General features: G+C 36.1%; 4 protein-coding genes across 4 annotated transcripts; 2 read left to right on the top strand and 2 right to left on the bottom strand.

The window, feature by feature from the left end:
• The first annotated feature begins 26,820 nt into the window (after positions 1–26,820).
• LOC148951268 (ATP synthase F(0) complex subunit g, mitochondrial-like) lies at positions 26,821–40,006 on the top strand. Its single transcript, XM_089090765.1, has 3 exons — positions 26,821–26,965; positions 36,503–36,663; positions 39,861–40,006. The coding sequence occupies exons 1-3, from the start codon at positions 26,914–26,916 to the stop codon at positions 39,957–39,959; spliced, it is 312 nt and encodes a 103-aa protein (XP_088946891.1). The 5' UTR covers positions 26,821–26,913; the 3' UTR covers positions 39,960–40,006.
• Positions 40,007–40,015: 9 nt separating this feature from the next.
• Positions 40,016–110,056, bottom strand: LOC148951269 (mitochondrial import receptor subunit TOM70-like). Its single transcript, XM_089090763.1, has 10 exons — positions 109,863–110,056; positions 74,470–74,534; positions 73,160–73,333; positions 70,236–70,443; positions 65,062–65,206; positions 60,999–61,191; positions 56,513–56,650; positions 54,281–54,512; positions 50,331–50,547; positions 40,016–40,276 (listed from the first exon to the last, which is right to left on the bottom strand). The coding sequence occupies exons 1-10, from the start codon at positions 110,038–110,040 to the stop codon at positions 40,123–40,125; spliced, it is 1,704 nt and encodes a 567-aa protein (XP_088946889.1). The 5' UTR covers positions 110,041–110,056; the 3' UTR covers positions 40,016–40,122.
• Positions 110,057–112,551: 2,495 nt separating this feature from the next.
• LOC148951270 (52 kDa repressor of the inhibitor of the protein kinase-like) lies at positions 112,552–112,950 on the top strand. The gene has a single exon (XM_089091051.1). The coding sequence runs from the start codon at positions 112,552–112,554 to the stop codon at positions 112,948–112,950; it is 399 nt and encodes a 132-aa protein (XP_088947177.1).
• Positions 112,951–124,318: 11,368 nt separating this feature from the next.
• On the bottom strand, positions 124,319–219,040 carry Naa20A (N-alpha-acetyltransferase 20 A). Its single transcript, XM_089090211.1, has 7 exons — positions 218,928–219,040; positions 214,506–214,589; positions 192,331–192,355; positions 187,775–187,865; positions 186,686–186,815; positions 131,175–131,311; positions 124,319–124,534 (listed from the first exon to the last, which is right to left on the bottom strand). Exons 2-7 carry the CDS (start codon positions 214,556–214,558, stop codon positions 124,449–124,451), a joined length of 522 nt encoding a protein of 173 aa, XP_088946337.1. The 5' UTR covers positions 214,559–214,589; positions 218,928–219,040; the 3' UTR covers positions 124,319–124,448.
• Positions 219,041–234,281: the final 15,241 nt, after the last annotated feature.

Here is a 234,281-nt window from a genome sequence, read left to right on the forward strand (position 1 = left end):
ATCGTAAACATGAATTTGTTACTTCTAAGAGAAATCTGTTATCTTTGGCGGAAAACTTGCTGTTATTAGAACAAATTTCTTACTATTAAGAAAACCTGTTACTTCCAATAGAAATTTGGTAGTATTAAGTAGAACTTTGTTAGTATAAATGAAAAAGTTGCTACTTCTAAGGAAAAATTTGTTAGTATTAAGTAAAACATTGTTAGTATTTGCTTTTAAGAAAAAATTTGTTAGTTTTAAGAAAACTTGCTACTTCTAGCAGAAAACTTGTTAGCGTAAACAGAAAATTGTTACTTCTAAGAGAAATTTGTTATCTTTGACGGAATACTTTCTGATGTCAGTGAACATTGCTTACTATTAAGAAAGGACCTATTACTTCCAAGAGAAATTTTATAGTATTAATTAAAACTTTGTTAGTATTAAGGGGAAAGCTGTTACTTCTAAGGAAAAATTTGTTAGTATTAAGGAAAAATTTGTTACTTCTAATAAAAAGTTTGCTAGAATTAAGTAAAAGTTTGTTAGTTTTAAGAAAAAAGTTGTTACTCCTAAGAAAAAAATTGATAGGGTTAAGAAAAACTTGCTACTTCTAACAGAAAACTTGTTAGTGTAAACAGAAATTGTTTTACTTCTAAGAGTCTGTTATCTTTGGCGAAAAACTTGCTGCTATTAGGGCAAATTTTCTACTATTAAGAAATACCTGTTGCTTTTAATAGAAATTTGATAGTATTAAGTATAACTTTGTTAGTATAAATGAAAAAGTTGCAACTTCTAAGAAAAAATTTGTTAGTATTAAGAAAAAATTTGTTACTTCAGGAAAAAATATGCTATTGTTTAGAAAAACTTGCTACTTCTAACAAAGAGCGTGTTAGCGTAAACAGAAAATTGTTACTTCTAATAGAAATTTTTTATCTTTGACGGAAAACATGCTGCTCTTTGAAAAATGTCTTACTATTAAGAAAAACCTGTTACTTCAAAGATAAATTTGATAGTATTAAGTAAAACTTAGTTAGTATTAAGAAAGCAGCCGTTATTTCAAAGAAAAAAGTTGTTAATATTAAGTAAAACTATGTTAGTACTAAGGAAAAATTTGTTACTTCTAAGGAAAAACTTGTTAGTGTTAAGAAAAACCTTGCATTTTCTAACAAAAATATTTTTAGAACGAACAGAAAATTGTTACTTCTAAGAGATATTTGTTATATTTGACGGAAAATTCCTTCTTTTAGAAAAAAATTGTTACTATTAAGAAAAAACCTGTTACTTCCAAGAGAAATTTTATAGTATTAAGTAAAACTTTGTTATTATTAAGAAAAAAAGTTGTTACATCTAAGAAAAAATTTGTTAGTGTTAAGAAAACTTGCTAGTTCTAACAGAAGACCTGTTAGCATAAACAAAAACTAATAACTTCTAAGAAAAAATTGTTATCCTTGACGGAAAACATGATACTATTAGAAAAAATTTGTTACTATTAAGAATTACCTGTTACTTTTAAGGGAAATTTGATAGTATTAAGTAAAAATTTATTAGTAATACGGAAAAAGTTTCTTACTTCTAAGAAAAAAAGTAGTGAGTATTAAGTAAAATTTTTTTTGCAGTAAGGAGAAACTTATTACTCTTAAGAAAAATGTGTTAGAGTTAGAAAAACTTGCTACTTCTAATAGAAAACTTATTAGCTTAAAAAGAAAATTGTTATTTCTAAGAGAAATTTGTAATCTTTGACGAAAAACTTGCTGATATTAGAAAAGATTTCTTGCTATTAACAAAATCTGTCACTTTCAAGAGAAATTTGATAGTATTAAGTAAAACTTTGTTAGTATTAAGGAAAAACTTGTTACTTCAAAGAAAAAATTTGTACTACTTCTAAGAGAAATGTTGCTGCTATTAGAAAAATTTGTTACTGTTAAGAAAAACCTGTTACTTCCAAGACAAATTCGATAGTATTTAGTAAAACTTTTGTTCGTATTACGGAAAAACTTGTTGCTTCCAAGGAAATCAAGTTCCGTTGTTAAGAAAATATAGTGTTTAATTTAGATTCACAAGCTTATTTCTAGGCAGAAAAGGCTTAAAATTTTCTACGGGGTGATGATTGGATGTGCCACGTGGATGGTAAGCGTTTAATGCTGAGGTTGTGTTAAATGTTTCGGGGAGTGTGGTGATAGGCTTGCCTGGTGAAAACATGAATCATCGGATTGAATGTGTAATTTTTAGAATTTACTGTCTGTAAATGTCTTCGGAATGATGAAGGAGGTGTCAGAGGGGCAGTCATATAATGGCACTGTGGCGTAAATCACTTGGAGTGTCACGTTCTAGCTATGAAATGCCAAGTTCGGCTGTTCAAATAAAGAAAGTGTTTAGTTCAGATTCACAAGTTTATTTTCGGAGTAGAAAAGTTAAAATGTCCTAAGGAAGATGAAGGGGTGTCAGAGAGTGCCAGAGGAAAAGTAATAGTGTTGTACGGTCGTATGAATCAACATGGTGCATCATTGAGGGTTGGGTTGTGAAAAAACATGAACCAATGGATTTAATGTGTGATTTTAAACAGGAAAATATCTGGAAAATGTCTTGGAAATGATGGTGGGGGTTTTAGGAAGTGCCAGGGGGCCAGTAATGGTGTGGCACGGGATGGGAATCGAGGTGGTGTATTACGGTGGGTTGGCTGAGTTGCCCAAAAATGAACCTACGGATTTAATGTTTGATTTTTAGCAGGAAAATATCTGGAAATGTCATAGGGATGAAAACGGGTGTGTCAAGGTGCCCGGGGGGCCAGTAGCAGTGGAGTACAGGATGGTAATTGAGATGGTGTATTACGATGGGTTGGTTGGGTTGCGAAAAAACGAACCTATGGATTTAATGTGTGATTTTTAGCAGGACAATCTCCGGAAAATGTCATAAGGGTGAAGACGGGGGTGTCAGAGAGTGGCAATGGACCAGTAATAGTGTAGCAGAGGTTGGGAATTGTCGTAAAACAATAATAATAGAAAATATATCCATGGAGGGGGGTATTCAAGCGTTAGAGAAAACGTATAAATGATGATGACGGGTATCACAGGGTGTAGTCATGCTTCCAATTTTTATAAGACCAGTCAAAATAAGGAGTAGGCTCGTTCAGGAAATTTTTAAATTCTCAGTGGCGTTAATTGTACAGCCCTATAAGTTTAAGCCCATCAGACGTGAAACAAATTTCAGGCCCACGTTCTGAGCGTTTTGAATCGATACAGTAAAATTAATTCCAAATTTGTGTATGATTTTTTTTTGCTTTCTTTAAAAATAATTCTGTCTAAAGTACATACTGTTTTTTTTTTGGAAAAGTTAAAATTTGGGAGTGAAAGTCCAAAATAAGTTAGTTCTCCACCCGCTAGTAAACTGAAATTACCACAGCTCAAACTTATATTATTTTTACACCACCAGAGAATTTAACAGCTTTCACTTAAGCAAAGCTAATTTGATCAATACTTCAAGAGCATAAACAGTTCATGTTTGACCATGCATGTGCTATATTTTTGAGTAGTAAACTATGGGAGGAACAAAGAAGATATTGTGTCTATTTTATCATAGGCAGCGCAATAGCACTGCCTAAGTAAAGAACGATGTTGGCACATTGTGTTTTCTTTGGGTGGGGGGTGATCTTAGACCAGTGGTCTTGGGCTATTAATATAAGTAGTGTTCTAAGCCCCATGTTTTCTAAAAGCTAGAATATAATTTGTATTTTACTGAAAACAATTCTTTTAAATGTTTTCACTTTTATAACTATAAAAATACAAAATTAATTACGATTTTAAGGAACAAATGTCAGCATATGTATATTAAGTTGAAAATGCACATTGTTTTCAGTAAATTCATTTGAATTTTTTCAGCAAAGTACAAATTATATTCTGGCTTTTAGAAAGCACGGGGTGTAGAAACAAACTCATATTAATTTCTGCTCGTTTTGACTTTGATTCTGTTATTTGTTTTAATTTCTGTTTGTTTTGGGTTTCACTTATTTATTTATACTGATTTGTGGTACTTGTATGCTTGGTAGATTATTTGATTCTATTTTTGTTAATTTTTGGTTTAATGGAGTTCTATAATTTTTTTGAAAAACGTATTTAGTGGAAAAAGTTTTTTTTAATTAATGACATTAAGAATCAATACAATCTAGTTAATTTCCAAAGTTTGTCGCGTTCATTAAAGTTATTTTACCCCGGTTTACATGTAACTTTAAAGCCAATCGGGAAAAATATATTTGTGCTTTTATAAATTTAAGATTGAAAAAAAATTATTGTTTTGGGGCCCTATTGGGCCCATGTTCTTTATTGGGGTCGTCTTTGACTTATGAACTTACGGCGGCAAGTTTCAAGCCACTCTGAAAAAAATATCGGCGCCTTCTTAGGAGAACTAATTTTTTTCTTTTATTTTTCTTGGGCATTGAGGTCCTCTTGGCCAAAAAAAATTAAGAATATTTTTTGAGCCGATCAGAAAAGTTTCTGGCCCTCTTTGGGCCCTACTTTTTGAAAGACCAAGCATCAAAACTAATACTATTTTTCTCTAACGTTCCTTTTGACCTGGTGAATTAAGGTTGCAAGTTTTCGGCCTTTTTTGGGCCGCAATTTTGAGAGGGGCAGTGTCTCAAACTAAAGTTTTATTTTACATTAAGGAACAATCATCTAAGAACTTAGGATGATTATACCATCCTTGGGTATTTTTGCCCCTCATACCATATTTCTCAAGACAGTGAAATGGACCTTCACATAAATTATCTGAGATAACCCTACAACCGGTCTACACTTTTGAGCTACATAGCTGATTTTGATACATTTTATGTGACGCAACCTTGGTGAAAAATGGATGTTTTATTTTCCCACTTTCTAGAGAGGATGCTGGACTACCTAGGTCTGTAATATCAGGAGATTGTTCCTCCAATCTCATTCCCTTTTAGAAATAACTAATGACCATCTTGATTTTTCTATTTAAACTGATATTGAAAACCTTATGTAAGAAAGCTATTTTTATCTTTTTCAATAAGAATTTCTTATGCGAGATAATAAAAACCTTCCGTAAATATCATCTTTGTTTGTATAGACCGGGTGGCTGGTTATGTAAGAATTGCACTCTTTCTTAAGCATATAATTGCAAATGGCGATTGTAGAGCCCATTTAAATTACACTAAGGATTCTGCAATTCAAGTTAAAGAAGGTCCATCCTGTAATTTAAATGCTTGTCAATCACTTAAAAAACGGCTTTGGGAAAAAGGATATGGGTTACATCTCAAGTGAAACATGTCAAGGGGGTACGGTTTTTACATCATCGTCGTCAAGACAAAGGATGGGGTGATTACAAAACAGTGAATTTTCTACTTTGGAATTACAGAACGTTTCTTCAATGGACTGTTTGATGGGTGCCGTTGCTTTACATGTTATAAATAAAAATATTCCCATTTATTATATGAAGAAAAATAACAGGGATGAGTTAAGACTTTCTACTACAAAACTAGTATGTTGTAAATCCAGACAGTATACATGCTGAAATGGTTGTTAAAAACAAACAATTTTCCCTGGTTTATTTGGTTGGTATCCACGGTGCCAGGCCTATTAGAACACAACAGTCTGGAGTAATTCTACCTCAGGTTTCAAATCCACCTAGTGAAATCAACTTAGCGCTCTCTGTCAATACTTCAGAAAATGTACACTCTAAACCAGGGTACACTCAAAATATTTTATTCAAGAGGCCTCTCTACCAAAATGAACTAAAACATCAGACCCTCTTAGCCAAAGCACATTAAAAATCCTTTTTTATTCATACAGAATAGTTACCAATTTAAAAAGACATTGTTTAAATGAATAAAGTTGACATCATTCTCTTCTCAAAATTTAACAAGACAAATAAAAAAAATAATTAGTGTCAGGTTTAATTAATAATTATTAATGCATATTTCTTAAGAATAGTAAATTAGTAGATTATTCTTTAAACAACGTTAGACTCACAAAGTAAAAATATAAAATAAAAATTCAGTTTGATTGATGAGCCTGGCAACCTTCTACCAATCCAGATAAATTTGGTTTAATATTTGTCAAGCCGCAAACTTAAGTCTTTGCGTTCGTTGATTTTCAAACATTTTTTTCGAAATTCTTGTTATCCTACTGAAACGTTTTTGACTAGGCATGGTGGCGGAAAACCGATAAGGTTCTACAATGCAAAATATTGTGTTTAAATGCAGCGCTGCGATAAAAATGCCGGCAGTCCAGGGTTGCCACTGAGGTTACGTTCGTACCATTTTTGGTATGTTTTAAATAAAACAGTGCGTTTTACGTTACGGTAGTAGGGAAGCCTTATCGACTCCGAACGGGCACCACTGCTGCCATCTATAATTGAGTCTAACGCTGACAAGACATAATTTATTCATGGATTATTGATCCACTAACGGGTCGATGACACCTTTTTCAAGGTCAATTTGTTTGTAGTTTCTAAGTGTATTGACTCCGAGGTGAAGTTTGCACATTCTGAATTCTAACAGGGCAATGTATTGATCAACTAGAGGGGAATTAGTTTTCTAAGAAATTGATTTACATAATTTGACGGGGAATTATCGATTCTAACGGGACAAGATCACGTGTCTCTTTCTAAGCCAATCAGGGAAGTTACATAAGGTTTCCTTACATCACAATTCGCCCTTGAGATTTTACATATAACGGACATGCTTCGAGGTTAAATTATCATATAGTCTCAAGTCACCATGGATAGAGCATTGAATATTGACAAGGAAACTTTATCTACAATGATTAATAATGTGAGTTCTGTTTAGTAAATTTTCTTAGGCTATTTCCAAATAAATCATTTTACATTGTCCCCCTCCAGTATATACAAATTCAGGTAAATCCTCCCTCCCCCCCCCCCCAAATATAAACTCCAACATGTGTTGTTTATAATCGTTACAAAGCTAAAAACATGCCCTTTTCACCATGTAAACCCCCCCCCCCTGTTTACGACTTTAATTCTTTCATTGGAAATAATTATCTTTTTCGATAAATTCTTGCTTTCTGTATCCTACCTAAAGTGACAGCCACGCAATGTCTCACTACTCTTTGCCGTGTGAAAACTATAAGTGGCTTGAGAATCCTTGTGAGATCCCCGACATTCTCACCGTCGAGGACAATGGGCCACAAGGATGGTTCTTTGAAATTGACGGTCACATTCCATTGGCGCTTCATGATTCTGTCAAAGATTTTGTTTTTCCCTGTATCAATAGACCAGAAACCAAGGACTCACTGAGCCTATACAATCGATCATTGGTTGATGATATGGGGATGCACTGGACCCCCTCTAAGCAGAAACTCATTGCAGACCTAGACCCTAAACATAATATCGTTGTTCACCATGTGCTTTTGCGCTGGATGGTGAACAATGGTTTCAAGATCACGAAAATACATAGGGTCCTGCAATTTTTAAACCTTATTTGAAGACGTTTATCGACACCTTTGTCAATGGACGCTCTCGGGCAAAAAGTAAAGTAGAAAAGGAAATGTACAAGCTCATTTTAAATTCTGCGTTTGGCAAAATGTGTGAAAGCGTACGGAACAGATCCCATTGTGATGTCGTGACTGACCCCCAAGAATGTGCACGAATTATTGCAAAACTCAATTTTACATCGATCACGAGCATAGAGGCAAACATGGTTCTTCTACAAAAGAAAAAGAGAAATGTGGTATTGAACAAGAATATAGCGGGAGGTGGTTCAGTACTTGAAATTTCAAAAAGCTCATGTTGTCGTTTTTTCACAATGTGTGCAAGGTATAATGGGCAAGGGAAGGGGAGGTTCAAGTTTATTATGGGGATACATATTCTCTGCTGTTAAAAGTAAAAACCGGGGATTTATTGGGAGATTTAGAAAAGGGGGAACACATCAGCTCGCGGATGGATTTCACTAAATGGAATTCATCCCTCTACCCAATTTGGTGAAACGTCAGGCCCCCAATCAGCTAATCACGTCAAAATCACAGAAGGGGAGCAATTTAACATCTAATAGGATTTTCCATACTCCTAAAGTTTATTGCTTGAAAAATCCCAACAAAGATATAAAACAGACGTGTAAAGGGCTCCCGAAACATTTTGTAAAAAACAATTTCAACATGAGGGTCTAGAGAAACTGTGTAGAGAGTAGCCTAGTTCCGAGAGCACAAGTGCTTGCAATTTGCTCTATGCAGTATAAAAATTATGTTGTTAGAGTTGAAAAGAATACAATGCCGTGTATATCCGACAAAGTCTTTGTGCTCGAGAATGGTGTAAATGTACTCCCTCACGGCCACTATAGAATTTCAGACCGGGTTGAATGTGTAGACTATCGCAACTAACTTGGTCGGGATAAATTAACCTAACTTAACCTCACCTGATACATTAATCAAGCCTAACCTGATAAATTAACTTAAATGCTCTAACGTAACCTAACCAGATAAATTAACTTAAATGTTCTAACGCAGCCCAACCTGAAAAATTAACTTAAATGTTCTAACCTAACCTGATAAATTAACTTAAATGCTCAAATATAACCTAACCTGCTAGAACGGCGGCGACGACTATTGTTTATAGTTTTTCCACAGCGACCCCGAGGGGTGGGGGCCCCGCCCGCGGCCGACCTTCGGCCCGTGGCTTCCAGGGGTTGAGGGGCCGCCCGTGGCCGGCCTTCGGTCCGCGATCCCCCGGGGGTGGAGGGTATTCCTTTAAATTCATAGTATTCAACTGCGCTATTGTTTGTGTTTTTATGTCAATAAGTGTTGTACAAATAGTGCTGCTGTACAAAAATGTGTGTGTACAAATATTCTTGTTCAAAAAAGTGTTTTGTTGTTGTTCTTGTTGAACAAGTGTTTATGATAATAAATGTTCTTGTTGAACAATTAGTGTTTTTATGTTAATAAATGAATGAAATATTGTTTTTGTTGTTCTTGTTAACGTAGATAGATCTATGGGAAAATTATTATTACTTATTCATTGGAAAAGTATGGTTTACAGTTAGTTGTAGTCTGACTGTTGTCAACAGCACTATGTACCAATTTAGAACACCATTCAGATCGTTTCTGTGTGGCCCATCAATGTCGGAGAAAACGACACTTTAGCTAAAATAATTCAAAATTGTAATAAAATGTTTTTGGAAAAACCAAAGAAAATTTATTATTGCTATAGTATTTGGCAAGAATCCTACGATCAAATAAAAGTTATTGCCACATCCATACCAATACAATTCATACGGGGCCTTGATGTTTTTAATAATATTGAACTAAACTCGTGGTTGATTATTGATGATTTGGCTGAATCAATTGAACAGTTCTCACAGGAAATGCTACAGCTGATTACCGTTCGCTCGCATCATGAATACATTTCCATAACCCTAGTTCTACACAATCTGTTTAATCAGAGCAAATGTATGAGAACCCTTGCTTTGAATTGCACCATCTATATAATCTACCGAGTTGTTCGTGATTCTAGATCACTAATAACTCTCAATAAGCAAATACATCCAGGTGCTCCAAAATTTCTGCTGTCAGCGTACACTCAGGCGACAAATAAGCGCTACGGCTACATTTTGCTAGATCTTAATCAGAATACACCCGAGGATCTACGTTTAGTCAGAGATATTTTCGACAAAGAAATTACTGTATATCTTCCGGTTAAAAATTTTTAAAAGAAAACGTCTCCTTCAAGCGGGCAGTAGCTTTTTTACACTTTTACTGCCCATAATTGCAGGACTTGTAAACAGTTTTTTCTAGATGGCTAAACCCTATAAATTGACGCCATTTGAACTTGTCCTCTCGCCCGTGGAACATTTTGAAGACAATCTAAGTAAATTCATTAATGATGAGAATATTGCCGATGATAAAAAGCTAGTTTTACTTCAAGATGTATTGCGACGTGTGGACAAACATAGACCTTATCGTGAGAGACCCGCCGTCACAGATCCCCCTAAACAGGAAAAATTTCCTCAAGATTCGGCACAATCTAAGGAGAAGGAATTGAATTCTATAGTGACATCAATTGGAAACCTATTGCCAGTGACCTATCGAGAACAGAGTAAAAGAGTATTAACATATCTCATGTTGGAAACTGGTGGTGATCAAGTTCAGATCGATAGCACAGGGAAACGAATTATTATTCAGGGAAAAAGTTATAATATATTTGATTTAGTTAGTGATATGGTGACGAATCGTATAGGACTTTTATCATTTGACAATAATCTATACACCCTTCTAAATGCATCAAACTTCACCAAAAGTCTTATTGGCAATAAGCAAATTCTAATTGATTCAGCCTCATTTTAAAACTAATTAAAGGGGGAAATTTTTTTGTAAAAACCAATAAATTTTGTAAAAACCGGTTTCAACATCGCTTTCCATCTATGAAATGAGGCAAAAAAAACCTTACAAAACCCCTTTATCCACTTCAAAAATACCTTTTAACAAGAATTTAGAAAAACAAACGTGTGTCTACTAAAAAGATCCAATCTCATTAAAAAAAATGGAACAAGATAACCATTTGAAGCTGAAAATAATTCTGTTGGACCCTAGTTCTGTCGTAGAAATATGACGTTTGCTCAAAAAAGTACTAATAAGAAACATCTGAGCAGTTTCTACAGCCCTTTCATAGACCAACAAAACTACACTTTCAGTTGAAATCAAAGCTTAATTTAGCATCCAACTAATTTTATTTTTTCCTTTATCTGTTGTAAAAAGAAACTTAATATGATTTCTTGTAGATCTGTAGATATGTAAAAAACAGAAATAAGAACGTTCGTAATTAAGCAAGAAAATTCAAGGCAGAGTTCAGGAGAATACAATTTCAAATTTGAAAGAGAAAAAACAGTTATTTTGCCATAATGGTTTTCATATTTATTATTAGCTTGATCTGTCACCTAAAATTAGACATCAGAAAGTGCTTTCTTTTGCATTATCTATCTCTTTCACTTCATATTTGTTTGGAAAAAAAGGAAAATCACACCATCATATTCAGCGTATCAGAGAACCCTACTGTAGAGGTTTCAAGCTCCTACTTGCAAAAATGTGGAATTTTGTATTTTTGCCAGAAGAAAGATGACGGATCTTTCCATGGATAAAGTTTTCATGGGGAAGGGATATTGCTATGAAGGGGGCGCCGGATTTCCCAGCATTATTTAAAAAAACGATCAGAAATTAAATAAAAAATAAACAAGTTTTTCAACTGAAAGTAAAGAGCAACATCAAAACTTAAAACGAACAGAAATTATTAAATATATGATTGGGTTCGCCCCCTAGTCAATACCCCCCTCTTTAAGCCAAAGATTTTTTAGTATTTTCATAAGAGCTATTTATTCTAATTAACAGCCTTTGTGATTAAGGGGTCATTTTTAAAGAATTGGAACAAAATTCGAACTTTAGCGTAAAGAGCGAGGTATTGACTAGTGGGCGAAACCAATCATATACTTAATAATTTCTGTTCGTTTTAAGTTTTGATGTGCCTCTTTACTTTCAGTTGAAAAACTTGTTTATTTTTGTATTTAATTTCTGATCGTTTTTATAAATAATGCTGGGAAACCCGGCGCACCTTTCATAGCAATGTCCCTTCCCCCATGAAAACTTCGTCCCTGGAAAGATCCGTGATCTTTCTTCTGGAAAAAAAATACAAAATTGCACATTTTTGCATATGGGAGTTTGAAACCTATACAGTAGGGTTCTCTGATAAGCTGAATCTGATGGTGTGATTTTCATTAAGGTTCTATAGCTTTTAGGAGGTCTTTCTCCCTTTTTTCGAAAATCAGTCAAATTTTCTCAGGCGCGTAACTTTTGATGGGTAGAATTAAACTTGATAAAACTTATATATTTTAAATCAGTATTAAACTCTGATTATTTTTACATATCTATTGGTATCAAAATCCCGTTTTTTAGAGTTTCGGTTTCTATTGAGCCGGGTCGCTCCTTACTTACAGTTCGTTACCACGAACTGTTTGATACTCTTCGTGGTCTACGTGGATTTAAAGTCGTATAGAATGATACCCTAGGCTCTTATTGGAAAATATATTGTTGTTCAACAATGTTCATCAACAATCGCAAGAACAGATTTGTTTAAAAATTTTCACGAGAAAACAAATTTTTATTATTCTCAAAAATAAGCGGCCATATTTTCAAAATCAATTAAACATTGGTTTACCATGTTCGGTTAGACTCATGTTTGCTGTCGTAATTTTCACTGTTTCTGTTGCTTTTTACTGTTTGATAAAAATGCTAAATTTACGGTTTTTTCCAACAAATTTTAAGTGAAAGAGATAGATAATGCAAAAGAAAGCACTTTCTGATGTCTAATTTTAGGTGACAGATCAAGCTAATAATAAATATGAAGACTATTATGGCAAAATAACTGTTTTTTCTCTTTCAAAATTGAAATTGTATTCTCCTAAACTCTGCCTTGAATTTTCTTGCTTAATTTAACCAACAAGGTCATAAACAACGATTTCAGTCGTGGGTCGTTTTCATCCCCAATGTAGGTCAACAAAACCTTTGTTGGTTCATTCTCTAGATACTCTTTTGCTTTTTTTAATGTGCTGCCATCTATGTTAGAGGCAACTTTAGAAAGCGTTGTGGGGGAACGTAGACTTCCCACTTCACCAATATTCTCATAGACATGCTTCAGAACTTCAACCATTTTGAACGTAAACACGTAGTGTAATGTCCACTCCCCTTTTGCACACTGGAGGGTGAATCAATCCGTCTTCACTTTTGTCTAGCAGCTATTGTTGGTGTTATAAAATCATTGCTGCTGCTGCTGGTATTTTCTAAGATTGAATTATCTTCTTTTTTAAATGGTGGTGTTGGCGTTGTTAGAGGACTAAATTCTATTAGTTTCTTTAGAATTTCCTTATTGCCAATAAAACTTTTGCGAAAGTCCAATGTATTTAGAAAGTTGAATAGATTATTGTCAAATGATAAAAGTCCTTTACGATTCGTCACTATATCGCTAACTAAATCAACGCTATTATAACTTTTTCCCTGAATAATAATTCGTTTCCCTGTGCTATCGACTTGAACTTGATCACCACCAGTTTCCAACATGAGATATGTTAATACTCTTTTACTCTGTTCTCGATAGGTCACTGGCAATAGGTTTCCAATTGTTGCCACTATAGAATTCAACTCCTTCTCTTTTGATTGTGCTGAATCTTGAGGAAATGTTTCCTGTTTAGAAAGATCTGTGAAGGTGACGGCGGGTCTCTCAAGATAAGGTCTATATTTGTCCACACGTCAAAATGTATCTTGAAGTAAAACTATCTTTTCATCGTCGGCAATATTTTCATCATCAATGAATTCGCTTAGATTATCTTCAAAATGATCCACTGGGGAGAGGACAAGTTCAAATGGCGTCAATTTATAGGGTTTAGCCCTCTAGAGAAAACTGTTTACAAGTCCTGCAATTATTGGCAGTAAAAGTGTAAAAAAGCTATCGCGCGTTTGAAGGAGACGTTCCTTTTAAAAAATTTTCCCTTGTTTTTGCAAGCCAAGGCACGTACAGTGGAACGATGTTGCTTTGTCTGTTGTCTAACACCTTCTGGCAAGTGTACATTGCCCTCAGTTAAATCTAAACAAAGTTCAGATATTAGATTAATGAAATCATTGTCAACACCATGTTTTAGTATAGCCTTCCTGAGTGGAGGTTTTGAAGGGCTTAAAACGGAAGGTAAATGCCGTTGTTCGGGTAGTTTCTTCAGTGTCATGATGGCAACTAATAGCTCTTTCTACTGTTCACCGGAAGATATACATTAATTTCTTTGTCAAAAATAACTGTGCCTACACGCTGATCCTCGAGTGTACTTTGATTAGGATCTAGCAAAATCTATCCGTAGGGCTTATTTGTCGCCTGACTGTACGCTGACTAAAGAAGTTTGTGAACGTCTGTATATACTTGTTTTTTTAGAGTTATTGGCTTGCAGGTGCTACGAGCAAAATGATAAACAACAAAGATGGCATAATTCAAAGGTAGGGCTATCGCACACTGGCATTGACCGAACGGATTGCACGGGAAACAAGCAATGGAAATATTTTCATAATGAGAGCGAATAGGAAGCATTTTCAGCCTCTTTTTAGAGAACTGTTCAATTGATTCAGCCAAATCATTAATAAACAACCACGAGTTTTGGTTCAATACTATTGAAAACATAAAGTCCCCGTATGAATTGTATTGGTATGTATGTGGCAATAGCTTTTATTTGATCGTAGGATTCTTGCCAAATACTATAACAATAATAAATTTTCTTTGGTTTTTCCAAAAACATTTTATTATAATTTTGAATTATTTTAGCTAAAAGTGTCGTTTTCCCCGACATTGATGAACCACACAGAAACGACCTGAATGGTGTTTTAAATTTGTAAATACTGCTGTTGACAACAGTCGGACTACAACTAACTGTAGACCATACTTGTCCAATGAATAAGTAATAATAATTTCCCATAGATCTATCTAAGTTAACAAGAACAACAAAAACAATATTTCATTCATTTATTAACATAAAAACACTATTTGTTCAACAAGAACATTTATTATCATAAACACTTGTTCAACAAGAACAACAACAATATTTATTAACAAGAACAACAATATGTGTAGTCAAAAACACTTTTTTTTTGTTCAACAAGATCAACACTATATGTACAACAACATTTTATTGTCATACAAAACACTTTTTTGAACAACAATATTTGTACACACAAATTTTTGTACAACAGCACTATTTGTACAGCACTTATTGACATATAAACACAAAAATAGCACAGTTGAACATTATGAATTTAAAGGAATACCCTCCAACCCCCGGGGATTGCGGGCCGAAGGCTTGCCCCGGGCGGGCCCCCCTCCCCCACCCCCATGGAGCCGCGGGTCGAATGTCGGCCGTGGGTGGGGCCCCCACCCCCGGGGTCGCTGTGGAAAAACTGTATACAATAGACGCCACCACCGCTGTAGCAGGTTAGGTTAGATTTGAGCATTTAAGTTAATTTATCAGGTTAGGTTAGGTTGGTTTGTACTATTTGAGCATTTAAGTTAATTTATCAGGTTGGGTTAGGTTCTAGCATTTAAGTTAATTTATCAGGTTAGGTTAGGTTTGAGCATTTAAGTTAATTTATCAAGTTTGGTTTGATTAATTTATCAGGTGAGGTTAAGTTAGGTTAATTTATCCAGGCCAAGTTGGTTGCGATAGTCTACACATTAAACCTGGCCTGAAATTCTATAGTGGCCGTGAGAGAGCACATTTGAACCATTCTCGAGCACAAAGACTTTTTCGGATATACACGACATTGCATTTTTCTCCACTCTAACAGTATAATTTTTATACTGCAGAGAGCGAATTGCAAGCACTTGTGCTCTCGGCACTAGGCTACTCTCTACACACTTTCTGTAGACACTCATGTTGAAATTGTTTTTTACAAAATGTTTCGGCACCCCTTTACGCGCCTGTTTTACATCTTTGTTGTGAGTTTCTACGCAATAAACTTTAGAGCCTGGGAATACCCCATTGGATATCAAATCGTTCCCCGTCTCTTATTTTAACATGAGTAACTGATTGGGGGCCTGACGTTTCACAAAATCGGGGCAGAGGGATGCATTCCAGTTAGTGAAATCCATCCGCGAGCTGATGTGTTCCCCATTCTCTAAATCTCCCAATAAATCCCCGGTTTTGACTTTTAACAGCAGAGACTCTGTATCCCCATAATAAACTTGAACTTCCCTCTCCCTTGGCCATTGTACCTTGCACACATTGTAAAAAACGACAACATGAGCTTTTTGGAAATTTTAAGTACTGAACTACCTCCCGCTATATTCTTGTTCAATACCACATTTCTCTTTTTCCTGCGTAGAAGAGCCATGCTTGTCTCTATGCTCGTGATCGATGTAAAATTGAGTTTTGCAATAATTCGTGCACATTCTTGGGGGTCAGTCACGACATCACAATGGGATCTGTTCCGTACGCTTTCACACATTTTTCCAAACGCAGAATTTAAAATGAGCTTGTACATTTCCTTTTCTACTTTACTTTTTGCCCGAGAGCTTTTATCGACAAAGGTGTCGATAAACGTCTTCAAATAAGGTTTTTGACTGAATTGCAGGACCCTATGTATTTTTTTGATCTTGAAACCATTGTTCACCATCCAGCGCAAAAATACATGGTGAACAACGATATTATGTTTAGGATCTAGGTCTGCAATGAGTTTCTGCTTAGAGGGGGTCCAGTGCATCCCCATATCATAAACCAATGATCGATTGTATGGGCTCAGTGAGTCCTTTGTCACTGGTCGATTGATACAAGGGAAAACAAAATCTTTGACAGAATCATGAAGCGCCAATGGAATGTGACCGTCAATTTCAAAGAACCATCCTTGTGGCCCATTGTCCTCGACGATGTGAATGTCGGGGATCTCACAAGGATTCTCAAGCCATTTATAGTTTCCACACTGCAAAGAGTAGTGAGACATTGCCTGGCTGTCACTTTAGGTAGGATACAGAAAGCAAGAATTTATCGAAAAAGATAATTATTTCCAATGAAAGAATTAAAGTCGTAAACAGGGGGGGGGGTTTACATGGTAAAAAAGAGAATATTTTACGCTTTCTAACGATTATAAACAACAAAAATTAGAGTTTGCATTTGGTGGGGGAGGGGGATGTACCTTAATGTTATGAGACTTGAGGAGGACTATATAAAATGATTTTATTTTTTATTAGACTTAGAAGTCTTACTAAACAGAATTCATATAATAAATCATCATGGATAGACTTTCCATGTACAAAACATTTGATGCTCTATCCATGGTGATTTAGGACTATATAATAATTTTACCTCAACGCATGCCCATTATATATAAAATCTCAAGGGCGAATTGTGATGTAAGGAAACCTTATTTAACTTCCCTGATTGGCTTAGAAAGAGACACGTGATCATGTCCTGTTAGAATCGATCATTCCTCGTCAGATTCTGTAAATCAATTTATCAGAAAAATACTTCCCCTCTAGTGCATCAATATATTGCCCGTTAGAATTCAGTACGCATGTGCAAACTTCTCCCCAGAGTCAATACAAACAACAAACAAATTGACCTTGAAAAAGGTGGCATTGACCCGTTTGTGGATCAATAATCCCTGAATAAATTATGTCCTGTCAGTGTTAGACTCAATTATAGATGGCAGCAGTGGTGCCCCCTACTTCAGCAGTCGATAGGGCTTCCCTACTTACGGTCCTAAAAACGTTACATTTTCGTTACGTTTTTGAATTTATGTTACAATTATGTTACGCTTTTGAATAATTAGTAAGTTTCACATTTTCTGAGTGATCTATTTTTCCCCTGTGAAAAAATCTGCTGTTCTCATTTTAATTACACTGACATGAGTATCGACATTCTTTCACATCGTGGTCATTTGATCTTATCAAACAATCACTCAGTTATTAGGACGAGAAAATACCCACTTCGCTTTCTCGCATAGTAAGTTAAGATAAAATTCTCTCTCATGAGCATACGATTATCATTTGTTTAGTGACAAGTGACAATAGTCAGTTAGTCACCTCACCAACTTTCAATTTCATCAGTTGACTTTGAATCTTGTTCCGTCAACAGTCATACCAAAATTAGATGAAGAAGGAGCTAGTCTCATTAGTTAATGCTAATGAAATAAAACAAAATATGATTAAAATAAAAAAGTTTAGAACCAAATTTGGGCTACATATTTGCACATTAGGGTGGGGGTGGGGGTAAAGCATAGTATATATTAAATACGTAACCTAATCTAGGTACTTTTTCTCCCTTAACCCCAATTTTAAATATTATAAACGCAATGACAAACCACGCTTTGCAATCCAATTCTCTACTGACTGATACCCGTTTGACTAGTTTCCTTTAGCATATATCTTGTGTATGCATCAGCTAATTAACAAGTACCGATGATATATGTATTATTTTTTTCGTAACAACCTCACCCCCCCTTCTGATTGGTTTGACATAATAACAGGTTATTTACAAAAGTTGCTTTTTTTATATGGGATTATGAACAGCTGGTATTGACAAAATATATGAAACAGCAAAAATGAGCCATTTTTTCGTTATATCTAAGGATTCAGGAGGGGGGTGGCTTAGTTGAGCCGGAATTTTTTATTTTATTCTAAACTTTTTGCAAATATCATGGTCACTTTTTTGACATTATTCCCCCCTCCAAATCTGCGAGATCCCATATATAACTCTTTAAAGACCGGTCCTTTTTGGTTTGAACCGGGATTTTAAATACTGTCTTGGTACAGATGGCGGTGTTATTACTTCTAGCACATTCAGAATATATTTTTTTGATTTTTTTTTAATATTTTCATATTTAGGCATCACGGACAATTAGAGGGGGGGGGTATTTTAATAAAATGGGCCATTATATTTGGTAATAGTATAAAACAAATAATTTAATGTTAATGCTTGTGTGTTAAGCATTTTTTCTTCAGAAAAGGACAATCTCTAAATATTTAGCTTTAGAAAACAACAACTAGACTAATGCCCATTTTCATGAAGAGGATAAACAGTCTTGTATCTGTATAGGGTAGGCTTACAGTTTACTTAAAAACTGATTCATAGGGACCACGCAGGCTGTGGCCCCAACCCCCTGAAAACGTGAATTTCTTGGCATTTCTTTATTAAATTATAGGTTTTTTATTATCCCCCTTCATTTTTTTAATTAAATCATTTCCAGTTCATTTTTATTAACTCACTGATCTTTTTGTTCCATTTTCCTTTTATTTCTTTGTCACACATTTTTTTTAATTTGTGAACTATTTTTAGACCAATTCTGAATGTTCAGTTACTTCCCACTTTTATCAGTACAGCACAACGGTAAGGGTACATCCAGAGTCTGTGTTAACTTAGGTTGTAATCTTGTATGAGATATTATATTTTTTTTTTTTTTATTTATTTGAAAATATTAAATATAAGTGAAAATTTGAGGCCAAGATTCGATTCGTTTTTGCATAAATTGATCTTTTTTATTTGTATTCCTCAAATCATCGACTTTTTCCGTTTATGCATTTAAAACCTGGATAAATTTGGTGTTTATGTTATGTAAAACCAAAAGCTTTTTGTGCCCCTCATGCTTGCTTATATTCATATGTTCTTGAGAAAAAAAAAATAATTCTATACTTTTTGGTTCATTTTGAAAATGAGTTTAATTTTTTTTTTTTTTGACCTTCTCCCCTAAAAATTCTTTGTACTTAACTGGACTTGTGAGGCCCATCAAAACAGCTGTAGGGTAACATTCTTGGGGTTGAAATGTGTGAACTCTTCATTTATTTCTTACTTTCTTTTGGGTGGGAGCTACGATTCAAATTACGAACGGAAAAATGCATATTATGCAAAATAACTGTTGTTTTGTATAGGAACTGAAGACAACGATTGAAATATTTTTTGTTCGATATAATAGAAAAAAAACAAAAACTCTCTTACTCGGAATTGCTTAGATTATTATATTGGAGCGCTGCAAATTTAAAACTAGAGGAGGTGAGACTTAGACAGAGCAAATCTAAAATATTAGACGGAACTGGAGTGATTAAAATGGTTTTTTGTTATCTTTTTAAGAAGATCTTTTTTATTGAAATTTAACAATAAATAAAAAAAAAATCTAGTTGGTGTTCTTCTTTTCTTCAAAACTCTGAAGTATCCTGTGTTTATTGATTTGCCTTTTATTTTGTACGTATTACTTATCAGCTTTTGATTCAAAACACCAATAATGGCAATTAAAAACAACAACAACAAGATAAGCGAAATAGTAGCCTGGGGTTTTATTTCTGTTGTGCAGGTAAACTGGAAGCAGCACTTACAGCTGAATAAATAGGAATTTCCCGAAGGTAACGAAGTATGAATTGTTTTTATTGTATACTTTTTAGGCACCTTTTAAAAGTTGGAGGGAGGATTTTCAATGAGATTACATAAAAATATATTTTTCAAACTATACAGGCAACAAAAGTCCCCTCCCCCTTTAAGTACTGCTCTTGATAGTGAAATTAAGGCACCCTGCCTTGAAAAGAGACTTTCCTATCAAAAGTTACGAAAAAGTTACGTTTTTAAGAGTTGGACGTTAGGAAATTCTATTCTTCCGTTGTCACATTGGCCTCTTTCATGGCTGTTATATTGTAGAGTTTTGTTATCCATTTAGAAATTTACGAATTTGAGGGATTCTCAAACCTCTAAGTAAAATCCTTTTGCAATGCGTCCAATTGAGTGACGTACAATAAAATAGTATCGTCTTGAAGCATTCTTGGTAATTTTGATAAATTTGGAAAATGTGAGTGTTCTTATATGCTTAAACTCTGTTCATAAAGGATAAGTTTTCTCGTAAAGGCCAACATTATTGATATTGTTTAATCAAGTTCAGATCGTCATCCAACATCTATACATTATCTTTGTTAAAAATGCCAAAGATATCAGTGAAGTAAAAGTTAACTGTTTCACAATTGTATATTTTTTTCAAATTTATCATCTTCTTGTGAAAACTCTAACACAAATTGAAAAATAGCTGAAATTCTTTATCATGATGAGCCTTTTGGATAGCCAGTAGGCTTTAGTGTGCAGCAGTAACTGAAAAGACTTTGTGGTTTTCCTCACATAGCTGCAGGAGCGAGCCCAGGGGAGGTAATGGGAATACATCCCGCCCCAAAAAAAAATTTGAAATTCGTCCTGTAGGGTCGGCATTCTTATAGATCTTGACTAATACAAAAGGATAATGTACGCCGCAAATCCTATTTTGATGACGATAAAGAATGAATGGTTTGTTTATTTATGACAAAACTGTCTTAAAAACGAAACAAATTCATTACGGGTTTTAATCTAATTGATATAAAGTAACGTATGTACAACAAGTAGGTAATGTGTGAAGATCTCCACATGAAATTGTTGTGTTATAAAAATTCAGTTGGGAACAATGCCAGGCTGTCGCCAGGTAAGCCACGTGCTGCTATAACCTCAGGCTCTTAAGATTATAGAACTTTATTAAAATTACACATGCTCTTTTTCCGTGTTTATTATGAACTCTATGTCCCTGTTTGTTCATTAATCGTTCATCATGTCAAAACGGAAATTAAAAATTTTAGACTTTTTAAAAAAGAAACAGTTGGTTGATAGTAGACCTTAGTTGGTTGATACAAACCTTTGGTGAAATAGAAATCAATTTAAAATACTTAAGGGAGCAGGGCTATGAAGGAGCTTCATCTGTGAGCGGCCAATTTCGAGATTGTGCTGCTATTGTCCATGAATGTTACCTCATACAATCTAAGTTCACTGTACAAGTCACTCCTTAATCTTAGTCCTGCTTCATTCGTTCAACATACCTGTTAGAAGAAATTATCAAGGAACTTTATAAAAAAGTCATTAATTTCTCTAGAATTTCACCAAAACGCTTTGCAATTTTCAAAAAAATTGTTCAAGAAGTAGCCTAACCCTATCACAGGGACAAAAAGAACAAGAATGAACAAATTTTATGATACTAGATGGGTGGAGCACTTGAAAGCAATCTTTTTTTTTAAGTAATGCTCATTACTATCTCTAAGGCTATGAGGGAAATTCGAGAACATCCTGATTCAGGTTCTGAATCTACAAGCAAAGCTTATTCTTTGCTATATGCTATGAAGAGATGCAGTTTTGTTTCTGTCAGTAAAATTTTTATTATTTCACAAAATTTGTCGATATCTTTACAATCAAAAACTATAGATTTAGTATACTTTCTCAAACACGCTGACGATCATAAGAACGAAGTTAGAGACATAAGAGAGACCAGTAAAGCTAAGTTTCATCCCCTTTTTAATGAAATAACTGAACTGTGTCAAGATGCTGAAATTTAGGACTATAGTGCCCAAATGAGCTCCAAAACAAACTCATAGGAGTAATTACGGAACGGTGTAAGTGGATCCTGAAACGCATCACCGATTCTCTGTGTATGTCCCATTTATGGACCACTTTCTGCAGCAGCTGCATCAGAGATTTCTTAGCCACAGAAAGTTGCTAGAGTCACTGTAATACCTACTTCCTCATTACTGTATTTCCCTTGGCGAAGGAAAAACAAATGATGTATCGGATCCTTTGACTAATTTTTGGTATTTTGATGCAGATATAAGGGAATCTTACAAGCTGAGTTATCTCTGTGGACGAGAATGTAGATACAGCCGGGAAACGTGGCACCAAAATATTTCATAACGTGCTTAAAAGAATCTGGTAAGAACATTTTCCCTAATCTACATCGATTTTTAACGATTTTTGAACGATTCCCGTCACTACGGCTACACGCGATCGTTCTTTTTCTACCATAAGAGGAGTGAATACTTATGCCAACAGTTTCTGAGTGGAAATTAAGAAGGCAAAATGATCTGACTTCATAATGTCATTTAAATAACCAGAGTAAGCACACCCATTGTCTTTATGAAGGCTCCGACTAGAGTGGTGTCGTGGTCTGATCCTTACAAAAAAACATATCAGGTCAGGTTGTGTTTTTTACATAGTATAATGTGCTTTTTTCTTCATTCTAACATTTTTTGTTCTAATCTTGCTCAGTGGGGATATAATGAAGCATTTCTTGATGGGGACAGACAGGCCAATGCAGGGACGTACGAGACATAAGAGTGAAACTTCTGCCAGGAGTTCCTGACATAAGTTTTCAGTCTTCATAGGGTAGAAAAAGAACGCTCGACTGTAGCCGTAGTGACGAGAATCATTGCAAAAATCTTCAAAATCGATGTAGAGGGGGGAAAAGTTCTTACCAAATTTTTTTAAGCACGTTACGAAATATTTTGGTGCCACGTTTCTCGGCTGTATCCATATTCTCCTCCACAGAGCCTCAGGTCAGGAACGGCTTAATGGATTGGCTGGCCTTATTGTTCATAAACAGAGATGCCTCAGTCGATGCAGAAGATGTTTTGGATAAGCTACCCCACAACAAAAAAAGCTGGCTTGATCTTATTTTATAATTACATATTTACAGTGTTGTCTCGATAAAGAATTTACCCTATATTCTAAAAACTTTATTTATCCTTTTTAACCAGTACTGCCATTCCTCAGTCCCTACCCCCTCTTCTCCCTCCTCACGAAATTTATCTCTGGGTTTGAACCTGCATAGCTCAGAAAATAACCAAGAGATCAAATAACCAATTCCTTTGAATCTTGTTAACAGCATTTATAACAAATCGTAAAGACTGATTTAATCTAGGCGCTGCTAAGTACTGTCTGTGAATTACGCTCTGAATGACCAGCCCTTCAGACATTTATTGCTTTAAGGGAACTACAAGACAACGGTGACGACCAACAATGGCTAACGTGTCATAACGTGCCACAACAGAAACAATTTTTCTCCATGGAAGAACTTTGTCCTTAAAGAAAAAACTTTTCAAGGCCTGTAAAAATCATTCTCCCCTGGTATCAGTTTTTAGATATATAACAAAACCAGTTTCTTGGCTAATATAACTAACTTATCCTAACGATAGAGCCTCATTTTCGGAAAATGTAGACTCGAAAAACTAGAAAGTAAAATCTGTTTTCAAGAAAATCCATAAAATATTTTCCACCTCGCAACCATCTCATCTTTTCACATTTGAACAGTGCTATTGCTCAAAGGAATTATTTTTTATAATACCATCTGCAGGTTTTAGCAATACGTTGTTAAGGAGCTCCATAATGGCTGGAAAAAATAAACTGCTCGCCAGTTGTGTGTCGTTTCCTCGACTTTGTTATTAGTAAATATATATATTATAGGACACTCGTAAAGCCATCAACGTCTTTCACACATGATGTCGCAAACGTCAATTTTATGAATAGTCTTTTCTGTAGTTAATTTTTTATCGTCTTTTTGGTTTAAGTATTTGAAAGAATGACAAGAGCTTACTTTTTTTGTCCGCATGTACTCTTGATAAAAAGCCTTATATTTCTGAAGGCTTTATCACATCGTCACTAATAATTTTTCACATACTAGACACACCAGCAATTTTTGACGGAATAAATCCAAACCTCAAGTAGTCCAGATTGTATACTCTGCTTTTTTTCTTTTTTTTTCATTTTTTTTTCTGCTATCATATTACCCCCAGTAAATCTTCAAATATACAAAATGAATAGGTGTTAAAGAAACTGCTTAAAACACAATAATACAATACAATATGATTATATTTGCACACGAGCTTATTTGTAGACACCCAGATACCGGATGTTTTAGGCATACTCACGAACGTAATCATAGACATATTTGAATATAGTCGTTGCACCACAGAAATTTATATTTGGTATCAATCAGCGTAAAACGACGAAAACAAAGAAAGCTGAACATTATTAATTTTAGGTAACAAACTTTCAAAAATATTTCTGATAAATACTTATAGTTGCGAGTTTTTTAAATTAAATAAAAAAATTACAACTTTTACGGATAGGCTTTAAAACTCTTGCGGCTTGGGTATTCGGAAGGGAACAGTATCCCAGCTCCTGTTTGTGGCAATTTATGTTCGTTCTAATATTCTGAGCTGTATAATAATCGATTCAGTTTTTATTCGCTTCAAGATTTTTTTTTTTTATTCTTCTGCATTAGTGTCTGTTATCTTTATGTTTGCTGTGATCATTTATTTCGATTTTTGTTTGTCTTGGGTTTCATTTATTCCCTTATTAATTTCTGGTCATTTTAAGCTTGAATTATTGAAGGACTTTTTTTTACCGGTCTTAAATTTAATATGGCTGTTTAATTTTCTTGGAAAACTTGTTTTCACATGTGTTTTTTAAATTAATTTCTGTTTGTTTTTCATTACGTTTTATTGTTGGTTAACATAGTGAATATGTTTTTTAGTTTTTCCTGCCTTTGGCTTAAGAATTAAACTATATGATTCTAATTTATTAGTTCTAATTATTTTCTTGTGTTTTTTTTTTATTATTTTTTGCCAAACTTTAGGCCACAGAAATCGCGCACGAGTGAAGGTTATTGTTTTTTAATATTGGACCAGTCGTTTGATCACTTTTCTTATCGGACAGGTTGGCTTTTCTTATTGGTTTCCTTATGCATCTGAACGGGCTAATAATTATTTTCTCCATTTCTAAAGACGAAATAACGGATAATTTGAAAGAGATCAAAATTTAAGGGGTGTCTAAAGAGAGGGGGTGGAGGCTTTGCTTTATGGAGGAGAGAAATTTGGTCATATCATAGGCTGTGTTTAAAGGGGCTTTCTGAAGATGGAAACCAATATTATTTGGGATTTTCCCGTAAATTTTTTATTCATATTATACCATTATTTTGGTTTAGCAGAAAACAAATCATTGACTGTATTTTTGTATACAAAGAACCAGATTCAGTTGTCTATTTTTTTATATACGTTTACGTAAAGAGTTACCTAGGGATATTTCAACATGCTGAAGAAGATTTACTTTAGCTTCTTTCAAATTTCTTTCAATCTTTTCAAATGTACTACTAACACACAAACATAGAAATTTACCCTGTCTAATGTTTATCTAACAGTCCATTATGCAATAAAATATGTCAAATTGTCAATTGGCTAGAAGAATTTTAAAGGTTAAGGTCATTTTTTTTTTTTTTTTTTTTTTTTTTAAATTTTAAATAAATAAATTAACCATGCCTAATCATAGGTGTCGGATGAAAAACAATTTGGGTATAGGGTGTGTTTGGTATACTCAACATTAAGACTCATATTACATATCCATTATTCAATATGAAATTAAATTACGATGAAGCCTGAAAGTACGAAGGACAGCAAAAATAAAACCTGATTTTTTGGTTTGGTTAAGTGGAAACTTAATCAAACGTCTAAAAAAAATGAGGGAAACCCAGAAACTTAATTGTTAATTTTAAAAAACCTTCATATGCACTTAACTAGTTTTAAGACTTGGTGGGTGCCAAGTTTGAAAATAAGTAACATGTTTCAAAATCAGTGGAAAATGAGCAAAAATATTTCGTCATTGACTTCTAGAAAATGAAACTGTTGTAGCGAAAGACAAACCATGCCATTAATTGGCAGTCAACTTAGCAAAATGAAACAGTGATTAGATAATGAAAATTTTGTAGCAATATAAACCTAGGAAATTGTTACCAAATATAAATCAGAAAGACATTTATACATTATTAAAAGGTTAAGGTCATTAAGGTAAATGGTATGAAGTCAACTTAGCGCCACACTTTGATTAAGGCCTTTTGCAGTGGTTCTATTATAATATTTACCATTGACGTGAAGCTAACGAGTATGTTTCCGACAGAAAATTTATGAGGAAGTATTTCAATTTTTGAGGGTGTCAAACTTAGATAATTTCTTAGAGAGGATTCCTTGGATGATATTATCACATGCTGCTTCAAAATCCAGAAAGTGAACCATCATGATTTGTTCCCTTTTTTTAAATTTTGTTTTATATTTTCAAAGGAAGTCTTAATATGGTGCCAATGTTTCTGAATAGTTCTTACAAAAACTGATTTGACCTTGAAAAGCCCCTTCGTTCGTTCGGCGAGCCTCATCTATCTGTCGAAAATATTTTTTCTAGGAGTTTAACAGGGATTCGTAGCATAATGGCTGCTTTTAAAGATGAGGTACCATTTTAAGCTTTCCATTTTTTAAAGCTAGCTTTAGTTTTGCAGTTTTTTACATAGTTGGAGATAATGTCTGCGCACAACATAAAGTTTACAGCTTGTATCTTAGCTTGTTGCTTTTTTGTGTTAAAGTACCGTTTTTTGTTGCCGTTTTAGAAACTATTTTCAGCACATCATAGAAAAAGAAGTTTCCAATTGGCTGGTTCATTTGGGCATTGTCTGTAAAATACCAAATGAAAATTCGGTTTTTCTGGAAAACTGGTTCGGCACCAGCTAAAAGGGAGTTTGTAGTTTAGAATTTCAAAAGACGGCAACACTGAAATACTGTAGTGAGAAGAAATCATTTATAGAAAATTTTAGTTTTCAAATGTCAGCTTTGGCAAAGAAAATCGCTACTTCAGGACCTGTTGTCCTCAAAAGTAAGATTTTTATGGGCTACATCTCGTATTAAATTAGGGATATAGAATTGGATAACACATTTTGAAGGTGCTTTAACTATACTTTACCCCCTTCCCCAGTGTGCAAATAGCTGATATAGCTATAGGCTAATTATATATTTCCCATACATTTTGCCATCCGTCACTCTTATTTCAACCTGTGTACCAGTAAATTGAATCCATTAAAGCTCTACTTTTTGCTATCTTGGAAAGGGGTTAGGTTAGAAAAATTAAACTTTCAGGGGGTGGGTCTACACACTAGACTTTGTCCTAAGAAGGTATGGTATAAATTTAGAATTCTGTCACCTGATAAGGAGACATGTTAAGAAAACAATTCTTACTTTAAAATATGTATAATGATCCTAGTTCTTATATTATCCAAGGGGAGAACCTTTATCATCAAGTCTTTCCTCTAAAAATCCTTCTTTTTCCAGCTTCAGAGAAAAAGTTTCCTAAAATCACAGCATTGAGATTCAATGCTTAAGTCTTTTGAAATTGCCACTATAAATTGATGCCAAATAAGTTGTTTTATAGATAGTGTTCATGCCAGTCTTTTTAATACTTTTTTTTTAAAGAGCAGTGGCGCAAATACAAAATATAAATAGCGGGTTAGGTTAGGTCTATAAAACAACTTATTTGGCAGCAATTTAGGTAAAGTTCTACAAGATCATATTATTGAGTTACAAATAAAGTGAATACACTATTTGAGGCGTTTTTATTTGCTGATTATTAATATAATAAGAATTTATTTCGGAAATGAATTTCCGCCCCCCCCCCATCTATGTTGGCTATAACTAAAATAACCTGGACTTGCCCTTTATAGGGGGGGAGGGGGTAAATTCATTTCTAATAGAAATGCTTATTATATTCATAATAAGCATAAAAAAAGGCATCAAATGGTGTATTCACTTTAGTCCTAACTCAATAATATGATTTCATAGAACTTTACCATAATTTATAGCAGCAATTAGGAAAAATCTAAGTTTGCCAACTAGTTGACAATAAATGTTGCCCCAGCAAAACTTTCATTTTCCAACTAGTTGACTAGTAACTTCTCCCAAGCAAAAGTTGACTTCATTTTCCAGCTAGTTGACTAAGAATAGTTAGAATTGATTCTGAATAGCATAAAATATGTTAATAATATAGGGTTTTTTTCAAATTTAATTATCACTATTGTGTTACAACTTCCATCTCTCTTGCTGTCTCTTTCTTAATGGGAGATTTATTTTGAGTTATATATTGGGCTTTGAAGCCAGGGATTTTTTGTTTTAATTCCCAGGATAATTAGTCTTATACCTGGTCCTAAAAGTGAGATTGAATTTGTCAAAGCTTGGAGGGTTATTCCTCTTGTCTGTTTATGGAAAACAGATGTATATTTGAAGTTTTGTTTGTTTCTATCTTACATTTAATGGACATATATTGTGCATGTTCCTTCATTTACCTGTCTTTGTTTCTTTTCTGGGGGAATATTTTTGTCTTGTTTTTAGAATTTGTAATTAATTTTTCCAACTAGTTGACTAATAACTTCTCCCCAGCAAAACTTAATTTTTCCAACTAGTTGGCTAATAACTTATCTGCTGCAACACTTAAATTTGCCAACTAGTTGACAATAAATTTTTCCCCAGCAAAACTTTCATTTTCCATCTAATTGACTAATAACTTCTCCCCAGCAAGACTAAATTTTTCCAACTAGATGGAAAGAAAATTTGACCCAGAAAACAATTCATTTTCCAAATAGTTGACTAGTAAATTCTCCCCGGCAAAGCTTAATTTTGCCAACTAGTTGACCAATAACTTCTTCCTAGCAAGACTTAATTTTGCCAACTAGCTGGAAACAACCATTGCCCCAGAAAACAATTTATTTTCCAACTAGTTAACAAGCAACTTTTCCTCAGAATAATTTCTTAGCTAATGACATGATGTAAAGAGAAAACAAAAAAATTACTATTCCTGGTCCAACAAAAATTGGCAGTATGTGCTTTTAACAAATGCACTACAGTTAAGGTAAATCAAACACACTGAATTCAGGAGTAAAAAGTCTTGAAGCCACAGAACTAAATCTTCTCCTTCTATAAGTGAATATAGATGATTATATAAACATATATATATATATATATATATATATATATATATATATATATATATATATATATATATATATATATATATATATATATATATATATATATATATATATATATATATATATATATATATATATATATATATATATATATATATATATATATATATATATATATATATATATATATATATATATATATATATATATATATATATATATATACATACATACATACATATAGGGACAACTGCAGAAATGGGCATCAGACAGTGAATGAAACTTGGCAGGTTCCACAAAAATGTGCATTTTTACATGAAACTCCATCTCTGTGAACCTGCGGTAAGACTATCTTGCAGAGTGTTGCCTAAGATTGGAAAGCACACTTATAGAAGGAGAACACTTTTAGTTCTCTGGCTTCAAGGCTATTTACTCCTGAATTCAGTTTGTTTGATTTATCTTAGCTGTAGTGCATTTGTTAAAAGCACATACTGCCAATTTTTGTTGGACCATGAACAGTATGTTTTTTTGTTTTCTCTTTGTCATGTCATTAGCTAAGAAATTATTCTGAGGAAAATTTACTTGCCAAATAGATGGCTAACAAAAGTGTTTATACTGTAAGTTTGTTTCTAGCTAGTTGGATAAAGAAAGTATTGTTGGGGAAAAGTTGCTAGTCAACTAGTTGGAAAATTGTTTTCTGGGGCAATGTTTGTTTCCAGCTAGTTGGAATAATTAAGTGTTGCTGGGGAGAAGTTATTAGTGAACTAGTTGGAAAAATAAAGTATTGCTGGGGAGAAGTGACTTGTCAAATAGTTGGAAAATGAATTATTTTCTGGGGCAATGTTTCTTTCCAGCTAGTTGGCAAAATTAAGTTTTGCTGGGGAGAAGTTATTGTCAACTAGTTGGCAAATTTAAGTGTTGCTGGAGAGAAGTTCTTAGTCAACTAGTTCGAAAAAATAAAGTATTGCTGGGGAGAAGTGACTAGTCAACTAGTTCAACAATGAATTGTTTTCAGGGGCAATGTTTCTTTCCAGCTAGTTGGCAAAATTAAGTTTAGCTGGGGAGAAGTTATTAGTCAACTAGTTGGAAAAGGAAAGTTTTGCTGGGGCAACATTTATTGTCAACTAGTTGGCAAATTTAAGTGTTGCTGGGGAAAAGCTATTAGTCAACTAGTGGGAAAAATTAAGTTTTGCTGGGGAGAAGTTATTAGTCAACTAGTTGGAAAAATTAATTAAAGATTCTAAAAATGAGACAAAAATATTCCACCAAAAAAGAAACAGGCAGAAATGAAGGAACATACACTATTTATGTCCATTAAATGCAAGATAGAAATGAACAAAACTTCAAATATGCATCCATTTTCTTTAAACAGACAGGACAAATAACCCTACAAGCTTTGACAAATTCAATCTCACTTTTGGGACCAGGTATAAGACTAATTATCCTGGGAATTAAAATAAAAAATCCCTGGCTCAAAGCCCAATATATAACTCAAAATGTATCTCCCATTAAGAGAGAGACGGAAGTTGTAACACAATAGTAGCAATAGGGACATCCACCACATGGCTAATATGGGAGTAAATGTCATTTTGTGATGCAAATGGATGTTATATTTAGATTGAGGATGCAATTCTAGGTATATATTTGCACATTAGGGGTGGAGGTATATCTACTGTGAATATAGAGTTTCTAGAAAATGCATGAATTTCTTAGAAAACTTGAAAAACAAGGAAAGAAGTGAACATAAAGGCTCTCCCCCTGCAAAATATATCAACTAGGATTATTCTGCATATTATGTAGTAGGAATTGTTTTCTTAATATGTTTCCCTATGTCCAGCTGTACTCCTAGGATAAAATACTGGTTGGTCAATTGGCTAATTCAAAGATTTGTATGTATATACACTGTCAAATTAGCCATCTGGTACTATCCTGTAACAATAGTGATAATTAAATTTAAATAACCCTATATTATTAACATATTTTATGCTATTCAGAATAAATTCTAACTATTCTTAGTCAACTAGTTGGAAAATGGATTTTTTTTAGGGCAATGTTTCTTTCCAGCTAGTTGGCAAAATTAAGTTTGGCTGGGGAGAATTTATTGTCAACTAGTTGGCAAATTTAAGTGTTGCTGCAGAGAAGTTATTAGTCCACTAGTTGGAAAAATTAAGTTTTGCTGGGGAGAAGTTATTAGTCAACTAGTTGGCAAATTTAGATTTTTCCTATATAGATATGCCAAATTTTCCAACTAGATGACTAAAATGTTTTTAATTATAAGGAGATTGGATAGTACCATTCTATATAAGCTTATAAACTAATTTTTTCCAATAGTCAAAGGGTGGAGTCCTGGCAAAATAGATCTTCTGTTTAAATGAAGGATAAATTTGCAGTGGACCTTATAATTTAGCTAAGATGAAAGTGAAAACATCATTTGATTCTTTTTTGTTCTTTCACAATTCAATAATCACTTCTGGGACTAATTGCATCTTCAGCGCTTAAAGGGGCCCTGAAGGTATTTTATATGAATAATGAAAGAGCATAAAAGAAGCATCAAATGATGTTTTCACTTTCATCCTAGCTAAAATATATGGCCTACTGCAAATTTATCATGAAATTGACCCACCCCACACCCCTAATATGCAAATACATACCCTGAATTGTTGACAGCAAAGTTTTGAATTGCCAAATTCAGAGCTATTTTTGTTGGTCGCATTAAAAAAAATTGAAACAGTAGGAAAATGGTTTATATTTGAGTTACCTAATAAAAAGGGTTTGAATTTTTATAAATAAGTATTTTTGGAACATGTTACTCTTAAATAACCTATTTATAAACTAGTAATGTGTTTTAACCACTTTTCAATAACTTAACTAGTGTTGATAAATTCTTTTTGTGGTTACAAATACCTTTGGGGCACCTTTAAGGGCTCAAGGTGCAACTAGCACTAGAAGCAATTCTTAAATGATGAAAGAGCACAAAAAAAGGGCATCAAATGATGTTTTCACGTTCATCTTAGCTATATTTTAAGGCCCATTGCAAATTTAGCAAATGAAGCAAGAAGAAAACTGTTTCCAGTTTCACAACTTTGCTCAATCCCAATTTATGAAGTTTCAAAGATCTGCAAATATGATTCCTAAATATAGAAGAAAAAAAACATTGATATGGCTTAAAATTCTACAGGGATTGCATTTTCGAAGCTGAAACAAGAGAAAAAGAAACTGATAACTGAAAATTAAGGTTAAAATTTGTTTAAAGCAGTCTTGGCAAATTTCTGAAACCTATAAATCTGAAGAGGGTTAACATGGAAGCTTGGCAATAGCTTCCCATAGCATGATTTTGGCCCTGGATTCATTACTGACAGTTTCTTTTTCTTAACCTCATCTTTTTCCAAGATAGCAAAAAGTAGCCAAACTAGAATTTCCCAGGAGGGTGTTGGGTTGGGAGTAATTCAGTGGCAGATCCAGAGGGGGGGGGGCAAGGGGGCGCCTCCCCCTAGCGTAGGCAAAAGTAGTTTAATTTACTTAATTAACTCAAGTTTGCATTAATTAAAGTTGCTCCAAATGCAAGTTTATTGGATCAACCTATCCCCCCCCCTAAAAAAATCCTGGATCCACCCCTGGAGTAATTCATTTCAATTCATATGGCAGATATTGCAGCCCCAAAAGCCAAGCTTGCAGGTGCCTTAATCAATACAGCAACATTACAAATGTGTGGAAAAATACCTAACATAAAATAGATCTATACCCTTGTGGGGAGACCAGTGTCATATCAAACTCAAGTGCTGGGTGGGCCATTGAACAGAAATTAGATAATTTCCAAATGTCAGCATTTACTCATTGTGTTTATGGAGGAATTTTGCCCTTTGGTCTTCCTGTGACTTTTTTTGCAACAATCCAAGCTCCTCAACCATTGGTATAAGTGTCTGCATTTCTGCCAGCTAAAACATTATGTATTATATGAGGAATATGGAGATTATATCACGTAATTACCTTAAATCACACTTGCTAGTGATAAGATGAATCCTGTGTTTGACAGAAGATCATTTAGATCTTCTGACGCTGCTTGCCAATGCTGCAAATTAATATGCCAGCATTATAGCCTTTGTGGCTCATATACTAGCATTTGTGATGAAAGTGCAGCTTTACCTCCCTCATTGTCTGTGTTGGGGGGGGGGGTTAAAGTTATTCCTTTTTGCACAAAATAGCTCCAATACTTTCTTGTGCAACAGTATGAGAATCTCATGTTTCCTCATCCTAATTTGTGTCAGAAATTATGCTTCTCAATATCTTCAGGAATTTTCCATAAATCTACGGAATTTGATGTATGTCTATAGACAAAGAGTAAAGCTACACAATCTACAGAGTACCTACAGAAAAACTGGAATCCTATAGAAAATGTCATTCACTTTTCCTTTTAATATTTCCCCAAATCACCTGATAAATCTGCTATAAATTCTAATTGGCTGTTTGACATTAATGGGTTATCATATCCAACTTTTGATACAGTTTGATCTGCAACTTTTTTTTGTTGTTGGCAGTATTAGGCATTGGTAGTTTTGTTATAGGCTAAGGTTTTGGATAGAACCCTTACAAAAAAGAAAAATTTCATGAACACTACTAGCCAGCAAAGAGAAAAAAATTTCAATTTTGAGAAAAATTGTAATCTTGTAACTGTGAACAATTAGGATGGGGAAAACTGCCAAGTTTTTGTGGTCATGTGCTTGGACCATGAGGTGTTTGTGGCAACTACTGGCTCATGAAAAATTCTACTGAATCCAAAATAACATCTACAAATTTTCTACAGAAAAATTTCAATGTTTAACAGATTAGAAAAAGGAACTAGTGGATACACTGGACTGTGTGAGTAGATTTCACATCTCCCTTGATATGAGACCTGGTTGTATTAGTCTTCTTTTGTCTAAGGAGCCATTACAGGCCAACATTATGCTCACTATCCTTTCTGATGGTCTGCTTAAGGGGTTCTCCATAGAAGAGTTTATCTTTGAAGGTGCATCTTCTAGTAGTAGAGCCAGATACCCTTACTCAACACCATGCATCATCTCCTTCACTCAGGGGTTTTATCTTACCTAGATTCAGTCCATTTCCAGTCTTGTGGAGATAGTGTCAGGACAGAAATAAATTCTATTTAAAATTTTACTGTTTGGAGCATGTAAAATGATAGGAATGCCCTTTTCTTTAAAACTTTTGCCAAAGCTGCTCATCACTCTTCTTTGAATTAATCTAGTAGCCTCTGCAAAGCTTATTTGTTGGTTGGGCAGCTTATTTGTTGGTTGCCCCCCCCCCCTCCCAACATCAAGCCTAGACTTGCCCCTTGGGCCTGGAAGTTGTAGATCAAGCTTGCTTATTTCCTTTTGTTGCCTTTGTTGGTGAGCCTCAATTGATAGCTTCAATGTATTCATCAGTTCTTAGCCATCATTTGGGAGAGCCTCACCTGCCAGCTTCAGACCAGCTTGGGTGGCAACAATTATCCCTCAATAGAGAAGGTATGGTATTCCATCCCTTGCCAGTCATCAACAGCAAGCAGCTTTTAATCTTCAGAACTGCATGGATACCCATGATACCTAAGTAGATAGGAATGCCTGTTGAACATAATACATGAATAGCTAGGAACCAAGTTAGAACTTAGCTTGCTTTTGTACAGAGTCAGTCTTGCACTGAGACATAATGTTATTTCACTCAGTTGGAACTTTGCTTGTTTTTGTGTAGAGAAATGCTTTGGCTCATTTTTCTACCATGTCATTTTCCAGCTTAGATTTTTTCTATTCTTGTACTGAGTTAGAATCTAGCTCCTTGAGGCCAGAAGTCATGACTTCACACATTTTTGCAAAAAGTTGGAACTCTTGCACTCAGATATGACTTATCATATTTTTTTTTCCACCAAGTCAGAACTTAGCTTGTTTTGCATCAAGTTAGTCTGAAACTTCAAATACGCTTGTTTTTGCACTAAGTCAGAACTTCACTTGTCTTTGCATTGTCACCAAAATTCTTCTCTGTGGATTTACATAATCTTTACACACAAGCCAGGTTGAAAGGACTCATGGGCTAATTTTTAATTCTAATAATATATATTTAAATTCCTCATATACTTCCAGTTTCAAAATGTCCATTTTCTAGGTCCAGTTATACTTCCTGTTCCAGTGTCCATCTTGTCTATTAAAATGTATCTGTTAGGAATTGGCTATTTACAAAATTTGGGGTCTTTGTCCATAGAGCTGTATGGGTGATATCCCTCCTAGAGGCACTTTTGAGGAATATTCTGAGTTAAATGTCTGTATGAAATTATTTTTTTTAGGCTATAAGAGCCTACAGGGGTGAAAAAAGTGCATGAGAGGGACTGCTTGTCATGCAATACCTTTCAACCTTTGTAAAGGGACTAGAACTTTTTATACCCAATCAAATGAGCCCTCTACCAGATTACTATTATCTTATCCATACAAAGGGACTGAGAGAAAATAAGAAACAGATACATCAGTCTTTACTAGGTCAGTGCTACTATGTTGACTTTAATAACTTAATTTTCTTACAATTTAAACCCACAATCTTTTTTTATATAAATTGACACTTAATTTTTTCCCAGAGCCACTTAAGATGGAAGGGGTTTTGATAGAAACTTTGAATGGGGTTATTCAATGGGAAATTGAAAGTTATATTGCCCCTTTTAAGAGTCAAGAGGGGAAATCCATCCCCCTTCAATGCCCTTTTTAGCTGTCCTCCCCCCAAACACATTTAATCAAAATTTTGACAGTCATTTTGCTATAAATAGTATAAAGGTCAAGCAACTATGGCTTCAGGGATGACCTGACTACTCACAGTCCTAGAGTATGGGTAGTAAGTTATGCAACTTGCCTATTATTTACACATAGTTTTTATTTTAGGAAAGTTCCTAAAATAAATGTGTGCGGGTTTCCAACAAGACTTAGAGTATTAAGGTGAAACTTTCAGTATGTGTTGGAGAGGTTGAACAAAATAAAAACACTAAGTGCAAGCTGGTTGTCAAAAGGGCCTATAAGCAATGTCTCAGGTACAGCTACAGCTATTGAGTTGACACTTTCAAGACTTGTTAAAGCACCAAATAAGCTGCATTTGCTGGTTTATTATCTGGCAGGCTTACAACATTTAAGAATCTATGTATGGTTAGTTACATTCTGTATTTTAGAAATAAGTTTCTTTTCACAGGGGTTGCTTTTTATTTTTCATTACCTTGAGTGATTTGAAAGGTGGCTTATATTTTTTTTTTTTTAGGTATGTTTTTAGTTGCTGTTTTTTTTTACATTTTTGAACTTTTTGCATCTTATGTTTCCTTTTATTCAGGTTTATTTGTTTTGTTAGTGAAAGCTTGTGTTTCAGATATTCAATCCAAACAAATGTGTCATCTAAATTCGAGTTTTCTATTCATACTAATTTTTTTTTCTATACAGACACAATAGCTGTTACAAGGCCAAAACTGGCTACATTTTTGAAATATGCAAAAGTTGAGCTAACTCCACCAGGTCCAGCTGATGTTCCTAAAATTCAAGAGGGCATACAAAAGTTGATTCACAGTGCCAAAACAGGAAAATGGAAGCAGGTTTCAGTTAGGGTAAGCTATGGCTTAATTAAGTTTTCTATCTCTTCCCTTGTTTGGAGGTTTGTTTTGTGTCATTCTTAGCAAAATTATGTGGTTGTTAAATTAGTTTTGAGTCATTATATTTTTAATTCTGTCAAATTCCTAAGCTGTGTTTTTTACTTTTATTTTGCAGTCCATACAACTCTTGATTAAACCTTCCCACAGAGAGGAATCAACAAATTTTCCATGAATCAGTCCAGTCTTCTTTTTCTGAAAACTAGAACTTTAAGTCTAAAACTTCATCTATTTTTAGCTTCAAAGAAATTTTGCATTGAATGCTTGGCTTTCTGTCTTGCTCTTTTTTCCAATCACAATTAATCAAATGCATATCTCTCCAATTAGAATAATCATGTTAAACTAAATTGCTGCAATGCTAGCCAGCCAATGGGCATTGGACTACAGTGTGGTTGACCAATGTAGGGAATATAAAAATTTGAACGATTTGCTTGGAATTGATCACCCAACTTTGATAATTTGGAAATGTAACCAAAAGTTAAAATTTCAAATCTGGCAAGCTGTTACATACATCCAAAGAGATTCTTCCCAAGAACTGGAAGACCACAGCCCTTGACAGTGAAGCTGCTGGCTGGCTTCAAAGTTTCTTACTCTGAAACTTCATTGTACTTCAACCAAAATATTTAGTGGTCTAAAATTTCTGGGGGAAAGTCTGTCTGACTGTATATAATGTATGCGTATTCTTGCAGAAGGTAGGTGGGAGTAAGTCTGTAGCTTAGACTTTGCTCTTTTTTCTTTTTTTTTCATTTTGACTCAGCTTCCTGTTGCATTAAGCCAAAAGGGCTTAGCTTGTTTCAGGTCAGGACTTAACTTTTGCATTATGATCAATAATTATTCTGGTTTCAACAAGCTATAGTATGCCTAGTTTTCTGCAAAAAGTTGGCAGCATAGAGGGGGTGGGTGGGTTAGAGGGATCAGACCCTAACTTGTGTCTCTTATCATATACATCTATTTTCTTTGCATAATTCCGGTTTTAACAAAGTGGCCCACAGTTTCTGCTAAAATGCATTTGTGAAAATTGGGTAACTTATAACCCTTACCCTTGGGGCTGCATGGATCTTGTCTCTCCTCAAGCCCCTCCCCTTGGGGCACATTTCATAAACCTTTCAATCATTCCAAGTGAAACATATCTCAAAACTTTGATTCAATATTATGGAGTGAACTGAGGTTAAAATGGGATTAGAAGGGACTTAATTGTCCTCCAATCATTTTAGCCCTTAAGTAGGGCAATATAACTTTCAATTTCCAATCAAATGTGCTGCCTCCATTGTTTTTTAACTCAATCACTTCTATACATAGTGAAAAGGAAAGAAACATGAGAGACAGATTAGTCTTCACTTATTACATGCTACCGTGTTGACTCTGATTGTTCCTCCTGGCATGGCTCATTAATTATATATTTAGTACAATTTGGTTTTGTTTGTGATCATATATCCCCATTCTCTACAATGAGGCCCTATTTATATCAAGATATATTTGTTCAATTAAGTGCATCTCATTGTATACAATGAGGACTTGGTTGTATTTAGATCTATTTGTTTGTTGTTGTTTTTCAACTGTTTTATAAAGTAAGATTACTGGGAAGACGGGTCCAGTTCTGGCAGGTTCATTTTTATAGCATAAAATTTAACAGTATATTCTCCAATAACCCAAAGCACCAACGTGTTGTTGATTGGTTCAGTTTAGTAGCCATGTATTTTAAAAGGTCCTTGGGACTGTTAGGAGTATTAGGCATCATTTCATTGTCTCATTGTGTGTGATTATATGTCTGTCATTGCATACAGTGAGGTTTTATTCGGTTATATTTAATTAATTTTTCCAGTAAGTAAGGCTTTTATTTTTATTCAGACTCAGCTTCCTGTTGCATTAAGCCAAAAATGCTTAGCTTGACAAAATGCCTCGTTTTGTCATTCATTTTGTTCTTTTTTTGTATTGGAATTTATATTCTTTCTTGGGTCTGCTGTATAAGGTTTGAAAGTTCATTCTGTGGCAATACATGGTGTTAATCTGTTTGTTGATGATTTTCAAGCCTGTTCCAGTAGATAGCTGGTTTGGCTTCATTGTCTTTTGTGCTTACTTTTCTACTTATATTGTTTGATTTTTTTTTTCTAAATCTGGTTCCTTAATCGTATTTCTTTTTTAATCGTATGAATATGAGCTATGTTTTGATGTGCACTGGCTTTTTAAAATGATCAGAAGCTAAAAATATTCGTTACTAAAGTAGTAACATCAGAAATAGCACATCTTGCAAAAGTGCTATGTTCCAACTTAAGAGTTCCATGCTATTCTTTACAAGCATTATTTCTTCTTTTGTCTTTTACCATAAAGCAAGGTCTACAGTTAAAAGCTGATCGGATAAGAAAAAGATATTTATTTTTTTCTTTTGACCAGCCAGGAATCCTTATAAAACAGACAACAATCTGGTTGGCTAATAGAGAGTGACTGGACATCAATGTCTAGCTAATCGCAAGTGTTTATTGAGCTTAAACAAACATTCTGGGGTTTGATTATCAAATTTGTAGGCAGCGTTTTCCATATGGCTGAACCAAGCAGCCTTATTATATAATCCCTTAATTTGACGCCTATTACGTAGTGGAATAGCTATCAAAACGATTTAAGGATTTAAAAGATTTGTATTTCCTATTTCATCGATTATACCAAAAGAACAGAAGGGACAGCAAAATTGGGTTATCTGTTTTATACAAACTCTTGTCTCTTATTTCTTGGTTTCATGAAAAACAAACTGTGCTGATGCTTAGGTATGACATGTAACATTGCCACCCCTGATTTAATCCATAGGTGAACTCAGGTCTCATCCAACCATGGGGAAGGGGCGTCAAAACAAATAAAAATTCATGTTGTATTCTTTGGGTTTGTGGTCCTGTAAATGGATCCTGGGGGGAATCTATTCCTCTTCGTTGCTGCACACTGTTGTAGTGAAATAGAATGCCAGTTTATGGACCATTAGGTTTGTCGAGGTATATCGAGTGACATGCATTTGTCCATATGGAGATGCAGACATCTGAAGATCCACCTCTGCTGGAAGATGTTGTTTAAAGCACTGTTTATTATAAAGTCCAGATTCTTATCTTCAGGAAGGAATTGTCCAAATTTTAAATGTTTTAATCATTGCACTAATATTTGTCTACTTTCAGGAAGCTTGGTTGAATACATTAATTGTAACTGAGATTGCAATGTGGTTCTTTGTTGGTGAATGTATAGGCAAAGGATCAGTTATCGGATATCGTGTATAAGTTATGTTGTATCATCATATTCTGCATTAAACTGTCAGTAAATAGAAGTCTAAAGATTTTTTTCATAACAGGTTTATTTTCTCTTTTACTATAATCAGTTCTGATTAAAATATACAACTGTGGAATTATTTGACTTATGTGAAGTACTACTCTTAAATGAAAATTACAAGAGAGGCACGCGAAGTCCAAGTTTATTGGCAACTTTGGTTTGGGCAGTTGCTGCATTCATTAAGGAAAATAAGTGAGACAGCTCAGCTTCAGAGCGCGCTAAGGGTATCGCTCTTTTGAAGTAGTCCACAGATTTGTCCAGTCTGCCCCTAAAAAAATATTCTATGATTATTCCTTGTTTCTTTTAGAACACAAACTCATGATAGAAGGGCTGGAGCAAGACATTATCCTAAAACATGTACGCATGTACCAGGGTTGCCACCTGTAGCCCAAAAGTGCTATTTTAGCACTAATACAGTCAATTTTTGACTGTAACTAGCAAATTCGGGCTATTGTAGCACTTCAAGAACTGATGGCAACTCTAATACGTATTTTCTACTTTATATTCACTACATTGACTGCTATTGACTATTCCGTGATGCTGGGCAATCATGAAAGGGATAAACCCTCGTTTAGTACATGTTTATTGTGATATAAAAATAGCAAGCAGTTCTTTCTTTTTTTGTGGATTTTTCTTCTAAACTGAAATTCTTTTACTCTTTATTTATTTTTTACAATGTATGATTGTATTATCATCCTATTTTGTATCTTGAGAACCATTTTCTGATAAGTCCCTAGAAAAAAGTCTGACGTTTTATTTAATTTTCGCTTTTGTATAGATGAGCTCCATAGTGATAGTAAAAATTGCGTGATATGGACCTGTCAAATACTTCCCACCTATACATATAAGTATTTCATAAAAGTTTTAACATGAAAAAGTGGACAATAAAATTGAATATCTTACAACACTACAAATACCAAATAACGCTAATAAGCATTTCTTTGTATGCATTTTCTAACTTGTATTTTGATGGGTTATACAATAAATTAATTAATTAAAGTAAACATAGTAGGACAAAAAAAGTTAATATAGAATAGTTTTTTTAAAAGTTAGAAAAGAAAACTGATTTTAAGGTGTAAATCTTTCCAATTCTACGGGATATATGTACTGCAATCCTTTAGACTGCAGTAAATACATCCAAGACTCTTATCACCAATACCTTTGAAACCGCCAACTTTTTCTATGAAAGCTTTATATCAACTTTGGTCGCTCTTCAAGTTGTCAATATCATTTGCAGTCAGTAGACATAATGATAAACAAAATCTCAAGACGAAGGATTATTGGAACCTATATGTAATCCAGATTTGTGTGTTCTCGCCACTAATGAAAAGAAAAATTAGCTTACTAGTACATTAACTGAGGTCAGAAGTACAGTATTCAATGTTTTTTATTAACAGATTCGCCTCAAAACTCCAAAGAATAAGCTTGCTCTAGCCCATATCAAAATTCCTGGTTATCATATAGTTTTGGATCAGTCTAATAATGATTGTAAACGTGACATATTAGCGCTGATTAAGTTAATACATGGAGTGGATGAGATGATAAATACATTACAAATAACGTAGTCTTTCATCACCTTCCATATTGAATATTGAGCGTGCCTTTTGTTTTATGTTTAGTAAAGCAATATACGACTATACCTCCCGAGGTAATTCTGTTATAGCTGGTGATCAGAATTTTCCAGAGATAACTTAGTGTGAGGGTTAGCAGTACACCCATTCGATATAAAGTCTCTCTAGGGAAAGATCACTTATTAACTGCGTTCATAACTTAGCTGCATATCGATAGTTGGTGAACCAATCCTTTTTGTAATTTCCAACCAGCTGCTACACTCGACTTTGTTTCGTTATACAGGATAACTTATTTACAACCGCAATCCAAATGTGTAGAATAAAAGCCAGAAATAGGTTTTAGGTTCAGGTCAGGTTCAGTAGGATCGCTTTTTGCAACTACAAGAGCAATTTTGAAAAGGGGACAGTATAGTGAAGATAACCTGCATCCAAACCACTTTTATCACAAGAAATTTTAGCAACAAAAACAAAATATGCACCATTGAAAAAAAAGAAATTCGTGGTTACGAACTGTAAATACCCGGCTCAATAGTAACCGAAACTCTAAAAAACGGAATTTTGATACCAATAGATACATCAAAAGAGTCGGATTTTTATGCTGATTTCAAATATATAAGTTTCATCAAGTTTAGTCTTACCCGTCAAAAGTTACGAGGCTGAGAATATTTGCCTTATTTTCGAAAAAAAGGGGAAACACCCCCCCCCCAAAAAAAAGTTGTAGAATCTTAAAGAAAATAACACTATCAGATTTAGCGTATCCGAGAACCCTGGTATAGAGGTTTCAAGCTCCTATCGGCAAAAATGTGGAATTTTGAACTTTTGGCCAGAAGAAAGATCATGGATGCGTGTTTTTTTTTTTTTTTTTTTTTTTTTTTTTTTTATATATATATATATATATATATATATATATATATATATATATATATATATATATATATATATATATATATATATATCTTCCCAGGGGTGATCGTATCGACCCAGTGGTCCTAGAATATCGCGAGTGCGCTCATTCAAACGGAAATTAAAAGTTCTATTGCCCTTTTTAAGTGAACAAAGAATTGGAGGGTAACTAGACCCCCTCCAACGCTCGTTTTTTTCCCTAAGTCACCCGATCAGAATCTTTGAGACATCCATTTTATTCAGTATAGTCAAAAATCTAATAACTATGTCTTTGAGGATAACTTAATTCCCCACAGTCCACGGGGGAAGGGTTGCAAGTTGTGAACTGCGCCCGTTGCTTATATATAGCATTAGTTATTGCGATGTATACAGACGTTTTCAGGAGGGATTTTTTCTGGTGGGGGGAGATCGGGGGAGAAGGTTACGTGGGAGGATCTTTCCGTGGAGAAATTTTTCATGGGTGAATAGAATTTTTCCATGAAGGGGGTGCCGGATTTCCCAGCATTATTAAAAAAATGATCAGAAATATAAAAAAAAATACTTTTTTTCAGCTGAAAGTAAGGAGCAACATTATAACTTAAAACGAACAGAAAATATTACGTATATGAGGGGGTTTGCCTCTCCTCAATAGCTCGCTCTTACGCTTAAGTTTTTTTTTTAATTTTAAAAGAGGTTATTATTCTGATTAAACAGCCTTTGTGATTCAGGAGTAGAAAGTAAGGAGCGACATTAAAACTTAAAACGAACAGAAATTATTCCGTATATGAAAGGGGCTGTCCTCTCCTCAACGCCCCGCTCTTTACACCAAAGTTTAACTATTTCTCACAACTCTACTTTTTAAAACAATAAAAAACTTTAGCGTAACGAGCGGGGCGTTGAGGAGGGGGCAGCCCCTTTCATAGACGGAATAATTTCTGTTGGTTTTTAGTTTTAATGTCGCTCCTTATTTTCAGTTTTTTTTTTAATTATTTAATAAAATAAGTATTGGGCTGATATAGATTAAGAAATCTGTTAAAAAAACTAACCATAAAAATATTTGTAATTATGTCTCAAGGATTTGCTAATGATGATTGTTGCATCAGGATCAGCGAAGGTTGTCCAGGCGTTACACTAGCCATTGCTGTCACCCGTTTTAGACTTCAAAACTGCTCTTGATGGTCCTTCATTTAAAAATAATGAACTTAAGAACACGTACACAGAAGAGCAGCAATAAGTGTTAGACGTGTTCATAACGTATCACACCCCTTAACAACTCAAGGCATTAAAGCTATCAACTGTTCTTTTTCGTTGGAAACATAACCTGTTAACCTCCTCTCTTAATGGTAAGCTCGAGGAGTTTCCAGGAAACCTTACAAGTCTTCAGTAAAAAACCAGGTTGGACGTGATTTTTTTCCCTCAACAAGAAAAATGACTGGATCTGTTTGTAATTCATGAACTATCAGACTTGACAAGGAGTATGCTGATAAATCTTTCACGCGTGATTATAACACCTTCTCGCGCGAGTGATCAATAATCAAACAATTAACCTATTGAATTTCATTTTCTTGCATACTAGTTATTGTAAATATTTTTCTAGCGTGGCATGTATATTACAACTTTTACTTTATGCTTATTTTTAAACATTTGGAAAACTTAAAATAACAAGTTTATTGCAAAATTGTTCTCTCCGATATGAAGTGCTATTTTAACACGATAATATCAAAGCAGCAAGAATATGCCTGATTTCAAATTATAATCAGTTCCAGGTAGGCTAATATCATATTATAGTACGTACTTAAATAACCAATATGAATTATAATTCTTAATAAGCTTTCAATTCTTCTTCTTCTAATTCACAGCAGGCGGGCTATTCAGTTGGTACTATGTAGCCCTCTTCTTTTTGCTTCACTCTGTGGGCTAAAGAGCTACAGTCTTGGCTGTTTCTGATTCATTAAATATTATCAGATATCTTTTAGTAGATATTTTGACTCAAGGAGTTCAACTATAAGACGCTATATATTAATGTCTGTGATCTTTCTGCAGGAATAGTTGTCTAGGCACTTGGCTTATAGTCATATTTTGTGGTGTTTGAAGCATATTAACAGTTTACAAAGCAAGGTATATTGTGCAGACGTCAGCATATTACATTCAAATAGGCTATGGTCAATTGTTTTATTATTCATATTACAATGCCTGCAAAGAGGGTACAGGGGAATTGAACCACTTGAATTAGAAAACTTATATGAGAATGCAAGGAAATTTAGTCCATTTGTTCCAGAACGAATTCTATGATAAATTTTAGAAAGATTCTTATTGGGAAAGGGGGAAAGGATAGAATTAATCTTATTAAAATTAATATCTGATATCCTCCATCGGTAAATTTCACTGATCGGGATTGATCTCCCACTTGGCTGGTCAATATATATAGCATTTTTTGCTATTTCATCAACCTGATGATTACCACTTATGCCAGAGTGGCTAGGAATGTACTGAAAATAAGTTTTTATGCCACTTGAAGCAAGATTAACAATAATACTGAGACAATGATAAGTGTCGAATGTCCAACTTATATTGAGGAGCTGAGGCCAGCAACTCAAGGCTTGATAGAGAGTAGGAATATATGATAATATTTTTTGAATTTGCAATCAAAGGTTGATTTTTTTTAAGGTACTATAATACCATGATTATGGCATTTAACTCAGCAGAATTTATGGATAAATTCTTAAATAGAATGTCGCCCGTTACAATTGTCAAGCTAGGAAGGAAAGAACCACTTAAAACCTTCTCATTAATTTTTGATACATCAACAAATATTTGGAAGTGATTTTTATAGGTGGTTGTCTTTATTTCTGCAATTTTTTTCAGGGAAAAAGCAATGGGAGTTAAATCTTCAGTCCACTTTGAGAATTCATTATTGAGTAGGAGACCGGCTCAATTCCATGGGGGGGATCGGGGGAAAGGGGGTGCAATAAACTTTGCTGGGATGTGGAACTTCTTCTGAATATTGGCATACTCATCTGAAATGCCTCTATACATGGCCGGATTTCTTAACCAATTATGTAATTTGGGTGAGCTATTTGATTCAATTTTTGTAAGATGTTTTGTCAAGAGAAAGCTACGTCTCTCCCTTATTGTTGTTAATCCACTCTCCATAAGCAAAAACTTGGTGCTTGTGGGTTTCCTAAGACCAAATATGAGACGTATAATATCATTTTGTGTTGTCTCAATTTTTTGCATCTGGGTCTTTGCACATGCACCATAGACGATGAGCTCATAGTGAATATGGGGTCCTATATGTGATTTATAAAACTGGATTAAGGTTTTCTCCTTACAGCCCCAGGGTGTGGAAAGAAGTCTTTTTAGTATATTTGTTTTTCTATGGCATTTTTTTATTGTGTTTGAAATGTGGAGGTGGAAATTAAGTTTTTGGTCAAGCATGAGACCTAGGTAATTAATATGATTATCTTCTGGAATAGCTGTTTTATTTAGAGTTAGTTTTGGATTAACATGGTTTCGCTTCCGCTGAAATTGGATTATTTTTGACTTAGTGGGTGCAATGGGTAAATCTGAATGTTGAGAGAATTTTTCAAACTGGAAAAGTGACTTTTGCAGATTTAACTGTGCTATCTGAAAGGTGTTGCCAGATGACCATAGCACCAGATCATCAACATATTGAAGATTCGTGTGGGGTAGGTTCATGTCCCAGAGATATAGGGCAAATAGGAGAAACTGAGGACGGCTCCCTGAGGTAGGCCTTTGGTTATTGTCTTTTGGAGTGAAGAGGCTGAACCAACACAAACGATGAAACTTCGCACTTGTATGAAGGATTTAATAAAAGATACTAACTTAGGGGGTACTCCAAGGTTTGCAAGTTTATTTAAAAGGATTTGGTGGTTCACATTGTCATATGCCCCTTCAAAATCTAGGAAAGCTGCAACTAGGACATTATTTTTTGAGAAAGATTCATTTATTGCATTTGTTAGCAAAATGAAAGCATCTGTTGAGGAGTGGTATTTCATGAATCCAGTTTGAGTGTGAGGGATCATATTATTTTTTTCAACAAACCAGAGGAGTCTGTGATAGATCATTTTCTCCATTATTTTCACCATCACAGGAGTAGTCATTATGGGCCTATAAGACTCAGGGTTATCTTTGAGTTTATTTTTCTTTAAGATTGGTAGGAGGGACGAACATTTCCATATATTGGGGAATATAGAAGATGCCCAATCGTAATTATAATATTTTAGCAGTTCTTGTTTGTATGAAGGTGTGAGATTCTTTATCCATGTAGGGTGTATATTGTCATAGCTGCCGCTAGTTTTGGTCCTAATATGATGTACTGCATAATTCAATTCCAGGATTGAAAATGGATTAGTTATGTACTCGGATCCTGGGCGTGGTTGGTAACTTGGGTTCATAGGAATTGTGAACAGTTTGCTTTGATTATTTGATGTTAGCTTCTTAACAAAAAGAGTTGCAAATAGGTTAGCTTTTTCATTATCATTGTCATAATGGGTATTATTATGTATAAGCTCATACAGGAGTGGGTTGGGGGAAGTCTTTTTCCCGCCGATGTGGCTTATGACTTTATGTATAATTGGCTCATGTGTTTCTCTGGAGAGATAATTTGCAAAATTATTCCAGTATTTATATTTAGCATCTATTATAGTCCTTTGTAGATTAGATTCTGCTTGTAATTTTTTTAAATATGTAGTAGGTGATGGTTTTTTTTATGAATTCCGTCCTAGCTGCCTTTTTTATCCTCCATTTATTTAGGCACTCATTTATCCACCATGCTTTAGGAATTTGTTTAGGGGATGTTTTCTTAGGTGTTGTCCTGGGGATATCATGATTAGCTGTATTTATTAGTAAAGATGTCAAGCCTTCAGCATGTATGTCTTCTGTTGTGTAAGATATGCACGAAAATTATGTGAAACTTGTAATTTCTTATTTTAGCTTATTTTGAAACATAGACCAATTTGCTTTAGTGTTGATGTATTTGATAGCGTATGATAGAGATTCAGCAGGCTCGGTTACAGAGAAAGCTATAACAAAGTGGTCTGTAAATTGATTATCTGTGTTATTTATGTAAATTTTGTTAAAATTTAATGACACAATTTGTAGGTCAATTGTGGAGAATCTGCCACTTTTGGGGTTGAAATATGTATTCAGGTTTGGAGGGGTAGCAACAGCTAATTCATTATTATTTGAAGTCATATGCTCAATGAATTTACCAGCTTTATTTGCTGGTTTATTGCCCCACAAAAGGCTGTGGGCATTGAAATCTCCACAAATAATGATATTTTTTAACATATTAGAATTATTTGTATAATTAAAGAAATCCTTGGCATCTGTAGTTTGACCATTAGGGTAATAAAAGCTTATTATGTAGGTTTTTAAATTATTCAGCCAAACACTGATATCAATTACATCAACATCATTTGCAAAATCTGGAAAATTGATGCCACAAAATTTTATATTATTTTTAACTAATAAAGCTACCCCACCTCCTTTTCTCTCTGAAGATCTATCCTTTCTGAGGATAGTATATCCCAGAGACTTAATTTGTTGATTTTGGGTTGAATGAGTTTCCTGGAGGCAAGCAATATTAATGGAATTATTATTCATAAAAGATATTAGTTCATTTAGCTTATTTTCTGTGAGTGATCTTACATTCCATTAGAGTATTGATATATGTTGTGTTGTTGATTTATTCTTCATATGACTGTGTATCAATGTTCAGCTTTGTTAAAAGTAAAGCAAGATCTTTTTAGCTTGAATGAGCATATCATCTGGTATGTAGATTTTGGCCAATTCTGCAATGATTTTTGTTTTCTGTAGTTGATGTATGTTCATGGCCTGAACCGCATTACAGTTTAGAATGAATAAGCATATATTTGGGGATTGCATTTTTGGTTGTGCATCCTGTTTGTCGGTTAAGGGATTGATTCCTGGTAGTGTTTCTGGTTTATTTCTTCTTGGGAAGGGGGGCCAGGCTGACCTCATCTCACCGGACAAGGAGGCTTGTTGGCTAGGTGATTCCTTCTGATAGGGATTTGAGCTAGAGGGCTTAGAAGATGGTGTTTTATATGGGCTGCTTGATGCAGTGGGGGCGTTTGACTTTGGGGTTCTGGTTGGTTTCATTACAGGCTTTATTTGGTATTGTTGGGCAGCATTTGCTTCCATTGCTGCAAAGGGGTATAGGATGGCCTTCTCTGTTGATATTTGGAGTGTTAGAACTCTTTTCTTGTATGCAGGGCATAATGATTTATTTGTAGACTCATGTGGACCTTTGCAATTGATGCATGTAGGCTGAGTGTTGTTGCAAGTTGTCAGCTCTTTAGGATGGAAAGCTTTACAATTACTACACTCTCGGAGAATTTCATTGCATTTGTTTGTTGTGTGTCCCAGTTTGAGACACTTCTGACACTGGATAGGCTTAGGTTTGTATTCCTTGTGTGGTTTGATTTGCCCAAATAGAAATAATTTTTCTGGGATATTAATTTTTTCCTTCAGTGTGAATAAGAAGGATCTACTAGTTTTTAGGCCATTAGAGTTAGGTTTGCCAAGTTGGGTAACATCCTAAACTGGGATTGTGTTTCCAGCCCTATCTGAGAGGCCTTCTTTTAACTCTTGAGTGAATATCTCTGGGGGAACATTATAAACTACTATTTTTGTTGGTGATTGTTTTGGGTTCCAATTAGATGCAATAATTGGGGTATTCAGAAGGGATTTTAGGTTAAGTATTGTATCTGCTGATTTCTGATCTTCTACAGCTATTAGCAGAGATCCATCACGGTTAATGTTAAGAGAGAACATTGATTTTAGCAATTTAAAAATTGCAACTCTTATTGCATTGATTATTTTTATTTCAAAGGGGGTAGTAGGAGTAATTTTAAGGTAGATTCCTAAGTTTTTGGAGGGAGGATCTTGGGCAGGGAGAGGGGAAATGCTTTTGATTGGAGAGATTTTTTTCCTTGTTTTAGAGCTTCTAGAGAGGACCTCTTGCAACCCATTATCCTCATTTATGGTTATATTTGCCTCTACACTTATCATTGTCCTATTCTCTGAATTGAAGCTATCATTTGAACTTTGAGATAATGTGCATGACCAGCCAAGGTGAGTTTATTTCACTATGGCACTTTCACTGGAATTTTATTTGGGATCTGGGGTGACTTTTGTTTTTGAAGGACTTCTAAACATTGCCTATTCGAAAAAGCTTTAAACAAAAAAAAAAACTAAAAACAAGAAGGGAAAATAGAATGATATCAAACCGTCTGCACTATACTATAGGGAGGAGAAACACCACAGCATAGCCCTGAGGATCAGTGGAACAGGATTGGTTTGGTACAACTGCTGATTAGAACCGATAATAATTCACAAGAAAATTTATTTTAATTTTCTTATAAGGTTGTTGTTGTTGATCTATGGCATGACCAATCTTTCAATCTCCAAAAATTCGAGAACACAAATACACGCCTGTTCTGGATACCATAGTACACATCAATGAGCCACTTATGACCCTACAGACAATGTTCTTGTGACAGTTTCTAAGGAATCATTAACCAAAAATTTCAACTGTGTGTCGAAAAACAGCTTTTACTAAATTTAGTTTCTTATTATATAGATACTCAAAATACCTTCACTGAGTCGTTAAGGCTTGACGAAACAACCCTATGGCGTTTCAGAGTAGAAGGACCGGGAGATCTAGTACCAGAGGCCATTATTTTTCTCCATGACCTCGCCGCATCGACATAAAGTTAAATCTGATACCTTATTACTTGTGAGGGCAGTATTGTATTAATCACTGCTGACAAATGTCAAATCACTATAGATTAAATGAGGACAGATAAAGGAATGATAACCTACTTTTGAACTTCAATTGTCCCGATCGTTTCCAGTGCGAATTCACATTTTGGATCTTTCGTCACAGCCTCTTCAAGCAATCGTGTGGCTTCTTCTATATCACCGCGGGTTTGTAAGGACAACATAGCCAGGTTAACCAGGAGATTAGCGTTTTCTGGATCAATTTGAATGGCTTTTTTAAATAGTTCTTCTGCTTCATCAAATTTAGAAGTGTCCGTCAATACATTAACATGAAACAATTGCTCAAATTGTTGGGTCTAAATTGTCTAAACCAATAACAAATAAAATAGGACTTTAATGGGTTAGATAGGTGACTTCGTTAAAATCGTAATTGCTAAAGTTAATGGTTTTCCTGAGATAGGATTTTTAGGAGGGCAGTCGATATCCCAATAGGCTTTTCTCTAGTGAGAATGAGTAGGTGTGGGTGGGTGAGGGGTAAATTCTGTAAAAAGTATCCTGGGAAACCCCCCTTTACTTTATCTAGCACCAAGTTTGGAAATTTTCTTTTTGTACTATTAGCTAATAGGGAAGCTTTTTTTACATTTTAAGATCTTAGGGTCAAACAGCTTGATTGTCTGTGAAGTGAAGTGAATTTTAACAAGGATTTTTCATGAATATAAGGAAAAATACACAAACACAAATAATTACATTCGGACTAAATAACTTTTTAACAACAAACATTTCCTATTGCATCCCGAAATATACTTGAGAAAATCCTCTATACTCCAGCATTTTTTCCCCCGCCAAATGATTAGTGAAAAACTTATTAGATTAATTTAGATTAAATTAAAATTAGATTAAATTAAGATTAGATTAAAAACTCAAATAATTTACTTTTGAATTTTCTCTACCCATTTTTCGGAAAACTTTGTTAATTGTTTCTTGCACTAAGTTGACAACTTGTGCTCTTTTCGTATCATCAATTATTGGTTGCAAAGAATAGATGCAGTTACTGTGATACTCAAAAAGCATGTTGTCTGCATAAAACACATTGAAATTAACTTAAAAATATAAAATTAGGACGCCTTAACACGAAGAGTGTGGGATACTTACAAAAGTAGAAACTGATACTCGTATCGAAAAGAAAATTACAAACGCATGGTGATTTTTTTCTTTTTTTCGGCCTATTTTAGACTGCTGCACACTTGTCTTTTCAAGTATTTAAAATGTAAAGGAGCATAAAGTAGAAATTTATCACCAATAAGTACTGCTAATAAATTTTTTACCCCATCTTCTTATGCTAAATCACCAAAGATTCAGCTTATAAAAGCGTTTCGCTCCCGACTAATTTTACAAAATAATACAACCCCATCTATTTCGAAACTGAGTCTAAAATTCATTGGTCAGGAATGGATAAAAGATAGATTCACCAACGCGTCGTTCACTGTAAAAGGTTATGACAGATTAACAAGATTTTCTGAAATCCTGAAACTTTTCGAAGTGCCCACATTTCAGAAATATGCCAAAAAAAACTATTATTACCAAAATTGTATTTAGTACTTAGGTGACCAAGTAACACACGTTCCAATTATGAAAAATTTAAATACATATTTCACAAGGAGTGTCCGATTTCCACCAAATTTAGCATTTTATGGAGATGCAGGCTATAACTACAGTAATAGGGCATTAAGACTCAAAACTATGTGTCTGGTATTTTTAACAGGAAGATTCCAATTCCCCCCCCCCTTGTCATGTAAAAGGGTAAAGATGCCTTCTTACAACAATTGCTGTCTATTAAGAATTATTAGGGACTTTAATCCCTAAGGTGTAAATTTTAATACTATCAAGACAAGAAGAATTTATTGCAGAACAATAAGTAGATTGCAAAATATTAATTTGAAAGAAAATAAATATCTATTGCTCGAAAATAAAAGTCTTATTTATACGACTGATTTTTCTATACATGTTTGGATGAACTTAAAAAGGAAGAAAAGAATGACGAAAAAATAGTTACTTTCTTAAATTAACTAATTAACTGTCTAAATTAACTGTCAAATATAGAAACATTTTTGTTGAAACAAAAACGATTAGCATTTTGATTTAAAAAAAAAATTAAATATCTAGTTTTCTAAACCACAAATGACACCTTTACATTAAGAGGTTTAGCCCAAAGCACAAGCTAATACTATTTTTGTGGTAAACTCTGCTCGTTAAATTTTGACTTTAATACTAACTGTTGAACTCAATAGATAGCTACGAATATTGGCAATCGATTGTTCTGAAAGTGTTATCAACAATTTAAAACAAAGAAAACCTATTTACAGGAACATAATAACACTCTAGCGTTTTAGGGGGTTTAAGGGGGCCACAGTACATAATTTTGTTATAGTAACTTGGTTTGTTGTTTCTTTGAAGTTTTAATTTTGCTCTTTAATTTTAGTGGAAAAGCTCTGTTTTTTACTTTAATCTCAGTTCTTCTTTTCATTGACATCGTATCTACTACTACTACTACTAACAACTCACCGCAGCACCAAGCCGCCTGAGGCCAACACAGCTACGCACGCTCCTCCTCCACCCAATCTATTCAAAGCCTCCCTTTTTACACCCGCCCACGAAGTTCCCATTTCCTTTAAATCTTTCTTTATGACGTCCTCCCACCCCAGACGGGGGTGACCTGCTTTCCGTTTCGCCCTAGATGGTTGGCCGAAAAGAACAATCTTCGGCAATCTGTCATCCTTCATACGTACAACATGCCCTAGCCACCTCAATCTTTCTTTCATTATAGACCTAGAGAGCGGTATTGAACCACATTTTTCGTACAGCCTATTGTTTGAAATACGGTCAGTCAGCCGGGTACCCAGAACAATCCTTAAGCAATTTCTCTGGAAAATATCTAGCAAATCTTCATCCAAATCTAGTTGTTTTAGGGTAAAAAGTTTAATCAATAGCAGTAGTTAATTTTAATCGGCAGCTGGAACATAGGTGCAAGAAAATTTGTATTTCAGAGTAGTCGTGGTAGAACCAGTCATAGTAAGACTCTTCCTTCCACGACTCTTCTATTAGTATTGTTAGCTTCTGTTAGCACTACCCATGGTATAGATTGCCATTGTAGAAACTATAACGATATGGGAATTGGTGCTAGTAGCAATATAAGTAGAGCTGGGTTCTTGCTGTAAATCTGAATCTACCCATTTTTCAAATTGTAATTTAATCTATCAACTGAGGTAACTTAATTAATGCAATTAATTTTTAAGGTTAATATATAGCAACTAAGGACTAAATGAGTCTTGGCGGGGGTCGGGATTGGACGGAATGGCTCAACCAAAATCCTTATAAGATTTTGTTCAAAGGAAGTGATCACTACTGAAATATTTCTATGAAGTATATGTTTCTAAATAGGCTATTTGTATGGTTTTGCGCCCTTATCCATGGTGATGCATACATAATGTCGTCCAAGAGGGTATATTTGAATCGATTGTTTCGATTGGTTTTCTTGGAATATTGATCTGATACCATGTGGTTGTCGTTTGATCGCTGAAAACAACGCCAGAGGATTTCTGGTGACGCGAGGCCTCTCCCAACTTACTCTGATCGCCCGTCCCCTATTCCGAGGCCAGAAAAACAAAACACGGGAGACACATCGCTCTTTTCAAAGTCAATGCTACTGTGTTAACAATAGTTAGGGCTTTGAACTTGATCAATCAGCTCTCGAACGCTCACAACATCAAAACAAAAGATCGTTTTTTAACTTTGGATTTTCACAATTGTGTAAAACTAAGTGAAATAGCTGGTCAGAGCCTTTTCTGTTGAAATATGCTTTCGGCCTTGAAACAGACCGTAGTAATTCGAGGCCTTGGTTAAAAAAGACCAAACACTTAATTTTATCTTTGAGGCTTTTTGGCTGCATTCAAGTTAATTTGAACGTAGCCTACGCAGTGTACTTGAAAAAACAAATAATAACAAGGCTTTAAAAGAGATATGAGTAAAAAGATGGAAGAACTAATAAAGAAAAGATACCTGAGCATAGAGGGAATAGCATTCCACACAATTTGGATACTTCTCCATTGCCTCTTTAAAGTGGTCCAAGGTTTCGTCTGCTTTGCGTGTGTCCCCCTTTACAAACGCGTAGTACTTATAGTCGGCATACAGCTTTTGAACGTAGGCAATAGGGTAGTTGCTACTCAAATCCACAGCCTTGGTGAAGTCACTCCTAGCTTCCTCCATCCTTTCAATCAGAAGATTTATCTAACAAAAGCATAAAATCATTAGTAGCCTGAAAAGGAAAGAATTGCTCTAATTTGATGCAGACAGCCAGTATGCTATCTTCTTCTTCTTTTATCCTTTCTTCTTCTTTTTTGGCTTCTTCTTGTTAGTTTTTTTAGCATTATTAATGCAAAATACAATCCATAAGTTCACTTTAATCATTTTTGAAAGAAATGAAAATGCTTTATACTGTTTTTGCTTATTACAAAATAATGGTCATAAGATGATTTTTTTGCATAGAACCTGCGTATTTTTATTGATTCCACTTGGTATCATTTGATTTGAGTTCTACAGTATTTGCATCATTAAGAGTTTTCAGCAGTTCTGTAGCTATATTCTTCTAATTTTTTTATGTTATTTTCTGGTATGCTTTAGTAGATTTTGTTTTCTCGTTGATAAAGGTTTCCAAATGTGAAACCAATTTATTTAATTCACTGTCTTCATTAAAAATTTTGCCGCGTTGTCACATATCTCTATACTTTCATTTTATTTTATTAATGGGAACTCTAATATTTTTCAATTTGCTTTATATTTTAACAAACCAGTATTTTGAGTTTCCACACGCTGTTTCGAATTTTTATTATATCTAAGGGTTCTGAATGTTAAGCCACGTTATATATGTCTGCGGACCTCGATCAACAAATTTTATGTTTTTGTGCATTAATACCTGTTTACAACATAAGCAACTACAAGGAAACGTTTTATGTCAAAGTATTGCAAACATGCCAATTTGGAAAAATACCCCCACGAAACATCCACACATTCATTTAGTAAATTAAGGTAGGTAAGAAATGAGGTTAGTAGCTAGTTAAGAATTAAATCAGGAGTTAAGAAGGGTTACGTTCTATCCCAGTTTATATGGATTATTTTGATGGAATTTGTCCTAAGGAGCACAACAGAAGCTACATGAAAACACGGAATCAAATGGGGAAGTTAAACTACTAGAATTAGATTATGCTGATGATTTTAGCATCCTCGATGTAAATGACAAACATCAAAAACAAGAAGAGCAATAGGGAATTCTTTTCGTAAGATAGTGGAATTCTAATTTGAATGACTATTTCGGCCCTATGTCCAAGGGCCATCCTCACCAAAACATAAATATATAAACAAAGAATGACTTACAGCAACATACGACCAATAAAACTAAAATGAAAATTTTTCAAAACGGTCCCAGCATCCTTACCTCAGCAAAGTTCAACCAGGATTAATAAAAAAGTGAGGTGAAACCAGGGTAATTCATTGAAATGAAAGAAGAATAATTAAAAACACGTTTTTATTGCTAGTCTTGCCTTTTTGGCAGCTAACCTCAAAGGTCTTTTTGTATCTGGTTCTGTTTTAATGTCTACTGGTTTTAAAAAATATTTTGTAAGATCGTTTTTAATTAAATTTGTGTATAAAGCATTTAGTGAATACTCCCCCAAATCACTATTTAAAGAAATATTATTATTAATCTTAAGTGTGATTTCAATTAGTTCTCGAACTAACTGATGCCTAGATTAGTTTTATGCTTTATTATTAGCTTTATGCCTGGATCATTGCTAATAAGGGCGGATTCTTCAAAAAGTATTTTGTGGCTAAGATTTTCAAAAACGTAGCTGCATAAAGCAGAATCAAAAGAAACATTAGCAATATTAGAATTTAGAGCTTTAGTGATATCATCTTTATGTTGTTGTAGTCGTTTCTCTAAATTCTGGTGAGTTCTACCTACATAGTATTTGCCACAGTCGCATGGGATTTGGTAGACCCCTCTTTGGTGAGTAACTGGGGTTTTTTCTTTACCGGAATTCAGGAAATTTATGATTTTGAAATTATTGGTAAATACTACACATAGATTATTTTGTCAATGGAGGGTGCAAAGAAGTAAGCTTTGAATAGGTTGGGACGTGGGAGGAGCGTGCGTAGCTATGTTGGCATCAGGTGGCTTAGTGTTGGTATTGACCTCAGGCATGAGTTATTAGTCGTAGAATTTAATATATTACCTGTCCTCTATGATGGTAAATATCGGCATTGTTTCCGTCGATACAGATAGCCAAATCAAAATCCTTTAGACTGTCCAAAGAAGAATTCAGTGTCATCTGCAGCGAAGCTCGCTTTATGATTGCATTCACCTTAACCTTTAACAAAAACGAGCTTTATTAACAAAAACATACTAAAACCTCGCATTTCAATCGTGGAAAGTTACCGATCAAATATACTTTTGAGGATTTATTTCAGGGTATCTTAGATAGTTCCTTATTTCTTTGATCATTTCAATATGTGCCTAAAATTCTACAAGATTTTTCCTAGCCTGAGTTGATTCCTTAATCAGCTTTGAACTGGTCTCTTATTAAATAATGCATGAATTTCAAGCAAGAACCAGCATATAAATTCTTTTTGTAGGTGCGCTTTGGCTTTATCGAATACTTGTCTCTAGAACTTCTCATCCAATTACAAGATAAATCCTATTAAATTGGTCAATATGACTACAAAGACTTGTAATCTCATAGCAGAACTTTAACCCTTGCATTTTATAGGTTTGCATATTTACTAAAAACTCTCTTAGTATGGCCACACGAGAAGATGTTTTAGGAGACTGGGAAATTTCGTGCGCAGAAAAACTATCTCCCAGAAGGTTCTATTCAACCATTTTATGTTCTTTGCTTTAGGACCGTGATTGGGTTTAGCCTACTTGTCTTCTTTTTGCTAGGGTATCAGAAATCCCTAACGCCACAGCTGATACTGCAAATTTGAGCTGTAAGAGTGTCACGCTCCCATAGTCTCTTACAGCCCCCATGGCCACTCCAAAAGTGATTCAACGCTACACCTATGTTAAAACTGAACAAGCATATGCTTTGCCTAAGAAAATACCCAACATCATTTTTGTCTGTGTGAAGTTACTGAAGTAACTCGATGCAACTTCAATCCTACCAATTTCCTGTAGGTAGGAACACTTACAAGAATTGTTCTGCTACGGGGTTACAACAGAGACTAACCTGTCGTAGCCTATTTTTACACCTAAACCGTTTTACCGGCAAAATCTATGCAAATTTAGTCGAGCATAAAACTTTACGGAGCTATTTGCACTAGCCAACCTGAATCTTCAAACATTCTGGCTTCTTTCCCGAACGCTTTGCCAGTAAAAGTTACCACCCGAATGCCACTTAAATAATTTTATGAAAAATTTCAACTACTTCAAACACTATCAAAAAGATGACACTTGACTTACTTGACTTGAGCTCTTGCTCGGCAACGTCTCCAGTGTAGAGTGAAGATGAAAGGAAAAAGATGATAGATGATAGATAAATGATATACTCATTTGTGTTTGACTTCTTAGTGAACTAAGAATTCGTTCGTCAAAAAAACGTTCAATGCCAATTAAGGATTATAAAAAAAACGGCAAAATATACTTATTAGTTAACTAGTAAAGTAAATCGAACGACACTCTAGATGCTATACAAAAGCACCAAAGAGATCCGTATGAAATATATATATATATATATATATATATATATATATATATATAATGTTACTTAGTATCTTTAATGTGAAAAAAACGAAGAAGCTTCTTCTTCCTTTCAACTCTTATTCTGAGATATCCTTATAGAATATCCTATAGAATACTTACTATCCTTAATGAATCATAGAACCATTCGTTTATCAGCGTTGTTAACTTTTTGGAAACGATATTTGTTCGGAATTGACACTTTTTTCTGAAGTTTTCTAATAATTAGCTTTAGAATCGTTTCATTTGAATTTTTAAAGGAGAATAAAGATTAACAAAACAACTGGGACACCCGGACCACAAGTAAGACTGGGACAACCATCCCCCTTAGACCTTCTAAAGGCAATAATGTCATTTGCGCTTTACTCAAACAAAAATATTTAAAGTAGTTTACGTTTACTATAATAACAAAAAAATGTTCTTACTACCGCAAACTTCCTTTTTTTAATATATTTCAAGCAATCAGCCTAACTTTAATTGTCTGATATGTTGTAAATTACCCTCAATTTCTTCTTCCTTTGAAATTTATTATTTTCAAATGTACAGAACATCAATTATTAAATCATTTATTGACTAGAAAATTCAAAATATTGCTTCAAGAAACTAAACCGATTACTTCAAATTTGCTAAGTTTTTTTCTCCTTTTTTATCTCCATTTAGTCGATTTTATATGTCCAGTGAAATGCAAGTTTAATAGAAAAAAAAACAATTTTGGACATACTTCGGGCGTCGCGAATCAACAATTTTTTTTAATTGTTTGTCTTTGTTGAAGTCTTACTGATTAATACTCTTGACTTGTAAGTTTAAACCCATTGAGGTCTACCTGGCTCTGTTAAAATCCCTTATAAATTTGAAGCTGATCAAAGAAGAACCAAACTTTAGGCCCATTTTCGGGCGGTTCTGATCGATACAACCAAGATTAGCTGCATTTACTGGGGTTTTATCTGAATTTGAGCTTGGATTCCATGTGCATGAGCATGTTCATTCCATGTACAGTAGCTCTATTCAGTCAAGACTGTTGGAAAATATTCTGTATTCGACCAGAGTCCTAATCAAAAACAGCGTTTTGGCTCATTTTGGGTTGAATCAGAATTATTTTCCAAGTTTTTTACACATTGGGTCCCATTGACATCAAGCATTTACGGATAGAAGCTCATTTTTGCTCTTTTTTTTCTTTTTTATATTGGGGCCTTTGGGCCCAAGGATTCGTATATATAAGTTTCAACCTGACCTGAAAATTTATTTTAGGCCTATTTGTTAGCTCTATTTTCAGGAGGCTTATGCCTCTAACCTGAAAATTTGTTGTTGTTTTTTTTTTTACTTTAGTTACCTTTCCCATGGTCTTACAAACTGAAATTTTTTCTAATGGATCAGACAATTTTTTTTCGCTCCCTTTGACCAGGGACTAACGATTTAATTTTCAAAATATTGAAAAAAAAAGTTTTTGAGTCTATTTTCAGAGTGTTTGTATTGACAATCTAATTGTTTTGCAACTTAGACCGGGTTTGGCCTCGGTTCTTAGGTTGTAAATTTCGAAAACGCTAGAAAAAAGAGCCTTTAGGTCCTATTTCAGATTCCGTCTTCAGGCACTATTTTTTTTGTGCACTGGGGTCTCCTCGGACAGGGATGGCCCAGGGACTTATTTCAGGCAAATGAAAAAAAAAATCCGTTTTTCGATCTTTTTTCGGAGGACTTTGGTGAACCTTTTTTTTCTTTTCTTTTTTTTAGCATTGGGGTTCCCTTGAACTAAGAACTTGTGACAATGGAATTTTCCTCAAAATGAAGGATAAGAGAGAGAGTAGATTCGTAGGCAACTACTTATAACTTTTTTTTTGAGGGAGTGAAAATCACCCAAGCAGCAAAATAACAGTCAAATTAAATGAAAAACCCAGGATGCTTAACAACTATAAAATCACAATGTCCCCCAGGGGCCTAACCTCAGAAGCCTCCTCCTTGTATATGCACATCAAAGGGAGTCTATATAAAAAAAAGAGAGAGAGAAATCTCACGATGAGATTTCTCACGATATATATATATATATATATATATATATATATATATATATATATATATATATATATATATATATATATATATATATATATATATATATATATATATATATATATATATATATATATATATATTATATATATATATATATATATATATATATATATATATATATATATATATATATATATATATATATATATATATATATATATGTTCTTTCTCTCTTTGTTTTTGTCATCGCGTGTCAGTTGCGCTTTAGATCTTTCAGGAGTTTATATTATATCAGAGTAGCTTATTGCTCGTGGCCTCTTGCTTAAGCCGAGCAGAGATCAATTCTTTAGACACTAGGCACGTTTAGTCTTGCAGTTTCTGCAAGGCCGTACTCAGGATTTTTTTTTTTCGAGGGGTGTTTTAGTCAAGGATTTTTTTTCAGGGGGGGGGGGCAAAAAACTAAAAAAAAAAAAAAAAAAAAAGTTTGTTTACATCCATTTTTGTTATTTTTTACGAGTCAGACAAACATTTCGGGAGGGGCAGAAGGTTCAAAGCCCCTAACATCCCCCCCCCTCCTATGTACGGCCTTGAGTGTCTGCAACTTTTGAAAACTCTTTTATAGAAACTTTTGAGCATTCTCTTATAGACAAACCAGTTTTTCCCATGATGTCAATTGGGAGGATAGCTTGAGTACTATTTAACTATACTTTTTATGGTGAGCAGAAAAATAAGAGACTTAAGTTGTTTCACTAGATAGTTAAAAGATAATAATCCAAGATTTTCCTACTTCTTTTTATATTGGACAAACAATTCGGTGAAATTCGACAGCTAAAAACTTGTGGCCAAAAAAGCAAAAGCTAAAGATTAATGAAGCAAATGGTTAAAAGGACGGAAACTTTCTTCTTAGGACTTCTAAATTATGAACTTGCAATCTCTGGAAACGACCACTATCGAACGATCAATCTTGAAAAGGGTACAGGGTTACCTCCAAAGGAGATTAATTTATCGAAATCTTCTAATGCCCCAGCTAAATCAAGGGACAACATTCTAAATGTTCCACGCAGAAGACGGATTATTTCGTTTTCGTGAACTTCAAGCACCTCACTACAAGCAGGTATAACCTCATCATATTCTCTTTTGTGAAAGCAGAGTAAAGGTTTATCTTCGGGCCTGGAAATACGTGCATACATCTATAGACATTTTATACAATTCCATTTTAGAACCAAAAGGGGGAAGGGTTTACACCCCCCACCCTAACTTCGTGTTCATTATTAGGTTGAAGTTACACTATTTCTACCGTGATTTTAAAGAATGTCATACGAAAAAAAAAGACAAAAAATTGACCAATAAAAAGGTTTATAAATTCTATGTTCATTCCTGTAATAAAAAAAGAAGCCAAAAAAGCTCAAGATGAAACTAAAAGCAGGTTGAACTTTAACAAAGGTAAGGTCTTTGTTCATTTCTGCGCAGAGCCTCTTTTTTACGTAAATGTAAAAAGAATATGGGAAGCGGGTACTTATCACAATATAATTATAGTAAGTATGCTCACAATATGATAAGTATGCTAGTAGTCTCTTACCTAGTTTCAATTCCAGGTATTCGTACATCCTTAACTCCACAGCTTAACACATTTTCAAACTATTTTTTAAGCAAAAATTCAGAAAGAACATTCTCAGTAATATAGCTAAATATTAGAACGTATATCATAGTATCTGAATTTCAGCAATTATTCAGAAGATCATTGTCTACTTTTCAATGACATATTTTTTTCTTTTTAACTTTGTCTACAAAAATAGGAATATGTTTCAACTGTTAAGTTCTATTGTTTAACATTGCGTTTTAGCTAATTATACACTAAAAAGAGTCCATGAGTCTGACAAAAGACTGTAATGTATTTGAGAAGATTGTACTACAATTTTAAACATAATTTATAGTTCTAAATATTAAGTTGTTATTTACGTAGCACAATTTTCAGTTAGAGCTTTGCAACAATATGCCCAGTTTTTTTTTATGAAAAATAGTTTATTTGGTAACTAAAAACAGAGTTCAAGACATTTTGGCAAAATGGTTTATGACCCCGTTATGAAGAAAATGAATTAAAAAAATGCCCTGTATTGAATTATAGCAACGCCTCAGTGTTATCTTGAAAATTAAAAAAAGGGTTTTTTTTGGTGGTTTTATAGGTAATATTATTGTGTATTATCATGCTAAGAAACAAGGCACACTTCTGAAATTTGTATGGTTTTATAGAAGAGCAAAGGTAAGAATTATAAAGTTAGTAACAGTTTTTTCCTCCAAAATTTTAAATAAGAAAGATTCGGCAACTGAAATTACGCAGCCAAATGTATATTAAAATACAAATTTGACCTAGATGTATATAAACATACAAAACTTTTGTTCCAATCCTGTAGTTGATATTTCCCTCAAATATCCAATAAACGCAGGCATACCCCAGGGTAGTATATTGGGTTCTATGCTTGTTATTCTTTACATAAATTTCACGGGAGATAACCTAGGGAGCCCTCTGCATCACTTTACCGAGGACAACACAACAAATTTAGTCAAAACATGAGGACCTGATCAACAATAGCTATACTAATCGTTTTTAATTTTCAAGCAAGGATAATGATAAGGTGCTCGAACTTCTTCGAAGGCTTGGTAAGATCTCAGACTCAGGGTAACTTACAACCTTTCTTTATTTATAAACTTAAAAAATTCGATAAGTGAAGTCTAAAATAATTTTTTTGACGGGTAGCACTTCTCTGTATACTCTTTTTGTTTTTTTCCCTCAGACAATCGTACTGAATTAAAGGGTGTAAATAATTAGAAGACGGTTCATTTGAACGGACATTAAAAGTTCTACTATATTCTTGCGTCACTAAAGAGATCGCGCCACAACAAGTTGTCATTTTCTGCCACAAACAATAATCTTGGCCAAATAGGGAAAAAGCCAGTGAGTGACAATTCTGAAATATCAAATCAATTGATTATGTTACACTTTTTTTCAAATGTAACAGAAAAAGAAAAGAATTTGCTTAACAAGGGGCATTTGCAATAGCTCCAAAGACTTTTCAGTAAAGCTCAAGTCGCATTTTAGCCTTAAAAGTTAAGGACTGAGGTACGACAGTCCATTTATTAAGATAAATAACACTCGCTTTAAATCTAAGATCATCCGTTGCTTTTATCAATAAATTTATCTTTGTTTATTGTTTGCATCTTGTAACAAGCCGATTCAAGAAACGAGACAATTACAACTTAAAAAAAAATTTATAATTTGTTATACCTAAGAAAATTTGTTGCAATTGAATTGAATTTTTTTTTTGAAAACGTAAAACTGTTTGCAGTTTTTCGATTAATGGGGCTTCTCCTTTTTGAGCATCAAAGTGTACTTAATCACACACAATAACTAGCAAAACATAAGCTCCAAGCTTCAACCTATGTTGAGTTCCAAGCTCCAAGAAATCAGCCTACAGGGTTTGTCAGAAAAGTAATAGAATTGAGTCGATATAAAAACATTTATTGAGCCAATTGTTACAATTCTTTAAAAACTCAAAATAGGCTCCTTCTGCGCCAATGCAGCGCTGCTAGCGCGATTTCCAAGCCTTGAAGACGTCATGATATGCATTCTCCGGAATAGCCTTGAGAGCCGCGGTGCATGCTGCTTGGATTCCCTCTGTCGTCTCAACATGCTTGCCTTTCATCGGCCTTTTCAGGCGAGGAAACCAAAAAACAAGTCCGGGGGCCACACCTGCACTGTAGGGCGACTGCAGAAGCGTTGGGATACCGGCCTTGGTCAGATAGCTGTTCACGAGAGAGGCGGTGTGAGCTGGGGCGTTGTCGTGGTGCAACTTCCAGTCGGCTGCAATGTCTGGTTGGACCCAATTAACCCTTTGTTTGAATCTCTTCAGCACTCCCACATAAAAATTGGCGTTGACGGTTTGTCCAGCAGGAACAAATTCATGGTGGACGAAGCCTTCGATGTCAAGAAAGACAAAGAGCATCGTTTTCACTTTGGATTTGCTCATTCTTGCCTTTTTTGGGCGAGGAGACGCCGACGTGTGCCACTTGGAAGATTGCCTCTTTGTCTCGGGATCATACTCAAAGATCCAGGACTCGTCACCTGTGATTACGTTATTCAAAAATTGGGGGTCACACTCACACATGTTTAAATTTTCCTGGCACACTTCCACTCGCCGCAATTTCTGGTCGTCAGTGAGCAATTTTGGGACCATCTTCGCGCACACCTTGCGCATGTTCAAATACACCGTTACCATGTCATGAACAACAAATTGTCGATTTTTGTCGAAGTCAAAGGTTTTCCAGAATGGTCTTCATCGGCGACCTGTTCCCGGCGCTCCAAAAAGGCCTAGTGCCATCAAACGTCTCTGTCGTAGATTTACCGAATTTTGCACAGAATTTAATCGCGTACTTATACTCTAACGAACGTTGCATTTTCGGCTTGCACCACTCACAGAAACATGTCAAGCAAAAATGCCTGTCCTGACTCTCCAGGTGCTAGGAGACAACTGACCAGCCGCTCGTTCGTTAGCTGGGAACGCCCTCTACCAAATCTAGTCAGCGTGCGCACGCTCCGAAGTACAGTCACGACGGAAGAAAACCAGTCCTATTACTTTCCAGACAAACCATGTATGTTTGATTGATTGCTTTTTTACAGTAACGGTCCTTTAGCCTAACTTAAAACCCTGATCATTATTTTTTATGAGAAAAAAGGAAAAAAATCAACGCATTAACAAATTAAAAGTCTTATGTGACGGAAAATTGATTTGGAGTTCTTTTTATTAAGCTGTCCATTCATATTAAACGAAAGTATAAAATGACAGAGACACTGTGCTCATCTGAAGAATCAGTGGCATCAAGATGCCTTTCCATTAAATAATGCTACTCCAAAAAACTTTTATCCAATGCATTTCACCAAATGATCAGCACTACATCGCTAATTGCCAACAGGGCGTGGCCCTGTTTGATGAGAGGGCAATCTACGAATCGAAACGGCGCTGATGCCTATTATAAAACCATTACCTTCTTCCATCTCCTTTGTCAAGGGCTGAATTCACGGCTTCTTGAATGGGATCTTGACTAAAGGAAGCAAAAAATGACTTGATGTAATGTGGTGACGGCAGGTTAGGCGTCCGGTTCGCCATCTCCTCTTTGGCATTTTTTTGTCCTAATAACATTAAAAATTGGATAAATAAAGCATATCATACACACTTTTGAGAAGTGAAAATACTGAACAACTCTGAGATCACATCCCTGCATTTTTTTTTTTTTCCGGCGCAAAATAGATCACTCATAGCAGAAAGAAAGATTTGATAATCAGTAGGCAGCAAAAATAACGTTATTTTTTATTTACTCCACATGACAAATCATGATGGTGCTATTCACATTAGATGTCAGGATAGGTTCCGACTTACGACTAATGATGTTTCTTTTCTTGGGCCTCAACTTACTGATTACTCTTTAGTCTATTTTTTAATCTAAAACTGATGCGTTTTACCTGACTCCGTTAAAATATTTCGCATGAAGTCTGACCAAAAAGCACAAAACATCCGTTTTCATGCGTACACGTCGCTATTCAAACTCAGCACATGCTGAATTTCCAAAAGGTTTCAAAAAAATTATAGTATTTGCCCAATAGCATATACACCGCTTAGATAATAGGCTCGTATTGTCACTGTTTTCAATTTAAAAATTTTTTCAAACAAGACTGATTATTGCTTCCACCCCTGAAACTCAAAGTTGAGCATCTATTCAATAAAATAATAAAAAGAAAACCTAACAACGCATTGCAGCTATATTTATGCCCTTTCATGAGATATCAGCCAATGAGGCATTAGCCAATAGTTAATAAAAGTCATCGTTCTTTTACCCAAGAAATTTGGCCGGATCGATTGGAAAAATCGGCAGGTCTCTTAAGTACATCTGGATTGGGTTAGATTAGCCAGCCTGCTACACAATGTTGATACTGTATTTCGACAAATCTGAATTTCTAGATAAAATTGAGGACCACCTTCACTGACAAGATAATTCTACAACGTGATTTTTTTTTACGTAAATATATCTGATTACCAGATATGGGATTCATAATGATATGGGATTCATAGATATGGGATATACCAGATATGATTATATTACCAGATATGGGATTCATAAGACAGTCGCTTTCGTTCAAGCGACTAAATATTTATTTAGATAGGAAAAAAGAACTCATCAAAAATCCATAGCTTAGGTATAGATAGAAAAAGTGAGAAAAAAAATTGTCAATTGAATTCAATTACCTTCGCCATCACTAGTGATCTATCATTAGTTTCAAAAATATATTTTTATATTGTGATATTATTTCCTTCAGTGTTCCTAGTGTTTGTTTGGACTTTTTTTCTAAATTTCTAGTCATTCCAAGTGCGTGTTATGTTCAATACACAAAAAGTTTTACTTTATATAAATAGACATGAGAAATTTATAAAATTAACACTGTCAATAAAAATATTATGGATGGTTCGGACAAAAAAAAAACGAGTGAGAGTGCGCCTTCAATATGAATAAATTCCTTTTTTTTTAAGACATTATAGGCGACACTCTCGTATTGTCCTAATAAAGAGTCAAGTGACTTCAGTGTGTAGTTTTATCGACGATTTCACATGGATGCGATGTTCAGTAGAGAAACTTAGGAGGAGGCTCATTCCATTGGAATACAAATGTTCTAATGCTTTTTTGCAGGTCAAGTCATTTGAGAGCAACCCCCTCTCGTACCCATTTTTATGTACCTCCCAAAAGGTTCAAATAAATATACTCCATAGATATAATAGCCCCTTAGCCCCTGGGAAGAAAGCCATAAATTGTGCAAACTTTTTTTTAAGTTTTATTTGACAACATTTTATTTAGCAACTGTGCAGTTTATCTTCTTTCCTGAACTACAGAGTAGAGTAACATAATACTTATTTTGTTAGCTCAGAAAATGTCAATTTATAAGTTTTTAATAGTCACTTCCAGTTTAAATGCACCCACCCCCCCCCCTCTCCCCTATGTGTTCATATACCCTTAGGACATACACCCAAGTTTGAGGATTTTGCTTATTTTGTCAATTTGTATGGAAAAATTTTACAAAATTCGACACAATATAATCCTAAGACACAGAATAGTTAATTCCTCGGTATAGGCCAAAAAGCATTTTTATATCTAACATAATTTCTAAAGAATCTGAACTTTCCCCTGGAACAGTTTTCTTACTCAAGGAAGGCTTTCATAGCTATCGTTAGATTCTAATTCTTCAGATTTTTGTCCATTGCATTTTAGTATGTTGGCTTCAGAAAGGAGGAATGGGTATAGGTTGCAAATGTAGGCAATCGCTACTATGATTCTGAGAACATAGCAGAGTTCAATAAGATAGAAAAATATCCAGTCATCCAATGAGTCGGCTACAGAATAAGAAATCACCTTTGGAAATGTTCGTTCAACTTGCCATAGTTCTCAGCCAATCGGCTCATCATCCTATTCCAGTGATACAATCTACTTTTTACCCTCATATCATCTGCCTTTTCGCATTTTGGTTCAGATAAAAGTAACATACATGCAAAGGAGCAGAGTCAGTTTTCTGTTTAGGCGGAGGGGGAGCCTCTGGTTCTCTTCCTAGGCGCCTTCCAAACCCATGCCTAAATCGTATATCTATGAATTTGACAATACTGCACTATTTTTAATTTAGTATTGCTCTTGTCAAACGGCACCATCTTAGCACCAGAAAGAGCTAACAATGACCAAAGCATTTTGGGGGGGGGGATCTTTTCGGGTATGGGGAAATTCAGAAAATACAAAAAATGTACATTGCAAGTAAGATATCGAAAAATCCCAAGATTCGAAACCACTTTCCAAGCCCGGTGAAACCATGCTGGCTATACAGACAGCCTATCCACTTGTCTATATGTAGCGACAAGTTTGAGTGCATGATTTCCTTTCGGCTGGAATGATCTGCCAATCAAACAGTTCGTGGTAACGAATTGTAAGTAATAAGCGACTCAGCCCAATAGCAACAAAATTCTAAAAAACTGAATTTTGTTCACAATATATACATCAAAAGAATTGGGTTTTTATGCTGATTCCAAATACATAAAAAATCATTAAGGTTAAAGTTACCCATAAAAAGCTACAAACCTGGGAAATTTTGCCTGATTTTTAAAAAAGGGAGGAAACATTCCCCAAAAGTCAAGGAATCTTGTGGAAAACTGCACCATCAGATTCAGCGTACCATGGAATTATTACTGTAGAATTTTCAAGCTCCCATTTTTTTACCAGAAGAAGCACCATGGATGCGTTTATTTAAAAAAAAAAAAAAAAATTGAGGGGAACTAGCCCCCCTCACATCTTTGTTTTCCCCAGAATCGTCTGATCAAAGCCATTAGACATTTTGTTCAGTACAGTTGCAAAGTCCAATAACTATGTCTTTGGGGATGACAAGATCCCAAAAGCTCCCAGAGGAAGGGGCAAAAGTTATGAAATTTGTCCATTGTTTACATATAGTATCTGTTTTTGGAATGTATACCGACATTTTTCAGGGGGAGGGATTTTCACTGGCTACCCCATTTTATACGTGGAGATGATCCGGGAGAATTGTCCGGCGGGAATTCTTAGCGCAGATGGAATTTCCAGGTGAATTTTAACGTGGGGGGATTTCCAGCAGAAGAAATTCTCCATGGGGGAATTTTCACCACGAGAAATGCTCCATTGAGAAACTCTCCGCGAAAGAAATTATTCGCTGGGGAGCGAGGAATCCGGGAAAGATTTTCCTCGCAGGAGGGATTCCGCCATGACACAAGTAACGATCAGAAATCAAATAAACAAGTCTTTCTTCAAATGAAACTATGCTAAGGAGTATTTTTCAGGCGGACTCATAAGCAAGAAATTTTTTGGGGAAATTCGCAGCGAGGATGGAATTATCCGGGGGTAATTTCTCAAGGGAAGAATTTTACTTCAAGGGAACTTTCTACAGAATTTTTAGTGGGAGGGGGATTTTCCACGAAGGTGGAGACGGATTTCCGGGGATTATTTGAAAAAGATCAGAAATCAAATATAAAAAAAACAGATTTTTCTACTGAAAGAAAGGAGCAGCATTAAAACTTAAAACGACCAGAAATTATTCCATAAATTATTCCAAGGGGGCTGCCTCCTCTTCAATACCGTGCTCTTTACGCTAAAGTTCGACGTTTTGTCCCAATTCTTTGAGCGATACCTGAAACACAAAAGCCGTGAAATTAGAATCAGAGCCTTTTTTAAAAGTGCTTTAAAAACTTTTGTGTGAAGAGAGAGGTATTGAGGCGGAGGCAGCCCCCCTCATATACAGAATAATTTGTGTTCATTTTAAATTTTAATGTTGCTCATTATTTTCACAAGAAAAAAACTTGTTTGTTTTATTTTATTTAACAAAATAACGAATTGCTGCAGCAATCAGGCTGGACGCAACTTGCTTCGCTGCTTCAATCCATTTCAGCTCAGGTTTGCTTTGACGAAAAAGGACGTTCTGATGCTAAAAGTAGTCAATGTACTCTGATGCGAGTGCATTAAATGTACCAACACATACCAAACACTTTATTTATACTCAGTTGGTCCAAAAACCCGACACACTATGTTGTTTTGTTAATTTATTCTTGCTTTTGGTTGTTCTTTTTTTTTTTTGCACTTAAAATAAAAAATTTAACTGACCTCTGAAATTACACTAGCCTATTTTCCCAACAGTTGTTACCGAAGCTTCCAAACCAAATTTTCATAGAACTACCTATTGCTTTCTGCCAGCCAAACTGCTATAATTACTGAGCATTAACAAGACAGGGCTAGATGTTCTGTCAGTATTATCGTCTATTTTCATTAGTCCTATCGCTCTATCCATTTTATTCATGTTTTTACCTAATTTTGAAATCAAGCCGATAAAACTGCTGCATTTACCAACCGAGATCAGCAAATCGAGATTTCAGTGGTTGTTATGGCAGCATTTTATCCTTTTTTTCATTTTTCTTATTACCTTAATGAATTTATTCTTCTCCTACATTGAATCTAAATAATGAGCCGATAAACCGCGGTGCTTTGCACCAGGATTTTATTGACTAAATTTTTATTTGTCAAAATCACCAAAAATAATGCAAGGGATGGGCACACAAATGTGTTTGTTCTGATTGCCGAGTTAGTGCTTTCGTAGCAATATTGTTCCTTACCTAAGTTTTTCAAAACTCTATCAGCAATCCCGAGCGTACTTTGATTTTGAAAGCCCTCCAGAAGGCATGTTGTTGTCACATCTTCAAGGGCTTCTTCTAGCTTATATAAATGTTCATAAGCCTTACCTCTTCGCAAATAGGCTTTCACATATTTTTCATTTAGAGAAATTGCTTGAGAACAATCCTCAGCGACCTTTGGATAGTCTTTCTAAAAGTAAATCAATGTTTAGCAACAAATTAACAAAAAATTAAATTTTCAAATTAGTTTTTCTTAATTAAATTTACGAATTAAAAGAGCATAAATAATCAAAAACGTAAACCGACCGAAGATCTAATCACACTTTTGTAACTATTGTCTCGTAACTGGAAAACACTTTTAAGTAGAGGAAGACAGTTTCCCAATGAAATGAAGGCTTAAGACCGATTCAACTCCCAAATCAAATCTATCTCAGTGCTTAAGGAGACCTGTATACCAAAAAAGAAACAGCCAACATCAAACACGTATCCAGAATTTTCATACGGCAGGGGGGGGGGGGTATTTTCTCGAAGAGGTCACAAAAAAACTTTAAAAAACGCATCAAAATTAGTTTACATACATTTTTGTTATGTTTTCACGACTCGGACACATATTTCAGGAGGGGAGGGTGGTCAAAATTAAGCTTTAAAATTTATTCTTTTCAACGAGGGGTTGGTGTTCTATTCTATGCTTAATCTCAGATTTATGGCCTTAACAGATACCACGTAATACATAAAAGAATTGAAATGTGAAATGAGGTAAACAACCACCACGCTATCAACTAACGAGAATTATGGAATTACTGGTGGAATCAATCAGGTTAGATTACCAGACTTAAGAAGCAGACATGCTCCTGTGTCAATTGCTTACAAACATCTTAGTAAAAACTTTGTTGATGCCACGGAAGAAAAAGCGCAAGGAGATCACAAATACACCTTCTGTTGTATCAGAATCATATACTAACAAAACAACATAGTCATGGCTAAATTTAGACTAAATGCCTTTGTTTTTACAAGTAAAATAAACAAACATACTGATTATTATTGGTTAATAAAACTAAAAATTAACTTCACAAAAGAATTTATATGAAGGCTTGTCCTACGTTTTGATGACATATGTCGAAAGGTTTTGGTTTGCAATCAGATATTACAAAAGGCAAAGTCAATCGCGAATTTCCCTAACAACTTCTTTTCCTCTGCACCTCTGCTGTGATCTTTTTCAAATTAATACGCTTTTATATTTAAACAAAGGTCCCAAGCAGCTTTAGGTAAGGACCAAAAACCACACAGAACTTTTAGATACATCCAGATTATCAGTGATAATTGTATCTTCATCATCATTAAAGACAAACAGTAAGAGGTCCTACATAAGTTTTACGACGGCACATTTTCAACAGAGTTTAATAGAAAGCACTACATTCATTGAAGCTAACATAAAGAAAAAATTACATTATAAGAAAAGTAAATGAAAATACATTTATAAAATATAAATAAATACGGGCTTCATTAAATATCAAGTCGGTTTACGAATCCCTTTTATAACGTAAACTTCAAAAATTAAAAATATATTCGAAGTTGAAGTTTCAAAGAAGCTATCCAAAATGTTTTTATATCAAAAAGTAAATTTTCTGTGGAAACAGGATTAGCGTTTTTTATCACTAAAAAACAAAATAGAACTTATTCTTTAGGGGATTTAGACAGCGACAAATCCACACTTGTGTGGTGAATTTTCTTGGTTCAAAGTTTGACTTTATTATTCATTGTATTATTCAGAGCAGTCAATAGACTGTTCCAAACATTATCCATCGATGTTCCATTGAAAGTCTTATAAAACTATAAAAAACTATTATACATTTGAACTTAAATAAAACAAAGTATGAAAAATAATATAACTAAGTTATCATCAGAACGTTATTCGTATCGATAGATTTTTTTTTCTTAGAGTGTGACCATTTTGGGCAGTAATTGAATTTTAAATTAATATTTTTTTCACAACAAATAAAAAAGAAAATTTATTCAAAATATATATTATTTCCAGCAAAACTCAAATTAGGCTCTATGCTTTTGGAGTGTTCCAGGGAGTTGGGAACACGACGCTTATTTCTGCTGACTTCTATTTGTTTAATCTTTGTTTCATTGCTGCTTTACGTTTATTCTGTTTTAGGTTTCATCTCTTCATTGAATGCAATTTCTGTTCATTTTAAGCTTGGTCAAACTGTTCACAGAAAGAAGTAGCCTAACCTTTGTCAATAGAAGTTCAAAATTTATAATTACCAATGAAAAGTTATCAGCATAAGGTAACTTGCACTAGAAAAGGAGAGAAAAATCTCCAAAAAGGGGAGTGGTCCAGATCAAAACAATCCCGTCCAATGTAACACGTCCGAGATCTCTGTAGCGGAGGTGTAGCGGAGTAGCTTATATATCCCAAATTTGGAAATTTTTTACCTTCCAGGATGAACAGCCATACAGGCGTTCTTTAATATACAAGAATGATCTTTTTTTACACCAGGATGATCATGTCGAAACAGTTGTCGTTGTATAATAGACAATCATTTTCAGCTTTTTTTAAGGCTCTTCTCCCTGCAGCCAATTGCACGAAGCCACAAAAGCACACGTCTGCCGAAGGTCTACTTTTTTCAAACTAAACAATTGCATGTTCGACGCATTTTGATAAAAAAAAGTTAAAACTTGGAGCACAGACCTAGGGATAGAGAGGAGAAGTAACACCTTCTACCCTATATACATAAACCTAAGTTCAATAATGGAAAAGAGATGGCAAATAAAAATATACGATGTACTGAAAGAAAAAAAAAATCATTGAATTGCAGTGTCGGGATATAGCATTAAACAAAAATAGCTTGGATGTGGAGCTAGAAAGAGCTATAACATAAAAATTGAAAACAGCATACTAATTGTTCAAAAGCGGCTGCTCTATTTTGGTAGTATGTCGCTAGCTCTGATGAATCTGCGCCTCCAGTTTCAATGGCCTTTGTGTAATAATCTATAGCATCAGAATATTTACCAGCCTTAAAAGCATGATTGCCCTTCGCCTTCCATTCTTCACTTGTTAAAGGTTTCTTTTCCTTGAAAAAAAATAGTACTGGCAAATAAGGTTTTTATTAACTCTTAAACTAATTCTAATATCACCAAACTAAAAAAAACGTATTTGCAGAAATTTATAGCCATGGTTAGGCACGTAAGCAGTGGAAGGAGGAGGGGGTCGTGCACTAACACAAATGCTAAATATAAACAGGGGAAACATTAAAATAAAACAAACTACAAACATGGTAAATAAAAAAGAAAGAGAAGTAAAATGAGAGAAAATTTTATAGAAGAGAAAAATTAATAATAAGAAAGAAAAAATGACAAGAAGAAATTCTTCTAAGAAGACAAAGGAGAATTACATTCTACAATAGCAGAAAACCGGTGGATCAGACTGGAATGAAAAGAGTGTATAATTGGATACCAAATACTAAAACTCCACAGATCAAGATCGATTTCTCTCATTTGATTTGAAAGAACGAGTTTCCTGTTTAAAGATGTACAGAACACACCTGAAACTGCCACTTCAGAAACTATACATAATGATTAACTTGATCAACCCACAGGATTCAAAGCCCCATTAATTTGGCCCCAAAAAACCTTTATTTTGTTTCCCGATATGTAAAATTTTCATTTTAATGTTACCCACCAAAGTTATTAGTTTTAGTAAAGTTGCAAAATCAAACAGTTAGTGACAACAAACTATATGAACTGTGTCAATAGTATACGAAACTTTTTAACAAGATATTTTAAAAACCTATGTAAAAAATCACTTTTCAGGGTGATTCCGAATATACAATTCATTCAATTTAAAGTTAAGCATCATAAAAAATTTGCATATTTTTAAAAGAGGGAGAAACATCCCCAAATAAAGGATAATCTAGATCAAAATATGCCGCTAAATTCAACGTGTTCAGGACTCTCTTTTACTGGAGGCTTCAAGTTAACATAAAAAAACCTTAGGTAATCAAAATACCTTAGGTAATCACAGTTTTAGAATTAAATTCACCTATACTCAATTAGTGAATATACCTAGAAATAGTAAATACCGATGAAGGTTTTTCTGGTGGAAAAAACCTCCAATTTGTTCCTTCAAACCTCCAAATTGTTCAACCAAGCAATATTACTATATTGTGTTTTCACTTTAGTACTTTAAAGTAAACATAGATTAACTTACATTTTCCAAAGAAAATGATTCAGAAATGGATGGGCTTGTGTCCTCTTCTGCATTTGTACCTGCACCTGAAAGGATATTAATCAAAATCATCTCATGACTGCAAATCACCAAATATCACAGAAAATCTAGCCTTATCATCAAAAGCTGTCATAAAATGTTTAGTTTGGAGTTAAAGTTGGCTATAAACACTTTTGGTCAGATTGTTGGATGATCCAAAAATAGGATTAAACGCGTTAAGAAAGATTCTGCTATAAATAAATTTTAAGAGAAATTGTTAAATTTGCATTTTCAAGTTCCAATATGACAGCTGGATTTTATAGCTTACCAATGACAACAATAATTGTACCCGAATTATTAAACTGCCGCAAAAGCAAAGTAAACACACAAAAATTATTTTTAAGAGAGTACCATCTGCTTCTCATATGATTGCCTTTGCTGGCAAATGATACCTTTGAAAAATAGTAACATCCAGGGTCGTTACTAGCCAAAATGTTTGGGGGGAGGGGTAAGAAATTTTACTGACTGGCTGGTCATTTTTACCGACTATTTTTTGTCAATAATTAGCATGATGTCCGTTCTGAATACAACACGTAAGATCACTGCACATGTCGGTAAAACCGCTGCATTTACCGCCCGATATTAAGATTTCGGTACATACGATGTCGCTATTTTAATGCTCCTTTTTTAACCAAATGGAAAACTGTGACACCATGGACAAACTCACGGCAGGATTCGGTAAAACTGCTACGTTCACCTACCGAGTTCGGACTTTCCGTAGATGACATGTCAGTATTTTCGTGGTCTTTATTCAACTGAACAAAGAATTTTAGCGGCGTCAGAAAAATCAAGGCGATTCGCTTCAACATTTTACTGGCTTATATTTTTTTTACAGTGACCAAAATAATGGGGGGGGGGGGCGACCCCCCTTCCAAACGGGACGGCCCTGGTAACATCCTAAACCATCATTTTAGTGTTATAGCAATGGCAGACCTCTATAAAAACCAATTCCTCCTTAAATTAATGGCCTAAAAATGATTTGGGTTCCAAGGTTGAAGCAAAATAGTGCCAAAGTAAACATTAGCTCAGGCTCAGAAAACTAGATATTAGCATGTAATGATCATACTCAGACAAAAAGAATAGCCATAGCATCATACCAGCTTCCATCAAAATATTAATTATACCTAATGACTTCCTCTTCTTCCTCTTAGAGATACCATTTAATTCATCCTCTGTCCGTTTTTGTTTTCTTTTGTCCCAGTTTATAATAGCGTAGACTTTTATTTCTTGCAACACCTTTCATGTTTTAAACTTTTCTGATTTTTATTAGCATCACCTTAGCAGTTTTACGACAAAAAAAAAACAAAAAATAAGTATAATTTTCAGATGTTTAGTTATAGTCATTTTACAAATAAGATATTATCAATTTAGTTTTCTATGAACAAATACAAAAAGAATTCAAGAAAAAACTGAAACAGAATCATCTATAACAACAGTTGAAAACATTAGATAGCTTACAGAAGCAAATCTGAAAATGTTTACCAGCACAAGTTTATTGACAAGAAATTTGTTTTATAATTTTAGTGTTTGTAAAAATTAGAGTTTCTTCATCTTTCTTGACTAATATATTTTAATGAAAGTAAAGAGCAACATTAAAACTTAATACAAACACAAACTATTCTACATATGGGGAGGACTAATACTCCCTCGACCCCTCAGTTTGTAACTACAGTCGTTTTACATATTGACAGACTTTCAGTTTATTAAAAAAAAAAATATTATTAAAAGAAAATGTGAACCAGTAAGTTCTTTCAAATTCAAAGCAGTGCAAAACAAACTGTACCTTTTTATCATATTGCTCTTAAGTAAAAAGCATCGACTCTTTAATCGCTGAGAAAAAAAAATCACTTTAGTGTAAAGAGTCAGGGTGAAGGATGGGCATCCTTCCTAATATATTAGCTTATTCTGGTTGTTTTTTAGTTTTAATGAAGCTCTTAACAGTCATTTTGAACAAAAACTATTTATTTTTTATTAATTTGTATGGAATTTTTAGATCATCTTAAGGGTAATCTAAATACTAGGGGAGCTACTAACCTCCCCCAGATACCATATCATGGAATAAGTCACATACGTTTCATTTACACATTCAATCAGAAGTTTCAAAATATTAGGTAAGAAGTCTCTTTATGTTTGAGTTTGGCATGAAAAGGAAGGAGTGCATGAAAAGGAGAGAGGGGAAGTATTTGAAGAAGAGAGATAGGTAATACGCAAAAGGGGTTTGACATTTTGAACGAACGAATAGCTTTTATTTCTCATTATAAACAGCAAACATTTGTACACTTTAGTATAAAGAAAAAGGAGCACTAACTTTGTACTCAAATTACCCTGCAATAGCATTATTGCCTATATATTCTAATTAGGGTTCAATGAATACCAAAACCTGATAATCCACTCAATAACTGCATTGAACAGGCCAAACAATTCTATATTTTCTTATTCCTTGAGTTTTTCCCCCATGGCAGATCACCAACAAGATTTTTTTTTACACATTTAGCAAACCGGGAATACAGAGCTGCCTGGCAGAGAAAAACCAAAACAGAGACAGTGATAGAACAGAGCCATTCCATATATATTTACAAAGTAAAAGTAATCTATATGCTCTACAGCCTTTTCAGGAAAATGTTCAACCATTGCTTTGCATGTATACATCAGATTGATAGCAAACGGTAGTCAAAGGTAGGTAAGAGATATGTCACTAAAGATTATTCTGCCTTTAAGGTTATACAGTATCACTTAGCATCCCAATTGGGGTAGAAATGTTTGTAATTGAACAAGAAATAACTAATTCGTCAATGTGTTGTTAAAAATTAATCCATTCTTACCATATTCATCACTCAATACGCTAAAATTAGCCCCCATCCTTGGAACCATAGCAAGCACATACTTGAATCCCAGTCTCACAGACATGCTCCTCTATACAGAAGCAACCAAAAGGTCAGCGCGACAGTTAAGTGCAGAGCTAGGTATATGAGCAGAACCAACAGAGTTGAATACTCAACTGATATCATAGAACCAGTGTATCAATATCATCATGAGCCTTGAGCAAAGTTTAGCTATTAACTAATGAACAAACTTGCCGTTAGTACCACTCTCAAACCCAAATTAGGAATTTGATAAACTTTGCTTAGGTTACCAAAAACAAGCATTTCCTTAAATTTACAGAATGCCAGTGCAACAGTTATTCTCCAACAAGAAGAGCAGCTCCTAGGGCAATTCCTTTTCTGAAAATCGGCAATTCCTTTTCTGAAAACAATACATACACATAAAATATTGGGTACCAGACTGTAGTTAAATTCATCTGATACATTAAACCTGTGATTCCCAACATAGGGCGCAGGCCCCATTGGTGAGTATGACAATATTTTGGTGGGTCATGGGCAGGAGGTGCACCCTTCAGCTCACTATACTATAGAACCTTAATTTTGAAAATAAGGGTACAAATTTTTATGTAAATAATGTCCATGCAAATACATTCAAAGAGCAAAAAACATACATGATAGTATTACAGTGATGGTTCTGTTGTTGTTATTGTGTAGTTGACATTCAAGCAAATCAACCACTCATATACCAGCAATCCTTTTTTTAAATCTTGGGCTTTAGTGAAGTCATGTCATTTTGAAAATTACCCAAATAAAATTTTGGCAAAGGTTACGACAACACTTAAAATATCTTGGACTTGTACAGAGTGCTCTTGTATATCACTAACATTCGCCTGTATATTACATCACTATCCTGCTTTGGGCATATAACATATCTAAAAAACAAACTCAAATTTAAATACACCTAAAATACATAAAAATTAAAAATATATATAATAAAACAAAATAGGTCACATGAAAATACAATAAAGACACAAAAATCATAGAATATTATCTCGATTACAATTTGTTATATACTTAGTCAACAAGGACATAGGCTTTCCAAGGGCCCACATAGGGGACTTTGCCTGACCTAGGATTGCTCTCATTGTAAGTGCACCAAAATACTTTATATTTAGGTTTCTAAACACATTTCTTTGTACATCATAGTTACTTCACTTCATGAGAATATGTCTAACATCACCATCCTTATTGCAAATATCACAATAAGGGGAGCTAACTTTCCCCCATTTATGCAAAACTGAATGGGTTTTGGTATGACCTGTCCTCAGCCTGGAAGTAGTAACAGCAACAGATCTAATATCATGTACCAGTCCATCAGGTGGTACCTTATAACCATAAAGCTCTAAAATTGGATTTACACAATTTCTAATATAAAAATTCGTCCTCCTATCACAGAATACATTATATAAATAGATGTAAAATATTCACTTTGTGTGTGTGTGTGTGTTTTTTTTTTTTTTTTCAGCAATTTCAACATGTGCTGGGACCCAGACCAGAAGTATATCATTTCCCACACACTCCAGTGACCTAAAAATTTGATGGATACTATAAAACATATCACGACTAGGCTTATGCTATTCATCAGATACTTAAGGGCTGGTGCAGAGTCAGGGAAAATAATCTAACTTTGAGCATCCAGCGAAAATCCAGTGATGCTCTAATGCTTTCAAATATGCACTCCAGTGACTTTCACTGGGGATAATTTCATCTTCTGCAAGATTTAAGACTAGTATCTCTTAAAAATATAATTCCAGACTATAATTAGGTTACCTTCAAGCACTTCGTAATTCAGGTTGATTAAATAAGCTCTGTGTTTGGCAAGAGAATAAATAAACTTCTGCTTGGTGTACAGCCTGATTTCATTCAAGAGATCTTGTTAGTGGCCCACACTCATTCTATAATGTAAGTTCCATGCTGGAACGGCAGCCTTTTTGGCAGAGTGTAAGACATGAGTAGTTTCTGCACAGTAAATGCTCAGGGGTATATTTTTTTTTTTCTTTTTTTTTGCATAACTTTTTATGTTCTAGATCCATTCCATGAAGTTTTCATCCACCTAACTCAACAACTTTCCATGAGAGGTTAGTCTTGGTTAGTTGGTAGAACAGGATTGAGAAAAACTTTATCTTTTTTATTGCTCAATAATGCTTATTTTGGCCATCATTGGAGGCATACCACACAGAATGTAAAAAAGGAAAAAATTATTCATAAATGCCAAGTAAATACTCATAGGTTCCAATAAGAGCCAGTCTTATAATTTTCTCGTAAAGCATGTAAAACATAAGTGATTTCTGAACAGTAAATGTTCAGGAATATCTTTTTCTTACTTTTGGGAATATTTTTTTTTTACATAACTTTTTTACATTCTGGATCCATTCCATGAAGTTTTCGTCCACCTAACTTTCCAAGATATGTTAATCTTCATTGATTGGTAGCAAAGCCTTGAGTAATACTTTATCTTTTTTATTGCTCAGGGATGTTTAGTTTGGCAAGTATTGGAGGAATATCACACAAAATGCAAAATCAGGAAAAAATGCTTCATAAATGTGAACTAAACAGTCATAGTTTTCAATAAGAGCCAGGCTTCTAATTTTATCATGAAACTATGTTCTGTCTCGAAGCTTCTGGGTATGTTATTTGCAAAGGGGTTAAGTCACTAAGTGTGGAATCTTTTCCACAAGACTAGAAGGATGCTTGCATTATAACTGTTCACGAAAATGGCAATAATACGAAGCCAGCAATTATTAACCAATTAGTCTTACATCATAGAAGACTACTGGAAAGCATAGTAAATTCGGCTTTTGTAAAACATGCAAGTGTTAACAACCTTCTATTACTTAACGAGCATGACTTTTGTCCTAATTGATCAGTTGATACCAACCTTGTTGATGCATATGAGTATGTTACAAAACCTATCAATAATAGATCTCTAGTTGACATGATATTACTAGGCCTAGCCAAAACATCTGATGAATTAGTATATCATAGGAAACTACATTTTAAACTCTGTGAAACGGGTCTTCATGACAATATTATCAATTGGACAACGCAAATTCTTGCTAACAGGAAGCAGATGGTAAAAGTATTTAAAAACAGTGGATTTTTTTTTTCTGAATCTGCAGATGTTGAAAGTGGAGTTTGGGTCCAACATTTACATCAATGATGAATCCTCAAGCATAAAGAATAAGGCTTGTCTACATGCATATGATACCAAAATAATTGGTCCTATTTCTGACCCACAAAGTAACGATGACATCCAAGCTGATCTGGATGTATTTTCAATGTGGGCAAAAACCTGGTGGCTGGAATTTAACATCCAGAAATGTTGGAAATAATGTCCAGAAATGTACTACACAGTAATACACAACAGGAGTTTGGCCACTGCCCTTTCCCACCTTCCCTAATCGTAAAAATCAAACCCTTGTTGCATCACTTGTGCTTTACTGAAAACGATGTATATTGCAAATATTTTTTTTATGTAAAACATTAAAAAATTAAATAAAAAATGCAGTTAAATAAAAATTTGAACAGCTGAGTTCCCAAGAATTAGTAAAATTATAAATCAAATATTCAGTTTATTTTCATTAATTATTTCCAGTCATCTTGATTATTATAATAAGTTTATATTATTTTTTGTCAATGTTTCGAAAAACAAAAGTATCAAACAGTTTGTGGTAACAAACTGTATGTAAGGAGCGACCCGGCTTAATAGTAACCAAAGCTCTAAAAAATGGATACCAACAGGTGCATCAGAAGAATGTAGATTTTTATGCTGATTTCAAATATATAGGTTTCATCAAGTTTATTCTTACCCATAAAAAGTTAAGAGCCTGAGAAAATTTGCCTTATTTTCGAAAAAAGGGGGGAAACACCCCCTAAAAGTAATAGAACTTTAATGAAAATCAAACCATCAGATTCAGCGTATTAGAGAACCCTACTATAGAAATTACAAGCTCCTATCTGCAAAAATGTGGAATTTTGTATTTTTTGCCAGGAGGAAGATCATGGATGCATTTTTTTTTGTGTGTGTGTGTTTTTTTAAGGGTGATTGTATCAACCCAGTGGTCCTAGAAAATCGCGGGAGGCCTCATTCGAACGGAAATTAAAAGTTCTAGTGCCTTTTTTAAGTGACCTTAAAATGGAGGGCAACTAGGCCCCCTCCCATGCTCATTTTTTTTCCTGATTAAAGTCACCCGATCAAAATTCTGAGATAGCCATTTTGTTCAGCATGGTCGAAAAATACAATAACTGTGTCTTTGAGGATGAATTAATCCCCCAAGGTTCCCCGAGGAAGGTCTGCAAGTTATGAACTTTGCCCAATGTTTACATATAGTATTCTTTATTGGGAAATATACAGAAGTTTTCAGGGGGGATTTTATCCGGTAGTTGGGGGATGGGTCGGGGATTACGTGGGAGGATCTTTTCATGCGGGAAGTAACATTACTATGAAGGGGGCACCGGAATTCCCCGAATTATTAAAAAAAACGATCAGAAATTAAATAAAAAGAATAATTTTTTCAACTGAAAGAAAGGAGCAACATTAACACTTAAAACCAACCGAAATTATTACGTATATGATTGGGTTCACCCCCTAGTCATTACCTCGCTCTTTACGCTAAAGTTTTTTGTACTTTCATCAGAGCTATTTATTCTAATTAACGGCCGTTGTGATTAAGGGGTCATTCTTAAAGAATTGGAACAAAATTGAGACATTAGCGTAAAGAGCAAGGCATTGACTAGGGGGAAAATCCCCTATTATACGTAATAAAAATTTACGAATACAGAAGTTTGTTACGTAAGTTAATTCACAACTTACGTCAGATCAAAATTTCGAAAAAGTCATTTAGCCAAAAAAAAGTAAAATTAATATGCACATTTCATTTTAATTATTCATGTACAGTGACCCAAAATCAAAGCTGCATTAATTCAAAGACGTTCAGAAATTAAATAAAAAAAAACAGTTTTTTTAACTGAAAGTAAGAAGCGACATTAAAATTTAAAACGAACAGAAATTATTCCATATATGAAAGGGGCTGTCTCCTCCTCAACGCCTCGCTCTTTACGCTAAAGTTTGACCCTGTCTCACAGCTTTATTTTCTAAAACAATAAAAAACTTCAGCGTAAAGAGCGAGGCGTTGAGGAGGGGACAGCTCCTTTCATATACGAAATAATTTCAGTTCGTTTTAAGTTTTAATGTCGCGCCTTACTTTCAGTTAAAAAAAAATGTTTTTTTTATTTAATAGTGTTCAAGAAATATAAGAGTTTTCAATAAAAATCAAATGATGCAACAAGCTTTAGGCTTTTACAATTAGGGAAGGGGAAAAAGGGCAGTGCCTAAACATCGGTTTGTAATCATTTTTACTTGTTTAAGATTTATTTATTCATCTATAATAGTAGGCTACCTGTTACCTCTATGATTGTTGTTTTTACTTTCTGTTTGTTTTTGGTTTTATTTATCCTTTAATAGTAATTGTTGGTCGTTTTGAGTTTGAATTACATTAGGAATTTATTTCTGTGAGTCTGAAGTTTAATATGGCTCTTTACTTTTCTTTTAAAAAAAATTATTTTTTCGATTTTTTTTTTAATAAATAAATTATATATCAAATATTCAGTTTATTTTCATTAGTTATTTCAAGTTGTCTTGATTATGATGTTTTCAATAAAACGCAAATGATGGAACAAGCTTTAGACTTTTGCAGTTAGGGAAGGGGGAAAAGGGCAGTGGCCAAGGTCTGTTTGTATCAATTTTTGTTTGTTTTAAGCTTGACTTGAACATTAAATTTAATTTTTACTCGTTTTAAAATTTATTCATTCATCTATATTAGTACCTGTTGTCTGTATGGAAAGTTTTTTGGAAAGTTCTTTTTTAATTAATTGTGATCAACAATGATGCCAATATCTCTTTCAGAGTCAACAAATTTTAATGGTATTTTGCAGCCCGCTTTGTCATTTATTGTTAGTTGGGGAACAGAAGCAGTCTTTTTCTTCTCTATCCATAGGACCTTAGTTTTAGACGCAGCTAAGTTGAGACCTAGGTTTTGATGGTTTTCCGTTAAAGAATCAATGTATTTTTGTAATGTCCTAATGTCTTGGGATGATAATAGCTTCCTATAGAGCTTTGTGTCATCTGCATAGAGTTTGGTAGTGGTGGTGATATTTCTATTGATTCAGTTGATGAAGAAACTTTGTAATCAAACAACTAAAATTTTCCGAATGAAATGAAGTAACAATTTTGTTCTTGCAATGTTCAGTTTAGAACGAGCTGTAAACTTCACTGTTAATGATTACTGTATTAGTTTTCAGTTTAATTCATAATTCACATTTTTTTTCTTATTTATCATTTCCATAAGGATATTTATTCTGGTGCTTTGTCAAGGTGATAAAATCAAACTATCACCTTAAAGTACAATTGCCAGGAAATCCTGTTGACGTTGGTCAGTGAAGATGATGGCTCTGCTCAAGTGCAATCCAAACTGTGAGCCATGGCTTGCTGTACCAATTTCTGTTGACTGCTGACTTGAAGGCTTCAGTACTGGCGGACATAACAGAAGTCTGGCTAAAGGAATTCCATAATTTAGCTCTATGGTGAGAATAGACTTTTTTGAAGTCTGATATTAGCAGGCATCCAGTAGAATTTGAAGAGGTGTCCAATTGTTCTAGAGGCACTATCTATCTGCCATTAATACATCCTTTTGCTTGCATTGGTAAGCAAGTGATGGTACTATGCTTTGGAGTCAGGTAGAGTTTGGCAGATATTGGGAGTTCCTTAAACATTTAGTTGCTAGTTGTTGCACTGATTCTAGAATATACTGATCAATGTTTATTGGCTGGAGTTGAGATCTGCATTCTGAATTCTAATTTTGGTGAATTAGGCCCTTCAGAAGCTTAGTCATCACAGCTGAAGATCAACTGTGGAATGTTTTTTTTTATTATACTAAGAGTTTGATTTGTCCTGGCTGCTACAGATTGTGCATTTAAATTAAATTTGAGCTTATTATTGATCCAAACTCCCATATTTTCTCATTGTTACTAATTATGATTGGCTGTCTTGAACCATCATTCGATTTCATGGACTATTTATTCTGGGGGTTATTTGCTCCAAAATAAATAGCCCAACATTTCTGGATACTAAATTCAAGCCACCAGGTTTTACCCATATTGAAAATGCATCCAGATCAACTTGGATGTCATTGTTACTTTGTGAATCACAAACAGGCAGGGCCGTCACGTATGGGGGGAAAGGGGTTCCCCTCCCCCAATGTTTTGGTCACTTGGTAAAAAAATAGGTCAGTAAAATCGTGAAGCAAAGCGCCATGATTTTTCTGATGCTGCTAAAATTCTTTGTTTAGTTAAATAAAGACCATGAAAATACTAACATGTCATCTACAGAAAGTTTGAACTTGTTGGTAAATGCAGCAGTTTTACCAACTCCTGTTGTGAGTTGATAGATGGTGCCATAATTTTCCATTTGGTTAAATAAAGAGCATTAAAATAGTGAAATGATATGTACCCAAATCTGAATCCTGGTTGGTAAATGCAGTGGTTTTACTGACTTGTGCAGCGACTTTATGCATTGTATTCAAAATAGACATTATGCTAATTACTGACAAAAAAACAGCTGGTAAAAATGACCACCCAATTGGTAAAATACCTTGCCCCCCCCCACATTTTGGCTAGTAATGATCCTGCAAAAAGGACCAATTATTTTGGTGTCATCTGCCTATAGGCAAACCTTATTCTTTATGTTTGAGGATTCGTCACTGATTTATTGCTGGGCCTAAACTTCACTTTTGACCTCTGCTGATTCAGAAAAGAAAATAAATCCACTCTTTCTAAATACTTATATCATCTGCTTCCTGTTAGAAAGAAATTTCATTGTCCAATTGACAATATCATCATGAAGACCTGTTTCACAAAATTCAGAATTTAGTTTCCTATAATATACTTTGTCTAATGTTTTGGCTAGGGCTAGTAATATCATATCAACTAGAGATCCATTATCAATAGATTTTGTGACCTACTGATATGCAACAACAAGGTTGGTATCAACTGATCAATTAGAACAGAAGCCATACTGGTTAAGTAGTAATAGTTTGTTAATGCTTACATATTTTGCAATAGATGAATTTATTATGCTTTCCAGCAGACTTACTTGATTTAAGACTAATTTGTTAATAATTGCTTGGTTTATATTACTGCTCCCCTTGTGAACAGGTGCAATGTAAACATCCTTCCATTCTTGTGAAATAAACTCTATAATTGTAACATAATATAAAATGAGTCACAAGCCTTATGATGAATGTTTAAAGGAGCTTGAATTATCTACACTGGTTTATCAACAATGAAGAGCTGATATGCTTATGACATATAAGCTTACTTCATAAGAACCCCCCCACCCAATTCATTTGCCAATTTCCCAAAATATTGGCACTGACAGGAGGGGACATTCAAAGAACAGTTTTTCTCCTGCCATGTAGTAAACCACTGGAATAGTCTATCAAATAACACAGTCTCAGCACCCCATCATGAAGTGTTCAAGAAGTCATTGGTATCCAGAAGCTTAGAGACAGAACATAGTTTTATGAAAGAATTAGAAGCCTGGCTCTTAAGAAGAAGTATATTTCAATCTGTTCTACCAATCAAGCAAGATTAACCTATCTTGGAAAGTTGTTGAGTTAGGAGGATGAAAACTTCATGGAATGGATCCAGAATGTAAAATAAAGTATCTTCCTTTACCCCCTTTCCTTTCAAAGGGCACTGACCGGTGTTGAACTTGGCCGAGCTTTATGGGAAAAAAGCAAAGCTTTGGGAAGCAGGTCTACAGCACAAATGAGGCTCAAAGGAAGTGTTAGGTAAATTTTTTGAAGTTTTGATTGATTTGCTAACTTAAACATAGAGGGATACAAATGAGACACATTTATTGATGAAGCAAACACTATGTATATTTTTTCCATCAGGAAAGGCAATAGAGCTTAAAAGGAGAAGCAGGGTTATTCATTTGCAATTACTAAAAACCTGGAACTGACTACTCACTAAAATTAGTCCCTATATAAAAGGAACTTATTTGACTCACACTTAAAAGCAGGAAGACCAGGATCATTTTTTTGCAGAGTTTTGAAGAAAAGGGAATAATTTTCAAAGACAAACACATCATTCAATTTACCATTCAACATTCTTTCCAAATAGAATAATTACTATTCCTACAACTGTATCCCAGCATTATCTCCCTCCCTACCCTAATGCCTGGTTATAATCCTAGGCTGCATAACTTTGCTGGTGAGGAATAAGTACAAAGAGTAATGTAAACAAAGAAAACAAACGGTTTTTTCTATATAGCAAAGAGCTACAGACGGGCATTACGAGGGGGTAGGGCTACGATCAGTTGCAGCACGGGCAATTATTAAATTTTGAAAGAATAGTACTTAAAAATCAAATTATATGCTTGTCTTTCATCAACTTAATTGGTCAAAGCTTCAAAACGTTTGAAGTGTTTTGAGCTTATACTGTTGCTAAATCCTAGTTTATACAGTTTAAAAGATTTCAAAAAACATTTCTTAAACTTAAAAGAACAAACCTTAAATGTGGCTTAAAACCCTAGACATCGTAGTTGACCAGCTATTCCACTCTTTAACAGCTAAATCATTGTAAAATCTTTATCATGCCACATAGAAATTGGATTTTTTCACTACTGGATATGTCAAAATCTTTTTAACAAGTAAGTGATCAGCATGAATATTTTAACCATAAACAACACCTACAATTTCAAATATACTGATAGACAACAGTAGAACCTAATCTTGGCCACACATTTAAAGCTTGGGCCTAATCTTAGAAAATGCTGTTTAATCTGTAACACAGGATCTTAAAGTTTGAACAACATATCCTATTGACAGACACAGTCAACCTTGGATGGACTTAATCTAAGGCAAGTGTTGTGAAACAGAATAACTGTATTTATATAAACTAGAGTGAAGACTTAATTTTTTTTCTAAATTCAAATTTTTAAAGACCAGATGTTTTCCAAGATAATAGTCCACCAATCCCAAATGGTCTAGTCCTAGTCATCAACCAATCACAACTATATAGCCCTATACACATAATGTCCAAGATTAAGAGCCTGCTGTCTTTGTTCAGGAAAGATAATTTTTAATAATAGTATGTGGCCAAGATTAGGCACTGGCCAAATACTGGGGGTCTTACTTTACTTAGATCCTTGGAATTGTGTTTTCAAAATTTAGAATCAAAGATTATTATACTAAAGCAATTTTTTTTAACTTTTTTCAATTAAAATGGGCTTTGATTTTCTTGTTTCAATTTAGCTAGGCTTTATTTGGCCCTATGAACTAATTCTTAATCTGATATAACCTCAAAAAAATAATGTAAACCTAAAAAATACCAACTTTGTATAGGCTATAGCCTAGGATTATATCTAACCTAATAGCAGGATTGGGGTGGCGTCTGAAGGCGATTTTTGATGACAAAATTTAACCTATATACATTCTTGATGGCTTGATTATTTAAACTTAACCATTTTCTAATATAGCAAAAAGTCCTTTATCTATAATTTCATTTGAATTTTATACTACAAATTTTGGTAAATTCTTTGTTATTCATATTATCGACTTACAAATAAAGTAAACATACCACTCGATGCCTTTTTTATGCTCTTTAAATATAATAATCATTTTTATCGGAAATGAATTTTACCCCCACCCCTATAAATAGCCTACCAATTCAGGGTATATATTTGCACATTAGGAGGGTGGGGGTAAAATTTATTTTTAATGTAAACGAGAGGTAAATTTAAATTTTCCCCACACCTCCTAATGTGCAAATATATACCCTGAAATGGTAGATATAGGGGTGGGGTAAAATTCATTTCCAACAAAAATGAATATTATATTTGGAAAGAGCATAAAAAAAGGCATCAAGTGGTATGTTTAGGGATAGCACCAGATGGCTAATAGAAAAAAGTACAGCTTATATATAGAGAAAAAAACCTTAGCAAAACATATATATATATATATATATATATATATATATATATATATATATATATATATATATATATAGCTTGTTATCAACCAAGACTCCTAGATCTTTTTTGCAGTGACTGGTTGTAAGTGGCTGTTTAGAACCACCATTGGATTCCATAAAATACTGGCTGAGAGGGTTGTTTGCTCCAAAGTGTATGACCTTGTATTTCTGGATATTATGTTCTAGTCACCAGGTTTTTGCCCATGTTGAGAGTGCGTCAAGATCTGCTTGGATGTCTTTGGTACTTTGGCGGTCATAAATCAGACCAATTATTTTGGAATCATCAGCATATAAGCATATCTTATTCTTTATGATTGAAGATGCATTATTAATATAGATGTTGAATAGAGTTGGGCCCAAAACTGTGCCTTGGGGTACTCTGCTGATTCTGAGAAGAAAATTGATCCACCATCCCCAAATACTCTTACCACTTGCTTCCTGTTGGTAAGAAATTGCATCACCTAATTTATGACTTCATGGTGGTGACCTATTGCATGGAGTTTAGAATTTAGTCTCCTGTGACATACTTTATCCAACGTTTTTGCTAAGTCTAATAATATCATATAAACTGGGGATCCCGTGTACATAAATTCCGTGACATGCTCATAAGCATCAATGAGGTTAGTATCAACAGATTGACTGGGGCGGAAGCCATGTTGGCTAGGAGATAGTAGCCTGTTCGCAATTAGGTGTTCAATCATGGCTGAGTTAACTATGCCTTCAAGAAGTTTTCCCACTCCCAAGGTCAGACTAAGTGGTTGATAGTTGCTGGCTTCATCTCTGCTGCTTCCTTTATGAATTAAATAAAAAAAAAACAAGTTTTTTAAACTGAAAGTAAGGAGCGACATTAAAACTTAAAACGAACAGAAATTATTCCGTATATGAAAGGGGCTGTCCCCTCCTCAACGCCTCGCTCTTTACGCTAAAGTTTTAATTCGTTATAATTTCTGTTCGTTTTAAGTTCTAATATTCCTTCTTACATTTCAGTTGAAATGTAATTATTCCGTATATGAAAGGGGCTGTCCCCTCCTCAACGCCTCGCTCTTTACGCTAAAGTTTTTTATTGTTTTAAAAAATAAAGTTGTGAGACAGAGTCAAACTTTAGCGTCTTTACAGTCAAACTTTAGTCAAACTTTAGGGGATGTTTCCCCCCTCTTTAAAAAATCGAGTAAATTTTCTCAGGCTCGTAGCCTTTGATGAGTAATACTAAACTTAATAAAATTTATATATTTAGAATCAGCATTATAAACACATTCTTTTGATTCATTTATTGACATAAAAATTCCGTTTTTAAAAGTTTTGATTACTATTGAGCCGTATCGCTTGTTTTTTTATTGTTTTTTTTTATTACGTATATGCTATTACGTATATGAGGGGGTTCTCCCCTTAGTAAAGACCAAGCTATATAGGGTAAAAGTTAAAAAAAAAATTTGATTCACAAACCCCAGAATCACAAAGGCCGTTTAATTAGAATAGGTAGCTCTTTTGAAAGCACTAAAAAAAAAACTGTAGCGTAAAGAGCGAGGTATTGACTTGGGGGAGAACCCCCTCACATACGTTATAATTTCTGTTCGTTTTAAGTTCTAATATTCCTTCTTACATTTCAGTTGAAATGTAATTATTCCGTATATGAAAGGGGCTGTCCCCTCCTCAACGCCTCGCTCTTTACGCTAAAGTTTTTTATTGTTTTTAAAAATAAAGTTGTGAGATAGAGTCAAACTTTAGCGCAACGAGCGAGGCGTTGAGGAGGGGACAGCCCCGAACCCCTGAATCACAAAGGCCGTTTAATTAGAATAGATAGCTCTTTTGAAAGCACTAAAAAAAAACTGTAGCATAAAGACCGAGATATTGACTTGGGGGAAAACCCCCTCACATACGTTATAATTTCTGTTCGTTTTAAGTTCTAATATTCCTTCTTACATTTCAGTTGAAATGTAATTATTCCGTATATGAAAGGGGCTGTCCCCTCCTCAACGCTTCGCTCTTTACGCTAAAGTTTTTTATTGGTTTAAAAAAAACAGCTGTGTGACAGAGTCAAACTTTAACGTAAAGAGTGAGGCATTGAGGAGGGGACTGCCCCTTTTATATACGGAATAATTTCTTTTCGTTTAAGTTTTAGTGTCGCTCTTTACTTTCAGTTTAAAAAAATTATTTTTTTATATTTAATTTCTGATCGTTTTTTAGTTAATGCAGCTTTTATTTGCATAAAAATTTTACTTTTCTTTTGCTAAATGGATGTCTTTACAAATTAAATTACGTAACTAACTTCTATATTCGTATATTTTTCTTCTGGCAAAAAATACAAAGTTGCAGATTTTTGCAGATATGAGCTTGAAACCTATGTAATAGGGTTTTCTGATACGCTGAATCTCACGGTGTGATTTTCATCAAAATTCTTTCACTTGTAGGGGATCTTTCCCCCCTCTTTAAACAATCGAGTAAATTTTCTCAGGCTCGTAGCCTTTGATGAGTAATACTAAACTTAATAAAATTTATATATTGAGAATCAGCATTATAAACACATTCGTTTGATACATTTATTGACATCAAAATTCCGTTTTTAAAAGTTTCGATTACGATTGAGCCGTATCGCTTGTTTTTTTTATTGTATTTTTTTATTACGTATATGTTATTACGTATATGAGGGGGTTCTCCCCTTAGTCAATACCACGCTCTTTACGTTAAAAGTTAAAAAAAAATTTGATTCAAAAACCACAGAATCACAAAGGCCGTTTAATTATAATAGATAGCTATTTTGAAAGCACTAAAAAAAAATGTATCGTAAAGAGCGAGGTATTGACTTGGGGAGAACCCCCTCACATACGTTATAATTTCTGTTCGTTTTAAGTTCTAATATTCCTTCTTACATTTCAGTTGAAAAAACTTGTTTTTTTTTATTTAATTTCTGATCGTTTTTTAAATAATGCTTGGAAATCCGGCGCCCCTTCATAGAAATGTCCCTCACCCCACAGAAACATCCTCCACGAAAATATTTTCCAGAGTAACCCCTCCTCTAGCCCCCCCTCCAGACAAACTCCTTCCTGAGAATGGTTGTATACTTCCCACTAACCCCGAAATAATGCTGGCAAGTCTGGCGCCCCCTTCATGGCACTGTCTCTTCCCCCATGAAAAATTCCTTCATGAAAAGATCCTCCAACATAACCACCGAGCCACCCTTCCCTCCCACTACCAGAAAAAAAAACTCCTGAAAACTTCTGTATACTTCCCAATAACCAATACTATATGTTAACATTGAGTAAAGTTCATAACTTTTAGCCCTCCCTCTGGGAACTTCGGGGGATTAAGTCATCCTAAAAGACGTATTTATCATATTTTTGACCATACTGAACAAAATGGCTATCTCAAAATTTTGATCGGGTGACTTTGGGAAAAAATAAGCGTGGGAGGGGGCCTAATTGCCCTCCATTTTTCTTGGTCACTTAAAAAGGGCACTAGAAATTTTAATTTCCGTTCAAATGAGCCCTCCCACGGTATTCTAGGACCACTGGGTCGATACGATCACCCCGGGGAAAAAAAACAAAAACAAACAAACAAATAAACCCGCATCCGTGATCTTTCTTCTGGCAAAAAATGTAAAATTCCACATTTTTGTAGATAGGAGCTTGAAACCTCTACAGTAGGGTTCTCTGATACGCTGAATATGATGGTGTGATTTTCATTAAGGTTCTATAACTTTTAGGGGCTCTTTCCCCCTTTTTTGAAAATCAGCCAAATTTTCTCAGTCGCGTAACTTTTGATGGGTAGCACTAAACTTGATGAAAGTTATATATTTGAAATCAGCATTGAAATCTGATTCTTTTGATATATCTATTGGTATCAAAAACCCGTTTTCTAGAGTTTCGGTTACCATTGAGCCGGGTTGCTCCTTACTTACAGTTCGTTACCACGAACTGTTTGACAGGTGTAATGTAAACTTCTTTCCAATCTTGTGGGATAGATTTAGTATTTAGAGACTTTTGGAATAGTAGGGTGAGAGGATGTGATAGTACTGCATACTTCTCCTTTAAAAGCCAAGGGGGCACTCCATCAGGTCCTGTTGATTTATTTGGGTTAATCTTCTTTAGTCGGGTCTCTACATTTACTTTAGTAATATTGATGGGCAGCATACTTATTTGAATTTCGTACTGTGGGGGGTCTGGAAGTGGGGCATTATCTGCGACTGTGAATACTGAAATGAACTGCTTATTTAATGCATTAGCTATCTCCCTTGGGTTGCAGATTTTTGATCCATCTTGTACAAGTTGAGTGCCAGAATGCCTTCCAAGCTAGACTGTAATCAGTGTACACGTGTTTTGTAAATTCTAGTTTTTGGGGATACAGTCTAAAACTGCAACTTATGACAATGTGGTCACTAGCTCCAAATGGTGGTAGGGGCTCGATGCTTATTATAGACTCATGGTCTTTTGCTAGTAGAAGATCAATTAGCAAAGGGTTATGACCATTTCTATATCTTGTCGGGAAGTTAACTGCCTGGTACAAAGAATGATTAAATAGGCACTCCAGGATTGGTCTTATTAAACTATTTTCAGAAAAACCGAATCCGTTGACCCATTAAATATTTGGGAGATTAAAATCACCAACAATAATTATGTTTCCTCGTAGCTTCATTTTAATATCAATCATTTTAACTCATAGCAAGTAGGGAGGATTCAAGGCTAGGGGAACTGGGACTTCTATACATGCAACCAATGTAAAATGGCCCACAAGGTAGGAGGACAGATATCCATACTTGTTCAGATATGGCTCATAATCTGAATTAATATCTTTGCTTCCTACCTTCAGATAGCTTTGGATATACATGGCTATTCCTCTTCCTCCTTCTCTAGATAAGTTGGTGACCAGGGTATAATCGGGTATCTGGGTATCTCGAAGAGGAGTATTGGTCCATTTAGGTTTAATCTCGCAGAAAGCATAAACGTCTGCTTTTTCCGTCAAAACGGCATATTTTATCTCATGGAGCTTTGACGTTAAACAATCTACGTTACTTAAGACGACTTTCAGACCATTGTTCATCCAATGCGTGCAACTTTCATTTGGGCTGTGTGCATTATTATCCAGATCATAACATTCCCCAGACTCTATGCTGCTGTGGTTTGAATCATCACACAAGAAAACAGTCTGCTCGGAAAAAATACAGCTTACTGATTTCGCACTGTAAAAAGATTCACTTGATTCATCAATAGTACTTACTTCAACATTAGAAGCCACAGGGCTATTTACACTACTATTTATATTTCTTTAAGAATCATCTAGTTTGTGTCCATTGCAGCTGGTGCTGCGGAGATGGGCACGTTTTTTGGAACAATTCTGTTGCCTCGAATGACTAGGTTTTCTTCACCATTAGCCCGTCGCGCATGAAGTACTTCATACAGCTGTGTCCTTTTTATACAGTCGGCTTTTGAAACATCATTTCTAAACTGAATTTGGCCGGTTCCTTTTCTCTCATATGACTTTTGTAGGATCGCTTTCTTAATTTTTAATTCATCAACCGAAAGAATAATGGGGCTCGCCTTACGGGAATAATTTTCATTCCCGGAGTTATTGGGACTGACGAGACGGCGAACATTTTTTACAGCTATCCGTTGTAGGCCGTATTCGTTACATAAGAAGTCACAAATGAATGTCTCATCATTGGGTTGCGGCAATACTCTGAATGCCAGGATATTTAATTTGCGTCTTTGTTTGTCTCTATCTTCAGCAATCAATATTCTCACGTGGCTCTCGAGTTGCTGGTTCATTTCATCTTTAAGAGATTCTACTTGAGATTTGATTAGCTTTTGTAACAGATCAGGATTACTAGCAGCCCCCAGAGCTTGCTCAAGCAAAGTAATACAAGTCTCCACATCCTTGAACTTCGCATCAATGTCTTTCTTGAACTCTTCTTTGAATTCACTAAATGACTGTTTAACTGCATTCTTGATTTTAATATCTAGGTCCTGTACAGCAGTTATTGCAGGTTCAAGTGGTTCAAGCGTTTTGTTAACTATGACTTTTATTTCAGCTGCACTAGCGCCACTACGGGCGTTACCTTTACAAACAGGATACTTCCATTCACAACCTAATCTCCTTGTCATTTTTGTCAGAAGGTTATACTCGTGTTTGCTAATTTCAAGGCAATCGATGCAAAGCCATTGTTTACAAATTTCACAGTTCATTGCACTAGATTCTTCATCCAGATTCTCGTCACAAGCAGCGCAAATGTCTTTGCCTTTTTTGGGGCTTTCTCGAGGCCTTTTTGGTGGCATTCTGCAACTTTCAGGCACTGATATCAAGGCAACACCAAATAAAACACAACTCAGGTAACAGGTAACAGAACCTGAATTGCGTTTTATTTGGTGTTGCCTTGATATCAGTGCTTGAAAGAGACAAACAAAGACGCAAATTAAATATCCTAGCATTCAGAGTATTGCCGCAACCCAATGATGAGACATTCATTTGTGACTTCTTATGTAACGAATACGGCCTACAACGGATAGCTGTAAAAAATGTTCACCGTCTCGTCAGTCCCAATAACTCCGGGAATGAAAATTATTCCCGTAAGGCGAGCCCCATTATTCTTTCGGTTGATGAATTAAAAATTAAGAAAGCGATCCTACAAAAGTCATATGAGAGAAAAGGAACCGGCCAAATTCAGTTTAGAAATGATGTTTCAAAAGCCGACTATATGAAAAGGACACAGCTGTATGAAGTACTTCATGCGCGACGAGCTAATGGTGAAGAAAACCTAGTCATTCGAGGCGACAGAATTGTTCCAAAAAACGTGCCCATCTCCGCAGCACCAGCTGCAATGGACACAAACTAGATGATTCTTAAAGAAATATAAATAGTAGTGTAAATAGCCCTTTGTCTTCTAATGTTGAAGTAAGTACTATTGATGAATCAAGTGAATCTTTTTACAGTGCGAAATCAGTAAGCTGTATTTTTTCCGAGCAGACTGTTTTCTTGTGTGATGATTCAAACCACAGCAGCATAGAGTCTGGGGAATGTGATGATCTGGATAATAATGCACAAAGCCCAAATAAAAGTTGCACGAATTGGATGAAGAATGGTCTGAAAGTCGTCTTCAGTAACGTAGATTGTTTAACGTCAAAGCTCCATGAAATAAAATATGCCGTTTTGACAGAAAAAGCAGACGTTTATGCTTTCTGCGAGATTAAACCTACAGCAACAGCAACCTTATAAGAAAATTAAAATATATTTTCTTGTGAATTAATATCGCTTCTAATCAGCAGTTGTACCAAACCAATCCTGCTCAACTCATCCTCAGGGCTATACGTGGTGTTTCTCCTCCCCATAGTATAGAGAAGATGGTTTCATATCATTCTATTATCCTTTATTGTGTTTGTTTTTTTTTTTTTTAAAGCTTTTTATAATAGGCAATGTTTAGATGTCCTCCAAAAAAAAAAGTCCCACCAGATCAAAAATCAAATTCCAGTGAAAGTGACATAGTGAAAGATACCCATCTTGGCTGGTCAAGCACACTATCTCAAAGTTCAAATGATAGCTCCAATTCGGAGAATAGGACAATGATAAGTGTAGGGGCTAATGTAACCATAAATGATTATAATGGGTTTCAAGAGGTCCTCTCTAGAAGCTCTAAAAAAAGGAGAAAAATCTCCCCAATCAAAAGCATTTCCCCTCTCCCTGCCCAAGATCCTCCCTCCAAAAACTTAGGAATTTACCTTAAAATTACTCCTACTACCCCCTTTGAAATAAAAATGATCACTGCAATAAGAGTTTCCATTTTTAAATTGCTAAAATCAATGTTCTCTCTTAATATTAACCGTGATGGATCTCTGCTAATAGCTGTAGAAGATCAGAAATCAGCAGATACAATAATTAACCTAAAATCCCTTCTGAATACCCCAATTATTGCATCTAATTGGAACCCAAAACAATCACCAACAAAAATAGTAGTTTGTAATGTTCCCCCAGAGATATCCACACAGGAGTTAAAAGAAGGCCTCTCAGATAGGGCTGGAAACACAATCCCAGTTGAGGATGTTACCCAACTTGGCAAACCTAACTCTAATGGCCTAAAAACTAGTAAATCCTTCTTATTCACACTGAAAGAAAAAATTAATATCCCAGAAAAATTATTCCTATTTGGGCAAACCAAACCACACAAGGAATACAAACCTAAGCCTATCCAATGTCAGAATTGTCTCAAACTGGGACACACGACAAATAAATGCAATGAAATTCTCCGAGAGTGTAGTGATTGTAAATCTTTCCATCCTAAAGAGCTGACAACTTGCAACAAAACTCAGCCTACATGCATCAATTGCAAAGGCATCTACAAATATATCATTATGACCTGCATACAAGAAAAGAGCTCTAACGCTCCAAATATCGACAGAGAAGGCCATCCCATACCCTTTTGCAGCAATGGAAGCACATGCGGCCCAACGATACCAAACAAAGCCTTTCATGAAACCAACCCAACCCCCCAATGCATTAAGCACCCCATATAAAACACCAACTTCTAAGCCCCCTAGCTCAAATCCCTATCACGAGGAATCACCAAGCCAACAAGCCTCCTTGTCCGGTGAGATGAGGTCAGTCTGGCCACCCCTCCCAAGAAGAAACAAACCAGAAACACTACCAGGAATCAATACCTTAACCGACAAACAGGATTCACAACCAAAAATACAATCCCCAAATATATACATATTCATTCTAAACTGTAATGAAGTTCAGGCAATGAACATACATCAACTACAGAAAACAAAAATCATTGCAGAATTGGCAAAAATCTACATCCCTGATGATATGCTCATTCAAGCAAAAAAGGATCTTGCTTTACTTTTAACAAAGCTGAACATTGATACACAGTCATATGAAGAATAAATCAACAACACAACATATATCAATACTCCAGTTGAATTTAAGATCCCTCACAGAAAAAAATCTAAATAAACTAATATCTTTTATGAATAATAATTACACTAATATTGCTCTTCTCCATACAAGAAATTTAACCCAAAATCAGACAATTAAGTATCCGGAATACATTATCCTCAAAAATTATAGGTTTTCAAAAAGAAAAGGAGGCGGGATAGCTTTATTATCGGAAAATAATATAAAATTCTGTGGCATCAATTTTCCCGATTTTGCAAATGATGTTGATGTAATTGGTATCAATGTTTGGCTGAATAATTTAAAAACCTACATAATAAGCTTTTATAACCCTAATGGCCAAACTACAGATGCCAAGGATTTCTTTAATTATATAAATAATTCTAATATGTTAAAAAATATCATTATTTGTGGAGATTTCAATGCCCACAGCCTTTTGTGGGGTAATAAACCAGCAAATAAAGCTGGTAAATTCATTGAGCATGTGACTTCAAATAATAATGAATTAGCTGTTGCTACCCCTCCAAACCTGAATACTTATTTCAACCCCAAAAGTGGCAGATTCTCGACAATTGACCTACAAATTGTGTCATTAAATTTTTTGAACAAAATTTACATAAATAAAATTGATAGTCTATGTACTGACCACTTTGCTATAGTTTGCTCCCTAAATGAACCTGCTGAAACTTTATCTCATACCTCCAGAAATATCAACACTAAAGCAAATTGGTCTATTTTCCAAAATAAGCTAAATGATGAAATTACAAGTTTCACCCAAAGTTCATGCATTTCTAACACAACAGTTGACACACATGCTGAAGCCTTGACATCTTTACTAATAAATACAGCTAATCATGCTATCCTCAGGACAACACCTAAGAAAACATTCCCTAAACAAATTCCTAAAGCATGGTGGACAAATGAGTGCCTAAATAAATGGAGGATAAAAAAGGCAGCTAGGACAGAATTCATAAAAAAACCATCACCTAGTACATATTTTAAAAAATTACAAGCAGAATCTAATCTAAAAAGGACTAAAATAGATGCTAAATATAAATACTGGAATAATTTTGCAAATAATTTCTCCAGAGAAACACATGAACCAATTATACATAAAGACATAAGCCACATCTGTGAGAAAAAGACTTCCCCTAACCCACTCCTGTATGAGCTTATACATAATAATACCCATTATGACAATGATAATGAAAAAGCTAACCTATTTGCAACTCTTTTTGTTAATAAGCTAACATATCTAGCTATTATCTAGCTATAGTCAGTATCTAGTTATTGAAGACTGAACTCCTATAAGCGGATTACTTTTTCAAGTTAAAAGGCTCAAATTTGATTTTGTTTTGGAATTTGCCATTCAGTAATCTGATGGAAGTATAGACTTATGCTTGCGGATTATAGCACTTATTATGGCTGTCACTCAAGCAAAATCTGATGAAGGAATGAAAGGGATTCAGGGGTTGCTGGATAAAATATTAGCAGAGCAGAAAAGTTTTTCTGTCTCACTAATTTCCTTTCAAGATGAAGTAAGGCAAACATCAGCTGCAAATGCAAATCTAGAAGAGGACTCTAAAAAGCTTCAAAATGATCTAGAGCAAGAAAAATTATGGAATAACGATTTGGAGAGTAAACTTCTGGACATTGAAGTGAGAGAAAGAAAGTTGAATTTGATTGTTCATGGTCTGCCTTCTGAAAAGCATAATCAATCAGTGACTAGCAACGTAAAGTCTCTTCTTTCTGACAAATTGCAAGTTATCGAGGACATTTCTCTTACCAAGTGTTATCGCCTTACGAGAAATAGCAGTTCAAACATCACTGGTAGGAAAACTAGTGTTCGACCGGCCCCTGTTTTTATATCGCTAGACATAGATCATAGCATTCAGGCGATTCTCAGTGAGATGAATAGGTTGAAGGGTAGTGGAATTTGCATTTGCACTGATCTCCCACCAAAGCTAAATTTTCTACGGAATGAGCTATTATCCAAGGGAAAGGACATGCGTGATTCGGGTTTGGTTCATCTTACGCGTATTAAACAAAAAGGGAGTAAATTATGGCTCGAGTGTAAAAAGTCTCCGTCTTCACAGTGGGTTAAGATTGACTAGTTGCGGTGATTAATAATGACATTCATTTGGTGAGATTATTTTTATTACTTTATGTAATGTTTCTCTGTTCATAGGATCTATTATTTTTATTTCTTGTGAGGTTTTTTGCCCCTCTGTAGACTTATTATAAGTTTATTTTCTGTCTTTTTTGTGTGTTTCTATTATTTTTATTTATTGTGAGGTTTTTTGTCCCTCTGTAGCTTATTATAAGTTTATTTTCTGTCTTTTTTGTGTGTTTCTATTTATATGAAGTAATTGAGTACAATAATTTTTTATGTATCCGCATTTCACGTTAAAATGAATAAGTTCAGTTACTTTCTTTTGTTTCTATTTATTTTCAAGCAATTTCTTTTTCTTTCATCATTATTTTCGAGTTCTCGCTGGTTCAGTTGTTTTTGCTACGTTAAGACTCAGACGGTGTGCATTTTGCGTAAGTTTCTGCTAGTCCTGATCATAATTCTGATTATTTACATTGGATGATAATTGTATTTGGGACAGACTGAGAGACCTAGAGTCTAACCCTTTTGACTTTTCCATTTTCCAGAGCCATGATAAATTTTTTGGAAATGAGATAAATGATGGTGGGCTAATTAATTTTCCAAAATGTAAATATAAATTACCTTCCGAAGTTTCTGATCTTCCCAGTACCGGGGTTGTGAGATCAGGATTTTTAAATTGTAGAGGTTTTTTTAGTTCACAGGATGATCTTGTCGATGTAGTTCATAAGCTATCTTGTCATGTCGTTGGATTGTGTGAGACTTTTCTCATAGACACGGCTCCTCATATTGCTTTTCCTGGATATCAATTTACTTTCAAAAACCGACTGACAAGGCGCCAAGGTGGTTTGGCAGTATTAGTTCAAGATGGTATCTCTTTTCGACGCCTTGTAAATCTAGAAGGTTTTCATGAGGAAATGCTTTTTGAAGTAATGGTAACTGAAATTAGTCTTGGAAAAAAAGATATAGTTTTTTGCGTAGCATACCGACCTCCTTCTTCTCAAGTCAAGTCTTTCCTTTCTAAACTCTATGATTTTTTGCATCAACCTCATTTTCAAAACAAAGATGTTGTCCTCTCGGGAGATTTCAACATTAACCTTCTAGAAGCTTCATATGAAGCTTCTGTTGATTTATTGTCTTCTTGCTTTTCTGCATATCTGCTTCCTACTTGCCTGATACCTACAAGAATTTCACCTAGTTCTGCTTCTCTCATTGATAATATTTTTACAACCTTACCAATTAAAGCAAATTTCGTTGTTTTAAGTGATATATCGGATCATTTCCTGCTGGTTTCAGATTTAGCTTTTACTTATAAAATACCACACGTAAGTAAGGGACGTCAAGTACAGTTAATAAATAAAATAACATTAAAGAATCTGAATGAAAGCCTTGGTCTGTTGGATTGGCAGGATGTAATATCCACGGAGGATACAGATGTGGCAACTGATACTTTCCTAAGAAATTTCAATTGCTGCCTTGATTCTAGTTGCCCATTTGTTACGAAGAAAATTTGCAGAGAAAAATTTCCTATAAGGCCGTGGATAACGTCTGGAATTTTGATATCAGTTAATAAAAAAAAACAGTTATTTAAAAATCGGTTAAAGAATCCAACTGATTATAATATTAAAATTTTTTAAATATTCAAAAATAAATTAACCGCACTAATACGATTGTCGAAACAGGTATTATAAAGAGTCTTTCGAAGAAGCTCAAAATTCTCCTCGCAAAACGTGGTCTTTAATTAATTCTATTATAAAAAAAAAAGGAATTCTAAGTTGCCTGAAGTTATTAGTTTAGAAGATGGATCGACTACTAACAAATTGGAGAAAGTGGCTGATGTTTTGAATACTTATTTCGCTAGTATAGGAGAGAAAATTGTTTCATCAGTAAAGAACCAGTTTGATTCACGCAGTAATAAACATTTTTCTTCATACCTTCCATCTCCTCAAAGTAATTCAATTTTTCTTACGCCTATTTCTCGGTCTGAAATAACAAAAATAGTGTGTGATCTAAATCCAGGTAATTCAGCGGAAATTGACAGGTCTAGTTCTATAATTGTTAAAGAAATATTGTCTGCAGTAACTTTACCATTACAGCACATAATTAATCTTTCATTTCAGACTGGAGTTTTCCCGTCTGCTTTTAAAGAAGCGAGGATAATTCCGCTTCACAAAGGTGACTTTCCTGAAAACCCATCAAACTACCGCCCTATTTCTATTTTGTCAGTATTTTCTAAAATATTTGAGAAGGCAATTTACAAGAGGTTCTATGACTTTCTTAAATAGTTAAATTTTTTCACAAATTCCCAGTTTGGTTTTAGGTCTGGACACAATACTGAACACGCTATCATTGCTCTCATCCAATATATTCATGAATGCTTAGATAGAGGTGAAATTCCAGCAACAATATACTTGGATTTTAAAAAAGCATTCAATACAATATCCCATTGTTTTCTTTTTCGTAAATTGGATAATTGTGGTGTGCGCGGAATGGCGTTGGATCTAGTTAAATCTTATCTTGATAAGAGAAAGCAACGAATTGATGGAGGTAATTTTCTCTCTTCGCCTGTTCCTCAGTCCTCGATGGTTGGGGTGCCTCAGGGTTCTGTCCTCGGTCCTCTGCTTTTTCTATTTTATATTAATGATTTTCACCGCTCTTTGGCAATCCCATGTCTCAGCAGACATTTTGCTGATGATACGGCAGTTTCAATTTCTGATAGGAATGATGAGGAGTTGGAGGCAAAACTTGATACTGCATTCTCTAATGTTCTTGAATGGTGTTCTGCAAAGTTTATTGCTTTGAATTTATCAAAAACTAATTTTATAATTTACGGCAGGAAGTCAAATATATACCCTCGTATTACCCGAGTTACTTCTTCAAAGTATCAATTATCAATATCTCGGGTGAATGTGATAAAGTACCTTGGACTTATGATTGATGAAAGATTATCTTTTAAAAGACACATTCAAAATATATGCTTAAAGATTTCAAGGTATGTTGGTTTAATGCGGAGGTTGAAGCATTATTTGCCCTACTCTGCTTTGCGAAGCATTTATTTTGCTCTGATTCAGTCTAATATTGATTATTGTTCTCTAGTATATTCACCTACATTTAAAAGCCATATTAAACCAATACAGATTTTAAAAAATAAAGCAGTAAGAATCCTCAAACTTTTTATTTTATCGCCTATTTCACTTCCAAATAAGTCTTCTACAGCATCTTTACATACTTATTTAGATATACTTCCAGTTTCTCAACAATTTACTTTTGGAGCAATTATTTTCAAATTTAATTATGACATTAATAAATTACCGCCATATTACCTCAATCAAAGTTTGTTCTCCCGATCACAAGATTTACATTGTTATAACACGCGACAAAAAACGAGTATCTACATTGACAAGTATAGTACTGAGAGATCTAAATTCGCCCCGTTTGTGTCAATAGCCCGGTGCTGGGATGCTCACAAGGATTTTATTGATAAATTTTCTTCTATCCATTTACTAAAAAGGAATCTTAAATTTCATTTACTTCAGGATTATTTTTAATTAAGTGTCTTTTTAATATGATTAAGTTATTTGTTTGGATTGTTGTTCTAAGTGAATGTGGGCCTCTCGGCTATCTTTTAGTATAAATTTATATTTAATAATATTGATCTCTCTTTTTTTTATATATATTTATATTTATATTTGGATCCTGGACTAGCTGCTACTTTCATATTATTGTTGTATTATTGTATCTTTGCCGTCGTAATTATCTTTGTATTGTAGCGTAAAATTTTTTATTGTATCTTTGTCTAGGCCTAGTTTTTCGAGCTTGTCTCCCCATGGGCCTATATCAATTATATACATGTATATGTTAATAATAAAATGATTGATTGATTGATTGATCAAATAATCAAAGCAAACTGTCCACAATTCCTATGAACCCAAGTTACCAACCACGCCCAGGATCCGAGTACATAACTAATCCATTTTCAATCCAGGAATTGAATAATCCAATACATCATATTAGGACCAAAACTAGCGGCAGCTATGACAATATACACCCTACATGGATAAAGAATCTCACACCTTCATACAAACAAGAACTGCTAAATTGTTATAATCACGCTTGGGCATCTTCTAGGTTCCCCAATATATGGAAATGCTCTTCCCTCCTACCAATCCTAAAGAAAAATAAAACCAAAAGATAACCCTGAGTCTTATAGGCCCATAATGATTACTCCTGTGATGGGGAAAATAATGGAGAAAATGATCTATCACAGACTACTGTGGTTTGTTGAAAAAAATAATATGATCCCTCACACTCAAACTGGATTCAGGAAACACCACTCCTCAACAGATGCTTCCATTTTGCTAACAAATGCAATCAATGAATCTTTCTAAAAAAATAATGTCCTAGTTGGAGCTTTCCTAGATTTTGAAGGGGCATATGACAATGTGAACCACCAAATCCTTTTAAACAAACTTGCAAACCTTGGAGTACCCCCTAAGCTAGTATCTTTTATTAAATCCTTCATAGAAGTGCGAAGTTTCATTGTGTGTGTTGGTTCAGCCTCTTCACCCCAAAAGACAATAACCAAAGGCCTACCTCAGGGAGCAGTCCTCATTTGCCTCCTATTTGCCCTATATCTCTGGGACATGAACCTACCCCACACGAATCTACAATATGCTGATGATCTGGTGCTATGGTCATCTGGCAACACCTTTCAGATAGCACAGTCAAATCTGCAAAAGTCACTTTTCCAGTTTGAAAAATTCTCTCAACATTCAGATTTACCCATTGCACACACCAAGTCAAAAATAATCCAATTTCACCGGAAGCGAAACCATGTTAATGCAAAACTAACTCTAAATAAAAAAACTATTCCAGAAGATAATCATATTAATTACCTAGGTCTCATGCTTGACCAAAACTTAATTTCCACCTCCACATTTCAAAGACAATTAAAAAATGCTATAGAAAAACAAATATACTAAAAAGACTTCTTTCCACACCCTGGGGCTGTAAGGAGAAAACCTTACTCCAGTTTTATAAATCTCATATAAAACCCCATATTGACTTTGGGCTCATTGTCTATGGTGTATGTGCCGAGAACCAGATGCAAAAAATTGAAACAACACAAAATGATATAATACGTCTCATATTTGGTCTTAGGAAACCCACAAGCACCAAGTTTCTGCTTATGGAGAGTGGATTAACAACAATAAGGGAGAGACGTAGGTTTCTTTTGACAAAACATCTTACAAAAATTGATTCAAATAGCTCACACACATTACATAATTGGTTAAGGAATCCAGCCATGTATAGAGGCATTGCAGATGAGTATGCCAATATTCAGAAGAAGTTCCCCATACCAGCAAAGTCTATTGCGCCCACTTTCCCCCAATCCCCCCCCCCATGGAATTGGTCAAGTCTCATAATAAATAATGAATTCTCAAAGTGGAATAAAGATTTAACCCCCATTGCTTTTGTCCAAAAAAAATTTGCAGAACTTAATTCAATTACCTATAAGAATCACTTCCAAATATTTGTTGATGGGTCAAAAATGAATGAGAAGGTAGCAAGTGGTGCTTTCCTTCCTCACCTGAAAATTGCAATGGGCGAGAGATTATATAATAACTTATCTATAATGTCTGCTGAGTTAAATGCCATAATCATGGCATTAGAACACCTTAAGGAAAACCAACCTTTGATTGCAAATTCAAATAATATTATCATATATTCCGACTCTCTATCAAGCCTTGAGTTGCTTGCCTCAGCTCCTCAATATAAGTTGGACATTGACACTGATCATTTTCTCAGTATTATTGATAGTCTTGCTTCAAGTGGCATAAAAATTTACTTTCAGTACATTCCTAGCCACTCTGGCATAAGTGGTAAACATTAGGTTGATGAAATAGCAAAAATTACTATAAATATTGACCAGCCGAGTGGGAGACCAATCCCAATTAGAGATATTTACCGATGGAGGCTATCATATATTAATTTTAATAAGATTAATCCTATCCTTTCCCTCTTTCCCAATAAGTATCTTTCTAAAATTTATCATAGAATTCGTTCTGGAACAAATGGACTAAATTTCCTTGCATTCTCTTATAAGTTTTCTAATTCAAGTGGTTCAATTCCCCTGTCCCCTCTTTGCAGGCTTATCCCCAAAAACTAGAATTTACAAAACACGTGTACACTGATTACAGTCTAGCTTGGAAGGCATTCTGGCACTCAACTTGTACAAGATGGATCAAAAATCTGCAACCCAAGGGAGATAGCTAATGCATTAAATAAGCAGTTCATTTCAGTATTCACAGTTGCAGATAATACCCCACTTCCAGACCCCCCACAGTACGAAATTCAAAAAAGTATGCCACCCATCAATATTACTAAAGTAGATGTAGAGACTCGACCAAAGAAGATTAACCCAAATAAATCAACAGGACCTGACGGAGTGCCCCCTTGGCTTTTAAAGGAGACGTATGCAGTACTATCACATCCTCTCACCCTACTATTCCAAAAGTCTCTAAATACTAAATCTATCCCACAAGATTGGAAGGAAGCTTACATTACACCTGTTCATAAAGGAAGCAGCAGAGATGAAGCCAGCAACTATCAACCAATTAGTCTGACCTTGGGAGTGGAAAAACTTCTTGAAGGCATAGTTAACTCAGCCATGATTGAACACCTAAAGGCGAACAGGCTACTATCTCCTAGCCAACATGGCTTCCGCCCCAGTCAATCAGTTGATACTAACCTCATTGATGCTTATGAGCATGTCACAGAATTTATGGACACGGAATCCCCAGTTTATATGATATTATTAGACTTAGCAAAAACGTTGGATAAAGTATGTCACAGGAGACTAAATTCTAAACTCCATGCAATAGGTCACCACCATGAAGTCATAAATTAGGTGATGCAATTTCTTACCAACAGGAAGCAAGTGGTAAGAGTATTTGGGGATGGTGGATCAATTTTCTTCTCAGAATCAGCAGAGTACCCCAAGGCACAGTTTTGGGCCCAACTCTATTCAACATCTATATTAATAATGCATCTTCAATCATAAAGAATAAGATATGCTTATATGCTGATGATTCCAAAATAATTGGTCTGATTTATGACTGCCAAAGTACCAAAGACATCCAAACAGATCTTGATGCACTCTCAACATGGACAAAAACCTGGCGACTAGAACATAATATCCAGAAATGCAAGGTCATACACTTTGGAGCAAACAACCCTCTCAGCCAGTATTTTATGGAATCCAATGGTGGTTCTAAACAGCCACTTACAACCAGTCACTGCAAAAAAGATCTAGGAGTCTTGGTTGATAACAAGCTCAAATTCAACTTACACATGCAGTCTGCAGTAGCCAAAGCCAACCAAACTCTCAGTATAATAAAGAGAATGTTCTGCGGTAGATCTCCAGCAGTGATTACTAAGCTCCTAAAGGGCCTGATCCAACCAAAATTAGAATTTGGGATGTCCATTGCCACGCCAGTTAACAAGCTTGACCAATCAATTCTGGAATTGGTGCAGTGGCGAGCAATGAAATGCATAAGGGGTTTTCAAAATTTGCCATATTCTACCAGACTCCAGAGGTTCAATATACCATCTCTCACATACTGACGTAAGCAAGGGGATGTATTGATGACATACAAATTGATCTGCAACCATGATATCATCCCTGACTTATTCCAGTTAGATAGTTTGTCAAGAACAAGAGGGCACTCCCTGAAGCTCTATTGCAAACTTGCTAATACCAGGTAGAAAAAAAAATCTCAAACTGTGTGCTTGGCTTATGGAATTCCCTTAGCCAGAATGCATTCATGTTCCCTAATACCAAAGCCTTCAAGTCAGCTGTTGACAGAGATTGGTGCAGCAAGCCATGGCGCACAGTTTGGGATGCCCCCAATGAGCTGAGTCACCATCATCATTGACCAGCATCTACAGGATTCGTCCTTACTGCAGGCAAGTGCGATTTAAGGTAATTTTAAGGTAAATCAGCTATCAAAGTGATTTGAAGTGCCAATTAATTTAGATTTTCTCTTCCCCATCATTTTACTATGAGTGGCTGGGAGGAGTCAGAGGTAGGGATGTGGAACATAATATTTAGACTATTTGGCTAATATCAAACTGCTTTGTGTATAAATGTCCTAAATATAGCCAACCAGTTGGCTATTAAAAAGCAATTTAAGTATAAAGAAAAATGTAAAAGAGTGAACCAGTTGGCTACTGAATTGTGTCTGTGTATATACAAGAAAAGAAATTAGCAAAAAAGGATTTTCTGTCAACAAGTACTTGCAATTCCTTTTTTAATGGGGGAGGGGGTAGGGACAAGGCTGTTGACTTAACTTTATTTCAGGAAAAGGGGATAAGAAGAGGGTAGGGGAAATTAGGGTTCAGAAAGGAGATGGCCAGAATTAAGGAAAAATATGATTAGTTTAGCAGAGTGCAAATTATAATTGATTTGAAGTGCAAATTAATTTAGATTTTCTCTTTCCCATAATTTTAATATGATTGGGCAGGAGGGTGATGGGATGTGGAATATCTTGCTTTCTGCTCATCATCTCTACATATTATTTAGACTACCTGGCTAATATAAAACCACTTTATGTATAAACGTCCTAAATATAGCCAATCAGTCAGCAATTGCAAAACAGTTAAAGTACACAAAAGAAGATAAAATAGTGAACTGGTTGGCAACTGAATTGAGCCTATGTATATACAGGAAAAGAAATTAGTAAAGTATGATTGTCTCCCAACAAGAGCTAGCATTTTTTTAATGGAGGGGGGAGGGGTAGCCACAAGAGTGTTGACTGGATTTTATTTAAGGACAAGTGGGTAAGAGAAGGATTAGGGAAAACAGGGTTAGACAACCAGTGGTAAGTATTAAGAAAAAATGTGACTATTTTAGCAAAGTGCAAATTATAATTGATTTGAAGTGCCAATTAGTTTAGATTTTTCTTTCCCATAATTTTACTATGATTGAGCAGGAGGGGTCAAGGATATGGAAGATCTTGCTTTCTTTTCATCATCTTCAGATATTATTTAGACTACTTGACCAATATCAAGACAGATATCCACCACAGAGCTATATAAAAAAGTATAGCATATGTATAGAAAAAATTGATTTTTTAGGGGGGGTGGACAAGTTAGCAGAATTTAGTTTTGGGAAAGAAAGCTGTAAAAGGGCATTAGCAAGATTACCTGTCATAAAGAGCAAGTACACTTGCAAATAGTTTTCTTTTTGAAGGAAAGGGGGTATCTGGTTGTATCCCCATTGATAAGCCACTTCAGGTAGGGTAAGACACCCAGTAGTTGGCCACCTGCCTATTCTTGGACAGAATCTTTTATACTATTTTAATAACTAATTTACAATGATCTATTTGTATGTCTGAGTTTAGGCAGAATTGTCACTTGTTAGTAAATTCAAAAATAGGAGGCACTGTGCAAGTGAAACTATTTGAATTAGTAACCTACTTGTTCAGAAATTCTTCAGAAATTTTTTGATACAAAAATTAAGTTCCTAGGTGGTATAATACAGTAATTAGAGTATTTTAAATGTCAAAAAGTTTTCAAAGTGATTAAAGTGTCCGACTACTGGGTGTCTTACCCTATTTAAATCAATAAATTCAGCAAGAATGCATCTTCAAATCCATTATGCTGAGGTATGCATACTCTAAAAAATTTATTGAGGAAAATAGAATAAAACACAATAATGCACTTTTTACTCAAACAAAACAAGAATGTACAACATCTTGAGATTTTTGTAAATAAATAGTGTGTTGGGAGTAATGGGGTAAATATTGTGCTTGTCTTCTTCTATTCAGCAAAACAAATATATTGTTGATAAAGTTTCTTTCTCTTATATTAGGTCTTCAAACTGGCAAGACTTCCTTTTTGCCACTTAATTTAAAAGCTAAGAAAGCCAGGTAATAGTTTTTGTTAATAAGGGGAAATAGAATTGTTGAACAAAACATTGCCAAAAAACAATGTTAGCTAACAAATCACAGAAATGTAATAATTTAATGGGACTTTCAAAAACACAAAGAATAAATAGTGAGATAGCCAACTAGTTAGCTAATTCTGCTGTAAAGGCTATTAGAAACTGTATTGATAGCTAACTATTTGGCTACTTCTGGCTGAAAGATATGTATAGGTGAGACATTAACAGCAAACTAGTGATGTAATTCCTGAAGTATATTAGAAATTTTAGTGATAGCTGACTAATTTGCTATTTTAAACTAAAGTTTATATATACATGGAATATTAATAGCCAACTAGTTAACTAATTCTATAAAGTTTATACAGTATTCTTATTAGATGACTAGTTTTATTCAACTAGCTCAACCATTATCAAAGGTAGTGAAAATCCATTTGCCTATTACTGTACACAAGCATTGCTAGAATAAGCTTATCTGCAATCTAACCTTTGACATTTGTTTTTCTGCTTGACCTTGAGGGATCCTTTTGGTTGTTCTTGTTATAAACATAGTAGACTGAGCCAACACCAACAACAGCAGCTAATGCCATGCCTAATTTCCATTTATGATCTTCCACTGTAGAAGAAAGCCTTTGTATAAAGCCAGTACTGCTATTTTCACCCATTTTCTATATTTTTTTTTACAACCACGTTAAACCTTTTTGAAATGTAAATTTTTCAAATGCCATCTATTCAGATCTATTCAGAAGAACTGAAAGTTGGTAAAATAAACATGTAATTATTTGGTCTCATCTAACTAAAGCAATTTTGACACAATATTTCAGGGTCATTGGATAATTTAATGTATAAACTGAGCCTACTGCCACTTTCAGCCAGTGAGTATTTTAGCAGAATTATGGAGGTTAGGCATGCTTATGTTGTTCAAAGCAACCTCATAAGGATTCTATATCTGTGTTACCGGAGGCAGAAAGTAGGCCCTTGGCAGTAGCGAATCCAGGGGGGATGGTCCCCCCTTGGCCTGGTAAAAAATTTCTATCATTATATTTTCTGTGACTTGATTGCGTTATCAACGCTTGGATCAACGTATCTTTGAAAAGGATTTGACGACACTTGGCCTGCCTGCGCGGTCTTATGTCAATTTTAAATTCTTGGTCAACATGCCTGAGACTCTAGGCAGACATGCCTAGAGTCTCCAAAAACTTACAAACAAGTATGTTTCCAATAAGAGAGTCATGCATACTCCCGCCATTTACCCGTGCCCCAACCAGTTAAACATTTGCCTCTCAATTACTTGGACTATCTGTCTTGGCTTTTCTCTGTCTACAATTAGCCAGCGATATCAATTGCTTCAGAACCCATGGATTCCGTTGTATAAATACAGTTTCCCCTATTGAGTTTACAAGAAGCAGGACAGGGACGAAAAGATATTTTTCAATCGTACTCGCTTGGAAGAATTTCATTGGCTAGTACTTTCAAATAAGATGGGGGGGCTTACTCTGTAAATAGTCTGCTTTGATTAACATTCGAGGGGTTGGAGGCTCCAATCAATTGCAAAAGTTGGTAAAGAAGCCCCTGGTGACTATTGCTAAGCTAACTGGAAAATACGGTGACTTGGTGTCTCATGAAAGTAATCAGTATCACCGCGATTCAGTTGACGCAGGCAAACATTTCCTTCTAAAATATGATAACCCTGAAACCAACATTTTAAGCCTTGTAAACGAACAACGTAGCCAACAAGTGCAAAAAAAAACAAAAACAGAGCAATATTGAAGCCAATTGTAGAATCAATTGTTTTCTTGGGTCGACAGAAAATTGCTCTTCGTGACCATAGAGATGATGGAGAATTATTGGCAGAAAAGGACCCATTGATAAACAAAGGGAACATTCAAGAACTTTTAAGTTACCTGCAAATACTGGCGACATCACTTTAAAACGACATTCGGAGAGCTCTGGTGCAAATAAGACTTGTATAAGCAAAACAACTCAGAATGAATTAATTGGATGTTGTGCCAAAGAGATTCTTAAAGACATTCTTGCACCAGTTCATTATGCCCAGTTTTACAGTGTGGTTGTTGATGAAACAACGGATGTGTTATACAAGTCACAACTGAGTATTGCCCTTTGCTACAATTACAAATGCACAAGACGTGAAGGTTTTGTTAGTTTTTTAGACCTACACGAAACATGATATTCGGACAGTATTGGAAACTTCGAACCGACCATTATGGGGGAATTGCTTGAAAATGTTGTGTTAGATTTTCTTCGACCTCTTGGGCTAAACTTGGAAAATTGTGTGGGTAGAGGCATTGATGGATGTGCTATGATGGTTTCAGAACATTGTGGTGCTGTAAAAGAAGTTCAAAAGATAGCAAAGAATGTCCTGCGTTGCCCATGTTTCAACCATGCACTAAATATCTCCATGTCAAAAACTTCTTCTGTTCAGAGTATTAGAAATTCCATCGGAGTAATAAAAGAAATAGTTGCTTTTTTGGTGCTTCGGCAAAGCGCTATTATGTTTTAACCAGAATAATGAAAGCACAGCTAACTGGCATGTCTGAAACTCACTGGACCGAAAGGCACGATTCCTTAATGCAGTTTGTGGTAGAGCTTCCTAAGACAGTGGAAACTTTTGAGATCATTAGCGGCTAGGCAGAATGCACAACTGGAGCAAAAGCAAAACCCATATTTAATGCTGTCACATCCTTCGACCTGATAGTAACTATTTACTCTTTTAGTAACATATCTGGACTAATTTTACCGCTCATTCGGCTATTTCGGAAGAAGAGCTTAGACCTCGCGTCTACAGCAAGCCATGTTAAGGACTTTCTTACTCAGCTGCAATTCAAGTGTCGGGATAGCGAAAGCCAGTTTAAAAACACATTTGACGAGGTTACTAAAGTGGCAACTAAGCTAGGTTTAGAAATAACAGTCCCAAGGATAGCGAAAAAACAAACAAATCGGATTAATGTACCATTCAGTTCACACAAGGAATATTATAGACGGTCAGTTTTATTCCCCAGCTGGACACAATCATTTCGGACTTAGAAAGCCGTTTTTTCGTTGAAACGCTGGACACTTTTAAGCTCAGTATTTTCTTGCCAATAAATTGAAGGGAAACGAACAAACCACAATTCGCTAATGCAATTCGTGACTTGTCAAAGCGATACTGTTCAGTAATGGGTCCCCCCCAATCGGTTTGTGAATCTACCCTGGCTGGTGAAGCGACAATATGGAAAACTCGGTGGCTTCGTCTGAGAGAAAGCAATGCAGGCACAGGTAGAACACATGAAACACTTGGGGAAACGTTAAAGAACCAGAACTGCGATGCTGATATTTTACCAATTATTTCAGCGCTCTTGCAGATTCTCATAACCCTACCTGTCAGTGTGGCATCTGTTGAACGAAGTTTTTCTACCTCAAGAAGATTGAAAACGTGGCTAAGAAATAAAATGACGGACGAAAGAATCACCGGACTTACCCTTCTTCATGTTCACTGTGATATTGTTATAAGTGTAGGAAGTGTTATTGATAGATTTACTAATTGTGGAAATAGGAGGCGAGAATTTGTTATATAATATTGATAGTGCTTCTATAAATGTAGTTTTGTGGATAGCTTTACAGAACCGACAGCTAAATGACAGATAGAGGCAGAGGCATGCAACTTTCAATGTCAGTAAGGTACGTTAGGCTTAATTTAGAATGGAAATTTTTAGCAACGAGTCGCCTCCCCCCCCCCCTTCCTAAGATCCTGGATCCACTACTGGCCCTTGGTCCCTCAGTAATCCACTTTCACCCTTAAATACCAAATTTTTTTAGCAGAGCAGTAGCCATTTTGTACCTCATTTCAGCCATATCACACAAACATTTTTAATTTGTGTGATTGGGTAGCCGAAGTCTGATAGATGCCTTTTGAACACCTTCCACCCCTTCGATTGCACAATTTTTTGTCGAAGGTTTGATTAATGAAAATATTGTACCTTGATGAATTAATAAGCATGCCATGATTCATACTTTATGATTTGAAACACAAAGTCTAACCCTGGTTTCTACAACACCTCCCCACTGCCTACTTTTTAGCAGAAATTAAACATATCGTCGCCTGGAAGTAGAGTTGGCGTGTGTGAAGAACACAAAATTTCACACTAGATGGTACTGATAACTCAATTTCGCTTAGACATGCCTAATACGTTATTTCCACTTCAAGGCGACGATATTGCACTTTGTTTAGAATGGAATCATAAAAGCACTTTCAACCTTAAATGATTTGAAGCAGAAAGGCGTCCTTTAGGGCCTCCAGCAAGATAAATTCTTCATCCAAAAGGTAATTGAGCTTGTTTCTCACCAATAAGCTTAAAACTTGTGGGGCAGGTACCTTATCAAAGCGGGACACGAGAAAGCAAATTTTCAGAGGGAAAATGCACATTTATACGAATATGCTCAAATCCACTTGAAACTCATAGGGCCGTGGGTGTCAATTGCAGAGAGGAGCAATCGCCTCTCACTAGATTTAAAAAAATAACTTTTTGATATTTTCAAAATATATATTTGATATTTTGATATCCCCCTAGATTAAAAAAAAACTACTTCTGTATCTTCATATATATATAAAAAAAAAAAAAAAAAAAAAAAAATGGAGAATTCTCAGCCCCTTTTTCATTTTTGTGAATTGGTGCTTTTGTGTGGGCAAGTAACTTCGAGCGAAAGGCATAGAAATAAGATATTTTTGAGGCATCCATGGTTATTGAGTCCTGCCTACCTGCTGCACTGAAGTTTCCGCATATATTTTAAGTCTTATTAGCCGGTACTACAACAAAAAACGTGGATTAAGAACTCCGAAGCCTAGTACGTTTCAAAACTATCAATGTTTTGGGATTTCCCCTCTATCATTTTTGCGAAGTGGTCGATTTTTTATTTGTTTACGATACATTTCAGGGAGATTTGTTCTCATAAGTCTTACGCAGCGAACCTAAATACTAATACAATATATTGACGCGGTTTTGCAATTATTAGTAAAATAATGATGTCTGAAAGATATAGAAGCAAATTGTTTTCGCTATCAAGTAAATCAGAAGCAATAGCATTAGCGCTATTTCTGGCCAAAGTAATGCAACCTGCAACCGTGGCTTGTAAATGGGGCGATTCTTGAAATAGCAACGTGAGGTTTGGTTTTATGTTTTGGGGTTAGCTAATACCGTATGAGTGTGTGTGTATCGTGCATTATAAAAGTAATAACACCGACTTGGCGTCAAGTAGTTATTTTTAAAAAGAAATAACGTATTTTGAAACTGTCATTTTTTTCTTATTAAGGAAACTTTTTCTTGGGGCACACCCTACCTTTGTTCCTCCAGTACCTTCAGAGCATTACAGGGCGTCAGTGAATAGTCTCCACTCTTCCCTCAAGTGTGCGGGTGCATAGATGTCCTTGTTGCCAGCAGAGCAGCATTTTTATGGTCTGGCATGCAGAAGATGTATCTAGGGTCTCGTCAACTTTGTTGTCTCACGAAGATGACGTCTGGTTAGCCTGTATGGGTACGAGTTTCGCGTAGCTGACATGTTCACTCACAAATAATATATACATGGAAAGATTTGAGCAAGTCAGGCATACAGGAACCGCTTCCTTTTAGATAATTGTTTCTTTTCCTTATGTAGCACTCTTCTATTGCGCATTTCAATTATAATTTGCTAAGGATTAGATTCATTAAAACTACAACATAAGCAAATATTTGTCGCTTATACTGTCATTTTATTTATACGCCCCTACTTAAATCTTAAGATTTTTATTACGAAATGGAGGTACTTGTATCTTTGCTTTCGCTTATTTGATCTTATGTTACTGAGTGGGTGTTCACTTTGGAAGGAGAAATTGATGTTTAAAAGGATGAACTATAATCTTCCTTGTAGGTCATTCTGTTTTATCGTTCGAAAGGTTTCCTTTATTTCTAAACCCTAGAAGTGACCGCACACCAACGAACACGATCCTATAAAACTCCTTTGTATTTGCAAAACGCAGATTTTGATTTTTCTGTGTGTTTTTTAATCAGTTAATTAATTAATATTCACATTTAATCAATCAAATAACATTCAATCAGTGTGTGTTTTTCATCTATTGAGCCGCTGTATCATGAGAAATTCCACCTTTCTCTCGAGCATTTCCAAACCTTGAAAGATCATTAATATTGGGGGCTTCCATTACACGTCGTTTGAATGCTTCTTGATAATATGAATGAGATAATAGCGAGACCGGAAGTAATGGATAGATTAGAAGAGAATAGAAATCTAGATTGCGGTGCTGAGGAAGTCCTTGCCGAGTTATGTGAGTTAGTGCACCAGTGGTCTAGTAAAGCGGTAGAAAGGAAAGTTAAATCAGGAGATAAAGGATATTATGAGGAGGAATGTAAAAGGTTAAAGCAGGAGGTAGAAACAGAATTAGAAATTGTTAGGCAGTGCCAGAATGAAGAATTGCGGTTAGAAGCGTTGAATTTTAATAGAGTTAAGAATAGGGAATATAAGAAATTGCTGAAGAGGAAAAGTAGGGAATGGGATAGTTTAGAAAGGAAAAAAATGATGGAGGATTTTACATTAGGGAATGTTAAAGAATTTTGGAGTAGAATGAGAAAGGAAAGAGCTAATATTTCAGGTCGAACGCCTTCACCGGAGTCGTGGCCTGGTTATTTTGAGAATTTAGAAGGAGAATGTGAAGGGCTAGAAGAGGATAGTCAGTCGTCATGTTCAGGTGAAAGTATTTTCCCGCTGCAGGAGAATGATTATGAACTGGTAGGGGAAGTGACAAGAGAGGACGTTAGAGAAGTAGTTAGTAAGATGAAAGGAGGTTCAGCACCAGGTTTGGATGGGATACCAGCCTGGGTGGTTAAGAAATTTGTGTCGGTGTTTTTGTCGATATTAGTTATAGCATTTAATAGTATTGTATCTACTGGTAAGTGGCCAGAATTATGGAAGACTTCAGTTGTTATACCGCTTTTTAAGAAGGGGGACCCTAGCTGGAATGATAACTATAGGCCCATAGCTCTAGCACCAGTTTTTAGTAAAGTGTTAGAAAATTTTTTAGATAGGAGGCTAGATAGGTGGTTAGATAAAAATAAGATTATAAATGAAGAGCAAGGAGGATTTAGGAAAGATTATAGTACAGCAGATAGGGCATTTTTGCTTAGAGCTTTAGTCGATAAGTATGGAACAGGGAATAGCCGTCTATATGCAGCTTTTTTTGACCTAAGAAAAGCTTTTGATAATGTTGAGAGGGTGCTTTTGGTAGATATTCTGAGAAGTATAGGTTTACCTAGTATTTTTGTGAGGTTAGTTACTAGCATGTATTGCGGAACTAAGGCGGTAGTAAAGGTAATAGATCAGGGTTTTCCTAGATTATATAGAAACCGTAAAGGGGTAAAACAAGGTAGTGCTCTTTCCCCCCGTTTGTTTTCTATTTTTATAAATGATTTAGTTCAGTTTTTGGAAAGAAGGTGGGCTCCGACAGTGGGTCTTGGTTCAGAATTATTTTCAGTTTTGCTTTTCGCTGATGATTGCGTACTTGTAGCTAAGTCTGCCCATGAATTACAGATTTTGTTAGGTCTTGTTGCAGATTACTTAGATCTGAAGAAGCTCCAACTTAATGTTAAGAAGACAGAAATAGTTATTTTGGGTAAGAGAAAGGAGGAAGAATGTAATGGTAAGTTTATGTTTAATGGAGACGAAATAAAGATAGTTAAAAATTCGAAATATTTAGGTTTTGTATTTCAAAATAATGGTAGTTGGTGTGCCCACATTAAAGAGTCAGTAATAAGGGGGAAAGCGGCTATATCGACGATTTTTAGGAATGGTACAGTTATGGGTATTAAAAGTCTAGGAATGCATAAGAGAATAATTTTATCGAAAATTATGCCATTTATTGATTTTGGTGGGGAATTATGGGGGATGGAAGCGGCAGAACAGCTGGGGACCCTCCAAGTAAGTTATTACAAAAGGCTTTTCGGCCTCCATATGACTACGCATACCCAGTTTTTGAAAGGGGAGCTAGGGCTTTTTTCGCCCCGTAAACATAGGCTGGTTCAGGTAGCTAGATTTTGGATTAAGATAGTGCAGGTACCACGAGGTAAACTTATTAGAGAGGCCTATGAAGAGCTACTTGCTTCAGGGCGTAAGAGGTCGTGGCCGTTTAGGGTTCAATCCTTATTAGAAAGATTAGGATTGTCATATATATGGAATGATGGTAGAGGTCCCGCCATTAGTCAGATTGATATAATAGGAATAGTTAAACACAGATTAGAAGATCAGGAGATACAGGCATGGGGGAATGAAATTGAGAGATCCGAAACATTAAGCGTTTATAAGGATGTTAAAAAGGTGTTTGGCCAGGAAATTTACTTTAAATTTAATTTGCCAAGTAAGTATTTGTCATATGGTTGCAGCTGCGGGCCAACTGTTTGCCTTTAAGATGGAGGAGTAAAGTATTTGAGAGAGGTAAGGGTTCCAGGCGTCTAGGTACACGTGTCCCATTTGTAATATTGAAGAGGAAAATCTGGACCATTTTCTGTGCCGATGCCAGGGGCTTACTGATTTGAGGGAGGGTATTTTGGGGAAAAGTAATTTTTCACTTCGGGGCATGTTGTCTCAGACGGTACCTAGCCTCATGTGTAGATTATGTAGATTTGTTGATCAGGCACTAAAGATAAGAAAGGAACTATTGTGAAGAAGATTTGTTATGGTTTGGAATAAAAATGCTGAAGGGAATTTTACTTTTGTTTTCCTGTTATATTTGATGTATAGTGTATATGGCCCTGTAGAAAGGCTTTTGAATACACGATTATTATTATGATTACTATTATTATTATTATTATTATTATTATGCGTGTGACATTGTGTGTAATTATGTGAGTTAGTTTTATAGTACTATGTGTGCTTTTGTGTTGCAATTGTTATGTTATTTTATTTGCTATGGGCTATATTTCGTTATTGTTATATATGTTATTATCATGTGTTTGGCTTTATATGCAACTGTGTTTGTTTTTGCCGTGGCCCAAAGAGGCTTTTGTTTTGCAATAAATATCTATCCATCTATCTATATCTTTAGTAGAACAATCACACAAGGACCTACAAACAAGGAACTTGGAAATTAAGAAAGTGTATTGCGAAAATCTGAAATAAACAATTTTTCCCGATATTACTGAAACTGATATAAGTCGTTGGCTCTTACCCCCCCCCCCCCTCCTTCACAACTAAAAAACTAATATAATTGTTCTCCAGGGTCAATCTTGATCCTTGAGAAGATATCCAAGGATAAACTTTTTTGCATGTTAAATTTGGTGCTTGCATTGGGTTTTAGTTTGTCCTAATTATAACCATAGACATTGTGCGAAAAGGATAAACGACATTTTTGAAGGAACATGTGCGCACACGGGTAATAGGATTTTCTCCAAGTAGAATTTATGGATTTTCTCCACAGTATTATGCAAGAAACGTATTAATTTGAAGTTTTCTTTTTCTGTTTTGTTAGCTTAAACCATCAGTTCTTATTTTTTTTTTAAATCTTCTGGTCTCCTTTGAAATAAAAGTTTGGGCACCTACAGGTGTAAATATAATACTGAATCTGTTTAAAAAAAATATAAAATAAAATAGTCACATCAAGAAAATCCTAATTCGACTTTCTACTCGAGTATAAAAGCTACATAGAAAGGTCTTAATATTTTTTAAAGGATATAATGGTTGTCTTTGTTAAAGATATAAAGAAACGCTGGATCGCCATTCGGTATGTTAGTAGAGAAAACGGACTTCTCTCCCTTTACAACCAGGGTTGCCAACTGTAGCACGAAAGTGCTATTTTAGACTATTTCTATCATGAGTAGCACTGTAGCAAGTGCTACATTTAATGACCCAATAATAACACTTTTCGTGCTACAATTTTTTCTTTTTGTCTTGGACGAAATAATGGAAATTCTGAAAAAAGGCAGAGGAATTAACAAAAAGTGTGGAGCGTCTTTTTACCGTATTTGTTTTTGAAAGATTGGTGTAAAGTTGATATAACCAGGACCACTTTTTTGCCGTGCTCGTTTCGATAGATTAGCGTTGAGTTTAGAATAAACCGACGAAAAATTTGACATAAACCTAATCCAAGTCCACTAGAACGGACACGCGCAAAAATCTTTTTAACTCTAACACCAAAAATTGTTGTGTAGCACGGAAATTTGGGCAACTTTAGCACATTAGCAAACTGACCTTGGTGCCAACCTTGTTCACAACACAACTAGAAGAAGTCTTGTATTTCAAGGTATTGTTGCCATTGGTATATAAGCCATTTTGAAATTTCATTACAATTTTGTTTTGTGTCTGAATGCGCAAAAATACAGGATCACTGTACGAAAAAAACGAAAGACAAAATCTAAAATTCTTCTGGCAGGGGCCCAAATGATAAAAACGATGGCAGAAATCTCCCCAGGATAGGTGATAACAGCCCTTCTTCTCGAAAAAACTGAAAAAGGAATGGCCTCAAAATTCACTAATTTGTTGTTTTTTCGATATAAACTTGATCTAATCCCCCTCTCCCTTAAGAAGAACTCTGTGGCCCAAAATAAAAACGTACTTTTCTATGTTTCCCCAAAAGTCTCGACGCTTCGATTGCATCCTTTGTACAGGAGAACCATTAATCCAAATTTTGCCAATTCTGAAAACGAACTCGTAAATTTATAAAATAAATTTTATAGATGAAAAAAAACTTTTACGGTGAATGAGCATTTCGTCGAAGTCCAGCTCAACTGCACTATGGAAAAGTCTATACATAATCCTAATGATCTGAATGCGCTCTACCTAAAACAATATAGGTAAAAATGCCGATTTTAGGTTTATATTAGGTTTCAGTGTATTCTCTATTGCTATGCACTTTTAATATGGTGCCTTCTATAAGATTCATGGATAAAGGCCCATGCTGAAACGTTTGGGATGATTTGTTTGGTCCCATCTTGAGTATGAGTGGTTCCTGAATAAGGTCTGATCTACATTGTAGCCATATTTGTGGATAAAATACGGATTATACGTGCCTACAGTGTCAATATTGTACCAAGTGTTGTTTAATGAGTTTAGCTATGTCCAGCTTTCAAGATCAATCTTCACGATTGACCAGCCAGAGTAAGATCGAAGGTATATATTTTTGAAACTAGAAAAGCTGGAAGCTTTGAACACCAGTCTTTCTATCTGTATAATGAACCCGGTAGAAGACACAAAGACATTTTATTAGTAGGCAAACTGTACGTTGGAACAAACTCTTTTGTATACAAATATAGATATTTCAGGCAAAGTTCTCGTAATTTCAATTTTCCGCATCTGTAGTACAAGTGTAACGTTAAAATTGCAGACAAAAATATCCTTCATAAATCTTGAAATTTTTTCAATAGGTATAACTATGGGTTCTTTGGCACCTGAATGGGGCCTCTTGCATTCGGGATCCGAGGAAAAGCATGGGTCCACAGCTCGCTTATTTCGGTACTGAACAAATTTTAAGGTATTTAAAAAGGGGGATGCCCCTTGTCAATTTCGGCATTAAGATAAATCAAAGAAGCAACATAGATGCCACGACAGTGTCTCCATGTATACAGGGTATCAGATGGACCATTACCTGCAAAAACCATTATTCCAGTAAAAAAGAAGTTAACACAACCCTTATACCTACACAACCCCCTCCTAAGAATAACAAATTTTAAGCAATAAGAATTAGACATTCATTTTTGCCAGGATGCCTTGTCAGGTACAAAGAGATACTACCTGTTTTATTGTTTATCAAAGGATTGCTATTCCAACTTTAGATGCCTTCAGATCCCGAAATTAACATGCTGTTACACCAAATCTAGAGCCAAAGGAGCACCAGCCCGGGTGCAAAAGGCCCGATTTTTGTAGGAGCCAAGAATGAGTTGCGGTAACAAAAATGCAATAGCATTGTGGCAATTTCAGCACATCCTCAGAAAATTATCTATGTTTGAACTAGTGTAAAACATACATTGGTTGTGTTCCATAGCTCAACTATCATAAACGATCATCAATAATTTTTTATCTTCAGCTTAGAATGGCATGGAACAATAAATTTAGTCCTTAGAATGCTTATGATATATAAGAGGGGCTAACATTGCAACCCATTCTGAACTTCTAGCAATACAAATTTAATATAATTTTCTGTTATCTGTTGTCTTAGAACAAAATAATAGATAAATAACAACGGAAATAATAACAAAACTTTCTTGTTAGCTACTGATACTACTAAAAACTCACTGTAGCGCCAAGCCGCCTAATTTCAAAAAGGCTACGCACCCTCCTCAACCATCCCATTCTACTTAAAGCCTCTCTGTTTATACTCTCCCAATTATGTTCCCATTTCCCTTAAATCTTTCCTTGCAACGTCCTCCCATCCTTTTCAGGAAAGAGCTACTTTTCGTTTGGCCCAAAACGGATGGCCGGCAAGGACCACCTTTGGCAATCTGTCATCTTTCATCCACACAACATGGCCTAGTCATCTCAACACTTATCTCATCGTAGCCCTATAAAGCGAGAGTGAACCACATTTTTCGTACAGCTAACTGTTTGAGATACAGTCAGTCAGTCACGTACCAAAAATAATCGGTGGAAAATTTCTCTGGAAAACACAACAAATCTTCCTCCGTCTTCCGGAGCGCCCCCGCTTCAGAATAATACTTTACCACTGTCATCACAGTAGCTTCCAATATTCTAATCTTGGTTCGCAGACTTACCTTCCATTATTCCAAATATTTTTCAACTGTAAAAAGACACCTTGGGCCTTGGCTATTCTACTTTTAAAATCTCCACTGCACCCAACTTCTTAACTAATAATACTACTAGGTAAGTGCAGCATACTACTAAGCAGTGAAGCAATAATACTAAGTAAGTGCAGCATGTCTGCTTGTTTGATCTTCTCGTTACTCAACATCAATTCTTAACCTTCAATTATTCCTATTCTTAGCAACTTAGTCTTCTTAGCATTAATTTTTAAACCTATTCTTACACCCCAAACTCTCAAAACCTCGACAAATTCGTTGATTTTGCTAACATTTTCATCTAGGACACTTAAATCCTCAACATAATCCAAGTCTAAGAGAGTTTTAATTCCCCGATTGATTCCGTGTTCTTCAAATGCCTATGCTGTGCTCCTTAGGAAAAAGTCCGTCAAAATTATACATATAAAAGGGGATAGGACGAATCCCTGCTTAGCTCCTCATTTAATACGAAACCAGTTACTAACTTCATTTCCTACCTTAACTGCAGCAATGTTATTATCATTCATAGAACTAATCGCTTTAATATACTTATCTGGTATATCATACAGGGATAGGACCTTCATTAAAGCTCTTCTATCAACTGAATCAAACACTTGCTCATAATCTATAAGACTGAGTATTAGAGGGATTTGATGACTCATATACATCCCAATTATAAATCTAAGTGCGAGAAGTATGGTCTATATATCCTCTCGCCTTCCTAAAACAACAAACTCACTCTTACCACCTTTCTTATAGAAGAGTTTGATTAGAGTTTCCTAAAATCGCTAAGTACTTCCCCTTTTTCAGAATTTACATTCATAATCTCAAGTCATTTATCTTTAACTTCATAACTACCATATTTAAAAAGATCATTTACCACACTATCAGCACCTGGCACCTTATTATTCTTAATCCTTTTAGAACTATCAGCAATTCTTCCTCACAAAATAAATCTTCCTTCACATCCAGTGTCATAAACTTTTTCATACTTTTCTATATCCTTTTCTGTAACCCTGACATGGTTTAGCACATTCTCAAAATGTTCTGCCCCTCTCTCTTTAGCTCTTTCCCTATCACCAATTGTAGTCCCATTCCTATCTTTTACTGGGACAAGTCAACATTGACTATTCCCTTCCCATTTATTAACATAACATCACAATATTTTACTGATATGCCGTCTGGCTGCATCTTCCAGATCTTTAGGAAATTTACTCGTGGCCTTCACTTCACACCTACTTAATTAATATATTAATGCTTTCTCCGCTTTCTTTACATTTCTCTTATTTTAATGTGATCTATCACTCAAATAATTTTTGTACAAGCCCCTCCTTCTCCTTATTAAACATAAAGCATTATCACTAATATTCCTACCTCCTTTTCTAACTTTTTTCCCAAACACACCATCGACTTCATAAACTCTTTTCTTTTAAATTATTTCATCCATTTTCCACATCGTCAAATTTTAGACGCTCCACTTTAGTAATCAGCTGTTTCTGGAAATTCTCCTTCAAATTCTCATCCTGGAGTCTACCAATATCATAGATTCCTGGAAGGTAGTTACCCTTCCTAAATTCCAGCTTCTTAGCATTACTTCAAATAATTTTTTTGTGACATAAAAGGTAGGAAGCTGTAACACTTCTCGAGGAGTAAAGTAGTTAAATTGAATTTATTCCCGTAATTTGTTGTTACATCTTTATGTGAACGTGGCTTCAAGACAAACTTTTATTATTCGATAGCCCAAATATTTTTTATTATTTTGCAATATCCTTCTTTATGGTTAGGGAACACTATATTAAGCAACAAAAGTCCGAAAAATGCTTGAACTCGCGGTTATGAGGAATTTATTAAACAGCACCACAGGTCATGGCAACTGCACACACCAAGTTCAATAGACCGAAAATAGTTGAAATCATTACAATAACTTACTGTTTGGCTGCTTTTTTCATAGAGTATTAAATATAAAGCTGACCTAGTGTACAAATTGATCAAACCGAGAAAGAATTTGAAAGTTCTGCATGTTGGTGCAATTCTACATCACTTAATTAGCAAACTTTCAAAGGTTAAAATGTAATCTTAACAAGTCATTGCTTGGAATTTTTTCTGGAAGATTAAGGGATTTAGGCAGGACCAAAGCTACTGTGATGCTAAATGTAAGAACAGTGCCCCATTGGCAATATAAGATTTTTACGATTTAATCCTTCGAACAAAGTAATAGAAAAGGACACTAACTAATACTAAGTCAAGGGTCAAATATGCATTAAATAACATTGGTTAAAAATGATAAAACTTCATAGGCGTTTGAGATATTAGTCAACATCTTCAGGTCTCACTGGATGAGCTAGTGGTATAATGGAAAGCTTCTCAATATCCCTTGACAATGCTTTTCTCATATCTGAAAAAAGAATGTATTCTTCAAGAAAAGTTATACTGAAGAAAATAAACAATGGAAGTCATAATTGAAAGTCCTACCCCAGAATTATGAAAAGGGATGTTCTATGACAGAAGTAAATTAAATATGATAAATAAACTGAGGAAATGTTACATTAACAATGGAAAAGTTTTGTTAGATCAAAGGGACAAAAAAAAAAAAAAAAAAAAATACAAATGCGATAACGCAGTAATAAAAGTGCATCTGTTCTAGCAAAATTGAACTTTTGACATTTTTCTTAACACAAACTATTAGACTTCTCATTTCAAAAGCAACCCAATAACTTATACTTTTTCAAATCGTAGGTTGGCAAATACCTCATTTTTTTCGTTTCGAATGCAACCCTAAAATTGTGCTTTTTGAAAATATAGGGGATCAATTGTCTTAGATTTGACAATGAATTTCGTTTCCAAATGCTACATTAGTTTATTAAAGAGCAAGCCAATTTTACACTTAGTCTAGCAGTGTCATGCCTGACTAAAACTCGTTTCGTCAGTATATTGAGGCCCACTTGTGCATCTTATAAGGCAGCAAAAGGCAAATAACGACACAATTCTGGTTACAGGGGGTACTTCTTCTTCTTCTTAAGACAAGACACAGGCTGTTCAGCTCAACCCGGTATCAAGAAGCTGCTGGACCGAATGCTTCTATTGGGTTCTATATTCGGTGAGTGGTCGAAAAATTTCAGCCACGCCTTATCCCACTTGTCACTATGCTTTCGAAATCCCCCAAGCGTTTCGACATCCTTTCTGACGACGTTATGCCAAAATTTCATCTGGCCACCTAGTTTTTTCTTCCATGAGGAATCGGGGGCTGCTAGTAGTACCTGGCATGGTAGGGTCTCTTCTGGGCGCCTCATTACGTGACCTAGCCACTTGAGACGTCGTTTCTTGATCATGATGGAAACCTCAGGCTTTTGTCCGCATGCTTTCATCAGCTCTTGGTTGCTGATTCTTTGCGCCAGCCGTATGTTGCTAATAGCCCGTAGACATTTTCGGTCAAAAGTGTCAAGCTGACGCTCTTCCTTCACCTCGAGGGGCCAGGTCTCACATCCATATAACAAAATTGACGCATACACGCTGAGTAGATCCTGAGCTTCGTCACGAGTCTGATTTCTCTTTTAGTCCAAAGTGGTTTGCGGAGCAGGCCAAAGACGGACCAAGCTTTGCTAATCCTGCTTTAAATCTCACTAGTAGCTCCATCTTTAGCATCTATCGATGACTCTAGGTGTTTGAACTTTTCCACCCTCTCAATAGGTTCTCCACTGAGGTATGTAGAAGTGTTCTCTTTGGTTGAAAGATACTTTGTTTTGGCTGATACTGATCGCAAATCCCGTCTCATTAGCCGTTTTTGCTACTCTTTCTGTTATATTTTATGCTTTCTGAGCGGAGTCTGAGAGCAGAGTACCATCGTTTGCATATTCGATGTCAGCAATTTTTTCTTGTGGTGAAAAGGCGACACCATCATCTTCTTTCCATGCTTTTTTCATATTCCAATCCATAATATATTTGAAAAGAATTGGCGATGCCGGATATCCCTGACAGACGCCGTATGCTATTTCAAATAATTCCGTTAGCTCACCACATATTCGTACGTTACTCAGAGTATTCGCATAGTATGTTTTTAGCAGGTCGACTATTTTCGTAGGAACACCGTCTTCAAGCATTATCAAGCCATTATCTTTATAACAAGGGTAGTAATAATGAGTCGAATGCAGCGATGAAGTCAAGAAAGACTGCGAACATGTCCAATCCGTGAATGAAACGTTGGTGAAGAAGAAGTCACAGGGTAAAGATATGGTCTACACAACCAATTCCAGGGCGGAAACCTACCTTGTTCTTCCTTATCCGTTGCTATCGCTCTTCTCTAAAGCGGTTAAGTAAAACTATTACAAAAATTTTCCCCGCTATGTCTATTAGTGAGACTCCCCGGTAATTTTTACAGTCGTCTTCATCTCCTTTCTTGAATATAGGGATTATTATTGCGTTACGCCAGTCCTGGGGGACGTATTTCAGCGTCCCAGACTTTGCCAAGTAGGTTCGTTAGGGCTTCAACGAGCGCAGAACTTGCTTTGTATATTTCTGCCGGTAGGGAATCCTCGTCCGGTGCTTTAAATTTTTTGAAAGACTTCACAGCGTTTCTGACTTCCTCCATCGATGTTGGAGACACATCAAAAGAATACTGATCCACGAGTGATGGAGCTGCTGGTCGCATGTTTTGGCTGGAGTGGACGGAGGAAGTTTGTAGTGCAGCCTGGCCTCTCCTATTTAACAGATCCTTGACATGTTCTTTACATCGGTCCATTCTTTCTAGTCGCCCTGTGATGATAGTCCCATCTGATCTTTTAACATTTTCTTTAATGGTATTTCTTTTCTTTTTCAATTTCAGCTCTCCGAGGATCCTATGGTGTTTACGGGTTTCATTTCTAGCTGCAGCCTTTTCTAGGTGTGTGGCCAGATTTGACTAGTAGGCATTTCATCTTTCTTTGCCAGCTTATGAGCTTTCTTACGGAGCTCTCTGAATACCGTCTTGTTAGATGCATTTTTCTTTTCATGCAGGACAGTGAGTGTCTCGGCAGTGCACCACTTTTTAGTGCCTTTGTTCTCTTTCCAAGGACTTGAGCTTGTTTTCTTTCCTGACATCTTGCGTAATATGCTTGATCTTCAACCATTTCCTCTCTATTACTTCTTCTTCTGGACTCTCATTTTCCTGTTGTGTTTGTTCTAGGGCTAGAAAGCGGTGCCTAAACTCCATGCCAAACTCAGCCCTGACTTTTGGGTTTTCGAGTTTTTCAGTGTGATATCTAGGGGATAGTCTAACTTTCTTATGGTTTGATAGCTACAGCTTTAATGTAGCAGTAAGAGGGAAATGGCCTGAGCCGTTCTTTTATCCGGTTTCGGCTTCTCTGAACACTCGACAGTTGACTATCGATGATATCGATCTCTAGCGGATCAATATGTGATCGATCTGAGCAAAGGTATGGCCGTCTCTGGATTTCCATGTAAAAGTGTGGACATTCTTGTGCTGGAAGAACGTGTTCATGATGGATAGGTTATGATGCATTGCAAGCTGAAGTAGCCTCGTGCCATTAGGACTTCGAGCGCCACATCCTTGCGGTCCAATAGTAGCGTGTTTAGAAGTCCAGTCGGGGGCCAATCCTGGCGTTAAAGTCTCCTCCAGGCAGTAGTCGATCTCGTTTTGGACATCTATAAATTGTATTCTGCAGCTAGTCGTAAAAGATATCTTTCTGCATGTCAGGTGAGTCACGAATAGGTGCGTAAGCAACTGTGATTGTTATATTGAAGGGATGGCCAAGCATCCTGATCCGCGCAATGCGGTTGAAATCGGCTCCCATTCGAGCAAAGCTTACTCAGTGTTTCCCTGTAGAAGGAATCCAACCCCATCTAGGCCGGATCAATGTTCAATGGGTTTATTAACATATGAAAATAATAAATCACACATAATCAAAATACTCAGTCCATTCCTGGTCGCCGAGAACCAAAATCATTACAATTTAACATAATACGCAGAATGGTCACCACTCCTAATCTTAGACACAACCATACCCCTCATTCACCAAATAACTAAAACTATTACCTTCCCGTTTCTTACCCTCACGGGAAACCACCCGTCATATTTAAAAATCATACATTTGTAATTTAAATTTACTACTTACATTTAATTCTAATTTTTTTTTTTATTATTAACTATTCATTTGTAATGCTATTAAATTAACTATTCATTTGATCCGTCGCTAGATCCAGAGTTGTAGAAATGATATTTCTTGCCAGTGGTCTGGTCGTGAATCATCTTTTTTCTCCGGTCATTAACCTTCGTTTCCGTTAGGCATAAAACATCTAAGCTATAACGATGAAATTCTGCGGCGGTGTCAGCCTGCGTTATGTCACACTTCACGAAACACACGTTCCAGTTCGCTATCTTCAGGCTTTCTTTGATCAATTTCACTGACGCATGACCAGCTTATTGATTTTTCATCAAGGTCGCCGGTTTCCTTGGCGCGTCGCCCACCGGGAACGCCGTAGCACGGTTTGATCTCTTTTGGCCCCACTTTTTCATGACGTTTCGTGGGAATTTGGTTAACCGATGGTTCTCCAGGCCTTCCCTCACCCTAGTGCGTTAGCACCCATTGAACTGGATGTAGGCAGTTTGTAGGGCGGTCCACCGTTCTACCACTTTGAGGTGCACTTAGGGACATCCCTGCCAACTGTATAACAGCAAAATTACACTGATTTTTCTAGCCTCCCGGTTGCAAATACAATATTCCAAGAAAGCAGCATTTGCTACGTAAATAATGACAGCATAAATCCATGTTCAGCATTCCAAAAACTAACTACACTTAAAAAATCAATTTCATGAGTTGAATCTACAACAAAAACAAACATAAATCAATCTACAATATCCTCCCCTATTTTCGGGATCTTCATATTTATTTCTTTGCTCTACTGCATAAGACAGGCGGTTTTGAAAAGAGCTTTTAAAATAACTATAAATGTCTAGTCATCCTCACCCCACCTTCAAATAAAAAAAAAGTACTACCACCCTTTTGAGAAGTCTATTCTTTCAATTTACTTATATAAGAAAATATAGTGACAATGGAAAGACACGTACGAAATATTATAGTATGTACGAATTATTAATAAGGAATCACGGCCAATGGTATACATTTAATGGCCTATTCATTGACAATTCTGAATTCTCGATTTAGATTTAGGTCGGATTGCCAATAAAAACACAAATTCACAGAATACAGATTAAACTATCTAATATTGTGCTCAGCAATAACGTTGTATATTGGCAATATTTGGAATTGTAAAATTAATTTTCAAAAATCAATAGCCAAGTTACTTGTTCCATACATAAAAGTTTTTTTTTTCAATTTTAAGTTTTTTCAATTTTAAATTGTATTACCAAAAAATTTTCCTGAAGAAAGTAAAGAGCCATATTAAAACGTAAACGAGCAGTAATACAGTCATATAGTTGTTCAACCATCAAACAAACAGAAATTACCTCTAATAAGAGTAGGGTACCGCCTCTTTAAGCCACTAAAGGCTAGGATGTCATTTGTGCTGCACTCAAAAAAAGAATGTTTCAAACATATTCCTTCAACATTATCGAACTGGCAACATTGTTAAGGCTGACCAACCAAAGAAATGCTTGATTCCCGTTTTGGGACCCCTCTATAAATCACTTTGTGCATTACTTACCTTACTTCAGGGTTGGAAGTTTGGAGCCGTTCAGGAAAACGTTCTTGGCCTTTCTTTGAACACCTTTTTCGAGCGAACCAATTTTTTCTTTCTTTTGAATTGGGAAATTCCTTCGCCCGTGGGCTCAAGGATGACTTATCCTTCGAATGAGATGAGAACATCCATTTTTATATTTTTATTTCCTTTTAGTACAAATTAAAAGACAATTTGATCTTAAAATCTAAGGAGGGATTTAGGAGGGCAGACCTTTACCCCTCCCTAACTGACGTGCCAGCTAAGAAGGAATTGTAAAATAAATATATTTTTGTCTAATTTTTGCACCTCATTTTTGAGGACCCATTGTCAAACCTATATGTGCTTTCATTTCCTTTTAAATCTAAATGAAAAGGCAGTGTCATCTAAAACATTAATAAAGGTGCCTTGGCCCAGGGACCTGAGCGCGTAAGTTTCAAACAAATCAGCGACAAAAAATTCGTGGACCTATTTCCGGGCTCCCTAACACCATCCCCCCATACAAACAAAACTAGTTATTCCCTTGGTCTAAGAAATGATCTGTGAAAGTTTAGAGCTGATCACAAAATAAATATTTAAGTCAAATTCTTTTTTTTATACACTTGGGTCCCTTTGGCCCAAAGACTTTCAGAAACAAGTTTCAAGCTGGCCAAAAAAAATTGTCCCATTTTCGGGGACTAATGCCCCTCCCCCAATTAATTTTTTTTCGTATATTAGGATTTCCTTTGTTCAGATTCTTACGGATGTGTTCCAAGCCGTTTAGAAACAAAACTGTTTTTGCCTAATTTTGGGCCCATTGCCTGGCAAACCAATATTTATTTAAATTGTTCCTATTGCAATGGCGTTTCTTGGACCTAGAACTTAAAGATACAAGTCACAAGCCGATTAGGTGAAAAAAAGAAGAAAAAACTTACATTTAATCGTGTCCTTACTGGCAGTTTCTATAGCGTTTTTTTGGGTCCCAATGCCAGGCAAATTAATTTTTTTTCTTTGCGTTGGGGTTTCCTTGTCCCAGGACTTAAGGATATAAGTTAAAACTGATCGAAAATTTTTTTGGGCAGCTCCAAGCCAATTAGAAAAAAAATGTTGGCCCTTGATCCCAACAAAGATTTTGTTCATATATTAAGGACCTCTTGGCCAAGGGACTTTTAAAGTGAAATTAGAGAAGATTTATACACCAGATTTAAACCACTTGATAAACACTTTACATCCTTGAAAATGATTCTGAAAACAATAAAAGGAAAACTGTAGGCTCGCCTTAAGTAACAAAAAAAGGAGAAAAAGAAAGAAAGAAGGCAGAAAAAAAAGGTAAGATCCCGCATTAGACAGCCCGACCCAAACGAAAAGAACAAAGAAGTTATATTCACCGTATGCGTTTTCGTCAGGATCTCCAGAATAGTATCCAAGGACAGTTCTGTAGACACTATATCCTAACAGTTTATACATGTTGATAGCTACGGAATTCGACACCCTGACGAAGAGATCCACAAAGAAGGCTCTTTTTCTAGAAAAAAAGAATCATTAGACGAATCATGTCTATAATAAGCGGCTAGGTGAAAAACTTACACAAGTTATGATTTAGACTTCCGACCACGGACACTTTAACAATATTTCTTCTCAAAGTGAAAATTGATAACTTTATTGACAAAAGCAGTTTCTAAGTAAAGAGAACAAGAGAGATAGAGAGAGAGAATGAGAAAAGAGAGAAAATAGGGAAGGAAAAAGAGAGAGGAAAGGTCTTTCTGAGAAGCTTAATCTAATGCTTGTTTATAATTAACAAGCTAACACTTGAACTCGACGATACAAGTTTGTGGTATACGTTTGTTAACAAAATTGAAACAGCAATTGGCATTTAAACAGTTTATCAATCTCCTAATGGGAAGACAAAATGTCCGAAGGATGTTTTTGCTATTTAAAAGGTTATTAATAATAATTTGCTACTAGCAATTCGCAGAAAGGTAATATTTGGGCGAAAATGTTCTCTAGCAACAATCCAAAAGACTATACTTTTAAAAGCAATTGTTATAATAATTTTCAACAGCACGCGGAATGACAGCTGTTAGTAAAAATGTATCTACACACGACGTTAAGTGAAAGGAACAGAAAATAACAAATCATCAGCAAACATATCTACTTTTTGTCGCGGTGTTGCAGCCACAGTGACACGTGGTTAAGTTGCGGAGCAAAGCACGCAACAATGTTTACAGGATTCAACTTGAACCCTCTAGAAGCCACAAAAAGTCCCTATCAAGTGGAAAATTTCTATTCCCTTCCAAATTTTATTGAAAACCAATGAGTAATCCTAATACAGATGACAAGAATCTAATCATTTCCCACAAAGGTCTGATCGAATTCAGAAAACCGAGACGGGAATAATATTTGTTGACCAGGTACTGTTAAATTATTTTCTAAGCCCTCTAAAAGCAAAAAAAAGTCCCTATCAAGTTGGAAATTTCTATTTCCTTCCAAATTTTATTGAAAACCAATGAGTAATCCTAATACAGATGACATGAATCTAACCATTTCCCACAAAGGTCTGATCGAATTCAGAAAACCGAGACAGGAATAATATTTGTGAACCAGGTACTGTCAAATTATTTGAACCCTCTAAAAGTAAAAAAAAGTCCCTATCAAGTGGAAAATTTCTATTCCCTTCCAAATTTTATTGAAAACCAATCAGTAATCCTAATACAGATGACAAGAATCTAACCATTTCCCACAAAGGTCTGATCGAATTCAGAAAACCGTGACAGGAATAATATTTATTGACCAGGTACTGTCAAATTATTGGAACCCCCTAAAAGCAAAAAAAGTCCCTATCAAGTGGAAAATTTCTTTTCCATTCCAAATTTTATTGAAAACCAATGAGTAATCCTAATAAAGATGCCAAGAATCTAGCCCTTTCCCACAAAGGTATGATCGAATTCAGAAAACCGAGACAAGAATAATACTTGTTGACCAGGTACCGTCAAATTATTTTTTGAACCTTCTAAAAGCAAAAAAAAAGTCCCTATCAAATGGAAAATTCCTATTCCCTTCCAAATTTTATTGAAAACCAATGAGTAATCCTAATACAGATTACAAGAATCTAGCCCTTTCCCACAAAGATTTGATCGAATTCGGAAAACCGAGACAGGAATAGTATTTGTTGACCAGGTACTGTCAAATTATTTTTTGAACCCTCTAAAAGCAAAAAAATCCCTATCAAGTGGAAAATTTCTATTCCCTTCCAAATTTTGCTGAAAATCAATGAGTAATCCTAACACAGATGACAAGAATCGAGCCATTTCCCACAAAGGTCTGATCGAATTCAGAAAACCGAGACAGGAATATTATTTGTTGACCAGGTACTGTCAAATTAATGGAACCCTCTAAAAGCAAAAAAAAGTCCCTATCAAGTGGAAAATTTCTATTCCCTTCCAAATTTTATTGAAAACCAATGAGTAATACTAACACAGATGACAAGAATCAAGCCATTTCCCACAAAGGTCTGATCGAATTCAGAAAACTGAGAAGGGAATATTATTTGTTGACCAGGTACTGTCAAATTATTGGAACCCTCTAAAAGCAAAAAAAAGTCCCTATCAAGCGGAAAATTTATATTTCCTTTCAAATTTTTATGAAAACCAATGAGTAATCCTAATACAGATGACAAGAATCTAACCATTTCCCACAAAGGTCTGATCGAATTCAGAAAACCGCGACAGGAATAATATTTGTGAACCAGGTACTGTCAAATTATTTGAACCCTCTAAAAGTAAAAAAAAAGTACCTATCAAGTGGAAAATTTCTATTCCCTTCCAAATTTTATTGAAAACCAATCAGTAATCCTAATACAGATGACAAGAATCTAACCATTTCCCACAAAGGTCTGATCGAATTCAGAAAACCACGACAGGAATAATATTTATTGACCAGGTACTGTCAAATTATTGGAACCCCCTAAAAGCAAAAAAAGTCCCTATCAAGTGGAAAATTTCTTTTCCATTCCAAATTTTATTGAAAACCAATGAGTAATCCTAATACAGATGACAAGAATCTAACCATTTCCCACAAAGGTCTGATCGAATTCAGAAAACCGCGACAGGAATAATATTTATTGACCAGGTACTGTCAAATGATTTTTTAAACCCTCTAAAAGCAAAAAAAGTCCCTATCAAGTGGAAAATTTCTATTCCCTTCCAAATTTTATTGAAAACCAATGAGTAATCCTAATACAGATGACAAGAATCTAGCCCTTTCTCACAAAGATTTGATCGAATTCAGAAAACCGAGACAGGAATAGTATTTGTTGACCAGGTACTGTCAAATTATTTTTTAAACCCTCTAAAAGCAAAAAAATCCCTATCAAGTGGAAAATTTCTATTCCCTTCCAAATTTTGTTGAAAACCAATGAGTAATTCTAACACAGATGACAAGAATCTAGCCATTTCCCACAAAGGTCGGATCGAATTCAGAAAACCGATACAGGAATATTATTTGTTAACCAAGTACTGTCAAATTATTGTGTTGTGATGGTGTTATTCTATGGTAATTGAGGGTTGTAGTCGTAGATGCCTTTATTCTCCCTTTATAGGGGAGATAAACTCTGGCCCTAAGGTAATTAAACTTTGGTAGCGTGCCTTAGGCTGTAACCGAACTAATGAGGCGCTCCGACTGGGTATGTTTGAGAGGCTAGAAGTAGATCGTAGAGATGTTGTCTAAACTACAATACTTTTATTCATTTGGCATATAATAAAATTGGATATATTCTGTCTACTGGGACTGGCTGTCCCAAGTAGACCACAAGTCTCAAAAACAACAATAATATATAAATAGATACTTAAACACTTACAATGATAAGACAAAGTTCCAAGGTATTTCTAAAAACAACAGACCAGAGGTCAGTCCGGCATAAAGTTAGTCTAAGATTTTCCCTTCCGATAAAATGTATCTCTTATACATTTTTATCAACCACACCTTCCCACGTAATCGCTAGGAAGCGGTAATTTCTCAGTTTTCCGTTAAACAGAACTTAGCAGGATATGTTCCTTATCTTAATCAAAAAGTGGTATTTCAAAACTTCATATTTGCGTCTTAAATATTTTTACTAAATTAATAATTAACTAAATTAGAAAGCTTTACCACAATACTCCCCATTTAAAGAAAAATTGTCCCAAATCTCAATATTTTACTTTTAAAACAACTTAATTTCGTTTACAGTTTTTTTTCTTTCTGCCATCTTTGGGTCATTATGTGCATCTACCCTCAATGGGTTTTCTAGGGCCATGTTTCTGGTACAATATAGGCCAAATTCTTTTTTTGTCGAAGGATTTCAATTTAAAATTCATCTTTGGTTCTCTTTGTCTCAGTCTCTATGACTGGCAATTTCTCGTTTACCTTTTTTCATTTACATCTTTTGTTTTAACTAGACCCGAAGTGGCTTAAACCTAATATTTATGGTTTTGCTAAAATTAGATTTCAAGTTATATTAGACAAGTTTATGAATTATTTGAGTTTAAATTTAATTCCCCTTAATAATTTATCTGTGTGATGTGGTTGATATACCGTTTATTTTTCGTTTTAGAAATGCCTTGGGTAAATTACACATAACATTTTGATTTTTAAATTTTCACATATTTCAATAACATAAGCCATTGGGCTATGTAGCACATTTTCTAGGCCTAAATTAAGTTCCGATTTTATCTCACTTTCTGACCAACTTGTAGTAAAGTCTGTATTACTGCTATAGTTTTCAAAATATCAGTTTATCGAGTATGAGATTATAGTATCATGATATATTTGAAGTGTCTTCAAAATTTGTTACTTCCCAAAGATGTGTCAAAATATGATTGAAGGAAAAATGGATCCGTAAAAATGCTACGAAAAATTTGATTTCCAAAAAAATAGCTAATGCTGTATCTAAAATAAATATCCACATTAGTATACATATAAAGCATATATTTTTACATTTATAGCAGAAAATTTTCGTATATATCAATGCATTCGAAAGTTATTTACTTTTAATTACTTTCTCCACTTTTTTAATTACTCCAAAAATAATAACCCGCTTAAATCGAAACATTATGTTCCTTGCTGGATTATTCTTTCAAACTTAATACTAAACAGATTATTTTACAATAGAAAAAAAATTTATTAATACTTTGACTCGAGGGTCAAACATTTACATATAACATTACATCACTAGTTAAAATTTAAAGTAAATTCAAACAGCGTAGATATAAATAAGCATTGTGTAATAACTTACACAAGTATTTAAGTCGCAAAACTAGATATGTTATTATACTATTAGTTAAAACTTAAAGCATTTTTTTTAAAAACAAAACACGGTATAGACTAGTATTTATAACAGTAGATATTTTCTCAATTACATTTGTTACAACTATATAACTTTTCTCATATACGACTATATACATTTTGTTTTAAAACTTTGGTTCTATTTCGAACCCACTTGTCTCATTAACTGTCATTATCTTATAAGCATGTTTGTCTATTCAGACTTTTAAGCTTTTCATTTCTTTTCGAATTTCTAGGTACTTTAGACAGTTTTATAACGTTTTTGTCTGTAATCTCTCTTTTTTCAGCTTTAATGTCATTTTTGTTTAAGGCTTTTATTTACAGCTTATATCTGATAAGCTAAAAAATTTTTTGCTGTTCACCTTATACCTGTAATGCTACTATCCAACAACTTGGCCTGCACTCCAAACGTTTGCTTACCAGGACTGCCTTCTGGTATCTACTTATATCGTTTCTAGGTCCTCTTGTCATGGGCTACAGCTAAAAAGACTAATATTAACCTTTACAAAAAATAATTAATTATTTGATAATTTGTGGCTAAAATTTTCTCTTGGGCTATTCTTTTTTCAGAAAAAGTGGCCCTTCTGCCAAAAATACCTGGCCTTCATGGCAGACAGTAATTCAGTTTTTGACATACAAGTGACAATGACTATTTTCACTTTAACTTCCCCACTTTTACTGGTCTTGTCTTAGGTTTCAACTTTAAGTTCTTAAGGCTATTATGTGCCTTACTTTCAATATTCTATGTCATGCTAGTCATTTTTCTGAAAACGACTTCCACATAAGAGAGCCAAATTTCTTTTCTTGACTACTTTGAGCATTTCTCCAATATTTCTATTAATTTTGGCCCATGTTAAATAATTTAACGGGGGCTCCGTAGTATTAGTGCTAACAATTTGTACTTATTTAGTACAATTTTCATACTAGTTCGTTCGGCAAGTTCAATAAGTGCGTCTAAAAGAGTTTAACTGACTTCATTCAGTTTCTTTTCCTTTTAATTTCGCTTGGCTATATTTTCAACTTGAACCTTTTCCTTTCTTTTTTTTTGTTACTTCAATGGGTTTTTTTTCCGCTTTTTCAGTAAAATATTTCTTTCCTAAGCCTATATTTATTTTTCACGTATTTTTAAAAAAACCTTAACAAGTTTTTATTCTGATTGCTCTTTTATGTTCAAATTCATTATTTCCATGTTTTTATGGGGTGGGGGGGGGGTGTCTAATTTTTGCAACTTGTATTTTTTGAAATTCAAATTTTTTCTTCGAAAGTTTTTGTGTTAGGAAGGTGCTGTAGTTTTTCAGCTATTTTTTTTAGAACACTTTTAATTAAGTTTTGCCTTGCATTTGTTAGTTCTCATTACTTCCTTAAAATGCAATTTTTACGATATACTGGTTGCCAATTTTATCCCAGCTTTAATTACTATTTTATTTGCCAAAGAAAGAGAGACAATACTTCCGTTGCAAGGCTAAATAACTTTGAATTCGGTGATCCTTATCTGTGGTTTATTGATAAGCTCGAATCTGGGAGAGTTACAAGAATGAATTTCTGTTCAGTGTTCTTTACTGCGAGTTTTTTTGTTGTGAAAGGTTATATTTTATTTTCAAATAAAATGCAGACACGTTTAGTTTCTGTCAGGGTTCGACGGCTTGGGATTTGGGTGTTTGGGTTGGCACAGGTAAAAACCAATTGTTTAAACTCTCCTGTGCCAATTCGTTTTCTCAGATCCAATACATCGCTAGAGTTAAAATTATTATCTTGAACAATGAATTGTGATTTGCTTGTGACGATGGGGTTAATTTTTGGCTTATTTTTAATGGATTTTGTCGTTGGCTTTTACCTTTGGTAAATTTTTCGGTTATAATTTATTTTTATATTGCTTTTCGTTTCTTTTACCTAGCACCTTTTTTTGCTTTCTGAGCTTATTTAAAGTTTCGGTTTAACATTTATAGCGGTTAATTATTGTCTTAAATTTTTTTTCCTTTTTATTTTTTGTAACCAATAAAGAAAATTAATGTATTATACTATGACTAATTACGACAAGATTTCAGTTAGCTTATACATTTGGTGGCCAATTAATATAAAATTTTCCTGTTTTCTTACTAATATTATTTTTAAATTTCTTTTAAAACATTTTTTTTCAATTTCGACTGGAGTTGCCACCTCAGAGAGTCAAAGGTCAGTAGATGTATTGCATGTACTTAACCACGAGAGACCAGCAGTATTGAGCTCAACTCCAAAGTTGCTATCTTCCAATGACCCTATTTCAATTAGACTTCTCTCCTTGTTTTTTTTGTTTTGTTTTTTTTTATATTACCCCCCCCCCCCCGGATTTTTTTTTTCAATATACATATCAAAAGAATCGCCTTTTAATACTGATTCTAAATATGTATAATTTAATTAGGTTCAATACACTCATTTAAAAGTTACGTGGCCTTACTTATTTCCTTTTTTTTTGAAGCGAAGCCTAATTTGTTTTGACAAGTCTTCACATCATACCGCTCGCGAAGTCTTATCTCGCATCGGAAACAAAATTTTTGCAAGAACCTATGATGTCACTTCAGATCGGAGCTATAATTTAACGTTAGAATGTGACGGTCATAATTTTTTACTGGCGATATATATTTGAAGGAAAACTTGATGTTATCTATATACCGATTAAAAAGAAAATATAGATATTTCTTTAGAGGCTTTTTATTCGTTTTATTTTTATTTAATAGGCTTTTTGTTTCTTTTTTTTTGTTATAATTGTTTTATTCAAATATTAATCTGCTGGGGGCTGCGCTTGTTCTGATTTTGTCCGTTTCCTGGTCCGAGTTTTGGACCCCAAATTTTTTCTTTTCTTCTTTATAATATTGGCAAGTTTTTCCGTGGTCTTTATAGTGTGGTTTACAAGGCTCTGAGTCCGAGTGCTGTTTTGTTGCCTCGTCAAATATCTTGAATCTTTGTTTCTCTTGATGTTTGGCCTTTTTCATAAGTGTTTTAGCGACTTGTGCTGCTGACAAAGGAGCTTCTTGCTGCCCCTTTGGTTTCTTTACTGTTCTCCATAATTTTTTCTCTCAAAGAAGATTTTCTTGACGATGGCCCTGGTTTAACGATATTATTTTTTGTAAAAGAATTATCTGTGTAATATTCTGTTAGGTTGCGGCTGGTAGTTGGTGTTTGCTCTAACAGCCATTTTTGTGTTCAGGATTAAGGCTAATCTAGTGCACGAAAATCAAACAATTAATGGGTTCCTTACAATCTTTCTTCTTCTTAGGATTTAACCTCTGGTTTATTATCTCTTGAACCAGTATGTTGTTTTTGAGGCTCTTCTCTGTTGCTTTTATTGCTAGTATCCGATGAGCATTGGACTTTCCCCTTTTTCTCTTGTTTGTTTTGGAAAGCTTGTAGCCAAGACTGGTCTAAACATTCCTTCTACTTCTCCCAACTGTTGTGGTCGTTAAAAAGGCCATAGAATTCATATGGTCTTCTGATATATACTGATGAGATCGTGTCTTCTATTTCTTTTTTTGGAAGTATAGGCTCTGTCTTCCACGGTTTTAAAAGATGTCCCTTTTTCATTCTATTATGGTGAGCTATTTGTTCCTTTTTCTTATACTGATGTTTTATAACATATGTTAAGTTATTTGGTAGAATTTTATAATCCTATAGGGCCCCTTCCTTTTTGGTTTGAACTTTTTTTTTCCTTCCAGGTTTGTTTCGTAAACGTAAACAAAATATTCTAAATAGTCGCTCGTTTTATTTTTGCTTGTTCTGTCATATTTGTCTTTTTGTCCTGTTTTCGCATCCTCCAGATTGTCTTTAACTTGTTCCATAGCTTTTTTTATTCGCATCACCGTCTCTTGCTTATATTGGTCTAGGTCGTAATATATTCTGTCATTTTGTATTTCATCTAAACAAATTCTGGGATCTCTTATATGTTGCAAAAAAAATGGCGTTTCTTTTAAGGTACGTGAAAAAGCCGTATTTATTGCAAAGACTATAAATGGTAAATGTTCATCCCAATTTTCATTTTCCTCTCTTGCATGTTTTCCCAGCATGTAAGCTATGCTTACGTTCAACCTTCCCATTAGCTGCGGCCATGTAAGACGAGGTAAACCATCGTCTAACCCCCAGATATTCTGTAATTTCGTCTAATCATTTGGCTCTAAAAGCATTATAAAAGCTTTTACTTTTGAGTACATTTTTGGAAAATAAAAATTTCCCTTCAGTCTCCCCATAGTTTTTGCTTCTCCCATGTGACAGCCAATCTTTACATGTGCCATCTGTAAAACTTCTCCTTCCAGAGATTTTGGAATTACTGGAATAGTTTTTAAGTCATTTTTTCTATATTCTTGCGATGGTCTATGCTATCTTACTAGAATAATTTTACTTTCGTCCAGATCAAAATTATCTAAGTCCTTTAAAAAATGTTTAAAGTGCTTTGGCAGTTCCGTTCCTTTTGATAAAAAGGATTTCATTGCTAAACAACAATCTTCTTTATTTTGATGCTTCGAAATATTTTTATTAGACAGTATTTCTACCCCTTCCAGTTCGTTCTGGATGGTTGCTATCACATTTTCTTCCTTATCTGGATTTCGTGAAAAATAGTCTGGTAAAATGTTTGTACGGCCCTTTATATATATTGGGGTATATGAATATGCTTGCAGACGTAGTATCCACCGTGTCAGCCGGGCTGAAGTATTTTGCATCGTATGTAGCCAAATTAATGATTTTTGGTCTACGCGTGCAATAATTTTTTTTACAAGTAAAAATTGTCGAAAAGATTCTGTAAATACTACAACTGCTAAAAACTCCCTTTCAACTGTCGAGTATTTTTTTTCTACTTCCGTCAGTCACCTACTGGCGTATGGAACTATTGATTCTACTCCTTCAGGATTAATGTTTAATAATATGGCCCCTATACCGTACCCCGAAACCTCTGTTTGCAAACAGAAGTCTTGTGACAAATCTGGTAGTTTTAGTATTGGTGCCAGTAATAATTACCTTTTTATTTCATTTAGTGCTTGTTTTGCTTCTACTGGACATTCGAATTTACCTGATTTCTTCGAAAGGTTTTTCAAAGTTTGTGCTATTGTGGCATAATTTTTAATGTATCGTCTGAAAGGGCTTAACAAACTACAAACTGATCTGCAGCTTTTTTTATCTTTAGGAGGCTGTAAATTTTCTATGACTGTAAAATTTTCTGGATTTGGTGAAATAGTACCTTGGTTTATCAGGTGTCCAAGAAATACTAATTTTGGTACTACTATTTTTAACTTTTCAGGTTTTAATTTTAAGCCTGCTTTTTCAAACTTTTCCAGTATTTTTCTAAGTCCGACCAAGTGGTCTTCCAAGTTTTCATTAAACAGAATTATATCATCTAAATAAGCCAAGGTATCTTTTTTCTTCCTGGTTCATTATCTTTCAACACCAAATTCATTAGGTGACTAAAACAATTTGGACTAAATGATAAGCCAAATGGCATACGTTCAATTGTGAACGTTCTCCCATTATCTAAGATTACTGTAGTCCTATGCTTAGTTTCTGCATCTAAAGCGATTTGCCAATATCCTGCTATTAAACCAAAACCAGTGTAATATTTTGAACCCTCTAAAGAATCTAAAATCGTATCAATTCTTGGTAACTTCATTACGTCTTTATCCGTGACGGCGTTTAGTGATCTAAAGTCTGTACATAGTCTCCAGGTGTTATCTTTTTTTCTGACTATTACTAATGGAAAGCACCAATCACTAATACTTTTTTTTAATTATTCCCTGATCTTCCTTTTCTTTTATTTGGCTTTCTAGCCATGACTTTAAATGATAAGGTGTTTTATACGGTGACTTTTTGATTGGGGGGCCCTCTGTTGATATCTTGTGCGTGATTAAGTGAGTTAATCCGTAATCCGCTTTGTGTCTTGCAAAAGTCCATTTAAAATCCCAAAGAATATTTTCCACCCTAGTTTTTACGTTTTCCGGTAAATATTTTAAATCAATTTGTTGCAAAAAATCCGTTTTCGCCATTCCATACTCTTCTTGTGGTTGCGGTTTTAATGAGGATAAATGTTCGGGGCTAATGAAGTTTGCGCTTAATTCTGGACTGTTTAGAGATTTTATTTCCGAATTTGAAATCTTTTCTACTGATCCAAGTTCTACCTGGTTCAGTTTTATCTTATTATTACTTAGATTTCATAGTTTTAAGTATGTTATACCATTTTTAATTTTTATAATTTGATTTTCCACGAACATCATTGGGTATTCTTTTATGGTGTTTCCCCCTATCATGGTATCCATTGTTTCAACGTTTACCTCTTTTTCATCTAATGTAGCTAGAGCTTCAGCTGTCGTTCTTCCTTCTGCTGAGATTATTCCACTTATTTTTTTGTTATAATTTGAATTTTCACTTTCGTTATTTGTGGTTAAGCAAATGTTCCTATTATTTTAAATTGCCTTGTTTATTGTGATTATGTTGGATATGGGTTCCTATACAATCCCATATTTTCTGATGGCATCTACTCCTAGAATACAAGGAAATGGTAGCTGCTTGCATATTATTACTGTTACTGTTATTTCTTTATCCCCCACACTAAATTTTAGTGGACATTCTCCCAAAATTGTCACCTTGTGCCCTGTCACTGATGTTAGGGTATTTTGGCATCTGCTTACTCGATTTTCGATACTAGGAGGAAACTTCTTACAGATTTCTTCTCGAATTAATGATTTAGATGCGCCTGTTTCTAGTAAACATGGTAAATTTTGAAAACACTCAATTTCAGAACAAAGCAAAATTGGTAAACTATTATTATTCGTATTTGTATCACAACATTCTAAACTATATAGGGGGTCTTTGTAAGGAAACAGCTCTGTCGACCCTTACAGGCTGGTTTCTCCGTTTAAATGTCCACTGTTTGGCCAAAAATTTCTGGGATTATCCCAGTTTTCTTCAGCACTGCTACTTTGACCCTGGGTGTTGTTAACCATTTGCCTCCTAGGCCTAAATTCAGGAATATTATTAGGTGTTTGCCAAGTATTATTTGTTCCCAGTCTTCCTAAATTTCTGTCCCCCTGCATTCTGAATTGGTGTCTTGTCTTGTACGTCTGGCCTTCTATGGGTATTTTATGCCAGCAATCTGCCGCATAGTGATATGGTTTGCCACAATTACAGCAATTGAATCTTTTCCTATATGGCTTGGTAATTCGTCCTTCCTCGTGGGGTCTATATCTCTTTCTATTTATTCTTGACCTGCCACCTTTCGCTCTATAATATTCTTCGGCAGGATGAGGTGGGTATCCATAATACTTGGTATTCCAATTCATTAAGGATCTAATACCATGGGATTGGTCTTCAAATGGGGAGGCGTCAGTCCATGATGGGAAGGATTGGCCTTCCCCATGCCTTTTTGGTTCACGATTCGGCTCCTCAAAGTTCATCCTCTTCTGTCCCCTTTCATATTTTTTACTTTCTTGGGCTCCTGTGTTATCTATTGACATCTGATCAAACCTTTTCATAGCCTGGTCAATTTTTACCTCTGTTTCGATTAGTATTATAGCCTGCTCTAAATTTTCAGGTTTCCACGATAATATTAGTCTTAATAACTTTTTTGGTAACCCTTGGGTAAAAGTATGTAGTTGTACTTTCTGTACTGTCTCGTCATTTCCGCCTTTCTCTAATTGTAAACACACGGATCTACAAATTTTGTCTGCATATTCCCTGATACTGGTTGAGGTATCGAATGTGACTACCTCTGTTCTTAGCCTCTCGGAGATGCTTGTCTCTGTGAATCTTGTTTTAAAAGATTCAATTAGAGTACTGATGTCCTTGGGCTCTTTTTCCTTAATTGCCTCAAAATGTTTAAGGGCGCTTCCCTTTAATCTGGCTGCAACGCATTGCTCTTTGACCTTATTCTCAAGCGATTCGTCGAAAATTTTTAATTTTTCGATAAACTCATCTACATCTGAATTTCCCACGTATTCTGGGATAATTTTTGCAATTTCAAGTACTGTTGATAGGGAAGTCATTTTTTCCTCTGGTTAAGCCATTTTTATTTCAATCTACTATTTTTATCTAGCCTTCTTGACCCAGTTTTTCTAGCGACCACCAGTTGTTGTGATGGTGTTATTCTATGGTAATTGGGGGTTGTAGTCGTAGATGCCTTTATTCTCCCTTTATAGGGGAGATAAACTCTGGCCCTAAGGTAATTAAACTTTGGTATCGTGCCTTAGGCTGTAACCGAACTAATGAGGCGTACCGACTGGGTATGTTCGAGAGGCTAAAAGTAGATCGTAGAGAGGTTGTCTAAAATACAATATTTTTATTCATTTAACATATAATATAATCGGATATATTCTGTCTACTGGGACTGGCTGTCCCAAGTAGACCACAAGTCTCAAAAACAACAATAATATATAAATAGATACTTAAACACTTACAATGATAAGACAAAGTTCCAAGGTATTTCTAAAAACAACGGACCAGAGGTCAGTCCGGCATAAAGTTAGTATAAGATTTTCCCTTCCAATAAAATGTATCTTTTATACATTTTTATCAACCACACCTTCCCACGTAATCGCTATGAAATGGTAATTTCTCAATTTCCCGTTAAACAGAACTTAGCAGGATATGTTCCTTATATTAATAAAAAGTGGTATTTCAAAACTTCATATTTGCGTCTTATATATTTTTACTAAATTAATAATTAACTAAATTAGAAAGCTTTACCACAATTGGAACCCTCTAAAAGCAAAAAAAAGTCCCGATCAAGTGGACAATTTCTATTCCCTTCCAAATTTTATTGAAAACAAAAACACAGATGACAAGAATCTAGCCATTTCCAACAAAGGTCTGATCGAATTCAGAAAACCGAGACAGGAATATTATTTGTTGACCAGGTACTGTCAAATTATTGGAACCCTCTAAAAGCAAAAAAAAGTCCTATCAAGTGGAAAATTTCTATTCCCTTCCAATTTTTTTTGAAAAACAATGAGTAATCCTAATACAGATGACAAGAATCTAGACCTTTCCCACAAAGGTTTGATCGAATTCTGAAAACCAAGACAGGAATAATATTTGTTGACCAGGTACTGTCGGATTATTTTTTGAACCCTCTAAAAGCGAAAAAAAAGTCCCTATCAAGCGGAAAATTTTTATTCTCTTCCAAATTTTATTGAAAACCAATGAGTAATCCTAATAAAGATGACAAGAATCTAGACCTTTCCTACGAAGGTTTGATCAAATTCAGAAAACCGAGACAGGTATAATGTTTGTTGACCAGGTCCTGTCAGATTATTTTTTGAACCCTCTGAAAGTGAAAAAAAGTCCCTATCAAGCGGAAAATTTCTATTCCCTTCCAAATTTTGTTGAAAACCAATGAGTAATCCTAATACAGATGACAAGAATCTAACCATTTCCCACAAAGGTCTGATCAAATTCAGAAAACCGAGACAGGAATAATATTTGTCAACCAGGTACTGTCAAATTATTTGAACCCTCTAAAAGCAAAAAAAAGTCCCTATCAAGTGGAAAATTTCTATTCCCTTCCAAATTTTATTGAAAACCAATGAGTAATCCTAATACAGATGACAAGAATCTAGCCCTTTCTCACAAAGATTTGATCGAATTCAGAAAACCGAGACAGGAATAGTATTTGTTGACCAGGTACTGTCAAATTATCTTTTGAACCCTCTAAAAGCAAAAAAAAATCCCTATCAAGTGGAAAATTTCTATTCCCTTCCAAATTTTGTTGAAAACCAATGAGTAATCCTAAAACAGATGACATGAATCTAGACCTTTCCCACAAAGGTTTGATCGAATTCAGAAAACCGAGCCAGGAATAATATTTGTTGACCAGGTACTGTCAGATTATTTTTTGAACCCTCTAAAAGCGAAAAAAAAAAGTCCCTATCAAGCGGAAAATTTCTATTCCCTTCCAAATTTTATTAAAAATCAATGAGTAATCATAATACAGATGACAAGAATCTAGACCTTTCCCACAAAAGTTTAATCAAATTCAGAAAACCGAGACAGGAATAATATTTGTTGACCAGGTACTGTCAGATTATTTTTTGAACCCTCTAAAAGCGAAAAAAAGTCCCTATCAAGCGGAAAATTTATATTCCCTTCCAAATTTTGTTGAAAACCAATGAGTAATCCTAATACAGATGAAAAGAATCTAGCCATTTCCCACAAAGGTCTGATCGAATTCAGAAAACCGAGACAGGAATAATATTTGTTGAACAGGTACTGTCAAATTATTTTTTTAACCTTCTAAAAGCAAAAAAAGTCCCTATCAAGTGGACAATTTCTATTCTCTTCCAAATTTTGTTGAAAACCAATGCCGGAAATTATGCTGATGCAGGTATTTCGATACCCTCCCCTGCAAAAAGGTCGGATACAGTATACACTGAATCTGGGTAGGCTTTTGCTTCATAAACAGTTTGGTTGGGATTTGAAACTCATCTAGTTGACAAACGGGAGAAAATAATCGGAAACCCTTACCCCTTCTTGTATTAAATAATTTAAATTGATCCTTGGCTCCATAAATGTATAAAAAGGACATCAAATATAACTTATGGCAAAATTTGGCTGAAATCTGATGATTTCTTCTGAAGGATGTCTTGACCAAAAGAGATTAGGGTTACAATTTGTCCCTCCAATGGAGTCGAATCAGTCCCTCATTTCAAAGAGGAAAAAAGATGGCAAAACAAATACTACTTCTGACGAAGTTTGGTTGAGATCTGACATATATTACTGGTTACTGTTCTGGCGACACGAGTTTAGAGACTCTACTACCGCTTTGCATGTTCTAAAGAGTTTGTTTTGGTCCGAATACCCAAAAGCCACGACACCCCGCCCCCCCTGGAAAAACGCTTACACTTACTTCCGATGTAGCTTGGTTGACATCCGCTAAATACATTCTGGAAAATGTCGTAATGACAAGAACTTAACGACCCCCTCCCTCGGGGTTTGTTAAAATTCCAGCAAAACTTTCGCAAGATGTTCTTATGGCTTGAATATAGAGATTTCGCTTGTTCCTCTCCCCTCCCTAAATAGACCACATGGGGCCCAGAGTCCATAAGACATTACCAGGACCCCAGCTTTTGCTTCCCAAAAAGTTTGATTGCAATGCAACCATCTTCAGACAAATGCTCAGAGACAACCGTCGTCAGATACTATAATATGAAATGAGTTTCAGGATCCCCTCCTCCGAGATTGTGTCTATATACCAAAAAGGCGTGACTAAAACGGTAACTATGACTTCAATTTTTTTTTTTACAGATCCCGCAACCCATTTTTAGATATTCTAATGACAAGAATCTTTTATTCCTTCCTCCTCCTGGCGTCAAACCAGATGTGAACACCCAAAAAGTTCAATCGACACGCTTATTCTGGCTTTTCACCAAATGTGGTCGGAAGACACGGAACCCCACTATTTTTAATATTTGATGTCCCATGTCCCGATGACAAAAACTTAGAGTTTAAGGATTCCATCCGGCTCCCCATGGAGGCCAGATTGCGTCCAGACTCCAGAAGAACAACTCACCCACTAGCTTTGACTTCTAACCAATTTTGGTGAGGATATAACAGCCCCTTCCATTCAGTAGATCTGCTAACGATAGGATTCCATAAACTCCTCCTTTCTTCAATCATAGGCAGCGCGCCAGCGCTGCCTATGACCCTTTAGTACCCTTTTTAATAGGCGAAAGTGATTGGAGGGCAACTAGCCCCCCCCCCTACGCCCATCATGCCCCCACACACATCCAATCAAAATTTTGAGATAGCCATTTTGTTCAGCGTACTTGATTTCCAGATAGAAAATATGTTTTTGAGGAGGACACTACCCTACAACCATCAGGGCAAGGGTTTTAAGTTATGCCCTAGGGGTATATAAGGTTTTTATAGAAGGCATTGTCGTAGAAACTTCAAAACTGACTCATTCGATTGGAAATTCAAAGGGCTAGTACCCTTTTTAATAGTCGAAAGTGATTAAAGGGCAACTAGCCCCCCCCCCCCGCCCATCATTCCCCCAAACACATCCAATCAAAATTTTGAGATAGCCATTTTGTTCAGCGTAGTTGATTTCTAGATAGAAAATATGTTTATGAGGAGGACACTCCCCCACAAACATCAGGGCAAGGGTTTTAAGTTATGCCCTGGGGGCATATAAGGTTTTTATAGAAGGGGTTATGGTAGAAATTTCAAAACTGGCTCATTCGATTGGAAATTCAAAGTGCTAGTATCCTTTATAATAGGCAATTTTATTCAGCGTACTTGATTTTCAGATAGAAAATATGTTTTTGAGGAGGACACTCCCACACAACCATCAGGGCAAGGATTTTAAGTTATGCCCTGGGGGCATATAAGGTTTTTTATATAAGGCGTTGACGTAGAAACTTCAAAAAAGACTCATTCGATTGGAAATTCAAAAAGCTAGTACCCTTTTTAATAATCGAAAGTTATTGGATGGCAACTAGCCCCCCCCCCCACGCCCATCATTCCCCCAAACACAGCCAATCAAAGTTTTGAGATAGCCATTTTGTTAAGCGTAGTTGATTTCCAGATAGAACATATGTTTCTGAGGGGGACACTCCCCCAAAACTATCAGGGCAAGGGTTTTAAGTTATGCCCTGGGGGCATATAAAGTTTTTATAGAAGGCATTGTCGTAGAAACTTCAAAAAAGAATAATTCGATTGGAAATTCAAAGGGCTAGTACCCTTTTTAATAGTCGAAAGTGATTGGAGGGCATCTAGCCCCCCCCCCCGCGCCCATGTTTCCCCCAAACACATCCAATCAAAAAGTTTAAGTTATGCCCTTGGGGCATATAAGGTTTTCATAGAAGGCGTTGTAGAAACTTCAAAAATGCTCATTCAATTGGAAATTGGTGTGGTTAGTGCCCTTTTTAATAGTTGAAAGTTATTAGAGGGCAACTAGGCCCCCCCCCCCTACGCCCATCATTTTCCCAAACACATCCAATCATAATTTTTAGATGGGCATTTTGTTCACCGTACTTGATTTCCAGATAGAAAATATGTTTTCGAGGAGGATACTACCCTACAACCATCAGGGCAAGGGTTTTAAGTTATGCCCTAGGGGTATATAAGGTTTTTATAGAAGGCATTGTCGTAGAAACTTCAAAACTGACTCATTCGATTGGAAATTCAAAGGGCTAGTACCCTTTTTAATAGTCGAAAGTGATTAAAGGGCAACTAGCCCCCCCCCCCCACGCCTATCATTCCCCCAAACACATCCAATCAAAATTTTGAGATAGCCATTTTGTTCAGCGTAGTTGATTTCTAGATAGAAAATATGTTTCTGAGGAGGACACTCCCCCACACCCATCAGGGCGAGGGTTTTAATTTATGCCCTGGGGGCATATAAGGTTTTTATAGAAGGGGTTATGGTAGAAACTTCAAAACAGGCTCATTCGATTGGAAATTCAAAGGGTTAGTATCCTTTATAATAGGCAATTTTATTCAGCGTACTTGATTTTCAGATAGAAAATATGTTTTTGAGGAGGACACTCCCACACAACCATCAGGGCAAGGATTTTAAGTTATGCCCTGGGGGCATATAAGGTTTTTTATAGAAGGCATTGTCGTAGAAACTTCAAAAAAGACTCATTCGATTGGAAGTTCAAAAAGCTAGTCCCCTTTTTAATAGTCAAAAGTGATTGGAGGGCAACTAGCCCCCCCCCCACGCCCATCATTCCCCCAAACACAGCCAATCAAAATTTTGAGATAGCCAGTTTTTTCAGCGTAGTTGATTTCTAGATAGAAAATATGTTTCTGAGGGGGACACTCCCCCACAACTATCAGGGCAAGGGTTTTAAGTTATGCCCTGGGGGCATATAAAGTTTTTATAGAAGGCATTGTCGTAGAAACTTCAAAAAAGAATAATTCTATTGGAAATTCAAAGGGCTAGTACCCTTTTTAATAGTCGAAAGTGATTGGAGGGCAACTGGCCCCCCCCCCGCGCCCATGTTTCCCCCAAACACATCCAATCTAAAAGTTTAAGTTATGCCCTTGGGGCATATAAGGTTTTTATACTAGGCGTTGTCGTAGAAACTTCGAAAAGGACTCATTCGATTGGAAATTGGAGTGGCTAGTATCCTTTTTAATAGTCGAAAGTGATTGGAGGGCAACTAGCGCCCCCCCCCGACACCCATCATTCCACCAAACACATCCAATCAAAATTTATATAAGGTTTTTATAGAAGACGTTATCGTAGAAACTTCAAAACAGGCTCATTCGATTGGAAATTCAAAGCGCTAGTGCCCTTTTTAATAGTCAAAAGTGATTGGAGGGCAACTGGTCCCCCCCCCACGCCCATCATTTCCCCAAACACATCCAATCAAAATTTTGAGATAGCCATTTTCTTCAGCGTAGTATAGATAGAAAATAAGTTTTTGAGGAGGACACTCCCCCACAACCCTCAGGGCAAGGGTTTTAATTTATGCCCTGGGGGCATATAAGGTTTTTATAGAAGGGGTTGTCGTAGAAACTTCAAAAAAGACTCATTCAATTGAAAATTCAAAGGGCTAGTACCTTTTTTAATAGTCGAAAGTGATTGGAGGGCAACAAGCCCCCCGCCCCCCAATGCCCAACAGTCCCCCAAACACATCCAATCAAAATTTTGAGATAGCCATTTTGTTCAGCGTAGCTGATTTCCAGATAGAAAATATGTTTATGAGGAGGACACTCCCCCAAAAGCCTCAGGGCAAGGGTTTTAAGTTATGCCCTGGGGGCATATAAGGTTTTTATAGAAGGGGTTGTCGTAGAAACTTCAAAACAGGATCATTCTATTGGAAATTCAAAGGGCTAGTACCCTTTTTAATAGTCGAGAGTGATTGGAGGGCAACTAGCCCTCCCCCACGCCTTTCATTCCCCCAAACACATCCTATCAAAATTTTGAGATAACCATTTTTTCAGCGTGGTTGATTTCCAGATAGAAAAATATGTTTTGAGGAGGACACTCCGCCACAACCATCAGGGCAAGGGTTGTAAGTTATGCCCTGGGGGCATATAAGGTTTATATAGAAAGTTGTTGTATATGATTTATAGAATAGATTTTAGTCTTCCTCAAATCCAATTTTTATTTACAAGATATTCTACCTATTCATGAGGTAGAAACTTTGCGAGTCGCTGGCTGGACGCTGGTCTTCTTCATTATCATATGCAGCGCGCTAGTGCTGCCTAAGTAAAGAATGATGTGGGCACAATGTGTTTTTTTTTTGGTTCTCCCTACCCGGGCACTTCGTATCGAAGTAGTTGTCGTAAAAACTTCGAAAAGGGCTCATTCGAATGGAAATTGGAGTGGCTAGGGCCCTTTTAAATAGTGGAAAGTGACTGGAGGGCAACTAGACCCCCCCCCCACGCCCATCATTCCCCCAAACACATCCATTCAAAGTTCTGAGATAGCCATTTTGTTAAGCGTAGATGATTTCTAGATAGAAAATATGTTTTTGAGGAGGACACTCCCCCAAAACTATCAGGGCAAGGGTTTTAAGTTATGCCCTGGGGGCATATAAGGTTTTTATAGAAGGCATTGTCGTAGAAACTTCAAAAAAGAATAATTCGATTGGAAATTCAAAGGGCTAGTACCCGTTTTAATAGTCGAAAGTGATTGGAGGGCAACTAGCCCCCCCCCCGCGCCCATGTTTCCCCCAAACACATCCAATCAAAAAGTTTAAGTTATGCCCTTGGGGCATATAAGGTTTTCATAGAAGACGTTATCGTAGAAACTTCAAAACAGGCTCATTCGATTGGAAATTCAAAGCGCTAGTGCCCTTTTTAATAGTCAAAAGTGATTGGAGGGCAACTGGTCCCCCCCCCACGCCCATCATTTCCCCAAACACATCCAATCAAAATTTTGAGATAGCCATTTTCTTCAGCGTAGTATAGATAGAAAATATGTTTTTGAGGAGGACACTCCCCCACAACCCTCAGGGCAAAGGTTTTAATTTATGCCCTGGGTGCATATAAGGTTTTTATAGAAGGGGTTGTCGTAGAAACTTCAAAAAAGACTCATTCAATTGAAAATTCAAAGGGCTAGTACCCTTTTTAATAGTCGAAAGTGATTGGAGGGCAACAAGCCCCCCTCCCCCCAATGCCCATCATTCCCCCAAACACTTCCAATCAAAATTTTGAGATAGCCATTTTGTTCAGCGTAGTTGATTTACAGATAGAAAATATGTTTATGAGGAGGACACTCCCCCAAAAGCCTCAGGGCACGGGTTGTAAGTTAAGCCCTGGGGGCATATAAGGTTTTTATAGAAGGTGTTGTCGTAGAAACTTCAAAACAGGATCATTCGATTGGAAATTCAAAGGGCTAGTACCCTTTATAATAGTCGAGAGTGATTGGAGGGCAACTAGCCCTCCCCCACGCCTTTCATTCCCCCAAACACATCCTATCAAAATTTTGAGATAACCATTTTTTCAGCGTGGTTGATTTCCAGATAGAAAAATATGTTTTGAGGAGGACACTCCGCCACAACCATCAGGGCAAGGGTTGTAAGCTATGCCCTGGGGACATATAAGGTTTATATAGAAAGTTGTTGTATATGATTTATAGAATAGATTTTAGTCTTCCTCAAATCCAATTTTTATTTACAAGATATTCTACCTATTCATGAGGTAGAAACTTTGCGAGTCGCTGGCTGGACGCTGGTCTTCTTCATTATCATATGCAGCGCGCTAGTGCTGCCTAAGTAAAGAATGATGTGGGCACAATGTGTTTTTTTTTTTGGTTCTCCATACCCGGGCACTTCGTATCGAAGTAGTTGTCGTAGAAACTTCGAAAAGGGCTCATTCGAATGGAAATTGGAGTGGCTAGTGCCCTTTTTAATAGTCGAAAGTGATTGGAGGGCAACTAGACCCCCCCCTAGCCCATCATTCCCCCAAACACATCCAATCAAAATTTTGAGATAGCCATTTTGTTCAGCGCAGTTGATTTCTAGATAGAAAATATGTTTCTGAGGAGGACACTCCCCCACAAACATCAGGGCAAGGGTTTTAATTTATGCCCTGGGGGCATATAAGGTTTTTATAGAAGGGGTTATGGTAGAAACTTCAAAACAGGCTCATTCGATTGGAAATTCAAAGGGCTAGTATCCTTTATAATAGGCAATTTTATTCAGCGTACTTGATTTTCAGATAGAAAATATGTTTTTGAGGAGGACACTCCCACACAACCATCAGGGCAAGGATTTTAAGTTATGCCCTGGGGGCATATAAGGTTTTTTATAGAAGGCATTGTCGTAGAAACTTCAAAAAAGACTCATTCGATTGGAAGTTCAAAAAGCTAGTACCCTTTTTAATAATCAAAAGTGATTGGAGGGCAACTAGCCCCCCCCCCCCCCCACACCCATCATTCCCCCAAACACAGCCAATAAAATTTTTGAGATAGCCATTTTGTTAAGCGTAGTTGATTTCCAGATAGAACATATGTTTCTGAGGAGGACACTCCCCCACAACTATCAGGGCAAGGATTTTAAGTTATGCCCTGGGGGCATATAAGGTTTTTATAGAAGGCACTGTCGTATAAACTTCAAAAAAGAATCATTCGATTGGAAATTCAAAGGGCTAGTACCCTTTTTAATAGTCGAAAGTGATTGGAGGGCAACTAGCCCCCCCCCCCCCGCGCCCATGTTTCCCCCAAACACATCCAATCAAAAAGTTTAAGTTATGCCCTTGGGGCATATAAGGTTTTCATAGAAGGCTTTGTAGAAACTTCGAAAAGGGCTCATTCGATTGGAAATTGGAGTGGCAAGTGCCCTTTTTAATAGTCGAAAGTGATTGAAGGGCAACTAGGCCCCCCCCCCAAACCCATCATTCCCCCAAACACATCCAATCAAAATTTATATAAGGTTTTTATAGAAGACATTATCGTAGAAACTTCAAAACAGGCTCATTCGATTGGAAATTCAAAGCGCTAGTGCCCTTTTTAATAGTCAAAAGTGATTGGAGGGCAACTGGTCCCCCCCCCACGCCCATCATTTCCCCAAACACATCCAATCAAAATTTTGAGATAGCCATTTTCTTCAGCGTAGTATAGATAGAAAATATGTTTTTGAGGAAGACACTCCCCCACAACCCTCAGGGCAAGGGTTTTAATTTATGCCCTGGGGGCATATAAGGTTTTTATAGAAGGGGTTGTCGTAGAAACTTCAAAAAAGACTCATTCAATTGAAAATTCAAAGGGCTAGTGCCCTTTTTAATAGTCGAAAGTGATTGGTGGGCAACTAGCCCCCTCCCCCCCCATGCCCATCATTTCCCAAAAAACATCCACTCAAAAATTTGAGATAGTCGTTTGCTTCAGCTTAGTTGATGTCTATATAAAAAACGTGTTTTTGAGGAGGACCCTCCCCCACAACCCTCCGGTCAAGGGTTGTAAATTATACTCGGGGGGCAAATAAGGTTTTCACAGAAGGGGTTGTCGTAGAAACTTCAAAAAAGCATCATTCGATTGGAAATTCAAAGGGCTAGTACCCTTTATAATAGTCGAGATTGATTGGAGGGCAACTAGCCCTCCCCAACGCCTTTCATTCCCCCAAACACATCCTATCAAAATTTTGAGATAACCATTTTTTCAGCGTGGTTGATTTCCAGATAGAAAAATATGTTTTGAGGAGGACACTCCGCCACAACCATCAGGGCAAGGGTTGTAAGTTATGCCCAGGGGACATATAAGGTTTATATAGAAAGTTGTTGTATATGATTTATAGAATAGATTTTAGTCTTCCTCAAGTCCAATTTTTATTTACAAGATATTATACCTATTCATGAGGTAGAAACTTTGCGAGTCGCTGGCTGGACGCTGGTCTTCTTCATTATCATATGCAGCGTGCTAGTGCTGCCTAAGTAAAGAATGATGTGGGCACAATGTGTTTTTTTTTGGTTCTCCATACCCGGGCACTTCGTATCGAAGTAGTTGTCGTAGAAACTTCGAAAAGGGCTCATTCGGTTGGAAATTAGAGTGGCTAGTGCCCTTTTTAATAGTCGAAAGTGATTGGAGGGCAACCAGCCCCCCCACAACGCCCATCATCTCCCCAAACATATCGAATCAAAATTTTGAGATAGCCATTTTGTTCAGCGTAGTTGATTTCCAGATAAAAATATATTTTTGGGGAGGACACACCCCTCATTCCTCAGGGCAAGGGTTTTAAGTTATGACCTGGGGACATATAAGGTTTTTATATAAGGCGTTGTCGTACAAACTTAAAACAGACTCATTCGATTTGAAATTCAAAGGACTAGTACCCTTTTTAATAGTCGAAAGTGATTGGAGGGCAACTAGCCCCCCACACGCCCATCATTCCCCCAAACACATCCAATCACAATTTTGAGATAGCCCTTTTGTTCGGCGTACTTGATGTCCAGATAGAAAATATATTTTTGAGGAGGACACTCCCCCACATCCCTCAGGGCAAGAGTTTTAAGTTATGTCCTGGGGTCATATAAGGTTTTTTATAGAAGGCGTTGTCGTAGAAAATTCAATAAGAGCTCATTCGACTTGAAATTCAAATGGCTACTTCCCTTTTTAATAGTCTAAAGTGATTGGAGGGCACCTAGCCCCCCTCCCCCCCCCCAAGCCCCTCAGTACCCCAAACAATTACAAACAAAATTTAGAGATAGCCATTTTGTTCAGCGTAGTTGATTTCCAGATAGAAAATATGTTTCTGAGGAGGACACTGCCCCACAGCCCTCAGGGCAAGGGTTGTAAGTTATGCCCTGGGGGAATATAAAGCTTGTATTGAAAGCTTTGTCGTAGAAACTTCGAAAAGGGCTCATTCTAATGGAAATTGGAGTGGCTAGTGCCCTTTTTAATAGTCAAAAGTGATTGGAGGGCAACTAGCCCCCCCCCCACGCCCATCATTCCCCTAAATACAGAGAATCAAAAATTTGAGATAGCCATTTTGTTAAGCGTAGTTGTTTTCCAGATAGAAAATATGTTTTTGAGGAGGACACTCCCTCACAACCCTCAACGCAAGGGTTTTAAGTTATGCCCTGGGGGCATATAAGGTTTATATAGAAGGTGTTGTCGTAGAAACTTCAAAACAGACTCATTCGATTGGAAATTTAAAGGGCTAGTGCCCTTTTCAATAGTCGAACGTGTTTGGACGGTAACTAGCCCCCCCACGCCCAGCATTCCCCTCACTACATCCAGTCAAAATTTTGAGAGCGCCATTGTGTTTAGCGTAGTTGATTTCCAGATAGAAATTATTTTTCTGAGGAGGACACTCCCCCACAACCATCAGGGCAAGGGTTTTCAGTTATGCCCTGGGGGCATATAAGGTTTTTATAGAAGTCGTTGTGGTAGAAACTTCAAAAAAGACTCAATTGATTGGAAATTAAAAGGGCTATCGCTGATTTTAATAGTTAAAAGTGAGTAAAATATATCAAGCCCCCCCACGCCCGTCAGTTCCTCAAACACATCGCCTATCCCTTGGTAGACGGTACTGTCTTTCAGCAGACATGATTCCCAAGGAGTACATATGTTTCTGAGGAGAATAAACCCCCACATTCCTCAGGGCAAGGGTTTTAAGTTATGCCCTGGGGGTATATAAGGTTTTTAAAGAAGGCGTTGTCGTAGAAACTTCAATAAAACCTCATTCGACTGGAAATTCAAAGGGCTAGTGCCCTTTTTAATAGTCAAAAGTGTTTGGAGGGCAACGAGCCCCCCCACACTATTCAGTCCTCTACGCACATCTAATAAAAATTTTGTCAATTTGTTCAGGGTAATTGATTTCCAGATAGAAAATATGTTTTTGAAGAGGGCACTCCGACCAAGCCCTCAGGGCAAGGATTAGATGTTATGCCCTGGGGGCATAAATGTTTTTTTTATTAAAATCTTTGTCGTAGAAACTTGAAAAAGGGCTCATTCAATTTGAAATTCAAAGGGCTAGTACCCTTTTGAATAGTCGAAAGTGATTTGAGGGCAACTAACCCCCCTCTCACGCCCGCCTTGTCCCCAAACACATCCAATAAAAATTTTGAGATAGCCATTTTATTCGACGTAGTTGAAAGTTTTAGAACTCAGGTACGTAAGGATGCCAACCCCTCCCCCCACAGCCCTCAGGGCAAGGGTTGTAAGTTATGTCCTGGGGCCATATAAGGTTTTTATATAAGGTGTTGTTGTAAAAACTTCAAAACAGACTCATTCGAATGTAAATTCAAAGGGCTAGCACCCTGTTTAATAGTCAAGTGATTTAAGGGCAACTAGCCCCCCACGCCCATCAGTCCCCTAAACACATCCAATCAAAATTTTAAGATAGCCATTTTGTTTGGCGTACTAGTTGAAAGTATTGGAAATTAGGTCTTTAAGGATGACAACCCCTCCCCCCACAGCCAACAGGGCAAGGGTTGTAAGTTATGCCCTGGGGGCATCTGAAGTTTTTACTGAAAGCGTTGACATAGAAATTTCAAAAGAGCTCATTCAATTAGAAATTGAAAGGACTATTGCCTTTTTTAATTGTTGAAAGTGATTGGATAGCAACTAACGCCCATCTCACGCCCACCATTTTCCCACACACATCGAATTAAAATTTTGAGATATCCATTTTGTTCAACGTAGATGAAAGTTCTGGAAATTTTGTCTTTTAGGATGATAACCAACTCAGAGCCCTCAGTGCAAGGGTTGTAAGTTATGCCCTGGGGACATATATAGTTTTTATTGAAAACGTTGTCGTAGAAACTTCAAAAGGACTCATTCGATTGGAAATTCAAAGGGCTAGTAACCTTTTTAATAGTCGAAAGTGATTGGAGGGCAACTAGCCCCCCACGCCCATCATTCCCCCAAACACATCCAATCAAAATTTTGAGATAGCCCTTTTGTTCGGCGTACTTGATGTCCAGATAGAAAATATATTTTTGAGGAGGACACTCCCCCACAACCATCAGGGCAAGGGTTTTAAGTTATGCCCTGGGGGCATATAAGGTTTTTATAGAAGGCGTTGTCGTAGAAACTTCAATAAAAGCTCATTCGACTGGACATTTAAAGGGCTAGTGCCCTTTTTAATAGTCAAAAGTGATTGGAGGGCAACTAGTCCCCCTCCCCCCCCATGCCCATCATTACGCCAAACATTTCCAATCAAAATTTTGAGATAGCCATTTTGTTCAGCGTAGTTGATTTCCAGATAGAAAATATATTTTTGAGGAGGACACTCCTCAACAACCCTCAGGGCAAGGATTATAAGTTATGCCCTGGGGGCATAAAAGTTTTTTTATTGAAATCTTTGTCGTAGAAACTTGAAAAGGAGCTCATTCAATTTGAAATTCAAAGGGCTAGTACCCTTTTTAATAGTTGAAAGTGATTGGAGGTCAACTAGCCCCCCACACACGGCCATCATTCCCTCAAACACATCCAATCAAAATTTTGAGATAGTCATTTTGTTTGGCGTACTTGATTTCCATATAGAAAATATATTTTTGAGGAGGACACTCCCCCGCAACCATCAGGGCAAGGGTTTTAAGTTATGCCCTGGGGGCATATAAGGTTTTTTATAGAAGGCGTTGTCGTAGAAACTTCAATAATAGCTCATTCGACTTGAAATTTAACGGGCTAGTTCCCTTTTTAATAGTCTAAAGTGATTGGAGGGCAACTAGCCCCCCTCCCCCACCCAATGCCCCTCATTACCCCAAACAATTACAAACAAAAATTAAAGATAGCCATTTTGTTCAGCGTAGTTGATTTCCAGATAGAAAATATTTTTCCGAGGAGGGCACTCTCTCACAACCCTCGGGACAAGGGTTTAAAGTTATACCCTGGGGGCATATAAGGTTTTTATAGAAGGCGTTGTCGTAGAAACTTTGAAAAGGGCTCATTCGATTGGAAATTGGGGTGGCTAGTACCCTTTTCAATAGGCAAAAGTATTTGGAGGGCACCTAGGCCCCCCTCCCCCGCCCATCATTCACCCTAAACACATCCAATCAAAATTTTGAGATAACCATTTTGTTCAGCGTAGTTGTTTTCCAGATAGAAAATATGTTTTTGAGGAGGACACTCCCTCACAACCCTCAACGCAAGGGTTTTAAGTTATGCCCTGGGGGCATATAAGGTTTTTATAGAAGGCGTTGTCGTAAAAACTTTAAAAAAGACTCATTTGATTTGAAATTCAAAGGGCTAGCGCCCTTTTTAATAGTCGAAAGTGATGGGAGGGTAACTAGCCCCCCCACGCCCATCATTCCCCCAAACACATCCAATCCAAATTTTGAGGTAGCCCTTTTGTTCAGCGTGGTTGATTTCCACATAGAAATTATGTTTCTGAGGAGGACACTCCCCCCACAACCATCAGGGCAAGAGTTTTCAGTTATGCCCTGGGGGCATATAAGGTTTTTATAGAAGTGGTTGTCGTAGAAACTTCAAAACAGGCTCATTCGATTGTAAATTCAAAGGGTTGGTACCCTTTTTAATAGTCGAAAGAGATTGGATGGCAACTAGCCCCCCCCCACGCCCTTCATTCCCAAAAACACATCCAAGCAAAATTTTGAGATAGCCATTTTGTTCAGCGTAGATGATTTCCAGATAGAAAATATGTTTTTGAGGAGGACACTCCCCCACATTCCTCAGGGCAAGGGGTATAAGTCATGCCCTGGGGGTATATAAGGTTTTTAAAGAAGGCGTTGTCGTAGAAACTTCAATAAAACCTCATTCGACTGAAAATTCAAAGGGCTAGTGCCCTTTTTAATAGTCAAAAGTGATTGGAGGGTAACTAGCCTCCCCCACACCCATCATTCCCCCAAACACTTCCAATAAAAATTTAGAGATAGCCATTTTGTTCAGCGTAGTTGATTTCCAGATAGAAAACATGTTTTTGGGGAGGACACTCCCACACAACCTTCAGGGCAAGGATTATAAGTTATGCCCTGGGGGCATAAATGTTTTTTTATTGAAATCTTTGTCGTAGAAACTTGAAAAAGGGCTCATTCGATTAGAAATTCAAAGGGCTAGTGCCCTTTTGAATAGTCGAAAGTGATTTGAGGGCAACTAACCCCCCTCTCACGCCCACCTTTTCTCCAAACACATCCAATAAAAATTTTTAGATAGCCATTTTATTCAAAGTAGTTGAAAGTTTTAGAAATTAGGTCTTTAAGGATGACAACCCCTCCCCCCACAGCCCCCAGGGCAAAGCTTGTAAGTTATGCCCTGGGGACATATAAGGTTTTTATATAAGGCGTTGTCGTAGAAACTTCAAAACAGACTCATTCGATTGTAAATTCAAAGGGTTAGCACCCTTTTTAATAGTCGAAAGTGATTGGAGGGCAACTAGCCCCCCACGCCCATCATTCCCCCAAACACATCCAATCAAAATTTTGAGATAGCCCTTTTGTTCGGCGTACTAGTTGAAAGTATTGGAAATTAGGTCTTTAAGGATGACAACCCCTCCCCCCACAGCCCTCAGGGCAAGGGTTGTAAGTTATGCCCTGGGGGCATCTAAGGTTTTTATTGAAAGCGTTGTCATAGAAACTTCAAAAGGGCTCATTCAATTGGAAATTGAAAGGGCTAGTGCCATTTTTAATAGTTGAAAGTGATTGGATAGCAGCTAACGCCCATCTCACGCCCACCATTTTCCCACACACATCGAATTAAAATTTTGAGATATCCATTTTGTTCAACGTAGTTGAAAGTTCTGGAAATTTTGTCTTTTAGGATGATAACCAACTCAGAGCCCTCAGTGCAAGGGTTGTAAGTTATGCCCTGGGGACATATATAGTTTTTATTGAAAACGTTGTCGTAGAAACTTCAAAAGGACTCATTCGATTGGAAATTCAAAGGGCTAGTAACCTTTTTAATAGTCGAAAGTGATTGGAGGGCAACTAGCCCCCCACGCCCCTCATTCCCCCAAACACGTCCAATCAAAATTTTGAGATAGCCATTTTGTTCGGCGTACTTGATGTCCAGATAGAAAATATATTTTTGAGGAGGACACTCCCCCACAACCATCAGGGCAAGGGTTTTAAGTTATGCCCTGGGGGCATATAAGGTTTTTATAGAAGGCGTTGTCGTAGAAACTTCAATAAGAGCTCATTCGACTGGAAATTCAAAGGACTACTGCCCTTTTTAATAGTCAAAAGTGATTGGAGGGCAACTAGTCCCCCTCCCCCCATGCCCATCATTCCCCCAAACATTTCCAATCAAAATTTCGAGATAGCCATTTTGTTCAGCGTAGTTGATTTCCAGATAGAAAATATGTTTTTGAGGAGGAAACTGCCCCACAACCCTCAGGGCAAGGGTTTTAAGTTATGCCCTGGGGGAATATAAGGTTTTTATAGAAAGCGTTGTCGTAGAAACTTCGAAAAGGGTTCATTCGATTGGAAATTGTAGTGGCTAGTGCCCTTTTTAATAGTCAAAAGTGATTGGAGGGCAACTAGCCCCCCCCCCCCCACCCATCATTCCCCCAAACACATCCAATCAAAATTTTGAGATAGCCATTTTGTTCAGCGTAGTTGTTTTCCAGATAGAAAATATGTTTTTGTGGAGGACAATCCCTCACAGCCCTCAGCGCAAGGGTTTTAAGTTATGCCCTGGGGGCATATAAGGTTTTTATAGAAGGCGTTGTTGTAGACACTTCAAAACAGGCTCATTCGATTGGAAATTCAAAGGGCTAGTACCCTTTTTAATAGACGAAAGTGATTGGAGGGCAACTAGCCCCCCCCCCACGCCCATCATTCCCCCAAACACATCCAATAAAATTTTGAGAGATCCATTTTCTTCAGCGTAGTTCATTTCAAGCTAGAAAATAAGTTTGTGAAGAGTACTCTCCCCCACAGCCCTCAGGGGAAGGGTTTTACTGGGGGCATATGAGGTTTTTACAGAAGGTGTTTTTGTAGAAACTTCAAAACAGACTCATTCGATTGGAAATTCAAAGGGCTAGTGCCCATTTTAATAGTTGAAAGTGATTGGAGGGCACCTAGCCCCCCCCGCCCCTCCTTACCGCAAACACACCCAATCAAAAATTTGAGATAGCCATTTTGTTAAGCGTAGTTGATTTACAGATAGAAAATATTTTTTTGAGGAGGACACTCCCTCACAACCCTCAGGCCAAGGGTTTTAAGTTATGCTCCGGTGGCATGTAAGGTTTTTACAGTAGGGGTTGTCATAAAAAGTTCAAAAAAGGCTCTTTCTTATTGTTAGTCAAACTGATGACGCCCTTTTTTATAGTCGAAAGAGATTGGAGGGCAACTAGCCCCCCCCACGCCCTTTCGTCCCCCAAACACACCCAATAAAAATTTTGAGACATCCATTTTGTTCAGCGTAGTTGTTTTCCAGATAAAAAATATATTTTTGAGGAGGACACTCCCCCACATGCCTCAGGGCAAGGGTTTTAAGTCATGCCCTGGGGGTATATAAGGTTTTTAAAGAAGGCGTTGTCGTAGAAACGAAAGCCATTTTATTCAACGTAGTTGAAAGTATTGGAAATTAGGTCGTTCATGATGACAACTCCTCTCCTCCACAGTCCTCCGGGCATAGTTTGTAAGTTACTCCCCGGGGTCATCTGAAGTTTTTTTTTGAAAGCGTTGACGTAGAAATTTTAAACGGGCTTATTCAATTAGAAATTGAAAGGGCTAGTGCCTTTTTTAATAGTTGAAAGTGATTGGATAGCAACTAACGCCCCTCTCACGCCCACCATTTTCCCAAACACATCGAATTAAAATTTTGAGATATCCATTTTGTTCAACGTAGTTGAAAGTTCTGGAAATTTTGTCTTTTAGGATGATAACCAACTCAGAGCCCTCAGTGCAAGGGTTGTAAGTTATGCCCTGGGGACATATATAGTTTTTATTGAAAATGTTGTCGTAGAAACTTCAAAAGGGCTCATTCGATTGGAAATTCAAAGGGCTAGTACCCTTTTTAATAGTCGAAAGTGATTGGAGGGAAACTAGCCCCCCTCCCCCGCCCATCATTCCCCCAAACACAACCAATCAAAATTTTGAGATAGCCATTTTGTTAAGCGTAGTTGATTTTCAGATAGAAAATATGTTTTTGAGGAGGACACTCCCCCACAACCATCAGGGCAAGGGTTTTAAGTTATGCCCTGGGGGCATATAAGGTTTTTATAGAAGGCATTGTCGTAGGAACTTCAAAAAAGACTAATTCGATTGGAAATTGGAGTGGCTAGTGCCCTTTTTAATAGTCGAAAGTGATTGGAGGGCAACTAGCCCCCCAAACCCATCATTCCCCCAAACCCATCCAATCAAAAAGTTTAAGTTATGCCCTGGGGGCATATAAGGTTTTTATAGAAGGCGTTGTCGTAGAAACTTCGAAAAGTGCTCATTCGATTGGAAATTGGAGTGGCTAGTACCCTTTTTAATAGTCGAAAGTGATTGGAGGGCAACTAGCCCCCCCCCCAAAGCTATCATTCCCCCAAACACATTTAATCAAAATTTATATAAGGTTTTTATAGAAGACGTTATCGTAGAAACTTCAAAACAGGCTCATTCGATTTGAAATTCAAAGGGCTAGTTCCCTTTTTAATAGTCAAAAGTGATTGGAGGGCAACTAGTCCCCCCCCCCCCAAGCCCATCATTTCTCCAAACACATCCAATCAAAATTTTTAGATAGCCATTTTGTTCAGCGTAGTTGATTTTCAGATAGAAAATATGTTTCTGAGGAGGAGACTCCCCCACAACCCTCAGGGCAATGGTTTTAAGTTATGCCCTTGGGGCATATAATGTTTTTATAGAAGGTGTTTTCGTAGAAACTTCAAAACAGGCTCATTCGATTGCAAATTCGATGGGCTACTACCCTTTTTAATAGTCGAAAGGGATTGGAGGGCAACTAGCCCCCTCCCCCCCCCCCCAACGCCCATCATTTCCCCCAACACATCCACTCAAAATCTTGAGATAGCAATTTTGTTCAACATACTTAATTTCCGGATGGAAAATATATTTCTGAGGAGGACACTCTCCCACACCCCACAGGGCAATGGTTTTAAGTTATGCCCTGGGGGCATATAAGGTTTTTATAGAAGACGTTGTCGTAGAAACTTCAATGAAAGCTCATTCGACTGGAAATTTAAAGGGCTAGTGCCCTTTTTAATGGTCGAAAGTGATTGGAGGGAAACTAGCCCCCTCCCCCCCCCAACGCCCATCATTCCCCCAAACACTTCCAAACAAAATTTCGAGATAGCCATTTTGTTCATCGTAGTTGATTTCCAGATAGAAAATATGTTTCTGAGGAGGACACTCCCCCACAACCATCAGGGCAAGGGTTTTAAGTTGGCATATAAGGTTTTTATAGAAGGCTTTGTCAAAGACACTTCGAAAAGGGCTCATTCGATTGGAAATTGGAGTGGCTAGTACCCTTTTTAATAGTCGAAAGCGATTAGATGGTAGCTCGCCCCCCCCCCCACGCCCATCATTCCCCTCACCACCCCTAATCCAGAGTTTGTGGTTGCCATTTTGTTAAGCATAGTTGTTTTCCAGATAGAAAATATGTTTTTGAGGAGGACACTCCCTCACAGCCCTCAACGCAAGGGTTTTAAGTTATGCGCTGGGGGCATATAAGGTTTTTATAGAAGGCGTTGTCGTAGAAACTTCAAAACAGGCTCATTCAATTGGAAATTCGAAGGGCTAGTACCCTTTTTAATAGACGAAAGTGATTGGAGGGCAACTAGCCCCCCCCCCACGCCCATCATTCCACCAAACACATCCAAGCAAAATTTTGAGATAGCCATTTTCTTATTGAAAGCGTTTTTATTGAAAGCTTTTATTGAAAGCGTTGTCATAGAAACTTCAAAAAGGCTCATTCAATTGGAAATTCAAGGGGATAGTGCCCTTTTTAATAGTCAAAAGTGATTGGAGGGCAACGTGCCCCCCCCCACGCCCATTATTCCCCCCCACACAGCCCCGGCAAATTTGTAGATAGCCATTTTGTTCAGCGTAGTTGATTTCCAGATAGAAAACATGTTTTTGAGGAGGACACTCCCCCAAAACCCTCAAGGCAAGGGTTTTAAGTTATGCCCTGGGGGCATATAAGGTTTTATAGAAGGCGTTTTCGTAGATACTTTAAAAAAGACTCATTCGATTGGAAATTCAAAAAGCTAGTACCCTTTTTAATAATCAAAAGTGATTGGAGGGCAACTAGCCCCCCCCCCCCGCCCCTCAGTCCCCCAAACACAACCAATCAAAATTTTGAGATAGCCATTTTTTTAAGCGTAGTTGATTTCCAGATAGACCATTTGTTTCTGAGGAGGACACTCCCCCACAACTATCAGGGCAAGGGTTTTAAGTTATGCCCTGGGGGCATATAAGGTTTTTATAGAAGGCATTGTCGTAGAAACTTCAAAAAAGAATAATTCGATTGGAAATTCAAAGGGATAGTACCCTTTTTAATAGTCGAAAGTGATTGGAGGGCAACTAGCCCCCCCCCCCCGCGCCCATGTTTCCCCCAAACACATCCAATCAAAAAGTTTAAGTTATGCCCTTGGGGCATATAAGGTTTTCATAGAAGGCGTGTTCGTAGAAACTTCGAAAAGGGCTCATTCGATTGGAAATTCGAGCGGCTAGTGCCCTTTTTAATAGTCGAAAGTGATTGGAGGGCAACTAGCCTCCCCCAAACCCATCATTCCCCCAAACACATCCAATCAAAATTTATATAAGGTTTTTATAGCAGACGTTATCGTAGAAACTTCAAAACAGGCTCATTCGATTGGAAATTCAAAGGGCTAGTGCCCTTATTAATAGTCAAAAGTGATTGGAGGGCACCTTGACCCCCCGCACGCCCATCATTACCCAAAACACATCCAATCAAAATTTTGAGATACCCATTTTCTTCAGCGTAGTTGATTTCTAGATAGAAAATATGTTTTTGAGGAAGACACTCCCCCACAATCCTCAGGGCAAGGGTTTTAATTTATGCCCTGTGGGCATATAAGGTTTTTATAGAAGGGGTTGTCGTAGAAACTTCAAAAAAGACTCATTTGATTGAAAATTCAAAGGGCTAGTACCCTTTTTAATAGTCGAAAGTGATTGGAGGGCAACTAGCCCCCCGCCCCCCCAATGCCCATCATTCCCCCAAACATTTCCAAACTAAATTTAGAGATAACCATTTTGTTCAGCGGAGTTGATTTCCAGATAGAAAATATGTTTTTGATGAGGACAGTCCCCCATAACCCTCGGGGCAAGGGTTTTAAGTTATGCCCTGGGGGCATATAAGGTTTTTATAGAAGGGGTTGTCGTAGAAACTTCAAAACAGGATCATTCGATTGGAAATTCAAAGGGCTAGTACCCTTTATAATAGTCGAGAGTGATTGGAGGGCAACTAGCCCTCCCCCATGCCTTTCATTCCCCCAAACACATCCTATCAAAATTTTGAGATAGCCATTTTTTCAGCGTGGTTGATTTCCAGATAGAAAAATATGTTTTGAGGAGGACACTCCGCCACAACCATCAGGGCAAGGGTTGTAAGTTATGCCCTGGGGACATATAAGGTTTATATAGAAAGTTGTTGTATATGATTTATAGAATAGATTTTAGTCTTCCTCGAGTCCAATTTTTATTTACAAGATATTCTACCTATTCATGAGGTAGAAACTTTGCGAGTCGCTGGCTGGACGCTGGTCTTCTTCATTATCATATGCAGCGCGCTAGTGCTGCCTAAGTAAAGAATGATGTGGGCACAATGTGTTTTTTTTTTGGTTCTCCATACCCGGGCACTTCGTATCGAAGGAGTTGTCGTAGAAACTTCGAAAAGGGCTGATTCGATTGGTAAATGGAGTGGCTAGTGCCCTTTTTAATAGTCGAACGTTATTGAAGGGCAACTAGACCCCCCCCACGCCCATCATTCCCCCAAACACATCCAATCAAAATTTTGAGATAGCCATTTTGTTCAGCGTAGTTGATTTCCAGATAAAAATATGTTTTTGAGGAGGACACTCCCCTCATTCCTCAGGGCACGGGTTTTAAGTTATGACCTGGGGACATATAAGGTTTTTATAGAAAGCGTTGTCGTAAAAACTTCAAAACAGCCTCATTCGAATTGAAATTCAAGGGACTAGTACCCTTGTTAATAGTCGAAAGTGATTGGAGGGCAACTAGCCCCCCACACCCATCATTCCCCCCAACACGTCCAATAAAAATTTTAAGATAGCCATGTTGTTCAGCGTAGTTGATTTCCAGACATAAAATATGTTTTTGAGGAGGAAACTCCCCCCCCACCATCTGTGCAAGAGTTTTTATTTAGGCCCTGTGGGCATATAAGGTTTTTTATAGAAGGCGTTGTCTTAGAAACTTCAATAAGAGCTCATTCGAATGGAAATTCAAAGGGCTACTGCCCTTTTTAATAGTCGCAAATGATTGGAGGGCACCTCGCCAACACCCCCCTCCCCCACCCCCCAACGCCCATCATTCCCCCAAACATATCCAATCAAAATTTTGAGAAAGCCATTTTGTTCACTGTAGTTGATTTCCAGATAGAAAATATGTTTTTGAGGAGGGCACTCCCCCACAACCCTCAGGGCAAGGGTTTTAAGTTATACCCTGGGGGCATATAAGGTTTTTATAGAAGGCGTTGTCGTAGAAACTTCGAAAAGGGCTCATTCGATTGGAAATTGGAGTGGCTAGTACCCTTTTTGATAGTCAAAAGTGATTTGAGGGCAACTAGCCCCCCCCACCCAATGCCCATCATTCCCCCAAACACATCCAATCAAAATTTTGAGATAGCCATTTTGTTCAGCGTAGTTGATTTCCAGATAGAAAATATGTTTTTGAGGAGGACAATCCCTCACAACCCTCAACGCAAGGGTTTTAAGTTATGCGCTGGGGGCATATAAGGTTTTTATAGAAGGCATTGTCGTAGAAACTTCAAAACAGGCTCATTCGATTGGAAATTCAAAGGGCTAGTACCCTTTTTAATAGTCGAAAGTGATTGGAGGGCAACTAGCCCCCCCCCCACGCCCATCATTCCTCTAAACACATCCAATCAAAATTTTAAGATAGCCATTTTCTTCAGCGTAGTTGATTTCAAGATAGAAAACGTGTTTTTGAGGAGGAAACTCCCCCACAACCCTCGAGGGAAGGATTTTAAGTTATGCCCTGGGGGCATATAAGGTTTTTATAGAAGGCGATGTCGTAGAAACTTCAAAACAGACTCATTCGATTGGAAATTCAAAGGTCTAGCACCCCTTTTTAATAGTCGAAATTGAATTGACGGCAAATAGACCCCTACCCCACGTTCATCAGTCCCGCAAAAACATCCAACCAAAATTTTGAGATTGCCATGTTCTTCAAAATAGTTGTTTTACAGAAAGAAAAGATGTTTCTGAAGATGATCCTCCCTCACAACCCTCAGGCCACGAGTTTTAAGTTATGCCCTGGGGGCATATAAGGTTTTTTTAGAAGTCGTTGTCGTAGAAAGTTCAAAACAGTCTCATTCGAATGGAAATTCAAAGGGCTAGTACCCTTTATAATAGTCGAAAGTGATTGGAGTGCAACTAGCCCCCCCCCACGCCCGTCATTCCCCCCAACACATCCAATCAAAATTTTGAGATAGCCATTTTGTTCAGCGTAGTTGATTTCCAGATAGAAAATATGTTTTTGGGGAGGACACTCCCCCACATGCCTCAGGGCAAGGGATTTAAGTCATGCCCTGGGGGTATATGAGGTTTTTAAAGAAGGCGTTGTCGTAGAAACTTCAATAAAACCTCATTCGATTGGAAATTCAAAGGGTTAGTACCCTTTTTAATAGTCGAAAGTGATTGGAGGGCAACTAGCCCCCCCACACCCATTATTCCCCCAAACATATCCAATCAAAATTTTGAGATAGCCATTTTGTTCATGGTAGTTGATTTCCAGATAGAAAATATGTTTTTGAGGAGGATACTCCCCCACAGCCCTCGCGGCAAGGACTATAAGTTCTGCCTTGGGGGCATATAAGGTTTTTATTGAAGTCTTTGTCGTAGAAACATGAAAAAGGGCTCATTCGATTTGAAATTCAAAGGACTAGTTCCCGTTTGAATAGTCGAAAGTGATTTGAGGGCAACTAACCCCCCTCTCACGCCCACCTTTTCTCCACACACATCCAATAAAAATGTTTAGATAGCCATTTTATTCAACGTAGTTGAAAGTTTTGGAAATTAGGTCTTTAAGGATGACAACTCCTCCCCCCAGAGTCCTCAGGGCAAGGGTTTTAAGTTATTCCTTGGGGGTATATAAAGTTTTTATTGAAAGCGTCGTCGTAGAAACTTCAAAAGGGCTCATTCGATTGGAAATTGAAAGGGCTAGTGACCTTTTTAATAGTTGAAAGTGATTGGATAGCAACTAACGCCCCTCTCACGCCCACCATTTTCCCACACACATCGAATTAAAATTTTGAGATATCCATTTTGTTCAACGTAGTTGAAAGTTCTGGAAATTTTGTCTTTTAGGATGATAACCAACTCAGAGACCTAAGTGCAAGGGTTGTAAGTTATGCTTTGGGGACATATAAAGTATTATTGAAAGCGTTGTCGTAGAAACTTCAAAAGGGCTCATTCGATTGGAAATTCAAAGGGCTAGTACCCTTGTTAATAGTCAAAGGTTATTGGAGGGCAACTATCCCCCCCCCCCACGCCCATCATTCCCCCAAACACACCCAATCAAAATTTTGAGATAGCCATTTTCTTCAGCGTAGTTGATTTCAAGATAGAATACATGTTTTTGAGGAGGACACTCCCCCACAACCCTCAAGGCAAGGGTTTTAAGTTATGCCCTGGGGGCATATAAGGTTTTTATAGAAGGCGTTTTCGTAGAAACTTCAAAACAGACTCATTCGATTGGAAATTCAAAGGGTTAGCACCCTTTTTTAATAGTCGAAAGTGATTGGAGGGCAACTAGACCCCCCCCCCCCACGCCCATCATTCCCCCAAACACATCCAATCAAAATTTTGAGATAGCAATTTTGTTACACATACTGGTTTTACTGCTAGAAAATATATTTCTGAGGAGGACACTCCCTCACAACCCACAGGCCAAGGGTTTTAAGTTATGGCCTTGGGGTAGATAAGGTTTTTACAGAAGGGGTTGTCGTAGAAAGTTCAAAACAGGCTCATTCTATTGGAAATTCAAAGGGCTAGTAGCCTTTTTAATAGTCGAAAGTGATTGGAGGGCAACTAGCCCCCCCCCACGCCCGTCATTCCCCCAAACACATCCCATCAAAATTTTGAGATAGCAATTTTGTTGAGCGTAGTTGATTTCCAGATAGAAAATATGTTTTTGAGGAGGACACTCCCCCACATGCCTCAGGGCAAGGGTTTTAAGTCATGCCCTGGGGGTATATGAGGTTTTTACAGAAGGCGTTGTCGTAGAAACTTCAATAAAAGCTCATTCGACTGGAAATTCAAAGGGCTAGTACCCTTTTTAATAGTCGAAAGTGATTGGAGGGCAACTAGCCTCCCCCCCACACATCATTCCCCCAAACACTTCCAATAAAAATTTTGAGAGAGCAATTGCGTTCAGCGTAGTTAATTTCCAGATAGAAAACATGTGTTTGAGGAGGACACTCCCCCACACCCCTCAGGGCAAGGACTATAAGTTATGCCCTGGGGGCATATATGTTTTTTTATTGAAATCTTTGTCGTAGAAACTTGAAAAAGGGCTCATTCGATTTGAAATTCAAAGGACTAGTACCCGTTTTAATAGTCGAAAGTGATTTGAGGGCAACTAACCCCCCTCTCACGCCCACCTTATCTCCAAACACATCCAATAAAAATTTTGAGATACCCATTTTATTCAACGTAGTTGAAAGTTTTGGAAATTAGGTAGTTAAGGATGACAACCCCTCCCCCCAGCGCACTAAGGTCAGGGGATGTAATCTATGCCTTGGGGCATGTGAGTAATTGATTTACAGCGTTTCCGTAGAAACGTCAATAGGGCTCGTTCGATTAGAAATCTAAAGTACTAGTACCTTTGGGAATAGTTAAAAGTATTTGGATATCGACTAACGCCCATCTCACGCCCACAATTTTCCCAAACACATCGAATTAAAATTTTGAGATATCCATTTTGTTCAACGTAGTTGAAAGTTCTGGAAATTTTGTCTTTTAGGATGATAACCAACTCAGAGCCCTCAGTGCAAGGGTTGTAAGTTATGCTTTGGGGACATATATAGTTTTATTGAAAACGTTGTCGTAGAAACTTCTTAAAAACTCATTAGATTGGATATTCAAAGTGCTAGTGCAACTTTTAATTGTTGAAAGTGATTGGAGGGAAACTAGCCCCCCCCCCACGCCCATCATTTCCCCAAATACATCCTATCAAAATTTTGAGATAGGCCGTTTGTTCAGTGTTGTTGATTTCCAGATAGAACATACGTTTTTGAGGAGGACACTCCCCCACAACTATCAGGGCAAGGGTTTTAAGTTATGCCCTGGGGGCATATAAGGTTTTTATAGGAGGCATTGTCGTAGAAACTTCAAAAAAGACTAATTCGATTGGAAATTGGAGTGGCTAGTGCCCTTTAATAGTCGAAAGTGATTGGAGGGCAACTAGCCCCCCCAAACCCATCCAATCAAAAAGTTTAAGTTATGCCCTTGGGGCATATAAGGTTTTTATAGAAGTCGTTGTCGTAGAAACTTCGAAAAAAGCTCATTTGATTGGAAATTGGAGTGGCTAGTGCCCTTTTTAATAGTCGAAAGTGATTGGAGGGCAATTAGCCCCCCCCAACCTATCATTCCCCCAAACACATCCAATCAAAATTTATACAAGGATTTATAGAAGACGTTATCGTAGAAACTTCAAAACCGGCTCATTCGATTGGAAATTCGAAGTGCTAGTGCCCTTTTTAATAGTCGAAAGTGATTGGAGGGCAACTAGTCCCCCCCACGCCCATCATTCCCCCAAACACATCCAATCAAAATTTTGAGATAGCCATTTTGTTCAGCGTAGTTGATTTTCAGATAGAAAATATGTTTCTGAGGAGGACACTCCCCCACAACCCTCAGGGCAATGGTTTTAAGTTATGCCCTGGGGACATATAAGCTTTTTATAGAAGGTGTTGTCGTAGAAACTTCAAAACAGGCTCATTCGATTGGAAATTCAAACGGCTAGTACCCTTTTTAATAGTCGAAAGTGATTGGAGGGCAACTAGCCCCCCACCCCCCCAACGCCCAGCATTCCCCCAAACACTTCCAATCAAAATTTCGAGATAGACATTTTGTTCAGCGTAGTTGATTACCAGACAGAAAATATTTTTCTGAGGAGGACACTCCCCCACAACCATCAGGGCAAGGGTTTTAAGTTATATCCTGGGGACATATAAGATTTTTATAAAAGGCGTTGTCGTAGAAACTTCAATAAGAGCTCATTCGACTGGAAATTCAAAGGGCTACTGCCCTTTTTAATAGTCAAAAGTGATTGGAGGGCAACTATCCCCCCCCCCCCCAATGCCCATCATTCCCCCAAACATTTCCAATCAAAATTTAGAGATAGCCATTTTGTTCAGCGTAGTTGATTTCCAGATAGAAAATATGTTTCCGAGGAGGACACTCCCCCACAACCATCAGGGCAAGGGTTTTAAGTTATACCCTGGGGGCATATATGGTTTTTATAGAAGGCTTTGTCGTAGAAACTTCGAAAAGGGCTCATTCGATTGGAAATTGGAGTGGCTAGTGCCCTTTTTAATCGTCGAATTTTTTTGTATGGCACCTTTCCCCCCCACCCACGCCCATCCTCACGTAGGACATATACTATCAACATTCAGAGATAGCCATTTTGTTCAGCGTAGTTGTTTTCTAAATAGGAAATATGTTTCTAAGGAGGGCACTCTCTCAAAGCCCTCAGCGCAAGGGTTTTAAGTTATGCGCTGGGGGCATATAAGGTTTTTATAGAAAGCATTGTCATAGAAACTTCAAAAAAGGCTCATTCGATTGGAAATTGAAATGGCCAGTACCCTTTTTAATAGACGAAAGTAATTGGAGGGAAACTAGCCCCCCCACCACGCCCATCATTCCCCCAAACACATCCAATGAAAATTTTGAGATAGCTATTTTCTTCAGCGTAGTTGATTTCAAGATAGAAAACATGTTTTTGAGGAGGACACTCCCCCACAACCCTCAAGGCAAGGGTTTTAAGTTATGCCCTGGGGGCATATAAGGTTTTTATAGAAGGTGTTTTCGAAGAAACTTCAAAACAGACTCATTCGATTGGAAATTCAAAGGGCTAGCACCCTTTTTAATAGTCGAAAGTGATTGGAGGGCAACTAGACCCCCCCCCACGCCCATCAGTCCCGCAAACACATCCAATCAAAATTTTTAGTTAGCCATTTTTTTCAGCGTAGTTGATTTTCAGATAGAAAATATGTTTTTGAGGAGGACTCTCCCTCACAACCCTCAGGGCACGGGTTTTCAGTTATGGCCTGGGGGCATATAAGGTTTTTATAGAAGTGGTTGTCGTAGAAACTTCAAAACAGGCTCATTCGATTGGAAATTCAAAGGGATAGTGCCCTTTTTAATAGTCGGAAGTGATGGGAGGGCAACTAGCCCCCCCCCCCCACGCCCTTCATTCCCCCAAACAAAACCAATAAAAAGTTTGAGATAGCCATTTTGTTCAGCGTCGTTGATTTCCAGATAGAAAATATGTTTTTGTGGAGGACACTCCCCCAATTGCCTCAGGGCAAGGGTTTTAAGTCATGCCCTGGGGGTATATGAGGTTTTTAAAGAAGGCGTTGTCGTAGAAACTTCAATAAAAACTCTTTCAATTGGAAATACAAAGGGGTAGTACCCTTTTTAATAGTCGAGAGTGATTTGAGGGCAAATAGCCCCCCCCACACCTATCAGTCCGCCAAATACTTCCAATAAAAATTTTGAGATGCCCATTTTGTTCAGCGTAGTTTATTTCCAGATAGAAAATATGTTTTTGAGGAGGACACTCCCCCACAACCCTCAGGCAAGGATTCTAATTTATGCCCTGGGGGCATAAAAGTTTTTTATTGAAATCTTTGTCGTAGAAACTTGAAAAAGGGCTCATTCGATTTGAAATTCAAAGGACTAGTTCCCTTTTGAATAGTCGAAAGTGATTTGAGGGCAACTAACCCCCCTCTCACGCCCACCTTTTCTCCAAACACATCCAATAAAATTTTTTAGATAGCCATTTTATTCAACGTAGTTGAAAGTATTGGAAATTAGGTCTTTAAGGATGACAACCCCTGCCCCCACAGCCCTCAGGGCAAGGGTGTTAAGTTATGCCCTGGGGGGCATATAAAGTTTTTATTTAAAGCGTTGTCGTAGAAACTTCAAAAGGGCTCATTCAATTGGAAATTGAAAGGGCTTGTACCATTTTTAATAGTTAAAAGTGATTGGATAGTGACTAACGACCATCTCACGCCCACCATTTTCCCAAACACATCGAATTAAAATTTTGAGATATCCATTTTGTTCAACGTAGTTGAAAGTTCTGGAAATTTTGTCTTTTAGGATGATAACCAACTCAGAGCCCTCAGTGCAAGGGTTGTAAGTTATGCTTTGGGGACATATATAGTTTTATTGAAAACGTTGTCGTAGAAACTTCAAAAGGACTCATTCGATTGGAAATTCAAAGGGCTAGTACCCTTCATAATAGTCGAAAGTGATTGGAGGGCAACTAGCCCCCCTCCCACGCCCAACATTCCCCCAAACACAGCCACTCAAAATTTTGAGATAGCCATTTTGTTAAGCGTAGTTGATTTCCAGATAGAACATACGTTTTTGAGGAGGACACTCCCCCACAACTATCAGGGCAAGGGTTTTAAGTTATGCCCTGGGGGCATATAAGGTTTTTATAGGAGGCATTGTCGTAGAAACTTCAAAAAAGACTAATTCGATTGGAAATTGGAGTGGCTAGTGCCCTTTAATAGTCGAAAGTGATTGGAGGGCAACTAGCCCCCCCAAACCCATCCAATCAAAAAGTTTAAGTTATGCCCTTGGGGCATATAAGGTTTTTATAGAAGTCGTTGTCGTAGAAACTTCGAAAAGAGCTCATTTGATTGGAAATTGGAGTGGCTAGTGCCCTTTTTAATAGTCGAAAGTGATTGGAGGGCAACTAGCCCCCCCCCCCCAAACCTATCATTCCCCCAAACACATCCAATCAAAATTTATACAAGGATTTATAGAAGACGTTATCGTAGAAACTTCAAAACCGGCTCATTCGATTGGAAATTCAAAGTGCTAGTGCCCTTTTTAATAGTCGAAAGTGATTGGAGGGCAACTAGTCCCCCCCACGCCCATCAGTCCCCCAAACACATCCAATCAAAATTTTGAGATAGCCATTTTGTTCAGCGTAGTTGATTTTCAGATAGAAAATATGTTTTTGAGGAGGACACTCCCCCACAAACCTCAGGGCAATGGTTTTAAGTTATGCCCTGGGGACAAATAAGGTTTTTATAGAAGGTGTTGTCGTAGAAACTTCAAAACAGGCTCATTCGATTGGAAATTCAAAGGGCTAGTTCCCTTTTTATTAGTCGAAAGTGATTGGAGGGCAACTAGCCCCCCGCCCCCCCCACGCCCAACAATCCCCCAAACACATCCAATCAAAATTTAGAGATAGACATTTTGTTCAGCGTAGTTGATTTCCAGATAGAAAATATATTTTTGAGGAGGACACTCCTCCACAACCATCAGGGCAAGGGTTTTAAGTTATGCCCTTGGGGTATATAAGGTTTTTAAAGATGGCGTTATCGTAGAAACTTCAATCAAAGCTCATTCGACTGGATATTCAAAGGACTAGTGCCCTTTTTAATAGTCAAAAGTGACTAGAGGACAACTAGCCCCCCTCCCCCCCCCCCCAACGCCCATCATTCCCCGAAACACTTCCAATCAAAATTTCGAGATAGCCATTTTGTTCAGCGTAGTTGATTTCCAGATAGAAAATATGTTTCTGAGGAGGACACTCCCCCACAACCATCAGGGCAAGGGTTTTAAGTTATACCCTGGGGGCATATAAGGTTTTTATAGAAGGCTTTGTCGTAGAAACTTCGAAAAGGGCTCATTCGATTGGAAACTCAAAGGGCTAGTACCCTTTTTAATAGACGAAAGTGATTGGAGAGCAACTAGCCCTCCCCCCACGCCCATCATTCCCCCAAACACATCCAATCAAAATTTGGAGACAGCCATTTTCTTATTGAAAGCGTTTTATTGAAAGCTTTTATTGAAAGCGTTGTCGTAGAAACTTCAAAAGGGCTCATTAATTGGAAATTCAAAGGGCTAGTACCCTTTTTAATAGACGAAAGTGATTGGTGGGCAACTAGCCCCCCCCCCCACGCCCAACATTCCAACAAACACATCCAATCAAAATTTTGAGATAGCCATTTTCTTCAGCGTAGTTGATTTCAAGATAGAAAACATGTTTTTGAGGAGGACACTCCCCCAAAACCCTCAAGGCAAGGGTTTTAAGTTATGCCCTGGGGGCATATAAGGTTTTTATAGAAGGTGTTTTCGTAGAAACTTCAAAACAGACTCATTCGATTGGAAATTCAAAGGGCTAGCACCCATTTTAATAGTCGAAAGTGATTGGAGGGCAACTAGACGCCCCCACGCCCATCATTCCCCCAAACACATCCAATCAAAATTTTGAGATAGCCATTTTGATCAGTGTAGTTGATTTCCAGATAGAAATATGTTTCTGAGGAGGACAGTCCCCCACAACCATCAGGGCAAGGGTTTTCAGTTATGCCCTGGGGGCATATAAGGTTTTTATAGAAGTGGTTGTCGTAGAAACTTCAGAACAGGCTCATTCGATTGGAAATTCAAAGGGCTAGTACCCTTTATAATAGTCGGAAGTGATTGGAGGGCAACTAGCCCCCCCCCCACGCCCTTCAGTCCCCCAAACAAATCCTATCAAAAGTTTGAGATAGCAATTTTGTTCAGCGTCGTTGATTTCCAGATAGAAAATATGTTTTTGAAGAGGACACTCCCCCACAATCCTCAGGGCAAGGGTTTTAAGTTATACCCTGGGGGTATATAAGGTTTTTATAGAAGGTTTTGCTTTAGAAACTTAAATACGAGCTTATTTGATTGAAAATTCAAAGGAATAGTGCTCTTTTTAATAGTCGATAGTGATTGGAAGGAAACTAGCCTCCCCCATACCCATCATTCCCCTCAACATATCCAATAAAAATTTTGAGATAACCATTTTGTTCAGGGTAGTTGATTCCCAGATAGAAAACATGTTTTTGAGGAGGACACTCCCCCACAACCCTCAGGGCAAGGAGTATAAGTTATGCCCTGGGGGCATATAAGGTTTTTATTGAAATCTTTGTCGTAGAAACTTGAAAAGGGGATCATTCGATTTGAAATTCAAAGGACTATTACCCTTTTAAATAGTCGAAAGTGATTTGAGGGCAACTAACCCCCTCTCACGCCCACCTTTTCCCAAACACATCCAATCCACATTTTTAGATAGCCATTTTATTCAAAGTAGTTGAAATTTGTAGATAAGGCCATTAAGGATGAAAACCCCTCCCCCCGCAGAACTCAGGGCAAGGGTTGTAAGTTATGCCCTGGGGGCATATAAAGTTTTTATTGAAAGCGTTGTCGTAGAAATTTCAAAAGGGCTCATTCAACTGGAAATTGAAAGGGCTGGTGCCTTTTTTAATTGGATAGACTAACGACCCTCTCACGCCCACAATTTCCCAATACACATGCAATCAAAATTTTGAGATATTCATTTTGTTCAATGTAGTTGAAAGTTGTGGAAATTATGTCTTTTAGGATGATAAGCTCCTCAGAACTCTTAGTGCAAGGGTTGTAAATTATGCCCTGGGGGCATACAAGGTTTATATAGAAAGTTGTTGTATATGATTTATAGAATAGATTTTAGTCTTCCTCAAATCCAATTTTTATTTACAAGATATTCTACCTATTCATGAGGTAGAAACTTCGCGAGTCGCTGGCTGGATGCTGGTCTTCTTCATTATCATAGGCAGCGCGTTAGCGCTGCCTAAGTAAAGAACGATGTGGGCACAATGTGTTTTTTTTTGGTTCTCCATACCCGGGCGCTTCGTATCGAAGGAGTTTTCATAGAAACTTCGAAAAGGGCTCATTCGATTGAAAATTGGAGTGGCTAGTGCCCTTTTTATTAGTCGAAAGTGATTAGAGGGCAACTAGCCCCCCCCCCACGCCCATCATTCCCCCAAACACATCCAATCAAAATTTTGAGATAGCCATTTTGTTCAGTGTAGTTGATTTTCGGATAGAAAATATGTTTTTGAGAAGGAAACTCCCCCAAAACCCTCAGGGCAAGGGTTTTAAGTGTTATGCCCTGGGATTATAGAAGGTTTTTATAGAAGGCGTTGTTGTAGAAACTTCAAAAAAAAGCTCATTCGATTTTAAATTCAAAGGGCTAGTGCATTTTTTAATAGTCGAAAGTGATTGAAAGGCGAATCGCCCCCCCCCCCCACCACACCCATCATTCTCACAAACACATGCAATAAATACTGGGAGACATCCATTTTCTTCTATAGAATCTATTTCCAGCGAGAGGGTATGTTGCAGAAGAGGTCACTTCACATCGGTCCTGATGTCAAGGGTTTCCTTTAATACACTAAGTGCATGTCAGGATTTTATAGAAAGCGTTGTCGTAAAAACTTCAAATGAGGCTCATACAATTGGAAATTCAAAGGGCTAGTACCCTTTTTAATAGTCAAAAGTGATTGGAGGGCAAATAATCTCCCTCTCACGCCCACCTTTTCCCCAGACACATCCAATCAAAATTTTTAGATAGCTATTTTATTCAACGTGTTGAAAGTTTTGGAAATTAGGTCTTTAAGGATGACAACCCCTCCCCTACAGTCGTCAGGGCAAGGGTTGTAAGTTATGCGCTGGCGGCATATAAAGTTTTTATTGAAAGCGTTGTCGTAAAAACTTCAAAAGGGCTCATTCAATTGGAAATTGAAAGGGCTAGTGCCTTTTCTAATAGTTGAAAGTGATTGGATAGCGACTAACGCCCTCTCACGCCCACCATTTCCCCAAACACATCAAAGAAAAATTTTGAGATATCCATTTTGTTCAACGTAGTTAAAAGTTCTGGAAATTAGGTCTTTTAGAATGATAACCCCCTCAGAGCCCACAGTGCAAGGCTTGTAAGTTTTGCCCTGGGGCATATACAGTTTTTATTGAAAGCGTTGTCGTATAAACTTCAAAAGGGCTCATTAACTTGGAAATTGGAAGGACTAGCGCCTTTTTTAATAGTTGAAAGTGATTGGATAGCGACTGACGCCCCTCTCACGCCCACCATTTTCCAAAACACATCATTTCAAAATTTTGAGATATCCATTTTGTTCAACGTAGTTGAAAGTTCTGGAAATTAGGCTTTTTAGGATGATAACCCCCTCAGAGCCCACAGTGCAAGGGTTGTAAGTTTTGCCCTGGGGCATATAAAGTTTTTATTGAAAGTGTTGTCGTAGAAACTTCAATAGGGCTCATTCAATTGGAAATTGAAAGGTTTAGCGCCTTTTTTGATAGTTGAAAGTGATTGGATAGCGACTGACGCCCCTCTCACGCCCACCATTTTCCAAAACACATCAAATCAAAATTTTGAGATATCCATTTTGTTCAATGCAGTAGAACGTTCTGGAAATTAGGTCTTTTAGGATGGTAACCCCCTCAGAGCCATCAGTGCAAGGGTTGTAAGTAATGCCCTTGGGGCATATAAGGTTTATATAGAAAGTTGTTGCATAAATCATAGGCAGCGGGATCGCGCTGCCTAGGTAAAGAACGGGGACAGTCCAGAGCGAGACAAGAAACGGGGACTAAGTAAAGAGAAGGACACTCCCCCACATCCCTCAGGGCAAGGGTTTTAATTTATGCCCTGGGGGCATATAAGAAAGATGTTGGCACAATGTATTATTTATTAATTTTAACCTTTAGAGCAGGGCACTTCGTATCGAAGAAGTTGTCGTAGAAACTTTGAAAAGGGCTCATTCAATTGAAAATTGGAGTGGCTTGTGCCCTTTTTAATAGTAGAAAGTGATTGGAAGGCGACTAACACCCCGTCAACGCCCACCATTTCCCGAAACACATCAAATCCAAATTTGGAATGCCCATTTTGTTCAGCATAGTTGATTTCCAGATAGCAATTATGTTTTTGAGGACAGTCCCCCCAGCCCTTAGGGCGAGGGTTGTAAGTTATGCCATGGGGGCATATACGGTTTCTTATAGAAGGCGGTATCGTAGAACATTTAAAAAAGGCTCATTCGATTGGGAATTCAAAGGGCTAGTGCCCTTTTTAATAGTCAAAAGTGATTGGACGGCAACTAACCCGCCTCTCACGCCCACCTTTTCCCCAAACCCATCTAATCAAAACTTTGAGATAGCCATTTTATTCAACGTAGTTTTAAGTTCTGGAAATTAAGTCTTTGAGGATGATAACACCCTCACAGCCCTCAGGGGCTGTGGGGGTTTTCCCTATTGTTTTTAAGTTGTGTTTGTTTGAAAGCAACTAACACCCCTTCCACGCCCACCATTTCCCCAAGTTCAAGTTCAAGTTCAATCATTTTATTATTAACATATACATGTATATAATTGACATAGGCCCATGGGGAGACAAGCTCGAAAAACTAGGCCTAGACAAAGATACAATAAAAAATTTTACGCTACAATACAAAGATAATTACGACGGCAAAGATACAATAATACAAAAATAATATGAAAGTAGCAGCTAGCCCAGGATCCAAATATAAATATAAATAGATAGAAAAAAAAGAGAGATCAATATTATTAAATATAAATTCATACTAAAAGATAGCCGAGAGGCCCTTTTACACATCCAATAAAGATTTTGAGATAGCCATTTTGTTCCAGGCAGTTCAAAGTTCACGAAATTATACCTTTGAGCAGGACATTCCCCCCACAGTCTTCAGGCAAGGGTTATAAATTATGCCCTGGGGGCATACAAGGGTTTTATTGAAATCTTTGTCGTAGAAACTTGAAAAAAGGGCTCATTCGATTGGAAACTCAAAGGGCTACTGCCCGTTTTAATAGTCGAAAGTGATTTGAGGGCAGCTAACCCCCTTCTCACGCCCATCTTTTCTCCAAACACATCCAAACAATATTTTAAATAGCCATTTTATTCAGCTTAGCTCAAAGTTTTGGAAATTAGGTCTTTAAGGATGACAACCCCTCCCCCCCCCCAGCGCTCAGGACAAGGGTTGTAAGTTATGTCCTGGGGGCATATAAGGTTTTTATTGAAAGCGTAGAAACTTCAAAAGGGCTCATTCAATTTGAAATTGAAAGGGCTGGTGCCTTTTTTAATAGTTGAAAGTGATTGGAGAGCGACTAACTCCCCTCCGACGCCCACCATTTCCCCAAACACATCCAATCAAAATTTTGAGATATCCATTTTGTTCAACGTAGTTCAAAGTTCTTGAAATTAGGTCTTTCAGGATGATAACTCCCTCAGAGCACTCGGTGGAAGGGTTGTACGTTATGCCCTGGGGGCATATAAAGTTTCTAAAGAATATTATTGAAGAAATTTCAAAAAGGACTCATTTGATTGGAAATTGGAATTGCCCTTATTAATAGTCGAAAGTGAATTGAGAGTAATTAACCCCCCTCTTACACCCACAATTTCCTCAAAAACATTCAATAAAAGTTTAGGGATAATCATTTTGTTCAACACAGTTGAAAGTTCTGGAAATTATGTGTTTAAGGACGATAAACCCCCCAGAGCCCCCAGGGAAAAGACTGTAAGTTACGCCCTTGGGGATATAAGGTTTTTATAGATAACGGTGTCGTAGAAACTTCTAAAGGGTCTCATTCAATTCGAAATTGAGAGGGCTAGTTCCCTTTGTAATAATCGAAAGTGACTGGAGGGTAACTAACCCCCCTCTCACGCCCACCATTCCTCAAAACAAATCAAACCAAAATTTTCAGATAGCCATTTCGTTCACCGTAGTAGAAAGTTCTCGAACTTAGGTCTTTGAGAATGACACCCTCCCCTCCCCCCAGCCCTCAGGGCAAGGGTTTTAAGTTATGGCCTGGTGACATATAAGATTTTTATTGAAAGTTTTGCCATAAAAACTTCAAAAGAGCTCATTTGATTGGAAATTGGAAGGGCTAGGGCCATTTTCAATAGTTGAAAGTGATGGGAGAGCGACTACCACCTCTCTCACGCCCACCATTTCCCCAAACACATCCAATCAAAATTTTGAGATAGCCATTTTGTTTAACGCAGTTGAAAGTTCTGGAAACTTCGTCTTAGAGGATGACAACCACCCTAACACACCTTAAGGTAAGGGTTGTAATTTATGTCATGGGGGCATATAAGGTGTTTATTGGAAGTGTTGTCGTTTCCAAAAGGGCTCATTCGACTGGATATCGAAAACCTAGTGCCCTTTTTAATAGTGGAAAGTGATTGGAAGGCTTGACATTTTTATAGTAAAGATCGATGTGGGTATAATGTATTATTTTTTGTTGTTGTTTAGACCAGGGCACTTTGTATCAAAGGAGTTGTCGTGGGAAATTTGAAAAGGGCTTATTCAACTGAAAATAGAAAGGGCTGATGCCCTTTTTAATAGTCGAAAGTGATTGGAGGGCAACTATTCCCCCTTCCACTCCCACCCTCCCACGCTCACCCTCGCATTTGCCCATTAAGTTTAAAAAATAAATGTTGCCTCAAGATTAAATCAAAATTCACTGTGATAGTGTTAATTCCCAACAAGGCATCTCAGCAGTATCCCAAGAACGATCCAGGGTATTATTTCCAAACTTATGAGGGTGCATCTGCTCGTGAGACGAAACCGACTACAAATAGCACAGGTGTATCCAAGCTATCAAAGAAAGTAAACAGATTTTTTGCGAATGGCATCAAGTTTTCTATTTTAGGCCAACCAGAGGAAGCATGAAACTAAATTAAACAGTAACATTTTTGTCCAGATTTTTAAAAGGGTGTATGTTGTTAAAAATGGCTGAAAATTTTTCTCCAGCATATAAATAGCAGGTCAAACTATAAAGTCGTAAAAAACAAAAGGGTTTAAAGTAATATTTTCTTTTTCCCTGAAAAGACTGTCAATATAAAACGAACAGAAATTAATTAAAAAAAACTTTTTCCACAAAATAAGTTTTTCAAAGAAAAGTAAACAATTCTATTTAGCAAAAAATGAGCAAAAATAAAATCAAATAATTTAGTAAGTGTGAAACTACGGCAAATCAGCATCGTTAAATAAATGGGTCCCAAAATATGAAAAAAATGCTATCATTAACAAAGTCAAACTCAAAACGAGCAGAAATTAACGTAAATTAAGAGCAAAACCCCTATGCCTTCCAAGTGCAGAACAAAATTTGCACTTTACTGAAAAATACAAATGAATGTGCATTGTCAGTTTAATATACATATACTGAAATTTAGTAATTAAAATGTTAATATTATTTGATTTATTAGAGTTATAAAAGTAAAAACATTTGTTTTTTTTCAGTAAAGTGCAAATTTTGTTCTAGGCTTGGGAAGGCATTGAGGTTTTGCGCCCAACTTGTGTTAATTTCTGCTCGTTTTGAGTTTGACTTGGTTAATTATTGTAATTTCTGTTTGTTTTGGGATTCATGTATTTATCGAAGCTGATTTGTGGTAGTTTCACACTTGGTAGATTATTTCATTTTATTTTTGTTCATTTTTTGCTAAATGGAGTTCTTTACTTTTCTTTGAAAAACTTATTTTGTGGAGTTTTTTTAATTAATATATGAATCGGATTGTAACTGGACTCGTTTCAATTCACTCCTGGACCCGAGCTATATGTGTACAAAGTTCAAGTAAAATCCACTAAAATCAAAAATTTCACCAAACGTAAAAAAAAGCCCTTTTTTGAAGCTGGGTACTCCATTGCCCCCTTCCCCATAATATTGAATAAAAATTTTGACAGAGCCATTTCGCGTAGAATGACTGAAACGCGAAAAATATGTTTCCACGGGGAAATAGCCAAGACAGTTTCAAGGGCAAAGGCCCAAAATCATGCATTTGGCCTATTCTTAACAGATAGATGTTAGCAGGAAAAGTGGGTATGATGGGACTTGACTCTCATATCCATTTTTGTAGAATTATTTGCTTCTTGCTCATATTATTTAGTGAGGTAGAAAAATGATTTTTATCTCATCGCTGGATTTTTTGTATGGCTCTAAATTAATTCACAGGACCCTGAATTGGACCAAGCACATTGCCTTTAGGAGGATTCAGATAAGATAATATAACAAAAACAAACAGTATTTTTTTTTCTTTAATAAAACACTCCTGTAGAAAGCACAGAAAGAGAAACTTAGAAAGAGAAGAGAAACTTCTAAGGTTCTCTTTTATTAAGAAAGAGAAACTTAGAAGCAAAATTATTTTTATGTGTTCAGCAGCCAAGTGAGTTTAAATTTGTGGGAGCAAAAAATTGCACTGAGTGATGCAAGTTTAAAATCAAACCGTTAAAAGAAGAAAAAAAAGGAAAAAGGATAAGAAGGGAACAAACCTTAGTCAATTTTTAAAGCACTTATTATATATAAGAATAATGAGTGTTGGGAGCCCCAAAAAGAATTTAATAATCTTTATTTTGCAATTACAATGAACGAAAGTAATTCTTGCTACTGCACATCTAATTGCAATTGAAAATAAAATTTTAAAAGGAAGTGAAGTACATTATAGTATCTGGTATAATAGCTATTACCCCAAGCTTAGACCACTGTTTTCTTTTTGGCTCGTTTTTATATTATAAAATTGCCCCCATTCAGTGGAGTATGGAGCTAAGTCCTGATTCGACGAAAAAGCAAATTAAGGCCAGATTCGGTGTGTAAAACCTGTATTAATTCAGCTGGCTTGGTGTGAAAACGACCTAATTCAGAATAATCTTGAGGCCCCTGTCTATGGTGTTCAGCTTTCAAAGATTAAAGAAAAATCCTTCTAATAAAGTTTTAGAATAAACAAACGAAAAGCAAATCGTCCTCGAATGGGGTGAGAGGTGGTCGTAAGAAAGGATTTAATGGAAATCAAAACTCTTTGGAAGGGTATAAAGAGGGAGGCTTTGACTATATTGGGATGGAGGAAGAGCGTGTGTAGCTGTGCTGGCGGCTTTTCTGCTTCAATGAGTTTTTAGTAGTAGTAGTAATCAACCACTGTCACACCAAGGACTCTATTACTCTAGCCTTAGTTTGAAGACCTATCTTTCTATTCTTCCTATCTTTCATCCACTCTAAAAAAAATCCTTTGCTCTGGCTGCTCTACTTTTTTACATCTTCACTGTTTCTGCCATTTGAACTAATAGTTTTGCGCAGGCAAGTTAAAGATTCACTTGATTAATTTTCTCTTTACTAACACCACCTGTTCATCCTCACTTATTCCTAGTCTAAGCGACTTAAACTTCTTAATACTAATCTTCAAACCTATGCTATAACTCTGAACTCTCAAAACTTCTAAGAGTGTTTTATCTTCCCATTGGATATTATGTTGTCACATAGTCTTTGCTTTGTTCTTTTGGACAAAGTCCGTTAAAATACTACATACAAACGGGGATAAGACACAACACTACTTATGTCCTGATTCCATACTGAACCAACTGCTAACCCCACTTCCTATCTTAACCACAACAATATTATTATCGTACATGACCATAATTACTTTAATATATTTATTTGGTATGGAAAATTAAATGGTACTCAATCTTCCAAGACTGTTCTCTTAATATCAGTACATTTGAAGCAATCAATTTGGATTCATTAGTCTAATTATGCAAAAAATATTCATCAGTATTTTCGTTCTTTTAAACTCAATCTCTTCAAACATACATAAGTTCAATCAATTGAATCACTCGTTGACTCGCCGATTAAAACACGGGTGCATTGCGTTGGATCCAGTCATTTTGTGGCAGAAGTTTTGTATACCTTTTTCATAAACATTGCCGCTAGTGTTGTGAGCTGCATGGTACACATTCTTTGAGCTTGTTACCGCTGTTGAATAGAGGATGAGGATCTTCTTTTACCGATCTGGGAAACAACCATTGCAAATGTTTACAGTAAGATCCTTAGAGAAATGCGTCGTTATGTACAGAATCTCTCACAAGGTTAACAGAGTCCTTCAAAACCCCTCATAAGATTTTGTCTTGATGCATGTCAATGCCTGACCTTACGTTGTGAAAAAGACATGACAACTTTACCAAGACATGGCTAGTGACTCGTTGACCACCCCCCGCACATCCCTGACCTCACCCCTACCGCCTTTTATCTCTTTTTGAACTTGAAAAACGTCCTTGGTGCTCATAAATCCACAACCAAAACAAAATCAAAGAACACATGGCACCATGATTTAACTTTTGAAGATGAAGGCATACTAAAACTTGTACGGCGCTATGACAAAATGTTAGACTGCAAAATGTTAGAAGTTATATAGAAAGATAGTTTCCGAATTTTTTGCTTCCACAACAAACAATTTCTGTTTTTAAATTTGTGTTTTTTGTGTTTTAATTATTATATCAAATGGAACTTTGTGAAACCTTTGCGGATCCAAAGAATAAATTTTTACATGACCTAGAAATTTCCTAACGGAGGGTAAACCACCAACCGGTGGTGCTTAGCTCTCTCCACACTCTACTACTGCCAGCGCACGTAAGTAGAGGCTATAAAGGCGATAGAGGCTATAGTGCCGATTGGACTGTAAGTAGGTCGTAAGAAAAATTTCGACATGAGAAGAAAAGCTTACTTACTTTTCAGATACATCTTCTAATTCGGCCATTAGTCTAGCAGCAAGCCTTATCCTTCTGAATTCAGGAGCTACACTCAGACACGTCACGTGACCATGCCAATTTTGTCCATGCCCCTCAGATTTACCCATTACTAAACAAAAAGAGAATTGTAAGCAACATGACTGAAAACTGACAAAATCGACAGTTAAAATGAGCTGCAAAGGTTGATAGATTTTCAAGGGTTCCGCAGATGATCAACGTAAATTGAAAAAAAAAAAAGAGGAAAAGGGACAAAATCGATCATTCTAATGCATTTTCACTTATACAAGTATAAATGTAACAAAATTAAACACTTCGTAGTAACGAACTATAAGTAAGGAGCGACACGGCTCAATAGTAACCAAAACTCTAAAAAACAGAATTCAGTATTAGTTTTTAATTCTTTTAAAAACAAAAGTAAAAAAAAGAATGTTGTTTTAGCAGCCGAAAAACATTAATGGAGTAAATCTTCTTTGTCTCAACAGCAGATAGACTTGGAGCGATGTCCATCATACAGACTGTATTTAGGCCACACCAAACTATTTTCAGACACAAATATATCAGGAATTCCGAACAGGTTCTGAACCTTCACTCCTGCAGTTATTTTTTTTTTTTAAACAGAATGTCTTCTCTAAGATCATAATCATCTAAACACAGTGCACTGCACATCAAATGAACATGCTTGTTATTATACATAGTTTCAATGACCTGTCTGCAATCCAACTTCAACTCATTTAATTTTTTCAGTCAATTATTCATTGATATCCTCCACCATATCTTATATTCTACTACTCATACCGTGTTTACTTCTATAATGGCTGATTCAAGGCCTACCCTACCATTGTGGATGATTCGACAATTAATATGTGCCTACTTTTTCAATTCATTGGAAGAAAGATTAAGCAAACACTTGCAGACACTTGAGGATGTGAGTCATCCTCAACAGGATTCACATGCCAAAGCTACAAAAGACTAGTAATCAACAACGCTCCTGCAAATGCAAGAAGCCTTTTATAAGAAGCAATGTGAGAAATGATAATAGTTCTAGGTGAAAAAAAAAACTAAACTTACTATATCCCATTATTTCACCACCAGGTGCCACCGCAGCTGAGAAATATTCTGGCCAGTGTGCCATGTATTGTAGATAAAACGAAAGTCCATACTTAAGTTGATTGGTTAAGGAATTAAAAACAAAGTGCAAAATAGAACATCTTAAAAAATAAAATAGTAAAAATAAATGAGTCAATATATTGGGTATGCAGTAATCGAAACATATTTGACCCATCCCAATTATTATAAAATTAAGAGACAACCTTAATAAGCTTCGTAACCTAAAGACGGCTGAAGAAACGCGGTTGCAAAAACTTGTAATAGTAACAATGGTTTCGCGAGAATAATAAAAATGACTATTTCAAATATTAAGGAAAAAACTTTTATTCAATATACAACTTTTGTAAAAAGGAAAGCAATAATTCCTCAGCCCCTTAACGGCATTGAGCTTGACCAAACCAACAAACAGTGTTTTCGACAAACTTGACGATAGATAACAAAAAACAAACAAAAAAAAACACACAGTATAAGGGATGACTGATTTTGCTAGAATTATCTCCTAGACATCTAAAGCAATACAAAATTTTCAGTCTCTGGGCTGGATGAGATAATTCCGTGCTCTAAGAGAGTTCAGCGCTGTGACCCCTAAGAAGTTTATTTTTGGGCCTAGAAGTTTAGGTTTGTTTGTTGCTTATAAAAATTTAGTAGGCTGAAACAAATGTATTTATTCCCTTGAGGATTACTAGAAATTAACCAACTTCAGATAAAATTTCCTTCTGCATTTCACGATCCAGTACCAGAACCTTTTCTTAAAATTTACATCTCTTACTGTTTCACAGGTCTCTTATTGCCTGATTATATGGATGTCAATTTCTTCTTCTTTTCTGAGGCCACTTTCCAAGATTTATGATAAAGCAAGAACTCATCGGTAACTCAATGGCTACTTAATCTCTTTACTACTTTATGTTCGTTTTAAGATGTACCTTCTCTGTGTGTACGTTCCATAAGACCCTTAAGGACACTTTTTCTTCTGATCATTCTTCGCATCATCTACGACATTTTTATGAAATCCATATTCCTTTTTACTCCGTCTGTAAAATATAATTCTAATGTCTTAATTGCTGGTCATATTATCTGGAACAGAGCTCCTGAGTCAATCCTAGGTATCATTTTTTGGGTTTTTAAAAAAATAGCAGTAAATTCTCCGAACTTCGAATAATTTTTCATGTCTTTGCGGTTTTGAAAACTATAAATTTATTTTATTTCGTACCTCTTATCATAGTTTGTATTATTAAACGTATATAAAGTATAAGTAGTTGCTCTTGTTCTGTTCCCTGCTTTTCTACCAAGCCATGGAGCCATGCTAGGGATGATGGCGTAACTAAAGGTTTTGCAACTTAAACAAACTGATAGATTGACAAGATGGAAACTAAATGTCTTTGACAACAAAAATATCCAGGACCTGATGTCGCTATTGGATAGATTTGTGGTAACTACGAGCGACATCATTTGGCAAACTTTAATTGGATTTTGGTAATATTCATCTTTTCACTTTTCTTTTCAAATAATGAAGATGATTCTTAGATATTCGGGGACTTGACAGGAGAAAATGGAGATTAAACAATAGTAGCGCCGCCTATACTGTAGCGTCTGATGGCTTCATTTAAAAAGTAAATTTGATGTCTGACAAGATTAATCTGCAATGCAAGAGGATTCAAGCTTAAATTTCTCTTTAAGCGATAATTAATCAATATATTTTACATTCAAAAATTATATAAAGTCAAAATACACTCTACATAAAATAGGGCTAGTTTAGCAAAGGAAAATCTTGGCGGGTATTGCAGGTTAGTTGACTTTAAGTGGGTAGGCCTGCTGTGGGCAGAATTTTTCTGGCTTTACCCTCACTTGCATTTTAAGCTTGAACTTGATTTTATTGAACAAAAACGCTATATATAAAATTTTTACAAAGAGGACAGAGAGGCAATTCGTTATGTCTCCTTTAACAATAAAGAAAAGGAAACAGGAAATTACACTTCAATAAGTCTCAAGGAGCACAGAGAGCCTGAAAAGACAAGTATACAGTAGTTGTGGGTCAAACAAAGCTATTAAACGCTAGATGGCACTGGTTATTTTTGTTTTCGGGACTAGCGGCTGTTTTTGCTCTTAAGTTTCCGAGATTTGATTTGCGAAAGGTGAATAATTCTGAGTAAATAATATTAGGAAATTTTATACTAACTGCACAAATTCTTGTAAATATTAAAGGTGAGTAAACACGTTTCTATCCATATTGCTTGTAAGTATGAATTAATCTCAGGTCCCACTATTACTGGTGACAAATGAATAATTTTCTTTTTATAGGTATGAGGGGTAAAAAATGTTAACAAGTATTACCAAAAGACTATAGAGTAAATTTACGTTAAGGAACAAAAAACTTATATCTCCAAAATAATCAGAAATATCTTACTTCGAGAAAAATAAAATTTTTCTAGACTAAAAATAAAAGCACGGGCCAGTCATGACATAAAAGCTGTTCTTGTATAGGTGCAAAATTCCATGATTGCCTCAGGCTTTCCGTTTTAGTCCTAATGAATTTTCTTATTGCTTTCTAGTTTTTACTAACTTGGAGATAAAAATTTATTTTTTTTATATTTAATGTGAATGGTGTTTAATGTGAATGTGAATGAATTAAAAATTCTAAAAGTCTTCATATCTGGGGTGCAAAGTTTCATCAAATGGCAAGTAGAATTGTCATGTCGGTTTTATTAGGGCCGTTTTTAGCACAAAGATATTACATATAAGATATTTCATCTTTCTGCAAAGATTATAGTTTTTTCAACTCATCTTTGTTATCAGATTTTACAGCTCACTGATGTTAGCAAAAAGCGTGAAAGACACCATATTTCTGCCATATAGAACAATGATGAGAGGACTTTGATGACATACTCATCATTGTTCTCAGACCGCTGATCAGAGCAGAATTATGAAAGACGTTAGCATAAAAACGACAAAAGATGTAAGATCATAGTTCAAAGATTTCACTTTTAAGCGTTTTCTGACGAAAGATGTAAGATTTTAGCACATTGATGAGTGAAAAAACAAGCCTATTGTGAATAGAGGACTAAGGGGAATGTGGATTGTACTAAGTAGCAGTTTAAGAAATATAGGCCTTAGTGACAACAAGTTAATGAAGAAGATAGTCAATAATAATTTTAGACTATGGTTTAGTGATGGTTGTGAAATATGAGGATTTTAAAAAGGGAATAAGTTATAGACAATTCAGGTGAGTTTTTTTTAAAGAATTTGACAGGTCTCAGTGATAACTTTAATGGATTGGTTTTAAGGGGTAAACTGGGGACGATTAGTGTGAGAGTAAATACACTCGTTACCATAATTAGGTATTAAAGAAACCACTAACTCTACAAGAGGGTAGACTATTCAAGCCGGCTTACCAAGAGTTCTTTAGAAATAGGAGAAAAGTTTCTTGAGCTAGCGAAGCAAGATATATTTTAAAAGGTTTTGGAGAAGCTGGGCTGTAGAATAACGGTAAAGGATTAGGGCTAGAATGAGGCGTATACCCAAGCAAGTACGGATTATTTTTGAGAACCAAGCATTTGGAAAGGGTGAGGTCTAAGATAGGTCTTATTTTTACACAACGTGGAGAAATTAGAAGGATGATTTAATCCATTTTTGGGGTTTTGGTAAGGGATTAAATGAACTGAAGGAGAAAATTTTTCCTGCGTAGTAAAAAGGTGAGGAAGGGATGGATTTTATATTGTTATTAAATTTTATAGGGATTAAGAAGTTGGTAAAGTTAGTAGGTACAAGTATGGCACAAATGGACCATTTTAATTATTTATTAGTTTGGATTTAAGGGTATGTTTTTGTTTATAAAGTTTTTGTGGTTGTGTATTTTTGTAATAAGCATGGCCCAAAAAGGCCTTCACTGCTAATAAATGTCGTATCATATATTCTTATGGATAAATCATCCTGTGAAGACCTGACTTCTATCCACCAAACACGAATGTGAAGCTTATGAGATAAACAAACTCCATGTCTCTAATTCTGAACCATTTTTTCTTGCAATAGTCACACCCTCTCACTTTCATAAATTAGAGAGGGAAGGACATTGATGAGAATTCCATAAAAGTAGTCTGCTACAGACCTGCGGAATAATTGCCGAATTTCATATATAAGTTATGTTTCGAATTGAAGAGGCGACTTTTTTTTATCTACATTAATCCCTGACAACTCAGAACTCAGTGCTAAAAACAAAACTACAGATGGAAAGTCCATGATCATAGAACCGACATGTCAGGACATGTCAGTAGTTAGACTAAACAGACACCCGGCATAATATTTGAGCTCTAGACAAAGCTAAGGAACGATTGAATACTTAAATAGGGGGATTATAACCCTAATTTTGTACCTGAATATGCTTTAAACATTACAAGTATTCAACTTTGTATGACAATGCTATAAAAGATAAAAACCGATGACCCGCACAAGATGGCAGCGCAGCGTCGCTGCCAATTCCAGACGTTTCATTCGAATTAACTAGCAATTAAAGCAAAGGATACAGTTTCTGTCAGAGGGTCGAAGTTCCTGAAAAAAAATATTTACCAAGATTAGTCTAATAAAAAGAATAAATTTTCAAAATCGTTTGGGTTATACACTGCACCTTAACTTGATTTGCGAGTTCTATATATTTAAGAATATATTTATATTTTGATTTTGCGAGTTTATCATATTTAAAAGAATATCGGCATTTGCCTTTCACTGAAAACGATTTGAATCTCAAGGAATATTTTTTATTTATCACATAATCATCAATAAGACGGTTCTGGGCGTTTACTCCCCCCCCCCAAAATGCCCCCCTACCCCCACGGAAAGTACCCTCACGGAAAACACCCCCCCCCCCTGTGGAAAATAAGGTTTCTAAATTTGAAACGATTATTTGAGTTTTTTTTTATTTTCTTTGAAAAGTGCTAAGGAACGGGAAAAAGAGGAATTTACAGACCAGAAGTATCTTAAAAACTTAGAAAAAAAATTTCCATTTGTGTTGAAAAGACTTCAATATGAACTTCGGCAATTTTTGGCAGTAGCGAGTGCCAAATTAAAAAAAAATTGAAGTAGAAAAAAAAATTTAGTCGAACAATCATCAAAATTAATCTAAAATATAGCACCGAAAAGTTTAAAAAGGTTTAGCTATCTTTTGAAAGGATAGTAGGCTTTAGGAACCAACAAATTCTAAATTGTTTAAGTTTTTACGGAAGAAAGCGTTGGCAAATCCTATGAGTTTGTTTTTCTTATCTTCCAAGTGTGAAACTACCACAAATCACCATTAACAAAAAACTTCTATATTCGAACTTCTATATTCTTCTATATTCGTATATTTTTCTTCTGGCAAAAAATACAAAGTTGCAGATTTTTGCAGATATGAGCTTGAAACCTATGTTATAGGGTTTTCTGATACGCTGAATCTGACGGTGTGATTTTTATTAAAATTCTTTCACTTTTAGGGAATTTTTCCCCCCTCTTTAAAAAATCAGGTAAATTTTCTCAGGCTCGTAGCCTTTAATGAGTAATACTAAACTTAATAAAATTCATATATTTAGAATCAGCATTATAAGCCCATTCTATTGATACATTTATTGACATCAAAGTTCCGTTTTTAAACGTTTCGATTACTATTGAGCCGTATCGCTTGTTTTTTTTTATTGTTTTTTTTTTTATTACGTATATGATGGGGTTCTCACTTTAGTCAATATCATACTATTTACGTTAAAATTTCAAAAAATTTTTAATTCGCACACCCCTTAATCACAACGGCCCTTTAATTTGAATAGACAGCTCTTGTTAAAGCACTAAAAAAAACTGTTCCGTAAAGAGCGAGTTATTAACTTGGGGGAGAACCCCCTCATATACCTAATAATTTCTGTTCATTTTAAGTTCTAATGTTGCTCTTTACTTTCAGTTGAAAAACTTGTTTTTTTTATTTAATTTCTGATCGTTCTTTAAATAATGCTTGGAAATACGGCGCCCCATTCATATAAATTTCCCTTACCCCAAAGAAACAGCCTCCACGGAAATCGGTTCACGAGTCCCCCTCGTCTCTAGCCCCCCCGCCAATCGAAAAAAATTCGCCCTGAAAATTGATGTATTCTACCCCCTAACAAATACGAACAGTAGGATATGTAACCAGTGACAAAAATTCAGCCCTGCTCCTTTGCACTGGGGGGGATTAAGTAAAACTAAAAGCCATAGTTATAAGATTGTCGACTATGCTGAACAAAATGACTTTCTCAAAATTTTAATAAGGTAACTTTGAGAAAAAAGGAGCGTTGGAGGGGGCCTAGTTGCCTTTCAATCTTTTAGGCCACTTAAAAAGGGAACTAGAACTTTTAATTTCCGTTCGAATGAGCCCTGTTACGATATTCTAGGACCACTGGGTCAATACGATTACCCCTGGGGAAAAGAAAAAAAAATAAAAAAATAAACACGCACCCGTAATCTTTCTTCTGGCAAAAAATGCAAAATTCCACATTTTTGTAGATAGGAGCTTGAAACCTCTTCAGTAAGATTCTCTGATACGCTGAATATGATGGTGTGATTTTCATTAAGATTCTATAATTTTTAGGGGGTCTTTTCCCCTTTTTTCGAAAATCAGCGCGTAATTCAAATTTTCTCAGGCGCGTAACGTTTGATAGGTAAGATTAAACTTGATGAAACTTATATATTGAAAATCAGCATTGAAATCTGATTCTTTTGATGTATCTATTGGTACAAAAATTCCGTTTTTTAGAGTTTCGGTTACCATTGAGCCGGGTCGCTCCTTACTTACAGTTCGTTACCACGAACTGTTTGAAAATCACAAAGGCCGTTTAATTAGAATAAATAGCTCTTTTGAAAGTACTAAGAAAAACCTTAGTGTAAAGAACGAGGTAGTGACGACAGGGCGAACCCCCTAATATATGTAATAATTTCTGTTAGTAAAGCTTTTCATGTTCTTCCTTACTTTCAGTTGAAGAAACATTTTTTTTTTAATTTAATTTCTGATCGTTTTTTAAATAATGCTGGGAAATCCGGCACCCCCTTCATGAAAAATTCCCTTCCCCATGAAAAATTCCTCTATGGAAAGATCCTCCCACGTAAAACAACTCCCCCCGCCCCCCCCCCTACCAGAAAAAATCCCCCCGGAAAATATCTGTATACTTCGCAATTACCTATACTATATGTAAACAATGGCAAAGTTCGAAACTTGCAGCCCTTCCACTTGGGACTGTGGGGGGGTTAAGTCATCCTTAGAGACATAGTTTTTACATTTTTCGAGTACGCTGAACCAAATGGCTATCTCAAAATTTCAATCAAGTGACTTTGGTAAAAAAAAAATGAGCGTGGGAGTGGGTCTAGCTGCCCTCCAGTTTTTTGGTCACTTAAAAAGGGCACTAGAACTTTTAATTTCCGTTCGAATGAGCCCTCTCACATTATTCTATGACCACTTGGTCGAAACGATCACCCCTGAAAAAAAAACAAGCATCGTGATTTTTTTTCGAGCAAAAAATGCAAATTTCCACATTTTCAAACAGTTCGTGGTAACGAACTGTAAGTAAGGAGCGACCCGGCTCAATGGTAACCGAAACTCTAAAAAACGGAATTTTGATACCAATAGATACATCAAAAGAATCAGATTTTAAGGCTGATTTCAAATATATAAGTTTTATCAATTTAATTTTACACATCAAAGTTAGGCGCCTGAGAAAATTTGGCTGATTTTCGAAAAAAGGGGGGAAGACCCCATAAAAGTTATAGAAACTTAATGAAAACCACACCATCATATTCAGCGTATCAGAGAACCCTACTGTAGAGGTTTCAAGCTCCCATCTACAAAAATGTGGAATTTTTCATTTTTTGCCAGAAGAAAGATCACGGGTGCGTGTTTATTTGTTTGTTTGTTTGTTTTTTTCCCCAGGGGTGATCGTATCGACCCAGTTGTCCTAGAATATCGTGGGAGGGCTCATTGGAATGGGAATTAAAAGTTCTAGTGCCCTTTTTAAGTGACCAAAAAAAATGGAGGGCAACTAGACCCCCTCCCACGCTCATTTTTTTTCCCAAAGTCACCTGATCAAAATTTTGAGATAGCCATTTTGTTCAGCATGTTCGAAAATATTATACGTATGTCTTTTAGGATGACTTAATCCCCCTAAATTCCCGGGGGAGGGCTGAAACTTATGAATTTTACCCAATGTTAACATATAATATTGGTTATTTGGAAGTATACAGACGTTTTCAGGGGAGATTTTTCCTGGTAGTGGGGGAGAGGGGTGGGTCGGGGGTTATGTGGGAGGATCTTTCCATGAAGGAAGTTTTCATGGGGGAAGGGACATTGCTATAAAGGGGACGCCGGACTTCCCAGCATTATTTAAAAAAGATCAGAAATTTAATATAAAAAAACAAGTATTTCAACTGCAATAGCAGCAAAATCGAAACTTCAAACGAACAGAAAATATTACATATATTATTGGGTTCACCCCGTAGTCAATACCTCGCTCTTTAAGCCAAAGATTTTTTAGTACTTTCATAAGAGCTATTTATTCTAATTAACGGCCTTTGTGATTAAGCGGTCATTTTTGAAGAATTGGAACAAAATTCGAACTTTAGCTTAAAGAGCAAGGTATTGACTAGGGGGCGAACCCCTAATAAACAAATTAAAAATATATGAATATAGAAGTTCGTTACGTAAGTTAATTCGTAAGTTACGTATATTTATTACTAATAAAAACGTTCGTAAATAAAATTAAACAAGTTTCGAGAAAGCCATTTAACTAAATAAAAGTAAATTAATATGAAAATTTTGTTTTAATTATTCATGTACGGTGAGCCAAGATCAAAACCTGCATTTATTCAAAAACGTTCAAAAATTTAATAGAAAAAACAAGTTTTTTAAACTGAAAGTAAGGAGCGACAATAAAACTTAAAACGAACAGAAATTATTCCGTATATGAATGGGACTGTCCCCTCCTCAACGCCTCGATCTTTACGCTAAAGTTTGACTCTGTCTCAAAAATTTATTTTTTAAAAAAATAAAAACTTTAGCGTAAAGAGCGAGGCGTTGAGGAGGGGACAGTCCCTTTCATATACGTATATTTATTACTAATAAAAACGTTCGTAAATAAAATTAAACAAGTTTCGAGAAAGCCATTTAACTAAATAAAATTAAATTAATATTAATTTTTTTTTTTTATTATTAATTTACGGTGAGCCAAGATCAAAACCTGCATTTATTCAAAAACGTTCAAAAATTAAATAAAAAAACAAGTTTTTTAAACTGAAAGTAAGGAGCGATATTAAAACTTAAAACGAACAGAAATTATTCCGTATATGAAAGGGACTGTCCTCTCCTCAACGCCTCGCTCTTTACGCTAAAGTTTGACTCTGTCTCACAACTTTATTTTTTAAAACAATAAAAAACTTTAGCGTAAAGAGCGAGGCGTTGAGGAGAGGACAGTCCCTTTCATATACGGAATAATTTCTGTTCGTTTTAAGTTTTAATGTCGCTCCTTACTTTCAGTTTAAAAAACTTGTTTTTTTTTATTTAATTGTAGATAGGAGCGTGAAACTTCTTTGATAGGGTTCTCTGATAAGCTGAATGTAATGGTGTAATTTTCGTTAAAGTTAATTAAAAATGCGAAACTCTACATTTTTGCAGATAGGAGTTTGAAGCTTCTTTAATAATGTTCGTTGATAAGCTGAATATAATGGTGTGAATTTTGTTAAAGTTAATTTAAAAAATTTGCAAGTAAAACAAAATTTTATTGTTTAAACAAAAATTGAGTTGTGAGAAAGTCAAACTTTAGCGTAAAGAGCGAGGCGTTGAGGAGGGGACAGCCCCTTTCATATACGGAATAATTTCTGTTCGTTTTAAGTTTTAACGTCGTTCCTTACTTTCAGTTAAAAAAAATTGTTTTTTTTATTTCTTTTGTGAACGTTTTTTAATTAATGCAGGTTTTTATTTTGGCTCACCGTGCATGAATAATTAAAACAAAATTTGTATATTAATTTTACTTTTATTTGGTTAAATGGCTTTCTCGAAACTTGTTGAATTTTATTTACGAACGTTTTTATTAGTAATAAATATACGTAACTTACGAATTAACTTACGTAACGAACTTCTATATTCATATATTTTTAATACGTATATTAGGAGGTTTGCCCCCTAGTCAATACCTTGCTCTTTGAGCTAAAGTTCGAATCTTGTTGCAATTCTTTAAAAAATGACCCCCTAATCACAAAGACCGTTAATTAGAATAAATAGCTCTTATGAAAGTGCTAAAAAATCTTTGGCTTAAAGAGCGAGGCATTGACTAGAAGGTGAACCCAATCATATAGCTAATATTTTTTTTTGTTCGTTTTAAGTTCTGATGTTGCTCCTTACTTTCAGTTGAAAAACTTGTTTATTTATATTTAATTTCTGATTTTTTTTTAAATAATGATGGAATATCCGGTGCCCCCTTCATAGCAATGCCTCTTCCCTCATGAAAACTTCCTTCATGAAAAGATCCTCCCATATAACCCCCCACCCACCCCTACCCTCACTAACCGAAAAAATTACCCCTGAAAAAGTCGGTATAATTACCCAAAACCAAAAATAAATTTGAAAAATGGGTAAAGTTCATAACTTTCAACCCTCCTCCTGGGGGCTTTGAGGGATTAAGTCATCCTAAAAGACATAGTTATAACATGTTCGACCATGCTAAACAAAAAAGCTATCTCAAAACTTTGATCGGGTGAATTTGGGAAACAATGAGCGTGGGATGGGGCCTAGTTGCCCTCCATTTTTTTTGGTCGCTTAAAAAGAGCACTGGAACTTTTATTTTCCCTTCGAATTAGCCCTTCCGCGATATTACAGGACTACTGGGTCTATACGATCACCCCGGGTAAAAAGAAAAAAGAAAAAAGAAAAAAAAAAAACAAATAAACACGCATCCGTGATCTTTCTTCTGGCAGAAAAAGGAAAATTCCACATTTTTGTAGCTAGGAGCTTGAAACCTCTGCAGTAGGATTCTCTGATACGCTTAATATGATGGTGTGATTTTCATTAAGGTTCTATAGCTTTTAGGGGGTCTGTCCCCCTTTTTTCTAAAATCAGCCAAATTTTCTCAGGCGCGTAACTTTTGATGGGTAATATTAAACTTGATGAAACTTATATATTTGAAGTCAGCATTAAAATTTGATTCTTTTGGATGTATCTATTTGTATCAAAAATCCCTTTTCTACAGTTTCGGTTACCATTGAGCCGAGTGGCTCCTTACTTACAGTTCGTTACCACGAACTGTTTGAGAAACTAACAAGGAAACCGGTTCGTTCTTGAGTTTTACACAGCGTAAACTTGATTGAGTGGCGTATAATACACAAGTACCAAAATTCCTTCCCCCTACGGAAAAAAACTGAAATAAAATTCTCAAATTTGGAAAGCCTTATTTTCCACGAGGGTGGGGGGTTATTTTCCGCGCGGGGGGTATTTTCCGGGGGTTAATTGCAGGGGGGGGGGGGGTAAACGCCAGCCACCGTTTAAGACAACAGTAAAAAATTTCACAACGCTAATCAAGGTTTACAAATGAGAGTGGTAGTACCTCCTCCTCCCTCTCAATCTCACTAAACGATTTGAGTTTCATTTGCCGTTCTATTGAAAACTATATGTATTTTGAACAATGTAGTTTTATTTGTAAAAACACAAAAAGTCTCAAAACAGTAATAAAAAAAAGTCTCAGCAGTTTTTTATTGTTCAATGCTATAATTAGAGAAATGTTTACAATATATTTTGTTCTCAGTAAAGCAATGACACTCTGAACTTTAGAAGCTTTAGGAGGTTGTAACCCTACTCCTCTTTGTGGTAGTTTTTTTAGTTTCAAGCTTTATGACCCCCATTCTGTAGACACCCTTGGATATACACGCAATCCAGCACCTTATTAAATAATCATAATAAATCAAGTCTTTAACTCGAGCAGTTCCAACAAGAAATGATGTGCCAATGATTATAGGTATTTGTACACTTTGAGGTTGCAAGAAAAATCGTTTTTTAAAAAAGGAAGAAATGAGTAGTAAAAACCCAAGATAACAGGAAGTGGTAATTGGTAATTGGTACTGGAACAAAAGTAGCGTGGAAAACAAGCTTTTAGAACTCTATTATTCAAACTTTCATGGACTGATGATTTACATAGAAAATTAAAAGAACATGGTTTGACAATACCAAAACTAAAATCTAAGAAGTGTTGCAAAATCAAAACAGTTATTCTTTACACCATCTAGCTTATCATACATTTAAAATAAGACGCGTTTACATTCAGTATCGGTGACAAGTGGCAAGCAGATTTGATTGATATATAGCAGTATAAAAGTGAAAAAAATAATTTTAATTTATGTTCTTACAGTCATCGATTGTTTTAGTCACAGTTTATAGAATTATCCAGTAAGTTTATCGCAGATCATTTCTGGTCTTCATTCTCGGTACGAACAAAAAGCTCCACCCACTTATTTCTACATTAGCGGGTTAGTCTGTTTCCGTCAATCAACGAGAAATGGTTACAAAGTGCATTCTTCGTAATAGCGGGTTTCCACTTGTTTCGTGTCCAAGAGAAATCTGACTTGTCTACCCGTGAAAAGATATAATGCCGCTGATGTTTATATCTGCAAAAACGTTCTCTGGAGCACTCGCACCTTGGTCCGGGTTTTTATAATGGGTGAGATAGGGTATGATCATACTGCTAATTCTATAAACTGTGGTTTTAGTAAACATGCTAGGTGTATTCCTTTAAAGGATAAAACGGGTAAGGAAATAATTAATGGTTTTACGGATTTATTTAAAAATAGAAAACCTAAAAAAATACAAACAGATAAAGGTAAAGAATTTGTTATGAAAACCGTTCAAGTATTTTTTACGTGTAATGAAATTCAATGGTTCTCATCTGAAAGCGAATTGAAAGCTCAAATTGTTGAACGGTTTAATATGACAATCAAAGAGAAATTATAGAAATATTTTACTCATGACACCACAAAACGTTGGATAGATGTATTACCATCTTTCGTTGACAATTGAAACAATTCTTATCATCGACCCATCAAAATGAAACCAGTAGAAGCGAGTAAAAAAGAAAATGAAAAGAAGGCGTACACTAATTTATTTCCTGATATCAAAGTTCAAAAACCATCCATAAACAAATTCAATGTTGGTTGTTTGATTAGAATTAATAAAAGTAAAGGTGTTTTTGATAAAGGTTTCCTACCCAATTACACAGTTGAACGGTTTCAAACAGCTGCAATAAAACAACCAACCCCTTTAAGGTATGAACATTCGGATAAAATTAGTTAAGTCATTTATTGGTGGGTTATTACGAAAAAGAACTCTCGAAAGTTATTCAATAAAACTTTTATTTTATAAATGGATCCTATAAAGTTAAATAAGTTACAAGCGAGTATAGTGAAAAGTAGAGAAACACAAAGAAATTTAGTCCATGAACGTTCCTTAGAGGAAGCTGGATTTCGTAACTATGCTGAAAAGTTGGGTGCTCCAATCGTCGAAGCAGAAGATAAAAATACAACTATGACTAGTGATAAATTACATGAAAATGACAGAAATTTAAGAAGACGATTTCAACGACTGGATCAATCTTTAAGCAACGCATTAAGTTTTCAAGCTCACTCAAGTCAAGCTATTTTACCCGAATAAATCAAATTTCACTGCTAATATCGATTCTGAGATGGATGAAGAACTTTGAGAGAAATCAATAAGAACTATGATCCTAATAGATTCTATTTTGAAATGCCTAGTTTTTATTTAGAATATTATCAATCAGAGGTGCCTAAGCGCTGCCTAAATAAAGAACGATGTGGGCACATTATTTTTTTTCTTCAGCCGCGCACTTCGTATCGAAGGAGTTGTCGTAGAAACTTCAAAAAGGGCTCATTCGATTGGAAATTGGAGTGGCTAGTGCCCTTTTTAATAGTCGAAAGTGATTAGAGGGCAACTAGCCCCCCCCACGCCCATCACATCCCAAAACACAACCAATCAAAGTTTGGAAAGACCGATTTTGTTCAGGGTAACTTATACCCAGATAGAAAAAACATGTTCGATGAGTAAGCTCCCCCACAATCCTCGGAGTAATGGTTGTAAGTTATGACGTGGGGGCGTTCTAAATTGATATCGTAATCGTTGTCGAAAAAGTTTGAAACAGAGATGATACAATCTGAAATTGAAAGGGAGATTGCCCTTTCTAATAGTCGAAAGTGATTTGAGGGCAGCTAGCCCCCCTCTCAAGCCCACCATTTTCCCCAAACACATCCAATCAAAATTTTTAGATAGCCATTTTATTCAACGTAGTTGAAAGTTTTGGAAATTAGGTCTTTAAGGGTGACAACCCCTCCCCCCACAGCTCCCAGAGCACAGATCGTCAGTTAGTTTCTGGGGCATATAAAGTTTTCATTAAGAGATTTGTAGCAGAAACTACAAAAGTGCTCATTCAATGGGAAATTGAAAAGGCTAGTGCAATTATTAATAGTTGAAAGTGATTGGATAGCGACTAATGACCCTCTCACGCCCACCATTTTCCAAAACACATCCAATCAAATTTTTGAGATATCCATTTTGTTCAACGTAGTTGAACATTTTGGAAATTAGGTCTTTTAGAATGATAACCCCCTCAGAGCCCTCAGTGCAAGTGTTGTAAGTTATGCCCTGGGGGCATATAAGGTTTATATAGAAAGTTGTTGTAAAAATCATAGGCAGCACGTTCGCGCTGCCCAAGTAAAGAACGGGACACTCGAGAACGAGCAAGAAACGGGGACTAAGTAAAGAGGAGGACACTTCCCCAAAACCCTCAGAGCAAGGGTTTTATGGTATGCCCTGAGGGCATATAAGAACAATGTTGGCACAATGTGTTATCTATTAATTGTTCCGTTTAGAGCAGGGCAATTTGTATCGAAGAAGTTGTCGTAGAAACTTCGAAGAGTGCTCATTCAATTGGAAATTGGAGTGGCTTGTGCCCTTTTTTATTAGTCGAAAGTGATTGGAAGGCAACTAACATCCCTCTCACGCCCCGATTTCCCCAAACACATCCAATCAAAATTATGAGATAGACATGTTGTTTAACGTAGTTGAAAGTTCTGGAAATTCGGTCTTAGAGGATGACAACCACCCTAACAGACCTTAGGGTAAGGGTTGTTATTTATGCCCTGGGGGTATATAAGGTGTTTATAGAATGCGTTGTCATTCCCAAAAGCGCTCATTCGACTGGAAATCGAAAGACCTAGTGCCCTTTTTAATAGTCGAAAGTGATTGGAAGGCTTGACATTTTTATAGTAAAGATAGTAGACCAGGGCACTTCGTATCGAAGGAGTTGTCATGAGAACTTCGAAAAGGGCTCATTCGATTGAAAATAGAAAGGGCTGATGCCCTTTTTAATAGTCGAAAGTGATTTGAGGGCAACTAATCCCCCTTCCACTCCCACGCCAACCCTCCTATTTCTGCTCTTAAAATGTAACCAAGTCAAAATAGCATAAGTGCATCCAAGGTATCTAAGAAAGTAAACAGATTTTTTTTGTGAATGGTATCAAGTTTCCATTTCAGGTCAACTAGAAGAGGTATGAAACTAGATTAAACAGTACTATTTGGGTCCAGATTTTTAAAAGGTTGTATGTTGTTAAAAAATTGCTGAAAAATTTTCTCCAGCATACAAATAGCAGGCCAAACTATAAAGTCTTAAAAAACGAAAAGATTTAAAGTATTATTTTCTTTTTCCCTGAAAAGACTATGTCAAACGATCAAACTCAAAACGAGCAGAAATTAACATAAGTTGGGCGCAAAACCCCTATGCCTTCCCAAGGCCAGAACAAAATTTGCACTTTACTGAAAAATACAAATTAATGTGCATTGTCAGTTTAATATACAAATACTGATATTTAGTAATCAAAATGTTAATATTATTTGATTTATTAAAGTTATAAAAGTAAAAACATTTATATTTTTTCAGTAAAGTGATGTTTTGAGTTTGACTCGGTTAATTATTGTAATTTCTGTTCGTTTTAGGTTTCAGTTATATATCGATGCTGATTTGTGGTAGTTTCAAGCTTGGAAGATTATTTGATTTTGTTTTTGCTTATTTTTGGTTTAATGGAGTTCTTTACTTTTTTTTGAAAAACTTATTTTGTGGAAAAAGTTTTTTAAATTAATATTTAAACAGGCTATAGATGAATCAGAAGCACTTAATCAAAGATACGGAGGAATGATAAAAGGTGGGAAATCTATTGAATTAGAAAAAATTCTCAGTTCGTAAAATTCTACAGCAGAAGGTTAAAAGCTATTAAAGATAACTTTGATGTTATACATCTTCAACAAGGAACTGGAATTTATATGAAGGCGAATGATATGATCGAAAAACTGCATAGTTTGTTAGGTAGTAGAGCTGTTGTAAATACATCTGATGAAGTGAGATATGAAGCTATTGACCTGCTCGATTCATTGTTCAAAAATAAAATTGTTAAGGAAAATGACTATAATAATATTTACAACAACTATCTCAGAATTTGATAATGAATCATAAAATCAGAAGCAGAAATAAAAAAGATAACATTTATAGCAAAACAATACGGCCTTTGACCATATGAACACTAATAGAATTGAAGTGAGAGTAAATGGATATATGTATCCACAAGAAGATTTTTAATTTCACTTAAATTATATTAAGGAAAATTCTTTTAACGCTTATAAGCTATTATTACAATTAGGATATAAACATAAAAATGTTGATAGTGGAACAATTGTACGCTACAATGATTTTAAAACAGTTTATTTTTTATTTTGTTCAAAGCATAAATCGATTTTTTATTGGAGCGGATTAACTGCTGATATAGAAATCAAGCTTTGATTAGATCAATTACCTGGTGTTCAATGCAACATTTACTGCATTTTATTTTCAGAAAGAAAAGCAATCATGGAAGTCATTGATAGTAAATTATATGTTAATATATAAATTATTTTCAATTTGGAAATTTGTTTAATAAAGTAGTTTACAAATAAATGGAGAAACTTTTAAGCGAAATGAAAATTGAAAATAAATATATCCGAACTATTAGGAAAGAAGATTTAGACATTGGAATGGAATACACGATTAAAGCAATGAAATGTGCTACAACTAAATATGGAAAGAAAATCGTTATCATTATTGATTTCAAAGGTGAAATGGTTGATCTATTTGCATCTAAGCGTTTTGATTCTAAAGCAGTTGATTCTGAAAATAAATTCAAAAAAAAACAGATAAAGGTATGATTTTAAAGGTTATTAAAAGAAAGGGGAAAGGTAATAACAATTATTTGGATATTGATATCGAAATATCCACTAAATATTAAATCATATTAAATTGTTACATTTTATCAGTAATATATATAAAGTATTGAATATAAGTAATATATACATCAAATTCTTACTTCACAAGACCTGTCTGATCTTAAAGCTCATGATGGGAAATTGTAAAAATTTCGGAAATTTTCATCTAAAATGGCGTGAATTCAACTGAAAAGAGGGTAAATTGGATTGATTAATGATCTGGTCCAGCTCCTGTATTTACTTTACTACTTTAGGCCCTTGCCTCTTCGGCATCTGAATACAAATTATGCTTGCTTTCTTGAATTAAAATCCTATCTCAAGCACTTCACACTTAGACTTAGATCTGAGAGTCAGATATAAGCTCAGTTTGCATCGTTAGTAAATTCAAACTAACGCACAGTGATTTTGAGTTATTTTTGGAGTGATGGAGAATTTAATAGCTTTCATTTCAACAAAAACAATCAAAAGCGTATTAAAAACAAGTCACATTTCCCACACAAGTGATATACTTAGATGGTAGAATATAGGAGGGACCAAGAAAAATATTGTGTCTATCTTCTAGCATTACCAATTGGTACAATTTTTATTTTATTTATTGTCTTCAGTAGGTTTCTCGTGGCCCTATGTAAATATAACTCTAAACCTAGTCACAAAAAGCCTCTTAGCGGTTTTCCAAATCTGTGATTGAAAAACTGTTTTGGCCCTTTTGGGCCCCATCTTACCCAACACAATTTTTCTTATATACGTTCCCCTTGACCCAGGGACCCATGACTGTCAGTATTTTTAGCCCCCTATCACCATCCTCCTTCTAAAAAGAGTGTGTTCAACCTGACCCAGGAAACGATTCTTAGATGTTTCAAGCCAATCGAAGAAGTGTTTTTATCTCTTTTTTTTATCCCACTTTCAGATGAAGGGAGGCCTTTCCCACAAGCAATTTTTACCTCTACATTAGCAAGCATTTGGCAAAGGGACTTACGGTTTTTTTCTATTTTTCTTGTGGTTCAGGGTTTCCGTGGCCGAGGGCTTAAGGATACAAGTTTCAAAACGATTGAAAAAATTAGTTTGACACTTTTTGAGACCCCCATTTTTTTAGGAAGGAGACATGACTTCCACCTATTTTTTGTATTAGGACCCCCTTGATCTAGGGATTTACAGATTCAAGTTTCAAGCCTCTCAAAAAAAAGGTCGTTTTTCAGGCCCCATTTTCAGGCAAACCTTTCGACTATTCTGAATAAAAATGGATATTTGATTTGATATTAAGGGGTGGGGTGGTGGTAATGGGACTAGTTAGAAAAAATGGGCAACAGAAGGGAAAGGTTGCCCTTCAACCAATTTCGACATTCAATTTATAACTGGGATTTATTTTACTATATACATAAAAAACAAACAAACAAAATACCCCCAGAAGCAAGCTTGTGCGGGGGTAATCCCTTCTAGACGCATAAAAAATCATAATAACAAAATAAGATCCAAAATAATAACTCTTTTCAGTTAATATGAATACAAATACAAGTTCTGCCCTCCAAATCAAAAAATATTAATAACATACTATAAGTTGCCAATTTACAATTATAACGTACCCCCCCCCCCCTTTTTAGCCAATTCATTAAAAATAAAAAATTACTAAACAATACGACCTCAATAAACTACGGAACAGCAGCAGGTCATCCACACATTTAAGTTCCACTGGTAAACTATTCCAAGCACTCGGACCGTCATGACGGATAGAAAAAAATGATCTTGTCGCTTGCGGAATCGGTCTTCGAAATTCTTCCAAATTTCTAGTTCCATGCTCATGAACATCACCCCCACTCACAAACATTCCCTTAAAACAAACAGGAACACTACCATAAAGATACTTAAACATGAACTGTGTTTTATAAAATTTAAAAAGACCCGATACCGGTAGAATCTTCAGCGTCATAAACTCATTACGAACAGATGATCCTCTATTATCCTTACCAATCAAAAGCCTTATTGCCGAATTTTGTAGTACACGCAGGGGCAGAAGATGCGTTCCGAAAGTAGACGACCATACTGAAGAACAATATAATAGATATGGATGTACAATTGAAAAATACAATAATCTTAATATACTAGTTGGGAGAAAATTTTTCAATTTACGCATAATTCCAACATTACGTGCAAGTTTCATAGACACACAATCAATATGATCTACAAAACTTAAAGTTTCATCAATAATAATCCCCAAATATCTAACACTCCTCTTTCGTGGAATCATTGATGTACCATTACTTAAATTATTCACCCATGGGTAATAACTTGGAGATCTGCTATATATCAATAAACTAGACTTATTACAATTAAGTTTTAACCTATTACTTCTCATCCACCTTTCTATATTCTTAAAACCTTCTCGTAATTGCGACATCAATTCATTCTCAGTCCTACCACATACTGTTAAATTCGTGTCGTCAGCAAACATAACTAGGGCTTTACTAGGTTTAAGTGCCTCTAGAGGAGGTTTAATAATAGTATACAACCCATCAACTGCACTTGACAAATCATTTATATAAATAGAAAACAAAAGTGGGCCTAGGGGTGATCCCTGGGGAACTCCACAATTTATAAATCTACTGTCAGAACGTGCATCATTAACCTCCACAAACATTGACCTTGAATTTAAGAATGATTCTAACAACTTCAAAGCATTTCCCCTAATACCACAATTTTCTAACTTCATTAACAAAATATCATAAGATACAGTGTCGAACGCTTTCGCAATATCCAGAAAAATTGATGCAACTTTAAGGTTATTGTCTAATGCATCATTAACATATGTAGTCAAAAACAACATTGCATGCTCACTAGAATAACCTTTTCTGAAACCAAATTGATTTTGATAAAAAAACAAATTCTTTTCAAGATACTTTTCTAGCCTTATATATACTAGCTTCTCGAAAATTCTAGCAATAACTGGTAGCAGCGAAATGGGACGGTAATTACTTATATTACCGTCCATTGAAAGGGCACTAGAACATTCAGTTTATCCAATCAAATGACATCCCTACCAAGTTTCTATGACCACTCCTTCCATAAAAAGAGACCGGGCAAAATAGCATATGACTGCCATATTCCTCTTTATCATAGGTAACGGTAAACCGTTGCCTCTGATTCACACACGAGGAAGAAAAAATTGACGAGAATCTACTTCATATCAAACTAATAAACTAGATTTATTTTCTAAAATCCATTAATATACAAGATGCAATTCCTGGATGTTTGACAAATTTTTAATTGTTCAATGTTGTCATGAAAAAGGAAAAACTGTTCAAAATATACTGTATTTTTTTTTTCAATGTAGCGTAAAGGACATTTTATGCATTGAAGGTTTAAGGGGGTGGTAGCGCAACTCACATTGATGGTAGTTTTGTAATACCGACCTGATTTCTCTTTTAATTTCGGTTGGTTCTAGGCTTCATCTTTTCGCCTATGGTAATGTCCCTTATTTTCAGTTTGACTAAACTATTACTTTCAATTTATACGAGATTTAAAATTTATTTAGTCCTTCATAAGCCTAATAGTTTCTGTCTGTTTTAAGCCCATGAATTAAAAACTCAAAAACTTTTCCACAGTAAAAGTTTCCAAAGAAAAGTAAATATCCATATCAAAACTTAAAAAACAAGCAGAAATGAAGCCATATAAGAAATAAAATTCAAGACGAACCGAAATTAGAATGACTAATTAATTCAAACTTAAGATGAACAAAAATTAACACAAACAGTGGCGAGGCTAACGCCCCCCTTAAACCCACAAAAGGTCAGAGCCTCATTTGCACTTGTGTCCCATTATCTTTGTAACATTTTCTTTTGTTCAAGGGATTTTCAAAACCTAAGTTTCAAACCCATTAGACAAACATTTGTTCACCCTATTTTCAGGTCCTCTAAAGCCCCCACGTCCCTCAGATACTGAAGTCCCCTTGGGCTAAGGAGCAATTCCTGATAGTTCCAAGCTGATCAGAAAATACAACTTTCCAATTCATTCTCGAGCCCCATTTTGAATGACTATGTAGGCCTACAACCAAACCAAAATCTTTTTCTAAATTGGGGTTTCCTTGGCCCAGACGATACAGTCAAATTGTTCTGGAAAAAAAGTTTTGCCCCTTTTTATTGAAGTAACAGGTTTTTGGCCCATTTTCCAAGGGGCTTTTCCTCCAACCAAGTTTTTTTGTGCATTACGGTGTCTTTAGAACAACGACATTTGGGTTTAAGTTTCAAGCCACTGGAAAAAGATTTTCACCCTTTTAGGGACAAATTTTTTTTGCCCATTTTCGGGGGACTGATACCCAAAATTTTTCTTTTAAAGCTGACGTAAGTTCGGTCCCATTTTCGAACAAACCATTTTTTCCAAACTTTGTCTCGTACAATAAGATTCCCTTGACACAAATCTAATAATTTAAATTTCAAGCTAATCAGACCAAGAAATTTTATGGCACATTTTTGGGCCCTATTTTTGTGGGGAGTATACACACGACCTAAATTTGGTTACCCACTAGGGTATCCTTTGCCAGAGAACTAATGGCTGTTATTCTTATCAGAGGCAACGCTGTAGCGTTGCCTATAGTAAAGGCCATAAGGCTCCAATGTTTTATTATATTTTTTTTTTCCAGAGGCACTTCATATGGAAGGGGTCGTCTTAGAAACTTCAAAGGGGGCTCATTCGATTGGAAATCGAGAGTTCTAGTGCCCTTTTTAATAGTCGAAAATGATTGGAGGGCAACTATCCCCCCCCACGCCCATCATTCCCCCAAACACATCCAATCAAAATTTTGAGATAGCCATTTTGTTCAGCGCAGTTGATTTCCGGATAGAAAATATGTTTTTGAGGAGGACAACCCCCAACAATCCTCAGGGCAAGGGTTTTAAGTTATGCCCTGGGGGCATATAAGGTTCTTATAGAAGGCGTCGTCGTATAAACTTCGAAAAAGGCTCATTCAATTAGAAATTCAAAGAGCTAGTGCCCTTTTTAATAGTTGAAAGTGATTGGGGGGCAACTAGCCCCCCCTCCCCACGCCCATGATTCCCCCAAACACATCCAGTCAAAATTTTGAGATAACCATTTTGTTCAGCGTAGTCGATTTTCCGATACAAAATATATTTTTGAGGAGGACACTCCCCCACAACCCTCGAGGCAAGGGTTTTAAGTTATGCCCTGGGGGCATATAGGGTTTTGATAGAAGGCGTTGTCGTAGAAACTTCAAAAAAGGCTCATTCGATTGGAAATTCAAAGGGCTAGTGCCCTTTTTAATAGTCGAAAGTGATTTGAGAGAAACTAACCACCCTCTCACGCCCACCTTTTCCCCAAACACATCCAATCAAAATTTTGAGACAGCCATTTTATTAAACGTAGTTTTAAGGTCTGGAAATTAGGTCTTTGAGGATGACAACTCTCCCACAGCCCTCACGGCAAGGGTTTTAATTTAAGGATTCTCAGAATCCTTCATATTATTTCTTATGGAAGGGATGCTCGTATAAACTTTAGAGAGGGCTCATTTGATTGGAAATTGAAAGTTCTTGTTCACCTTTTAAGAGCCAAAAGAGATTGGAGGGCAACTGCCCCCCCCCCCCTCCTCCACGCCCTAAATACATCAGATAAAAATTTCGAGATATACATTTTGTTAAAATAGTTCAAAGTACTTATAACAAAAGCCACCGGTGTCGACAAAACCCACCAGGTCCTGGAGGTAGGCGTTGCAAGTTGTGCCCTGGGGGCATATAAACAATCAAACAATCATTAAATAAACAATCCATGCAAACAAACATACATTACATATTAATGTAAATTAATAAATAAATTTCTGCTGGGTGGAATTTAACGCGGGGGAATTATCAGCAGGAAAAGAAAATGTTCTTTGAGGGTGGAAGAATTTCCCAGAGGTGGATTTTCCAAATGTGAATTATTCAGGAAGGGGATAACTAAGCCCATTCGTAGTCATTCGAAATTGAGTGTCTGAAAATGGCGGAACTAAAACGGCCATGGGGATGTCCGGAAAAGGCCTTCAGGTTCCTTTGGACGATTTTGCTCGTGTCTTTTGAAAATAGATACTTCAAAAACATAGGTTAATGTCATTTTTTTTACAGGCTCTGTGGTTTCTTAATTATGCATTTGAGGGGGTAGACTTTTCCCCACCACTGTCTACGCAAAGGTTTCAGTTTTTATCTCAAGGCTTAAAAATGAACGCAATGCGATAAAAGTATAACTCAAAATAACATATATAGAATAATATATGCACATGACACGGAACAATTAATCAAAATTGCATATTATGAGTTGAGGCTCACCCAAATGTTGGCCCAGGGAGCTCACCATTCCACAGTTTATGAAATCAATCCTGCAATAACTGAAAATATAAAGTATTTTTGAGTATTTTAACGTCTTTCACAGCTCAAACGGTCCAACATTCTACAGCCCAGTGAGTCTGTCTGATCTCCTAAATCGGGAACGGAGGAGATAAGTGAAGTTCCGCCCGTATTGGATGAGTCTCCAACCTCCCCTTCCCCCTCTCCTACTGTCTACGCTAAAGTTTTCTTCCTTATGCCAAGTACGCCACCCCCAGCCCAAAGACTTTAATAAGGTAAAGTTTTGTATGGGAAGAACACACAGTAAATCTATTATAATTATCCAATTATAAGGTTAAAATACATACTCTGTGATAGATGCAAAATTGCTTTGGCACACAAATCCTATTAAGGTCAATTCCAAACAGTTGTGATCCCTTTGTGTCAGCAAGTGAAATGGTCTAAACCCCCTTATTGGAGCTATTTTTTCAATCCATTCATTGTTGTCAATCGCTGTCCACAAGCTATGCAAGCTGTCTATTGTTCATATATAAGGTTTTTATCAAAGAGTTAATCGTATAGACTTTGAAAAAAGCCTCATTCGATTTAAATTGAAAGTTCTAGATCCGTTTTTTAAAGTCAGGAATAATTGAACAATAAGCACCCCCCTCTCCCCCTGCCATAAAACTTGAAATTTTTTTCAAAAAAAAACGAACAAAAATTAATTGAAAAAAACTTTCTGAAAAAATAAGTTTTTCGAAAAAATGTATAGGCCATTTTAAACTTAAGCTCAGGAGATACAAATACCTGTTAAAATTCAAACTTAAAACTACCAGAAATAACTATTAAAGAATAAATGAAACCCAAAACGAACAGAAATTAAACAAACAATCATAGCAAAAAACATACAACAAGTAATAACATGAATGAGTAAATACATCTTAAAGAGAGTAATACCTAAATTGAATATGAAAATCAAGATTAAAACGAGAGAAAATATTTTTCTATTGAAGTGTAAATGAAACCTTAAAACGAACAGAAATTAAATAAACAATCAATGCAAACAAACATACAATAGATATTAATGTAAATGAATAAATAAATCTTAAAATAAGTGAAACTTAAATTTAATATGCAAATCAAGTTTGAATTGAATAAAAATAACTACAAACAAGAGTTTGGGTATCACCTCACTGCAGAAGCCTAAAACCTACTGCGTCATTGGCGCTATACTGAAAACGAATTATATTACAAATGTTCTCTTTTGTACTTAATATTGAAAATAAATATTAAAATTACAGTAAAATTTTGAACTGATGAGCTTTCAGCAATTAATATCATTATACATCAAATATTCAGTGTAATTTATTAGTTATTTCCAAGATTGGTAAGACAAATATAGTTTCACTACAAAAAAAATTTGGATACTGCCTTCTTCTTTAACTGTAAAAACCTAAGGCCTTCTGCGTCATTGGCACATCACTAAAAACGAATTACTCGTATATTACAAATTTATTCTCTTCCAGTTCTTACAGCATTGAAAATGAAAATAAAAATTACAGTGAAAAAAAATCTTGAACTGATGGATCTTTCAACAATTAATATCATTATATACCGTATCTAATATTCAATTTGATTTTGTTTATACTTTCCAAGACTGTTCAAGACTCATTATCCACAAAAAATTTATCTTTTATCCAGAAAAAATTTGCTGAACTTATTACAACTCTACATATAATAACCGTTTCCAAATTTTTGTTCATCGATCCAAAATGAATGAGAAGGTGGCAAGTGGAGCTTGCGTCCCACACCTGAATATTGCAATGGGTGAGAGAGAGAATGTATAAATAGGTGTCTATAGTGTCTGCAGAGTTAAATGCCATAATCATGGCATTAGAGCACCTTTTGAATAATCAGCATTTGATTGCTAATTCACAAAATATTAGTTTATTCTGAATCTTTATCAATCCTTGAGTTGCTGTCTTCAGCTCCTCAGTATAAGTTGGATATCGACACTTATCATTGTCTTAGCATTAATGATAATCTTGCTTCAAGAGGCATAAGAACTTACCTTTAGTATGTTCCAAGCCACTCAGGTATAATTGGTAACCATCAGGCAGATGAAATAGCAAAAAATGCTATAAATATTGACCAGCCAAGTGGGAGACCAATCCCCATTAGAGACATTCACTGCTGGAGACTATCAGAAGTATTGTTGAATAAGAATAATCCAATTCTATTTCCCTTTCCCAATAAGGATTTTTCTAAAATGTATCATAGAATTTGTTTTGGAGCATATAGGCTGAATTTTCTGGCATTTCCTTATCAGTTCCCTAATTCAAGTGGTTCAATTCTCTCGTTCCCCTGTTGCAGGTATTGTAATAGAAATAATGAAACAATTGACCATTGCCTATTTGAATGTAATATGCTGACGTCTGCACAACATACCTTGCATTGTAAACTCTTAAAGTGCTTCAAACACCACAAAATCTCACTATCAGCCAAGAGTCTAGCTACTATACCTGCACAGAGAGCACAGAACTCAATATTTATCTTCTTATATTTCAACTGCTAGATTCAAAAGATTTACTGAAAGAAATCTTAGGATATTCATTAAATAAGAGGCAACCAAGTCAGTAGCTCTGTTCAGCTCACAGAGTGAAAAAAAAGGAAAAGGGCTAAATAGTCTTGACTGAAAAGCCCCACCTGCTGAAATAGAAGAAGAAATTTTAAAGTCTCTATGCCTATTATATCCTTAAACAATGTGCATGTCAAGAGAAATTTGTATATAAGGATCAAATACTTAAGAGAAAGGGGTCAAAATAGTTTCCCTGGGGATGGATTCAAAACCAAAAGGGAGTTTATTTTTAGGTCATTGCTTTTCCATAAGGTGGGAGGGTTTTTGGGCCAGTATTGGGTGAATCTCCCCACTTTCCTTGGAGCATCCATGTCAATATATGCAACAAAAGCTTTGACATTAGCAAATTTCATTTTTATTATTGTTGTAATACTTATTTCACTAGAGCTGAATACTAAAGCAACTAAATGCTAGATTTCAAAAATCAGAGCTTTCACTTACACATTGTTAAATTTGAACAAGTCTTCACATTTAAATGACCTAATAGCAGTCATCTTCTTTTGAACAGGTAACAGAAAATATTTCCTAAAATAAGATAAACCTTATGATTTATGAATTTTAGAATTAAAAAAAAAAAAAAAAAAAAAAATACTTAAAGTGAACAAAAGAATCAAAAGCTGCTATAGCTAAACTATACAAAAGAGCAAATTAACATACAAACTTAATTTCTGTTAAGACTTACTGCTCCTTTAACTCCTTTTAAGAAATATGAAATCGATACATAACAACTCATGAGCCACAACTATCTGCAGCATATTTAAACATTGTGGTCTCAACATCCAGGCAAAAATATAAACATGAATTTCATTGATCAAGTATGCTACTATGCACCATTACCTTCCTGAGAGATTATCTCCTGAAAGCTGTATCATATAAGATTTTTAGTAATATTTTGAAAAAAATATATAACTTTACTGGCAAATAATCTGACCTTTTTAGGAGGGTAGATATAGAGCTCTAGAACATTTTGAGGGTTACAACAGCTTTTGGTGAATGAAAGTGCAATGTCTTTTGTCATTCTTTATATCATGAAACAATTTGGTTTATAAAAGAATATTGTTTGCTATGTGGGCTAAGTACTGCTAACTGTCTAGTTGAAAAACTGGAATCATGTTACCAATTAACTGGTAAACAATCTTGGTACTTGTATGATGAATACCCTACCAGTCAAGTTGTTCATTCATTGACGCATTGTATAACTGTTTTTTTTTTTTTTTTCTTTCAGCTTAGTGTGAAACAAGACAAAGAGAAATGACAGAATAGATGGAAAATATATAATTTCGACTAAATATTTGCACATTAGGGGGGGGGGGAGGGGATAAAATATTTGGACAGTGTGAAGTTAGAAAACAAATCTTACTACATAATATGCAGAATAATTGTACCAAACACATTAAGCATGTAGACCCACTATACCTTACCCCCAGCCCCCTAATATGCAAATACAGCCTATAGCCAAAATTTGTTCCTAAATTATTATATTTTTATCTTACTTTGGTATATTTCACTAGGATTGAGCATCAGAGAAATATATTAGAAGAACATTATATATATCATACAAGAAACTAGTATCAACTTTGTATTGAAGGAGTTGTTGTAGAAACTTCATAAAGGGCTCACTTGATTGGAAACTGGAGTGGCTAGTGCTCTTTTTAATAATCAAAAGTGAATTTAGGGCAACTAGCCCCCCCCCCCATGCCCATCATTCCCCCAAAACATCCAATCAAAATTTTGAGATAGCTATTTTGTTCAGCGTAGTTGATTTCCAGATAGAAAATATGTTTTGAGGACGACACTCCTCCACAACCCTCAGGGCAAGGGTTTTAAGTTATGCCCTGGGGGCATATAAGGTTTCTATAGAAGGCGTTGTTGTAGAAACTTCAAAAAAGGCTCATTCAATTAGAAATTCAAAGGGCTGGTGCCCTTTTTAATAGTTTAAAGTTATTGGAGGGCAACTAGCCCCCCCCCCCCCCACACCCATCATTCCCCCAAACACATCCAATCAAAATTTTGAGATAGCCATTTTGTTCAGCATAGTTGATTTCCAGATAGAAAATATGTTTTTGAGGAGGACACTCCCCCACAACCCTTGGGGCAAGAGTTTTAAGCTATGCTCTGGGGACATATAAGGTTTTTTATAGAAGGCGTTGTTGTAGAAACTTCAAAAAGGCTCCTTTGATTGGAAATTCAAAGGGCTAATGCCCTTTTTAATAGTTGAAAGTGATTGAAGTACTGAAACCCCCCATGCCCATCATTCCCCCAAACACATCCAATCAAAATTTTGAGATAGCCATTTTGTTCAGCAAAGTTGATTTCTAGATAGAAAATATATTTTTGAGGAGGACACTCCCCCACAACCCTTGGGGCAGGGGTTTTAAGCTATGCCTTAAAAGCATATAAGAACAATGTTGGCACTATATATCATTTATTATTCTTTTCCTTTAGAGCAGGGCACTTTGTATCAAAGAAGTTGTTGCAGAAAGTTCAAAAAGGGCTCATTCAATTGGAAATTGGAGCAGCGTGTGCCCTTTCTAATAGCTGAAAGTGATTGGAAGGCAACTAACACTTCTTCCATGCCCACCATTTCCCAAAACACATCCAATCAAAATTTTGAGATAGCCATTTTGTTCAGCATAGTTGATTTCCAGTCAGAAATTATGTTTTTGAGGAAGACACTCCCCCACAGCCTTCAGGGCAAGTGTTTTAAGTTATGCCCTGGGGACAAATAAGGTTTTTAAAGAATGTGTTGTCATAGAAACTTCAAAAAAGGCTAATTTGATTGTAAATTCAAAGGGCTAGTGCCCTTTTAAATAGCCAAAAGTGATTGGTGGGCAACTAGCCCCCCCCCCCCCCACACCCATCAGTCCCTTTATGGGTAAAAACCAAACAAATTTCCTATTTAAGAATTCAGCAATGTTCTTCAAGCTAGTCACTACTTTACCATCATCTGTATAGAATGTTTTTACTGATTACCTGTTATGATCTTTACTGAGTATACTACCAGAACTTCTCTGGGTCTTTGTATGATCATCACTTAGCTTGGACTCAAAACTTGTGTAAAGTTGTTTAGTTAGATTTCATAGTTTCTTCTGAGCTTTTCCAAATTTGATGTTGTTCCTCTTTCTCTCCTAAATTCTACTTTCTCTAGTACTGTTCTTTCCTTGTATATCTGGCAGGTTTCTAAATATCATGGCCACTTTCCAACAATGCACATGCAGCCCCCTTGATAGTCTTAGATATAGCCCTTTTAGTATATTTATCTATTATAGCAATTATATCTTTTGAAAAATCATATTCTTTATCAAAATTGAAAGGTGACTGACAATGGAAAGAAAATGATAATTTGATTAATAGAAACATACTGCATATCCATTGTTTTGATGTTTTCTATTAATTAAACAAAAATTCCTAAGGCTATATCTGGGACCATCAGGGGATAGGGTGCATAGACAGAAAAACAACTGTGAAATTTGGAAATAGTATAGGCTAAAACAAAAAATCTAATGGTACTATTTTTATTTGTTTAGCATGTTTCTTCAAAAGTGGCCAATGAATAAATATTTACCAAGGCAGGTGCTGTATAGCAGAATAATTGGAACACATATTTAATGGCTGGCCACTTCTGAAGGAAACATACTAAATAAATCATGGTTACAGCAATGGCTGCAACTAAGAGTAGAATAAAACCATGTCAAAGCTAATTGTTCAAATAAATGTTGTCCTAGATTGTAATCTTAACTAGCCCAGTCAAAATATCAAGCTGTAGCAACTATCTAGGCTAAAATTATGTCCAAGATTAGGAACCTTCTGTCCATGTTAATGAAAGATGTATTTTAATCAAAGTATTTATCTGAGATTGGGCACTACAAAATTCACATAATGAAATTATTTACTTGGTAATATATACATATATATATACATAGGTATATATATATACACACACATATATATATACATATATATATATATATATATATATATATATATATATATATATATATATATATACACATATATATATATATATATATATATATATATATATATATATATATATATATATATATATATATATATATATATATATATATATATATATATATATATATATATATATATATATATATATATATATATATATATATATATATATATATATATATTTTTTTATATATATATATATATATATATATATATATATATATATATATATATATATATATATATATATATATATATATATATATATATATATATATATATATATATATATATATATATATATATATATATATATATATATATATATATATATATATATATATATATATATATATATATATATATATATATATATATATATATATATATATATATATATATATATATATATATAGGTAAATATTTACCAAATCATATTATTGACTTATGAATAAAGTGTATATACCACTCGATGCCTTTTTTATGCTCTTTCCAAATATAATAATCATTTTTGTCAGAAATGAATTTCATCCCCACCTTTATATACCAATTCAGGGTATATATTTTTCACATTAGGGGGGGGGGGGTAAAGTTTAAACTTAACTCCCATTAACATCAGAAATAAAATTTGCCCTCACCACCCCTAATATGCAAATAAATACCATGAATTGGTATATATAGGGGTGGGAGTAAAATTCATTTCCGACAAAAATGATTATTATATTTGGAATGAGCATAAAGAAAGGCATTGAGTGGTATGGTTACTTTATTCATAATTCAATAATATGATTTGTTAAATATATATATATATATGTGTATGTGTGGGTGTGTGTGTGTGCATTCCTTTAATCATTGAAAAGTATGAAAAGGTTGGTGAATTACTTGTAGCCTTGAGAATGCGTTTTCTCCTTCTTCCTACTGTAACGCAGGGCTACCAAAACTTTTAAGGACAAAAGTGTCCGAATCAGTCAAAAATGGACACTTTTAGTGTCCCTCTAGTAAACTAGCCAATATACAGGGTTACCGCTATGAATTTTCAAAGCCTGTGAAAAAAGTGCCAAGAAATCTGTGAAATTCGTCCTTCTTTGTTCTGCTACCTCGCGGTCTGTTACCTGCATGAGTTCTGCAAGTATTTCCATCTTTGTCATTAGCGCTACCAATAAATTAAGTTTAGTACTAGTTCATAGAAAATCGTCATTAGAATGTCAACAGAGCGAAATTTTATATCGATTATCAATACCGCTACCTATCTTATTCGAAAAGTAAAGAACCAATCATAGAGATTCATTTTCACTTCGGTATTTTAACAAGTTATGCGAAAAACATGTGAGTCGTTTATATTCGGTACCTATTAAGGATCTGCGGGCGTGACAAAGTCAGATCAGCTGTAGCGACAAAATGTCTATTTTGACCTACATGGTTTAAAATTTCAACAAAATACGTCAATCTCCTTAACCACTCAGTCAACTGGTTGGTCGAGGGGTTAAAATCCTTTAACAATTCCTCTATCTTATCGTTTTCTGAACATTTAGAATTAGCCCGGAGAAAAAATTACGTTTTCGAGAACTAAAAAAGTGAGAAGACAAGGCCGATGGAAATAATTTCGCTTGAGTTATACTCGGTAGAAACTGGCGACAAGCGTTAGACATAAAATCACAGCTGAAAGCATGGAATATAAAACAGAAACATTCGCTAGTGGCTATAAATAAAATTGAGCTGCAATACAGCTTTTCTGCGAAACTCCTTTCTTTCTATGACAGCAGTATAATAACAACCTTGTGCTTATTTGTACTTGTTGCACGTTCAAGCCGTAACCAGACTCATCGTGGTGCCCAGCAGATGACAACTTGTCTCCTTCCTTAGGTTTTGCTCAAGAGTGGCAGGCTCCACCATTTCAAGCCACTGGCGATCCCAGTGATGACCGTATTTTCGGAATCCTCCGATTGGCTCCACATCTGACTTAACTATTGCTAGCCAGGTCTTCTTTAAGCCTCTTGCCCTCTTCTTCCATGCCGGAAGTGGTAGACATTTGAGACATATTTTGCTTATATGGTCATCCGGTCTGCGCATTGTGTAGCTAAACCATCTCAGTCTCCTGTGCTTAACAATGTCAGAGACAAGTGGGCGATCCCCACATCTTTTTTCGGCATTCTTTCTGAGAGGTGGTTATCAAGTATACAGCGCAGGCTTTTGTGGCTGAATATATTTAAGCTCAATGCTTTGGCTCCTTCAAGAGACAATGTTTCACATCCATAGAGGAGGACAGAGAGAACTATAGCTTCATACACTCGGGGCTTTGTGCGTGGTGATATTTCGGTCTGCTTCCATGCTTCCGTAGTTGCAGGAAGACACTCCAGTCTGACGATATGCGGCTCTCAATTTCTTCTAAAGATTTGCCGGCAAGGTTTACTATCAATCCGATGTATTTGAACGACTGGACGTCCTCTATCTGATTACCATTTAGGGAAACAGGGGTTTCATCCATCCCATCTGTTTGCATGTATTTTGTTTTTGGTAGGCTTATTTGGAGACCAGTCCAGAGTTCCTTGACTGCCATGTTATTGATCATAGCCTGGGCTTCTGCAACAGATTCAGCAAGCCTTTCCACATCGTTAGCATAGTCGAGATCTGTGACGGAGAAGGACGGGCTCACTGCAACGCCTTTATACTTGTCCAGGACCCTGAGGATCCAATCGATGACGAAGTTGAACAAAGATGGTCAAAGGAAACAGCCTTGACGTACACCTTACTTGATCTGGATCAGATCTGAAAGATGACCATCGACTCTTACCCGGGCCTTTGTTCCAGCATAGTATGCCTTGAGCAGATTGATTATCTTCTCAGGCACACCGTCCTCTCTAATTGCTTTCCATATTGCATCACGATGGAGCAAATCAAACGCGGTAATGAAGTCTATGAAGATTTGGATTGTTTCCTGCTGGTGTTTAAATCGGTTTTCAAGGAGTTGTCACAGGCTAAAAATCTGGTCACAGCAACCCATGCCCGGCCTGAATCCTGCTAGGTTAAGTCCCGTTCGTTTGTTTCGGGTGTCTCTGAATCTATTTAAAGGTATGACTGCGAACAGCTTGCCAGCAATGGGGATAGGGGATATACCTTGGTAGTTTTTATGGTCTCTTAGGTCTCCATTTTTGAAGATAGCGACAATTATTGAGGTGTTCCAGTCATATAGGATGTATTAATTGCTTCAGCCTTCAGTTATCACGCTATGAAGTTTATCCATCACCACTTTCACCACCGATAGAGCTTTCAGTAGCTCGGCAGGAATTCCAACTATACCTGGGCTTTTATGGTTTTTCAAAACTTTGATCGCCTTAATTACTTCATCCCTGAAGGGTGGGTCCGTACATACATTTCATAAGCATGGTTGTGTGGGAGGTTCTGCAGTGCAGTAAGTGGTTGCTTTCGATTACTATTGTGTTCTGGTCTCGATATCTCTTGGAAGTGAGTACGCCATCTTTCGATATGCTCCTCGCTGCTTGTGAGTATTTTCTCATCTTTCACCTTAAGCGAGAGGATGGTAGTTTGCTTCTTCTTCCCGGTGTATTCTCCAAGTATCTGATAGAGTTTTCATGCATCGTTCCGTTATGCGGATCTTTCCATATCACTGGGAGCATTAGACCAGTAGGCTTTTTTGTCAGCTCTTCCCGATTTGTGGCATTCTTGTCGTAGCACTTTGTATGTGGCGGATTTCTTGTTGGTCATTTCTTTTTTCTTGGCAGAGTTTGAGTGTCATTTCTGCGATTCATTTCTTGGTTTTATGCGTGACAAACCCAAGTGTGTTTGAGGCAGCTTCATTGATGTGGTCCTTGAGTTTGCTTTATTTCTTCTCAATTCTTATCTTGGGGCAGTTGGGGCACTGCTAATTCGGGGTTGCCTCCTCGGTGTCATCTTGAAGGACAATGAATCGGTTTGAGAGTTCAAGGACAAAAGCTACTCGGTACTCATCAACTTTCAGCTTCAACACGTCTATTTTCTGGTTCGGCATAGTAGTCTTCCTTGAGCTTCAGCAAGAAGTGGTCAGATCCATTTTGTCATTCCGTGTCAGCACCTCTGCGCACTCTTGAGTCCAACACCATGAATTTCTATCATCGGGATACAAGGAGATAATCTATTTGGGCCTTTACTCTTCCATCACGAAATTTCCGTGCATACGTTAGCCACGACTTGTGCCTAAGCCAGGTGTTAGCCACAGCGAGATTGTTCTGCATTGCAAACAGCAAAAGCCCGTTTCCATTTCTGCACCGGTCTCCGAGGCCGTGCTTGCAGATCACCTGTTCCAAGTTATTCAGCTTTCTGCCGATTCTGGCATTGAGGTCGCCTCCAATTAGGAGGATATCTTTCCGGGGAATCTTATCAATGACTGTCTGCAGGTCACCGAAAAACTTTTCTTTTCGCTGTTCAGTGGCATCTCTTATTGGGGTGTAAACGCTAAGGATAGTCAGATTGTTTGTGCGACCTATAATTCTTGCCCGTACGATTCTCTCAGACACAGGCTCATATTCGACGAGCCCAGTGATTGCTTTTGGGGGACAACAGGATACCTACTTCTGCCCGGACAGATCCATCTAATAGTCCCGAGTTAAAAAAGAGACCGCCTTCCCAGCCGAGAATTCAAGGGTCAAGATGTTATGTCTATTTAGTCTCGTGTCAGAAACACACAGATTATCAAAGTTATAAAGATAATATTCATCAGCTACAAAAAATTGTGTCAATAACATTTAATCGAGCACAGGTTACAGCAGCCGATATTCAGGCCTTGTCTTCTCGATAGGACTGTAGCTAGCATACTTTTTGACGAGAACGCCATTCTCGTCGCATTGCATAAGACCGGGGATGCCGTAGCCAAACTTTTAAGAATTATATTTGTCATCAATAATGAGGGTTTTATGGGGATAAGGTACATCACAAGATATCCTGTCCTGCAGTCAATCACAGCGCGTTGGCCATCTCCCTGCTCGGTATGAAGCTTGGTAATGTTGAAACCTCTTCACCACTTTGTGGTTCACTTATGGACATCTGCTTCAGGCTTTGGATGGAGAGTCAAGTATCATTGCCTGGATGCACACCAGCGCCGTGGAAATTTTCTGGCTTAGCTACCCCTTTGCTCCCACTTAGAATCAGTAATAGGCTTCCGAAGGCTTATAATGTCAGCTATATGCACACGGCCACACGCCAAAGAGATTTACGCGGAACGTTCTAGCAGGGACTAGCCATTCACTTCCTCTTTCATGCCTTCTCAGTAGCCTTGGTGACTTTACCACCAGCAGTAGGTAGGTCTTTGAAGTTGACCGACTTGATGACAAACGTCAACCGTAGAATAGAAGAAAAAGATGGATTTGATAGTTCTGGCATACCACATTGTTTAAGACTTTAGGTCCTATTCGGTTGATAAATGGTGCTTGCGCAGGGCACAAAAACATCTAAGAAAAATCCCCAATCCGTTACCAAAGCTTAAAAGTAAAGTACAAGTTAAAAGAAAGTTAAAAAAAGAAGGAAATAAAGACATTCAATTTTTGATTTGAAAAAATGTCCAAAAAGTGTCTTTTATTTCATAAAGCTGCCTTTTTTGATCTAATAGTGTCCCGGTGTCCTTCAGAGTGAAAAAGTTTCCAAAAGGCACTAAAAGTGTCCATTTGGCATCCCAGCTGTAACGTTAGGGTTGCCCCTCGATGAAAAAAAAACTAGATTCTTGAAAATCACTAAATCAGCACATAAATTGCTAGCTTATTGAAGAAAAACACTAGATCAACTAAAAATTACTAGAATTATAGTACTCTTTATCAATGTAGTTAATTGTTAATCTGTTCCAGATTCAATACAGGTACATTCATAGGAAGGGGGTTAAATTACCCCCTAGATGTGAAAACATACCTTTAGACTGGTGATTTGTTTTTTCTCAAGGGAAAATTACCCTTGAAGTTTTGAAAAATGCCTTTACGAACCTTTATGAAGAGAATAGAACAATGTCCTTGCTTCATCCTTGTATTTTCCTGAATTGGTACTCTTAGCTTATCCCTCGATATGTGAAAATTGGTTATCGGTGATCTAATCGAAATATTTACTTTTTCTTTTTTTTCCTTGTCCCATTCAAAACCCCAGTTTCCCCCCTAAAATACAGAAACTATCTTCTATTTACTCTAATTAAACTAGTATTTTTACCAGAACACCAGCGAAAATTTTGGAAATAACATATTTTAATATCTTCATGGAAAACATTTGTCCCACCATCGCAAATGTTGGTATTGCAACAACCTCGAGTAATAACTTTATTAAACCCAGGCTCCCACAAGAAAAAGCAAGATAAGCACAAGCACAGCACAAGCAGTACAAATTATAAAGCACAAGAAAAGCAATCATAATATAATATCAAACACTTCATCTATTTTCTTTTAACCTTGAACAACATGATTCATGGGTACACCATCTTTTTTTTATTCGTTTATTTTTTTTTTAAACGTGCCAGAACGAACTATCACTAAAAATTATATTTTAAACTAATGTTTAGGTGCAAACAAGGTGCTAAGCTCATTTCTCTAATGTTTACTCTAGGTACACATAACAGTTATGCACTAATTAGTTCTACTCTCACACTTACACTCATACTCTTCTTTACAAAATACAAGAAGGTACTGGACTCACTTCCCTGGTGTGTCTTTGGGTGTACACAGTGCCTACTTCCACTACACATAACTGTTTACAGGTTCAATCTCTTTGCTGGGATGATTGCTCTTCCAGACCGTGTTCTGGAACCAGCTTGGGAACCAGGTGCTGCTTCACATAACTGAACTGGGGATTCCAATGGGGTGATCTCTGTCCTCAACCGTTCTAGTGGCAAAAAACAGAGCGGTGATCTGTAAAGCTGATTTACCGGTGGTGGAGGTGATGTTTGAAGCGGAACAGCCTTGTTTAGGGTAGCAAATGGGGTCAAAACCCTCCCAGTTTGACCACCCATGTCTTTTATCTCAGATTCGTTTCTGAGGTGGTTTGAGAGATGTATTCTGTTCTGTCTGATGACAGATCCATCCTCCGTCTCCACTATGTAAGACCGCGGAGACTCAGGTTGGGCAATTACGCTTGCTGTGCTCCATTTTCTGCCTGGATTCATCTGCACATAGACTGATTTCTTCACCTTTCCTGATGGTAACAGCCTAGACACCACGTCGTAATGACGCTTCTGTTGTTTCTGAAGAACAGTACGTTTCTTTATGAGCTTGCGACTGCTGACCTCTTTCTTTTCTTAAGTGGCCAGTGGTACATGGGAGAAGAGATCTATGCTGACGACACATTAGAAGTTGGGACGGCGAGGCTAGTCCGTCTACAGGTGTGTTCCTGTATTCGAGCAGTCCTAAGTTTGGGTCTTCATTATTTTCTGAGGCCTTTGTCTGGAGATTCTTTGCTGTCTGGACAGATTTTTCCCACAAGGCCGTTAGACTGGGTGTATGTTGTACATGATGTTCTGTGAGTGAATCTCCGACTTTTGGCAAACTCTTGAAATTCAACTGAGGAGTACTGAAGGCCATTGTCAGACATTAGTATAGATGGAATGCCATACCTGGCTAAATGGTATTTGAGTTTAAACATAACGGCCTTTGATATAGTGAAGCTGAGTTTGTCCGCATAAAGAAACGGTTATGATAGTCCACTGTCAAGAGATAGTCAGTATTGTTCAACGTGAATAGGTCGGAATAAACTTTTTGCCATGGCAAAATTGGTATCTCATGATTGATCATAGGATCTTTCCTGTGGCGGATCCAGAGGGGGTGCCCCCCCCCTAGCGTAGTCTAAAGTAGTGTAATTTACTTCATCAACTCAAGTTTGCCTTAATTAGACTTGCTCCTAACGCAAGTTCGTCAGATCAACCTATTTTGCGCCCCCCCCCCTAAAAAAATCCTGGATCCACCCCTGGTTCATTCTGGTACGATGACATGCTTCTGGCAAAATTTTGGCAACTCCGGACATAATGTTCTATGTCTGTATTCAGGCCTGGCCAGTAAACTAGCCTTCGAACCCTTTAGTAGGTATTTTCAATACCAAGATGTGCAGCATGGAGTTGTTTCAAAAAGTCTGGATGTAATACTTGGCGTATGACCAATCTCTCACCTTTAAATATAATGCCTCTGCTTGTTAACAGTTCATGCTGAATATTCCAGAACAGACGTGCGTCTGCCTAGCACATTTTCCTGCACTTCGGCCAGCGTTCGTGGATGGTTTTTGACAAAATACTCACTTGACTGTCTCTGACAGTTTCTTCCTGGACTCGTATAATTTTATCATGGCTTACAGGTAGGTGTCTACATATCAGATGTACCTGCACGTCTATTTCCTTCTCTAGGTGTAGGCGAGAAAGGCCATCTGCAACTGGTATTTCTGAGTCTGGTCAGAACTGCAGAGGAAGATCGTATAGCTGGAGTTGTAGAATTTGCCTCTGAACCCTCGGGGGGGAGGGGGGGCTTTTAGACAGTGTTCTGACTATTGCCTCAAGAGAGTGGTGATGTTCCATAGACGTGTATTCCATAGAGGTAGTGGTGGAAATGCTTGCATCCGTATACTATAGTTTAACTCCTTTTCAAGTTGAGAGTATTTTTGTTCGGTTTTGCTAAGTGCACGGGATGCCTAGGCTACTATCTCTCCATCAATGGCTGGACGTGTTGACTTTCAATTCCACATTCAAGCTGCTGTAGTTGAAGAAGGAAATGCTTGACACAATAGACTGCTTGAGTTCCAACAGTGTTTGGTCATTTTCTGGACTCCAAGAAAACAGCTACAATTTGATTATGTCTTACAGGCTTTTGTTTCTAGTAGATAGATCCGGTATGTATTTTGAAAGATAGTTTAACATTCCAAAGAGAGTAAGTAGCTCTTCGCAGCATTGAGGTCTGAGAATCACTTTGATGGCTTTCAGTTTTTCTGGGTCTGGTTTCATTCCATCTGCTCCGATTATGTGGCCAAAATAGCACACACTGCTTGCACTGAAACTGCATTTGTCTTTGTTGAACTTCACACACCTTTTTTTGGTGCTCTTTCTATAACAGCTCTAGGTCTTTCATTATGCTCTTCTTGACTTGCTCCATATACAAGAATATCATCAATAATCATTATTACCACTTCCAGCCCTTCAGAAGCCTTTTTCAATGTGACGATGGAATTCATCATGTGCTGAAAGCAGGCCAAAGGGCATTCTCAGGAACTGATAGCGCCCATATATAGTGCTGAAGGTCGTCATATCTGATGCAGTTTTGGAGAGCATTAATAACCAAAACCCTGATCGAGCATCCATATTGCTGAGCACGATTGCACCATGCAGCTTGGCCGTAAGATCTTCCAAGGTAGGTATGGGATTGTAAGGGCGCTTTATGAATTTGTTGAGATCTACTAGATCTATGCATAGTCTCTCTCACAATGTTCTAGGACCGTTGGTTTGATACAATCTCCCCTGAAACAAAAACAAATGAACACTGATCCGTGATCTTTCTTCCGGCAAAAAATAAAAAAAAATCACATTTTTGCAGATAGGAGCTTGAAACCTCTACAGTATGGTTCTGTGATAGACTGAATGTAACGGCTTGATTTTCAGAAAACTTCTTTGACTTTTAGGAAGTGTTTCCCTTCTCTTTCAAAAATCAGGCAAATTTTCGCAGGTTCGTAGCTTTTTATTGTCACCACTAAGCTGAAAGATTGCCCTAATTCTAGGACTAGAAGTTCAATCTGATTGTTGCTCTAAGCAAAATCTGGATAACCTATTTCTCTAAACTTTCCTTCTGAACGTTTTAAATTCTAATTATAAACCTTTCCTACCAGAAAATCTTAAAGTAAAAATCGGTCAAATGGTTGCGTGATAAACTGAGGCGTTGGTAAGAATGGGTACAAAAATCCGGTGAAAACTAAAATTTATTATTAAACTTAATAAAAAGGAGAAACGTTGTAATCCTCATTATTATAAACCCTTCCAATAGGTCTCTTCGGGGTTGGATAATCTTATATTGTTTGGGTGTGTCCGCCATCCAGGAGGTTTCTTCTTTTGTCCACGCTGTTTACCGATAAAAAAGATTATTTTTAAGTTTAGGGCTACCGAAGATTTCTAATTAAATGAGTTGCACTTGAGTTGCTAGTCAAGGCTTGGGTCCTGGGGTATTAAAATCTTTTAATTCCAATTATTGCTTCTAAGGTTAACCAAAACTCGGAATTACCATACCTGATAAGATACTAATTTATCAGTTTAACCCTTAACAAGGTATGTCGTAATTATTTCTTGCAAAAATTATTAGTGTTCCTTGGACCTTCAATAAAATTTAACTGCAACAGAGAAACCCCTTGATTGAATTTTCATAGACAGGAAGGACTTAAAATTCTTAGTTTGATAATATTATTCCCCTTTTTTCCTAGACTCTCTGTATAACATCGAGACCAACTATCTGTATCTACATTTAGTACAGAATTAACGAAATGAAAGAGCAACCAAAAGGGGAATAAGGTTCTCTTCCGTATAACGTCAGAGAATCCACGAGCAGGTAAGCAAAATTATTGTCTAGGAAACTCCAATTTCTGCGTGTGATCTATTTTATAAATACTGTGTTTCAGTTGCATACAACACTAAATTGGGAAAAAGGCATACAACCAACAATTTCTACTTCCTGTTTTCAGTTTCACGCCTTAAACTTTAGGCTAGTCTAAGTTTGTTCCACTAATTGTGTGCTTCTGGAAAGGCACACTTGAGTTTTCAATTTTATTAATCGCAAAGCAGTTTTATCTTTTACAGACTAACCCTTAACTAAAATGGAAATATAAAGACGAAACTATGCAACCCTAAACCAAAATGAAATAAAAACATAACAAGAATCATAAGTTATTTACACTGGTATTCTCCACCTCTAGTCAATTTTAATTTGATCACGTATCTCTTAATTAATCATAAAGGATCTTAGAGTTACCTCAAACTATCAGTAAGGCTCAAACCTTTTATAAATCATTCAGCAACTCTCAAAGGGGAATTATCGTTCTAGCTAAAATTTGGGCCGAAGTGGCTCAAAAGACGTAAAGTCCTGTTTTAAAGGTTCTTTTAACTAGATTTGTAATCTATAGCCGATTTCAACTCTAATTCCTGGCACTTTCAATATGGCGAGTCGAACTCCTAAAATATGGTAAATATCTGTTTAAAATCCTCAAGTGCTAGCATATCCTTTTTCAAAAAACCCTTAGATGGGTATGAAAAAAGGTATCGCAGTGCCAATCTGGTTTCCAGGTTGAATTTTGTAAGCCCTGTATCTATTAAACTCGAGGAAAACAATGAAAAATATAAAAAAAAACTATTAAAATAATATCATAAAAACTCTCAAAACATTGGTCTCCTAAGCCCTAGAAAATATTAAAAATATAAAACAAATGTTAAAACATGGCAAAAAATTGTTTAAATCTTCAAGTGCTAGCATACCCTAAGTTAAAATTGCCCCTAGATGTGCGTGAAAATGTTGTCGTAATGCCATTCCACTCTTGAATTTGAATTTTGTAGGCCTTGGATCTATTAAACCCAAAAAAAGTAACGAAAAATATTAAAGTAATATCATAAGAACTCTCAGACCTCTGGAAATCGGAAGTACAAAATATTAAAATAATACAAAATAATTGTTTAAAATTTTCACGTGCTAGCATATCCTTAGTCAAAGTTGCCCCTATATGTGCGTGAAAACGGTGCCACAGTGCCATTCCGCTCTCGTGTTTAAGCCATGTATCTATTAAACCCAGGAAAATAACGAAATATATTGAAATAATATCTTAGAACTCTCAAAACATTGGTCCTTTAAGACCTAGAAAATATTAAAAATATGAAACAAATGTTAAAATATGGTAAATAATTGTTTAAAATCCCCAAGTGCTAGCAAAGCTTAGTCAAAAGTTTCCCTAGATATTTGTGAAAACAGTGTCGCAGGGCCATTCTGCTGAATTCTGTAAGCCTTGGATCTATTGAACACGAGAAAAATAACGAAAAAAATTAAAATAATATCTTAAACCTCTCAGACCTAGGGCCTTAAGCCCTAGAAAATTGTTAATAATATGAAACAAATGTTAAAATATGATAATTAATTGTTTAAAATCCTCAAGTGGTAGCATGGACTTAGTCAATATTGCCCCCGGAAATGATGGCTAGGAGGGTGAGGGGGAGAGAAGTCGTATATTTTCATCGTGGTGTGAAATATTTATAAGTGTAGCTCGAAGAAACGAGATTTTAACCACAATATGTTTAAAATTTATCTCTAATATCAATCTTGCCCGTCCGAAAATGATTGCTAAGATGTATTTTTCTTTAAAACCTGTTTTTTGCTTATACTTTATTCTTTATAAGCTTTTTCACGTTTAATTTTTTGTTTATCGTGTTTTTTAACTGCTTTTTTTCACTTTAATATTGTTGTATTTTTTTTCTAGTTACAAAGTCTGTGTTTTCAAGATTTATTTTTAAGGATGCGTCTCTAATACCTAGGTGTTTACATAATTTAAGCATCCGTTTCCCCTTTATTACTAAAATTACATTAAGAACAGTATTATTAACAACAGTACACAGTAACAGTACAGTAAGAACAGTAACAGTACATTAAGAACATTAAGAACAGTATTTATTATTTATAAGCTTTTTCACGTTTTATTTTTTGTTTGTCGTGTTTTTTAACTGCTTTTTTTCACTTTAATATTGTTGTATTTTTTTTTAGTTACAAAGTCTGTGTTTTCAAGATTTATTTTTAAGGATGTGTCTCTAATACCTAGGTGTTTACATAATTTAATCATCCCTTTCCCCTTTATTACTAAAATACATTAACAGCAATTGTGTCTGGAAATATATTTTTTCCGAGTGCGTGCCAAATTTTGGCAGTAATCACGCCCCTAGCATGCTTGAAAAATGGGGAAATCTCAGGTGTCGCTCAACATTTTTTGTTCAGAATGTAATTCTCGATACAGAATACTGAGAATAACGCTTTGATTCTGATGCTTGGGGCGCTATTTCACTGGAAAGAAATTAACCTTTCGAGTCCCAGTGAAGACAAAGAACTAAAGAAAAAAAGAAAGAAAAAATGCTCTGAAAGAAAGAATTAAAAAACGCGTTGTACGTTTCGGCGAAAAATAAGATGTCAAAGAAGTATTATGTGACAGTGATGTGCGCGCTGTCATTACACAACAAGTGCGCCGTGATTACGCAACGTGCGCTGACCTTAAGTAAAAAGTGCGCCGTCATTAAGTTAAATGAAAGAAAAAATGCCTGGAACATTTCGACGAAAAATGAAATGTCAAAAAAGTATTATGTGGCAGTGATATGTGCACTGTCATTACGCAAGATATGCGCCGTTCTTACATAAGATAATTTACCTGTGCTTGCGTAAGGTGTGTGCTTTCATTGATATACAAGCGGGGTTTCCACACGGTTCCTGTCGCAAGGTTACAAAAAATTGCGTCATCCATATTATACATCGTCATGGGAATTCTGGGTGTCTTCCAGAAAAAAAATAGACTCTATAACATAAAGAAAGAAAAACGAGCAAAAATGGGGTTTTTAAAGGCCAAATGAAAATACTGAAAAAAACACAACAAAGAGAACATTTCGAGGGAACAAACGCCTCTCTTCTTCAGCACGAAACGAAAAAATATAATCAATGCGAGTGCCGAAGAACACACCAACAAATAAAACGCAGAAAGTCAATGCGAATGTGAAAAAAAACAATGAAAAAAAACAAAAAAATTAAAAGATGAATAAAAATCAATAAAAGCCAAAAATTGTAAGAATTAAAACCAAGTACCTAACAACAATAAAAGTGAGTCATTCACCAATGTCTGTGGTTTACAAAGAAATTAAAAATTGAACCGCCACCGACTGATACTATTCTTTTCTTTCTTTATGTTATGTCAGGCCAATGTGGTTTAAGAAATTATCTTAGACTCTATAACAAAAATGGCTACAAATCGTGACAAAATGGTGGTTGCTAGGGGAAATATTGGAACAGATGGGGGTTTCTTGGTAATTCTGCCAGGGCTGTCGTGGGGCCACAGGGCATATTGCAGAAATTCTTTGCTATTTTCCTATGGCTCTATTTAAAGCACGAGGTCGTTTGTCGCTATTTTTTCTTCCCTTTAATAGAACCGACGACCGAATTACACATGGGTTAGTAACTCCATTTATTACTACTTGTGTATTATCCCGACCACACTCCGATTAATCATATAAAAATACTGGAACACCTGGAATCCCGTGAATCTTTCTAGGGCATGTTGTCGGAATTTTGCCAGGGCTACCATGACGTTACAGGGCTGTCGTGGAAATCCCATGTTAATCTGCTATGGGCATCGTCGGAAGCCTTAACCCTATACTACTGTTTTTATGTAAGGGTTGCCGTATAAACTTCATAAGTGGTTCATTTGATTGGAAATTGAAAGTTCTAGTTATGTTTTTAAGAGTCAAAAGTGATCCGAGGCTATATAACCCTTCCCCCACAGACAAACTCTTTTCCCCAAATGCCTCTAATTAAAAGTTCGATGTAGCCATTTTGTTTGAAATAGTCCAACAATCAGATAGCAAAACTTTGTGGTAAATTTGAAAGCGTTGTAAATTATATCCCGGGGTATATAATGTGTTTATGGAACGGATTTGACGTATAAACTTCTGAGGGGACTCATCTTATTGGAAATTGAAAGTTCTAGTTCCCTTTTTAAGAGTCAAAAGGTACCGAAGGGCAACTAAATCCCCCGTGCCCTCCTTAGGCCAAATCCATCCGATCAATTTTTTTAGATGGCCATTATATTAGAACAAGTTAAACGATCAGATAACAAAAACTCCGGGATCAACAAAACCCATCAGAGCCCGGGAGCAAGTGTTATGATATGCCCTGGGGGCATATAAGGTTTTTATGTGAGGCTTTTTAAAATAGTTCAAAGATCAGATAATCTCGCCCCATATCCCCATTAAAAAAACTTAATAACGATATTTTATTCCGAAATTTCAGGGAGGCCCTGGCCCTCCCTACTTGGCCTGACCCCCCCCCCAAAAAAAAAAAAAACAACAACAACAAACAAACAAACTTATGAACAGAATCTGATTAAAAAATTACAAGAGCTGACCCCTGGCCCTCCCTCCATGACCTGCCCCCCTCCCTTCCAAAAACACTTGTTAATGATATGTTATTCCAAAAATCATGGGAATTCACTTTAATTTTGTTATCTCTTTCCAAAACTGTTCAAGACACCTTAACTCTTTACAACAAACACGAGTTTGGTTACCCTCCTTTATCCTAACAGTAAAAGCATAAGGCCTACTGCGCACTTGGCACTTTACTAAAATGAATTATATTCCTAATATTTTCTTTTGTACTTATTACAATATTGAAAATAAAATGAATATTTAAACCATGCAATAAAACCATGCCAGGATTATAAATATTCCCTACGGCTTTCACCATCCTCGAAGTTGTGAGAATTTCCCCGAAAATGTAACAAAAACGGAGCAGCGAAATCGTTTAGGCCTTGAAGTGTCAAAGCTAAAATCTGGCCCTGAGTGAGATAAAATCTTGAGCTGATGAGCTTTCAGCAAGTAATATCGTTATATATCAAATATTTGACCTCAACCGAGACCGTTGATTTTTAATTGAAATGAAGTATTTTGCAGGCATCAAGAAATGGCTAATTGTAGAAAAAGCCAAGACATATAGCCCGAGTAATTGAGAGGAAAATCTGGGAAAAGCCCGTTTTAGGATTGTATAAAAATGAAACAAAAATGAAAAGCTATTAAAATAACAATCAGAGCAAACAAACATGTAATTGGTACCAATATAAAAGAATAAATACAATTTAAATCGATTGAAACGAACAAATCAAGCTTGAAACAAAAAAAAAAAAAAAAATACAAGCAAGAGTTTTGGTTTTGCCTCTTTCTTTCACTGTAAAAGCTTAAAGGCTACTGCGTCATTGGCGCTCATGGGCTCCCATACGCGGACTTCCCGGGGGGCCGCAAACCTCATCTAATTGGCATTTTTAATGCTATATAATAGAAATCTCAGAACAAAAATATAAAAATAAGGCAGCATCATTCAGCCAGGGGAGGGGGGCGGAAGCCCCCCCCTGCCCCCTCCCCCCCCCCCATGGGTGCCCATGTTGGCGCTTTAATTGAAACGAATTATATTACAAATTTTGTCTTCTGATCTTTTTACAAAATTGAAAACAAACACAAAAATTACAATAAAATTG

Source organism: Artemia sp. Qi Xiang Cuo, chromosome 6, assembly GCF_049724085.1.
Source record: "Artemia sp. Qi Xiang Cuo chromosome 6, ASM4972408v1, whole genome shotgun sequence".
NCBI classification, from domain to species: domain Eukaryota; kingdom Metazoa; phylum Arthropoda; class Branchiopoda; order Anostraca; family Artemiidae; genus Artemia; species Artemia sp. Qi Xiang Cuo.

Coding starts and splice junctions, on each gene's coding strand:
- LOC148951268 (XM_089090765.1), top strand. CDS start 26,914: ATGTCAGCTTTGGCAAAGAAAATCGCTACTTCAGGACCTGTTGTCCTC. Junction 26,966..36,502: donor AGGACCTGTTGTCCTCAAAA/GTAAGATTTTTA, acceptor TTTTCTATACAG/ACACAATAGCTGTTACAAGG. Junction 36,664..39,860: donor GGAAGCAGGTTTCAGTTAGG/GTAAGCTATGGC, acceptor GTCTACTTTCAG/GAAGCTTGGTTGAATACATT.
- LOC148951269 (XM_089090763.1), bottom strand. CDS start 110,040: ATGGGTGAAAATAGCAGTACTGGCTTTATACAAAGGCTTTCTTCTACA. Junction 74,535..109,862: donor CAGAAAAACAAATGTCAAAG/GTTAGATTGCAG, acceptor ATATCCTTTCAG/GTGCAGGTACAAATGCAGAA. Junction 50,548..54,280: donor TTCCCTCTATGCTCAGGTAT/CTTTTCTTTATT, acceptor ATGTTAATGTAT/TGACGGACACTTCTAAATTT.
- LOC148951270 (XM_089091051.1), top strand. CDS start 112,552: ATGGGTCCCCCCCAATCGGTTTGTGAATCTACCCTGGCTGGTGAAGCG.
- Naa20A (XM_089090211.1), bottom strand. CDS start 214,558: ATGACTGCTATTAGGTCATTTAAATGTGAAGACTTGTTCAAATTTAAC. Junction 192,356..214,505: donor TTGTTCAAATTTAACAATGT/GTAAGTGAAAGC, acceptor ATTTTTTTTCAG/GAACTTCGACCCTCTGACAG. Junction 187,866..192,330: donor TCGACCCTCTGACAGAAACT/GTATCCTTTGCT, acceptor AATCAACTTAAG/TATGGACTTTCGTTTTATCT.